At 47.1% G+C, this 288,358-nt stretch overlaps 1 protein-coding gene, 1 non-coding gene and 1 pseudogene across 7 annotated transcripts; 2 read left to right on the top strand and 1 right to left on the bottom strand.

Annotated features, from left to right (window-relative positions):
• The first annotated feature begins 33,016 nt into the window (after nucleotides 1-33,016).
• On the top strand, nucleotides 33,017-33,152 carry LOC144116849 (U4 spliceosomal RNA). Its single transcript, XR_013311972.1, has one exon. It is a non-coding gene; the product is annotated as a U4 spliceosomal RNA (small nuclear RNA).
• Nucleotides 33,153-82,615: 49,463 nt separating this feature from the next.
• Nucleotides 82,616-222,095, top strand: Rel (nuclear factor NF-kappa-B family member relish). 6 transcript variants are annotated; one of them, XM_077650106.1, is made up of 19 exons: nucleotides 82,616-82,823; nucleotides 132,908-133,124; nucleotides 135,244-135,377; nucleotides 136,254-136,408; nucleotides 136,654-136,745; nucleotides 137,807-137,956; nucleotides 145,552-145,647; nucleotides 146,939-147,036; nucleotides 147,288-147,429; nucleotides 151,481-151,654; nucleotides 181,334-181,459; nucleotides 182,953-183,268; nucleotides 186,811-186,925; nucleotides 190,609-190,810; nucleotides 194,669-194,838; nucleotides 206,246-206,383; nucleotides 213,481-213,559; nucleotides 213,879-214,069; nucleotides 222,010-222,095. In XM_077650106.1, exons 1-19 carry the CDS (start codon nucleotides 82,737-82,739, stop codon nucleotides 222,073-222,075), a joined length of 2,748 nt encoding a protein of 915 aa, XP_077506232.1. In that variant the 5' UTR covers nucleotides 82,616-82,736; the 3' UTR covers nucleotides 222,076-222,095. The 6 variants fall into 6 exon arrangements, with proteins under 6 accessions (XP_077506232.1, XP_077506234.1, XP_077506233.1 ...); XM_077650107.1 differs by lacking the exon at nucleotides 82,616-82,823 and adding an exon at nucleotides 126,176-126,251; XM_077650109.1 differs by lacking the exon at nucleotides 82,616-82,823 and adding an exon at nucleotides 128,721-129,007.
• A 51,902-nt stretch (nucleotides 222,096-273,997) lies between these two features.
• Nucleotides 273,998-274,156, bottom strand: LOC144116713 (U2 spliceosomal RNA; annotated as a pseudogene).
• Nucleotides 274,157-288,358: the final 14,202 nt, after the last annotated feature.

A 288,358-nucleotide genomic window follows, 5' to 3' on the forward strand; every position in this document is an offset into this window, starting at 1 on the left:
AGCTCACACACCTGCTTAATGGCATGCCCTTTGACGGTTTCACCGAAGTAGAGGAGAACAGGAAGAGTAAACGGCAGCCCTAATCGAGCGAGGGTAATTTGCAAATACTTAATTCTCTGAATTCCTTGGCGAGTTCCCAGTGTCGCTGCCTTCGGCAGCAGCACCAGCAGTTACGCTGACGAAGACGAAGAAGCATAGGCTTCAAGTACTGCAAAATCGCAGCTGAGATTCGCAAAAGCTCCCCTAACAAAGGGTGGTTCGTGACTGGACGGCACCTTTCACCGGCTGACAAATTTCCGCGCTGGCCAACGACACTGCGTTCTTGTGTCAGAGGAGTTTTGCGAATTCTGCTCCTCGTTGGTGCGAGTCTTAAATACGCCGCCGCCGTGGCCGCAGCATCGCGGAGCCAGCCAGAAATTGGGCCGTTCAGTAAATGCGGCCGGCCTGACGATCTCATCTAAGGCTGCGCATTTCCGTCAGGTAGACCCACCGATAGCCTGTCATTTTTTTTTTCCTTCTTTTGACTGAATGCAAGTCCTACTCAACAACCAGCTAGCGGCGGCTTGCATGTCAGAGACACTGGAATTTTTCGGTTAAAAGAGAGTTTAGAAAATTAAATTCGGCGTATTTTTTTTATTCAAAGCGAAAAGTCCAACCCATATGTATAACGTCCTAAAGCTGCTGCTATGACAGACGTCGCAGTGGAGGGCGCTGGAGTAATTTCGGCCACCTAGGATTTTTAACGTGCACTGACCCCTCCCCCTCAGCACAGTGCGCGGACGTCTTATGTCTTTGCCTCATTTGAAATGCGGCCCCCAACGGCATTGTTCTCATGTAGCTACCAGTGCTCCAAGACTGCTTAGAGTTGTTAAAACTTCAGCAACAAAGCAAGAACGTCGTCAAAAAGTGCGGCAGCAGTATCCCTTCACGAAAAAGGTAAATATTTGTTTCCACGTTGGCATAAAGATTAACGCGGAGAAGGACTCCTTATAATATTGAATGAGGAAGAATAATATTGTTCTAAAATCGGTATTGCACAAGAATTCCAATTCCATGTCACCGTTTCTGTACACACCATCAACAAGTGTACCTGCCGTCGCCAGTGGGGGCGTGACGTCGCCTTGAGCCACGACGATTGGTGAAAAGAAACAGAAGAGAATAGAACTGAAGTAATATCGTCACATCCTCCCAGCCCAGCTCTGCATTGGGTGCTGCGACGGCAAAACACCGCACAAACCATTTCCGACCGACCGGTTGAATGAAACGCCACGTATTTCGTTTCCAACTGAGCGTGATGGTTGGAAATTCTCTGCGCCAACGACATTAACTGTTTCTCGCTCCGAAGCTTCTTTCTGCACGTAGTCGAGTCGACTGCCAACATAGCCTTGACTTTTCTTAACAACAGGTGTTTCTGAACACTTTCAAAATTTTCAGAAATAGGCTTTTTGGGGTAAAAATGTGGCTTTTGCTGCATAGTATTACCAGTGTTGGTAGGCACCAGAAAACCGGTGAATCGTCTTGAGCAGTAAGATGGTTAAATAAGTTTTAATAATGAAATTTTTATCTAGTAAAATTAGGCGCCTAGTTGAAATTAGAGATTTGTAGCCGTCGTTAGTAATAGCCATGTCAGTTTTCTAATTACGAAAACGCGATTATCCTTGGCTCTGTGGCTCGAGAAATTTTAGCTTTTCGACTAGTTACGTGCACTGCAGGGGTTGCTTTGCCTGCATGCTTTCGAAACCGCGTGCATTTTCGCACGACGCAGCCAAATTTTGTCGGGCCACAGCGGCTAGGATAATCGCGTTTTCGAAATTCTAAAAATTGATATGGCTATTACTGACGACCGGCTACAAGTCTCTAATTTCAACCAATTGACTATCTGTGATAGTTGAAAAGTTAGCTATCAGAAATTACTTACATAGCTTACTAGTTACAACAATTAACCGGTTTTCCGGTGTCCGCCAACAATGGAAATACTATGCCGCAACAGGCATATTTTCACCCCAAAAAGCCTATTTTTGAAAAATTTTCAGTCTTCCCTGAAACACCTGGCATGTCTCTCAATGCCCGCGAACTTCTGAAAGAGTTAGCGCCGAATTTATTACCGAGAGGAGATGGTCGCTGTGAATGCGAATGCGGCTGTTTTTTATGGGCGCTCGCATTTAGAACAGAATGTATGCGGGGTATGGATGACCGCACTTATACAATGTTACGCTATGAAATCTAAGGTCTGACGCAATCTCTGCTGGTCGAGCAGTAAGGAACTCATTTCAACCGAAAAAAGGAAGGCGCCGACCAAAGGTTTGTGTCCAAAACAAGACGTTTCAGCTTCCATACGGAGTCCTTGTTCATTAAAATTTATTCTATAACAGCGACGCTTAAATATGCTTCAATAATCGTCCCAGGCGCCTGGCGTAGGTTGGCGGGAGATTGCCGATGTTACGATGCTGCTGCTGCTGTTGCTGCTGCTTACAGGGAGAAAGAAAAGGAAAGTGCACGGGCACGCCTACTGGCTCAAGCCGAGCCACGCTGGCTGCCGCGTGCTGAAAGTACGAGAGTTGAAGGATGGGAGGGAAAAGAAAGAAAGAAAAGGCGCGCGCTAATATAGGCTAATATAAGCCGAGCACTTCGCCATATTATAAAACTAAGTTTAATATCTTGGGTCCAAGGACCCGCAGCAGATATTAAATCAGGTATCAGATTAAGTCCTCTTTCGGTAGTCTTATTCACCATGGACTCGAGATAGAGGCGTGAAAGCCAGTTCTTTTCTTTGGCGATGATAGAAGCCCTTTCCCTGCTGATACGGCGTGCTCCGCAAGTGCGTTGGGAGTGACTTTCTTGTTCTCGGCGTCTTCCTTTTTTTCTGTTGAAATGAATGTTGCACTATGCTGATTACCTCGGCAATCTCTTTTTTTCTTGTTGTAAATGCACAAAGCCTTATGGTCATAATGTATAAATCAGAGCGAAAGCGTCATAAAAAAATTTGAGCGTTAAATGGATAGAGATATCAGTGCAGAAAACTGATGGAAAGAAACTATTTTATCATAGCTTTAAACAAGTGTTTTCTTCATGAAAAAGCTACAAGAAAGTTAGCGCAAAGTCTAAACCAAGCGCTTAGATACATGGGCACTGCTCATGAGCTGTCGCTATCCCCACCGCGAAACAGACGTGCGCTGGGCATGAAAGAAAATGGCACCCAAGAAGTCTATACCTGGGCAGATAATATATGCTGTTCATGCCATTTAAACAGAAAGCGAAGTATCTGAACACGATTGTGTGGTTGAGCAACCGGTATTCAGGGAAATTCCCTCTTCAGAGTAAGCGTCTACAAATTAATGAGTGCACTCCCACACAAATGTACCTAACAGGTTATGCGTATTAAAAATATATCAATTTTGTGAAATATACTACTTCGAAGATGCTTGGAGGAGCCTACATGTGCTTCAACTGTAGAGCCTTGAGCTCGCATTGCAGTCCAATAAAATTACTCTATGGCCTCGGCAAGCTAGAGAAAAAAACACCTGACATTTTCAAGGTAACCCAGCCTTTCTTCCAGCCTCATTACCACGTGTTTGGGGCAGCGCCCAGCCAGCGCCGCTAAGTCTAGTGGGCTATCACGTTCTGTTGATGATGATGTCCTCAGGCTTAATGGCCCATACCCACGGCGGGGGGGTTGGCCACGGTGCATTGCTGTATTCCACAGCCACTCGGTAGTTCTCTTTCTTTCTTACGTCACGGATGATGTAAACGCACTATTTATGAGTATTCGAAGCCATGTGCTACGTGATGGCAGCCAATGGGACTAGAGGCGCTTTTCCCGAACTCCTGGTAATGTTCCTCATCACCCTCTGTGCGCTTCAAAACATGAAAATGATTTGTGAAAAGTTTATGTGCCTTGGGGTGGTCCATCTATCACAACGACGGCTTACGATTCTGAGGTGCCATGTTAATCTAACTGGCTCTGCAGCGCCTAAGGGGATAAACAAGACAAGGAAATGTGTTGTGTTCAGTCTGGTCCCTGACCCCTTTGGCACCGCACATTCAGACTTGTCGATTGAACTGGCCCGCGGACGTCTATACCTTATTGTTAATCTACCTTTCTAGCGATGCTAAATATTTGATGGCCTAATGTCAGCATAATTTTTTTTCAAGGGTTTTTAAGCCAAATTACCGGATAATTTAAGCTAGTTTTCCTCAGGCATTGCCGCTGGCCCGTGGTGTTTCAGTTTCAACAAACCCACGATATTACATTCCCCTATCAGCCCGAAGCCTCCGGTTCTAGGAACGCGGCTGTACTCGCCGCCTGCACAACTAGAATGGTCTGATATGCACAGAGGCCAGTCGGAAGAAGCAGAACTCGATTGACGGCCCCCGACCTTGCCTTATTCTGGTGACGGTAATTTGATTTTTATTGGGGTAAGGGCAGCTTTACCTGTGAGCACCATGCCCAATGAGTTTGGTGTCTACAAGGTTGGGACAACAGACTTTTCCACAAGCATTTCGACCTAAGTAAAGCCGATTACCAGGCCAGGGTAAAACAAGCACTACCTATTGAAAAGCAGGTGGCCACTAGGGATCGAACCCGGCACCTCTCACGTACGAGGGGCGTACTCAAACTGCTAGGCCACCGCTTCGGCCACGCTCTGCGACATTTGTTTGTCCTTCGCTATATCATCGTTTGTTTCATGAAAGGAACAAACAAGAAGTTTTCAGTTTAGGTCATCCAGCACGGGGTCCCACAGCCTTCGGAACCATGGCTGACGCTGAATAAAAGCTCAACGGCATGACTTCGAATACGGATGACTTCATGTGACGAAAATTCTTTTCTTTCCGTCGATTTCTTTTTTTGCGGCGATTTCTTTTTTTGAACGCATACTTCTTGCTTCGAGCAAAGCCTTTGCTTCACGTTTCTTCATATAATGGTACGGTACGGTACGGTACGGTACAATACTGTCTGGTGACTGTAGGCTGACGGTACGGTAGGGGGACGGTACGGTATTATACGGTATGGTACTGTACTGTATGGTATGGTATGGTATTGTATGGTATTGTATGGTATTGTATGGTATGGCATGGTATGGTATGGTATGGTATGGTATGGTATGGTATGGTATGCAGGGTTTAACGTCTCGAAGCGGCACATAGGCGACGAAGCACGCCGCAGTGGAGGACTCCGAAATAATTTCGACCACCTGGGATTCTTTAACGTGCACTGCCATCGCACAGCACACGGGCGCTTCCATCGAAACGCGGCCGCAGCGGCTGGTACCGAACCCGCCTCGTCGGGTTCAGCAGCCGTGCTAGCTAACCACTCAGCCACCGCAGCTGCAACTTCAGAAATACTTACTCGTGCATGCAACCGCTAACCTGGCGTATCTGAGAGTCATATTTCGCCTGCCAGATTAGCACTGAAATAACTTGTCTCAAATTTATTGGAAAATTATCAAATCTATCAAATCTATCAAATCTTCTTTAGCGTTACCTTTCAAGCTTTGCAACGTACAGCTCACCTAAAGCTGGTGACGGAGACTATATATAGAGAGAAGTGAACATTTTTCAGAGTGCGCAGGCACGGCGTTCAAGGGTGACACACTGAAAAGGAAAAAAAAATTCCAAGCATCCACACTCAGCGGTTGTGCACACTCAGCGTTTTCATCGCAGCCTCAATTTATAAGCTTCGGAGTTTGCCGAAAGTTTACGGAAACGCGGTGTGGATATGCAGGTGAAATCTCATAACAACCACCCGTAATTTGTGCAGCTCTGATGAGGTCGTTTCCCAGCACACCTCTGCTGTGGTTGTGCACGGCCACATGACGCTCCTTGGCTCTGGCATATGTCGTGCGCAGAGCGCAGTGTTGCCTTTGCTTTGATTGCACTAGTGCGACCCATGGAGAGTCCACACGCGAAAAAAAAAATAATCATAGCTGTCGGTCAGTGATCTTTATGAGACTTCGGATGACGCAAAAGAAAATTGTTTGCTTGAAAACAAAACAATAACTTCGTGACAAAACCAGGAAAAAGACCCCATCGCACTGCAGTGAAAATAAGCTGTTCTCGTTCTTCCGCTGCTAAGAGGAAACAAACAACTCCTTGCTTCTGATTGCTTTTGGCCTGCGCGGGCGTTGCTTTCGTGTACAGTGGTACAGTGTTCTCTCCATAAATTCTGATTGATAGCTATCGCGGAAACTAAAACAAGATCTATTGCTGCGTTTTGCGCAGACAAGATCGACGCTTCTTTCAAGCTTCCGGTTAGCCGCTGCGTGGTGGTGGCTTTGTGGTGGGTTTTCTGCGGCGCCTTATCGGAAGCAGCTGTCGTATACCACCAGTGGCGTGTAGCCGCTAGAGCGCCATAAGCAGCATGAAGCTGCAAACAGCACGAAATAAATCTGTTATTAGAGTGTTCTTTTACAGCCATGCAGCGGGCATAAAGTCAATGAAGTCAGCTTTCAACATGAAGAATTTATCATCTTCTTGCAAGAGTTTTCGCTAAGGCTTTCGCCAAAAAACCCGACTGTCTTCTCATAACACTACCTGCGCGATCTTCCAGCCCCATAACACCTTATGGAGTTTTAATCGCATTCATATAAGAGGTTTTCTATTAAACAGGGGCCCAGTTTTGCGGCAGTTGTTCTTGTGTCAGTTGTAACGATCTCAAAGCCACGGCTGAATTCAAGCTGACATTGCAAATTGGAGCACACTATTCCCGGTAATTTCGTTTCGTGCCTGTGTCTATTTTGTGTTGTTTTGAGGTAAACAGCGCCTTCAGTGCTGTTTTGTCTGACTATGAAAATAGGTATACGTACCGTACTAAGTTTGTTCGCCCTCGTGCGTAGTGCGTTTTGTGGTTTTTATTTTGAAAGCCGACGTTATTTTCCTCGACATGTATTACCCAGAGACTTTTATTTGAATACGTCGCGCTACCGCTGGCGGAAGGCGAAAACTCCTCTGCGTGGACCTGCATCGCAGATTAGAACCGTCCGATTATTTCCATCCATTATATTCTCCTTAGTCTTCATCCACGTTGGTATCCACTTTGCACCACCGAACACAGACCACCTGAGCACGTTCGCGAGCCGTCCAGTAGATATCGTTACATCGTTAGAAGGCGCGCCTGCGTAATACAGCAATGATTGCCCTTGCGAGACGAACAAAGTGATGAAAGCCTGATGCAGATCTCTTTTACCGATCATGTTCTCAGCTTTTCGTTCGCAGTAGGGTGGAATTGATAGGATTCCCCGGGACAGTGTCGAGAGCCCGAATCTCGCAGTCGCGGCACGTAGTAGACGGGTCGCGCGCCGCGTCCCTCCGCGTGCATCCTTCGGCGCCGCGCGCAAATCGTCGCCGAGACGGCCGCCCGCGTACGCTGGCGGGATTTCACCCCGCGAGTCACACTCGTCACGCGCGCTCGCTCTCCGACGCTGTCACGCGCCCGCCGCGCCCCCGATAGCGTCCGCGAGGGGAAAAACCACGGCCAGCCGGGGGACGACAATTAAGCCAATCGCGCCGCTGAGGCCGCTAATAAGATTCGGCTCCGCTCCCACTTCGTCCATATCCGCCTCTCGCATTCGTACCCGGACCAGCGCGTTCGTCTGTTATTTTTTTTTCATTATTGTTCCGACCTCCTAGCACTGCCCGCTTAATATCCTCCTTTCTTTATTCACTTTTTCGCTTCCTCCGCGTTCAATTTGCCGCCCTCTCTAACCCTCTCCTTCCATCTCGCTTAATTCGGTAGTTTTCTTCTCTTCCCGTTCGCACTATCAATTCGACATCGTCAAGCCCCACTAAACTCCTCTTTCACTTTCTTCTCTACTCGCTTCTGAAACACTACTCCGTCGCCCTCTCCCTCAGCCCTCCTTTTTTCCCGTTTCGTCATTTACGTTACACTTACAACTGTGTCTGCGTGGCTACTCTCGCTTTTGTATTTTTTATTTTTATTTTCGCAGCTTTACGAAATTCGTGCCACGTTGGCTGAGGATCCGCCTGAGTCACACACCTGTCGACCTTTCGCGCTCTTTAGTACTCTGATTTGCAGACAGGTCGCGGACCACGGAGCACGTTTAACATGGAGCGACGGTCGTCTCCATTTTTTTCCCCGTAAAGCTTGATTTCCGTCTTATCGCAATCTGATTCACTACTCCACCTTTAGAGGCAAGAGGACCACTGCCGAGCTCTGCGAGAGCGGCCACTTTGCATTCCGGCGCTGACAAAAAAAAAAGGAGGTGGGGGTGCGGGCCTCTTAACGCGTGTGGGCCGGAAATAGCTGACCGCTCGCGCTCTGGTCTATTTCTAAACTCGTGCGATACCATTCAAGCATGCAAAGGTAGCGCTAAAGGCTCAAAAAAGAAAGGGCGGGACATCGAACGAACGCAACCCGCGTCCTGAATTGATATCTCGCCTTTCGCGCAGCCTTTCTATGTCTGAACCAATGCATGAACTAGCCCCAATTCATGTCATATTAGTGCGATATTGTGGCTTGATAGTTTGACAAGTGGACGGAAAGCCATGATACGAAGAAATATAACAAAAAAATAAAGGCGTAGAGAAAGGTTTTTGCGCCGCACCTTCGTTTTCTTGTATTTATTTTTAGGACCTTTGCTTTCGTGACGGGATCGAACAGTTGACACCGCACTTACGATGAGATCAATGTTGTCTGTGTTTCCGTCAATGCTCTTGCTTTGCCCATAAAGGCTTTGCCAGAAGCCACGTACCTATTATACAGCTGATCGCTTAGTACTATTCCCACATCCGCACTAGCGCTTATTTCTTCTATTTTTGCCAATCGGCCAACTCAGCCCCTCGACGCACAGTGTCGCGAATTCGCGACTTGCCATTTGTGCGTTGTTCACTCATTACTCAATAGAGCTGGTAAAGAAAGTTTAATGGCAACCCGTTCTCAGTAGCCAGCGGTTTCCGGTCAAAGTGTTTGGCGTCACTGTGAGCAAGCAGTGTGAAAAGAAAAGGGCGCGAATGCGCGGCTTCCAGCCAGAATCCAACAATTCTTCGTCTCATTTTGTGACTTGTTTGCGGTAAAGGTAGGCGATTATTGAACAACAAATAGTCTGCTATTCCGAAACCTTCGTGGCGTTTCGAGTCCTTCGAGTTCGTTTTTCACACAGTTCAGACCAGGTGCACAAAATTTACCAAATGCTCACTGTTTCGACTTCGTGACATGCCGTTTTGTAAAGTTTTAAGCTATGCTGACAGATTTTTCACATTTTTTTTTAATGTGGGTACATTAGGTAGATTAATACAGGGGCACTAATTTTTTCTTCCTTCGATTTCTTTATCATGTAGAAAAAAAATGGTTAAATATCCCGCAAAACGTAGGCACTGGTTGTATCTTCTCACTCATGGTCACTAGGGGCGAAGGAAACGTAGAGAAGAATTGACGAACGCTTGTTCCCTCCAAACAAATGACTTTCCTCGAGAAAGTCAGATATGCTTGTTTTTTTTCTTTCCTTTTTCTTTACGAATTCGAGTTTTTTCACGATTTCTTATACCGTCTTCATAGTTTCTCTCCCTAGAGCCACCCTTTGATTTATCTCGGTTTTCTGTAGCCCAGGTGTCAACCTGGTTTCAAGTCATGAATTACTTTTAATTTATAAACAAAATTACAACATTCATGATAAAAGTTATTGTGTCCCGCTGTTAATTATAGTTAATGTGCAGCTTCGTAATATACGGCATATCACTTTCAGTCTCATTTCTTTCCTTTCTGATGTAAATTTTGTATTACAGAGAAACTGGAGTTGCTGCGTATTTTGGCTGCACAGCTCCTCTTGGTTCTGGCAAACAAAATATATAAACGAAAAGGTACGCCGACACAACCTGCCTACCTCTTAGAGAAGATGCGCTTGTAAGCACGTCCCCCGTTTAGGGGCTTTTAAACTTCGCAGACACTTTAAATCAACTAGAGCGCCTTTATCCGCTTCTAAGCCAACAGCCAAAAACACAAGCATTTTTTTTACTTTACATAAGGCGCACGACAGCCTCCGTACCTCCTGAGCCAGAAAGTGCAACATGATCACATTACTCTATAAATACGATGCTGACCAAAAGTATTGCTCTAAACACCTGTAGAATACTGTCAGCGTATTGTAAGAGATACGTACCGCAAACCACAAGACACAATAAAAAGATATCAGCGTGATTTCGGCACTGCTGGAAAAAATTATGGCCACTGTTTCTGATTACCTCACGAAAACTTCCAAGGTTTGAGGATTTTTTTTTTGAAAATTTGAGTTCATTTTTCACACGAGCGAATGATCCCTCCCTTCAATCTCCCCCCCCCCCCCCCAATTTTACAAACGTCTCGCATGTTTACACTCAATATTATTGCAGGATTCCCTTGTGGAAACCTTTATTGGAAGCTATATCATGTTCATTGTAGAAAAACATTACAGTGGGAAAAAATTCATTGATAAATATGCATTGCAAATTAGGGCGATAAAAGGTTGCAACGGAAACATTTCTAGACCGGCGCTGCTTGTGATGACATTGTGGCAATCAATGTCACTGCAGGTACACAAATTTAAGCTCGCGTCGCTCGGTGTCCTGCAACAATTTAGTCACGACGCTTCTTATACTAATAGGTTCATTTAGTCACAGGAACTGTAAATTTTCTTTATGCGTTTATGTTACTAGTGAAGGCAACGACATTTACTGCTGCTACCCTTGAGTGGAAATTCATTCGAACTTCAAGGTTTTTGTTACTACCGCTTTCCGGTTTTAACTTGGCCCGTTCAGCCAAGAACGCGTATTACTGCAGTTTGAGAAGTGGCAAGGATTCCGTCAGCCTGCAATCTAAAACGCTGCACTCATTGTCATGGCAGCCTGTAAAAAAAAAAGAACACCAAGAAATTAACGAAACCAGAACTGGCCAAAAGCAAAGTAATCGCGGCTTGGCTTCCGGTGTGCCCGCGAATATATCTACCTCTTTCATAATATAAGTTATCGCTGCCTGAGCTTATAGTTTATCGGAATGATATCTTTAGGAACAAGGTCTCCCGGGAAATCCCTAGATCTATCCTCTGGCCACCTCTACTGCTGATTCATCCCATTTTCGCCACGAAGGGCGTGTCTGCTTTTATTCAATGCATTCGCCTGGCTAGTAACCTCGAATTTCTATTCATCAAGGGGCATACCCACCACTTAGTTTCTGTCCATCCTGTGAATAAACAAGAGCCCGTAGTGCCCCAGGTATCGAACCCTAGTAAACTCCACATATTAGAACAAAGTCCTTTAACGCTCCGGGAACATAAACCTCGCTGGCAGCACTTAACTGGCGAAATGTTGCGCGTCTCCTTATTTATTTAAAAGGCAGCCTATCAGCTATCAGAGAGGAGAAAAAACAGTCACTACCATGCAGGATGTCCAACGCAAGTCAGGCCAAAGTAAAAATAAAAAGCCGGTGCATTTTATAACAGTCAAAGTAACACTGTTTTCAATATCTGTGCAAATATGAGCATATGTTTCTCAATAAAAAATAACAGATATGCTTAATAAAGTTCGCAACCCGTAGTGATAGGCCAAAAGTTTCAGAGCTTGTGAAAGAAGTCCCGCGTGATTTAAGTTCTGAGCGGAACTGCATAGCAAAAGTTTTCGAGCCCAGTCAACAAAGTGAGGGAATAACTTTAGACATACACGACTATGGCTGTTTCGAATTTCCCGCGCTTCCTGGCGAGCGGGAAAAAGAATTGTGTAACAGTAGGGTTACTCCCACGGAAACCGCACAACTGAAGCCTCTTCCGTGTTTTGAGCAGTCAAGGAGCAGTTAAGAATGATGGTACTATCGCGATGCGGCTGTCGCCAACAACTCGCTAATAGTTTAACGTTCGCGCCATGCGCCGCCGTCTTACTAAAATACATTTCTTCAAGTTACGTAGCACTCAGGGGCGCTGTTTATAGAAGGATGCAGCCCCGGACCGAGCAGCAATTGTAGTAATGGCCTATAATGAGAGCCGACATATGTTTCGATGCAGTGAAATCAGCGGGCTCATCCCGCCGGAGGTAACATCTTGGAAATAAGGGTTCCGGGATGTGTCTTGTGCCCCGACAGGCCTAGAGCTGATGATAGATATCCGCGACCTGTCCCCGTGACGTACACTTGAGGCAAGTGTCATCGCCTTTGGCAAAACTTTTCCACAAACGAGCAAGGGTAGGAGCGAGGTCGTTTCCCCCTCCCTTGCCCCCCCCCCCCCCCCCCAATCCGCAGGTGTGTACTTTCTCCTCCCTTGTAAAGAAAAGGAAGTGGCACACGGGGAACGACAGCGTTTATGTCGCAAGGTAGGGAATTATCGTGTCCTAGGAGAACGCTTTAGCGCGCGAATGGGCGCTTCACATTTTCAGCGTCATCATGTGCCTTTGTGCCGGCCGTGATGTTACCTCCCAGCCAAGATTTCCTGCGAAAGCTGACGCTTTACGACGATGTTATATACGCGAAAAGAGAGCAGTAGCATTATGGCCCCCAATGCCTCAATTCTGGAAAACCGAATCGCTAATGTTTAATTGAGCACGTACCTACTCCAAGCGATATGGAGAACTCAGACCTTCCACGAAAGCTCGGTGATGATTTCCTTCGAACGAAGACATGTAGTTTTTAGGAATAAGGGTAATGGAAGATATGTGAAATGCAGTTGAGTGCAATAACCCGTCGGTAAAATGTTGGCAGCCTGCCGGAACTGGTAAGTTCATTCGAAACCTCACACGGAGAAAGCCTATAGGCCATCAGAGGACACTCTAAAATTCCTAAACTTTTCTGAATGAACGTACTTCTCCACTCGGCTTCACACCCCAAAAACTGAAAAAGAAAAGTGGCAAGCATCAATTTTGTTTCACGTGTGTATAATTTTCCTCGAGCGACATGTTCCGCGGGGAGCTACCAGTAACACACTAACCTAAGCTCATTATGAAGTGAAAGTACGATTAGTTTCCACGGCCAAAGATGCCGTAATTTGCATGTGCTATATGCTCTATTATTCGCCATTTAGCAGCTACATCATAATACTCGCGTCTATCGTCATTCACTGAGCACAACTAAGGGGGAAACGCGCGTAGCCGCATGCCCCTACTTCTCACTCGATTATCTTTCGTTAAGGGATGCGACGGCTGGAATAGGGCGGCCACCAACATTGCGCGTCACTCCAACGCATCGGATTCAAAGGCAGACATAGAAAAAATCATACTCTGGTTTCTAACTACCCCACCCTTACCTGGGAATCTGAGGCGTAACAAATAAACTAAGCACTTAATTCCTCCGGATTTGTGTACTCTGCTGAGATAAGATGAAGAAGCCGAAGAGACGAAAGAAGAATACGGGAAAAAATTAGAACCAGAGAAAGAAGAAAGAAGTGATAAAGAAGAAAATAACCAAGCCAAGAGAGAGAAGAAAGAAGCCAAGCCAAGAGAGAAAGAAGAGAATAAGAGAAAGAGAAAGTGAAAAGAGAATAAGGGGGAGAAAAGAGAGAGACAGAATAAAAGAAGAAATGGAGAAAATAGAGCGACATCACAGTTCACGCCAAACTTTTTAACTAAGCTGCAGCCTAGTTTAGCAAGTCTTTTTTATTTTATTGGGGGGGAGGGGTTATATTATGAAACAATCACACAGATAACCAAGCCAGCACGGAAAGCGTGCCGCTATGGAGCTTGAACCAGCAACTGGCAACGGGGCGAAAACGCAGATCAAGCCCGGCAAATAGAGGTTTTATTTTCTTATTTAGCTGGCTTCCTGCTCAAAGCCGACGTCAGAACCGCTCGACACCCAAGCACTGAATGACCTCTCAGAACAATGCACTAACGCAGCGTGTAGCCAGGTAAAGTTACTGGAAACGTGCAGTGTTCGTCTAGGAAGCACACGGTGTGCGACACTCGTCTTAACCCCGATTTGCATCAAAGTTTGGCGAAATATTATTTTTATATGCCTGATTCTGTATTCCCAGCTAATTTCGTTTTGTATTTCCACTTATTCGTAGTAATAGATTATGGATATTCGCAGATATCGCAGACATCAGATATTCGCCTCTTTTACCTGAATACCTGTATAGCCTCCAAACAAACATTCCGCACAAAAAGAAAAACGTGGACGTAAAAGAAATGACTTTCAGGATGCTTGCTGAACGCTGTTTCAAGAAGCGATTGTTTCCGTCGGTGGTTTTCGATCGACAGCTGTCAGTGCGACGTTGCCACCGATCGCAGTGTCTGAATGCGTCACAAATACGTCATCGTCACGAGGGGCCACCGGCGATACGCAGCTGCTGCGTCCCAAGGGCGGCAGGTCGAATGACTGTTGAGAGGCTTAACTACACGATTAATAGCCAAGTATATGTCCGCTTGGCGATAAGGCTGCGTTTCAGTGCACCTCGCTCAGTGAGGCAGCCGCGGATTTTGACGAGGGACATTGTGTCACTTGAACAAATACTACGCTTGCCTTGAGGCAGATGGCGATGTCAGTAATGCGTGCAGTTGCGTCTATTATTGCGCGCTATGGCCCTGTATATTGTATCCTAAGGTCTGGCAGTCAATCTTCCCGTCTAAGACGCGACGTTTTCGGAGCTGCCCCGCAGCGTCAACGAGGACCACGCCACGGACAGCCGCATGAGCCATTGGACGGTACACGAGACGCCGTACGCTGCAGAGGGGCCTGGTATTTGCCAGGTACATCGTTAAAAACGTACAGTGCAAGCCACTGTCGGTGTACAAGGCACTGATCACCATAACTGGTTAATGCACCAAGAAATAAACGCACGCTTTGCATTTTTAGTATCTCTGTTTCCATGCTTCACAGTCACGAGGTGCGGCCTCCCATATATCTTGGCAAATTTTGTAGCGAGACATAGGTACTTGCGTCAATCCCCAATGACACACAGTAGCTCCAGCTATCATACGCTGTATGCCACAGAATTTTTTTTATACAGCACAAATGTAATCATGCGCGCTCTCGGGCCCAGAAAGCTTCGACCAATTGACTTCGACTAATACACCTCACCATGCTTTCAAGTTATCTGAATTTTCCGTCTTTTTTCTTTCGTTAACGTAAAATGTCACTGCACGGTCGACACTGCGCTACTGAGCCGCCCTTAAATGTGGAACACCTGTTTCATTCCTTAGGGGGGCAGTTACCAGTGAGTCTTATTTTTAGCACTGTTAGAGATGTGTCTCAATTCATGCACCCCATGCTGTAGTCTTGCTGCACCCATTGAAAATTTCGTTTTGTTATCAATACTCCTGCAATGCCTACAGGGCTGCGGAGCAGAACAGAACGGCGGTCACCATATCAACAGGTGGTGTCCGAGAATTTTGTTAATGCAACTTTCACCCTTTCCTGGTCAATTCAGTTCGACGTTTCTCATGCCCCCATGTGCAGCTACCAAACGTTAAACGCCACGTACCATACCATACCATGCCATGCCACGTCATGCCATGCCATGTCATACCATACTGTACCATGCAATGAGACATACCATAATATACTATACGATACCGTACTATACCTTGCCGTACCATACCATAGTACGCATCGACCAGAAGGGATTAGAATGGCGGGTGCCGTTGAAGAGAAAAACAACAATTTTCAACGTGTTTCCAATTCGCGTTATTTACCGTCCAAAGATTGGGCGTTAACAGGTTATTATACCCCGTCCGTGACCTTCCTCAGTAGGATATAAATAGAGATTGAAAGGCCGCCTTCGTGAGAAGAGACAAGGAAAGAATATATTTCACTGCGGGCCCGACACTGCCATCGTCTCTCACTCTACACGGCGTCGCCGGCTGCTTCTCTCTTTCTGCCACTTTCGTTTCTTTTTTCTCTCTATCTCCGCACCTGTACCAGTCTATAGCGTCCGCCGTAGCTTCTGCGAAGCTGTTACGTTCAACCGCTGGAGTGTTCCTGTCCCTTCCCTTTTTTCACTGCGTCTTCCGCTGTGTGCGGTGCAGAGAGGAGCTTCTGCAGAACCCCGACAGGAAGCGAGCGTCTGAGACTTGGCAAACAGAGAGAAGTGTGTGGTGCGCCCGCGGTGTTTTTCCGCTCCTGTCCAAGTCCTCAATTGCTGTTCTTTCTTTCTGTCGTTGTGTCGTTGCTGTTCGTTTACTCTCTTACCCTTGTTTTAGAAAGTCTTTGAAGCTAGCAAACAGCTCCTATTGGGCGCTCAGCGATTTTCCACGACGGGCCAGTGCTCATCTCGCTTCGAAACCTGGCCTACTTCGCCGCCGCACTTAAGAAGGGTACAACGTTTGGCAGCTACGACCAGTGACATCCTTGCAGTTTGCGATAGAACAATGTCTGGCCCTGGCACGAGTGTCATTTGCACTGCTTATCCATGACAATAAGGCATGAAAATGAATCGAGAACGAGAACGTTTCAAAAGTGCCATCTCTGTGTTTCTCGCAAAACGATGCAGCATGGCTGGCGCCAGAAATGGTGTCACCTCGCGTGGGGCCCGTTAAGTGCGCGGCTCGCGCGCAAGAGAGGTTCGCCATCGGCTGACGCCCTAAGTATCGGATAGTTCAACCGTATAACTACCAAATCATAATGGCCGCATTATGCGAGTCCACGTTGTAAAATCAAAAAAAATTTTAGTGTCACTTAAATGAAAGAAATCGGTGTACGTCGCTGTGTAAGAAATTCGCCACGTCGATCCCTTGATGCATTTCGTGCAACCAGTCCGAAATTTGTGGAATACATATTAGAATGCTTTTATTCGTGAGGAATATCGGGTACAAACAGTTGTTCTTCCTTTGACAGAGGTTGGTCTAGACTGAAGTTGTATAGCAACAGAAATATATCTGGTAACTTCCGTGAAGTCACTTTCTCCTTGTTGGTTGGTAAAGTGACGTTTTCAGGACAGTCCGATTTCGCCTCCTTGGCATGTTTTTTTTTTCACTTTCGCGAGGAACAAACTCAGAATGTCACTGGATTTGGCCAGTTTTCCCCGTTGCATGTTTGACCACGTTGGACGATGACTGCCATGCGGGAAGACTGAAAACTGATCCGTTTCTAAAACGTACAGTGAACCTGGGTCATCACTGCCGCCGTTCGTGGAGCAGCTCACGGTAGAAGAGATCGACGAAGATGCCCTTTTAAACGATGATTTGAACCCGGGGATGCATGGGGCAAGCCTCAGTCCGCTGACCAAGATATCGACATACCATACACAAAGACTTGCCTTCGTTGGGGCAACTGCGTACATCACTGGCAAGGACTATACCTCCAGGAGCCATACTCACGTACCGAAGCTTTATCAATTCCCTTTCTGGGTGAAGGCGCCACCTCTGCAATCTGTCTCTCATGAACGTGGCACCGTGTAGAAGGTACACAGCTGGCCGTCGCGTTTTAGGGGCCACTTCGAAAAAAGTGTGCACGTGAACCGTTTTTGCGTGCGAAGACCTTTGAGAACCCGGCCCCTGATTAATATTCGAGAGCTATAGCATTCGCTTCGGGGAGCAACAAATTGGGCGCTAGAGCGTGTATCCTACTGTCTCACAACCACCTCGCCTGCGTAGCTGCCTATTTTCCAACTTTCTCCATTATGATAGGTCTCCTACTTTTTGTGTTCTCGTTTAGTGTGTCCCTTTACATAACCTGAATGTGTTAACACGCTTCGTTTGGCGCGTTAATTTTTTTTTTCATTTTGCTACTTTGCTTCTGTTCTTAGGCTTGTGTCAGTACTGAGATCTTGAAAAGCCATGATTTAAAATCCGATACAAACATTTCAGTTCAATTCATTCATTTATAGATTGTGGGGATCTGCCCTGTCGTCCCCTGTGTAGACTTTCCTGCGACGCACCGTGCAGCAGCAGCCTCGCCTCGAGGAGGAGCACATTCTCTTGTTAGTTACCTTAACTATAACGAGGGAGGGCTTCGGCCGGGATCGTCGGCGCGAGCGGACATGTCGCTCGCGGCTCCGCTCTTCGCCAGCGGGGCGAGGAAGTGGCGGGAAAACTGGCTCCCGTGTCTCGTCGTGTCCGGCCTCGGAGTATATCCCTTGCCCTAGCGCGGGCGAACATTCGCTTGTAACCTTGCTGGTGAGTCGGACGACCTCGATTCATTAGCATATCTTGTTGCTAGCTGGCGTTATTGTGGCTGTAGCAATAAATGCCCGTTTGTGTCAGGCAATGTGTCGTTCCTTTGTTCTCTCAGAGCAAGGCCTGCCGTGGTCGGTGTGCGTTCGGCAGCGTACGCGACCACCGGGTGGGGTCCGGGCGGCTTTGAACTAGGTCAGCCACAACTTATTGGGAGAGATAAATACGTTCTTCCCACTTAATCGCGGCTGACCTCGTTCAAAGGCGCCCGGACCCCACCCGGTGGTCGCGTACGCTACCGAACGCACGCCAACCACGGCGGACCTTTCTCTGAGGGAACAAAGGAACGACACCTTGGCTGACACAAACAGGCATTTATTGCTACAGCAACAATAACGCCAGCTAGCAACAAGATATGCTAATGAATCGAGGTCGTCCGACTCACCAGCAAGGTTCCTAGCGAATGTTCGCCCGTGCTAGGGCAAGGGATAGAGGGCGCGTTCACACTTGTCCAAAAATCCCGCGAGCGAAGCCGATTCGCTCGCCGGAAAAAATAGGGCCCGTTCACATCTGTTGACACCCGGGCGAGGCGGAACCGCCGCGCCGCTGCTGTTTCTCGCTTTTCCACACACTTCCCGCCCACCACGTCACCGCTCGCGGCGTTCACAGATATGGTTAGAAAAGAGCATAAATCGATGCTGTCTGTGTACCATAACTGTATGCATGCTTACGTACGTAAACGTAGGCCCATTCCCATTTTTATTTCACCGTATGCATACTCGCAACAAAACGCCCAGCCTAGTGGCGCCATCTGCTTGTCAGGACGGGAACTAGTACTGTCAACAAAACCGGCGCTCCTCTTAACCCTAGTAGCGACAGAATCGTCACTCTAGATAAAAATAAAGCAAATTTATCACTTATACGTTTGCTTATAGGTGAGGTGAGACGAAGTGATGTACTGGTGTCCGATTTATGGCCAGTGAACGCGCTGAAAAAGGCCGCAACAACGACGAACTCATTCCGTGGCGAGGGGTCCTGCGTCGACGGGCGCCGCCATGTTTTTCGCCGCGGCGGCGGCGAACGCTAAAAATTTGGGTCCAGCCCGATCGTCCTCACCGCGCCGCTTTCCGCCTCGCTCGGCGTCAAAAGCGGCCGAATCAGCTTCGCTCGCCGGATTTTTGGACAAGTGTGAACGGGCCCACACTCCGAAGGCCGGACGGGACGAGATACGGAAACCAATCTTCCCGCCGCTTCCTCGCCCCGCTGGCGAAAAGCGGAGCCGCGAGCGACACGTCCGCTCGCGCCAACGATCCCAGCCGAACAGCCTTCTGCCTCGAGGCGCGGCTGCTGCTGCACGCTGCATCGCGGGAAAGTCTACACAGGGGACTGCACGATAGATCCCCAAAAGATTTATTAATCATTCCTGTATTGTAACCTTGACAGTGCAGCGCAGCTTTTTCCAAAAACTCTACTTGAACATCGTCTCCCTTTTTTCAGTGTTGAAGAAGTGGCAATGTGATTTAGGCCATGGAAACTAAAGTGCGCTTCCCAATCCCTCTTGCACTGAGCTTTCGCCATTCACTAGAGGAAGCCGTGGGCGACTAAAAGTTACCTGAGAATCGCCATCTTTCTTTGTACGCCTTTGCGTAGGAGGAAATGCGGTGACTGAGTAGGGCGTGGATAGGACCAATATGCGTGTGTATTGACAGTGTAGACGCTACACACCTAACAGCGGGGGTGCCCATGGTGGTTTAGTATGTAATAATTCTCGAGGCCACTGGTTAGATAATTACTGCGTGCTTGCCTGATGAAAGTACACTTGCGGCGAGGGAAGTGTGGAGAAAGGGACGGAAGGAGGCGATAGGATTGACGTAGTTCTTCGAGTCCCTCCTTTCGGAGTTTGCGGTGCAGAGCCCGTTTATTTTTTTGGGTTGTAAACTTTCGCCATGGGGAAGGGTTGCTCGGAGACGTGTCTCAAGTGAGGGCATGAGCTTGTTCGTTCGATTCCATGCATTACCTCGTGACCGTGGACCCATTCCGGAAGGACGTAGAGGTGTGGGTGCTAGGGCAGGTAGGTGTTTAGCGGTGTGTAGATACTTCCTAAGGGGCATGTTGGTGGCGAACTCACCGAGGCCGCTCTGACTGTCCGCGCGCAGTGTGACGGTGTTAGTTTGCTGAGGGTGGTGAAGGATTGCTTTAGCTGACACTTGTAACTCAGCTGATGTGAGACCAGGAACGCCAGTGTGATGACGGACTTCCTGAGGGTAGGAGCCTACAGACGCAGTCGTAGCGGTGTAATCAGAAGAGGTTGCGTGTGTGTAGTAGGTGTCATGGGATAGGGCCTAAAGTGACAAGCTCTGGATTCTCAACTTGCGGAATCCTTTTCTGAGTCCATGTTGCAGAGTATAGGTAGAATAGTGACGCAGGGTAGATGATCCCACTGTGATTGAGAGTCAGGGAGATGGCGTGGGCACTGTTCTTTTAGACGGCATCACCATCTTATTTCTTCTGCACTGACATCACTATCTTCCTGCCAATGGGCAGTAAGATAGTATAGACGTCAAAATGGTTACGCATTGTTTCATGAAAGCCAAACACTGATGATCACCCATGCTCTTTATTCCCATTGTACGCACAAGATCCATGAGCGATATTTTTTGAAATTAAGATGGCAAGCCCGCGCGCCTGTATACGTTAGCACAACCATTCAGCTGCTCACTGACAACACAGCCAAAGCGCAAGTATGGCCGCAAAAAAACTTCTGATAGTGAGAGTCCCGTTGGGCGCGGTATGTTATAATGGGTGATTTGTAAAACAAAATTTCTGCGCAGTTTACACTTGTATATAAGCCTGGACAACATAAATATAAATATTTATAAATTTATAGTCCAAAAAATTCTTACTTGTAACAAGCACAGAGGAAGGCCAAATAAAATGAACGTCAACCATGCGCACCTCATATCAGTGTCACTACTTGCAGAAATTAAACATCTTCGGCAGACAAGCATCGAGGCAAAATAATGCAACAGTGCTTTCTAGTGCTGCTGTGGCGTAATCAGACGTGTAAATAGAGTTTACAATGACAGTGATGAAGACTTTAATACTGACACAAATTTATAGCTTCGATATAAGCAAGTGGGCTATAAAGTAAGATTCGCAACCCTTCACCGCTGTCCCGGGTAGGGACGGTGCCGTCAGGCTGCCGTATGCGCCCGGTCCTTTAGTCACTGCCATCGCGGAAGTACTGAAACTGAGCCAAGCCGAAGACGCAGGCAGCCACAGCGGCCACCATCCGATGAACTTGGTGCTGTTTCCACCGTAAGCAATCCTTTTAGTGTTTTCCCTTTCGCACCTGACATTGCTTGATTTATTTTGAGTTTTAGAGCCCAGCTCTTAGGCGCCCGCTCCCGCATTCCGCGTTGTCGTCGGCGTTGACGGTGTAACTGGTTGTCCAAGTAGCAGAGCGACACGCCACCTGAAAGGTGGCTGCCACGCGAAGATCCCGGATGGTGACAGGCCACCTGCCAGTGTCGGCGTTGGCGGCGTAACACGCCACCAGTCGTGTGGCGTGTTATGGCGGCGTGTTATGGCGTGTGATAGTGGCGTGTTGGAAGGTAGTAGCAGAGTTAAAAGCCATCTGCCACGACGAGAGCGGAGGAATGGACAACCGGAAGGTGGCTTCCACGGGAACAACCCGGAGTGCGGATAGCAGCGTAACACACCACCTGATAGCGGTGGCAGGTGGCGTGTGAAGAGGTGCGCTCAAACTTCGCATTACCGACTATCGTAATCATCTGTCAATATTTTGTCTTTATATTTATTGACACTGTTGAAACAGTAGTCAAGCATAATTAGATAGCCCCATAATCCTCGAATCAGCCGATATTTCCTATTATCAATGTGGAAGACTGGGCGAGTTGGTAGGTAGTCATTCTAGAAAAAACAGCGCACACAGGACAGGGACCAAGGGAAAAACCGACGACACGAGCGCTGACTTACAACTGATTTTATTAAGCGGAAAGTGAACAATATATATAGGAAGGAAGTAGCAGATACAATCAGAGGCAGTCAACGTCAAAGAGGTGTAAATGGCCGATAAAATCGATAAAACCGTAAGGGGTGAAGATAAAACAAGATAAAACTCAACATATGACAAGCCATGGTGTAAAGAACCATAAAAACGCTGAGACACGTGAATAACAAATACAATGCCATGAATAACAAAAAACCGAATACAATCAACAGGTGGAAGGCATGTGAAGGTGACAAGGATTTAAGCTGTGTGAACAAATTTAACAACTGACATGCGCTTGAAACGGATAACCAGGCACATAACTCACACATTCATCCGTTTTCTTTTTTCTTTTCTTGAGAGCTACGCCACTTCTTTTTCTGATAAAACTACAGATGGCGCACTGACGCAGGTGTCGCAGAGTCGCAGAGTAAACTGGTGAATATTTTCTATCAGAAGAATATATTTCCATGATCCACCTTTTTTAGGATATGGCTGCTTTAAAATATGTAAACGCTGATATGTTTCAACATGGACGATAACAAACACGACTTCGAATGTCACCATCGTGGGCTCAATACTGATCTCTGTTCGTAGTGTAATATTCGTGGTATGGTATAAGGTAATCTTGCTTATTCACAAATTTATCATTTGTCTGTTCGTGAGATCATTTCTTCGGGAAAGCTTGCAAGCTGTATTTTTTTTCTGAACCAGACAGTAAACAATGATAAGCCTTGTTGAAATATTTTTTTAGTCTAATAACAAAAAATATAGACAACAAACGCGCACAATTCATTGTAATCGCAGGATTCTTTCGCCGCGAGGTAAAATATATCTGTATAACGTAGATAAGGTAGAAAACAAGATCGCGTAAAATGGGCTATCCCTTGATGTGGACTCGTTACGGAAAATCATACTGTAAATAGTAACACACATGCAAATTCAATAATAAGTTTTAATTGTCTTAATGCCGTAGATTACGTTGGAAATGAAGCGGCAACTACCTTTCCGGAGTTCTTCGTTCCTTTGGAAGCGTCGAATCACGGTCAGAGTGTGAAACCAAGGGACCTGAGAGTATTTGTTTCCCCTCAGACGACCCGGAACTAAACATCGAAGAGTGCCCTCAGTCGAAAGCGCAATGGCGGTGTTCATTGGTCATCAGATTCACCTTCATTGAAGCTACCAATGAAGGCTACTGGTGCAAAACTTGCTCAAGGGCATATAATGAAGCGGAGCTTCTTGTTGATGGAAGAATGAGAGGTGCATGGATCCTCAAGCTGGTCAGCAAGTCCACCACATACAAGCTTGGTGAAAAGGCCGCGAAGCATGACGCCTAAGGACTACACAAACATGCGGAAAATGTTTTAAGCCAGTCGCAGACAGTTTCAGAGATCATAAATGAGGCTGCAAAAAGTTCTGATGAACTGAAGTCCTGAGAAAAAACATGGCTGTGGCATTCTACTTTCTTTCAAGCAGGAAGTAGCCCACACTGCAAACTGGAGATACTTTCCGAGTAAGTTTTTCATTGTGAATCCTGACATTGAGCAGCGGTTAAGAGAAAGACCCGCAAATGCGCATTACCTTTCTGCAAGAAATTCAACTTACTGACTGGAAGCATGTGGGGCAACGGTCAAGACATTAACTCTTCAAAAAGTGCAAACATCTATTGCCACGTTCCGGAAGTTTTCCTACATGGCCTACGAGGGCACTGACATCAATGGACTCTAAACACTGAGTTACTGCATACGCTATCTTGAAGTCAATGGCTGGCCTACTAATGCGTTCCTGGACGAGGAAGCTAACTGCTATCCCAGAAGTTGTGCCACTTTCATTGAGGTATTACAGACGACAAGAAGAGCAACCTGACGCGTGAGCAAGTACAAAGACCTAATCATGGAACACATTTGGCAGCGACCCGTCGGCCACACCAAAACTCTGCGATCTTTCTACATGTGCCTGTCGCAAAATCAAGCGAAAGTGAACTGGAAAGAAGTCCTTCCAGCAGTCGGCTTGCCGTACACGACGAACACGGGAGGAATTTCAAAGCGTAGTAGAATATCTTCCGACGACTGAAGGAGGATTTTACATCCACTTCATATCTATCATCGCGTCTCGTTGTTCCCCACTTCTTCGCTATGTTGACGATATCAAAGCTCCGATATACAGCTTTGGCGTGTGTGTACATTGTTGAGTATGGATTATACTTCCTATGTGTTGTTTAATTACCAAATTTATCCCTTACTCCTAGGACACATGTGCGCGTGTTTTACTGTCTTTTCCATCGTTATGCGAGTGGTGTTAAACCGCTAGATTTTTTAATAATTTATATTTCTGGTAGTCTGAACTCGCACGTAGTTTCTCGGAACATTTTATTTACTCCATGTTTTTAGATTTGCCTCTGAATAAATACGACTTTAGTCCTCGTGTAGAGTGAAGTGATTGTTCTAAGAATTTGACATAATTGTTGGAGTCATACACATTGATAATCATACGTTCACATCAAATGCTCAAAATAAATTTTTAAATTACTACCGCTCCTCCTCTACCAACCGCACTCCGCCCGTTCTGTCCACTATAAATTTAGAAACCTCCCTTTTTTCAATTTTCGAGGAAACCCCTGGGCACAAATATCTCAGCTAGTTGTTTTTAAAGATGCTCTCCAATATTTGGACACTTAGCTCCTGAAGTAAATAAAATAAATGTTAGATAATTATTATGTGCTAATACTTTGGAGAACGCAAAAAATGTTGCACGCAGGCCACGCGACTCTTAACAGTCCTCAGTTTGTTTCGCGGGGCTACAAACTTCGTATTTTTAAAAGCTTGGGTACTTTTAGCTGGGACACCCGGTACATCATCCCCTGTTTAAGCGAGTACGGCTTACCCGATAAATCAAGAATTAAGCTGTGTCGTCTGAACTCACTGAACCACTGCAAACAGGCATTTGCAATGGCGCTAAACCGTGATGCACATACTTATGTTACGAATCAGACGTATGCACATTGCTGTTAGTGTCATTAACGTTTTACAAATGTCTTTCTACGTGTCTAACGAACAGTCGTTGGGAAGTTGGCAGCAAGCATTTAGGGTTACTAAAAAGTTACAGATAGAAAAAACATGCTTCTGTCGGTTAACTCTTTTCGAAGACCTTAGTGAGCAGTAATAATTTCCAGACTTTCGTGACCACCTACACTTGCAAATATTATATGCAATATGATAGGACTTCTGGGCCGCCGGTGGCGCCCCAACTTTGTCGGCACTAAACAGTAAATTCCCCATTTTTGTCAAGTGCATCTTTAGCCTTGGGAGCCTCACTAGGACTGGACCGCATGACCAAGGCGACAGCTCGGGCGATGCGCGTTTGAGCCATTACACACAGGAGTGAGTTAGCTGCTTCATCTGGTTGCCTGTTCTAGTCCATTATGTTCCCCTGAAAAACTCCTTCAGTGCCAGAAGCGTGACCCCGCACGAAAGTTACTCGAGCAAAAACCATCAGACGTCTCTGGAGACTCAGTGCCTCTGCTATACTGTTTCTCTCACCGACACGCACAGGCCTTCAAACATTACACTGTCAAATACAAAGGGAGCCATCTGGAGTGCAGGTTATGACGGCAAGCCCAACATTGCCGCGATCAACGCCCTTCCTGCAAAAAATATGACGTAGTACCGCTGCTGGCACTGCGACGGCTACGGATAGCTTTGTAGCAGCCGCAGGAAGCCACCATTTCACTACCCCAGGATATTGCCGCCGCATGGGCACATGGGCTCGTCTTTAAGGCACCCATCCGCGGACCGGCCGATGCATATGACGACAGAAGCAAATACAGCATGTTGGTTAAAATCGCGCAACTATCAATCAAGAGATCAAAAATCTAATTGGTTCCGCAGCTGGCGATATCGCCTGCTATGTCTTACAGTGCGCCTATTAATGTGTTTTTAGTCTGGTTGCATCTTCGTCTGACCGCGCGTGCACTATTTTGCACGCCTGTCTTTTCTGCCGTTTTTTTTAACACCTTAGTTGTTCACCATAAGCGCCGCTGAAAGTCAGAGTACTCACTGAGCACCAACCTTTTCAACGATTCAATAAGGCTGCTCTGACCAGCCTTGAAAGTTGGTTGCTTTGTCTGAATCAGCCTCCTACTTGCAGTGGCCAGATAACTCGAAGTCTAACTATTCACTGTGAGATCATTTTGTAATTTCTATTTAAATGTATATTCGACAGTGTGCCGTAAACCTCGTCAATTGGAACCCTGCAAATTAGGAAAATCGGATAATTCGGGCGCCTTGTAGTGTGCGGTAAAACCCATGTGCTGTACTATGCGATGTGTGGAGGAATATTGCCGCGCTTCGGTTAATCGGGACAACCGATGGAGGTCGCATGTGCACAGGATCCGGAATTTCGGTGATGACGGCGGATCAGTGAGCGACTCAGAAGCCTGGTCGACATAACACTAGTGGAGCTGATGGACAAGCGGAGTGTAAAGGCACCGTACTCATCACTATGATCATCAGACCCGTATTTACGACCGGATATTTTTTGGTTCTGCTGTGCTCCACCGATTTTTTTTTTTGTTCCTTTGGTTGCGTGCCCTTAGCGGATCGCGCTTTCAGTCGTGTTTGTTTTAACGCGGCCGCTGAAATCGGTTTACATTATGTTGTTTCGGCCGCTGGGTGTACCTCTTTTCTTTTCGCGGGATGCGCATGTGGCCAGGCTGTTCATACCCTTGTTGTCTAGAGAGGCCCTTAATGTCGCTTAGTGTCCTAGAGAGAACAACTGCCCCATTAGGCGGAACTGCGAAAAGAAATAGCTATCGCCACGCAAACTACTCCCGCAAAGCACTGGTCGATTAGACTTTTGCAAGAAACGAAGATATGTTGACGTGCGACGCTTTGTTATCGTTTTTTTTTCTGAATCGATAGCGGTTATAATTACGGTTCTGACGCTCAACTGAGGGTCTGGAAAGGTCGGCTATGGGCTTGGCTCCAGAACCTCACCTGACCGTAACGCTATAGGCAGCGCCAGTGGCCGTAGTGCGCAGCCGGTGGTTTTGTCTTGAAGTTCCCTCTTCTCAAAGGACTTAGACTAATAACGCAATTATCTTGATAGAGCATGTTGTTCTGCTGTTCTCATAGAAATGGGCTCAGTATTCAAACGTGAGTTACGCGCAAAACTTGTGCGACTTTACGCTTTATTTTGAATGACATGAGAGCGCAGCACCGGGCCCGTTTGGACGTCTCACAGAAGGCTGTCCGGTTGGGCGTCGGCGATCGGAACGTCGGTGCGGAGTCGCTCGCTCGCCACAGGCAGTCAGTCGGACCACCGGCGAGGTTCTGTGCAAACAACCTAGCGGTTTCACAGGCAAACAGTCTCTCGCAGTGCTAATTTAAGCGGAGCTTAACCTGGCTCGATTTTGTTTTGTTGGTCGGTTATTTCGGACATTTTCTTTGGTAGCGCGATATCCGAATTGACGGTATTTAACAGTCCATGCTCAACTAAGTATGGTTCGTAAGACATCATTTTTGAAGGCAGAGAGACCCGTAGCGCAGCGCATAGAGAAAGGTCATAAAGAGATAACTGTAGAACCCTACGACTGCAAAAAACTGTTGTGTACGTCCTTGAGAGAACCCAGACTTTAGAAATACATTTTCAATAACGCCAACTTTTGCTCAGTTCTGAAGAGGATTTTCAAATAGCTACGTGCTCAGAAATGTGCCGAAAACCAGTAAAAGAAAAAGGCCCGTCACGTAAGCGTAGCGACATCGGCAGCGATCAGGTAGCGTTCACTGCAAGCTGTACACGGCTGTACCCGGACCGGAGCTTTGTCCGTCGCTATCGACTGTCTCGCTCCGCTGCACACAACTCCGGCTGCAGATCGATGCAGCACTCACGACGGACGGACGAGACGGCGGCCGGCTCCCGCGAACCATTACGGAATCCTTTCGCGATTATGCCCTTCACGCCTCCTCCTTCGCCGGGGCAAGAGTAACAACGTTTCTCCCATTGGCACAGAGCTGGGCGGCCCGGATCGCGCGCGGAGAGAGGGGCCCCAGTTCGCTTTCTGCGAACACCGAGCGCCGGCGGCGGAATTTCACTTCCTCGCGGCAAGCCGTCGCCGAAACTTCGCCAGAGGTGAACTGGAAGAGAACGCCGCTGCTTCGGAACTCGTAACCTGTTCGCTGCTAACGGCATATCTATTCATGTATCAGTATTCAGCAGCACGACAGCGTGAAGGGAAAATGCACGGGTAAGTAGACCGTAAGACAAATGTTCCGGCAAGTGCGCCAAGAGAAAGGCAGGCAAAGAAAACAGAGAGAGAGAGAGAAAAAAAGATAGAAACATGCTGTACAGAACCGAACGACCGCACGCGGGAGAAAACGAACAGGGAGTACAGTCAAAGTTGAAGTGAAAGATCGTCGTAATATTCATGGGTGTACTGATAGCGAACTGGTTCCCTATATCTAAAGCACACTGCTCTTTTGCTACACTAGCGACAATACATTACTGCGTTCTGGCCGGCTCACTCTATCCTTTCACCACAACGAACATAAAGAAAATGTTTATTACTAATGCGCGAAACCATCAGAGAAACGGCCACATGCAATTAGGAGTGGATGTGGCAAGATTGATCACCTTCGTAAAAAACTTTCCTCGATTACAGGAGTTATATCGCGCTGTCGTACTGTACTTCCACCCAAGATAAAACTTCAAGTATATCATGCTTTGTTTAACTCTCATTTAAGATACTGCAGTCTAGTTTGGTGCACAACCACAAAAACCAATTTAAATAAACTCCTGGTTTTACAGAAAAAAATCATCCGTTACATAGCAAATATTGAGCCCATGGAAACTACAAAGGGTGCATTTGAATAATTCAATATCATAAGTGTAGACAAGTTGTATGAATTTCGCCTATTACAGTCAATCTACTTTTCCTCCCCTGAAGTTACTAACCTTCTAAAGTCCTTGGCATCCTTAGAGCGACGAAATATTAGCGTGCAAACAAGAAATGTTGATGCGTGGGCAGTTCCTCATTTTCGTACATTTTATAAATATCAGTCACTTACCCATAACCTCCCTACAATACTAAACAAATATAGACACACAGTGGGCTTGAACAAAAAACAATTACATTCCTGTTTTGTTCAGTTGTGATCCATCAATTTTTGTTTGTTGTTTCCGCGTATGTGCTTTTCAGTTGTTTTATTTTGGTTTCAGTTCATTACTGGTAGCTTTATGTGATTGACATCATTATTACCTGTCACAGTAACTGTTTTATTATTTCCCTATTACTGTCTACCTATGTACTATTCATCTATTATGTTTCTATTCTTTACGCTGCTGCCTTGTAATGGTCTCTTGGGCCTCGTCAAGCTTTTGTGTAGCTTTTAGCCCAAGAGACCATCCAGTTGTCTTCTGGAAAAATAAAATAAAGATGTAAAGAGTAACAAGTAATTTCCTTGAGCCTGTGATTTCTCGCTAAAATGTGGCAGCCTTGTCGAGGAAGCTACAGCCGAATTCGCGTTAGTAGCTAGGAGCCGAATTCTCAGTATTGTTCGGGCGAAAATTTGCCAGTATTGTAGCAACTAAGCTTAAATGATAGCCTAGGTACCGCCATATCACGGGCAGTTAAAACGAGTGTTGCGCATATTTCACTAAATTTCACAGCGTTAGCTGTTGATAGATATCACCCCGATTTGACGGCGTATGTTCTACGCAGGCCTGCGAACAGCTAAAGCACTCATTCTGGAAGGCACGTCGCCATTCGCTTTTTACGCTGTCAACGCTGCGTATCTAAAGGTTTGATTTATCATCTGCCGTGTTGCATGATTCAGCGCTCTTGAAAATAAACCATCTGTGCTTATTTCTGACTATACCGCTCACGTGACTCATACTGTAGTAAACGCCGCTGCATCTAAATTTTCATCACACGTGCGTTTTTTTGATTGCTTAGTCAATTATGCATCAAGGTTAGTGAATAATGCGATTTCGTTTCACAGGGAGAAATAGTTTGTTGTGAGGATTTGGCTGCGTGAATTCGTTGCACCGACCCATTTTTCGAGATGCGCCTCAGATGTTCTGCTGCTCTCTAATTGCAAAGGAAGCAGACAGACAGACAACACAATGTGTTAGCTGAGCGGCAGGGGCGGAACCGCTCATAACGCAGCATGTCAACCCCACTGAAGGCTAAGAGGAAAGGAAAAACTTCGAGGGCTGTCCCTCCGTGACATGGCAGTCAGGACAAATAGAAGTAGAGGGGACGTCTTAGGCAATATTTGAAACTTTACCGGCATAGTAAACAGCGTTGCCATGTAGTTTGGAGTGCTAGAATTATATTGCGCTGCCTCGTGTTGCAAGCGCGCGTAGTTTAACTAAGCTTGAACTGGATTTCACTGCCGCCTGGTTACTTGGTTCGCTTTCTTTACAAAGTTCAACGCGCAGTGTCTCTCAGCATTTAAATCACATGTAACCTGTGGTACAGTGAGGTAGGTTGCAGTGTTTTAAGAAATGTGAATCTTAGGCGCCGCTCAAAAAATGAGGCGGTGCAAAGAATTCGCGCAGCAAAATCCTCACAACAAATTATTTCTCCTTGTGAAACGAAATCGCGCTATAGACTAATCCACCTCTTTATTATTCGCCTCTTTCAGCAGTCCAGATCAACAGGTGTCCTGCCACAAGATTGGAAAGTTGGTAAGATATAGTCCCTAAAAAAGGTCCACCTGTTTCATGCACAAATTACCGCCCCATCTCCCTCACAACAGTGTGTTCGAAACTAATGGAACATAATTTTTATTCCCACATGGTCAAATTCCTTGTCCCCGTAAAATTTTTCCATACTAACCAACACGGCTTTTTGAAAGGATGCCATGCGACACCCAATTATATCTCTTTATTAACGACCTAAGCTCCAGTCTTGACCTAAACATTCCTACTGACACTCTCTTCCTTGATTTTGAAAAAGCTTTCAATAAATCACCGCATAAAAGAGTGCTACTAAAGTTATTGCGCCTAAATCTTAATCCGTTAGTAATTGAATAGGTTTGTAACTTTTTGAATAACAGAGAGCAATTTGTCTATGCTAACAATTATTCTTCTCGTCGTAGCCCGTTTATTTCACGTGTTCCCCAAGGTACTGTTCTATGACCCTTGCTTCTCCTCATCTACATTAACGATCTGCCTTCCAATATTTCTTCTACCATCCACTTATTTGGTCACGATTGTGTAACTTACCACCCAATACCTAACAGTACTGAAGTTGACATTCTTTACGAATTTCTTAACTGAATCGAAACTTGGTGCAAACAATGTTTAATGTCTCTAAATATTGCTAAAACATGTCTGTTTTCTTCCCAGCGTGGGCAGATCCATACTGCTTCTAGATACGTTTTTTTTTGGTTCGGAAGTTCCTGTAAGTATTTGGGTATTACTGTAACTCAAAACCTATCCTGGTTATCTATATGAGATGAACATCGCTTACGAGGCTAAGCGTACCCTTGGTTTTATACGCCGCAATCTACGAATTGCCACCCCACCCATCAAACCATCAGCATACCTCACCTTTGTGCGCCCTAAACTAGAATACGCTTCAGCCATATGAGATCCTCACCATTCTAACCTCTCCTTATCCTTAGGAAAAATCCAAATCGTGCTATCCGCTTTATTTATTCTGATTATTCATACAACGCTAGTGTGTCTGCTTTGAAATTTATAGCCAACTTAACCAGCCTTGAAACGCGACGGAAAATTTCTCGATTCTGCCTCTTTCATGGTACGTTTTATCATTCATCTCTAGGAGAATGAATCAGATCATCTGCTCATCGCCTCTCCAGCCGTATTACTCAACATAACGCCGTCTACGCATACAACGCAAAAACTACCGCTCATTCTTGATCTTCTTTCGTCATGACATCCTGGGACTGGAATGATCTACCACAGAACGCCGTGCATCGTATCAACGCCATACTTTTTAAGAACGCTGTCAGTGCCATTTTTCCTTAACTGCCACGCTCATCCCTCATGTAATTCTCTATGCCAGGGACCTTACAGATATCATATAAAAAAAATCAAGTTTGCAATGCTGGAGCAGGTGCCTTCAAAAATTTCATTAAAATTCTTCATTAACATTGGTATTAGTGTGAACTTGCTTAGTTTCCGGGTTTAAAAGGGGTTATATGAATTGATCTCGAGTTGTTTTACGTAGGAGATTCGATACGAAATGTTTTATTCAATTTTTTTTATGATCTCGGCAGCAGTAGTGCTGCAGCCATGGCCCTGCTGTAGAGCCGGGTGAGTCAGAAGGCAGGAAGGCTCACCTATGTCGCCTGCCGAAGCTTTTTTTAGCCGCAGCCTTAAGTGAGAAGGCAGTCAAAGTGGCCGAATGCGTCGGTAAGGCCCGAGAAGAGCAGGGCGAGCACTACGGCGCGTCAAGGAGAGAAAGCAGCCAGGGACGCTGAGCGCGCCGCCCAGGAATAAAAAGAGAAGTTGCTGAACGCGGCAGCACGCAAAGCACCAAAAGCGGCAACGGACGCCGAGCGTTCTGTCTAGGCGGAAGAGAATCGACTGATAGTGGCGGCTCATTGAGCAGCTAATAAACTTGGCTGACACTCGAGTACAGCTACCACTATCTGTGAGCCGTCATAGAATGTGCTGTGCCACTCCTGCAGTGCATTTCATGCTTACACTTATTCCCAACAACGAGAGAGACCGTAATTTTTCACCTGTGATTCTCTCAACATTTTATTTGCGTTTTTGTGCTTTGTGTGTGCTACACTTTCGCTGTTGATATCCATTACGTATAATCAAATTGTACCAATGTATTCTGGCAAAATATACGCGAATTTCTTCGCTTTTGTTTGATTTCGCTTGGTTTATGGGGGCTTAAGGTCCCAAAGCGACACAGGATTTCAGGGACGCCGCAGTGATGGACTCCGGAAATTTCGACCACCTGAGGTTATTTAACGTGCACTGACATCGCACAGTACACGGCTTTCTTTTTTTGCACAGAGGCAGTGTCGCATTCAATGAAGTCTCGACTGAAGAGCGACTATTGCGAGTTGAAAACATTTATTTGTATGAGACAAAAAGTTGATTATGCGCTGTTGTATTTGAGGTATATGTTTCGTGATATAATTTCGAGTCTGCGAGTAATGTTCGACATACAAGACGCATTGTGCTCATGACGCACGAGTGATAACTGTCGTCGTTGTTTTCCCCTCACAAATCAGCATCTGTTGGAACGCAGTGTTGTGACCATGCGACTAGAGACACTGCTGATAGACCGAAACCAAAACGTCGTGAAGTTTCATCAAGCGCTCGATATAGAAAATAAATTCGGAGGTATAGACGTCTACGCGTGGACGAAAGGACCCACACATATTTAAACTGCGTTATACGCGTGAGGAGTTGCCCTCACTGTTCCCTTCCTTACGGAGACCTGCATCTGCGCATCCTCGCCATTAATCAAATATGCAAAACACAAATTGATTTGTATTCACTGTCGTCAAAAAAGTGGCAGTTGCTTAGCTCGGCTATGCCAGGATATACGTAGCGAGAGGTACGTTTCCCTGGCTGAGCTTGTCTTTCGGAAACTCAAATGGTGTGATCAGTCACACTACGGGCCTTCACATCCTCTTCTGTTGTTTCCCGTTGACTGACGCCTTCCATAGGCTCCATCTCGGCGGCTATGCGCCGTCTATTACGCTCGGCAGCCTGGCATCGCCGTTTGGCAAGGCGTTCCTCTCTCTGTTCGGGCGTCTCCGCTGCTCTCTTCGCCTTTTTACCCTCATTCTCTCTTTGTTGAGCAGCCAACTGCCAGGCGACAACATCAGGATCATAAGAGTTAATCTCCTCTTGTCTATACCCCCGTTTAGCAGCGGCTGGACTCTCCTTCACTGCATGCATGTCAAACGTTGTGATACAGACGCCCGCAACATCTCCGCCTTTTATACGCAATGCTGCGAATGTGAAGCCGGGTTCGGGTGATAGAGCAGCGTGCGGCGAGGCGGCGACGAAGAACGCGGCGCAGCTGTGGGGTCTCTCTGGTTACTATGGTATCGGCACATGCGCACAACTCTTCATCCGCGTGACGTCATGCTCGGCTTTGATGGAGGAGCGGGCGCGCGGCCGTGGCGACGGCGGAGCGCACGCCGAACTTTTTTCCTCTTCGGTTGCCATCGTAACGGCGCATGCGTACAACTGGCCTCTCCAATGTACCGCGAAATGCTCGACTGGTAGCCCAGTGTAGCTCTCGCTACAAAAATGCCTAGCCGACCGCAACAGGCCAGTATAGCAACGTTCCCACTGGTCTGGCTCAATAGAGTTCAAAGCATCCACTTTCTTTCCGCACAGATCCGTGGTCCCGCCTGGTACATCGTCAAGTGATCCTTCAGGAGACAAAGAGAACACAAAAAGCCTCGAATCAAAGTCGACACCGGGCTTCAAGAATTTAAGTGATTTTATTGGATGCCTTTCTTTACGAGGGGAGTCTGGGACTGCAGGCTTAGACGAGCTAGCAAAGGCTTCGAAAAGTCCCTCCCCTTGATTACCGTAAAGCACCAGTAGTGCTTTGTAACTGAAGTGACAATAAGAAAAACACAAACACCTGTAATCCGGAACAGCCCCAACATCCTTATAATAGCAGCTTATTGGTATGTATCTGCCTGTAGTGTAGTACGCCAGTTCACCCACAAGACAAGGAGCTTTCGAGCTGGGATTTTAGGACAGTCAGTGGGTGCAAGCGGTCTGAAAGTGCAGCAAGTCCCAGAACATATTAGCCGCATTGTTGTTGGGTGACGGAGACAGGCAGCACCCGGCGCTCTCTTCGCCTCTTGCCGCGTATTGTTACTGAGCGAAGCCGGTCTTGTCGGTTGAGATGGCCCAAGGGCAGAGTGCGTTCGAAACGCCGTTTCAGACTTCTCAGAAATACAGAGCGCACAAAACTCACAGGGTCGCTTACGAACAGCGCAGCGGTGAAGCTATCGCAAAGCGGGCGATGCAGTGCGGCACTCCGACAGAACGGCATGAACCGAAAGCGCGGGAGTCGCCCTTGCGCAAGCATTGTTGTTTAGTCCCACATTGATTTCTGGGTATCGTCAGAGATACGCACTGCGGCCAAAGCAGCAAGCAAGAAATTTTACGCAGAAAAACCAGGCTGAACGTCATTTTTTCGACGAAAAAAAAAAAGTCCTAGAAATAGATGGTACAAATGAAACCGCCCTCTCCTCCCCCAACCGCCCCCTGAAACAGTGACTCATAAATCCACCTCGGATGGCGGTTACATTCTATCCCATAAGTAGTCAGCAATGTGGCGCACGCAGGACATTAGCAGAATGCCAATTGCCCTCTTTATTCAAAATGATGCGCGCCATGGTGTGAAAGGCAGAATGCGGGCTCCGCAATGCACACTGCATAGACGTTCTTTGTTAGAGGATTGACTCGTTCCCACGTGACCGAAAAGCGCCAACAAGCTCTACGCGAACTCTTGTAGAGATGCGTCTTGAAGCGACGCCTCAGACGATAGCATACATCGGCTGTTTGCTTCGACAAAATTATATCACTTTAGAGCCGCTACAATATTCGATGAAATTGTTTTAATTGTTCGTTTGATCAAACAACTGTCCGCGTCCTGAAATCCGAATTTTTGTAGTTGGTGACATCCGCCACGTTCAGCAAAAGTTGGTAATGCGGAGGAAAGCTTCCTGAAGTACAGTCTGCTCGGTTACTGAGCGGGTTTTTCAATAGATGAAACAGTTGTCAGTGAACACGTTCGATATGAGCTCGGATTTAAGTTCATTGAATGCAACAGGAACAATAACAAGAACATATAATACGAACAATAACAGGCGAAAATGAGCCTCCTTGCGGCACGCTAGATGTCAGACATGTCAGGACGAGCGAATTATTGTCGGCGAAGGCAAACACATTGGGGAATGAGAAAAACCTTCGTACACGAAGAGATATCAATTATACTAGGTGCAAATGAGTTACTTTCGCTATTAGAGGACAATGTGGGCGGGGAATACAACCAAATGTCTTCGCAGAGTCAATAAATATGCAGTCCAGTTGAAAGTTTGCTGCCATGCACCAAAGTAGTTCATTACTAAGTTCGAGTAGCGCCGCCTAGAGACTATGCTCAAAGGACTACGAAAAAGGTGACATAGCCGATCTATTTCTGAAGGACGCGAAATTTCCAAGCAAGCGCTGGTGCTCTTCAAAGGAGTTCTCTCTGCTCGCGCTGCTTTGTAACTGCAGAGCCTTTCGTTACCGGGTAAAAACCTGTTTTGTCCAACTCTTGCATCCCGAACCAATTTCTTCAAGGTCGGCTTAAACCCGGTTTCTCCCTATAGAAGTGTGCCTTTTATAGACCAGAATTATCCACTGTACAAATTCGAAAATACCGTACTAATTTTCGCAGATATCTTGCGCACATTTCAGAGTGGTGTTTTCAGTTAACCGATCATTTTAAATCGGTTTTTAACGCTTGTTATTCCTGGCGCAATTTCACTTGAGGATTGGTTGAAAAGGGCGGTTTAGAAGGTAGAGGCCACAACACAGGTGCTGACCAGATCTTCTAGGGGCATCACTGTATCATACGACTCACTCTAACAAGGTCTGCTCCAAGGCTTTTGCGCGCTCATAATGACGATTTTCTTGTTGAATGAATCTTTTCGAGGTGTAAAAAGGCAAGCAGGTCTGGCGCGGAGAAGATGATAATATTCGTGCCGAAATAGTTGTAACAAAAAACAAAAAAATTCTGATTTTTAAGGTATCTCAGTGCAACCTGCAGTTTACTGTTTATTAAAAAAAAGAGCAAGAATACAGCATTTAATGTACTTCACAAAAAACGAGCGCTTACAGTAAATGGCCTTTTGAAAAAAATGGTATAAAACTCCCGAATCGGGAAGCTTTTTTTGCTGAATGACCTGATTTGTACCCTACTTTGGGATAAAAATATTGCCCCATCTTTACACCCAGGATTCCGGAAAAAATAAAACCCGAATACGAAGGGTCTTATTTATCAATAAAGGAGAGCACGGCCGAACGGTTCGGTACTGTCGTATTCAGCTCATTATTCCACATGCAGACATAACATAAAATCATTTCAGTGTCCCCTGAAGATCTTAACGTTTGATTTGCTGAGCGAGGACAGAGCGTGCGGCAATTTCGCATCGCTCTGGTACGCCGCTCTACATGTGACATCTATAATCGTCCACGCATGCAGCTGCCTGCAGAGCTCATGAAGGCCGCACAGGGGAGCACGCTTGCGTTATTTACGAGCGGCTTAGGGCTAGAAACAATACCTTATCGTGCCTGCGCATTGCCATGGATCGTCTCTAACTCCTGATGACTTAAAAAGCTGTCAGGCAGCGGCGACTGTCATAAATGTGCAAGAGAGCTCACCGTCTGAGCGCACTAGATAAGTGCGTGGACGACTGTAACGAGGACAAAACACATGTCCTGTGTTTTGTCCCAAACACATGAACACACATTTGTTTTTTTTTTCCCACACATGAACTGTGTGTTCCACAGCTCCGAAACCCGCTGCGACCAGGGACGTAAAAAACAACAATGAAATCCCATGAATTTGACTGCACATGCTTACATTCAGGCCTTTTTAACAAAATTTTATCGCTAGATATCGATGTTATTCAGGCCGAAACACGCCCAGAACGCGTTCTAGGCGTTCTGTACGACGGCGTGCTGCTCGTCCTATCACAGCACGAAAAAACAACAGGTCGTTCTCGCCAAAGAATTTCAGCCCCTTGCCGCACGTGCATTTAAATCGGAAAACGCTGTTAAGCCGTACGCTTAAAAGAGTAATTTTTCCTTGCTGCTAATGGCCAGGAATGCAACTGCGACTATAGACGCATTTTCCATCCCAGCTATCCTTGCCAACTCTCGCAGGGTCGTTCAACGACGTTTTGCGACAAAAATAATTTTCCAAAAAGAAAAATCGCACAGAGCCAAACCCCGGCGAATTCTCGAGGCCATCTGAAAGGCACGAAAAGCAGTCTCCATGAGCTCCATGGGCGGCCTCAGGCAACAGGCAATTTTTTTTTTGTAGCAGAAGTTTAGAACAGACACGCCGCTTAGTACTCGCGTAAGGAAAATACTAGCGTGAACAAGGTGGCTCGAGACAAGTCCTAATGCAATCGATACATGTGAGTGGTATACAGAAAACACTTTCAACGCTCTCGCACGATTCCGCCTGCACCGACGGGGCATTCCCGTGATGAACCTCGACGGTACGCCGGTGCTTTACCCTGAAAACGCGGAAAGACACTGGCAGGAAACGTCGTCAGCGTCCACGCACACGATATACATACTGCGGCTCTAAAACTTTGTTTTGTCTGTATTGGTATGATTTCCAACTCCGTTACTCTGATGCTTGTTCGGTGCTCGAAGCGTGCTGGGGGGGGGGTGTAGTTGTTCGATTAGCGCACCAAACCCCACCTTCCTCCGTTTGCTAACATAGAAGCACTTTTTAGCCATAAAGGTCTTTATCAAGACGCCTAACATGTATGCCTTCAGCAGAAATTCCTTTTGATGCATTGATACAGACTTTTTTTTAACCAAAGCTGCGAGAAAGAAACAAAAATCAATATGGCGCAGCATGCTCCCAGATATCATATATCTTGTCGCTTATGAATTCGTCTTACAAACGACCTTTTTTTTTTGGCCACACCAGAACGTCTAGGGCATTTTATGTTGTCTGGCCGGGCATCGTTCCCTGCCATGCACTCGCGTCAGGGTTCGCCCTATTGGCCAATGAATTCTCGCCTCATTCGCATCTTAGCATATTCAGGCCATACAGCGGTTTAGCCACAACTTCCGCTCCTCTTATTGGCCCATCGCAACGCCACGTCACAAAGCGCTGGATAGCTGTCTAGCCAACAGCAGGCACTTATCCAAGAGGGTGTGCCTTCGTCTACATCCAAGATTCTTCAAGGCCGTCTGCCCCTCTCGTTCTTGGCGAGCAAAGCCTCCTCAGAGCTCGTAAGACTTCTCTTTGTTGTGTGCAGTCTGGCGGCTGCAGTTTTTATGAATAAACCTCTTCGCAATGCCTGCCAATAAAAAAAAAGAAGTTATAAGTCTATCGAGAGCAGAAACCGTGAGGCCGTGAATTGAGCTAGTTTATTGCAGACACCGTGCGCTGCCGTGATGATCCATAAGCTTCTTCAGTAACGTCAGTAAGTGCCAAAAAAAATCGCAGCTAACGGTAACGCGTGAGTCTGCTCAGCTTGAACCGCCGTACATTGGCAGCGCCCGCAAACGAGGACAACAGCGTGCGTTACATTGCAGGTGTCGCAGCGGTGCAAGCGGAGTATACATCGATCCCACGAGCGAGGCTAACTGGTTCAATTCTGCAAAGCCGCCAATTAGCGAGTCACGAAGAAGAATAATTTACGTAGAATTTTCTTCCTTACTCGTTCCCAGGTCACTGGCACACTCCTGTCCCACAAGGGTGCTCATTAACCGCGAAGGCCTGCACGCAGCTAACGTAACGAACGAACGAAAGAAGAAAAAAAAATAAATAAGTAAGAAAGCGAGAGATAAATGCAGAAAAGTTCACGAGGCACGTATTTCGGTTCTGCCCCGCTACCAGTTTCGCTGCCGTCAGTCGATAGTCTTTCGAGACAGTTCCCTTCGGCGGGCACTGTAACTAACTGTTCGTTGCAGTGCGTTCACGCGTAAACACACGCCGCGCCCTCCGCTGGCGGGCAGAGAGCGCGCGCGTCCATTACGGAAGACCACGCGCACGCGGGGCGCGGTTTGGGCGAGGAAGAAGAAAGGGATGCCGCCGAAGCACCGCTTGCCAGGTGATCGCGCAACCGGCGGAGAGGCCGCGGCGCCAGACACACCGCCCTCGTAGCTGCGGAATCTCCTTGCAGTGTACGACCGGGACGACGAGCGCCTTGGACTCGAAATGCCCGCGGTTCCAGGAACTGACCCTCGGGGTCCGCCCCCCCCCCCCCCCCCCCCCCTTGCCGCCTCTGCGACCCCCCTGCCAGCGCCGTCTCGCACGCCGGCAACCCGCTCGCCATCTGGGCTCTTGGCCCCTCCAACCCGTCTCGTCCGTTCGGTGCAGCGGAGCGGAAGCCGCACTGGCGGCTCAGACGCTGCAAAAGAGACGTGCGAAGGCGGCCCGCCCGGTTTTGTTCCGACATAGGGCTTAGTGTTCGCTATAAGACGCTACTTTCAAGGCGCCGTAGTCATCGGCAGTTTGTGCACATACCTCTCATATCAGAAAGTTTGAGCACAACGTGCACCACTGCCGCCAGTGCACGTGCGCACGTCTTCCCGAGGGGAAAGAGGAGCCCGCAGCTGTCCTGCACCTGGCCTGTCTGGGCCATCTGCTCATGCACAAAGGCGACTGGTGGTATGCGGTAGCGGTACATGCCATGCTGAAACTTCCTGTTGGCATCCACAAGTCAGAAAGTTTGCCCACCCAAATGCCACAGTAACCGAAGCGCCGTGATGAATGGATGGTTCGGCCAGGCTCAGGCCCCGCTGCTTCATGTCACTCACTGTTAAGCAAGAGCAGCGGTCATACTCTCTTCGTGTTGCTGCCTCGAACCAGATGTGGTACTGAGCGACGCCCTAATTGGGCATGGTCTACTCAACCGCGAACACTCCCTTTCCGGCCCGCAGGTAGATGTGAGCCTAGGGGAGAACTGCGAACCAACTGTGCCACATTCTATAGTGCCCACTAAGATTATCTACCTGTACCCACCGCCGAGTCTCTGTGCGTGCGACTGCAACGCTTAACACAAGCTCAACGCAATGTCGAGAGATACCCCACCAGCTTCGTGCGGTAACAGTGTCTCTGCATGGTTTTCGCCGACTGCGGGTCAATACACTGCAGCAGCATTTCCGTGGCTATCGGTCTCCCTCGAGGCCCGTGGCGACGTTGCACGCAACCCCCTTTCGCGGATCGTGCGTGCGGCCAGCCGTGCGCCTTCTCGGCACCGCTGGATGCCCGCGCAGTGCGAGTGCGGAAATGCCGCGCAGGTTATCAGCCTCTCCGCCGGGGACCGAGAAGGACGGCGCGGCGCGACCTTCGCGCGCCGCTCCTGCCCGAAGGATGCCAAGGTGCGCGCGGAGGCTTTCACGCTGCGCTGTTCGCGTAGCACGCGTTAGTGCGGGCGGGATGTCTGCTGGGAGTGTGGTGAGCGACACATCCGCGCTGGTCCAGAGGTTGCCGGTTGCACGCGTGCTCTCGCCCGGCTGAAATCGGAGAGGGACATGGCGCGCGGCGTGGTCGTGTCCGTGGCCAAACGCACGATGCCTGCTTTCGTCCCACATCCACGTTTGACGCGCCGAAATACGTCGAGGCCGGAGAACTCTTCCGCGGCAAAACGGAAGCTTAACATTGGAGCATCGAAGGAAGTGGGGCAGGGTTCGCTGCACGCGCTGGGTTTATTGCATGTGAGCGCGCCATGAGAACCTAGCCAACGCTTCGCAAGTGCGCCCGCCCTTATGCCTACTTAGAGCACAGCCTCTTCATTCCCCTTCTTTCCACCACGCCGCCCTCCACCTGGCGTGCCTGGCTGGTGTCGTCGCATCTGGCTAACCAGCCCAGAAGTTGTGGGCTCAGATCCCGCTGGCAGCATGCGATTGTTTTAGTACGCTAGCACTACAGCTCCCAATCTCATATTTCGCCAATGTTTCTCTGTCCGAAGCCTTCAGCAGGCTTCTATCCGAATTATCTATCCTGTCAGATCGCCACTTTGGCTTTGTTTCTAGGCGTGCTCCTGTAGGCCTCCTTGAGGAATTTTCGGATGAATTGTTCTAAGTATTTGACCACAACCTTTTCACGTGTGCTCTCTTCTTAGATGTAGAGAAAGCGTTTGACACACTGGATCATCAGAACATGTTAAGCAACCTGTATTTTTTGAAATTCTGTGGGCCTTTTAACGCGAGAGCGTTAAGGAGCTCTTGTCGCAGAAAAGCCGGTGTCGTCGGTGTCTTTGGCCGTGAGCGAAAAATGTCGCATCACCGTGGACACCTGAACCGCGCCATAAGGGAAGGAATTTTCCTTTCCTTACGGCGCGATACGGGTGTCTAGCGAGAATTGTGAGACAGGCGTCAATTCCTTTGCATAAAATGAATGTTTATTTCAATTTCCTTCCCTTACGCCCCGGTTTGGGTGTCCACCGTGATATGCGAGACAGGCGTCCTTTCCTTTAAAAAATTTATTTTCATTTTCCTTGCCTCTCAGTGCGGTTCGGGTGTCCACCAAGATGTTTCCTTTCTTTTAATTTTCCGTGCAAGAGGTCGCACCGAAGGACGATGGCGTTCCGTGGATTCCTTGGCAATGCTGCAACACGCTGTCGCGTCCTGCTCTTAATGGCAAAGTTTAAGCGTCCTCCAATTTTTTACAGCATTCTCCAAAACTGCTTGAGAAATCGGTTTCAACCGGTCACAACCGACAATAGGCGCTTTCAGTTGTAAGTTTCGGCTGAATGCTTTTATCGCCACTGTTGTTTCATATTTTCTTGGAAGACTTCGCTTTGGCAGTTTCCAAATGTTCGGCGTTCCAGTATGCTGGCGGCACTGTTACTAGCAGACATCTTCATTACAATTAATGCAGCCATTGATACGTTGAACAATGACGTGTACAATGCAATCCATTTGTTCACTGACAATGGAATGTTTATCACTGCCAAAAAACACAACTTGTCTGTCTAAGCTCTCTGCTCCATACTATGATAATGAACATGCCCCTTTACTTACATAAGTCGGAATGTGTTTCCTGTATATGGGCACGTATCACATACGTGGATTGTGTTAAATATCTTGGAGTCTTTCTATAGTACATTGTCCTGTCAACATCCACCACTATTCGTAGTCTGTTCAAAATTGGAGTCAGTACCATGGTAATTGTTAAAAATTCAATGTTTTCTGCCCTTGTATGTGTTCAAAATTATTGCATATGCTTTGGATTACAGTGTGTTGAGATATGGAATTGCTGTCTTTGGCTTCTGTTCAGGTCAGATACCGGGTTGAAAGCATTATGCAAATATTCTTAAAATCTTTGCCTACAATTCCCTAATATTAACAGCCGCAATTTTCCGCGAACTTGCTATCCAGAATTTTCAGTCCTTGCTCATTGAAACTGTTGTTGTTCAACATTTTTGGAATACCGCATTTAGCACGAAAATACCGCCACACGGGAACTAAGAAAACATTTTCGTTATGCTGACCCCCTTTCAGCCGCAAGGCATGATGCGGCCAGACGCTGTGCTTATTATGTCCCAGAAATTTCAACAAGTTACCATATTAAATCTTTTCTGCGGCATCTAAAAGAATTCTGAAAGAATTATCAAAAAATCAATGGTGAAATTGCTGTTGACGCTTAGAGACAATTTTGTCGGGTTATATTTATTGCTTTTCAGTTTGTTTGTTTGGTTATGCCTACCAATTTGTATCCTGTTCTCCATTTCTCATAATTATCTTTTTTTTTGCTTTGTTCATATGGTCATTGATCTCCATTCACTACAGTCATCATGTATTTTGTGCATCTTAAGGCACGGTCACACAAGCCAACTAAATACTTAAATCGGCCTGTTTCTGGTGCATTGTGTGTGTCGAGGGAAATAAAAATTACTACTACTACTACTACTACTACTACAACAATAGAACACTAAGAGGCAATCAAATTCTATTCCACAGACTCAAAGCGCAGCAATAGCTCTATCCCTCCAAGATCAGTGATGTTCATGCGACCACTGAAAATTCACTTAAACACAAAAATCTATATTTCTTACACTTTTTCCCTGCAAAAGTTTGCTAAGTCCCGCAATTCGGAAAAAAAAAGAGAGAAATTGCCGGGTCTTCAAATTTCCTGAAATTTCGTGAAAATTCTCTTTTCGCCAAATTTTATCCTAAAATTACTTCAAAAGGGGGAAAATATCCGAATTGGCGTCATTGTACAAGATTGGAAGTGCAAGTTCACCGAAGGCGGCCGAAATTCGAGACATGGGGGCACTTTTTTATTCTTCTAAGCTTATCACCCGACGTCACGCAGATTACTGGGCGCACTCATCAGTGCCTTGACGCTGTTGGAGATTTTCGAGAGAGCTTCAAGGTGCGCTTTGTTTTATAAAGTTCTATAAGTTTCTCTGCCTACATCTTCTCAAATGCGGATGAGCTGTTCAAAATGGAGCCTTAAGACGAACAGTGATCATACCGAAAGGGTTCAGGACAAGTTCCTGTCCCTTTGCAAGCACTGGTTCCGTCACCTGAACGCAGATATAAGCGGCGGCATGTCTTTCTTGACAATTCTTCCCACTCTGCGATTTCGACTAGTGGGAACAGATCGCTGCCTTTGCAAACTAGCTCGCGGTAATATTTTCTGCGGTGACCGGTTAAAGTTGTTAAAATTCGCGTGCTGAGCTAACTGCCTAGTCAGATCGCTCTTTCATAGCAGATGCCTTGCAGAGTCGACACTCCCATTGACAGATAACAGTCTTCCTATAATGCTTACTCCGACCGTCTTGTCCTTGTTCTCGAACGCGTCGAAGACTGCGGTATTTTAGCTCCCTTTCGCACGCGTACATGATCTCATCTTTTTGATTTCTCTCTCCCTCCTCCCTCTTTTCCTCGCACCCTGAGCTACGCTCCTGTCGGGTGCCGGGTCCCGCTACACTGCGCTTTGTGCTTGTTTCTCACGCTTTTGTCGTGGTCTGGGGGGCTTCACTGACGAATGATGTTTTTATCGTCTTGGCTCTTTAGTTATCTGTGGACCTCATTGATTTTTTTCTGTTATTATGTTTCTGCATTGTTCTGTGTATGGTGTACCAGTTCCAAGACCCTAGGGTTGTTCCTAGGCACCAGGTATGTGGACTGACTGATTGATTTTGTACAAAGGCACTCTTAAAACTATACAACTTCTTCAAATAAATTAAATTGCTTCAGTCATGCGGAGAAACATTTTTACTATAGAAAACGCTTCGATCAAAATTGAAACAATGCCAAAAAACTAGGTCTCTTATAAATGAGGTGCGAGGTCTATCTTCAAACCCGGGTAACGATATTGAGAACAGTTCTGATTCAGATTTATCCTTTGTCGTTGATGACTTTAACAAATTTTGCCCTCACTATTGGGGGGATGTATAATCAAATAGGTTGTAATTAAAGCATTACGGCTAACCAGGTAATTAACTGTGCTCCCCTTCCGGTCATTACAATATAAGAAGTTTATACTCTACTAGAGAGCATCAGTTCGCGACAATCGCCAGGAAACAGGAGAATCCGCATATCCGATCTTTACCGCAATTTTGGCATTCTCGAGAAGATATTATTAGAAACCTGAAACTATATAATTACAAGTAGCAGTATCTTTACTCGGTTAAACACGGCCATATTTCGTTCATTTCTTAAAGAAGGCGATGATAAATCAGTACAAAATTTAGAGAAAATTTTAGAAAAACATATTCTTAGTAATAAAAAGTTTTATAAACAAGTAAGGGGGATTTTCCGAATGTCAATATGGTTTTATTGAAAAAAGCAGCACTCAAGTTTTATCAAACTTTAGTTACCATTTATTTACATATTTTTAGACAAAGCTAATGTCTTGGGCACTGTTTTTTAGATGCATCAAGAGAACTTGATGTAGTCTTACATGTCCATTGACTAGATAAACACTAATATTTAGGTTTTCAGAGTCGCTTCTTTCGGTTATTGCAAAATTTCCTTGCAGATCTTTCACACCTTGTCTCCTTTACAAATGCTCGTAGTGCCCGTGTACTTCCCAAGGATGGTGTTCTACAAAGTTTCATACTGTCTTCTTTGCTGTTTAATGTGTACGTAAACTACGTGTATAATCCTCTAGGCACTTCCAAACTATTTCAGCATGCACGTAATACTACCCTCGTTGCTAACTCATGTGAATTTCTCGGATGCACTTGTGATGTCTCAGAACGACCTTGTAAAGTTAATGGACTGGTTCGATGCTACCTTAATTGACATTAATCATTCTACATCAAAGCTTGTTTGTTTTCGTAGCCCGCTGAAGGAGGTCACACTTTCTGAATCACTTTGTTTGCACAGTTCTCTATGTATAAATCGTTCTTAGCCTCGTATTCGTTTTTCTGATTCTGTAAAATATTTAGACACATAGTTGGATTCGGCCTTATATGGTCTACTCACTTATCTGACACCTGTGCCAGACATCGCAATGTTTTCTGTTTGCTATTTGGTGTCATAAATGCGTATACCTTCGTATGGAAGCTTTGTTTATTCCTGAGCCTACAGTATACTCAGTCTCGAGGGAATAAAAAACCCATTATATACTGTGAAAAAAAAAAACAGCTTGCACTTCCCAGAGAACATTCTGGCGTAAAATTTCACTCGAAAGAAGATGCATATGTCCTCCCTTTTATCTGCTGCCTAAAGCGATTTCTGCCCGTATGAGATAGCATGTTTCAAATGACGGGGGTTGCAAAGAAAAGATGACATATACGGCGAAAGGCTGCGAGGAACAGCTTGTCAGAGAGAGGAGCGTTGAAGCTTGGCATTAAAGGTTGATCGCGCCATTCACGAGATTCCCAGACGGAGAGTGCATGAAAAATATGCTCCGTCACAAGGTGAGGCAGCGCTCGAGTGCGACGATTGTGGGGGCCGATTTCTCGGCGTGTTTCCCCCGCGCCGTCGACCTTTCCACGTAGAACGCGGGAGGGCGAAACGCTGGAGGCGCCGCGTGCGCGGCGCTCATGCTGGCAGGCGCGGCCGCTCTCCCAGGAGGCACCGCTCTTCTGGCGGCGAACGCTCCCTCCGCGCCGGCGCCAGCGCGCGGTTTTTTCCAACGGACCCGATCTACCCCGCTCTTTCGACCGGCACTCCTCACCCGCTGGCGTGCGGTGGATGAATGGACAAACAGCGTCGATATCGTTTTCGCCGCATCCCTCAAGTGCACTTGTTGAAACCCAGCTCTCCGTGCACAAGAGAGCCTTTCCTTTCCTGTTCTAAGGGGAAGTAAAGGAGGGTTTGCCGAACTCTCGCTATGCACTTCAACGTCGCTGGCATGGAATAGATGAAACGGCACTCAAAAGGAGGAAGAGAGAAAGAGGCGCAGTAATGCAGGGCTCCGGATTAATTTTGACCTCCTCGGGCTCTTTAACGTGCACTGGTAACGCACAGCGCACGGGTGCCTTTTGCATTTCGTCTCCATCGAAATGCGTCCTTCATGGCCGAGATTCGATCCCGCAGCCTTGCGCTCCGCATCTCTTTATTTTTCGCCAATCTTTGTCCGCAAGAATTTTTCATTTTTAACTATTTCCGTCATAATTACTGCCGCCACTAAACTAACCAGGGCAGAACTTTTTTACGTTTGTGTCAGTTATTTACTCCATCCCAAATGCCTTATCGATTGCGGGACGTGACGGGTAAGTACGAGTAGAAGTAATTTCAACAATCAACCCATGCGAACAAAACAAAAACAATTGATCAGAGGTAAACTAGAAGTTCACAAGCAACAAACCTGTGCCAGCGGCATGTAGGAAATGAGCATCATACGCTATACCACAGGAGTTGCATCCATGTGAGCTCTCCTTCCGTTACGATGTTCAAAAACACATTTATCTCCAAATTTGAGTCATAAATTTATTTTCATTACACTATAACAGTTGGTGTGTACAGCCCCCCCCCCCCCCCCCCCCCAATCCCAACTCAAGTGTGCACAAATTTTCGACGAAATGAAATATATCCTTGCTACTCTAAACAAGAAAAAGCAAACTACCTCTCAGAATTACACATGATAGTTATATTGATTATACTGCAGATATAAGCACTGATTATATGCTGCTGTTGAAATCGTATGAATTCAAAAACTTAATAACTGACCCCACGAGAACAACACCAACTTCCGTTATAATCACAGGCCACATCACATGTTACTAGAGCAATAGCTGGCCTATATGACGTCAGTATAGCGAACCGCTCCCAAAATCTTGTTTTCCTTTCAAATTTCCGCGGATATATGAAGTCGGGGCACGGCGAGAGAAAATTGACTACAACATATTACGCCCGAAAATTAAAGACATGAGACTCGCATATGTATTGAATGTGTTAACGCTGGTTTCAGAAACGTGCATTGCTACCTTCATCATCATCATCATCATCATAAGCTTGACTACACCCACTGCAGGGCAAAGGGCTCTCCCATGTCTCTCAAACTAACCCGGTCCATTGCCATCTGCGCCCACCTTATGCCCGAAAAATTCTCAGTCTCATAGGCCCACGTAACCTTCTGCCGCCCCCTGATACGCTTGCCTTCTCTTGGAATCCACACAGTTGCCCTTAACGACTAGCTGTGCCATTTCATCTCTCTGCTTTTGCAAAAGTAAGATTTACAAGTGAGCTTTCTCTTAAAGCAAAACTTCACTTAGTTTCGATTTCTAGATATGGCTGATTTTTTAAAAAAAAAAGGGGGGGGGGGAATGGCAGAGGCACTTATGACTGGTTACATGTGAGAAGGCGTAAGCCAGCCCGCTCAAGTTGCGAGCGATTCCACACAGCTGGCAATGATACCTCTCCACCCGCTCTCCTCCTTAAGGGTATGACGCGACAGCTAATGGGTTAATGCCCTTCTCTATCCAACATTCATAGATTCCTTGGAGTCCTCACACCACACCTGGCGCAGTGGTGCAGCTGGTAAGTGGTGTGCCAATGCCCTGGGATGGCAGGTGCTGCCACCGGTGGGACTTGTGCGATGCAGATTGCTCTTCCTGGGCAACCTTGACTGACGCCGTCTTTTTGGGTACCAACGAGTGTTATCACACACTCACGCACGCACGTACACTAGACGGGTTTTCGCCTCTAAAGGCCATTAAAGAAAACTCACTTGTTTAGCGTACTTCGGGCATTTACAATCAGCACAGAAAACAGGTTTACCGCAAGGCTGCTTTGCCGGAGCTGTAGGTACACTGTTATCATTGGTGAGTAAAGTATAATCGCGACTGTGACAGCCTTGTCACTGGGCACTCAGCGGAACTCCTGATGATTTCTTTTTTTCCAACGGAATTGTTTGGCATTGATTCTGCGAAACATTAGTGGCCAAGTGGCCGAGCATCCGCCTCGCATGCGGGAGGTGCGAGGTTCGATCTCTAGTGCCGCCGGGTACCCACCGGTGATACAATGGATAAAAGCTTCGCCTGGCCTGCTGCTCGGCTTATCAGGGTTGAAATGCTTGGAAAACGGGTCTTTGACCCCACCTTGAGTAATCGAAAATACCTTCTGCCATGACGCTCTTTGGCCATAGATGCCCTTGCGCCATAAAAATCTATATTCATCATCATCAATTTTGTCGAAGGAAAGCGTAGCTTTATCGCCATTTTCTCTGTGCTCCTTTGCGCTTGATCAAAGCTTTTTTCGAATCATTTGCCCAAGCAGTGAATACTCCTTCGAGATTGTAAATGCCGTGTTTTTCACTTTACTGCAGTTTTTTAAGAATATTGACTTCGTCTTTTCCATCTAGGAGCTTGAGGACAACCGGTCAGTATTTATTTTCAGCAGGTTCCCTAATTCTGTCGTTTGTGTGATACATTTAGCAGACATTCGCACATTTTCTGGAAAGCGATCTATTCGAGGGTGCGCTGCTCTTCTCTTTTTGTGTCGTCCACGTCATAGATGGATGGTTCGGTTGATTCGGTTATAAATGCGAAAGCATTGTATGGGTCATGATGCGGGAAATCCGGCGTTGTCCACGCCAGAAAGTCCCAAAACCCACGTGACCTCATGACGTCTTCGGCAGCGCCTAAATCATTAGTAAAGAGAAAAAAACAAAATTTTCTCCCGAAGTGGATTTCTCACCCAGGCCGACGCGAACAGATCAGCTTCGCTGGCCACCTCATTAGAGTACTACGCCATCACCGCTTTTTTTCAGCATGGCATTTATTGCAGTGATATAATGTTTTATGTACATGAACTATGTGCAGTCGGGGACAAAGGTCTCTGGACCACGTGTTACTGAAACGAAGCAGATAGCTCTACTATTAGCCGACGGCTGGAGGCCACACTTGTGGAGGTGAAAAAAACAAAATTTTCCCTTTCTTCTTCACTGGAGTGGTCTCCAGCCGCCGGCTAATAGCACAGATATCGGCTTCATTTCAATAACACGCGGTCCAGAGACTTTTGACCCCGCCTGTACAAACATGAGGAACACCCCCGCGTGCTTAACTGCCGTCTCTCGCGTTGGGTTTTGAGATCGTCGTCGTCATCAACTTCCATTCGCGCGGAGCGGGCATATCAGCGTCACTGGCCACTGCATTAGAGCAGCACGTCATCGCCGCAGCCGGACACCCCGCGTGCTTAACTGCCATCTCTCGCGTTGGGTTTCGGGATCGTCGTCGTCATCAACTTCCATTCGCGCGGAGAGAGCAGATCAGCGTCACTGGCCACTGCATTAGAGCAGCACGCCATCGCCGCAGCCGGATACCCCGCGTGCTTAACTGCCATCTCTCGCGTTGGGTTTCGGGATCGTCGTCGTCATCAACTTCCATTCGCGCGGCGCGAGCAGATCAGCGTCACTGGCCACTGCATTAGAGCAGCACGCCATCGCCGCAGCCGGACACCCCGCGTGCTTAACTGCCATCTCTCGCGTTGGGTTTCGGGATCGTCGTCGTCATCAACTTCCATTCGCGCGGCGCGAGCAGATCAGCGTCACTGGCCACTGCATTAGAGCAGCACGCCATCGCCGCAGCCGGACACCCCGCGTACTTAACTGCCATCTCTCGCGTTGAGTTTCGGGATCGTCGTCGTCATCAACTTCCATTCGCGCGGCGCGAGCAGATCAGCGTCACTGGCCACTGCATTAGAGCAGCACGCCATCGCCGCAGCCGGACACCCCGCGTGCTTAACTGCCATCTCTCGCGTTGGGTTTCGGGATCGTCGTCGTCATCAACTTCCATTCGCGCGGCGCGAGCAGATCAGCGTCACTGGCCACTGCAATAGAGCAGCACGCCATCGCCGCAGCCGGACACCCCGCGTACTTAACTGCCATCTCTCGCGTTGGGTTTCGGGATTGTCGTCGTCATCAACTTCCATTCGCGCTGCGCGAGCAGATCAGCGTCAATGGCCACTGCATTAGAGTAGCACGCCATCGCCGCAACCGAACACCCCGCGTGCTTAACTGCTATCTCTCGCGTTGAGTTTTGGGATCGTCGTCGTCATCAACTTCCATTCGCGCGGCGCGAGCAGATCAGCGTCACTGGCCACTGCATTAGATCAGCACGCCATCGCCGCAGCCGGACACCCCACGTGTTTAACTGCCGTCTCTCGCGTTGGGTTTCGGGATCGTCGTCGTCAACATCCATTCGCGCGGCACGAGCAGATCAGCGTCACTGGACACTGCATAAGAGTAGCACGCCATCGCCGCAGCCGAGCACCCCGCGTGCTTAACTGCCGTCTCTCGCGTTGGGTTTCGGGATCGTCGTCTTCATCAACTTCCATTCGCGCGGCGCGAGCAGATCAGCGTCACTGGCCACTGCATAAGAGTATCACGCCATCGCCGCAGCCGAGCATCCCGCGTGCTTAACTGCCGTCTCTCGCGTTGGGTTTCGGGATCGTCGCCTTCATCAACTTCCATTCGCGCGGCGCGAGCAGATCAGCGTCACTGGACACTGCATAAGAGTACCACACCATCGCCGCAACCGAGCACCCCGCGTGCTTAACTGCCGTCTCTCGCGTTGGGTTTCGGGATCGTCGTCGTCATCAACTTCCATTCGCGCGGCGCGAGCAGATCAGCGTCACTGGCCACTGCATAAGAGTAGCATGCCATCGCCGCAGCCGAGCACCCCGCGTGCTTAACTGCCGTCTCTCGCGTTGGGTTTCGGGATCGTCGTCGTCATCAACTTCCATTCGCGCGGCGCGAGCTGATCAGCGTCACTGACCACTGCATAAGAGAAGCACGCCATCGCCGCAGCCGAGCACCCCGCGTGCTTAACTGCCGTCTCTCGCGTTGGGTTTCGGGATCGTCGTCTTCATCAACTTTCATTCGCGCGGCGCGAGCAGATCAGCGTCACTGGCCACTGCAGAAGAGTATCACGCCATCGCCGCAGCCCAGCATCCCGCGTGCTTAACTGCCGTCTCTCGCGTTGGGTTTCGGGATCGTCGTCTTCATCAACTTCCATTCGCGCGGCGCGAGCAGATCAGCGTCACTGGCCACTGCAAAAGAATAGCACGCCATCGCCGCAGCCGAGCACCCCGCGTGCTTAACTGCTGTCTCTCACGTTGGGTTTCGGGATCGTCGTCTTCATCAACTTCCATTCGCGCGGCGCGAGCAGATCAGCGCCACTGGCCACTGCATTATTGTAGCACGCCATCGCCGCAACCGAACACCCCGCGTGCTTAACTGCCATCTCTCGCGTTGGGTTTCGGGATCGTCGTCTTCATCAACTTCCATTCGCGCGGCGCGAGCAGATCAGCGTCACTGGCCACTGCATTAGAGCAGCACGCCATCGCCGAAGCCGAGCACCCCGCGTGCTTAACTGCCGTCTCTCGCGTTGGGTTTCGGGATCGTCGTCTTCATCAACTTCCCTTCGCGCGGCGCGAGCAGATCAGCGCCACTGGCCACTGCATTATTGTAGCACGCCTTCGCCGCAGCCGAGTACCCCGCGTGCTTAACTGCCGTCTCTCGCGTTGGGTTTCGGGATCGTCGTCGTCATCAACTTCCATTCGCGCGGCGCGAGCAGATCAGCGTCACTGGCCACTGCATTAGAGTAGCACGCCATCGCCGCAACCGAACACCCCGCGTGCTTAACTGCCATCTCTCGCATTGGGTTTCGGGATCGTCGTCGTCATCAACTTCCATTCGCGCGGCGCGAGCAGATCAGCGTCACTGGCCACTGCATTAGAGTAGCACGCCATCACCGCAACCGAGCACCCCGCGTGCTTAACTGCCGTCTCTCGCGTTGTGTTTCGGGATCGTCGTCGTCATCAACTTCCATTCGCGCGGCGCGAGCAGATCAGCGTCACTGGCCACTGCATTAGAGCAGCACGCCATCGCCGCAGCCGAACACCCTGCGTGCTTTCGCATTCACAGCACGTAAGTAGTCGTAAGTGCCCTCCGTAATTTTCCTTTCCGCTTCTGTTCTCTAAGTCATCGACTTTCATCACACGATGGTGAACAGTTTTTTTTTCAGCAAATAAATATTGCTTGTATAATCTACCACAGTCACAGACAAGTGGTCCAAGTTTTTCCCAGTACAAGACAGCTTATCACAAGTTTCACGAAGCTGGCGATGCGCTAACGTGCGCACTGCTTTTGCTCCCGTATATCGTCTAATCTTAAGCACTTCCTCTCTTGAGTACACTGGATTATGTTCAACGTCACCACAGGTAAACAGTGAATCAACATAACAGTAGTAGCCGTCAACGACTGAACAAACGGTACGTGACTGCGGGCACGGCAGAAGCAAGAGAGAAACATTATCGCAATGACAGGTATATACCGAGCGCTGATTCCTCAACTGACGAATCTGTGAGACGCATGGTCTCGAAGCTTCTGCCATACCCACTGGTCAGGGACCACGAAGCAGTCGGGCTTTTTATGTCCCCGAAATGCTGACGCCGATGACGCTGGTGGGTGATGCGCAGCAATCCTCGAGGCCTAGGTGCGCATGCTTGAGGAGTCGTTGCTGCAAGTGCTTGGTCCTGAGCTGTGCCAGATGACATGCTTCTCCATCATGTCCACTGTGCACATTGCACGCCATTCATTGGTCTGTGTAGCAGTACAGGGTTGGTTAAAATTTCTCTTCTTCTATAAGCCCATTTCGGGCGTAGCACAGCAAATCTCACACCAATACGAATCTTTACACCAAATTAGATCGGTGAAATACAAAGCAAAATGAATTCTAATTGTCGCCTAGCACGGAAAATTTCACTTTGGTTAAATTCTAAAGTTTCAATGCTAACACTGCAAATTATTCTGATGTTTACGGACTCATGTTTTCTGTGTTGTTTGTTCTTTTTACCGTTTATCCATCCCCCTCACCCTGCCATTTGAGCCGCACTTGAACAGATATTTCTCACACAATAACAGATTTTGGCAGCGTTTCGAAGGAGGCGAAACGCTAAGGCGCCCGTGTGCTGTGTGATATCAGTGCACATTAAAGGGACTGTGCAATAAATTAAGAATACGTAAAGCAGACAAGAGATAGGCATTTAATCACTCGTCACCCCAACGCAAGAATTTTTAAGCTAGCATCAATAACAAGCCACGCCGCGGTCGCTCAGTGGTTAGGCGCTCGGATACTGATCCGGAGTTCCCGTGTTCGAACCCGACCGCGGCGGCTGCGTTTTTATGTAGGCAAAACGCTAAGGCGCCCATGTGCTGTGCGATGTTAGTGCACGTTAAAGATCCCCAGGTGGTCGAAATTATTCCGGAGCCCTCCACTACGGCACCTCTCTCTTCCTTTCTTCTTTCACTCCCTTCTTTATCCCTTCCCTTATGGCGTGGTTGAGGTGTCTAACGATATATGAGACAGATACTGCGCCATTTGCATTCCCTAAAAACCAGTTATTTTTATCAATAACAACGAAGATAAAGACGATTAAAAATTACGCTCCTCCTCTCCCCCCTCAACTCGTACACGCGGGGTACCAGACAGAAATAAAGAAAACAGCTCTGGGACTGGGCTCCGCCCATGAATACGTCATCCGCTGACGCTCATTTTGCAACTTCCGGTTGTCGCACCCCGCGCCCCAGCAGCAGCGTCGGCGGCGTGATTGCGGCGCGCGTCGGGTTCCTTTGCTTGTCGTCTGTTGTAGTTAGCAGTGATGGACCCGGACCTCGAGGCGCGACTGCTCGCTCTTACGGCCACGATGGGCATCAAGCCCTATGCGTTCACGCCGTACCGGCTGAACGCCAGCGACAACAGTAGCGACTCGGCGAGCCAGTGCGAGTGGCTCCGGAACTCCCGACAGAAGGAGGCGGCAGAGGAAAATTGAAACCATTTGCGGGAAGGCAATGCCCTGGCTCGGGCTTGCCAGAGAGGGTCGCGCGGCGGCACGAGCAGACGATTTTCACGGCCACCGGAAGTGTGTCCGTGACGTCGTGGCTGCCGTGGCTCCAGCGAATGAAAGCGTGTGGTGGCCTGGTGACGTAATGGGTATAGTGACGTCTTTTTTCACGATTTTAGTTTCAAAATCGGTCACTACGAGCACACCAATCGGCCCGCGAATTTTAAAAAACACGGTTTTTAAAAATTCATAACAAATTGCCGGCTCAGTTCCGAAGACTCATACTTGGTGTGAATGCTTCTTAGCACCATTTCTAAGCATTGAAAACATTTACAAGCGACTTTTTATTCATTGCATAGTCCCTTTAAAGATCCCCTGGTGGTCGAAATTATTCCGAAGGCCTTCACTACGGCACCTCTTCTTTCCTTTCTTCTTTCTCTCCCGCCTTTATCCCTTCCCTTACGGTGCGGTTCAGGTGTCTGCCGAGATGTGATAGATACTGCGCGATTTCCTTTTCTGAAAAACCAATTGGAATTAAAGAAATAAATTGAATCCATTTCTCTGTTTGCTGCGTGCAGTAAGCCCTAAGCCAGTGAAATCAAGAATTTTCGGTTTAACCAACCGGAGAGCCGCCGCGACAGCTGAGTGGTTATGTTTCTCGACTGCTGACTCGAAAGACGCGGGTTCACTGGAAAAGCAGCGCTGAACAGACGAGGACAGAGACGAGGCGACAAGGACGGGCGCTGGTTGAATTTCGATGGAGGCGAAATTCTAAGGCCCGTGTGCTGTGCGATGTCAGTGCACGTTAAAGAACCCCAGGTGGTCGAAATTTCCTGAGACCTGCACTACGGCGTCTCTCATAGCATGAGTCGCTTTGGGACTCTTCCAGCAGATCTCCCAGCATTTCCTCTAATTGTCGCTCTCTTTCTCTCTGTTTTTCGGCTAGGGCATACCTAGACGTCGACATCAAACTACCTTATGCAACTATGGGTTTAAAAGAACGAGAACAACAAAAGAAGGACGAAGCACAGATTTGTGCTGACTATTACGCGTGACCTCTGTTAATCGTGAAGGTCGGAGATGCATGGGGTTCTGCATGCAAACAAACAAAAATTAATGACGTAGGCATTTTTCTTCTTATTCCGATAAGAAGCAGTCGGTCTATGCGGAGCACAGACCAATTCTTTCTTATTTCTCATTTTCTTCCCTGTCCTATTTGAGTCAGTACCAGTAAGCTCCAGTGACCACCCCCTTCCGACTCCCCGTTAAACACGACGGCGCTCTTTCTGGGCAGACAGCTTCCTGCTACGGGATAAACCGAATTGGTATTTTCCACCAAAGTGACCCTTCTACGAGATAAACATCCTGTGATAAGCGTCCGGAAACAAAAAAAAAGTGTGCGTGGCAACGAAGTGTTTTCACTCAACGAGAGCAATAGCTCACATAGAGGTTTTATCGGCTCCACTGATACGAAAACGAAGCATGCTTCCTTCCTTGAACCCCGTAACACGAATCGAATCCACCTTTACCGTGCATGTCACGCGGTGCGTCGAGTGTGATTCGGCAAGGAAATAAACTGCAGGAAGTATTTACAAGCGTATGTGGATGACCGCTGATAATAAAGGCGCTTGTTAGAGCAACACGTGGGCTTGTAGGGCGATACACGAGCCGCTATATGTGCCACCTTTCTGTACGTGCAAAACGGATTCTCAAAAAAGTTTCGTCATCGCAAGGACCACGCCAAGCTCAAGCCCCAGCAAACCCCCCCCCCCCCCCCCCCCGCCCCTGGGCCGCCAAATGTCGCTCTCTCCATACGCCGATGCTACACATGCACTTGCTTTGCATGATGAGCACCACAAAATGACGTTCGTGAAATTTACGAATGCATTTGTTGCTGTCATTGGAAGTTTTGTTTGCGCAGCAAATAAACAAGACAATGAAAAATGTGAAGCGTTCGAACATAAAGAAAAAAACTAGTACGATGATCTTTCTACTATAATATTGTCAATTTCTTGGGGGTGTCGGTAGCAAATGGTGACTGAGTGGGCAAGCAACTGAACTGATATTAAGTCAGGAAAAAAATAAAAATTAAATGAGTTGCTGTTATTTATGTTTCCAATATGCACAGAAATGATTGAATGACTAAACTTCCGCCATAAATTTGGACGTGCATTTTTGTTTTCACATCTCTACAGCCCGGAAGGTGAGAAATTGTTACACTTTATATTCGTAAATAAAACATATACGTTTTCCGAATAGGTATACCAGGAGACTAACCTCATGCGCGTTGTTGAAACTACGCTTGATTCAAAGTAATCTTTGAAACAACCCAAGCAGCACAGATCATCGGCCCAATATTGCAGCAGGATGGTCCCATCCTGGTCCTTTGTAGGGCCAACTTTGCCAATACAGTTTTAATGTTGGGCCAATTACTTGTGCTGCTTGGGAAAGCAGTCCTAAAACATTACTTTAGAATCACTGCAGCGGATCGCTTGTCATTACGAGGATCAGCTTTTTTCTGAACAAGCGGTCTTGTCACAGAGCAGAAAGGAAAAAGAACGCGTTTAGCTGCGCACATGAAAACGAAGTATCGGCGCAGATTTGTCACTCCAGCCACCGCGGTGGCTGAGTGGTTATGGCGCTCGGCTGCTGGCCACGAAAGACGTGGGTTCGATCCCGGCCACGGCGGTCAAATTTCGGTGGAGGCGAAATTCTAGAGGCCCGTGTGCTGTGCGATGTCAGTGCACGTTAAAGAACCCCAGGTGGTCGAAATTTCCGGAGCCCTTCACTACGGCGTCTCTCATAGTCTGAGTCGCTTTGGGACGTTAAACCCCCATAAACCTAACCATAAACCAGATTTGTCACTCCCTGATTAACGATGAGTGGAAAGTCACGAGGTAATATTTAACAGGCATTCTCCACAGTACCACTCGGCAATAGAGCAGCTACCCGGTATTAATGGATAAAAATTATCCTCACTGGGCAAATGTATAGCGACTTCACATCTCACGGGATCGCATCACTCAAACGCAAGTGAGCTCCACATTCGTTGGTGTAAACCTCGGCGTGCCTGCGCGTTGTCTCGAAATTAGACATGCACTAGATCTTCCTGAAATAAATCTGGAAGGTGACGAGGAGCGTTTGCTCCGTCTGAGGTTCCCGCCAAAGGAGATGGGTCAATTAAGCGCCTCAGTCTTTAAGGAATTGCGTTCATGTCATTTAATGTTCATCGTGGAGGCTAGAGCATAATTATACTGGTAAGGCCAACTCCGCCCACTTATTTTGTTACCAGTACAATGTGCAAGGCTCATTACAGACGATGACGCGGCAGGAAAAAAATGGGGGCGCCGCAATGGCTGTGTGTGTACTCATCAAGGGACATGCAACGCGCTACAATAGAGGCTCCATCTTCTGATGACGGTGGTAATCTCATTGCAACCGTTTCTGTTCTCCATCTGATTTCAGTTTGAATGCTAACTTTTAGCATTGTTCGAATAAAAAACTCCAGGGATTCTCGCCCCTTCCCCAATCACACTGGCGATGTTAGAAAGATCTTATTGGCATGCGCTTTGAAACGAGATGGGGGCGAGTGGCACCATGCCTGGTAAACTCTTCGTAAGGTTAGCGAGACATGCACGTGGCTGATTTATTTATTTCTTGCTTTTCCCTCTTTTCTTTTTTACATTTCATCTTATTTACTTACTTCGAAACGTATAACTTTCAGAGGTACTCTGCCTCAAAATTAAAAAAAAACAGCTATTATCACTCAGAATCACAGATGAACTGTTGCAGCATCAGCCTTAATCTCGCCGCGGTCGAATTTCGATGGAAGCGAAATTCTAGAGGCCGGTGTGCTGTGCGATGTCAGTGCGCGTTAAGAACCCCAGGTGGTGGAAATGTCCGGAGCCCTTCATTACGGCGTCTCTCAAAGCCTCAGTCACTTTGGGACGTTAAACTCCCATAAACCATCAGCCTAAATCTGCTCCATTTTCTTCTCCCTTATAAAATGGGACCATGTTGTGAGCACGGGGTTTAAATTTCTGCACGCTCTGTGGCTCGCAAATGAAAAGCGACCAAGCTTTCACAACACCTGCACTAATTTTTCCGACACCCAAAAGCAGACGGTATTGCGCTTTTGCCAATGCATCCTGGCAGATAATGTGTTTTCATTGTTCGGGACCAACGGCCACTGCTAAGTGCAAAAGGCCGGAGCTCCCTTTGCAAGCCAGCTCCTCTCTCCGTTCACTCGTTGCTGCAGCATGCTAATAGAGGACGCCTTTCCGAGCGAATTCCTCCAGTTTTATGAACTGCAATTTGCTTCGGGACAGATCAGCCGATCACGAAAGAGATTAAACAATTAATGCTGAGGTTATGTGTTGAGACTCAATGGAAAATAAAAAAGGAAAACAACGACATTTGACGCTGAAAACACTGATTCTCAATTCCGCTCGAAAAGATTGTCCTGAGATTAGGTCAAACACTAGCAAGGCTTCACTCTTTAGCTGTTTCAATTCGCTGAGTGTCAGCTCTTAACTCTGCGAAATCACGCATCGCTGCTCTCATTATCAGCGTCGCGGGGTGCGAACACCTCCTCAGCGCTTTAGAGATTATCTCCCTTCATGACACTCTTCCTGATTTGGATTTTATCACTATCTCTGCGGATGATATCGTGGACGTACAGCCGCTCTAGGTATTTTCCAATACATTTACATATAACTCTTCTACAACCTCGTTACGCATGCCTGACTACTGTGATTTCGAATGAGTGAAATGCGTTCCTGCAATCTACGATATATATATATATATATATATATATATATATATATATATATATATATATATATATATATATATATATTCCTGCAAGCAATATCTTGTGGACAGCGAGCAGCAATTTTGCAAGTCCTTAACGTCTCCTTTCTTATGGATTAAGATACCTTTAGCGTTCTTCCAAGATTCTGGCACGCTCGATGTCGTGAGGCATTGCGCATACTAGCCGGCCAGTTATTCTTGCACAATCTACTGTCCATCACCAGACCTGCAGTTCGCTGATATTCATGAGCAGCTTTACACGTTTGAATTGCTTGTAAGGCTTTCTTTACTTCCCCTTTCGTTATCAGCGGGGTGTCCGATTCCTCTACAGCCCTGCGTTCGTCACTATCGTCGTGGTTATTTCGGCTGCTGTATAGATTTCTGTAGAACTCCTCGGCTACTTTAACTATCTTATCCACACTGGTAATGGCAGTACCCTAGTTGTCTCCTAGCGTGTACATGTGATTTTTGCCTCTGCCTAGTTTCCTCTTGACCACATTTAGGCTACGTCTGTTCTGTAGAGCTTACTCGGCCGTCTTCCTGATTCATTATGTCGTTGACCTCTCGCTTGTGGATAAGCATTAACAGCTCTGCCAATTCTATTCTGTCTATGAGGTTAGAGCCATTCATGTTATGGATTTTCTGAACCAGATATTTCACTTTTTGAGAGAACTTACCGGTACCCTGTCTAGCTATTCTACCTCCTGTTTCTGTTGCACTCTCCGTAGTGATATCTGTGATATTACTGTTCACTGCTTGAACCCTAATGGCGTAGTTCTCGCTTAAAGCGGAATACCTGTTCCGCAGCGAGGTCCTGAATTCCTCTACTTTTTTTTATTTAATTGGTGTTTGGGGGAAAGGAAATGGCGCAGTATCTGTCTCATATATCCTGAACCGCGCCGTAAGGGAAGGGATAAAGGAGGGAGTGAAAGAAGAAAGGAAGAAAGAGGTGCCGTAGTGGAGGGCTCCGGAATAATTTCGACCACCTGGGGATCTTTAACGTGCACTGACATCGCACAGCACACGTGCGCCTTAGCGTTTTTCCTCCATAAAAACGCAGCCGCCGCGGTCGGGTTCGAACCCGGGTACTCCGGATCAGTAGTCGAGCGCCCTAACCACTGAGCCACCGCGGCGGGGCCCTCTACTTTTCCAGTTACCGATAATTCGTAATCCAATGCGGTTCAGGTGTCCAACGATATATGAGACAGATACTGCGCCATTTCCTTTCCCCTAAAACCAATTATTATTAATGAAAAACAAGTGACCTACCTTTCAATAAGTTTCAGTAAGTCAGCGTTTTCCACTTTTCTTTCCTCCATTGTTGCCCGCGCTTTCGTACCCGAAGACGTGAAAAAATGAAGCGCAAATTGAGCTCGTGCTGGGGGGTGTCAGTGCACCCAGGGACAGTATAGTGCTCTCGCAGTCACGCACGTAAGCAGTTCTAAGCGTCTCTACCGAATTTTTTTATCTCTCTTCAATTCCGCCTCTCCACGTGTGATATCAAACCTTTTTCGAACAATCCCGATTTTTGCCACACAACAACGCCGCATTTTCCGCTCAACAGGAGCCTTGAAGCTGCCGCTTTAAATATACCGCTCGTCGTAGCTTGTACTACCTCATGAAAGGTCAGCTGACGGACAAAGGCCTCTCTCTTACTGACATTCATCACTGGCAAACGTTTCAGATGTACAATAATTATTTACTCATTTGTTTCTTTATTCATTACTTAAGAAGCGCGTGCTGGAGCTTGCATTCTCTCGGAGGAAGTATCATTTCAGCAATATCGCCTTTTAATCGCTTTTGCAGCAACTTATCCTGCCTGCCATCTACAGCCGGTGATCACAGTATCGGTGGACACTTATCCGCCCTATTCGGTACACGCTTTTAAAGCCTTCTCTCTCAAAGTCCATAACTGACGCCGACAGGTACCGCTGGCGTTCATTCTATTTCGACTTCCTTGCAGGCTTCGCCTGGAGATCGAAAAGCTTGATGTCGCCACAGGTACCTAAAGGGCTGGTCGCATGCGACGTTCGCACTATTATGGCCGCACCGATAAGAATCAGTAGTGCGGAGCCGAGCGCCATGCATACGACAGAAAGTGAAGAACATTTTAATTGGAGACATACCACTTTTCTTTTGTCATATTCTTAGTATGTCCTAAATATCTAGATGCACTGGTATGTTATTTAGTATACGCCGTGTGTGACTGCTATCCATTCCATGTTTTGCGTAGTTATTTATGTCAGTTATTAGTTTCGGTGCCTCGCAAATGTTTCGCTCCTCTAATTAGTAACTGCTACAATGAAACAGCCATTTTACACAAACAATAATAATCAGATAAGGACACAGAGAAATGTTGTTGTGAAATGGGCGTTTGTTCCTTACACTTTCATTACGGTAGTGCTGTGATGTTTTCTGCATTAATAAGCACATGATACATTATAGGTACAAGTACTCTTCCACTTAGCTGCTACCCTAACAGGCCGATGCATTATAATATTTTTGTGAGGCTTGGGATTTCAAATGAGATAGACTTGAAGTCATCAGTGGGCGCTGCCTAGTGAAGTTAGGGCGCCTGAATGGATGTAAAGATCGCATAGGGGGGACGAGTGGGGTGAGAAAAATTGATTTGGCGTTGATGAGAGTGTTGCTTGGCGTAAATCGAGCGCTTATCACTGAAACAAAAGAGGCTCGATACTTACACAGTCACACTTCCAACCATTTACTGAGGCGTGCATTGCCCGCAAATATATGCAGCCACGATTGGCCATACCAGGCGTGCAAAAGAAGATTCATCGTGGCCTCAGGCACACAAGCTTCTCTTCTAGCATAAAGCGAGAGAGAGAGAGTGTGGACACATTTTTTTGTCTCGTAAATTATCTATAACAGCAAAATCTTGCCATGTCTCACTCGCTTGCGTTTACTGCGACTGACGCTTTGGTTTCGTCCACATCGATTGTATTAAGAAGGCTCGTCTTATTTTCATTTCTGACATAATTCGAACAAACCTTCGATTTTCTTCGATTTCGAATTTTCGTGAGCCGACTAATTTTCGCTCATACCATTTATCTGGTTATCTGAGCAGCATTTCTGTCAACAATATGCGGCGCTTGTAAAATACGAGCTGGTCCCCGCACGCTCTGCATGAAAGTCGAGGAAAACACATACCTGCTCTGAACGTTGTCATAATAGTCGGAAGTAGCGCCCGTGTGTGTAACGCCCATTTTTTGTCTTCGTTTGCTGTGCACTTTACCCGATGGAAAATGCGCATTGCCAGCCTGCGCCAAAACAGCTCTTTTTCACTTGAGGTGGATGTTTATGAGGTCAACTATGCACCTCTAGCGAAAACAGGCCTTTGGGGGGGGGTGTAGTCCGAATAATTTTGCAGAAATTAGCCGATTACTTTCCGTTTGAAAGCAATAATAAAAGTTCACAACAGCAGTTTTTTTTTTTTTCTGAAAGGAGAACGCGAAACTGTTACCTTATTGTTGCGATAATTTAATTCTTTCCCGGAGAAAAACCACCAGTCAACGGTCACCGCAAGATGAGCTATCGCTTCCTATCTAATGCGAAAACAAAAAAAAAAGATCTGCTCGTGTTAAGCAAGCGGGCAGAGCTTGTGCTTCGTCTTCAGCCGCCGTGGTCTCATAGCTTCATGTATTAAAGCAACGCAAAACTCGGGACGAGGGATAGAAAATACGCACACGAGCGCCAACTAGCCAGGTATCTTTAAAGCGGCGAAATTCAGGGGTCCACGACCACACGTGTGCAGAGGCTTCCATGTCCAAAGTCGGTAACGTGAGTCATCAGTGAGATCGAAGCCGGATAGCCAGAGGCTTCTGACCTGGATCCTTGACCGGGTTCAACGTTCCAGAACGGGCTCACCTCTCACGTCATACGAGGATTTAAATTTGGACACGGTTGTTCCGGGTGCACTTGCCGTGTAATTACCTTCCTCTTGGGAAAAACTTGAGCAGCACACGCGTCTGATGACAAAAATGGGTTCTCGGTGGGTGAATGGTCGCTTGTTGCGTTAATCTTGTGCAAGGCGCCCCTTGCTTTGCGTTTCCGATCTCCGCACTTGTCCCTGTCCTGTGGAGCTCCTGGATTCATAGTAATATAAATCCACGTTTATTATGTTGGAAGCATAACAAAGGCCGAATGACTGAGATTTATTTATTTATTTATTTATTTATTTATTTATTTATTTATTTATTTATTGAGCGTACGACTGACTGGCAAGTGATTTTCTCTTGTGGACATGATCATTCGCACGACGATCATACGATCATTCAAATTAGCTGCACCCATGTCACACGGCCCAGTTGTGGTTTAGAAGATAACCTGCTATAGTCGGTTACAACTCAGGAAAGAAGCGGCTTTTCTGCGTTATAGGAGCCCCTTCTAGCCAATGGCATCGACCGATTCTCATGACCCTGCTAGCGGGACAATGCAGGGAGCTGCTCTACGTTGCAGGGAGTGGACTAATCGCCTTTCATCTGCCACTCTCGGTGTGAGCCCCGGCCCTGGCCCGACCAGTGCCCGTTCGCTCAACAACTCAAGAGGTAAACTACTCACTGAGTGCAAGCAGGCGCCACACAAGTAAAGAAATTTCCTTCGGAGGTGCTCAAATCGCAATAAAGCTTTAAAAAAGAAACGGCTGCATGTTTTGTTAAATACAAAAGTATAAGAACTTAAGGTGAATTCAGCCGCTCGGGTTTTTGAGCAGTGATATTGTCTTCAAGTAACTCCGAAGTTTCTATAGCCAAATGCAAAGGAATGCATACACGTGTAATAAACTATATTGTTTTACCCCCCCCCCCCCCCCCCTTACATTCTTATTCCGTCTTTTTTTTTAGCCCCGTTGTGTCCGAATATTAAAATATCATCGCAGGCGTTGCAATGACATTTCTCTTTTTTTAATGAGCACGATTTCGCGGGTTGAATTCATGCCAGCACTGACAGCGTTTCAATCAAGACGAAAGCACCTGTTTATTCCATAGTATGCATGGGTTAAAAAACTCCAAGCCGCCTAGACCAATGCGCTATTTCACTATGGCGTTTCTCATAGTGCATATGTGTGGTTTGGGGTGTTGGAGGCGCCCAATAAATAAAGATCTTGGACCAGCGACTGCCCGTCGAGCAATAAAATGAAGGTCCTTTTCCTGAAGCTGAAACAGCCTAAGACACCGGTGCTCTGTGCTTCAGGAGTACCACAGTCCGCTGCTCAATTTTGCACTTATGAACATGCGAGAGTGCTGTTCGATGGTGTTGTCCTCTGTCGAAGTGCTTAGTCATTGAAAAATGTAATTTAACTTATTCCTTTGTATCGCTAAACGTGGCCGGGCGCTCGCGGCCATAGTTACTTGGACAATGACAATTTCAAGGGCGCTGATTAAACTGGGTTTACAAATGACATATTTAAGCTTTGTTTCATTCCGCGTCAAAGACAAACTCCCAGGAAAGGTTTGAGTTCCGGGATTATTTTATTTCCGGAACATTCTGCGCATGATTCGAAAAAGACCAGCGTGGAAACAGACGGGGACACGAGAAGAAAAAACAGTAACGACAGGACGAGCGCTCGTCCTGTCGTTAGTGTTTTTTTCTTCTCGTGTCCCCGTCTGTTTCCGCGCTGGTCTTTTTCGAATCATGTCGCACCAACTCGCCCAAACGGCAATTTTGATTCTGCGCAGTAGGCAAGAAAAATCTTTTTTATTATATTTACACGCGAGGGAAATGCGATTATAGGATTTAGTTGAACGTTAGGTTGAGCGAGTTGGTATAAGTTGATATTGAAAAAAAAAAAAAACAGCGCACAAAAGACAGCTAAAGCAATTATGCCCCGCGATTAAAAGAAAAAGAGGTTCGGAAAAAGGGTGTGGTGTCGCGCACAGCGATCTGTTCGTCAACTGCCACACAGGCGTTGCTTACGACATTCCCTTTGTAATGTATATCTAGTAGCTTCTTTTAAATCTAGCGATAATGCTACAACTCTGAACTTTAAAACTTTTGGGGTTCGAATAACAGCGGAAAAATCACACAGGGACAAAACTGTTTAACGATAACAAAAACATTGGCTATATTCAAGAGGCATTACAGACGTCTTCTTCCGACGACTCTTTTTTCCGCACTGGCCCCGTCCACACGCTTTTTCACCCTCAATCCACGAGGCACTCTTTCTCTCTCGCCCGCACGTGCACATGGTTTGGTGGTCGCGTCCCCACCCCCACACTTGCGCCGTGTTTGACATCTGGCGTTCATTCGGGAAGGAGACCGCTTGCGGGCGTGTAGCTGAAGCGCCGTCTGTAGCCGACCGCGCGGATCTCCCTAATGTCGCTGCCAATTGAAGGCGCCGGGCTGTTGGTGGTCTTTTGTCCGCTCTCCTCGGGGCGCCGCCGTTCGGGTGTCTCCAAGGGCGCCCAGGTTTCCGTTGCCGTCTGTTTCTGCTTTGTAGCACTTTACTCAAGCTAGGAGCTTCTTTCCGGGGAACTGCTGTTTCTGCTTCTTCGTTTCCTTGTTTCTTTACACCCTTATTCTGTGGAGCCCCATGTATCGGGCATGCAGGTCGCTGCCTTCGTTTGCAAGAGGAGCAAAAAAATCTTGCAAACAGCAATGGCCAGTCTCATCTTGTCACACACTGTCAAGGGTGCGAAGGGATGAAAAAATGCTCTGCTTTGTTACGTCACGCTCAGGTGTTATACTCCCACGAGGACCAGACCACGCGGGAAGCGGCAAAAGCATATGTTATCGCAACAGAGCAACGTGGCTTCGTTAGTAAACCTACTGTTGTTTTACCTAACAACGAACTCTTCTTTCTTGGCCATTTTTGAGTGGCGCGTGCATGTTTGTTATGTTTTCTTGTATTGCCTCAAATCACGTCTCATGCATTTGCTTCATCCTTTATATAGGCCAAATTTTATGAATAAAGCCTTAGTTGTGAGTCAGCTCTCGTCCTGGGTCTTTCTTCTGGTTCTCTGTCTTCTGTGCGCTGTTTTTATCCAATAGCAACTATACCAGGCACAAAAATACAAGTCAATAAGCGATGTGTAACTTTTTTCCTCATCTCACACCGTCGCCATGTTTCATTCGTTTCGCTTTTGGACGCCCTCAGTACAACCTGCAATAAAAACTGTGGGGCCACTTAAGCAATCCTTAAGAGGAAGTGGGCATTAGAGCGTCATCTTTGAATGAATTTCCTTCCACGACAGCGTGCTTCCAGGCCACTCCCGACGCCTGGGTAACACCGTCGTAGCTCCAGTCTGGATTTTTCCGCCATCCTAAATTTCAAGGGTCCTAAATTCCCTGACGTACGGTGGGTTTTGGTGTGACGACAGCTGTAATGCTATCGTGCCGACATTTAATCAAATGCCAGACAGTGGCCTTCTATGTACTGGCCCAAGTCCAGCCCAAAACTGCAAGGGACGGACGCGTGCTTTCGAGCCCGCGCAGTGTTCTACCTCCAACTACCATCTTTGCTTTTTCGTTGCCTCTATCTTGATTTGTGTCGTTGTGTCGTGTTACATTTTGTATTGCGTCACTGTCTTCCTACGTCCAGTCTCTGCGCCGTTTGCTCAACGCGATCTCGCACTGACTATCCGAACTACGAACTGTCGTGCGTATCTCAGGTAGGCTATCCAGAACTCGGTATTTCTCGACGTGCACAACAAAATGGCAGTTGCATTGGCCAGTGCCTGTTTTGTCTTGTTCATTTCTTTCCTTTATGTCCCATCTAAAAGGGCTGTTTGATTCTGAAAAAAAAAATGCTAATAAGCCCAACTAACTGGCAGTGGTAGAACTGTTTTATGCTGCAACGGAGTTCTTTATTGATGTTTTTTTTTTCGCACAGTGAGCATGTGTATAAAAAAGTGGAAGTTTTAAAAGCATGAGCTAAAAGTTTGCGCTTGTCCTCATGGTCTGTCTTTCAGTGTCTGTATCTACCTGTTTATTTTCTGTCTCGTAATAAAAGGCTAATGGTAAACAATACAAAGCAGTGGCCATCGTTCAGGCTCAAAGATCGAGCAGAAATCTTCGCGGGATAAAATTATGGATTCGGCCGCATTCATCAAGAAAATACTCCACATCTCTAGATCTGGTGTAAAAAAGGACTGTTTATACTCCTCTAGGCTTTCTCCAAATCACGGCCTGTCGCACTGCGGCTAAACACCGCCTTCGCGCTGTTTGTCCTAGGAGTGGCCTTAGATTTCTCTCCTAATTTATAAATACCGCGAGCCTGGAGATATCCAACCCAGATATTTCGTATTATTGATTATATCGGACACACATATTATCCCTTTGAAAATCCTGTGTAAAAGCATTCGAAAGTAACGCAGTATATCAAAACTGCAATTTCGCCAGTCGTTAGATATATCGAACGACGCGCCGCGGCCTTGTGAGTGACACTTCTCTTAACGGTGCTCTTCGATCACTTTTCGCGCGCGAACAGGCGCCGGCTACGCGGCCTTGGGCGCCTGCTGGCAGCGCTAACGTTGTGAAACCACATGACGAGTCGAACGTGGGGTGTGCTTGAGTGTAACCCTCGGTCTCTTGTACTCATTTTCCACGCCACACTTCTGTCATGTGGACAAGCCAACCTAACTAAAGCCCTCGCCTTGCGTGCTTCACCCCCTAAGGCATTGCGGAAGCGAAGAGTAACATTGTTTCAATGAGCACTTATTCCCTTTCTCCCAACCATGATGACCTGATTGTCATCAAGGTGGCGGGTTGGGTTCGCCGTCGGAAGCGTTGGAGCCCAAGTTGATCGGGTCATTTAGTGCGGCCTGTGCGAGTACAATCAAGGTCAAAACAGCTACTACAGATCATCTAAAGCTTCAGTGAAGACGTGGAATTGGCATTGAGCAAAGTAAAAGTGCAGTACGCTGTAATGACGGTGACGGCAAGGTAGGCAAGAAGCAGGCTGGAGACCAGGCAGTGCGCGACTAAGGCATAGGCTCAAGGAATAGCACGGGGCATTTATTAGTAGAGTTAGCAGGCTGGAATAATTTACGGATCATGACTACCTTCTTCCGCAAACGGGAGAACGCGAAGGGGACATGGAAAAGCCCCAATGGCGAGTCTAAAAATGAAAAAGACTTCATACTATGCATTCACCCTGGTATCATGCATCAGCGCTGGTACGTGTCTTTCCATTCATTGGTCCTTCGTTTTAGTTACGCTGCTTCGTTCTTTCAAAATGAATACCAACTCCGCCACTATGCTGTGCTGCTACAAATCATGCAGGATGTGGAGGTTGAAAAATTGATGACCGATCAGCTTGATGCCTGTTGCCTAGAAGGTATTTACTAAGGTAATCGCTAATAGAATCAGAACAACCTTAGACTTCAGTCAACCAAATGACCAGGCAGACTGGTAAAAGTTTCACACCGTAAAAAAACATATTCACACGGTCAATCAGGAGATAAAGAAATGAGCAGTTTATAAACAACCATATATATAGCCCTCATAGATTACGAGATAGCATTTGACTCAGCTAACATCGCCAGCCATGCAGATATTTCTAAATCAGGGTGTAGAAGAGCTTTATGTAAAAGTGCTGGAAGGTATCTATAAAGGCTGCACAGCCGCCATGGTCCTCCATAAAAACAGCAATAAAATTCCAGTATGGAAGGGTGTCAGACATAGAGACACGATCTCTCCAATATTATTCACCGGCTGTTTACAGGAGGTATCCAGAGACAGTTGGGGATGAGGGTTAATAGTGAATACCTTAATAATCTACGTTTCGCTGATGCCATTGCTTTGCTAAGTCCTTCAAGGGATCAATTGCAAAGCAAGATAAATGATTCAGACAGGCAAAGCCGGATGGTGGGTCCTAAAGTTAATATGCATAAAACTAAAATAATGGTCAGCAGCCTAGCAAGGGAACGGCAGTTCATTATTGGTAAAAAAGTGCAGGAATTGGTAAGGGAATACTTCTACTTAGAGCAGGTAATGACCGTAGATCCGGATCACGAGAATGAAGTAGCTCGGAGAATAAGAATGTGGTTGAGTGCATTTGGTACGCACTTTCAGGGGATGAATAGTGGTTTATAAAAATCCCCCAATATGAAAATATAAGAGCTGTATCTTACCGGTACCCACTTATAGTGCCGAAAGGTGGCGCTAACGAAATGGTTTCAACTTAAACTGAAGACAACGCAGCGAGCTATGGAAAGTAAAATTAATGGTGGGACGTTAGGAGACCGCAATAGGGCAGAGTAGGTCAGGGAACTAATGCGTGTTAATGACATCCTAACCGAAATCAAGAAGAAATGGGCTCGGGAAGGGCGTGTAATGCGAAGGCAAGATAACCGATGTTCGCTAAGACTAACAGACTTGATTCCAATAGAAGGCAAGCGTAGCAGGGATCGGCAGAAAGTCAGGTGGGCGGCTGAGATTAAGAAGTTTGCAGGCAGAGGGTGGATGCAGCTGGCGAAGGACAGGGTTAATTGGAGAGACACGGGAGAGGCCTTTGCCCTGCAGTGGGTGTAGTAAGGCTGACGATGATTCTTTTTATACTGTACTGGTAACATATACTTAGAAATTTAATTTAGGCAGCAGCTAGTTCTAAAGCACCCTCCGCTGCGGCTTCAATGCAATGCAGGTTAGGCCTAGCAACGCCTAGCGAGCCGAGAGCTGCTAGCACGCTGGTGGGTGGCACGTCGATGCAAGAAGCGCATCACTAGAGTGGGTTCAGTGTATTCTTGCTTCTAGATTACGGACAAGCTTATCTACTACCACCTTTCTATATAGAATTATCGCTCGAACTATTTCGTGATCCCCATCGAGTTGGATATATAAGTGCTCACGTATAAGTAATTAGGAATTCACCTTGACTCAGGCCTAACATGAACCCCCATATTAACGTTGATCTTGCATCCGCTAAAGGTCACTAGGTCTCTTCAAATATTACCTAAAGCATGCTCCCTCCGACATCCGAACACGTGCTTACACCACTCTAATTGAGCTTAAAATTGAATATACTTCGGCTATTTGGTACTCTCATCAAGCATACTTAACTAATAGCATCGAATAATTGTAGTACCGCGCCGTTCGTTTTATTTACTAAGATTATTCCCGTCAAACCAGCATCACAGCCTTGAAGAAACGCGCAGGTCTTCAGTATTTATGTATCCGCCGAAAAATTGCACGAATATCACTTTTTCATAAACTGTGTCATCACTCAGCGCTTCATAAAAACTTTTTTGTTTGCCCTTTTTTATTTTTGAAAGACGTGACCATCCCTGGAAAGTTAAGCGTTTGTCATGTCGTACATTCATTTACGCGCATTCATTCATACCAAGCACAAAAACTGACTGGAACGCTCTGCCATCCCGTGTTGCAACTGCCACTGATCCTGATAAATTTTACAATCTCATGTCAACCATAACTAGTGCTTAACTTCATGCGTAAGTTGTTACAACGTAAATGCATTGTGTTCATTTTTCATTGTATTTCCGTTAATGATGTTTCTTGTTCTTTAACTTCCCTGCTGCTGTTTGTATTAATTTGCATTAGCTGACATTTATTTTTCTACTGCTACTCTGCTCTCTCGCTTTTCTTGTTGCTGTACCTTTACACTTTGAACGGTGTATTAAAACCAGTTAGCATTTTTATTCCAATATGTGGTTTAATTGTTTGGCATTTTGGTCTATTTCCTGTACCCCCCCCCCCTCCCCAATATGTAATACCTTCATTCGTGAAGGCCTTTAGCGGTATTTTTTTATAAATCAAAAATATAAATCTGGGTTCGACGTTAAATCTCTGCCACCACAGCGCATACTGTGTGCTCAGTTCTACTTAAGTCGTATACATTTCGTTTTTCTTCCGCATGACACAGAAGTTGTCTTATTCGATGGAACATTTCAAAACTTTCGAGCATTTTATATCTGCCTTTATGTTCATTGCCATGAAAGCTGCCTCCTAGGCCAGTATGGGTGCAAATTTATCTGTGAAATCTGCACAGCCTCCCTCCCGCTCTCGTTCCCATATCACTCGTGCTCTAAGGGATCGCATAATATTTGATCAGCTGGTACTCAGGGGAGTTTTAGACCACTTCTTACATGCTAGCACAGAGGCGTTTTCGCCAGAGACGATCCTTCATACAGCTACAAAGAATGGCATTCAAATTCACATCATTAAGGCATATACAGGGCCAGAGGTTACGTTAACAGACCCGAAGGCAGCAGAGCGGGTCAGGGACATAACGCGAGTTGTAGTGAAATCAAGCAGAAGAAATGCACATGGACATGCAGGGTCTGTAATACGGGGAACAAATAACCGATTGTCATTTAGAGTAACGAAGCGGATTACCAGGTAAGGCGAACGTAACAGCGGCAGGCAGATTGTCAGCTGGCGGATGACATTGGGAAGTTTGCGGGGATACTGTGCTGGCACTTGGCGCAGGACAGGGATAAATGGCGGTCATTGGGAGAGTCGCTTGTAGTGCAGTGGACGCAGCTGGGCCGACGATGATGACCCTGAGCTTCGCACGGTAGCAGCCCTTGTCATGTGTCAGCCTCTCGAAGAATCTTGAAAGAATGCGCGACCAGAGTCCCGGCACCCGCAGCCACATACCGGTTTAAGCTCCGGCCTGACATTCAAAAGAAAGGAGATGGGAACCTGGCACGGTTATAATTCTGATTCGCTGCCAAATGCTGCGTCTTCTAGCTTTGGTTTGTTGTGAATGTGATAACATTAAAAGATTAGTTGGCAAATAAACTGTGTCGTTGGTCATAAAATTCGCCCATTGGCGTGGAGGGAAGCGACGTCACTCCCGTAAAGGCATCAACACTGCGTGTTCTGATTTCATCGCATTTCCAGCACAGAGATAGGTTGGTCAGATGGTTCTCGAAGTGAGCAAGGGAGGGAAAACCTCAGGGGGAGCTTGCCAACGTTTCGACACGTGGACTTGTCTTCGTCCCCCAAGTCCACGTGTCGAAACGTTGTCAAGCATCCTGAGGTCCCCACCCCCCTTGTTCACTTTGTGATATCAAACACATAAGGTAATTGGGTGTCCCTGTAAAATATTTCGTTTTTACGAGCGGGAGAAAGCACTGAACGAGTATTTAGCTTTTATGCGTTCATAAATTAACAATGTGCGTTTCGCACCTCAGGAATTAACAATCACACATTGCAACGTTCATACAGCGCATTGGTGAAACGGGTCTGTTGCTAACCTTGCCCCACCCCTCGAAAAAAGCAAAAAGTAAGGTATAGGTTTAGGTTTATTGTCCCAAAGCGACTCAGGCTATGAGGGACGCCGTAGTGAAGGGCTCCGGAAATTTCGACCACCTGAGGTTCTTTTGCGTGCACTGACATCGCACAGCACACGGGCCTCTAGAATTTCGCCTTCATCGAAATTCGACCGCCGCGGCCGAGATCGAACCCGCGTCTTTCGGGCCGGCAGCCGAGCGCCATAACCGCTCAGCCACCGCGGCGGGAAAAGTAAGGTATAGTTGGTGATTTTACTGCCTCTCTGTACCTGCCCTGATCGCTACCGTTCGAGAAATTTTTTTTTAAATCGAGATCAATCAAAAGAAAAGCTAGCCACAGAAGCGATGGAACCGAAAGTTGACAAAAACGCTGAAACCACCGTGCTCCCGACGGCGCTGCTTTAAAACTCGCGCCGTTCATGCAGCGCAAAGCCTATTCGAAAACAGTCAGGTCGGCATGTATGCATACGCTGCTAAACTGCAATATGGGGGTCTTGTTGAAGCACTCGTGTTCACAAGATGAAAGTTCGCCTCACCCTCGAGGGACTTCTAAAGGTGGCAAAGCTAAAATGGTATCAGTGCCACAAGCTATCCTCTAACTTGACTAAAACATGTAAGCTATATGCAAAGAGAAATGCTATGACACCATCCCGAATGCTGTACGACGTACGGTTGGTCACAATTTTGGTGAATGTATTCGGGAATACTGCCACCATATTGAGATCAACCTGTAATGATATCACTGGGATTTTGTCTGGCCCTTCGATACCTGTTCCTGAAACCAGCGTCATCGCTCCGGCGGACGCGGTATTGCGCCGCGCGTCTCTTTCCATCGTTCCTCCTCTCTCCTGTCTGCACGTGGCAGCGATTGTGACTCAGCTCGGGTGGGACGTCATCACTCCATAACTTTGCGTCATCCTGTCACGTCAACTCGCATTTCGGCGATTGGGTTCGATTCGCACCTAGACCTAAATTTTCATATTGTTAGTCTGTCTCATGTCGTCATACGACCGATGACGTCATATGAATCAGAATACATATGGAGGATATTGAGTCTTCTAACCAGAGAGCCATCCGAAATAGCCTCGTAAGTAACGTTAGATAATGTAGAATTAACAGGGGTTGATCTAGCCAATGCCTTTAACGATTACTTCCTTTCCGTTGCACAGGCACGAAACACCGCTGCTAATTTCAGTTACATGGAACCAAGTACCGGCCACAGTATGTTTTTAAGGCCCGTCACTATTGATGAAGTTATTGCACCATTTTTATCGCTCAGAAACAGGAACTCATAAGATGCTCTTGGTCTTCAAATCACACCAGTTAAATATGTTATTTATGTAATAGCACCTATTTGATGCACATTTTTAACGCCTGCCTGTTGTTCTGTCTGTTCCCTCGTAGCATGCAATGCACAAGGGTTACCGTGAGCTATAAAAAGGGCAACCGAGATAATTTATCAAATTGTCATCCTATTTCTATTCTTCCTGTCATTTCCAAAGGCTTCGAAAAATTAATTGCACAACGCTTGATGGATTTTTCTGACAAACATAAAATTTTAACTCTGGCTCAGTACGGCTTCCGAAAAAATAAATCAACCGAGTTTGCTTTTCTTGCTCAAAAGGAGCAGATATTACAGAATTTTGAAAATAAAAATATTGTGCTAGGCATCTTTTTGGATTTCACAAAAGCCTTGGATCTAACCAATCAGGGCATCCTGCTACAGAAGATGGAATACTACGGTTTTCGCGGCAAAGTTCTTTCTTTAATATCTTCTTACTTACAGCATCGCACACAATTTGTCGATATTCAAAGACAACGCTCAGCTATTAAACCAGTAGTTTCGGGTGTCCCTCAGGGGAGTATTTTAGGGTCCTTCCTGTTTTTAATGTACGTCAATGATATTGTTAATATTGACAAATCTGCTGACTATATTATATACGCCGACGACACAAGTGTGTTTTTTCTGGCCAATCCAGCATCAATTTAGCCGATCGGGCAAACAGGACATTAGGACATATAAACACTTGGGCAACGGAGAATGATTTAAAGATCAACGTTGCAAAAACAAAAGCAGTCATCTTTTATCCACGTCAAAAAGGTATTTGTATTCCATCCCTTGCAATACACAACACTATAATTGAAGCGGTTCCCCATTTTAAAACATTAGGGGTCATTTTCTCAGCAAATATGTCGTGGGACGACCACATTACCTACCTCTCCGGGAAGCTCTCGCGTACGGTTGGCTATTTGCGTCGCTACTGTTCATTTTTTCCCATCTCAGTTAACGTATTCTTATACAATTCCCTGTTTTCCTCGGCAATGAATTATGGCGCGCTTGTCTGGGGAACCACAACGCTTTATAATATTAATAAATTGTTGCGTTTACAGAAACGTGTTATCCGCATTATTGCAAAAGTCCCTATTTATTCACAGACAGCCGAATTGTTTAAGAAATTTAACATAATTGGTATTGAGTCTTTATATTTTTATAGGCTAATCCGTTATTACAAGTCGGAAATAATTAAACACGGCCATTCTTTAGCAGTGTTAGCCGCACTTGCTACGAACTGTCCTGTGTATTGTACACGAAATCCGGAAAAGTGGGAAGTTGATGTATGCCGCACAAATTACGAGAAACAAATGTTGAAATATCGTCTGTAAGCTATCCTAAACAACTGTCCGGTGAAGACAACCGGCATGTCTTGAACAAATCGTTCAGGGATCTACGCAGTATGTTTCTCTAAACTAAGAAAGGTACGTGGCAAATAGTAAGTTTCTTCGTTTTTTTTTTTTGTGAAATAAGCACAGTTACAGCGATGTGTGTTATTTTTTGTTCTCGTTTTTTTCTTTACTTCACTTTCTTGCCGTGCATTTTTTATTTTAGCCACTTCTGTACACTACATTTTTTTCATGATCCGGAAACCTCAAGTCTGTTTGCCTTTTGTTATCTGCGTTTTCTGCTAATTCACTGGCTGTATTTCATACATTCCGCGTTTTCCACGGTATGCCTTGTAAGGCGCACGGACCTCGTCAAGCCACCTTTGGCTTTTTGTCCGTGCCCCTAAGCATCTCAGGATGTTTCAATAAACTGATTTGATTTGACGTCACAGGGGACCAACTTTCGGCGACACATTTTGCGGACACTTCCGGCGTCTTCACAGCTATCTAATGCTTTCGCGCATTAATAAATAAAACCAGGGTCTGAGCCTGGTACCAGACCGCAACGTTCGACGTGCGAGCGGTTCTTTGCAGGGATAATGGCTGAAGTAAGAGCCCTTGCCGGCATATTGCCGCCAGCCTTATGCCGCCACATTTAGGCTGCATTCTTCCTTTAGCAAGCCTTCCTTCCGTCTCTTTGTCGAGCCATGTCTTCAGTGCATGAAATATATTATACTATTACATTTTAAGCATGTTGTGTCCGGTTTCCTGCTTTCTGGTCTCCCGGTTTCCGCTTTCCTCGGGTCCGCTCACTTATGTCCGTCCGCCCTCTCGTTCGCACAGGCGCATCTGTGTACAGTTCAATCTACCCCTTCTCAGCACCTGCGCTTATCTTATACACAGGTGCGTCTGTGCCGACACGAACTTCATGAAACAAGCCAACTTGCCTTTACAGTCAAGAGCTTTAATACATGCGCTTTAGTGAGAGCCCACCTCCCCACCTGGATAGCGGAGGAACACTCATGTATCTACAAGCTTGGATGATAGCCTCAAATAATGCACTGGCCTCTAACGAGAAGGTACGTCCTGCATGAAATTGCAGTACAGGCTCTCTCTACTCTCTTAGCCGTTCTTATGACTTATACTATCACCAAAACAGCAAGTGAGGATGAGCCAAACCAGTACAGGTGCGGACATAAGTAAACGGATCACGCTATTCGATTAAAATTGCAACGACGCCTTCCCAATCGGACATGAAGCAACATTATACGCTCATGAGAAAGCGCATTAGTGTCCACTACAAGCCTGCGCATGTGCACAGCTGCCAGTTTCAATTAGGCAACGCGTGAGAAAAAATTAGAAGGCAGTAGCGTGCTCCGTTTACTTATGTCCGCGCCTGCACATTCACCTCCTTAATCTAAGCCGCCGCGGTGGCTCAGTGGTCACGGCACTCGGCTGCTGGCCCGAAAGACGCGGATTCGACCCTGGCCGCGGCGGTCGAATTTCGATGGAGGCGAAAGGCTAGAGGCCCGTGTACTGTGCGAGGTCAGGGCACATAAAAGAACCCCAGGTGGTCTAATTATCCGGAGCCCTCCACTACGGAGTCCCTCATAGCCTGGGCCGCTTTGGGACGTTAAACCCTGCATAACCATAATCATAACCTCCTTAGCCTGTGTGAGGTCATCCTGACGATTCCTTAGCACTTCCCCCTCTTCATCAGTGGGATAATCCAGGCGTAGCATGGATTAGCCTGCAAGCTTTTCTACAAAGTGGTCGCCTGCCTCAATCTGTTGGTCTATAAAACGGACACTGACTCAGACTTCACATTCGGTCCCACTTTGGAGGGGTCACTTCCGAGCAGCAACAGAGATATTCCGGCTGGTGGAATTGCTGCTCGCGAGTCACCAGGCGGCGTTAGGCAGCAAGTGGCTCGTAGTCGTTCGGCTTCAAAGAGCGGCACTGCTTGGGAAGGAGATGGTAGCGAAAATCAAACGAAGTAAGGCAGGAAAGGGTGCTGGGACTTCCTCGTTCAGGGCTGGCACATGAACTGCGGATATTTATAAACGGCAGAAAAGTTGTAATAGCACAGGGCGAGGCAGATAGAAGAAAGCTATCTATGTAGCATACGCAATCAATACATGCATTTCTAAGAACTGCACGTACCAGTGTCCTGTCACAATATCTTCAAGGAGCAGCGACGGCATGTCAGGTGGCGCTGCAAATCTCCAACCTGTGCGACTTTCCTGGCGACAAGCCACCCATTGTACAGTGTGGCCCAGGACCTCAGAAGAGCGACGTGGAGTCAAGCGGTTCGAGATGTGAACTACAAAAGCCGTAGCGACCCTTTTCTAATCCCCCCCCCCCCCCCCCCTGTCATCACCGATCCGACAAACAGCATGCATGCTTCCGAGCGAGAGGCTTGCGAGACCTGACGGACTTGGGGGCGTATCTTTGCACGTTTGCGTGGCACATAAGACGAATCGCCACAGATAATTGGACGTTGTTTCGCGTGGTGCGCTGCAAATTCTCAGGATCTGTGGAGCCCAGGCGGGGGGTAAAATAACGATGTTGGCCTGAGCCCAGCAGATTTGATCCCACTAAGTATCTTTTCGCACCCGCTAAAACTTGAACCCGGAACCCTTTTGTAAATCGTGTAAATGGAAGAGTCGTTTCATTACTCTCTCCCACGGTCATTATCGATATTCCAGGACGCATAGCGATGTCTCAGCGGCAAGGAAGCCCCCGACGAAACCGCGAGATGAGAGTGTTCATCGCGAAACACGGCTACGCAGTCCTTTGGGCGCAAAAGGGAAAGGAACAAATAAAGCGTCCGAGAACTCCCGGAATTGATCGAAATTATTACACTACGGGCACCTGCAACGACGTCGCTTGCCACCTCATGACTTCGTCTGGGGACGTGAAACCCCGCATCCGTCGCTTCCGAGACGGGAAATCCATTACGCGCTGACTTGGGCAGTAATTAATGACATATCATTCCAACGTGCGCTAACGATGAGTGACGGCGCGCGTGGAAAGAAGGGAAAAAGGAAGGGAAGTACCGATTTCCTTCTGAGTGCGAAATCATTTCACGAAGGAAACGACTTGGGAAGAGGATAGCACAAACTCTCTGTGCAGAAAATAACGATAAACGGTACCAACGATACGCCAGTGGCTGTCCCAGCCTCGATCCCAGATCACCTCTATAAAACACCGGCCTATAGACCTGATGTCCGACCAACGACAAAGCCAGCGGTTGCTCGCTTCTCTTGATGTCTCTCATATACGCGGAAATGCGACCTCGCTCTGGGGCTTCGCAGCTGTAATTTGTGCATCGGCGTTTGTTGGCTCCGTTCCCACTGTTAGACGTGCTTATGCATTGGGCACATTGGTGCCCTCCGCGGGATAACGCGCGTTTTGTCAACTGTGGTGCCAGTCCTGTTTGACCTGGTTAATTTTGGCCCACTATGAAACAAAAAAAAAACTAACAAGGCGACTTTCGCAAGCAGCACTGAAGTACAAAATTGCAGCGATCCGGCAGATGTACTATTGTATAGCTGCGTCAGCGAAAATCGATGGCTTCTGCGATAGATTCTACAAGTTTATGCAGCCTCACTGTAGATAAAAAACGTTGTGTTTTTAAATAAGACGTACTGAACAACAGATGGAAATACAAAAAGTTACTTCTGTAATGCACAGCGAGTTTCAACAATGTGTCGTTCGTACACAGAGCGGCTGACCGTCAGTACCACCCCCCCCCCCTCTGCCGCCCCTTTATTTTATTCCAACAGCCTTTTCTACTGTTAGTGATTAAACATTCTGCATGTCATTAAATGCCCGCGAAGAAACCAACGTTGACTAGTTTCTTGAGCAAAGTGCATGTTCTGTTGCTATACTGGAGCAACTAGAACTGCACAACGGTACACTTTCGATTAGGTAAAACATCTGCAGTAACAGCTTTCAACAATGTCTATGTCGGGCCATAGAAGGCAACATGGGACGCCGAGACTATAGGGCGAAAGCGACTTCGGGGTGTGTTTTAGAGAACCTAGCGGTGAAACAATATTTCCACATTTGCAAGAACTTGGTGTATTACGAAACAACACAGCAGATTGTTACTCCTTCCCTATATATATATATATATATATATATATATATATATATATATATATATATATATATATATATATATATATATATATATATATATATATATATATATATATATATATATATTTGCTGTCTAAGTCAAGTAAAACCGACCGACGCAGCGACGTGGTACCAAAACCCCGCGAAGAGAACCATTCGGGAACCATAAAATTCGCGAACCCTCTCGTGAAGACGTTTCACAAAAGTTGTTCTCATTGGCTCTGAGACTGGGGTCCCCACGCCACCATTTTAGACTAACAGATTTAGAATTTTCGCAACCAGTACTGCTTTTGACTTGAATACATTTTAAAGAGGGGGGATGACGCCTCGTTCCTGAGCGAGGAATTTCCCATGGGAAACGGCATTTACTCACATGCGTTTATGGAAGAAAGCTCAAGACATGAACTGTATGAGTAGAATCCCCCCCCCCAGGGGCCTCTGGTTTTTGAACTCTTGCTGCTGGTGCTCCACAGCAAACTTAATTTGCTAAAGTTGCTTAAGTTTCGCGTTCTGGATTGTCTTTTAAAAAAACTGATCATTTATGCCTGTAACCTGTGCTCAATACAGCCCCTGAGACACAACGAAGGTAAATGGTTTTCTCTAGTTGTGAGTCGTGTCCTCCTGAGCTACTCATACAATGGAGACGGCCTCGCAAAGACGGTGGCTTCGTTACAACTTGCATACTCGATGTCTTCCCCGTCCCGGACGCTGGGACCGTCATGGCACGTTGAGCAGTGCAGAGCCCGTTTCGATTGCCCGAACCGGAAAGTCTTGCTATATGCTTCCACATTTAGAAAACATAATTGGAAAAGAGAAACCCGACAGGCAGCGAGAGTAAATTGCCCTGACCTCACTTGCGAGATCGGCGTTCGGACCTCCTTTGACCACGCAGCGCGAACGTCCCACGCGTTTGTTGTTATCAACGACAGAGTCTTTGGCTTCGTTAAAACGCGAATCACGACCTCCGATCAGGATCTCAGCGGGTTTCCCTTATCAATGAGTGAATCGTGCTATAGGGAAGCAGCAGAGGAGAGGGACACGATTAGCGAGAAGTAGTAGCCAAGATGACGGGGCCACCAACCGGACAGAGAAAAACAAGCCGCCCACCGCACACACCTCTCCGCCACACGCCGAAAGAAGAAAGGTGTCGAGCTGCTTCCGCCCTGGAAAAGCCTGGCCGTGTCTCGAAAGGCTCGATGACACAGGGCCAGCGCCCTGCTCCTGGGCAGAGAGAGAGAGAGTGGCCGGTGGAAAACGGGGGCCCATTCCAAAGCAGGAGCGGGACAGCTGATTTCAAGCGCGCACCACGTCCCCCGTTTCCGCTACGGGACTTTCCACCAGAAGTCGTTCGCGCGCGGCACGCGCACTCGTCTTGGATGGCAACGCTTCGTGCCCGGCAGAGGGGCACTGTGCGAGATGCACTGGCGGCGAGAAGGATGGAGGGGAGACCCGCCCTGCCTTACCAAGCAGCCAAGTTCGACACAGTGATGCCACGCGTGAGCCTCGCTGCTTTGCCGTGCCACGTATAGCGAGCACTCACGCCCCTGGATGCCTGTTCTTGTTTCCCAACGCCGACCATTGAGATCGGTCACGCTGACCGCGCGACGGCAACACACATAGGCGCGGCGGCTACGTAGCGCTGACATCACGGCGTCGACGTCGTCGCCAGCGCGGAGGGAGAGGGAGCCGGGCGTAACAATTTGGCCGCGCGTAAAAACCCCATTTCGCATCCGAGCCAAGTTCGAGGGCATGCAGAGAGGGGGTGACATTTGCCGCTACGTCACGTCGACGAATCGAGAGAGGGCCGACGAGCGGCGGCAAAGAGTTACGTAGGGAGAGTCAAACAGAAAGGGTGGAAACCTGGGAGAAACCGGTTCCGGAGACGCCTGGCGCAGCGGTGAATTCGAAACCGTTGCCCGAAGCCGACCGCACGACTTTGGTTCGCTCGCTGCGGGAAAGAGCTCTCAGCGTGGTAGCGGCGACAGAGAGGGAAGGTAGAGCGGCCGACGGCGGCAAATTGCATCCGATTAAAGAAAGAAGGTGGGCGAGGAGGCCGCGCGAGTGACTCAATCGGACCCAAGAAGCGGTGGCGAGAGAACAGGCAACGCTGTTTCATTCACGGATATTCCTGCGACGACGACGCTTTCTGGAAAAAACAGACGCGCGCGGTTCACACGCGGGGGAGAAAGAGGTGCGGGGAGGGCAGTGTCCAGGCGCCGTCCTTCCCTGACCACTGTCTACGTAAACGTCCGGCGACAGCACGCCGACACGCAGGGACACACACACACACACACACACGGCGCTTGTACCACGTGCGACGAGACCGAGCCTCCTACGGCAGCCAGGCGCAGCGGCAGCGTTGCGCGTCATGACCTCAACGCCGTCGCGTCGTCTTCCAGGACTGGCCCAGCATCCTCGCCTCCGGCTTCCGCAGAGACTTCGCGCCTCCTCAGAGTGACTCGATCGGTCGAGCCAAGACGTCGGCGCTTCTGCTGTCCGCCCCTGACTCGCCGAGTTCCATCACCGGCGCCCGCACAGCACGAGCTTTCGGAAGACAGGTCCTCTTGACCCCCTCCCGGCGCCAAGAGAGAAGAAGCTGGCGCCGGTCGCCGCCTCTTCGACGCCAGGTCTGGACTCGCGTGGTGCAATCGCGCCGACGGCCTCTTCCGCGGGAATCTCGGCGCCGGCCGGTCGGCAGTCGCTACTTCGTGCCTTGTCGTCGTCGTCGGCTGCGGTAGAAGGGCTCGCGGCGGCCGGAGGACCGTCGTGCTCGTGTGGGCGTCCCGCAGAGAGGCAACGCCGAACTGACCCGCGGACCCGGAGAACCACGCGGAGAGCTACTCGCGCGGCGCGCTTCTCGAGGCGCACGTCGTCGTCGTCGGACCGCAGGTGCGTCGTCGTATCTCGCCGTCGTGCCTGGAATGTCTCTACTGGTGGATTACGGCTGGATCACATCCTCACTCTGCGGAACGGCGGCGGCAGCGATGGACGACTGGCCGTATTACGAGGTAGGCGAACGCGCGCAACGCCCGGCGACATGCGCGCCTCCACAGCGAAGCCGCTCGCTGTCGTCTCAGGCCGGAGGATATGTCTCACTGACGTCCGCCGCTCTGAAACGCCGACTCGGTTCCCCGCGACACGCCGAGCCTAGGGGAATTTCGGGGCCTGTAGGCAGGAAGATGTGTGGCCTCCTGCCGTGATGAATGGCACCGCGCGCACATCTCGGGCAGCTTGTCTCCGGAAGTCCCCTCGGAGAGGAACACTGGGGGCGTTCTTTTGTCTGCCGGAATTCGCTGGAAATCTTTCACTGGCTGCAAACGGGGACATAAACGGAGCGGAACTCGCTCGTGGAGTCGTCCCCTCGAACTTTCGCGCAGTTTATAGCGCGCCGGCTTGGCGCGGCACGGAGCTGCGCGCGCGGCAATAACAGCGTATTCTACTCGGACTGCTTCGCGTATGTTTTTCGAGCGCGCTACCCCACTCACACGACTTGGAGTAAGATGCTTGTTCTTTCACGCCTCTTGCTTCAATGTCGAATTCCGGCCCATATCCCGGAAACATAGAAGCTTCGAACTTAAACGCTGCGCACTTGGGAACGATTGTTGCTCCCTTTCTGCCTGGCCTACTCCATGCAAGCGTTATACCCGTTCTCGAAGCGACCGCCGAAAATTTTCGAAGCGTACAAGCCTCATTGTCGCGGTTTCGCAAATAGTCAAGTAAATAACGCGCATACGACTGTTATTCATGGCTAGGCCTCGTTCATGGGCCAGTCTCCTTGTTTAGGCTTAGGCCTTTTTTTTCCGAGTAAATTCCAGGGGCCGCCTCTTCAAAAACAAGAGCGTCGAAGGGTAAATGCAAAGCAGGCGGACGTTGCCAGGATAAATCGAGAAGTGCGGATGGTACTCAGCCCTTGACGAGGTAGTTTTAAATTAAATGGGCCAAGTTCTTGCGATAGTGAATGCTGAAGCGCTATATATAAATGCATTTGGAGAATGGAAGCATCGCGGGTCTAAACACTTGGGTTTTTTGGTTTTTCCTCTTGAAATAGGCATCACAACGCGCGCAGTACAGTCAGAAAAACGACGCGCTCACGGCCTTGTGCACGGGTGCGTCGAGGTCCTTTGCGTTTACGATGCTTGTTTCATTAGGGAACATGCCGCATTATAAAATCTCTGCTCATTTCTTTTTATCGGGACTTTCTTGTTCGTTTTGTTCCTCTGTGTCGTTGGTTTCCTTTGAAATACGTCGATGATATCGTTTCGTTTTTACTGTAATTTTTTCTTTTTTTTTGTGCAAATCTAACGAATCAAAGTGGGAATGCTTGCTCACTTTCGGCTGTTACAACGAAAAGCTCGTTTAACAAAGGTTGGCTACGAATAGACAAGCATCTGTTGAGGATAGAACATTTCTTGAACACTGAACAGTCTGTTTCTATGTGTCTTCCCTCGTTTAATACGTGCTGGTATTGTCGTGTGCATATTGCCGAAAAATAAAAGAATGAGAAATGAAATGAATTAGAAAAACCTCATAGTTTTTCCAGACCGCACAGGTAATTGAAGCAAAGAAAGACATTAATCTAAATGTAAACACTCGCCGGTATGCTTTACTTCTGGCAAATAAATTTTTCCCGTCGATGAGAGGTGCACATGCGTACGTATACCTAGTGCGCCCTGTTTAAACGCCGCAAACATTTCAAGCAGCTCTCTTCAAAAAGGTTCCAGTGTATGGCGCTTTCATCCGAATTTCGCGGTTTTCTAGTGTTCTTTCTTTGATAATCACGTGCCTTCCCACCTCTGTAATACAAAGCCCTGAGCGTAAAATGAATGAATGAAGAAGCTCTGTGTTCAGCCTAACCCGCATGCCTTTGTCCCGGAATCGCGGTGAGATATTAAATACTGTCCTCTGCTTCTCTTAGTTTCTTCCCTTTTTCCGGTGCCTATCATGTACTTGATAAGAACTCTGACAGGAAGGAACTATAAAATATGCTTACCAGATATTTAATTGACAAATGTATATGTAAAAAAGCAAAGTAAACAAAATAAAACAATAAAATAATAAATTTTAACGCCACGTGAAATAGTTGCGCAGTGCTGATTCCGCCTCTATGACACCAGGATGTCGGGGAACTTCTCCCCTGGGTTCGACTGAGTCAGTTCTAGCCTTTGAGAATGATTACCTCAATTGCACTGTGCATGGAATTCATCGCTCCCATTATTTTCAAGCAATTTATTTCAAGAACTTGCGCACTGGAACATTAGGGCAATAGATAATCATTTCGGGAACGCAACAAGACATGTTAAATCCAAACCAGCGAGTTAACATCTCGCATACCATCGTGCCGCGCCTCCTGAACAAGACGCACAAGTTAGAAAAACGCAACGAAGCGCGTAAATTCGTCGTGCATTGCTTTCCCATTACTAAATGCTTTGTTACCAGCTGGCCCGGCGTTAAGATCATTACGACCATAATTCGTTATTCGTGTAGCCTAATTTTGAATGTGCAGCAAATAAAACAGAAAAGGGGGAAATACGGCGCAGTACTGCACTTAAATGCACCCTGATGTAGACTGTGCACGGGGCGGGTACGAACGTAAGGTGAAACTGAGAGCTCTTCAGTCGAGGATAGTACTATTTTCCAACGCGCATTCGCGCACACACACGGCACCCATAGAGCGGGTACGACGAAATGGGGCCTTGGAACGAATCAGATGACCAGAAGGCTAGAGGCGCCAGGAGCAGGCGCAGTAACTTTTCCCATGACGTCGTGGGGTATACATGAACTCTCGCTCAAACTTGCACTGGCCCGACGAGCACCGCCCACTAGCTGCAACACCGCCTCTGGTCGTACGAAACAGATAGCGACCCGCTGTGACGTCACCTAGTGCAGGGCTGGCGGGTTCGGTGTTATCGTTCATTTTCCTCTCTCTTTTTTTTTTCTCCGTATTTTTCTCCGCCGCATACGGTGGCGAAGGCTGCATGGAACGCTTGATTTTATTTTTCGGAACTTATGTTAAACGTAAAAAGAAAGACCAGGAAAAAAATGTGAGGGAGTAAGTGCAATGGGCAATTCGCTGCAACAGCTCTCGAAGGGTGAAGACGCGCGAATATGAAATACAGCGACGCAGCCAGGTAATCAATGGCACGGCAATCCTTGGGGCTCATTTACAGGCGGTTTGTGAATGCGGGCCGTTTTTATAAACATTTTAGTGTGAGCTTCCACATGCCTCCTCGATTTTTTTAGTAGGAATAACGCATACATACGGCGCTTGCGTCCAAGGAAGTATGCGACGAGCAGTTACGAGCACTGCGAGCTAAACTACTTCCACCACCGCGGTGTACCCGTGGTTAAGGTGATTGACTGCTGACCCGAAAGACGCGGGTTCTACCCCGGCCACGGCGGTCGCATTTCGATGGATGCTTAATGCTTGAGGCTCTTGTACTGTGGGATGTCAGTGCATGTTTAAGATCCCCAGATAGTCGAAATTATCCGGTGCTCTCCACTACGGCGGCGTTCATAGCCCTAGTCGCTTTGGGACGTTAAACCCCATAAAACCAAACTTACCTAACGCCAGCTAACTCTTTCAGATGCCATTTTTTTCTTTCCATCGCAAAGAGATATTTTTTCCATCTAAATAGCATAGTCAGTCCTCAAGTAAGCTAATTTGTTTCCCAGCGTGAAACACCAGCAGTTCACCTTTTACAGGGTTGTGTAAAATTCCGTACAAAGTGTTTCAATTGACGAATATAGCAATGCCAAAATGCCAAGACCTGTCAAGCAAACGCCCGAAGAATTGCAGAAGCAATTCCTGCTTTCAATAAGCACATTACTCTTGAACTTGGTGGGGAACAATAGTGTTACTACCTGTGACAAAGTCTGTCTGCATAAAGATGACGAGGGACATGCTATACCCCGGTCTCTATTTCGTGAACTATAATTTACTGTGTTCGCTGTACGGCATAAAAAACCATCTTACTCGCGACATGAGGAATGCTAAATTAACCCGTAACAAACCAATCACTGCTAAATACATACTCCGTCGAAAACTCGGAACCCCGTCGAATCAGCAGTGCTTCGGGTCGTGATCCCCTCGGGATATCTGTTATTGCCACGGAAGCAGCTACCGAAAGAATGCCTACGACGCCGAGTGCCGCTGAAGTGAGGGGCTTCCAGATGCATCGTTCACGGCACACGAGCGCGCAGGGCGTGGAAAACTCCTGAAGAGAACGCTCAGTCCTCAAGATTAACTCTTCAATTTCGTACGTTTCGTTGAGGATCAGACTTTCAAGACAGACATCAAGTGAACAGGGTCCTTGACTCTTAAACCACTCCCGTTACCACAAGCCCAGCACTCAGCTATAACTAAGGGTTGAACTTTTCGGGGTTTTTTTTGCGTTTATTTCAAAACGCACTTTTAGTTCTTTTTGTTCGGTTCAGCGGGTATTATTCCGCATGTACGAATGGCCGTATTTTTTTTTCGGCGACACATTATGGAATACCTGTGTGGTCAGAAGTTGCATAGATTTTATCCTCGATTTTTTTTTGTGATCCTGAGCATTCGATGAACCAGTAATTAAAAGAGAAATGGTCGTTAATTACTGCCAAAGCACCTATAGCTGTGCTTACAGTAGGAAATACTATCGCCAATGAATAAAGTAACGGGAGATAAAATATGAACCTTTTGGATCAAAACGCAAATGTAAGTTGATTTCTAAAGTGTGGATTGCCATGTTATTCCGGGGTTGTTACGCAAGGTTGATCGAGAAGGGCGGGGCATCGCTTGGGCTGCGTTTTATGACAGTGATAAAAGTGCCGCTCAACCATCGCAGTAACAAGAGCATGACTCTCTTTCGCGACACTTAGGCATGGGTTCGAGTGTCCTTACATGCAGTGGAGAAACCTGCTTAACCAAGTAACTGCCTGAGTGGGTGATGGCAGGGAGGAGTGCCACGCTACAGCAGACGACATCTGGCGACAAGATGTATTCACGCAGTACGGAGAGGCGTGCAGCTGAGCAGTTCCTCAAGACGTACAACTGCGCTGCTTTAGCCAATGCTACCTAATCCAATCACCACTGTCCTGGCTTCCGCACTTTGTTAATTTTCTCCTTTGACGGAGTATAACTCCTACTCGATTTGTCAGCTAGCTGTGGCGTGCATGTCAAAGAAGCTCATCTTTTCAGTCGAGGCCGAATTTCAGAAACTGAATTCGCGGTACTTTTATTAGTTTTCTTTTTCCGGTTGAAAACCCCCTAGTTATAATGTGTTACAGCTGCCGGCAGAAGTTTTCGGAGGGCGAGCACTGCCTTGCGGCTCTGTGGCCCAGGTGACTGTGCCAGCGGATGAAACATACGCATCCCCTCATTCCTGCAAGTGATTCTGACGACTGACTTATCTGTCTGCGTCGAAATACAATGTCTTCGGCACACCCCAATCCCGCAAACTTTTGCTGCCAACTGTAGAGTACCGTTTTCGTTTAATAACGAGAAAAATACCTCCGATGCTTTTAGCCCTCGCTGTGAAGAAAGAAATGGTCGTGACAGTTGTATCCATGAGGAAAAAATTCGAAAGAGACCTCCATAAATTATTGCAGTAAAGAGAGAGAGAGAGAGAGAGAGAGAAGACTAAGCTCGACTGCCGCTGTACCACCATTACTCATGCGATCTGCTAGCAGCTGGCATTGTTACGGAGCCCTACGACGAGACGAGCTCTCAAGAGTGTCGACTGGGATAACGCTGAGTGCTACAACAGATGAGAGGCGAACTTGCAGCGAACGGGACGCAAATCACTTTATGGCAGAAAACTGTGCCTCTCACAAAGAAGTAGTACTGCTCTTGTGGCAGAGGGTTGTACCTCTAACCACATGTACGCACATTGCGTTTTTCCTTCAGGCAGACAGGCGAAAGGAGAGAAAAATAAAAAGTCGCTGTTGTGATCCTTGAGGAACATGGGTAAATTAAGCGACATTCCGCGACCGATGCGAGGGGCTAAACTTAAGCCGCACTAAGCCTTCGATTCCCTCCCTCCAAAAGTAACTGTGCGCGAAAGCAGAATAGTATACATCGGTACATACAGGTGTATTTTATTGCTTGACTTCGCGGGGAAACGTTCTGTCCTGCGACCTTTTACTGAAGTAGGTGGTGTAAACGTTGAAATTCACTGGTTTTACACGACCCGTAAAGCTATTGCGCGTTCAACGAGAACCGCTTCGAGAAAGACAGCGGAATAATTGCGACCACGTGGTCGACGCTCTTTGACGCGAGCCAAAATCTCAATATGGACAGTTTTTACACGTCGCTTTCTTCGAATCGCGCGTCGACGCGACCGGGTACGAAAACCACGACTTTGTACTCACGCAAAAGACGCTACAGCCGCCGATGGTGTAGCATGTAATATGAGCAGTTTAACGCCCCGAAGCGACACATTGGTTTCACATGAGGGACACCTTAGTGGAGGGCCCCGCCTGCATCTATCCGCTGTTAAGGACATCGTGCCTTCTGTTAAAAAAAAATCATTCGTGCATACATTAAAGTTTGTGAAAGTGTTGACAAAAAGTCGTTTCGCATATATGTTTCAGTTTAAAGTAATGCGGCGGGCCCGTTGTTTTAACGAATTTTTTTTAATTACATCGCATTAGCACTGATTCATTCAAAGAAAAATTAGGTTCACTCATATATGCCGAACCTTCAGAAATTGGCAAAAATCAAAACATTTTTCGATATAAAATGTTTATTTCAGCTCAGAGTTCAGAATCATCCTTTTATTGGCAGAAACAGTTTTCTCAAGACAGATTATTGAGCCGCCCTACAATGTAGGATACTAGGGAACTTCGCTACCTGTCATTTGTGGCAAAGCTTCAAAAATTTGGGATCGACTTTAATACCACATTTCTCATCACGCTGGGCGGTTTTCTTACGACAATGTAGAAAAATTGCGTTTTTTTTTGCACAAAAAAATCACGGTGTAGCCACAACGCACGAAATTGTAGGCGCAGAACACAACACTTGCACAGGAAAAGTTTACACCCTCTCGAACTTATACCCTTGCGGGTGCAAGCTTTTACACAAAAACTGTGAGTTACTGCCAAAAAATGCGCTGTCCTACATGTAGGACGCTAGGCTTATATGAGTTAATGCGGCTAAGATCTTCGTTTTTGTTCTTATTTTCTTTTTGCATCGTCTAATCGCCATTGGTCTTGTTTATCAACGTTTCCAGAGCGGATTATACGCTTGTAAAAGAATAATCAGGTGGAAAATATTTATGACCTTTTGTAAAGCACTGCTTCCTCACATGCTTATGACGATAAGTTTTTCTTTGCGCTAAACGTAGCTGGGTCCTTAAATGTCACTTATTGTTCCCTTTAAAAACTGCAGCGGCAGCGACTGATCGCCAAGAAAGTGGATACACGTGGGCACGTATACATTTTGTTATCAGGTCGCTCGCAGCTTAGCTTGTGCTGCATATGGTTTTCTCGGTGTCGTGATGTGATAAATTAACTTCGCTGAAAGTTAACCCTACGCGCAGTGTTCGTCGTTTTGCGCCTTAATGCGTGCCTGTAATGCACGCGCCACAGGAACGAAGATAAAATTCAAGGCTAAGCTAATTTCTTCGCTACGTTTCGTGTAGGGCATCAGTTTTTGAGCCCCACGCCATTGGCTGGACGGCCTTCTCTATGAGGGGCATTTACCGCTCCTTTCTTGAGTAGTATCCGGCTGCAACCAAAGCTATTTCAATGGGATCGCACCGATATTATTTCTCCAATCGTTCAGCTGGAAGTGAAATACCCCGCAGGCGTCGATAGTGGTGCCAGTAGGGTGACCAAGCAAACCAATCAGCTAACCGAACGCATCGAACGCCAGTGCACGCCAGAGGCAGTGGTGACGCAAGCACGCAAGAATGAGGCCAGTGGCCCGGCGCCGTTTCTTCGGGTGCACATCTTTCGCGGCCTCTGGAAACGGGAGCATCGCACGTGGTCCGCTCCTGCGTATGGGGAACCTGCGCTGCCAAGGTGGCACTGCAGTTGTTCCATTCGGTGACTCAAAATTGCTTTTGTCAGCCGCTTGGGCCGCTGCAAACGCGAGAACACATTCTGAGCGATTGGATACCAGCGTTTGGCTGACAGCATTCATTGTCTAGCTTATCTCGGCGTAGCCCAGATAGCTGACGCACGGCACGTGCGCCTTCGACCGAGCGCGGAGGCTCACGCCAATAAGCGCCTGAAGGTGGCGCGGAAAAGTACTAATAGTACTACCCAAAATTGCTTGCTCTTCTCGCTAGGCAGTGTGTTATGGCGCTGCAATCGGCACCGCAAACTTCAGCGCTAGTACCCCATACAGGGCGACCACGAGTGGCCGCTCGGGACTCGGGACCGCAGCCGCGGCAAGCCAGTGAGTGCGACATCGTCGAATGACGTGTGCCCTGGGGGCAGCTGCCGTACACGCAGAGCCTTTTGTGTATTGTACGAACTTGAATGACGTTTCATTACGGCTTGCCGGACTCCCCTGAAAGCCCGGCGCTGCTGAAACTCGAGGCAAACTTCGGAGCTGTTCACAACGTCACCACGATGTGCCGTTCGGACAACCAAGTGGGTTCCTTACTCAGTGAGCATGCAGGCTGACTGCCTGAGCTTCGCTGACAAAAGAGCGACCTTTGTAAGCAGGTCTTCGTGTCGGTAGTGGCATCGTCTGCTCTCGCGGCAGCCTCTGTTTCCAGAATTTTCCTGTAGAACTGTTCAGCTGATCACTTTTGTACGGGTTTGTACAAAAGGCGTAGCGCGAACGGTTTTACCGTCCGGATTGTGACGTCACCAATAAAATGTATGCCTGCGATAAACGATGTCGCAAATCTCGATGGTTTCAGGATTTCTGTTCCTGCGTTTTTTTTTTCTCACGAAGTCGGACAGCCGAACAGCCGGACTAGCCCATGACCGCAGTGATACTCTGAATCGCTTCTGACGAAGGACCATAGTGTTGAACTTGACGCTGGTTAGAGCGTACGAGCCTTGAGTCGAACTCTTCACTGGGGAATGGAACATGAACCACATTTGCAGGCTGAGTTTGCCCCCGAAGGGGCGCAGCGGGGTTTGCGGAGCCTCCTCCAAGCACACACCCCTAAAGAAAGCCGGGCGCTAGGCCGGGGTGGCTTGTACCCATTTTTGCCGGTGGGTGTCCGGCGGTGGGTTTCGAACCAACCACCTCCGGCAGCCGAAGCGGACGCCCAGATCACTAGGCCACGACTGCATAACCTTGTTCTTTTTATCTTCCTTTTAAATGTCTTCTTGAGCCCATTTTTCACACAGCACACAAAAGACAATATATTGCTGACGTGCTGTATGCGAGACTAAGCGCTATACTGCTCAATTGGAACGATTCCTCCGGGATTTCCTTGCAAAAAAAAAAGAAATGTAAAGGATAAGCTAAGCGCTTCTTTACTTTCTTTTTCTGTGCAGATTGTGGTTTGTGGTTTATGGGGGTTTAACGTCCCAAATAGACTCAAGCTATGAGAGACGCCGTAGTGAAGGGCTCCGGAAATTTCCACCACCTGGGGTTCTTTAACGTGCACTGCCATCGCACAGCACACGGGCCTCTAGAATTTCGCCTCCATCGAAATTCGACCACCCCGGCCGGGATCGAACCCGCGTCTTTCGGGCCACATTAGCCGAGCGCCATAACCACTGAGCCGTCGCGGCGGACTGTAGAGATTGTACGGGTGATAAAATTCTAGTCTATGGTCTATACCCTGCGGCACTCACTTTACCATGCATTTCATAGAATACGTTAAGTGACCGACTGTTCGTTAGTGCATATTAGCGTTGGTCTACAAATTATTTTTAAAAGATGCTGTAAGCTTTGTTGTGTGCGTGCTTCGTGACATGCTGTGCAATTTGTTCCTGTCAAGCTATGAGCTTTTCAACCACTTGGTTATTTGGGGTATAAGCCTAGCAAACGATACCACCGGCCATTAACCACTCTCATTCCGAAAGACACTGTGATTAAACACACCTGTAAACACGCAAAGTAACATTCCTTTCGTAGCGGAGACGCTGTTCATATTCTCCTGAAGACCCCAAATGCACGCTGTGCCTTCTATTTTGCCCAAACGCTTAGGATACGATAATTTAGGCTCCAAAACATGATTCAGCCTTTTTCTGCCGCGTTTCTAGCTTTCGGCTGTGCGCTGGGAAATGTCCCATATGGAGAAAATTCCTTCCGAGGCAGAAAGGAAAAGTAGCATCTCCTCTTCCAATGTGTTCTTACGTGTGTTGGTCCTACTGTTAGGACTGCTATTAAGTGCCTAAAAGTGTTTTAACGACTCTTGGAGTGGACGTGAAGCCTCCTGCTCTCTTTTACACCTCCACCCCGCAAGTTCTCGCATTGATTCCTACCTTTTTGAGAGCTCCTGACGAAGACAAGAATGATTCAACTTTGACCATACTCTCTGTATAGAACCCAGGGTCCCAACTGAAACCGACGAAAAGTCTGTTGCCGCACTAAACATCCTCTTGTAGCTGTCACAGCTGTCATTCCCACGTTCAATATATTGGGAAAATTTCCATAGCCGAGCCTCAGCAGTGTATCAGCCTACACACCCTCGGTTGTGGGTGGGGGGAATTCACAATGGCTAATTTTTCATTGTTGCTGTCATGTTTTGGGGACGTATACTGTGCGCTGTACGTTCGCTTTGTGCGCCCATGTAAGCCGCAGCTAGTAGCAGCAAAATATCGTACGATCTTTTTATAGTTACTGTGCTATTCGCTGCCGCTAAAATTGGTGCTGTTACAGCCAGACAGTACATATTCCTCCAGGTATTTGTATGTGGAACTCAGGGACAATCCTTTCTTTCTATTGCCTCCTGCTGAAAGACACGCATTTGTTCGCAGGCGGATGAATTGAACGGTAAGCTTCCAGCATTGGGCTTTGCCAGTCGCGCCGAGCAACAAAATGACTTCAAATGGTGGCGTATATCTATGACAGCACTAGTTCCTAACCATGCCGTATAGTTCAATCTGGTCTGATCTTTTTCTAGCTCGAGTACTTCGAATAATTCATCGTATGCCACCCAGCAGCCCACGCCGTTCGGAACAGATAAACGCGCATGTGAGCGTGGGATGAGGTCTCTTTTTGTGCAGCGCATGCGTCAGTCTGCCTTTAGCTTTTTGTTTACACATTTTTTTTACCTTGACGTCATTGCTAAGTGTTTCTCAACCTTCTACGCGACCGAAAACATAAACAGTTTCTTGACTTTATTTTTTCCCCTAATTTTAATTTCGGATACCAGTGGCCTGCCCTTTTCATCTGTTCTGAAGATTCCGTGTTATTCATCCAAGAGAAAACCGGCATAGCGTTTAAATGCATGAATGCGCCTTCCCTCCGCGGTCATTGTAAGCAACGCTGCAGACAATGCTCTCAGTACACTTCAAGAATGCAGAGCCAAAGTCAGCTACATGTGCCGTGTCCCGGACCATTCAATTGAAAGACAACTTTTTGAACATCCACGAACAATCTCTTATAATAATAATAAGTTTATTTCCTTCACATCAAATACAATTTGATGGAGAAGGGGAGAAAAAAGCGGCATTCTGCTTGACAGAGTTCTAACCTCCTGTTCAGGTGGCAGTGACAGGGACGAGAAACAATTTTTTTTAGCATAACAGTCAGCTTCAATATACAATAGTATACAGTCAAGAAAATAAACACCATAGTGTGCGCATTCAAACACAAACACAAGGAATTATAAGGAACGAAATAAAATAGGCGGTTAAGCATTAAACAACAAATAAGAGTAGAAGGTCCATAATACAAAATGGTTGATGTATTAGTGGTAACTGAGATGAAGTAGAATATTTCGCAGAGAGGAGAGAGTAATATCGGGAAAGCTAACGTTAGCTTCAATTAGCTTGTTTAGTGCGAGCGGTAACTGATAATTAACCATTTGACGAAAGAAAATAAAAAAATAACAAACAAACAGTACGCTCTGTAATCGTATCTCAGTAAAAAGAATCGCAGAGAAATTCGAAACAGCTTACAATCATTAGTATTCGCACCCGAATTTCATTTTCACTTTTCCTGACGAGTTAAGAACGTCGGCAAGCTTTCAGACTGCGTAGGCGCCTCGACAGAGTCACCGGGAAATGCTGACTTCGTTGCAGATAAGTGTGGTCCCCATCGATCAAGCCTCAAGTGTCAGCGTTACGATCACCAGCGGCCCGCATACAGCTGCTCGAAAACAAGGAAAGCGTGGGGGTATTGTAGATGCCGGCGCAGAAGGTTATCTTTGAAAACAACATGAAATTAAGCGTTTCGAGGAAGCCTGCAATGGGCATTCACGGGCCGGGGTCAAACACTAACGCCGATTAGGAACCAAATGGCGTTTTTAAGTACGCCGATGATGACAAACCGGAAAAAACAATTTTTCCGCGTAAAGTGTCGTGAAGAGTGTGTATTCATCAGTGTCGCACTACACGCTCGACTAATAACATAACGGACAAAGCAAAGGAACGGACGCATGCACTTTTAACCCCGCCGCCTGAAAGTACAGGTTACAGCAATATAAAGGGGAAGAACTTGTTCACAATCAACAGCCGAGTATATTTTTTACTTGTGCACTAGACTTCAAAGGGCAGTAAGGTTGTCATGTGTCCAGGGGAAAGTTAGCTTTAAGAAAACATACGCCTCTCAGGTATGATTGATGAGTAATCATTAACTCCTTGCTCTTGAAGTGCCACATGTCCCTTTCGTGTTGCTGCGACGTGTACTTTTGGCCACAGAGGCTTACGAGACGACAGTGAGCGGGAACAAAAAATCATTCAGGCACCGTCTCGCAAACCAATCCCCGGTGGTGGTGGTGGTGAAAAGCCTTTATTTAATGAAAGAGGTGAGGCTCTTCAAAGAGCCCCGCAATTGGTGGAGTCCTTATTCCGGGACCCCATTGGCCGAAGCCGCCAGCTTAGCCCTCTTGACCAAAGCCTTTTGGGACTGAAGGTCCGAACAGCCAAGCAGGGCCGCCTCCCATTCCTCTCTGGTAGGGTTGGGGTGGGGGGAGAGAGCTGAGTTCCCCCCCCCCCCCGGAAATCCCCGGAAATGCCAGCAAGTATGAAGGGCACGCATGCTCCATCCGCAACCCGCAGGCACCAACACCAGGCGGGTGGACCGCGACTTGGCGCTACAGTTGGGTTTCTCCCGATCGCACGCATCCTATAAACTTTTGCTGCCGACTGTACACAGGAGCGCTGCTGCGACCGACGAACAACGGTCATCTCTCGCAAAGCGCCCAGCGTCTCTCATACGAAAGGGAGTTAAGATGTGGGAGCGAAACGCCGTGGCGCACACTTTGAGTACAGCTGGCTCTTAGTCACCCGAACCGCAGCTTCCCATGGCGAGAGTACGAACGCAACGAAACAGCGAAACCCGGATATATACGTCTGCAAAGAGAAAGACACGTGATGCGAGCGTTGGCTTAGAAGACGCACGGTTTGAACACAGTATGCATACGTAGAATGCGTACGCGTTCCGTGCGTACATTACGTGCAGATCCCGTAAAATAAAAAAGATTAGTAAATTTGCAGCAACTGTACTATAGGGTCCCGAGACGGCTTTTGCGAGAAGCGAGAGGTCTAGCATGAATAGCTGTGAAAGGCACGCTTCTTGCGAAGGCTATGAAATATACTCGTCCACGTGCCGCTGTGGCGCCGTGGGTGTCGGACTGCACTATTGCGAACGAGGTCGCGGATTCAATGCTGGCCGATACTACAGCATTCTCATCGATGCATGAATTCTAGATTGCTAAGACTGACGTGCGTGTTTTTGAAAGACCCAATGGGGTAGAAATTAGTCCAGAGCCATATACTACTACGGTAGGCCTCACACTGCCTAGGCGTCGCCGGATAAAAATCCGACGCTTATTCGCAATCTCCTACCAGCTCCCACGTCATCTGGCTCAAACATCGTACAATCGCTCCTGTCGGGTTGATAGTGGCGGTGATGTATCGTTAAGGATAAGGGTACGTCGTGGATGATAGAAAGGGAGTGAATAAATGTACGGCTGGAGGGACACCCTCTATATATTTTCCAATATGTCTCTTCCCTGCTGCAGCAAAATTAAGCAGGAAATTGGAACCGATAAAGAGAAAACGAAATGGAAATTTTAAAAAATGAAATAGTGCAAAGTCTGCAAGGCCGTCGTTTTATTTCCTCAAGGCGCACTTCCCGGCCAAATTCGCGTTCTTGTCATCTTATCACTTGAAGGCATCAGAGCTTATAGAAGCTGCGCGCACTATACGCTCCCAGTGCGGCCACCTCAAGAAATGCCTTATTCAGGCTTCTCCTCAAGGCGCCGGAGCACGAGGAAAAATTGCACCTTGCAATACTGCGGCTTTTTTGAGAAATGCATGGTCGAACCAAGATAATTTAGAGGGCTCTGGCTTTACACATAGCGCCGCTTTTCTATTGAGAGATCACACGTAGCAGTGCTGGAAGGAAAGCAACGTTATCAAAAGGAAGAATCCCAGTGTTACCGACCACTACTGATGCATCACGGCAGCACTTCACAGCAGCGCTTCAGAGTGAAGTTAGTGGGACACTGAAGTAACCTTGAGGCATCGCTGTAAGCTGCAAAGTTTACTTTCTTTACCCCGTTCGCCGCTTTCCGAAGCTAGCGTGCCTAACGTGAACGCCGAAATTTGTAAAAACCCTGCCGACATATCATACCGGCACCATAACTGCGCGTGACATCGTAGCAGGGAGCATCGCGGCGTTTGGTCATTTTGGCTGCACTGGGTTCGATTAACCTAAGTGCAATGGTGCTAAAGATATCACGCTGATGGACAAGTTTGTCGCTCATCGTTTTCACAGACACACCGCTCGAAAACGGCAAGCGTCTGTGTCTTTTTCGCGCAGTGGCTCCGCGAAGTCAATGCCGATATAGGTATCCCATGGTCAAGCCGAGCCAAGCTGATGGCTATGTTATACTTGAGAGGCTATGGTCACAAAAAACACCGCATAGAACCCTGCGAACAGAGTTTTTATGACAGCGTCACGGACGACGTCACAGGTCCCTTTGATAGCTCACGAAAAGCAAATATGCAGCTCATCAAAGGCGCTTTAATTCCTCGCGACAAAAAAGCGCATATAATGAGACGAAAAACAGCGAACGTGGGACGTTAACTCCAGTTCGTATGGAGGAAACTGGACGCGGCGCATGAATTGTTTCAGCTGAATACGTGAGTGTGAAACGGTAACGCACCTTTCGTTCCGCGACACGAAATCATGCTCTCGCAGTCGTGTGGCCTAATCCTTCCTGGTTCGCCCGTTTAGGGGCCTTATGATGACCGCGTATCCATCGCTGTACATGCACTGCGCATTGCGCTACTTCACGAGACGGGAGAAGGACCAAGCTGAAGGGTCCGCAAATGAGCGTGCACTGACTATCCGTATACCCGGTTTTGAACGCCAGCCTTCGTCACTTGTGCTGTGGTCAGCGGCAAAGTACTGGTGCGCTGCGTCCGGCGATACATCTTATATACATCTGATTCGCCATCGGCGTCCGGAGGAGCCGTTTGGAGTATACTTATAACTACCACTACGCTTTATTCGCGTGTCAGATGGCTTATTGCTTCGCGTTGTGCCTTGAAACCTCGCCCTTTGCTGCGCTAAAGGATATGAATAGGCGGGGAGCCGCCTGAAGCTTTCCTCGCCGGCTCCCGTGCGCAGCGGGCGAGCGGCCGCCTCGGGGCACATGCTGCACTGTGTGGACTAAATGGCGGGGGGTTTGCGATTGTTCGAAATTTTATGATAGTGAATCGAATATCTTTCTCTTCGATTCACTGAATTATTGGAATACTGAAAGTTGAGAATTATTCTGGACGAATCGAAAACGATTTCAATTGTTGGAGTAGTTGTTGCACGGATGTTTCAGAAACAAGGTCCACTCTGCACCGCACAGCATATGCTGGCGCGATTGGTCTGCGCGTTCAGTGCCGTGACGCGGTGCATTTGCGTGGCGGAGTTCACGATGCTCGTACATGTGGTCTCCAAGACTGAGCGACAGGTTCAGCAAACTCTGCCTTCGTTCCCGATACCGGAGGCCGTGGCTCATAACTTTCGACCCTCTCGTCACCGGAGATGTGGCGCCAGTTTCAGCGCTGCCATCATCAGTAGCAAAATGTAATTTTTGCGCCGCGCGACAGTTTTGTACTGTCGGGGACGACAGCCTCCAGGACGCGTCATCGGGAGCCGAAGCTGATAGCTCTGTGATTAGCCGCGGACTGGAGACCACATTTGTCGAGGTGGAATTCGGACTCGTGTGATGTGATGCGTGCTAGTGACAGCAGGTGATCGCCAACAGACATGTCAGCTATTAGCTAAAATCTCTTGTCGCGCATCCTGTAAAATTTTGTCCCCCACAGCATCTTCGTGCCCCTTAGTCGAGATAGTTGTTCGCCTTTCCTCAGCTTCAGCTCTTATTCCGTGAGTTAGAGCGCCGCCGCTAGCTAATTGCTGTTTCGCATTATTGTTCGTCATTTACGAATATTCGCAAACGTAGCGAGTAATCGTTCAATAATTCGACCCGTATTTGATACTGTTCTTTCACTACTCGATTCGTATTAGATTTTATTTCGAACTACACTATTCGTATTCGATTGAGTACCGAAACTAGCCTATTCGTATTCGATTCAGTTTCGAAAAAGTATTGTTCGCACATGCCTATACGTACTAAATCTTGTAAAACAGAGCAGTTAAGGGTGATTCCAAGCACTCTTTTTTTTTCTGCGGAGGTGTCTATATATACCACTTACGAGTATTCGACAACGGTATCTCCTCCCGAAGAATCTACATATAGTATTACTATATTCAAGTTGCGCCACAATGTAAAGAAAAAAATAAACTAAGCTCATCGGGGCCCATGTCCACAGTCTTCAATAGAAGTTCCGAAATGTCGCATACACCGTGCCTCACTTACGAAAGTGTCATGTACTCTTGCTAAAGCCAAATAAATTATCTTTGTTTTCTGCGTCAATCGCGGATCTATGTGCATCAGATGGGCGTGCGTAAAGAACAAAGCTATCTAATCTTACAAGCATGTAATACATGCCAGGTACGTACCTGTCGCAAGGAGCGAGAGCATCTATACCTTGCTGTTCGGAAAGTAAACAAAAAAATGCACAAATTTGTTCCCCTGACAAAATAACCAGAAAAGGCTGCAATTCCCCTTGGATGTCGAATGTGACAGGAATGATTGTGCTTATAATGGCAAAGTAGCGTGTTCGTAATGCTTTCACTGCTGGCGTACGTAATGCCGTAGGTCTTTGAGATTTTATTTCGGTTCGCAGCATGCTTACCTTGACTATAAAGAAATGCATCAATTCTGTGTAGATGTCTTTTTTTGCTTTTCGCTCGAAGGCCTATCTCATTTCTTTGAGGACCATGTCATCCTTCTGCCTCTGCTGAGATCCACTCGAGTATTTAACGTCTGCCATTCGATAAGGTGGGTCTGCTTGTCCAGCATCAGCTGACGAGACGTTCAGTTCTGATCTAAAGACTACGTGAAAAGGCAAGTTTGAAAACGGGGGGCCAAGCTAGCAGCCGTGTTTTTTATTCGGGGTTTAGATGCTGGACGTCGCACGCAAACCTTTCATCCGCATCGCAAAACAGCTTATGTGAGTTCTGACAACAATTAGATTGATGCTACTCTGGGCACTATTGGCTCGAAACTCGAAAAACAATGTCGGGATGACATGTACCGCATGTGCCAAGATGCCGTCAAAGTGGTGCCGTATCTGTGGTTGGATGCAATTTCTGCAATGACCGCCACACAGTTGTATCCTGCTTTAGAGCAGTATATATTTGTTTTCATATTCATATTTGGGGCATTAATACGCTGGGAGAAAGAAAGCATTAAGCTTTCGCCCATGCTTCATGCCTTTCTAAAGCAGTTGAATATTTTCTCTCCTTCTTGGTCGTGGGTGACCCTACTTTGTCGCTTGTCTATAAGTAGAAGGTGTATGGTTTTTTTTCGTACATATCAGACGTGTCCAGCGCGTGTTAAATAGTTTTGTCCAAATTAGTAATGTTATTTGACGTTTGTTTTCGTCACAATTTTATTTATTTGTTTTCGGAAGTTGGGATCCTTAAAGAATTGTTTTGTCTGAGTGCATTCGTACTCTATTGCTTTAGCATTGTGTGATTATGGATCTTCTAAAGTTTCACTTTTCGAACTGCTGCAGACAACGTAACTTCCGACCGCATTGGAACGGCTACATATCTAATACCAAAGAAGGCAAGGCAAAATCACAGGGCACGACGATTTACGCTCTAGCCACAGCCACTTGCCATAGAAGGTATGCCACGCATAACCTTTTATAGCTGGACTAAACCATTTTTTTTTGTAATACAGCCACTCGTGACGCAATAAACGCGCCAAATGACGTACGCGATAATGGAACGTCAAGAGCAGTTAACCCATCAGATCCATGGGCTGCTGCAGCTCGCCATGAATACCAGCATGGCGACTGTGATCAGAACTAGCCATAGATGGCGCTTGTTTGCTAGGATATGAAGGACAGTGAAGGGAAAGTAGATTTTAAGCGGGGTAAAAGTAACCAAGCGAAGGTTATCTGATGGTGGCTAAAATCAAGACAAGAGTAAAATTTCCCCAGTCATGGCTAAGTCGCTTGAGCCACAGCCCGATTTAAAGGGTTCAGCCTTATCCATCCATCCATCCATCCATCCATCCATCCGTCCGCCCGTCTGACCGTCCGTCCGGCCGTCCGTCCGTCCGTCCGTCCGTCCGTCCATCCATCCATCCATCCATCCATCCATCCATCCATCCATCCATCCATCCATCCATCCATCCATCCATCCATCCATCCATCCATCCATCCATCCATCCATCCATCCATCCATCCATCCATCCATCCATCCATCCATCCATCCATCCATCCATCCATCCATCCATCCATCCATCCATCGTTGTTGAGACGCCTTCTGGGGCGCCGATACTCATCAGCTGATTCAACTCGGCCAGCCAATGACGGGTAGAGGTCAGACTATGGTTTGTCATCAGCTACGCTAACTGTAGTAGTACTCTAAAGACGTTGGTCCTGAGCTCGTCAACAAGTTTACGGTATCAGAACTCTCCCCTCGTGAATCTTAAGTGATGGTATGGGCAAAAAAGCAGAGATGTAACGACGCTGCGATTTACCGGAACTACAAGTTCTTTCTGTAAAGTTCAAATGATTCTAACTGCAATCTAGAGCATATTATAGGTTACTGTAGACAGGCACGTACCCAAGCCTCCCCCCCCCCGCCCCTCCACACATCATTTAGAAGAAATTACCTTGGGCCTCTCTCCACCCCCCCCCCCAAAAAAAAAAAAAAAAAATTCTTGCTACATGCCTGTCTGGAGGAATACTGGCACTGTACCCGGACTGCTCTTTCTGTGGGGAACTCATCCGTGTTTCAAAGGTCAGATGTGTTGTACCTGGGATGTAAAATCTAAAAGCAGCATATGGACTATGAAAGGCGCTGTAGTACAGGGTTCCGGACTATTTCAATGATCTGGGGCTGTTGAACGTACACTGAAATGTCGTCTCCATCGCCATGCGGCCGCCGCTGCCGTTATCCGGTCCCGCGTCCTTGAGCTCGGCAGCCGAATGCTATATGTCCACCAGGCCACTGCGGCAGATAGAGAAATGTGTTGGCACGAAATGCCTTGGCCGAGAGTAATAAGAACAACCATCTGCTCGCCCAGGCGCGAAGCTGACCTCTCTTTTCCTATAACTGGCTGCTGAGTTCGTCGGCGACACGGTGGTACAGGCGTCAGGATGTATGACGTGCCAGTGGCGCACGGTATAGTTTCGAAATGGAAAGAAGCGGTACGCGCTCGCCGCGACATTTTATCTGCGAGGTTGATTTCTAGCCCTCCGCTCTGACCACTTCAGCATTACGAAATCGAACCGGGAAAAGCACCGATGAACTCAGATATGACCTCGCTCTCTGATACACACGCGGAATTATAGCACATACCGAACGGTTCCAAAGCAAATTACCTGGCAGTGTAACAATAGCCGCACGATATCGAATTTCCATGTGGATTTACGCTGACCGAATGGCGTGCATGGACTGATGCGGCTAACGAAAGCGCGACCCGACACGTTGCACTGTGTGGTCGCTATTCTCGGGGCACGTACCCACTAGATGTGCGTCCTCAGAGTTACCCGCAAGGGAATAATTAGCCACTGCTGAGGTAACTAATGTGAAACAGCTAAACAGGCCCTCACGGAGGAAGCAAACAATAAAACCTCTACTAGAAAACTGAGACAGAAATGAAAAGGGAGAAAATACAACCTGTTCAAGTATATTCGGTCGGAATTAAACAAATACATACCTGCGTAGAAACCAGCTATATACACATCTATGCTGTTGGGTTATTTTATGGACGCATGTGCACTTCTCTTTTGCGCATAACCCTGGCTGCTTTTACATATTGAAGTAGGAAGCCCAATATCGCAAACAGGAGTTCCAAGCGAACGTCTCCAATCCGTTGCCACACACGAAAAGATTTAGCCACAGATTTCAGCACCAAATTTGTGTCACGCACCTCCATAAGGCACACCAACGTTACTATAAATGGTCCTTACCGTCTTCTCCCAGCCTTATTTTGGTTGTGGCTTTGAAAATTAGGGTTTATTGGGAACTATGGCATGATACTACTAAACAAGTGTAGCGCAAAGACAACGGGATAAAGGAAAGTAACACTCGACACTACATTGGCGGTTCTAGCAACTGGCCGATTTCTTGGAAAAAATAATATTAAATACATGAGGCAGCTATAGATCAGAAACATGAGACTAGCCCACACAGCTCACTCCTTCTTTGTCACCGATCACGTAGTGTCCAATGCGCTCGACGTCCCCACCAACTTCATTAATGAGTTACAAAGCGGCGATAACAAATATTCTGACTTCGAATTTCCCAAAAACAAACTTTTTTTTTCTGCCCAACAAACGCCAACAAAGGCAAAAATAAAATCCGCCTTTCGGATTTTACTGAGAACAAACATTCTATGGAATTGCCATCAGTGTCCCTTTGGCATGGGGCGGCACACGCGCTCGGGGCTGGCGGGCGAGTTCCGCTTGCTAGGACGGCCCCTTAGCGTGGCATTGTCCACGCCGATTCATTCCGACAAGCCGTCAGAAGGGGCTTAGTCGGACCGTTGGATATCAGCGCGGACACTTTATAGGGAACAGGCTAGCACAAGAAGAAAGAGGCCGGTCAGTATACGTTTCGCTACCCTCGTGCTGCCCATCGTATACGGCATAACCACAGACACAACGTTCGTATTCAGCTCATACATGTAGCCTTGCGCGCTGCCTTTCTGGGAGGACGCGTCGGGAAGTTTGCTTTTCTTATCGGATGTTTTGCGGCGGTTTGATATCTCGCTGGGCACTTGTCTCGCTGTGTGCTGCCTCGCCTGACGAGCAGTTTCCTCTTCACTTGCACGCAGCGATTTGCAGGAATGTCTCTTCCAGGGGAAGCAACAAACTCCTGGACTAATTGCACATATTTGAACGCGGTACACCATCGGAATAAACCTATGAAATATTCAAGCCTTTTAATAGCGCCAGCCGAGTAAGGGACGGTGGACAGGTTCGCGACGTCTCGACGTCCGCACAGGGGCAGAGCACGGGTAGATTGACCTTCGAGCCTTTTCACGTGATCCCCCGCTCTAGCGCCATGACAGCGTGCAATAGCACACGCTACAGCCCCCCCCCCCCCCCCCCCCTCCCCAGTTCTACTGTGGCTCGTATCGCGCGGTGGCCCGTGAGCTTGCCGTCACAAAGCCGCTAGTTACTGCGCAAGTTAAGATAGATGGATGGCAGCGAGTTTCAGCTTTAACTCGCAGCATCTTTGGTGATCGTCTGGCAATGTTTGTATTGAACTTGGTTAAAACTGCGGCTTTCGCGGCACTGGTTGTTCGCGCACGAAATAAACGTAAAGGGTCTGCCAAAAGTTCCCAGGCCACATGGTCTGTTTTTGAGCAGTATAGTGAGGCAGTTACGATACCCTCGAGAGAGAGAGAGAGAGAGAGAGAGAGAGAGAGAGAGAGAGAGAGAGAAGTGGTAGAGGAAAGGCAGGGAGGTTAACCAGTACAATGTTCCGGTACCTTGATACCTTTATGGGCATCTTAAGTGCCAGGAAATGCCGACGGAAAGCAGACCCTGTGGCCAGGGAACTTTTGACCCCTCCTGTACGTGGCGCTGCTATATTGTTTTAGTTATATTAATTTAAAGGGTGGGCAGAGGTTTATAGTAGTAAGTAAAGCCACCATTCACTTCTAGAAACTGGAATGAAAGACACTGCTGCCTTCATCTTCATTATGGCAACACCAGAGAGGCCCTTCTAACCCTTCCGTGTCCTGACATTTCCATCATCCCCCACGCGTTCTTCGCCCCTTCCACCTCAATGCGATCCTCGCCCTTGCCCATTCTATCATCTGCGCCCTTCCACAGCATGCGCCGAACCATATGCTCATGCAGAGCATCCCCTTTTCTTCTGTCCCGTTGCCATTCAGTCCCCTACGTGGCAGGCTTAAAGCTGGCCAAAAGAGCAGCTGGTCGTGACGGCGCAAGACGTCCTCGACGACTTAGTGCTCCGGCGCAGTAAAGCTTCTTCTCTCACTTTCTTACCTTTGGGTACAGTCTCTAGAAACTTCGGCAGACAATTGGCGTTCAATCTGTAACCGAGCGCTTCCTTTGTCCTTCAATGTGGATTACGGACTGTCACAGCAATCGGTAGTCTATGAACAGATTTGTTTGTTTTATTTCTAAATGACAAGCGACGGGCCATTGTCGGGTGAGACTTAGGGACGGCTATATGTACACCATATTCTAGGCGCCTGAGAAGAGTCGATGCTTGAGGAAATGAAAAAAAAATGCAGAAACACAAGCGAATAAACGATTGTGACAACTGCCACAGAAATGCAATGCCATTGTGTATTCTGCGTACGTCATACGGGGTTACGTATCATGCATACAATGTAAGTTTACAGACCGTCACCGGAGTGCCCTTTATTTTTGCACTCATGAGGTCTGCTGTGGGAACGCAAAAATGCTGCCGTGAAGTGTCGACGCAAAAGTGAGTCCACGTGAATCTGTCGCGCAAGTTTCAAGATAATTGGTCACGTAAGATCGGTACACTTAAATTGAATAAGTATAGGGCATCCCGTAGTGAAGCACTGTACTTGGGCCTCTTGAAGTAAAATTAGGTTTAAGATGGCAGCAGCAAAAGCGTAGCAATTGCACATAATATTTATTGGCTTGAGTATAATGCTCAAAAATGGAAATGTTGCCAGAGGTGGTAACCAAAATTGGCAGAAAACTAAAGATAGCTTAAATTGAAATAATCTTTACCAATACAATTGCAAGTACAAATATCGCAAAAATAAAACAAACAGAAATTAATAAAAATATTGCGAGAACTAAATACAGAATGCATGATACAAATACAGCTACAAATACAAAAGTCCTCTGCACTAAATTATGATATATATATATATATATATATATATATATATATATATATATATATATATATATATAGTGGTCTTTGCAAGGTGGTGACTGGAATATTTGATTAGGTGCCAATGTTGGGGATTGAAGAATAAAATATCGATATGGCGCGGTTGAACAAATGCACGGATGAACCTATTTTAGTGCCCAGAGGTATATTATTCCATGCTTTAATTGGTGCAAAAACGGTTGGGAAGATTCCGTAATGGGTGCGGGTTTTTGGGAGAAGCAAGTTACTTCTTGATGAGAACTTAGTTGCATGGGGATTAGTGAGATCTAGCAATACGATAAAAGGGCTCAGTGATACGTGACTAGGTCGTAAATGGCAATAACGTTAGGTTGCCGGAAAATGTAGAAATATTGGCGCCGCATGAACTTGAAGGAAATTATGCGTAGAGTTTTGTTTTGTAAGTGTTGCAGCGGTGTGATGTGAGAATGGTACATGAGGCCCCATGTTGTGATATAGTAATTATGATGGCTATGAATAAAAGCGTAGTGCCGTGTTGTTATGGTTGACAAGTGGAAATAATGTCGGGCATTCAAGAGAACTCTGATAGGCAGTTTCCTTTCTAAGAAGAGCAGTATGAAGGCAAACATTTAATGAGACGTCAAGTTCTATGCCCCTAAACGAACACCGTTCAGCGGGAAATATAGGATGGGAATTGGTGAAAATCATTGGGGTACTACGACAAGCTATGTGGTGTGATAAGAAAGTCATGAATTGTGTTTTTGTAGGTTCGATTAGTAACTCGTCGTTGTGAAACCACGTGTACGTGTTATTAAGGTCGTCGTTGAGATTGGACGTAAGCCGCAAAGATATCAAGGGAGGAGTTGCAAGCGAGGATACGGGGGGTTTCAAGTAGAACTTTCAGCGATTTTTAAAAATAGGCTTTTTGAGTTAGAGGAGCGCTTTTTCCGGCAGAGCATTGGCAGCGGCGTAGTACACCAGAATATAGCTAAGACGTGCTAACTAGCAGGCTGGTTAACTTATATTGAATAGTTAACTTTTTAACTGTTGCTGTTAGGCTCCTTGTTTATTTAGAGGCGTGTAGCCCAGTGTAAGTAATATCCATATCGGTTTTTAAAATTTCGAAAACGCGGTTACCCTCGGCGCTGTGGCCCAACGAATTTTGGCTATTTCGACGAGTTGCATGCGCTGGAGGGGCTGCCTTGTCTGCAAGCTTCTCGAAAGCGCATGTTTGGCCATAACGCCGAGGGTAACCGCGTTTTCAAAATTCTAAACACTGATATGGATATTACTTATAATGGTGGGCTTGACACCTCTCAATAATGACACCTCTCACGTCGCATCGATCACCGCCACAAGGTTGGCATCCCAACATGCCACACCAAATCTTCTTTTCAGTCTTATCTTCCCCGCACATCTGTGGATGGAACCGCCTTCCCCCCCCCCCCCCCCCCCCGATATTGCAGCCATTCCTGATAATAAAATCTTTCATGACGCTGTAGCTAATATTGTTTATTCTGGAGAAAGTTGATTGTGTGTTTTATCTGCTTCCACTGTATTGTATACATTGTTTTTATACTATTTATGTTTCCTGGATGTTGTTATTTGTTTTATTCTGGAGGAAATTTATTTTGTAATGCCTATTTTCACTCTATTCTATTTCATTGTTGTTTATCCTAAACCCACTCCCCTCTGCAATGCCTTTGGCCCTGAGGGTACAATAAATAAATAAATAAATAAATAAATAAATAAATAAATAAATGATAATAGTTGAAAAGTCAAAAACCCAATATTAGTTAAACAGCCTGCTAATTAGCACGTCTCAGTTTTGCCCCGATGCTTTAGACCGTTTACAATGCCATGCCGAAAAAAGCGCTCTTCTAACTCAAAAACTATATTTTTAAGAATTGCAGAAAGTCTTAGGCGAAACAATCTGTAAAGCGAAGTTCTGCATTAAAGAAAATAAAAGCTTACAGTTCGCAACCAGTCTCCCGTCTCTGTGAGGGCTTCACTGACTTGCAGCTCAGTTAAGTAAAATAAAAAAGGCCTCACCGTATTCGTACACCGCGAACGCTTGAGCAGTACTGCGTTCCATCACACCAGTCCGCATTTCCATTCAGACCGCGTCAGCGGGGAATACGGGGGACCAATGTGGCTTTACGTAATGTGCATGTCTTGTATGTAGAAGCACAGGCTAGCGCAGCCCTGATCAAGCCGGACAAACTCGCCTCTACGTGCATGGTGCATTTCCCGCGCACCGTAAGAAGCGCGGTTTTCCCAGAAGGAAGCGAGCATTGCAGGGAGAGAACTTCCAGGACTCTCTCGACCCACTAAGTCGCCCTCCCGCGCGGTGACTGATAAGACTTGAGATAGCGCCGCGTGCGACACGTTGCAGACACCGTAGCCTGCGTCTCCGCGTTTGTCGTCGTCTTCTGCCTGCTCCATGCAGCTCATTGCCGCGTTGCGCTGGGGTCTATATGCGCGCGCTCCCCACGCAGACGTGTTTCGCGTCTGATCTTTCAGTCTTTTCTATTGCTTTTCATGTACGGCTCTGAAGTGAGTATTAGTATACGCTTCAGGAAGGGGGTAAGGTATGTCAGGTTTAACGTTCGACCACAACAGTTGAGCTAACAGAGGCAGTGTAGTAGATGGCTTTGAATTAATGTCGGACACCTTGGGTTCCTAATGTGTTCTGCATCGCGCAACACCCATATACTTTGCGTATTTCAAATATTCCTAAACTCAGCACGGTAGGTCCGAACAAGTTTCCTTTGCCATATCCTGGTTTACAGCCAACTACACACCGTTCATCACCTACCCTCCACGTACGCAGCACTTATCATTCAGATAGATAAAGAGATAAAGAGGAGGAGGGAAAGGCATGGATGTTTGAATGCACAAGCATTCAAATTACACCGTAAAGTATGCGCTTCTCACGTGCACGCCGTGCCGTCTGCAGACCGCCCACCTCATGGGTTCGCTTTTCGTCCGCGTGCACCCTGCCGAGTGATGCCCACGCGTACACGCAGACGACACCCTAAAATGACGCTAACCGTGCGCAGAAAGCCCGGCGCCAAGCGAGATTAGCGGGCTGTTTCCTTCGTTGAACATGTAGTTTGCGAAACTGGTCGCAAAGGGCGTAATGTCAATAACAAATGGAACGCTAACAAAGGAACCGAAATGCGACACACGAACAAAACTTCATTAGGTCCTGGAGGAGAAATAAAAAGAGGGCAATTAATACGTCTAAAGGACAGTGACCGCGCCTCTTTAAACTGAAATTAAACTGCGCTCGTACTGAGCTTTTCACTACTAAGATAATCTCGTTTTGCCGTTTGGGATTAAACTGTCTTGTCCTCGTTTCGTTTGTTGCTGACAGCGCATCGGCCGACTTGTCAAACAAAGTGTTATCTTAGAAGAGGCTATCACACGCTCAGCAATAAACACGATTCCATTTGTGCGCTTCTCGGCTAGCAGACGACGCGCAAAGGCGCCATCCCGTCTGCGTATTTTCCAATCCTAGTCGACACATGCATAGCCTCAACCCAGGCGGCCCAGATCAATGCCTCCTGAAGAACATGCCTGAAGCGTCAGGGGTTTTTCTGCCCGCCGTAGAGCGCGCGCCCGCCGTGTGGCGGCGCTGTCGGATGACCCTCTAGCAGACGACACACAGGCAGCACAGAATTTTCTTGTGACTGCTGTTGCAGCAAAAAGTATGCCTTCTGGTGCGCTGTTTCTTATATTATTTGTGTGGTATGTTTAGTGTTACCGTTTGACAAGTGACGCGTCAATGACTGCAGTTGCTGGAGGGAGTAGCGAGTGAAACTGCATTGCTGTGGCGTTCCGTTTTGAATGTCCAGTCAGCGAAACAAGAACCCTGGAGTTTCGTTCCATGAAATTCCTGTCGACTTAGAACTCCAGGAAAGAGTGCTCAAGGTAATTAGAAGAAATATCTGGAAGCCAAACACAACATCAAATCATTATGCAGTTTGTAGCTTGCATTTCCAGCCAAGGAAATGCTACTGTAGACAGTTTGACTGCCCACCAAGACAGGGACGGACTCTTTTAACCGACTTCAGTGCTCCTAAGAGTGTTACAGGGCCTCAAGAAGTTCGTCGATATCATGCTCAAAGACCGAACGCATCTTCACAAGACAACTGGACACATGCTTGCTCCACAGTCTGAATAAAATCGCGGGTTTCCTTGTCCTGACCTGTGAGAACAAGGATAGTGGCATATTATATGCAAGAAGTTTATCAAACCGTTGCTAACAAACCCTGCACTTGACATAACAGACAAGAACGCAGTTGCGAAGATGTACATGTGCAACAAGAAACCTCTTTCCCGAAAATTCTTGAAACTGCAGTAATAATAATAATAATAATTGGTTTTGGCGAAAGGAAATGGCGCAGTATCTGTCTCATATATCGTTGCAGACCTGAACTGCGCCCTAATGGAAGGGATAGAGGAGGGAGTGAAAGAAGAAAGGAAGAAAGAGGTGCCGTAGTGGAGGGCTCCGGAATAATTTCGACCACCTGGGGATCTTTAACGTGCACTGACATCGCACAGCACACGGGCACTTTAGCGTTTTGCCTCCATAAAAACGCAGCCGCCGCGGTCGGGTTCGAACCCGGGAACTCCGGATCAGTAGCTGCGCCCTGAGCACTGAGCAGTAAGAAACGAATTCCGCCGCCTTCATCGCACCGACGCATGTCATTTTTCCTTGTAAGTGCGGACGTGTCCGTGCCTCCAAGCGCAGTTTTTTTTTAAATATTCACACGTCGCTCGCAATGTCTGATACTCCCCTTGTTCCAGTTGTCATTGCATCAACGCACGTACGTGCTTGTCATTTGGATAAATCCGGTCAGTCAGGCCTGCTGTGTTACTCCCAAAGTCACTGTGCGCGTGTGCATCACATAGGAACCTATAGTGAGCTGTGTTTCTAGCGAAAATAATAGAGAAAAGGGGCAGGGGTTTATTTGAAATTTGTCAATGTTATTTAAGGCGATACCGTTCGACGAAAGTTCGTCGGAAAAATGACCAGAAACAGCGCAGCTAGGCTTCCCTCCAAGATCTGCTTCACCCGATCGAAACATCTCTCGCAATACTCCGGAGCAAGATTGTTAACAAACGCTCGCTTCGCAAAGTTCTAAGAACATTAGATATGAGGGATGTACCCCCTGCGGGACAGCGACTCCCCAGGCAAGTTACCGCGACGTCTTCGGCTTCCATTGATTGAGCGCCATATGCAGTCGTCCTTTGCCACGGGTCACCTGGCTACAGTTGAGAGGTCAGGTAATTCCAGACTTCCTCCTGTCATTATTCTATCTCATGGATTATTTTCCCTTTTTGCTTGTCCGAAGTAGTTGATTTCTTGCCATTGGCAAGAGTACAATATATACACCATTTTACGAGGAGCGGGTAGGAGAGAGAGAAATACTCGCAAACACGTGCGCTGCGCGACACCCCACTGTTGCCATCCTCCCCTGGAGGATCCGGCGCGCGGAGCAACGTCCGGCTGGTTAGCCACCGGTCAAGCGCTTGTTTGCGTCTGTACAACAAAAGCTGCAATGTTGTACAGAAAGCCAACGTCCTCTAGACATCAATGTTTTACAGCCGGTTGCGGCAATAGTCGACTGAAGTAAAAAAAAAAGCCGCAAGTATATATGCGCACCATGTTATGGGAAGGTCTCAGCGTGTCTGCGATGTCTGTTTCTTCACCGCTTTCCCGCCGGCCCCGAGTTGCATTGGTAGTGGACGTAGTTGGCGAACAGAAAATACTTGCGCCAGCAACAAGCTTACGCATCAGCGCATTTTGTGAATGAAATACAGACAGAAGCAAACCCATTGCCTGTGCTTAATATCGGGCGCGGAACGAAGCACAGCGCCTGGTTTGCCAAACTATACCCTGCACAGAATTTTAAGAGATCAATTAAGCTTTTGGATGGTCTTAGCAAATCTGTTTTAATTCAGCAGTACACGGTGTAAGGACTTCGCAAATGTGGCCAGAACTTCGTTTCGCCACCCCACATGTTCACGAATATCGGGAGCGTGCAGGCATCGCCACCTGAAAAAAAAAAGCATGCTGCTAGTACGAAAATACTAACTTCATTTGCGCAATGCCATGAATGATAGCGGTGACGCGAACTTTTACCCAACTGCAAGGTGAGCAATCAAAAATGCAGCCACGGCAACGTAAGAAGAAAGAAAGAACATACGGCATGCGCGGGAAATCACATCGAATGCACTGTAAGAAAATTCACTATGCATGACCGTGCCAGAGATAAGGCAAACGCAACGACTTGAGCAGTGCCCTTACCCGACTGAGATTGGAATTCCCAACACAGGTGCGGCTATTCGGCCTGTCAATAACCGGTAATAGCGTTCCATTAGCGTACCAACCTTTCAGTCCGTGTAATTACACATTTTCTGGTATTTGTGGGCCAGTGAGTACCGGCGGGAGCAGAGTAGGCAAGAATTCGTGTTGCTTTCAGTGAACTGGCTTGTAACGCTAGTAGTATGAACAGCCCTACGCGAGCGGCAGGAGGGAGCGAATATCAATTTTATCGCGCGTATCGCCGCAAACAAGCGCTGCAATGATCAGACGTGGATTCGTTTCGGTCACACAGCTCGCTGTTGTCTCTCGAATCTTCAGTTTGTGAACAGAGTACTCTGTCGTAAGCTCTGCATCTAAATTGTCACACTCGCCATGTCCAAGCAGGCAGCGCAAGCGTTAATTAGAAACTGTGCTGCACGAAAAACGAGATATTCGATGATATTCGATTGATCTATGCGATCTTGAGTTTCAGCACATTTCGCTTTCGTTTTTCCATCATGCAACACGGTGCAACGTTTGCCGTACAGGCAACCGGCGACAAAAACTACACGCGTGAACTGCGAGCATGGCATTCGCCAATGCTGATCGTTCGCTCCGTCGAAGCATAGTCGCTTGCTCCCGCTGGTTGTTGCAGGCGCTAATGGCACAGCACACACGAGGATTAACACGAGGTGAACCCCCACGCACAATTTTTAGGCTTGGCAGGACTAAAGCGGGCGGATCACACTCCTAGAAACCACACGCTGTTACGTCTGCAGCCCGTGGGCTGCAGATTATCAGCCCATGATGGCGTCGGCGGTAGGCGGCGCTCGGGTAACACAAACATGGCGGCGCCCAGGTATCGAAACTAAAATAGTGTTATGCATCATGCAGTGTAAATACTTATTTTGCGGTATTTCTAGCTACTTCAAGCACTTGCTGCACAATGGATGTTTCGAACATGCTCCTTTTGTTGTAAACCGTCCAAAAGTTACTGGTTATGCAGCAGACAAAAGGTCCTAAGGGCAAGATAGAACGGGGTGCACCGCACGCTTTTAGATTTCGAAATCGACACTTATGATCCTCTTTCAGTAATATATGGAGGTCAGCTCAGACTTTTTAAGCATTTTCTGCACTCTAAGACATTCAAAAAAGATGTTTTTGTCATTAAAAAAATAAAAATATGTTGCTCAAAACCCGACAAAAGAATGAAAAAGAATGATCGGGCGCCGCACATCACAGTATCCCAGCCATTGAAACCGAAATTGAGGGTCATTTTTTAGCGGCTCCTCGTGGCCACTCTGCGCAACATCGTGGCGATCTCGGGGCCCATTTAAATCGAGGAGACGCTTCGGGCATGTTCTTCAGGAGGCATTGCTTCAATATTCAATCACGTGACTTTTATTTGTTTAAATTTTTTATAGCAAGCGCCGTACAAGTATAATAATTAAGCGAGAAATACATTTAGTAGCTGCACATATGAACTAAAAGTGCAAAACTTTTCAAAGAAATAGTCACGTTGCTCACGGCGACGCTCGCGCATATGAACGCTACAAAACGAAAATTGCGGCGTCCAGAGAGAGGATTTACGCGGTGAACGTTTACAAGAATAACGGTACGAGAATTGGAGTGATTGCGCCGAGGGATCTTTACTAATTGCGGGCCTAACGTTGCCTCGAGACACATCCTGCATATTCAGCAGGTCACTACTGTGCTGGGTTTTAATGCATGGAATGGCGGCGTCCATAGAGAAGACGTAGCCGGTGAGCGCATGCAACGGTGACAGTACGAGAAAATTCGGTCGAGTTATTGCGCCGAGGGAACATGATAAATTGTGGGCCTAACGTTGCCGCAAGACACATCCTGCATGTCAGCAAGAACACTACTGTGCTAGGTTTTAATGCATGGAAAGTACTTAACGTCTTCATTTTTGCTTACACAGTGCGCGTATTTATATTCGCGTACATTTTCGTTTACGCAGTGCGCTTATGTTAGTAAGTCCCGCGGACGGACTCTTCACATATATGTCAGTAAAGAGCACACAATAGCACCAACGCACACACCGGCCGAACGCCGTTCGACCATGGGGCTGGATGATAAAAAGAACGGCGTGCTAGACAAAAAGATAGCCCCAGGAGAGCCAATAAAAGTGTTTATTGACAATGCTTGGTTGCTTCACAAGTTCAGTTGCTTCACCTGGTTTGTTGCAGATTTCCGAGTTCACTCAGCTACTCCTTTACCCAGCGTGACTAAAAACTTGCAGCTGGACATCCCGCTCCTGCCAAAGCCTTATCAGTTTGCCTGAAGAAGAATTCGGTGGATATGACGCGGGAAAGGGTGGAAGCGCCGTCGGCCATCGACCCACTAGAAAACAGGCCGGCGACAGCGGATAAGGCTCGTCAACGTCATTAAAGACTTATGTCTGGAGCCGAGAATTGATTATCGCCTCAATTTCAGTGAGAAGTGTGCTCAGCTCAGTATGGCTGAGTAGATGCCTGCCCAATATTTTTTTAGAGACTTTTTAACTGAACGTATGAGTCTTTCATAGAATCCGCCCCACCAGGGAGCATTTGAGCAGTTAAAATTCAATTGGACTTTATAAGCTGCGAGGTATGCGTGAACATCAAGATGTTGAATTATCCCCCACAGTTCTTTTAGCTCTTTAGCCGATCTCACAAACATTCATGTGTTATCGCTGTACATTGTCTGACAGAGCCCACGTTGAGAAAGGAATCTTCTCACGGCATACAGGAAGTTCTCTGTTGTCATATCTCCAAGAAGTTCCAGATGTACAACTCTTCTTATGGCACATGCAAATAGCGTAATGTACATGCTCTCATGGCTTTCATGCTTGATGTACAGAGGTCCAACAAAGTCGCCTCCTGTCACAAGAGAAGGGGAAGACTGGTTGATGCGGACGACGGGCAGTTGAGGCGTCACCTGTTGAAATGGCTTGGCTTGCAGTCGTTGACAGATGAAACACCCTCGGAGCACCTTCTTAACAAGCTGCCGCGCACGAGGTATCCAGTACTTTTCACGACCTTGTGTTAAAGCATCTCGAATGCCAGCATGATAAACCTGCTCGTGTACCTGCTGTACGATCAATCGGGAAAAATAAGAGTTTTTCGGCAAAAGGATAAGATACCGTGCTCCATACGTGTCACCTGTATTTTTTTTAACTTGCCCCAGGACTCGCAGCAGCCCATCATTGTCAAAATACAACCAATGCTGCCTCACTTAACTTACTGTGGAAAATGTGGCCTTCTTTTTCATTCACTCTGCTTTGGTTTCAAAATGGCTCTGCTGCTCATTGTGAACGATGTACCGTTCCGCTTTCTGAATTTCTGCTGCCGAAAGTGGTTCAATCGTCTTTTCCTTGCTCTTGAAGTTGTAAACGTAACGAAAAATTCACGAAATTGTCCTTAAAAGCCTATTAAGAGAGCTGAATTTCTCAATATCAACAGGTGTCTTCAGCCAAAAGGTCATATTCACAACATGTGAACTAATCAGCAGCTTCTGCTCAGGAATGTGAAGCTGAATGTCCTCTAACGAATTGAAGGGCGGACAGCATGTGTGGTAGGTCATCCATCTCGGTCCTTGCCACCATAAGCTTGACTGAAGAGCTGGTTAGCAGTAATCCCTCGGGTAAGCAAATCAGCCGGATTCTCTTTACCCGGACAAAAACGCCAACGGGAGTACTTTGAGAGATCACGAATCTCCTGCACTCGATTCTGTACAAAAGTCTTCCAGTTGTTCGGGTTTTTCCTGATCGAGCGAAGAGTGATCCGAGAGTCTGGCCAAAATATTACATCGGAAAAGCCGTAATTACAGTTCTTCATGATGTAGCTATACATTATTGCCGCTATTAACACCGGCATTAATTCAAGTTTTGGCAGAGTGATTGAATTTAGCGGTGCAACTCTTGTCTTCATAAGCAGCAGGTCTGTCTTAGTCTTTCTGCTAGCTTCATGTATGCACACGTATGCTACAGCGCCATATGCTCTCGGATTTGCATCTGCAAAAATACGTAGCTCCATGCTACCTTCCATTCCATCAGCCAGAAACCTATAAACCCTAAAGTTGTGAAGAGTGGCCACTTCTCCACTCCATTCACACCAGATCTTTTCCAAAGGTGGCAGCAGCATGTCCTCCCAAACAAGGCTGCCTTCCAGAGTTCTTGTAAAAAGATCTTTGCTCGTACCAAAAACGGCGAAAGAAACCCTAAGCAGGTCGTATATTTTGGCAACAGACTGAAGTGCGAACTGCTTGGTGATCTGTTGGTGCTGAATGGAATCTAGGATACTGAGAGAATTCAGTTAAAATGTGTCTGTCACCGTGTTCCAAACAAGTCCCAATACCTCGGAAGTTCCCAGTGGGGAACATAGCACTTTTTCCTCTGGCGTCGTTTTCTCTTTTAAGGCAGCTGTCGCGTCCGGGTCATTAGATTTCCATTTCCGGATGTTCATAGACACGTCGTGGCGCGGGCAGGGACTCTTTATTTTTCATTCTTTTCATCGTCCCACAATAATTTTTGTTCATATACGCGTCATGAAGAATGTCTATGATTTCTGCCTGCATTCGAAGCACGTCTTCAACAGTTGCAGCTCCGACAAGAAGACCATCCATGTACATGGAGTCTTGAAGGAGGCCAGCTGTTTTGGGGTAGCGAGTCTCAATGGCCTGAAATGGTGCTTCAAAGTAGAAAGTAGCAGTAAGTAAAAAAGGAAGTGGCTCCGAATGGGGCTCGAGTCATCCGCCAGGTCCCTTGTTCTGGTAGAGGTTCACCAATTTTTGGTGGCGTTTTAAACCAGAGGAACCGCAGTGCATCCTTGTCTTCGTCTCGTAACGCTATCTGAAGAAAGGCCTTCTCGACGGCAGCTGTCAGGGTTTACCTTGTATCGTTGGAACTGAAGCAGCAGCATTACAACGTCAGGATTTTAGTTAGGACCTGCCTCCAGATTCCCGTTCAATGATTTCACACTCTTCTCATGCGAAGATACATCAAACACAATGCGCATTTTGGTTATGGATCGGTCCTCACGAATGATTGCACGATGAGGAAGATCTGTCTGTTAGGAGAATGACCCAACCGTCATGCTCTCACCAGCACCACCTTTTACTGCAAAGAAGTGCAGGTTTTGTAAGGCACTCACAAGCCTTAACTGATCACCTGGAACAGATGCACCGGGAAATTCTGCGACCTCTCTGGAAAGGCCATTGGATAGCAGCTTGCTGCCAATAGTGACCATGGCACCTGAACCTCCACCAGCGAAGTTATGTGAAGAATTGTGTTTTTATAAAATATTTACAAGCAATGAAACAAGCACACTGCGAACTGAGCACCTAGCAGTGAGTGGTGCAGAGCATGAGGACGGTCTTCATTGTCTTTGTCTACCTTGTACTTGAGGTGCTATGTTTTCATAGGTGACAAGGTAATAACTATACTTTGTGTTACTTTTCTTTTCTGGGTTGCAGCCACATTAACAACATGACACACTGTGTCATGAGCAGTGTGACTCGTAGGATGTCATTCATCAGCCTGACTGCACCCACCGCAGTGCAAAGGCCTCTCCCATGTCTCTCCAATTAATCCTGTCCTTTGCGAGCTGCGGCCACCCTATCCCCGCAAACTTTTTTATCACATCCGCCCACCTAACCTTCTGCCGCCCCCTGCTACGCTTGCCTTCTCTTGGAATCCACTACTGGAAACCAAGCTACTGTTACATATATTAGACGTGGTGGCTTTTCGAAATATAAAGTTGCAAGTTGGCGCCTGTCCTGTCCACTTCTGTGTCGTCCGTGTCCTTTTTGCGCTATGTTTTCTAAGGACCACTCCGTTACCCTTAAGGACCAGTGGTTATCTTACCTTCGCATTACATGCCCTGCCCAAGCCCATTTCTTCCTCTTGATTTCGACTAGGATGTCATTAACCCACGTTTGTTCCCTCACCCACTTGGCCCGCTTTCAGTCTCTTAAAGTTACACCTCACATTTCTCTTTCCATGGCTCGCTGTATTGTCTTTAAATTAAGCTGAACCCTTTTCATTAGCCTCCATGTTCCATCCCTGTTTTTCAAGTGCTACAAGATTCGTCATGTCTAACAGGTATAAGTGGTGTGTATTATAACATGTCATGCTGGATTATTGCTGTTGAGCTTCATTTGTGATGACCACTTCCTGTATCACTTTCTACTTGCAAGTGATCTACTTTCAGTGACACAATCCCGTCAGACACTAGTATTCTGTCAACATAGCTACAGCTCATAAGACAAAAGTAATTGAGAGTTAGCGCACACATTGTTCACTTCGTTCTGTCCCTGTTTTTCAAGTACTACAAGATTCATCATGTCTAACAGGGATAGGTGGTGTATATTATAGTCTTTTCTGCCTTGAACTGTCATGCCAGGTTTTGTTAAATTCCCTGTGCCCAATAGTCTGCAATAAATCAAGGAAGGAAGGTATAAAAAAATGACATTATGACTTTCCATAATTCCATTATTAAATTAAACTGGTATTGCTATATATAATCAGTACATTTCGAGTACTTCTTTTATGCCCCCTTATTTTAACTTCACTGCTGCATTGCCTCGCACTATTTTGAGAACTTTCTTACCCTCCAAGACACTGCACTATGTGGCTGCTTATAGTGTACTACTACTATCATGTGCTATGGCGATTTGTAAAGCATGCAAAGGGTGGCTGATATCAGTAGTAACGACCTTGCAACAAGTTCTGCAGTGTGCCAACCTTTCCCTTTGACCTGACATTTAGCTCACGCTGCTGACGACATGAACAGAGGCGTTTCGACATGCTCCTCCCCGAAGGAAAGGTCCGTAGGCTGAACCGAAGCTCGCCCCCCCCCCCCCCTCCCCCCCGCGTGCCCGAGATTCGTGCCTTTATCACAAGTGATATGTCCGCCGCGGTGGCTCAGCGGTTAGGGCGCTCGGCTACTGATCCGGAGTTCCCGGGTTCGAACCCGACCGCGGCGGCAGCGTTTCGATGGAGGCGAAACGCTAAAGCGCCCGTGTGCTGTGCGATGTCAGTGCAGGTTAATGATCCCCAGGTGGTCGAAATTATGCCGGAGCCCTCCACTACGGCACCAAATTCTTCCTTTATTCTTTTACTCCCTCCTTTATCCCTTCCCTTACGGCGCGGTTCAGGTGTCCGCCGATATATGAGACATACTGCGCCATTTCCTTTCCCCAAAAACCAGTTATTATTATTATCCTTTTACACCCCCGTTGTGCGTCATGAACGTCCTGAACGGGAATCTAAATCGTTTACGCGGATGCAGAGCAATTATCGCATCACATCATCTCCCGAGTCCGGACAAACCTATGCCAATCCGCTCTCCCCCAGTCATTGTAAATGCCGTGTCCGTTCGCTTCCATATGCTGTTCTTGAGGCCCCCAACGGCCGCTTTGAAGGTATCCGTCTGAATCTGAGACTTGTTGCCCTTTGTGGCGGGAGTGCCAGATTAAGGTTAACTTGGCAAATCTCATCTTGGTCGCAGCGCTCCGTCGGAAGCCGTGTATGCGGGACGAAATGACATTCTCCCCCGGAGAAATAATCGCGGTTGCGCGCCCTATGGCCAGGGGCGATGGCATATATAGTGGATATATGGCTCTCGGCTGCTGAGCCCATGAACGTGGGATCCAATCCTGCATGCCCGCGGCAGCCGCATTAAATGCAAAAGACGCCTGCGATGCCAGCGCGTGCTAGGGAACCCCAGGTGGTCGAAATTGGCTCGGAACCCTTCGCTCCGGTTTCCCTCGTATTCATGGCCACATGCAGTTTCGGGACTCTAAACTCGACATATCCGTATTCAGCCGTGCCTCGTTAATATGGGAACATTGGTTCCCGAGCGAAAGTTCCCATAAAGCTAGTAGTTCGTTAGAACGAAACGCGGGGAAAAAATCTGAAATAAAAACACTTGTGTGATTATCTTCTGCTTCTGTGCATAGTGGCAGTCAGTAAAGTGGAAATGAGACGAAACATTGGGAGTTCCAAGGGCATTATTTTGGTCACCATTAGCTTTTAAATATTGCCGCGCAGTTTGATCCCCGTAGTGGCGCATCACATGCGGGATGGCGTCTCATGGCGTGATGGCATATCATCTACTACGGCTATTTGCATCCCAAGAACCGCGTGTGCATACCCGTGCTTCGCACCAATTCATGAAACACAGCAAACCATAAGGTACGTCGAGCAGACAACTTAACACTGGAAAACATGAAACCATGAAAGAAAAGGTCGTTACAAACGCATTTGCACTTTCACGCTGCCTTTCTCTGGCGTCCTGCTTTCAGAGTACAACAAAGCAAGCATCTGGTTTGGCAGTCGAGATTTGGTTATCATCGCTGTAACGCGACAGAAATATATGTGCTCCAATGGGCTCTGCATTTTTTCGCTGCACATTGTCCGGACAGTGAGATTCCTTATCGACAAAGTGTAAATGAATTCAAAAAGTTTGGTCCCCAGAAAAATTGTCCATGATTCGAGTTGTCTATATTAACGTGGCACGACTATACATCAAGCCACATATCATAATGTACTGGACCACTTTTTGAGCGAATGCCGGCGAAAATCTGCCTTTCCTCCTTGGCAGTAGTGGGACGGGTTGAAAGCTTACCTCGCGCTATATTGCTAAATTGCTGGATGCACAGTAGCCAACTCACCGACACCAAGGAGCACAGGGAATGTTTTTATTTTTTTTTATTTTTGGTGTTAATTACGAGGAAATTTAGCGTTATTATTTTACCGTTTAAAGATGATTTATAATATAGCAGAAGAAAAAGCAACCGCATGCCGCCTGTGGGGTCCAAACTCACGACGTCCAATTTCGCGTTCATTGCTCTACCAACTGAGTTACGGCGACGGCTGTCCACTCTTCTGCTCTCGAGGGTATTTGTGTAGTGTAACCGAGCCTTGAGAGTGTTCACCAGCGCCACCCTCGTCCATAGCGGCGCACGTATAGTACGTCTTGTATTACTGCGAGTGGCACGTAGGAACGTGGTCGAACGGTGGGGTCCCTAAGCTGCTCGAGAATCCTCTTAAGCTACCTACGGCGTCAAGGCTGTCAGAATCGAGGCCCTAGTTAAACTATTCAGCAGAAAAAAAGGGAGGAAAACGGGTCCCTCTTTTCCATTCCCTTGTCTGCTGAAAAGAAGGGATGCTGCAGCAATTGTCGCTTTTTTCCTAAAATTGTCCAAAACTGCCCGATCTGTTTTTGTGCTCTAGTGAAAAATGGTGCATTCCTACAGTGGGGGATTGACCAAATATTTTTGCAGAAATACAATTATTAATTAATAATTACATTTTAACGTCAAGACGTCGCCGCCAAAAGAGCACGACTACAACGCAGAAAAATATGTAAGTACCTAGAGGCCAGAAATAAGGACCAATATATAGGCATACCTAGAAGAGCAAAAAGTTGGGCAAATTGGTTCGGATTCATGGCTGGTAAAGCGCGAAAGGAAAACACGGACGGATAGGCATACCTTCCAACTCTCGATTCTTCCGCAAAATGTACGAATTTTGACCCGTCCTACGCTTTTACGAATCTTACCTGAAATCTTACAGAAAATAAATTTTATTTGCGATAAACATTTGAAATTCTGCAAAATAAACACACCGTTGCCGAGGGTAACCTTGCGCCGCCACGATAGAGGGATATGTATACCATCTGTGAAATTATCAGCAGCAGCTGGAACATTGTACAGATAGTAGGTGAGTCCGATAGAGGACTTCGTTCTGTAAAACTTCGTTAATTCGACCCAACTTAATATATACGCTTAGCCTACTCCTCAACCCCGGTTAATTCAGATATTCCGCACTGCCACCAGAGTCCCGCCAAATGTCCCTCTATGACTATGTCCTCGGGAGCTCGTTTATTCGGACGCCCAGGCGCTGGCATCGGCCATTGCGGACGGGCTCCCAAAGTGGTGCCGTGTCGTGCTCGACTAATCGATCGCCCAGACACTCCTCCCCAGGCCTGAACTTCATGTTACATTGCTTATCGGCACCCCTCGGACATGCGCGCAACTGCAGGGGTTTTGACGAACGGCAGGCCAAGGGGAGAAAACTCCGGTTTCGGTTTCAACTACTTCAGTACATCTGGCGACTGGAAGCGAACTGATGCTTAAAACTGAGTGATTGCTGCCCACGCGCAATGCGCGATAAGGCTGCGACATTCGCCGAGTTGTCTGAGTGGCCGCAATACGAAGCTGCTTTTTTTTCGACTGCGGTGGTTCGAATACAGCTCGGGAAGGTTTTTTGCGGGTTACCGTTGTCATCGGTACAACGCTATAGTTGGCTTCCCTCCGGCCGCTATGGGAATAATTGACGCTGAAGTCTCTATATTTGCTTGACAATGGTGTATACGGAAGTTTCGGACCCGTGGGGAGGCCCCTGGTGGTACGCCGATAGTGAGTCTGGCCGCATAGTTTCGTTTTCGGAGCTTCGGCGGCGGCTATCGGCTGCGCTTATCAGTCAGCCAGCCGAGCTACACGCCGTTTAGAACGACGATTGCCTGGTCGCGGACATTTTTTTAAAGCGAAATCTTTGCTTGCCGCGGACTTGCGATTTCGCCGTGGCGGTGCTCCGAGGAGGCACATGACGTTACAACGAGCGCCTCGCCGCGGATATTTCTCTCTCTCCCTCTTTCTCTCTCGCTCCCTTGTCACTACTGCGCATGCGCCACTAGTAGCACCGAGCCACAGGTGTACCGCCTCTGCGCCACACCTTCCCTCAAAATCCACTTTTCAATTTCCTCTTTCTTCCTTTGTACTTTCCCTCCCTCCTTTATGCCTCCACTTGCGGCACGGCTCGGGTGTCCACCGATATATGCGAGACAGTTATTGTACAATTTCCTTTCCTCAAAAACCGAGCCGACGGCGTTCATATAGATAATTTGCGTTGACAACTTTGCAAACGGCGTTCATTTTTCACGAAAGGAAAGGCGCACAACCGGCTCCGTGGGTCAGTGGAAACCTCAACCTCGCTTTCATGTATACGTGGCGTTGGTGTCCAACTGCAAAAGCCTGCTTTGATTGCGTTCCGCACACTGGGTAGGCAGCGCGCTCTCCGTGCCACCCTGGGAAGTGGCATGCAGTTAATGGTTGATCGCGAGAGATTGATCACCAAATGAACGCTGCGGCCCCAGCTATTGCTGCAGTGTCTCATGTCAGCCAAAACGCTGTCAGCGCTAATGCATTCAGACCACATCTCTCTCTCACCACCGCCACATGTATCAAAGCACGAATGAGGCGCCCGCATACCCAAGGAACCAGATATGCCCCTTTCCTTTCCTCAAAGCCATCGCCGTCTATAGAACATTGTCAAAGCCATTGAACACAGTGAACACCGACATCTTTCACTTTGTATATCCTGGATTAGCTGAGCTAATCCGCGTTAATTTTTTGTTTGTTTGTTTGTCGAAAGCATGTTAATTGCCGCTGCGGCAAGACTGTGGAACAACTGCGCGCTACCCTCGATTCTGTCCGCGTGATACTTGCGTGACACTCCGCGCTCGTTACGTGCTGTTCGTGGTTTGTGCGTTTCCTCGCGTGCGACGCCATGTGTGAAAAAGCTTCTGCGCTATCGCTTCGTGCAATGGCGACACAACGCGACGTTTAAAAAATAAAATGTGTGCTGGCTTGGATACACCCCCTGATCGCGAAGGTTTTACGAATTTGAAAGCTTTGAGGTCGGCAGGTATGATAACTATAGGCAACCTGCAGTGCGCATGCGGTACCGCAGTTTTTCCACTGTGCGCCCAAAAACTGCTGCCATCAGCCGCTTGGATCCCGATAAGCGCGAGACCACATTCTGAACAATTAGAGGCGCGCGTTTGGCCGATAATATTCCTTGCCTACAGGTGCTCTCGACCTATAGCCCAGCTAGCTGACGCACGCCCCGTGTGGCTTCGATAGCTCATAGGCGAAGGCAGGTGGCGTCGAAAAGCACAAAAAATGCTTGCTCCTCTCGCTATATAGGCTGTGTGTTACTGCGCTGCATGCGATCGACGCGGGAAACTTCATCACAGATTAGCTCCGCCAAGTACCGTATACACGCGTGTAAGAGCCACTTCTCCCTACTTGGCAGCCGACAGTTTGGAGGAAAAAAAATAGTTGAACGAGAACATCTTCGACGGAAGTCCATCTGGTCGGATTTGGAATAAAAGTTGAGAAATACTCACACCAACCAATAATTTATTTTAAGCCCAGCCTTTCTAGGCTAACTCAGTTCTTTCTTCAAGGCTGTTCGATAGGCGCGCAAGCAGCAGCAAGGAGCGGGCTTCGCTTTCCCTTTACTTAGACAGAGAAAGACTGCGTTTATTTGCGCGGTCCTTCCCGCGCCTGCATGCGACGCACTGTGCGACCATGCCAACGGCACGTCGTTCCGTTCGTACACCTAGAACCCTAATCGCACGAAGACTCCGTCATTAGGCAGCAGTGCTTTCCTGCCGGTCGTCATATAATGCAGACTTTCAATGCATTATGTTCGTGAACGGTTTTCCAAGATCGGGGTAATTTCTCGAAAAATACCGGTCGTCGCTCAAATGGGGTCGCTTGTTCTGGGTCCCACTGTGGTCCGAAAAAATGAGCGAAAAAATTCCGCTTTCGTCTAAGTATCGCTCGTCAAAATCTAAAAAAAAAAATGTGCGGCTTTTACGCGAGTGTATATATACAGTTGTACCCTAGTTTCAAAGAGACGCCGTGGTGGCTCAGTGTTTATGGTGCTTGGCTACTGACCCGAAAGACGGGGGTTCGATCCCGGCCACGGCGGTCTTATTTCGATGGAGGCGAAATCGGTGTACTGTGCGGTGTCAGCGCATGTTACAGAAGCCCAGGTGGTCAAAATATTGCGGAGCCCTCCACTACGTCGTCCCCCATAGCCTGTGTGGCTTTGGGACGTTAAACAACTTAAAAACCGATCTAGTCCTGAAGCATCTTTACTTTTGCGCGTTTGCTGGCAGTAAACTTGTTTACTACACTGATAACCGGCTTCCTGGAAACGCCCAGCCCTATGATTCCTTTAAAGAAAAGGTAGGAAGATGTGTTATTATTATAAATCTGCAACTTTCCGAAAGTGTACCGTGTTCTGTGCGATGTCAGTGCACGTTAAAGATCCCCAGGTGGTCGAAATTATTCCGGAGCCCTCCACTAAGGCACCTCTTTCTTCCTTTCTTCTTTCACTACCTCCTTTATTCCTTCCCTTACGGCGCGGTTCAGGTATCCAACTATATGTGAGACAGATACTGCGCCATTTCATTTCCCCAAAAACCAATTATTATTATTATTATTATTATTATTATTATTATTATTCCGAAAGTGTTACAGCATATTTCATCCATTATTTGACTAAATTTCTGAGCAGCAGTCGCGCGTCCCTTAACGTCCCTTCAGCAGCTCCGCTAAAAGCAGCCGAGGCGTGAAAACGGAGACAGCGCACGCGCTGCAGCGGTAGAGCGACCGAGGTGTAGAGGAGCGGAAGCGACCGTGGATCAGAACACTACTGCCTCGCGGAGACGCCGGTAGCAACGCCTGTGTCTTGCAGCCCTACAGCGCGGAGCCGCTGCTATGGAGGAGGTGAGCCCGCTTCGAGATACTTCCCTTGTGGCAGGTGTTAGACCCAGCTGGCTTGGCGGCCGTAATCCTCAACGTTACTTTAGGTGTCCTTAGACGCAAGCATACGTCCGCTCAGTCGGGATTAAGCCTAAGCTAACGTCAGCTTAGCTAACGTCAGCTTAGGCCTGCCTAGGCCTAACCTTCTGGACGCAAAGGCGTTCATCAGACTTCGCGAGCGAGCGAGCAAACCGTACGACCACCCCCCGTCTTGCACTTAATTGCCACTGATTGCTTCGTTTTTTTTCTTTATTCCGTTCGCATCGGCCTGGTATTTCCGCTGTTCGTGCCGGTTCACTGACTCGGCCGTGAACACCAGTTCAGCTTGTGCCATACTACATGGGGTTGATTGATTTCTATTGTTTGTTTCTTCGTGGGGAATGAGGCACGATTGGGTGTTCAACGATGTGTGCATGGTTTGAGTGCGCTGATGTTCCATATGCTCTCATCGTGGACTCGAGATGGGGCGGCCACAACATTTTACATTCTGGCGCTCCACCTAACGAATAGAGCTTTCCGCCAAAAACAGTGCATAATCACAAGGGAGCAAGGGAGGGAAAACCTCAGTGTGGCTTGCCTTGCTAGTGAGCGTGAGGTGCCTCTTCCTCGTCAAGCACACTGAGGTCTTCCCTCCCTTGCTCCCTTTGTGATTATTAAGAACCATCTGGCCAACTTCCCTCTACCATGAACCAAAGACATTTCAGTGCGTCCGCTAGCAGCAACAACAAAAAAAGTGGCTTTTTCTTAGCCGGGTCCCGAAGAATGGGTTGGTGCGACGGAACCAGCCGCACGCTGACGCACGCGATCGTTATCTCCTCTGGGAACCCTTCCCGCACTAGCCCGAGTGTTTAGTGAGACTGAGGTGCCTCTTCCCCGTCAAACATTTTGAAGAGACGTTCAGATAAAAAAAAAAACCAAAACCAACATGGCTATGGCCTTCAGCGTCCCAGAACCTCACCGTTGGTGCCGCGGTGAAGGACTCCGCGTTCATTCATTCCGCGACCACCCGGGGGTCTCTAAATCTCAGTGAACCGGTGTCCTCGCGTTCCATCTCCATCAGAATGCGTACCGACCCCGCGACAGGGCTGCCGTGGCCGACGACGGCGGCGGCACAGTGTAGACGTGTCGCTTTTGTCCCCTCGCAATCCAACGCGAAGCGACGCCGCTGCACTCGATCGCATTTCATCGGCGGCGACGGCGCGTTCCTTCGCTGGACAACCGGAGACGAAGCGCGCACGTACAGCACTACCCGTGCATGCAGGTCATGTTGCGTGCATCTGTGCACCGGGCTCGCTCGCGCCAGCGCGACGCTGCGCTGGTCGAACGGTTCGTCCTGGTACATGAACGCTGAGAGAACGCAGACGACACGAGTGCTGGTGTTGCGCGCTCTCTGCGATCCGGAGTTTTTTTATTCTTTTTTTTTCTGCCATTTTGACGAGCTGCACGCAAACAAGGACACTCACGCACCAGCGCTGCTCGAGTGACGTCTGTGTGTGCGAGCGTAGGTGTGTTGTGCACCCGCGTAGTGTCTGCGTGTCCTGCTGGGAAGTCCGTGGCGGAAGCCTATGGCGGCTGGGGGCTGACTCAACGCACGCGGCCCGACCAAGCGGCGCACCACGCATGCGCAGGTTTTCGCGATAAGTGGAAAAAGAACACAAAATCGTCGTCTTTCGTCTGGACAGCAAATAATATTTAAAAAAAAAGCGTGGGGAATAAGTTAATCCAGTTAATAACACTATGTGCGTGGGGTTTTCCGTACTGCGTTGTTTTCCATTTGATAACGAGAAGCCACGTACGGTGGTGGTGTTTACGAACAGGCGGGATTAGCCTTACAATAATCTATTGGCAATTGCTCCGCCCGAGTCACTTGACTGAATGAATGTATCTCTACCGTTCTCCCATTAGACCATTGTCTTCTGAAAATTTTCAGTATATATATACTCATATATTCTGCCACGTTTTCTTGGATGCTCGACGTGCTTTAGTATGCCTTCATTTCTGCATAAAAAAAGTAAGATAAACTGACCTCACCTTTATGCACTGTATATGTACCAAAACAGCAAGAAGCGCATGCAATGAGCTCGCAGATACTGCAACTGTAGCATGCTACACTGAATCGCAAAGGCTTATTCGTTGACAGTTTAATGCTGATAAATCAAGCTGCAGACGCGCTATTGACATCGCAGAAGAACGATCTAAGCGAATACTCACACAAAAGGATTCAAAACCAATTTTCTAAAAACCTCCGGCTTCTTGATACTGCTCTATTCAGTGTTTGAAATACGCTCCACCCGCGCTGTTCAGCGGTGTAGTGTCGCGGTGTCGCGTAATCAACCACGATCTCGGAGGCACACTCGGAGGCTACAAACGAGCCGCTACCAGCCAGCGCCAGCCATTTTTATCCTTCCTTTGGTTCCGTCTGGGGGCGCTAGCGGAGAAAGGAAAGAAAAAGAAGCTGGAGGTTGGCGTGATGTGTTCGGAGTGTGCTAGGTGCTGTAGTGCTGCGACTCTTCAAAGTTTCGGATTTCTTCGTGTCGTCCTCAGCACACGCTCAGTCGTTCGTTGATTCGGCTAGCTACAGTCAGGGCAGACTCTCCAGGTCTGCCATCGTCGTAGCGGTTGCGGATCGGGGTTGTCACAAGCCAGTCTGCAACCGCGCTGTGCATTCCTTTGCTTCTTCCGCAGTTTGGTTCTCTGATCTTCTCGATCTGTGGCAACCGGTAAGATGCTATAAAATATTTACTGTATTTTTTCGTTGAGGGATTCCGATTTCTTGAGAAAGCTGTTCACGTGAGCAAAGCTCGAGAAAGACTCGTTTTGCACGTGTAGAGCGGCTTTCTCGTTTGTGAGTTTTGGAACTACATTGTTCTGTACTTTTTAAAAAAGCACAGGAGAGAGTTGATTCTCTTGTGACGCTGGTGGCTTTATCGCGATTAGGAGTGTTGTCTGAGCTGTTTCATGTCCGTTTCGTCAGGTTAGTTACGGTCTAGACCACGCGATTTTGTATTCACTTGGCTTCTCGAGTTAACATGCATAGCTTGAAGGCAGGTGTTAGATCGCAGTTGCAGGAGATCTCACATTCGTTTATTCCCATGTGGGTGAGCTCATTTGAAGCGGTTTTAGCTGGAATTTGGGTACGTTGAAGTGACGTTAGATCTCAACGTTTGTAGGTTTATTGACATGATCGCTACCCAGTTGAAACGATGTTAATGATAACTTGCGCATGTTTAGTTCAAACAGTCGTGATCGCTACTCTTCAATTTCGTTCTTTATCAAACGTTTGGACCTTTTTGATGTTCGCATGTTTTAGTGGGGCAAGCATTAAAGCCAGGTGTAGAGACTGCCCGCTCAGTCATTCTCGAAACAGCTTGCTGATGACCTCGTGAGCATGTATTTTGGTTTAACTGCGCACTGGCATCCATCGCCGAAAGTTTGGTGTGATACACGTAAGCATAAATTCGGATTTTTTTTCGTGTTTTCTAAAACCCTCAGTTGAATCTTGTGTGCCGAAAAACAGGTTGGTGATTTTACATAGAACTTATCAAAACAAGAGGGTCAGCACAATTTTGTTGGAATACATCAATGCAGTGATACCACTTGCTCTGACTGGCCCAGCAAATTTTATCTTGCATGTTTGGTACCCACATTTTGCTGACATGATTGTGGGTAAAATTTCACTGCTGGTTCTGTGTTGTCAACGTTTTGAGATGCGTGCAAATGAAATTATGTAGAAAGGTGGTTTTTTTTTTCTTGCACAGAGTGCGTGGCTGTTTGGTTTGCAGAAGGTCAGTTCGTCAGGAATGAAACTTTAATCATTAGGAGAGATTGTGCACGATTGACACGTGGACCAAATATTCTTGTCATGGGCAAAGCAAACTGAAACTGTGCGCATCCAGCCCATTGTGACAATAAATGGCAGTGAGCAAGGGCAGCCAGCGTCACAGAAATGCTATCTACAATTCTGTTAGGCCTGTGCGAGTTCTGCCTTTTCATATGTGAATGTCTATAGTGCACGAACCTTGACTCTAAAGGAAGGAACTGTTTCAGACAGTCTTTAAACACTTCGTTCTTTCAGCACAAATAGACATTTCAATCTACTGTTTGCCGCTTGAAAATCTTATCCACTTGCATGCCATATAACCCAGCACAACACACAGCTGTTGTCTGTTCTTGGCTGCACTTAGTTCTCTCCTCCATCAGTTTCAATAGCACTATTAGTCATGGCAAGCCTTATGGGCTTGCACTTGCATTAGCTGCTCTTTTTGTGCAGCAAAACAGGTTACAAATACTGTCACGTGTCACTGGTACTGTCATCATTGTATCAGTTGCATGATGCACTCGTTGCTTCATGTGCTGGTGCATGTATTTGGTTTTTGTTTTGGAACAGTGTGTTTTACTGGCATAAAGATCAACTTCATTGAGTTGGAAGGCTTCAAGGCTGCAGGGATTGTGCAACCATTGTCTGGCACATGACAGTCTGCCTGATTGCTGTATGCCACAGTGGTCTGTGCTAAATACAAAAAAAAAAAAAACTGAAATTTGGCTGCCCTGCATAGACCAGCAGAACTAGCGATTCTTTGCTTTTGCCCTTTTTACTCGGATGAGATGAACAATACTACAGAAAAAACAAGGTCACCCCACCAATTTATTTGAACTGCGCTAGGTCATTTGGAACGGAGGAGGTAGGAGAGGGAATTGGGATAGCCCTTGTCTGCACTTTCTGGCCTGCACACTCTGTATGGCAGCAATAAGCACATGTGTAGCAATCCAAGAATTTGAGCTGTGTAAGAAGGGTGACCTCTGCCTGGCGAGGTATGTGAATACGCTTGCACTGGCCATGCGGTGTCATAGAATTTTAATTCATGAGCAGTCCCGATAGTAAAATGGAGCTAACCAGTGCCTGTCTGAATCATCAGAGGGGGAGCTGTTTCGAAAAGACGCAGTAACAACTTAACATGTTGTGAGATCACCAGCCATTCCCTTCTTCAGTGGCCTCTCTTCCCCCTCTCTCTCAGGTGCCTGGCAGAAGCACTGTTGCACATCACTGTGCCGTGTCATCTTTGGGTGTGGAAGCTGGAATGAACGCTACTGTATATTAAAAATGCATAATTACTGTCTTGGGGAGTTAGATTTTGACTTTAATACATCGTAGTAGTCACTGGAGTGGCTCAGGGGTTATGGCGTTTGGCTGCTGACACGAAAGACGCGGGTTTGATCCTGGCCGCAGTGGTTGAATTTTGGATGGAGGCAAAATTCTGGAGGCCCGTGTATTGTGCGATGTCAGTGCACGTTAAAGAACCTCAGGTGATCGAACTTTCCGGACCCCTTCACAACGGCGTTCCTCATAGCCTGTGTCGCTTTGGGACGTTAGACCCCCATAAACTAAACTAAACTTTGGTACATCGCTTCTGCCAACATGCAGTCGCCATCATTTTCGCTGATCATGGTTTCCAGCATCAGCCTACATAAAAACAGGCGTGCACACCAATCGAAAAACTCTTGGCAAAAATTGTCTAGAGTGTTTCTAACAAAACTATTGTGGAATCGAGCACCTTAGACAGCAAGCTTTGTGTTGTGCAAAAAAAAAAAAAAAATGGGTGCATAAAATTCAGTCCTTCTGCCCCTTTACTAGACTGGCAACTTAATGCCTTTAAATATTCTTTTTATCCACGCACTATCGAGGAATGGAACAAGCTGCCTTCTGATGTTATTATGTCCATTGATTCCATTGACAAATTCTTGTCGCCTACCTCATAGTCGTGTTTCGTATTTATGCATGTTTTATTGTAAGAGTTGAACATGTCTCAGTGTATTTTACTTATGTTTCGCACGATGAATTGATATTCATAATACTGTATCCCCCCCCCCTGCTAGGGCCCACTTAGGGCTTGCAGTATTTGTTAAATAAATAAAACTGAGCTTATGAACAGGAAATGTTGAAATTATCATCATGGGGTATTATTTGTGAGCTCTGAAAATTCTGATTGCTTTTTTTCTTTTACATGGCAAAATTAGGGTCATATATTGGCATCACAATGTGGTTTTTTATTCTGACGTTTCACCTGCCATTGTGGTTCATTGGCTTTGGTGTTAGGGCTGCTGAGCCTTGGGGTGTGGGACCAAACCCTGACAGCAGCGGCTGCATTTCGATGGTGTTATGCACAAAACATCCTTGTGCAGGGTGAGAATCCCAGGTGGTTGGAAATTCATTCAGAACCCTGCATTACAATGTCCCTCGTAGCCCATGTATAGCTCTGGGACGTTAAGCCACACACATGACACGTACCCTATGTTTTAACATTTTGATCCGGTTGCATTATGTTTAGTGGATAAGAGAACTCTGAAGGAAAATGACAAGAGCTGTTTTGCAGTGTTATTGCAGTTTTATTCTCTTAGGACAATTGAAGTTTGGCAAGCAACATTGCTTGCATATTGTCATGCACTCTAATTCCCGTTTGTATGGCTTGGAAAATGCGTTGTGCCTGATGGGGGAAGTGAAGCCTTAGCTGTTCTGCTGTATTCCTTGAAGCCTGGTTACAGCTTTAGCATGTGAAAATGTATCGGTGCGTGTCATCTTGGCGGTCCCCTGACCATTTTTTTTCTACTTCTTCCCTTTGCAGGACGACCCATATGGCGCTCCGCTTGGCAATGTGGCCTACCCAGTGAGCGGAGAGGAGGCTGCTGCAGCATCTTCTTCCTCATCAGCGGAGCAGGAACAATTGCGCTCCTTTCAAGACTTGTTGCTTCGCAGCTTTCAGCACGCTCCACCTGAGGCTCATGAGATCGGGATGCCCATTTGCACGGACTTCGAAGAACAGCAAAACCTCCGCATGGGCGGTATGTTGTGGATACTCCTGCTACTTGGAGGTCTCTAGAAAATTGGAGCTCGGGCATTTAGTCTGAACCAGCTGATAATAAGTGGAGCTTGAGACTTCACTTGCAGGGTTGAAAATTGTGGGCGCTTCCTGCCTCAGGGAAAAATTTTTATATGCTGTTCTTGGCAGACGCTCTGGCTTTGACTTTGGTAACTGCATGCATGCTGATCATACAGCGTGCTTCGGTGTAAAGTGCAAATTTTCCACATATTAACCACTGTGAAAAGGAACTGCGTCAGACCAACTTTACTGCCACACTTCTAGTGTCTCCAGCAATGCAAAGCTAAAAGTGAGCACATCATCATGTCCTTTCTGTCATTACATTCATGCTATTAACTTGATGCCCCTTTAGCACATGCAGCACCCAGAGTCAAGTAGCAAGGTTTGGCACAGGTGTGTCACTAGCTGAATATCTTTTATGAAACTTTTCTGTATTCAGTGAAATATTTGCAATATTTGAAAATTCTAGAGTATCAATTTCTCGAGTCGGATATATAGCGAATAAGAAACATATTCGATCCGTATTCAGACATTGGGATTTTTGGCTCAGTGGTTAGGGCGCTCGGCTACTGATCCGGAGTTCCCAGGTTCCGATTCGGACACACAGATGCGGGTTGTGACAAGGGCCCTAGAAGTCACTGGACGCCACGGGCTCATGGCCACTTGATGGGGCTATAACCCCACACCAACTGCTACCTTGGTCGATGAAAATAAAGTTTATCCTCCTCCTCCTCCCAGGTTCAAACCGGACCGCGGCGGCTGCATTTCGGTGGAGGCGAAACGCTAAGGCGCCCGTGTGCTGTGCGATGTCAGTGCATGTTAAAATCCCCAGGTGGTTGAAATTATTCGGGAGCCCTCTACTATGGCACCTCTTTCTTCCTTTCTTCTTTCACTCCCTCCTTTATCCCTTCCCTTGCAGCGCAGTTAAGGTGTCCAATGTACTGCGCCATTTCCTTTCCCCCCAAATCAATTTTCACCCCTAGTTAGCACATTAATTATGTAGTATCAGTGTGTAGTATCCATTAAAATGCGTCTGTTGTATCTCGGCCATGTCTTCGTGGTGTCTTACCTGACTGGAAGTTATCGAAAAGTTAGCTTGGCTGGATGCAGTGTCCACTGAGTCTTGCTTGTTTTATGTAGGTGGTGGAAATTAAAGTATATATTTCAGGGCTGGGGTTATGGTGTACCCCTAAAGTCATCGGTGTCACTACCGTATTTACCTGTGTAATTTGTGCACTTTCTTCTTTAAATTAAGGCTTCAAAAAGGGGCTTGCAAATTACGCTGAGATTTCGCAAACACGTCCTAAAAAAGTTCTACAAAGGTCATAACGCTTAATATATGCCGTATATTGCCGCCTATATGCCGACCCCCTCGCTGGGTAAAATAATCAATACAGTTGCAAAGCCAGCAGTCAGAGGCAATGGAGATAAAGGGTGATAAAATGGCGCTGTCACGTGCGGCCCAGCTGACTAGCGGCATACCAAAAAGCAAACGGTTTGGTAGTTTCGGATTCTGGCATGCGCCGGAGGTTACCGCCAGTTTGCTCTCGCAACTCTTCGTCCGGGAAAACGACCGCCAGCGCATTGAGCCGTGTAAATGGCGTGCAATTCCAAATTTTTTGGGGGCCGGGGTGGCGGCGTCCACTCTCCTTTCGTAGCCGCACCGATCTTCTCAAGCTTGCCTTGCGTGCCACGCATGCATGCGGGTGGTCTGGTGCCACAGGGAGCATAAAAAGTGCAAATAAAAGTTTTTTTTTTGTTTTAAGTATAAACTGGGGTAATAAATTAGGTGTGCACAAATTACACAATAAATATGTTAAGTTCGTTGTTGCAATGCAGGTGACTAACTATGTAAGTCGCAAGGCTTTTGGCCCTCATTCCTGCGTGTTATGCCTGTATCGGTGCAAGCAGTACAACTGACCCCTATTTCATATCATAGCAGCCATTCGTACTAAGCAGAAATTTTGAAGAGATGGAAAGGTCTCCTGAACGGAACATATCTTTGCACGCATTTCAGGACATCTTTAATAGTGGAAGTTTGTTAATTTTTTGTTGTATTTTGCCTTTTTGTGCAAATGCAGGTGGGGCACGCCTCATCATCCTGGAGCAGCCGATGAAAGAGACGAGGTACCGCTACAAAAGTGAGAGTGGTTCCCATGGACCTCTTATTGGGGAGTCAAGCACCCAGCAGCGCAAGACATTCCCCACTGTGAAGGTGAGTGGTTTGTGCAGTTTTATGCTGGTGGCTGAGGTTTAATTAAGTTTCCAGCACAGTTGTCACCTGCAGACACTGTCTCCTGGCTAGAGATTGCCACAGGAGAAGTTGTTTGAAAGAATCTGGAGTGGCGTAGAAGATAATTTATGGGACGCAGGTTTATAGAAGCAAAATATTTGTGTGCAGTCAGTCGAACCAGTGCTCTGAGAACCCAGGAAGCCTCATCCGCTGGTGTGAATACCAGCTGGCTGCTTGGTGATGCAATGCAGAAATGTTCTTACTTGTGAACTCGCATCTTTTAAACTATTACCCGTGACTGTATAGCTAGTCGACCTGCAATGCACTGGCAGCAACCATTGTGCGAATCAAGTTACACAGAAAGAGCCGAGTGGGCTGGAATGTACACTCAGCCTCGAAGTTCTGCCTATTACGTTGGGGGATTATGCATGAAATATGAAGACCATCAGACTCCCACTGCTTAGTGAAGGATGCTTCAAATATATTTTGCTTGTTGCAAGGCACACTGAGCGCAAATGTGCATTTGTGTGTAATTGCTGCCGTTGAGTTTCCACCCTAAGACCTGGAACCCTGTGCACAGCCCTAAATGCTACAGACCGCCTTACATCATTGGAAAGTGACAAGACTGATGCTGGCCTTATGAAGGTAGTAATGTTGCAGGACATGAAACCTTCGGTGGTGATGGGACCAAAATGTTAGTTTGTATGAACCGAAAGTTCAAATTAACGAGGTTTTGCTGTGTAACTGATCAGTGGTAGCACTTTCACAAGCTTCTGCAGTCATGTTTTGAAGTGGCCATTGCAGTGCATATGCGCTTCGAGATATTTTTTTCTAACCATATGTGCCGTATGCATGCAGCTAGAGAACTACAACCCCGAGCTGCCGCATCGCATCAAGGCCAGCTTGGTGACAGCCGAAGACACTGCACGGCCACATGTGCACCGCATTACTATGCGAGGGCGGGACGAAGAGGACTGCTGCTACGTCACCGTCCGTGAAGATGGCAGGGCAATGTGCGTGCTGTCTCTCCTATTAGCCTGCATGGTGACCGCTTGTTTTGCGCTACTTCTGAGTAGAATTGCAAAAGAATTCCCCACTTTATGCCGATAGGCAGGCTTCTTTGTAGAAGATAATTTGTGAGCTTGGTTACTTGCTCTCTGAACTGCACAAGTTTGGTTCAAGTTGCTTTTGAATCCAGTTTCAATTTTTTTTTTATCCCGCAAGCCTGAACGCACATTGTGGCTTGTTGATCTTGCAGTTTTCCCAGCATGTCCATCGTGTTCCAGCAGAAGAAGACCGTTGCTGACATCCTTTACCGGCGCAAAATTGAAAGCAGGCAGCCTTCACAAGGTCTGTACTTGGTGAATCTGTTGGCAGGGCATGTAGTCTGAAACACTGGCTTTCTGAAGGTCCTTGCTGTTCATCACCATGTTTCATTAGTTCAGTATTTTCACAGTTTGAGCAGTGTTCGGGGGGAACTACTAGATGAAGGTGTGTAAACCTGTTTCTTGCTAGTGCTTTCAGTATCAGTGTAATTCCACTACTAGAATTATTGCAGTAAATGCAGACAAAAAGCCGCATACAATAGGCTTGATGTGCCCTGCGTCCCTCTACGAGGCATGCAGCGGGAAGTGATGCATTGTACCAGCTTAATTTGTGGACTGTAATTACAACAAATGCCATGCTGACGGGAACAAATAAATGCTACTACAGACCACACAAGGTTGGTGGAAATGCAGCATGGCATACAAGATGTGAAACATCTGTGGAAGAGAATTTCTGAAAAACCAGAAGTCTGTACTGCAGCATTTCATGGCTTTACTTTGTGTGGTTTAGTTTGGAATTTTCTAGTATGCTTTCACTTAGGTGAGGTGGACATCTTCACTTCATTCAGAAACTGGAAAGATGCTGAGGAAATCTCATCTTGGATGACTAGGGCTTGAAATCATCTCACAAGTGTTGTGCTGCACAGTGAAGTCACAGGTGGCTGATTTAAGGGCGCAAAGACTTGGTGACAGATTGCCTAATTGACCGTGGTGAGGAGTGTGCCAGCCCACAAATACTAGTTTACGGTGCCCTGCTTCGGTGTTCTAGCAGGCTGACATAAGACATGTGGGATGTGCCCAAAACTGATTATTCCAGTGCAGTATATAAGGTTCGATATTCTAGATTTCTCTCAAGATGTCTGCGTGTCTGCTGAGTTTCACTGAATTCGGGCTTATGCAAAGTGGTCTTCGCTTTGTGTGCTCCATTTTTTTGTGAAAAGAAAACAGGGAAATAAAGTTCCTTTTTGCCAACAAACCAAGCTTTAATCTCACACAAAATTTCTTGCTTTGTCTCAAGCATGTCATCCTTCACGTGGTTGCTCCTTTCACTGTGCTGGTAGCTGATTGTTGCACAACTTCTTGCAGAGGAAGCGCGACAGCTTCAAACAGAAGCCAAGAAGGAAGCCGCCGAGCTGAACCTGAACCTGGTTCGCATCTGTTTCACAGCCGAGTGCTGCGAGCGAGGGGTGTGGAAGCCCCTCTGCGTTGCTTACTCAAACCCGGTCGCCAACTCCAGTGAGTCACCGCTGTGCATCTTTTCTTTTATATAAAGGCTGTTTTTCAGCTTTAGCAGAGACTCACAAGGGGCACTAAAGAGAAATATTGAAAGCAAGAACTTAGCCGCATGTAGGCTCAGGCTAGAGGGTAATTCATGTCGACATTCCCAGTGTGACAGAAGGCACATGGATTTCAAGGAGATACCACATAGCACTGTGTCCTGTGTTCTCTGCTTTTCATCTGTGCGTCTTCTGCCATGCTATGTATGTTCACAGGAAACAGGAAGCTACTCTAGACTGGTAGATTACCCCGCAGCAATACGGCCAGTGTTTTTTCTGCCTGAAAAGGTGACTGCGTTGCTGGGAAAATTTCAAGTCAAATCCTGTATTTCCTCCCTCATTACAGCTTTATGAAATGCAAGTGATGGTCCATTGGCTAACTGTACTGCTTTTACTGCCTTTCAGACAGCTCTTTGTTACAAAACTTATCAGAAGATGAGATGGTGCCATCATACTGTTCAGAATGCAGAGAACACTGAGAGCTTGTTCTTGGCTTGCATATTGCTGCACACAGCTTTATGCAGGCCGGCTGGGTGGCATGAAAATTGAGTGACTGTGCACTCGTCACACTGCTTTCTGCCGAAATAGTGTTGCCCTTGACCAGACACAGTTACAGCCCAGACCATTTATAACGTAACCGCTTATAATGCGGGACGACATTGTATGCGGCTTTTTGTGACAACTGCCTAGCTTCCCATAGAGTTAAATGTATTGGCGTACCGCTTAATACGCAGCAGCGCGTAACCGAAGACTGCGAAGATGCCCTATATCCGGGGTCTTTGAGGTAATAAATAAATAATAGTGCGGTTTCTTGAAAGCCTGGCGGCCCGCGTACCGGCACAGGCCTGTGGGTACTGGCGGGCGCGAGGAGCATGCTTCCCAGATTACGCAAGAAGGGGACAACAGGCGGAGCGGAGGAGCGTTATCAGTGTGGTTCAAAGCAAGGCTGAAGGCAGGAGAGGATAGAAAAAAGTCCCAAAGCAGGCGTTCTTCCTCTCACTCTCCGACGCGCCTCCATTGGGCACACTGGTACTAATTGGACAAAGCTGGGAAGCTCATGATAGCACGGCCAGAAGAGCATGCTGGAGTGGCGGCCGTAGCCGCATGGCGTGACGCTGCAAGCGCCCTCGTACCACGCGTGCGTGTGGCAGCATCTTGTCACTCCTGGGGTTATGAGTGCGATATGTGCAGTCGCGTGTAGTGAAAAGTTGACAACATAGGCAAGTCTTCCAGCCTCGGCTGTCTTCAGTTCCGATGGCGTCTGCGCCTCCGAAAGACAGGAAACAGCAAACTCTCGAAACCAAGCAGAGCGTTGTGAGGCACGTCGAGAGTGGTTTGAAAAAGGCTACGGTGGCAAAAAAGTACTGTGTCGCCAACGCTACTGTGTCCGCCATTTGGAAGAACAGTGACAAGTTACAACAACAGCTGCAGGAAGACTCCGCTTTGCTTGCAAGGAAGCTACGAAGATGTCTCCGCTTTGTTTGCACGGTTTCACGAGGTCCGGCCTGGCCACACACTGAATGACCGCCGCCCGGGACATGGCCTTAGGCAGCATCGCCGTGGTAGGGATGAAAGGCGTCGCGCGTCATCATTGCTGCTTCTCGGAGCGGGGCTGTGAACAATGGGGCCCGGCCAAGCTGGGTCGCCTGCGCACCCCGCACTCTACTATGGCGCCGTCCGCTTGACTCATTAGTTCCGTGTGGAGTCAAAAAAAAGAAAATGAACTCACAGTGTACGCACTCATGTCCACACACAGGCGGCGTTCCGTACGTGTTTACTTGGGGCTCCGGATGTGCCCAAGCCAGCCGCGCACGACACCTCCCTACCAAGTGTGCTGCATAACATCTTGGAATGAAGCGCACACAGTAAACCGAACAGACCAACGTGCCGTGGGCCCGGAGCCGAAGAAGCACCCCCTGCCGCTGCTGAAGCATATGCGTTGCCGAAGCCCGGGGCCTGAAGTTATGTCATTTATGAAGGTGTACCCTGAGGCTTTGGCAATGCATATGCTTCGGCAGCGGCAGGGGGTGCTTCTTCGGCTCTGGGCCCACGGCACGTTTGTCTGTTCGGTTTTCTGTGTGTGCTTCATTCCAAGATGTTATACAGCACACTTGGTAGGGAGGTGTCGTGCACGGCTGGCTTGGGCACATCCGGAGCCCCAAGTAAACACGTACGGAACGCCGCCTGTGAGTTGCCCCGGGTTCCCCCAACGCGTCTAGTTGGCAGCTACGAGTCTCGACATTGCATCAGCATTGGCGCTTTGCTCCCCCTTTTTGTACTCGACCCGGATATCGAATCTGCAGAGTGAGCGCCCAGTGTGTTAGCTTGGCGCTGTGCGGACTACTGAGAGTCAAGTATTTGAGCGGGTTATGGTCCGCTATGACCGCATAAGCCTCCTTCTCGATTGTCGCCCAGCGGGTCTGAGCCGGGCTAAGCTTTTTGCTGAGAAAGGCGATAGGCTGCTCGCGGCCTTCGTCATCGCACTGGGCAAGGCAGGCTCCCACTGCGTAGTCCAAAGCATCGGTTGTGAGCACGAACTCCTGACTTGGGTCAGGTGCATGAAGTGAGGATGTGCTCTTCAAGCAAGCTTTCACCTCATCAAAAGCTTTCTGTGCCCCGTCATCCCATGGGAGCCGCTGTGGTGTCCGCCTGTTAGTTAAGCTCGTTAGTGGGAGGACGACGCGGGAATAGTCGGGCTGGGCCCAGAGCGTTCCTGTCAGTGGCTCGATATTGCAAGCCAAGGCCAGGTGCCTTGCAAACATTTTGGGGCATGATGGTTTCAACCCATTGAACGGTTGTATTCAGCGTTTCAAGGACAGGCACGAGATAAGCTCGTCATCATTGCCGACCCCAACGGCGTTGTGTGTGAAGTAGCCACCACAGATAAAGACGTCATGACAGTGGTGCGCGGTCGCGATGAGCCTCTACCAGAGGTTGAGCCTGACGAAATAAGTGAAGGTGCAGCAGAAGTTTCGTGCAAAGACGCGCTCGATGGTTGCAACAAACTGCGCCTCCACTACGCTCAGAGAAATCTCTGCAAGCAAGCGCTCAAGGGCCTCACTGTTTTTGAAGATGAAGCCGTTAGCAACGGAGTTCAGTCGCAGCACTAGACTAAAATAACGTCGTTATTTCATTCGTTACAACTCTTTGACAAAAATATCAAATAAACTTCTTTGTTGCCTGTGATTGCAGTGTTGTGCGTCTGATGCGTTGTCAGGTGCACTTTGAAAGGTAGGCTGGCCATTCTGAAAACGCGAATGCATGGAAAATCTACATTTTGGTTACAGTGCAGTACTGTTTGTAATGCGGATTTTCTCGGCTCCCGCAGTATGCATTATAAGCGGTCTATGGTGTACGTCATAACTCTCAAGGAGCTACTGTCTTTGCATTTGCGCAGTTTGCTTGCTCATCCAAGCTCTTTTGATACACAGTAAAACCTCATTGATACATTTTTAAAAAATTGCAGAAAAAACGCTCGGAAAACGTTAGATCCAAACCGCCTAATTTTGAGAAATGGAACTGTTCAATGATGTACAAAGACATTTGATAATTTCACTTCATAAAAACGTCGATTAGCATTTCTTTACACAAGATCTGAACAGATCCTTTTCGAGTGCTTGCTGAATTTAGTCCGCGTTTGCGCTGTCTAAAGCGCGGAAGTAACGTCATAACTATCCGGTCCGTCGACAGCAGTGACGAAAGTAACCAAAAATCTCTTCCTCGTCTTTTTTTCGGATGCTTCGCCGACAATAAAGTTTTTCTCTCTCTCTCTCTCTCGCCCCTTAGCACTTAAGTACTGCGGGGAAGCGATTGCGGCGGATGATGGTCGCAGCGTTTCGGGTTTTTAAGCTGCATTCCCTAGACCCTACCGACTCTATGTAAGCGCATCGCTGTAGTTCGTAGATGCTTTATATTCTTGCGCTTGAGCACCGCAAAGAAACCTCAGCGTTTCTCCTTCACGTCGCATCCCCGCAAAAACGGCGGCCTGGAATGCTACCGAGCCGCTTTTATTTTTGCTGTTGGTGATAGTGCTTCGCCTCTTTGCCTCGAGGCACTGCAGAAAGTCACCACGGCGGGTGTCTGCGCTGCATTTCAGCTTTTCAAGTTGCATCGCGTGCTCTCACATTCGGCTCATTTGCATGTTTACACATGCGCGGTTTATCAATAAACGTATTATACAACCACAATTTGTCTTAATTTTAAAGTAGTAGCCGGGAAATCATGTTTTCGGGAACATATTAACCGGAAGAAATATAGTGTAACTCTATGGGCCACTTTTAATGTCCGCAATTTTGAGCTTACAAACCGGGAAATCGCATGAACCGGGAATGTGTCAACTAGGAACGAGGTTTCACTATATTTGTAATCTTGACACGTTAACCTCTTGATCTACCTGGACCTATTACATCATAGTTCCAATAATTTAAACTTGGATAATTTGCATTTTCGGTTATTCGAAACATATATCAAAATTTTTGTTGGCCAGCTATATATTCAAAACATTTAAAGCTGACTAACTTAAACTGCCGTTTTACCTAATTCAAACTTTTTGTCTTTATCCAACGCTCCTGGCGCGGGAAAGAGCGGCGGCCAAGGACGGATACGTCAGATAAGCGGCGCCCTGTCGGCTGGAAATGCAGCCCTTTAAGAGAGGTTCTAAAGGGGGCCGCTTTGAGGTGCGACCGCCATGGCAAGCAGTCGTTCAAATGTTTCTCGTCAAGCCTGAATTTCAAGGCACGCTGTTGCCCGTGCAATCTCTGAAGGGCGCACAATACAGAAGCCATGGTGACGGTCGGAGGGCACCCTTTACTGCATAGTTCCGTTTTCAGAGCTTTGATACCAGCTCGCGGCAATAACGCCTATCAACGCCATTGTGCATTTCCCACGCTTTAGTCCACGTGGTTCATCTTGTGTGCTGAAACAACTGCGTGCTTATCACAAGCTGTTTGCGGTTTGTGCGGTGAAGCCTCCTCATATATGGGCGGCGCTGCTTGTGAAGCAGGTCCCGCAGCTACTGCGTCTCACCGTGAAGAGGCCGTGGAATGTCTCACCGGTTTGGAACAGTTTTGCTTCAATATTCCCTACAGTGAGCATGCAGTAAAGCCTGGGGAAACTGCGAAAAATCGTCATTTCTACGCATTTGTATTCAGTCAGAAGCAGACGCCCAATCCTTTTTTTTTTTTCCCCATTAAATTTTCTATGATGCAAAATGATTTTGGGCGGTTTTTGGGGATTCCGTTCAATGATTTGAGGGTCGGTTAGTTCGAACTTTTTTTTCGAGTCCCTTGGGAAAGCAGCGTGTTATTGATAGATTTTCGAAACAACACAACTGTTGGAGACTTCTAGTTGAATAAACAAATCAATGCCCTTCGCCTATGCTTTGTTTTGCTCTTGGTCACACGCAGTTACATCCTAATTCTCAAGGGATAACTGGCTTTCGCATTTGCGCAGGTTTCTTGCTCGTAATTCGAGGTCGGTTAATTTGGAATTCCGGTTGGTTCTATCCGTCGGCTCGATTCCTGAGCAATGCCCATGCAACTATATGGTGCCGAACGTTCGCTAATTCGGACGCTGCAGGTCATTCGAACGGGCTCCTGAAGGGAGGCCGCGTCTGGGTATGACTGATGCGGCAAGATATGTTGAAATAGCACTAGTCAAAACTAAGTTCCATGCTGCGTAGTTGCGGGCACAAGCAATTCAGACGTGTGCGCCTTGGCAGGCGCGACGACGTATAAAGATGGCCCCGTTTCCGAGAACAGTCCACTGCGTAGCTTCTGTTTCACATTTTGGCTTTGCGCCAGGCTGAAGCGACGGCAGCTTGACCAGCCGACATCAATCAGGCAGCCAACCTAACCCAGCTGAGCACCGTTCCGGACACTGATTGATGCCCCCCTCCCGTCCCCCCCTTTTTTTTTCACTTGCCACTGAGCCGTTTCCTTCAATTCCATCGCTTGGTTCCGTCCTTGAGCCGGCATTTCACGCTCGCCACGTGCCGTTTGGCGTCTGTCCAATGAAGCCTCACATGCGACAATGCCACTTGTTGGGCATGACACAGTAGCCACGGAATGGAGCTCCCCCGGGTCGCACCGTGAAGGATGCGGGAGACCCTTACAATTTTGGAGAAGTTCTGCTTCGATGCTCCCTACAGTATGCGTGCAATTAAGCATTGATGGAAACGTGAAAAATAAGTCTGCCGCGCTGATCTCATCTGAAAATCGGGCAAGCGTTGCCCAGTCTTTCACCAAAAAAATTTATAATGTTATGCAAGCAGTTCTTGGCGGTTATTTGGGGTCATCCGATAATTCGGACTTTCGGATAATCCAAACATTTTTTCTAGTTTTCAGGTTACGATTGTGTCGAGAAAAAGTTCTAAAATCGCATTTGTATGCATAGATGTCAAAAAAAGCTTGTTACAATCAGTCTTGGACCATGTTAAGATGCACTTCTGACAGTTCAGACGAAAATGTCTTGTCCCTTGAAGTTTGAAGTAATGAGAGTCTAGTGCATTCTTCTGAAACTTTATGGGATGCTGAGGTCAACTCTATCCAATTATTGTACTCGGTGAAAATTTAATTTATAGTTCTTTCTGGGTGTTCCAACATTCGTCCGTTAGCAAAAAAGCCATTTATGGCTGAGAAATTTGAAATCCGTGCCGAAATTGCATCTCGCACAGTGCTGCCTGTGCGCTGCCTTTCACGGCGTAGTTTCGTTTGCATTCCTTTAGTAGCATGCACTTGCCTCTGCAGGGATGAAACTGCGTCAACAGCTGCAGTAAAACTCATGCTACCCATCATCAGCAGGATCGGAGCGTCCTCTAAACTGCCATACACATTGGTGGTTAAGCGCCGATGGGCTAGAGTGGCTTCTTTTACAGGCATGCCATCCCAGTGCTGTGCACGCTAAACTCCATGATGCGTATGCAGCCCCTGCAGTACGTTCGTTGCAGTAGAGCTTAGTCTAGTCAGGGGAGGCCAAGCCATGCCAGACGTGTAAATGGCTGGTGGCACTCGTCGCATAGGCCAGCCAGCGCAGAGTGGCATTCGCGATGGACATGTCGTGCAGGAATGCTTCCAAAATTGTGATGTGCATTGGATTCTATGGACACTACAGGGAGACTGGCGATCAACAACTTAGCAGCCAGGAAAATGCAGCACCCGAGAATATAGCAGCAGGGTTCTACTTCATCCAATAGCCGCTCGGCGGCTGCTCGGCACAGAGCTTGTGTGTCACGCTGGTGTCTTTTGCAAAGGAACTGCTGTTCTGCTTTGGCCGCCTCTCGGTGCTGTAGCAGCTTCTCGGAGCTTCTCAATGTTGGCGTTTCTCTGCCGTCTAGTCGTGAGTTACCAACACCACCTGCTATGTGACAATATTTACTTGTCAACATTTCGAAGCAGACAGTGACAAATGGTTCTTGGTTTATGTTTCACCTCATTCAAGTGTTTTGCATATCTTTGTGTCACTGGTGTCGTTCACAGCATGAGACCTGGACTGGTTTATATTAGGAGTTGGATTTCATGGATATGCTGATCCTTTGCTTATTTTTTAATTGACCAGAGGCCGGGAAACTGAGGATTACCAAAGCAAACCGCAAGTCAGGGTCATGCCTGGGTGGCGATGAGGTCTGGATCCTCTGCGAGAAAATCAACAAAAGTGAGTGCGATGTCTGGGCAATCTTGACAGCAGTGGGGCGGGGGTTGCTATTGTTGTGGCTCTACATACAGCCACAGTGGTTTTGATTTGGAATGAAATAGTTATTAGATGCCATTGAGTGGGAGACTTGTGAAGTGCTTAGTCTAGTCAAGGAACCGCAGTATGAAACACTTGCTGGGGGTATACATCAGAACTGAAGGTTGCTATGTAATGAATGTACCTTTGTGTCTTCCATTAATTTGACCCTGTCAAGACCGCGGTATTTGAATTAACTTTGGCTTTTTTGCCAAAATAGTTTGCAATTTTGAGTTGGTGTTTTGCACTTCAAACTTGTATGGGCCCAGTAGCATGATTTGTTTAGCACTAATGTGTTTGACAGCATCATTTTGGCTTTGAGGTCCTGCAAAGATAACAGCATTCAGTCCACTTGCAGTGTCCAGTGCACATGTGGGTACACACAGAATACGTAGAATCTTGCGACAGTCATAAAAACCAACCCTATTACCAGTTAAGCTGTGCATTATGTTGTCTGTGTGAGGCCCTACACTCTTTTATTTTTGCGACTTTCTTAAAACAGATGTGACACTACAGCAGGGCAGCAAATCAGCATAAATGAAACTACATCTGCTGCGTAGTGTTAGAGGTCTGCAAGCACATTGTTGTGTTACATCTGAATGTGCTCGCAGGTTCAATTTTGGCCCATAAATGTGCAGGTCATGAACACACTTGTACTGATATTTTGACACATGGTTGGAAATAATCCTGAGCCTTGACTATGCTTACCTCATAGTCCAGGTGTAGCTTTGGCACATAAATATTTTATAAATTTGTCCTTCCATGCATCATGCCCACAGTCTTTTCAGAGAGCAAGCCTGTTTTTAGAAATAAAATGGCTAGGACAGACTTACAAGGGCCTAGGTAAGCACGAGGCATTGTAGATAACTAGAGGTGGGCAGATTTCAAGGGTTAATACAGAACTAGCAAGATTTTCGTGCATTGTCTGGGTGAATAGTGGCCTTTACCATGATGTAAATGTATGGTAAGGTGGTGTTTTGTACTCACAGTGGAGGTAATGTACTGCTTTCATTTGATTTTGATTCCATTGTAGTTCTTTTCACACCCCTTGTCACTGGTTCATTCAGGCTTGCCTACAACTATGCACGAGTCCAATCCACACGGAGCAGTTAAGAAAATCCATGGGCATGGCATTAAAATTCCGCCTCTGTTGTGGCATTGTGGGACACATAATGTACCCTGCACTCATCTTTTCATTTCTTGCTGCACTCTTCAGAGGACATCCTCATCAAGTTTTTTGAGGAGGATGAAGAGACAAGAGAGAGGACTTGGGAGGCCCCAGCGACCTTCCAGGAGTCGGACGTACACTACCAGGTGAGCACACACATAATAATTGCAGCTTTGAACAATGATTATTGACATTTATTGACAAAGTGCCAGCTGCGGAGTGCACTGGCCATGGAAACAGCCACCTGTTTTTTCGGAAACATTTGCTTACTTTGGTGGTCAGTCTGTTTAAGCGTTTAGTGTGTGGGAGGCAGGAGGTATCTTTTGCCTCGGTGGCACAGTTGATGTGCAGACGTTTGTTCCTCTGGGTTTCCTACCATGCTGTTTTTGCCTGCCAGGTGGCTATAGTATTCAAGACGCCGGCATACCGAGACACCAACCTACAGCGCCAGGTGCCGGTCAAGTTCCAGCTGATCCGCAAGTCAGACAATGACTGCAGTGAACCTTTTGAGTTCACCTACCTACCCTGTGCACCCACAGGTCAGTCTGGCACGCAACCCTGATTCTGTATGCTCTTGTGCCTCTCAGTGTGGCCCAAATGCACTGCACAAGCCTGCGATGTTTCACTACGTTGATCTTTTTTTCTGTCGCCTTGCCTCCAGTTCTTGCCTCTACTTGGCTGTGCTGCACTTGCAGGTTTGTGGCGGAATGTGCACGGTACCCTAAAGCACAAGCGGCATTTTTCCTTGCATAAAGGGCTGCCAGGCAAATGCGAGTCCTGGGGGGCATTTACTTGATGTGTTGAATTAGGTTATGACATGTCCTACTTCACTTTGTGGTCAAGACCATGGCACATATTTCAGTTTTGTTTATCGCAGGAAAGGACAGTGCAGTTATCCTGTGGGGAAAAAAGGCCCACTTATGGGAAACACTGATGCACTGAGTACATGACTGGCAGTGAAGCACATGGAGCGTGACATGTAGTAAAAGAATGCTCAACGTTATTAAAGGGAAGCTGAAACGGTTTTCAAATTCCATGAAACGCTGTGGTTCGGAAGAAGGGACTTTGAAAATCATGTGTGCAAATTTTTTCTCGATTCTGTTCGCAAAATGAGCCGCAATCGCTGGTTAAAAACCCGGTGCCGACACGCCCTCTTCGCCTCCGGAAGCGCCGAATGGGGGGAAGGAACTGGCGGAAGTGACACCATTCACGGGTAGCCTGCCGGCCGTCCTGCTTTGTTTGCTGCTTTTCGGCCCGTGCTTTGGTGAACGACGGATCCATAATTTGCAAAACGTAGTTCTCAAGCCAGCTGAAGAAACGCGCTACGCAGCAACACAGTCGGTGCTGGCCGGATATCCCCGTAGATGACGTCACGACGATGCTGGCCATTCGCGGCGTTCGCTCAGCGCCCTGAGATGCTGGTGCCCGTTTTCTTCCAAAAAACAGCTTTTTGCATTTATTTCCGCCCTTTTTGAATGCGATATTCTTTTTCAGCGGACTAAAAACTATAAAATGCCGCATGGAACTCAATTTTTTTGAAAAGTGCTTCAGCTTCCCTTTAAGTTGAACACTAGTTCAAAGTCGACATAGGTGCTTTCAGTTGTTCACGTCCTGACTGTTGTGTAACTTGCGCTGAATGAGACTACACCTGCAGCATTGCTGTCATACATCTGGTTTGAATGTCAGCGGTTTGCTTTAATAAGGACTTCTCTGCTTGGCTTAACAAGCCAGCCATAGGTGCTGCACTAATAAAGCTTTTTCTGCACAGCTTAATAAGTAAGCTGCTACCTTTATATATTGTAGCTGGGGGCTAAGTGTCAGGCAAAATTTTTTAATTAACCTTCATTTATATAGTGATCAACATTGCATTCCTTTCGCTGACAGAACTACACTTATATCCTCACATAAATGTTTGGATATGTTAACTTCCCAGCTGAATTTAGATCTCAGCGTGACTAACTGGTGCTCAAAAAATGGACTTCTAATCAAATCAGCTAAGTCTGAGTTCATAAGTCTCAACTTGAGTTGATGAAGCGCGCAAAAGACAGTACACAGAGAAAGAATAACACTAGACAGGCACTGTCTCGTGTCTTTCTTTCCTGTGTGCTGTGTTTTTGTGCGCTTCATCTACTGAAGCTATGCACCAACTTGCCCCAGAACGTGTTCTACTGCATAAGTCTCAAGTTCCAAGCATGCAACCACCCATAGTCCACTTTCCATCAACTTCTATTTTATGTACCTTTCTGATCATTGTTAATTGCCTGGTGTAGAACTGCTTAATTATATAAAATTCAACATACATTCAACAGTCAACACCTACTAAAAAAACATTTTATGGGATTAGAATTCTTCTAAAGGCAAGGCATTACTTCAGTTTACATATTTTAAACACACTGTTCTATTCCTTCATTCATGGTCATTTTAATTATTTTATCATCCCTTGGGGTTACACGTATGCTTCCAACCTGTCCACACTTTTATCTAGAATCAAGCAGGCTGTATCATCACCTAGTTTAATCGTGATGCCTCTATTACCCCATTGTGCTGGCAACTTAATCTCGGTGTATTTGCCTATTGTACATTAAGTAACTTATTTTGTTCAGTGCATTCACGTGCCAGAGCTAAGTAATTATGACCCTAGGAGTGTTTCATTTCAGAACAATTTTACGCTCCAAAAAGTTGTTACTAACTATGGAATTCACATTGGTTGGGTTCTCTCTAATCAAGTTTTGGAATTCTTTGCCTTATAGTATTAAAACAGTGTCACCCTGCTTTGTTTTAGATGCAGACTTTGCTCATTCATTTCGGGCTTTTGATATTCCATGGCACCAGTTTTTAAACCTTGCTATATCTTCATATTTTTTGCTTTGTCTTTGGAATCTTCAGGTATTAGTGTTTTCATTGTTTGAATAGTTTGTAGAGACGTGCGAATATTGCAGTTTTCGAGAGCAAATCGAATGTATTAATGTGAAGAAAAAATCATCAGAATATCCACTATCCGTTCAGTGTAAAAAAAAATATCCATAAAAATAGGCAAATCTTGATGTTTTTATTTTATTTTTTCAGAACAGTGAGTGGTCTTTTGCAGTTAAAATAAACAAATCTAGACTGATTTGGCACCACACACACACAAAAAAAAACATGATGGGCATGTATACTGTTTGATTGGACATAGTAACAGCATATAATCTGTAATGTGGTCATGCAAAATGAAATGAAAGACGACGATTCGTTCAAATGTGAAAATGGTGCTGTTTGGCGCTGTTGAGCGACTGAGAGAAGTTTCGTTTTTACAGCGAGGCAGCACATGTTCAGCGGGCTAATGGTGTGGCAGGACTCCATGGTTGTCTCTGTATCGGGCTTATCTGATAACCTTTTTCGCAGCTCTCGCTAAAAAGAAGGGGTATATGAAACCATTCTGCGATAATGGTGGTAGCAGCTGCCATACTGTGTTGAGGCTCGGAGGCAGCCTTCCTATGTAGACAAGCCCCAGAACGGTCAGTTTGTTTTAGGAGCTTTTGGTCGTTAACTTCCACCCGCCTTTCAGTTCACTGTGGCCTCGTTACTTGTATTACATTCACATACTTTTTTTTTAACCTCGTTGTCCACCCTCGTGTTATAATTGTGGTCATGTTACATTTGTGGGAACATGGTATATAGCAGCTGCCTGATTTTATTTCCTTTTGCATTTCATTCCAAGAGGTCCGACTTCAGTGCTCAACTTTGTACCCTTTTCTGCATCTTTGTGCGTATTTGTAAGCATTTGTGAGTGTTGTATATCTTGAATAAACTTTTCAACATCAGAATGCCAATTTTTATATCTACCTCATTGCACCCTTGTATTATGATCACAGATCAAGAGACTGACTGCTCTAATTCAGCGTTAAGAGAGTACAAGCAGAATCTTTTTTGTGTGTGTGTGTTTGTGAAAGTTGAAAATGAGCACTGACAGTGCTTTTGTCGTCAGTTTCTCTCCTTCTAAAAAAAACCACATTTGCGGATACAATTTGCATGAGGAGCGCTCAATATGCATATCCTCTTAGGCTGTTAATTAAGTGAATAATGAAGAGGCAGAATTTATTGAGCATCCTTTGTATAATGGCTTGTTTGGCAACTGTTTCCTTACTTTGTGCAAAACAAATATTACTAATATGATCAGTATCTACAGAGCTTTGGAATTTCACATACTGCTGTGGCACCGTGCAGAATAGCAGAGCTATGAAAGCATTAAATTATCTCATGGCTTGGTAACAGTAACCTTGAATTCAGGGGTGCACTGCTGTGGTCACACACAAATGGACAAGTGTTGACTTCCAAAATTCATGCGTATGTGGCATCTCTGTGAATTACATTTCCTGTGCTCATCTGCAGTTTACGGTATAATACCAGTGAAGGCTACTTGTTCATTTTGACGCTTTGTCAACGGACCAGGCAAATACCGTCATTGAATTTGAAAAGAACTCATTGCCTAGCGTTATCAGTAGACAAGTTGGCAGTTGTTAGTGAACTCCACCACGAGGGTGTTGGTGGGAGAGGCAGAAAAGTCTGGAATTTTTCTTTATTTAATTCGTGCATTGTGTGTCCTTGCAGATGAAGATGTGCTAGTGCACAAACGGCCCAAGATGAGCCAGCAGACCATGGACGAGTCGTCGCACCTCTCTGGCATGATGGGCCCTCCCCACACCAACAGCAGCGGTGGCAGCAGCAGCAGTCCCTCCTTGTTCCTGAATGAGCCGCCCTTTAGCATGGAAACCTCTTATCCAGGTGACACACACACTAGCTTGCACGGCAGGAAGCGGTACTCTGGTGACATGCTTGTGCCTTACTCGGACCAGCACCTTGCCTGTGCCCAGGCTATGCTCAGCCTCACTGAGGACAGCTGATGGAAATGTCGCTTTAGGCTTAGAGCTCAAAGTAACCGGCACAGAGGAAGCCACTTGTGCTGGGTGCACCTTGCCTGGCTTGTTGTGGGGGGAAAGCGGTCGCGTCTGCGAACTGTTGCTTTGGATTGGGGTTCGAGGTTCTCTGTGGTGAATGTGGCATTGCCTTTTGCTAGCCACGTGATGTTGCAACAGGGCCAAGGGGCAGTTCGATGGTCAGAGGAGGGAAACTATAGTTTGTGACTGTAATTTTGATTTTCCTCATTTGATGAAAAACCAAGCGTGGTTGCTAGTGCACTGTTTCTCTCAGTGCCTCTCAGTGCCACATTCTCGGTGATGGAACAACGTACATTTGCTTTCCCTATATGTTTTGGGCTCTTTTACCAGCCAAGAACTGCTCCTGTTCCGATTCAGTTCTGTGGACCTGCTAGCTGCAAAGGAATCATGCATTACTGTCCCTCATGTAATGTCCCTCGTGGACCTTTGAGGGACAAATAAATAAAAAAAATATGAACAGACTCTTACATCACCTGGCTTGTAACATGGACCATGGACATGGAGCATGTAATCCTGGCTTGTCCTTGCTCATATTTTGCTTAAAGTGTGACATAGGTGGTGCAGTGCTTGCTTGATTCAGTCAGAATTATTTAAGTCTGCAGAGATTATGTTACCAATAGGGGTGTGCGAATATTCGAAATTTCGAATACGAATCGAATATGCTTCATATTCGGTTCGAACATATTCGTATTCGAGAAATGATATTCGTGAATTTCCGAATATTCGAAAATTCCCGAATACTCGGCAGCGATCGTATACCGCGCAGACTTTCATAAATCTGATTGTTGCAGAAGCGCAGTATCTGGGCAAATTATCTGAATATAGAGTTTAAAGCTCTAGGAAAACAATATAAAGGCCCTGTTCTTTTTCTTCTCCATCGTTTATCGCGTGGACAGATCACATTCCGATGCCACTAGGCTTGACCTTGTGCGCAATTCCGCAAGTGGCCTTTCCCACATACCATGCGTGCTGCGAACAACATGGGGGACGACCTGCTTCTAACAATTGCAGCGCGAAAGTGCATTTATTTTTTATTCTTCCGTAATATGTAATCTAATTAATGCCCACACCCATGGCATTCGTTCTGTCACCTTAACTCTCTGAGCGTCACCACCACTATCTTGTTTTGGTCAACTACGCTATGCGGGAAAGCCTACTTGAGGAATTTCACGTGAGGCTCCCGAAGGGGCGAGTCGAGGTGTCACAACAGGGCAAGCGATCCTGTAAAAATCCCGCGTATTGCATGGTGCACTGTAACCCATGCACCTCTTAAGTGGGCCTAACGGCAGGCGTGACAATGTTCGGAGGGCCCCTGTCACTAGGTAAAAAAAATAACCTGGCCGCGTAGTTTTGGTTTCTGAGCTTGGCCACTCGCCCGTTGCAATGGCAACTGTCGGCCCGCGTATTCGCCAGTAGTCCAATCTCAGCACCGTGCCGCTTTCAGACGCTGACTGACAAGTCGCTTGTCATTTCTTTTCCTTTTTCAGAAACAGTCTCGCCATTCCGACGTCAATGCACGTTCCCATCTCGCTTATCTCGCGATGTCTTCCAGCACGTCGAAACTCTTTGCTCATCACGGGATTACAGGTGTTTGCACGATAGGGCCGCCTCATAAGACTACCGCATTTTCGGTAGTTTTTTTTTTTCGGGGCCGCGGGGCATTTTATAAAACAACCTTCAAATAACCTGGGCATTTCTGTCGGTTCTTTGAACTCTGAATTAATGAGGTTTTACTTCGCTCTAAGCGGGTCAAGCCCTTCGTGTGCTTCGAGTAATGCGGCTTAAAATGCATGCGTTTGGGTCGGGACCGGAATAAATTTAAAATAAAGCGATATTTTGCCTGACCACATTACAGGTTGGATACTGTTATGCAGTTCAATAAAGTAGTATACATTTTTGCGCACATCATTTTTTTTTATACGGTGCTCAGGCAGTCTAGTTTCGTTTATTTCAGTTGCGACGGCCATACACTATTTTGAAAAAAATATGAGCAGCAATGTTTACTTGTTTATCTTTTCTGAATTTATTTTTTGTGCTGTCCAGATATTCGATATTCGATTTGATATTCGATGCCATTTTTTCTTCATATTCGTATTCGATTCGTGTTCGAAAATTTCAATATTCGCACACCCCTAGTTACCAATGTTATGTTGTTGTTACCAATAAAGTTCTCGTTATGATGATGATGCCCCAGCCGTACCCTTCGTAGCAGGTGGGCACCTGACTGGACAGTGTCCAGCCGAAGTGCAGAAAAATGTTGTGGAATGGTGGGTTCCAAAAGAGAGGGGGGGGGGGGGGGGTGAGCTTTGAACATGTTTTTTTCCCATTTTATCTACAGTAATCCCTCGTTATAACGAAATCGCGTTACTCGAAATATCGCTTTATTATAAATTTCTTCCGGTCCCGACCCAAACGCATGCATTTTAAGCTGCGTTACTCGAAGCGCACGAAGGGCTTGACAAGCTTAGAGTGAAGTGGCGAGCGGAGGCGCCGCCGCCACCGAGCGGGCGACCCTTTGCGCATGCAGTGTCAAATTAATACCGCCGACGAATTAGTCTCATGCAGCCACAGTGCCGCTGGGTACCCACCGGCAAAATTTTCAGCTTTTCCACGCGATGTCGTGATGTGGCCATTTGCTTGCGAAGTGCGGGATTTCGCTGCACGACGATGTTAGAATGACGAGCTGTGGGACCGCAGCAGCAATCATGCGCAAGTGTGGACGAGTAGTCCAGTGGCTAAAATATTTGTTTTGTAGCCCACAAGTGCTCACGGGCATTCCCGCGCGCGGCAGCCAATAGCGGCTGGCGATAAGCGGAGGCTGCAGGATAGTGCTGTCACGTTCTATTATTAAAGGCTAAGCTTAAACGACCTCCAAGTTTTTTTTTTTTTTTTTCAGAAATGTGATTGGGGGGGGGGGGGGGGGGGGGGGTCGACTTGCATTCGAGTCGACTTAAATCGTGTAAATACGGTACATACAGCACGCAAACAATTGTAGAATTAAGCAAAATTCACCGTCAATTTCCACCTCTGTGTGAAATGTGAGCATGTACAAGTCAGCTGCTTGGCCAGCAAAAGCACTGAACCTGATTTCTGTGAGCAACACAGCAGTATTTCGGTGCTATCGTGAGTCATCTTTGCGTAACTGCATTCAGCACAAGTGGCTTTCTCTTCAGCTATCAGTAGACAGATATACACATCACTTCTGCTAGCTCAAGGTGATGAGCTTGAATGTATCGTTGGTTACGGCGGTCACATTTAAGCCATCCTACATCTAGATGCACAGAAAAGATGGTGTTGGTAGCTCCCCATCATCAAGTGTCATTCTCTGTCATGATGCTGACATTGGAATGTTGTGTGTTCTTGCCTGAAGAAGTGGTTCATTGCTGAAAAAAAGCTATCACGAGCCTCTTTGCTTATTATGCACATTGCAGTCGTCTGCAATAGGTTTGCACAGGTTTACCTTGCGTTTCATTTTTGAGGTGCTAGAAGCACACTGTGTATTGTAGTATCTGAAAGCCCACTGCAAGATTGTTGTTTTTTTTTTTATTAACAAACCTGGGCTCTGCTCACCAGCGTGGTTGGGCTTTGGTTTCGATCAGCTGGGTGCAAGAAATGGCTGCCACGCATAAACTACAAACAAGAAGGTAATACTGAGTTCCAAGGGAGTTTTAAAAATGGAAGCAGCCACCACAGTTAGGCTTTCTGAATTGTCCTAAAATATTTTGTTCTACTTCAGCAGAAACTTTGGCCTGCTGTGCTGTGTGACAGATTACAGTAGAACATGGTTGGTATGTTTGATACCATACGGTACGTTTACCACCAACAGAAGGGGTGCTAAATACAAGCAAAAGTGCGGAGGCTTTTCCACAGTGCATAACTGTGATGGGGCAAGCATCTGAAAATGACTCTGATGCGCTAAGACACAAGCATACTGAGCCTGGTGGGCACGCTGCGGGAATATGATGGCAGTGGCAAAGAAGTCTGGATCCTGGCTTCTGCCACCCTTGCTGTTGGCAGGGTTGGTTCGCTGCGGGGTTCCTTGTGCACTAAAAGCAGCGAAAATGCTCATGCAAACACTAGAGAACCTCATAGTGCCTACCACCAATAAGCGCAGATCAGCATTATTAAAAAGTGAGCATCAGTGTATACTCTTGTACAGCTGCTGTGGAAAAAGGTGAGCACAAGTGACCGAAAAATAAAAAAAAGAAACTTGCAAGTGATGACTTTCTTTTGAACCTTTCGTGAGATTGAGTATTCTTGTTATTGGCATTTTTGTGAACAGTGCCATGAGTGGAGATTATTTCGCACCAGTCATGAGTCACTTCTGGTAACCTTTTTCCATTGCAGCTGTACTTCATTCTTGAGCTGCTTTTGAAATTTTAGTGGCTTTGGATCATCTGAGTCTTGCATTTTACTGGATAATATGTTTTCCCCACATCTTTGAAGTGATTTGAGTACAACAAGAAATTGTTCTTTCTTATTACTCATGTGGCACAGCCACAGTAAATGTATTGCTTCTTTACATTTAATCGAAAGGTTCGTCAGTGGTACCGTCAGTAACTTGTACTGTCAGCCTCAAATTAAACGTGAACGAGACATTTAAAATGGGAAGAGCTAGACAAGAAGATTTTATTTGAGGGAGTCTGAATACTAGCACACTTGATTTTCACTTCGATGACACGAATACCGCTCTGTGGAACATTCACAAATGTCACCTGTATTTAATTCTCCAGGAGCTATCATTTTTGTGTCCTTTTTGTGTCCAGCTACCCCGTTTGCATTTCATTTGATGCTCACTATACGTTTGTGGTTGCTGCATTTGGTTATCGCTAGCCTGTCGTGCCGTCCTTCCTTGGGCTACTTTGGTCTGTTTCTATGTTGTGAAACAGTTCTGATATTTCCAATTAGCCGTGCTAAATTTTTTGAGGAGACCGGGCCAGTAAAAAAAATGCATTAGAGTGGTTACTAGCGCTCTGGTCTTACTAGTAATTACGGGTGGCTTTCGTTTTCTCCAGACATTTGATCTCCAGTATGTTTTCAAACACACTTTTTTCTCAGAGATCTGTGTGTTAGCTTCTCGTTATTTATTGCTTATTTGTAAAGCCTTAGAATTTTGCAACCTGAGGCCATACAGAGGGTAGCTTACTACTTCACCCGCAAGGTATTTTTCGTCAAGCGAATGGGATACATGCATACTTACATGCATAAATATATATGTATATATGTGTGTGTTTACGACCTAGAGAGTATAATTTTAGAGATAAGTTTTTCTGGTAGAATATCCAGTCTGTTTCTGGTGCTGTTTTATCCGCATTCCACAGCGAGTTTTGCAGGCCCCTTCGTGTGTTTATTCACCTTTACGTAACAGCGCTTAGCGATTCTAAGGCTGCAGCCACACCCCTCTCAACTCGCCTGTGCCCCGTGAGCAGTATTGCTCATGGGGGAGAAAGATGAATGTCAGCTGTTACAGCTGGATAGGCAAGCACTGTGATAACGCATTCTCTTTCATTGTAAAATTCTAAGAGCTGCTCTGCGATACTTCTACATTTTTGTATTTAGCTCCTTTATTTTGTTTTATTTCTGGCCTTTTAAAGGCAGCTTGACCAAGTCTGTGCAGCCTGGCCTTTTCAAAAGGTTGTCTTCAACTGCATATTTTCACGAGACAGAGAAACCTTTTCTGCACCGATTAGCTTGCAGCTTAAAGGAACTTGCATGAGCTTTGTGTACCCCATGCTAAATCTGTTGGTCTTACAGAACATACCAGGAGTTTTTTTTACATCCCTTCTAGAAATATTGGCATCCATCTTTAGTTCACTGTTCTAACCCTGTCAAAAATGCCTCTGGTTGGCTTCCGGCATGAAAAAAAAACCCTCAATTCTTGTTGGTAACATGTGAAAAACTTGATACCTTGTGAGGCTTGGTAGTTGTTAGATTGTTACAGAGATAAATTTGCATTAGGCAGAGCGGCAAAACCTGAACATATGCCAAGCCTCCTTCTGCTGATCATACATGTCCTGGTTTCACTAAGCGTGCAGGTTTCATTGTACTATATTCTGGTGCAGAGAGCACAGTGCCAGTGTAATCTGTCCCATGCCTAGTTTTGCACAATGCTGATTAACGTAGCCAGTATTTTGTTGAAGGATTAAGTAGTGGATAGTTCGGTTGCAGTCATTTCAATCTTGTACATATACTGAGCACATGTCGCTTGCTGGTGTTTGTTGATGTGAGAGTGAGAGCAGCACCTTGGCATTGGGCGTGGAGACTGTGCAAGGCAGTGCAGTGGAGACATGATGGGCGTACGCACCCATAGAGAATCACAGGAATGAGGCAGACTTGTGGGTGTGTGTATGCATGCATTCGCAAACACTTCGTTTTTTGTGGAAATGCAACGTCTGCATAATTCTTTGTGTTAAGAGGGGATAGCTGCTCATCAGGCGTGCAGAGAGAAGGAGTTGCAAGTGGTGCTTCATGTTCACTTTTTTTGCACTGCAGCAATGCTTTTGGCCGCAAGCTCCTTGTTTATCCTGCGCCAGGTGTTGTGGACAAACCTTAGCTCTATCACACAGTGTAGGACATTACATTTGTCCATTCCCGACATGTGCATGTTTCATTGGAAGAGCTGCTTGCAGGGTACATAGTTTGTTGAGGGAGTGTTGCTCTTATTACGAGTGGTTGCATGTTATATCTGTGTGTTGCATTCTTCAGCATGTCGCTTTGCTATGCTATGTGCTGAAAATTTTCGTGTAAGCTTATGGATATACAGTCAAACCCTATTACAACAAAGCCGATGAGACCCACGAAAAATTTTTTTTAGGCTGAAATTTTGTCGTTGTGAAATCAGCTTGAAACAATGACAGATAAAACAGTCAGCTTTGGCAGCTTTCACCACTTTGGTGCTCCAATATCAGTGTCATGATACGATTTCCGCCATACTCTGTCGCTCTGTTGCATCGCAACCTGGTCTTGCAGATATTGCTGACTGATTGCTCAGGGCCCTACTAGGATACTTTAAGCATCCAAAAAGCAGCAGAAAAAAAAAATCACTCTTCGAACTTCTTAATTGCTAAGCAGCTGGGAGAAACGGTCGATAGTTTCCTGCATATTCTTACACTTTTATGCCATCACATCTCTCTGTATATTGGCCAATGTCATGCCATTCCTGGCAGGCAGCTGCTTTCGATGTGCTGAGTGCTTGAAAGCGGCAGCACTGCAGAATTGTCGAGTGCATGCAATTGGGCCTAGCCTGAATAGGAAAGCCATGCTACAGTGGAAAGTTGGAAAGTGCGCAACGCCAGCCATATGGAGGGCCCACTACGGGAAGGCAGAGTTGGCGAAGAAGATTAACGAGAACAGCCACTGTATTTGCAGCAAGTGGGGGTGTGCGAATAATGAAATTTTCGAATACGAATCGAATACGAATATGAAGAAAAAATGGCTTCGAATATCGAATTGAATATCGAATATCTGTTCAGTACAAAAAAAATTTCAGAAAACAATGAGCAAGCAAACATCGTTGCCCTTATTTTTTTTCAAAATAGTGTACGGTCTTTGCAACTAAAATAAACAAAACTAGACTGCCTCAGTACCATATAAAAAAACATGATGTGCACAGAAATGTATACTACTTGATTAGACAGCATAACAGTATCCAAAATGTAATGACGTCATGGAAAACAAAATCCATAAAATGACGAAGACCGGCAACAAAAAAATAACATGACTATTAAACCTCATTCATTCGGAGTTCAAGGGACCGGAAGAAATGCCCGGTTCATCCGAATGCCTTTGTTAATAAAATTGCCCCCCCCCCCCCCCCCCGCCCACGGAAAAAAAATGCTGCCGAAAATGCTGAAGATGCAGTAAGGCCTTATGAGGCGGCTCCATCGCGCTAACACCTGTAAGCCCGTGACGAGCCACCCGTTTTGGGGTGCTGGAAGAGTGCTGGAGTGCAAGCAAGGGACCGGGGAACACACACTGGCGTCGGGGCGGCGAGGCGGTTTCTAAAAAGGAAAAAGAAATAAGCCGCGCGGAGCTGGGATTGGACTATCGGCGAATGCGCGGGTCGACATTTGAAGTTGCCACGCAGCAACGGTAAAGCTCAGAAACCGAAACTACGCAGCCAGGCTATTTTTTTTTCCCTAGCGGCAGAGGCCTTCCGATTGTTGCCACGCCTGCCGTTACGCCCGCTAAAGAGGTGTGCAGGTTACAATGCACCATGCAGTAGGCGAGATTTTGACGCAATCGCTTGCCCTATTGTGACTTCCGCGCCCCTTCAGGAGGCTCCCGCGGCATTCCGCAAGTAGGCTTTTCCGCATAGCGTAGTTTACAAAACGGGATGGCGGAAGTCACGCTCGGAGAGTTATGAAGGTGACAGGACGCATTCTTCGGATGTGGGCGTTAAATATGTAACGTATTACCGAAGGATTAAAAAGAAAAGCGCGATTTCGCGTTGCGATTGCTCGAAGCGGGCCGTCGGCCATCTTGTTCGTAGCACGGGTGATATGTGGGAAAGCCCACTTGGGGAAATTATCACGAGGTGAAGCCTTGCGGCGTCGGTATGCGGTCGGTCCGTGTGATAAACGGCGGAGAAGAAAGGGGATAGCACCTCTGTATTGTTTTCCTGCAATTTTTAAGATCGCTGGCGAGTAGTCGGGAATTTTCGAATATTCGGAAATTCACGAATAACAATTTTCAAATATAAATACGAATCGAATGTCAAACATATTCGATTCACATTCGAAATTTCGAATATTCGCACACCCCTAACGGCAAGTGTTTTTTGCCAGCACTCACTTTCATGCTTAGGCTTTGAGGTACCGAGCATAGCCTTGAAGCTGGAGGTTTTTTAATATTTTCACTTTGCAACTCAAATAAGATGAGGGGAAGTGAAGCACTGGTTTGCATCGGTGATGAAAGAGTCAATGCTGTGAAGGGCTTCGTGTCATGTGTGTGGTCCTTGCCTCAAAGAACCATGCCATGTTAAAGCATTCAGGGTCTCACTCAGTTCGCTGCTTCCTTTCTTTGCACGTTAAGGAAGAAAGGCACGACTGAAACAAATTCCTCGAACCGTACCTACTACACAAGCTTGCACAGCATAGCATGTGCAGGAGCGATGCAGGCACACGTTTTCATGCATGGTGCATGATCATGCAGATCTGCAGGGTATATGAGCACTGCTAGTTGAAGTGGATACTGACTTTAATGGCTGTTTTTGGCGAAACCTAACAAGATATTAAACTCTGTAGGCATCTTTGGATGTGCAAAAATAAACGAATTGGTGGCCTTATGCTTCTTACATTGCAGAGTAAATTTTCAGGTTCACTTTTACTTTGAAAAAAATTGGTTGAAGTGGAGCCCCGCTACGAAATGGTCATTGTGGGGGGAAATTAATTGAGTTAGGTTTTATGGTTTGCTGACAGTGAATCGGAAATAATTTGTTGTAGTGGAAATTTTGTTGCAGCAGTGTTCATTGTTGTGGGGTTTGATTGTAGATATACTTTACAGCACTGCCATTGTGAACATTTCTTAACATGTCATTGTCGTTTGCTCTGTTGCAATGGCAAGTATTCTCAGTTTTGTGCCATGGATTGCAACTCCATTCGCTGTCTGCACGAAGGATATGTGATGGCTGAATGACTGCAGCAGAAAAGAAAAAGAAGGCATGACAAATTGTTTTCAGTCAGGCAGAGCAAGTAGATGAAAATTTTCCTTGTGCACACCAGCCATCACTGTGCACTACTTAAGACAGTCAAATTGAATGCTTAAAGTGCAGGTTTCCACTGGGCATGCTACTACGACATGCAGTGCATTCAGGAGTTTGGGTGAGTTGAAGTTAGATTTGAGAAAGTTTTCCAATCTGTCTTCAGTGTTAGCAATTGCGAAAACTGCTCCTATTTTGGACTTTGCCAATTTGATACACCCCAAAATATCGGCCTAGTTAATTTATTTGACGCTTCAGCAGCTTTAGGAAAAGGCTAGTCATTGCATGGCCATGCGTGTGCATGTTCTGTATGTAGTAGGTAGGGGACAGCATGACCTCACTTTCAGTGTTACATATCCTTGTGAGCAGCTACAGCTCTCTAAAAGCGCTAAAAACACCAAAGAGCAGTTAATGATATGGAAAAATAAAAAGAACGAATGCCTCTCAGTTTTATCAATCAGCACTCTGAAATGTCCAGTCCCCATTGATAAGCACACACTGGTGATTCGAGCCTAATTGAAGCGCCTCTGGATCCTTCAGCCCTGAACATTTCAACTTTTTAAGCAGTGTAACTCGCAGTTATTGAGTTGATTGTTGCAAGGTTAAAGCACCCGGGGACAGGATCGAAGCAAATTTGCTAAATTAAATGCATGGCATTACTTACCTGTCCTCATCACCTGCAGTAAGCATTGCTTTTCCAGGTGTGGTATGAGTCGTGGTTTCTTCATCTCATGCGTTGTCTTAGTCCAAAACAGGGTTCTTGTCACTTAGAATGACAGGGTGTTCGGCAGGAGTGCTTCTGTGCTCGTAGAAGCCTATTTTTCTTTGGGGCAGGGATCTCTGGCTTTCATTTGGCAGACTGGTGTGCACAGTTCACATCTAATTTGCGATGTTTGCGTGTGGGTCTTCCAGTAGGCTGTTAGAGCTTGTTTCCTGGCTCTCATCATTTCAGTCAACATGTAATGAGTGCTGCCCTTCGTGGTGGTTGCTTATAGGCTTAAAGGGACACAGAGGAGAACCCTATCAAATTTTTTTGTTAGCAAAATCTGATAGTTTGGCATTTTGTGGCTTTGTTTCCGCTTGTCCGGGAGCGAAAGATGCATTTATTTCACAGAAATTTGAATTCGAAGTTGAAAAAGTTTTTCCCGCCGCTCCAATTCAAACTCGAGAACTCTTATAACGTCACGGAGAACTCTCATGACGTCACATGACGGAGTGACGTGAAACATGACGTAAACGGAGACTCCGTGATTTCTGGTGGCTAGCGGTGCGGTCTAGCAGCTCCCGAAATGAAAGCTACCGCCGCTGCATGTTGAAGGCATCTATCGGGGGTCGCTATAAAGAACGGAGGTAGCCTAAAAACAGTGAAGAGGAAACTAGGCATAGGTAAAAACCAGATGTATGCATTAAGAGACAAGCAGAGCAATGTCATTAGCAATATGGATAAGATAGTTAACGTAGCCGAAGAGTTCTACACCGACCTGTACAGTAGCCAATGCAATCAGAGCGCTAATGAGAAAGACAGCAGTGCACAGCAATGCGTCATCCCGCCAGTAACGAAAGATGAAGTAAAGAAAGCCTTAGAAGCAATGAAAAGGGGAAAAGCAGCTGGGGAGGATCAGGTAACAGCAGATCTGTTAAAGGATGGAGGGGACATCATGCTAGAAAAACTAGCCACACTGTATACGCAGTGCCTTATGACCTCAACTGTACCAGAAGCTTGGAAGAATGCAAACATCATCTTAATTCATAAGAAGGGAGACGCCAAGGACTTGAAAAATTACAGGCCGATCAGCTTACTATCCGTTGCCTACAAAGTATTTACTAAGGTAATCGCTAATAGAGTCAGGGCAACGTTAGACTTTAATCAACCAAATGATCAGGCAGGCTTTCGTAAAGGATATTCTACAATAGATCATATTCACACTATCAATCAGGTGATAGAGAAATGCGCAGAATATAACCAACCTCTATATATAGCTTTCATTGATTACGAGAAAGCATTCGACTCAGTGGAAACCTCAGCAGTCATACAGGCATTGCGTAATCAGGGGGTAGAAGAGCCTTATGTCCAAATACTGGAAGATATATATAGCAACTGCACAGCTACTATAGTCCTCCATAAAGTCAGCAATAAAATTCCAATAAGGAAGGGCGTCAGGCAAGGAGACACGATCTCGCCAATGCTGTTCACCGCATGTTTGCAGGAGGTATTTCGAAGCCTGAATTGGGAACAGTTGGGAATAAGAATAAATGGAGAATACCTAAATAATCTGCGATTTGCTGATGACATTGCCTTGCTGAGTCACTCAGGAGGTGAACTGCAAATCATGATCAAAGAGTTAGACTGGCAGAGCAGATCGATGGGTCTAAAAATTAACATGCAGAAAACCAAGGTAATGTTCAACAGCCTAGCAAGGGAACAACAGTTCACAATTGGCAGCGAGAGCCTAGAAATTGTGCCGGAATATGTCTACTTAGGGCAGGTAGTGACAGCTGATCCAGATCATGAGAGGGAGATAACTAGAAGGATAAGAATGGGCTGGAGCGCATATGGCAAATTCTCGCAGATCATGAGTGGCAGTTTACCAATTTCCCTCAAGAGGAAAGTGTACAACAGCATAATCTTACCGGTACTCACCTACGGGGCAGAAACGTGGAGGCTAACGAAAAGAGTTCAGCTTAGGTTAAGGACAACGCAGCGAGCCATGGAAAGAAAAATGATAGGTGTAACGTTAAGAGATCGGAAGCGGGCAGAGTGGGTGAGGGAACAAACACGGGTTAATGACATCCTAGTCGAAATCAAGAGAAAGAAATGGGCTTGGGCAGGGCATGTAATGCGAAGGCAAGATAACCGCTGGTCCTTAACGGTAACGGAGTGGGTTCCAAGAGAAAGTAAGCGTAGCAGGGGGCGGCAGAAAGTTAGGTGGGCAGATGAGATTAAGAAGTTTGCAGGCAAAGGGTGGGTGCAGCTGGCAAAGGATAGGGTTAATTGGAGAGACATGGGAGAGGCCTTTGCCCTGCAGTGGGTGTAGTAAGGCTGATAATGATGATCGGGGGTCGCTATCATCGCTTCGTTTATGTTTGCACCGGCGTCTTGCCAGCGTTACAATGGATCCTGTTCCCGAACCTGACGACGTAGTTCTCGCAAAAACTCCGGCCTGCATTTCAGCGCCCCACAGAGCGTGCGATGCTTTTGAGGGAACATGGTTAGGTTAGGCGCTGGCGGGTCGTTTCCCCCTTCCTCAGTGAGCAGCCGTTGCAAACTAAATATCATAACCCCAGTGCGGGGAGTCGCAAGTGGCCAGGACAAGGTCGGCGCCTTGCGCCCATCGGAGGCTGGCTGGGGCTTTGGGGCCAACGGATTGTGATTCCTTGAACGGCACGGTTGCACGGCGCAGCAGGTGGCGTCGAGGTCTCCCACGGTTGCAAGGGCCAAGTTATTTATTTATTTTTTTGCCACAAAATCGGATGGGTGCTCAAGGGCGGTCGCGTTTAAAGTTGGCGTCTTGAAACTAAAGCCGGCGCACGACGCTTCAACGGCTTCCGCTAGATCCAACGGGTCCACTGGATCGGGCACTCTCGCCCATTTGCATGTACCTTCAGATATGTACTGTGAATGGATTAAATTAGCCGAGCTCGAAAAGAACAGCTCCGCCCAACTGCCGAAGCTATTGAATTACATCACAACGCGCACCTCGCCGCGGAGCCGAATCAGTCTGGCCGGGCCGGCGGCGGCTGGTGCACTCGGCGCGAAATAGAGACATTCTCCAAGTCTCCCCGCCAGTGCGGTCAGAGTGCGCCGAACGCGTCGGCGGTAAAGCGCAGTGGGAGTATAGAGGGTCTCGCTTTGGCCGATGTGACGTCGCCGTCCAGCGCGCTCGCGTGCATTACGCCGGAGCATAAACGCGCATTAACAGAGCCTGCGCTTAACCACTAACCAACGCATTCAGTGGCAGCATCCATGGGAGCCACTGAAACCCCCGCCCAATCACTCATTGAATAAAAAATGAAATCCTGTGCTGAGGTTCGGAATCGGACCAGGGCCTTTGGCGTTTGAGGCGGAGATGCTACCACTCTGCCACGACGGCTCACGTTACAACCATCAATAAAGGCGCATCTAGTGAATGCGCTCTTCTGATGCAGAAATCTCCACACTTTCGCTAGGTATATCCTGGCCTAACAGAGCTAGGCCATCAGCAATTTTCTTGAACTGCCTTGTACCTTGTCTTCCGCCCCTAATAAACGATTTCCGTTAAGTAGTTTGAAGTTGACTGGCACAACCGGGAATGTTTCGCCGGGCTAGCGTGCGAATACACAAGTGCTGCCTTGTATGATCACCGGCCATCGGGCCATCATAGCTTTTCATCGACCGTGGCGATCATCTGACAAGCGTTAACAGGCTCCTTCAAAGGTTAACTAGCACTTGAAGCGGCACTTGGAGTTCCTCTGCTGTTCGGCGCTTGTAAATCGAGGCGCGTCAAAAACAAAACCACGGGGCACGCAAAGCTCATAGAAGCGCCATAACAAATGGAAACTATCCTAGCCGCCTGTGGCGCCACCAAGCATCGGTTTTCTTTGCTTCCAACATTCAGATTGTCTTTTGTCTGCCTTCCTTGTGTTATAAAAGTGCACTATTGGTTTTAAAACAAAACTTCCTTCAATATTGAACCGCGCAACCTACCTTTGTCAGCCTCAGAGATTTGCGCAACCATGTAGGACGAAAAATTCCTCCAAGGTGGCTCCTCTTGTCTTATGGCGTCACCACACTTGTACTTGCGAGATTGGCCTGTGGCGGCGATACCTGTATTTTGGTTCTTGCTATTTTCTACCTTACAAGAGCTTTGTTTTCAGTAATAGTGGCGTTTTTGTGATCAGGAGCTGGTATTCTATCGATACAAGCCAACTTCAATTTCTCCTCAGTGTCCCTTTAAATCTATGAGATCTGAATGCAGGCTTTGCATGCATCACTAGTGGTGCAATGAGAAGTTCATGTGACATGTACATTCTCCAGAACAAGTGAGCTTTTCTGGGGCTTACAGTTCAGTGTTAATGAAGGCTTGTTAAGTACAGTGTTTTTTTTGTTATTGTTTTCAATGTCCCTCCATCAGTGACACAAATGATGGACATATTTCTTGCTGTTGCAGACAATTGTTTGTGGTTTCGATTTTGTGCAATAGCTCTGTCATTTTACTTCTCTGACTTGGCTCTCTGACCATGTTCATTTTGTGTTGTATTCTGCACATTGCATTGTTCATTTCCCATTTCTGTGCTGCAGTGAAAAATCACTTCAATTTGCTGATGTGTAGGTTCCGGTTTTTTTCTCCTCAAATTAGTCCTTCTGCCAGGCTTATTGGTTCAGGCAAAGCAGAATTTGCTTTCGCTTTGTAATTAGGGCTCAATCCAAATACATTCCATGTTGGATCCAGTTCATACTTGCACATGGACACACTGCAGGTATTGTCTTTATCGCAGCCTCGACTAATTTGAGCAGAAACATCCGTAGCCACCTTTCACTTTGTTGGATAGATGTTGTGATACCTGCGAATATTTTCCAGGAACCAGTTTGTTGTGATGTTTGAGCTCTTGCTTTGCGAGCCAGCTATTTCCATGTGCAGTGCAAACTGAGGAGCATACTTGCATCCCAGTTGCGATCTTTTTGACATTTGGAGCAAATGGTGATAATGCATTGTGCATGCATTGTGCATGTGAGCACAGGTGTGTGATTTGCAGCACATAGTTCTTTCTTGTGGCAAAGGTTTTGTTGTAAAGCCAACGAGAAAACTGTCAAGTTCTTTTAGTTTTCAAAGCAAAGTGCTGCTAATGATAGCATTGTTGATTTCAAGAATAAATAGATTTTTTTTTTCTGAAGCTTCGTTCTTAATTGGGCTTAAAAATGAGGCAGTCATTTGCTTCTGTCCTCATTGATATGCACCATTCCTACTATTGCTGTTAAGACAGCAAGGTACAAGACCCTCCTGATTCAAATAGCTTCGATAATAACCGCACTTCATTTGTTGGGGGTTTAACACAGCTCAAACAGCGTGGCAGTCCGTCTTGTTGAGTGTTCCCACATTGGTTTGGATGCACTTCTTCCACCGTCCCCTTTCTCTGGTGGCTTATAGTGCTGCTATGCGATATTTGTTAGCAGAACTGTTGACAGTGCACAGTGGTGTGGAGACGACTTTTGCTGTCACACTGTGACTACCCAATTGGTGTTAACATAGGCCATTTGGCTACCACTCTCATTTGCACCATCCTTTTAAAAATTTCCCAGGCTACCTGATTTCCTGCCTGGCACCTGTAATGGCCAGGCACTTGAAAGCTTTGGAAGGCTATGTGGGAAAAGTTCTCTCTGCAGAGGTTTTGCACAAGCTGCACTGCAGGGCCCAGAACGAGGCCTTGATGCCCTGGGAACTTTTGGAAGAGATGGTGTGCAAGGAGGCAGAGAGAAAACAAACAAACTTATCAGTGAGCCAATTGCCATTCATCTAAGATATGAAATACAGTTAAACCTCGATATAACGAACTTCAATATAACGAAATCCTCAATATAACGAAGTTACAAGGCATATTCAACTTATTCCCCATTGGAAACCATGTATATTTTGCCTCGACATAACGAAGTAATATTGCTGCAATTTCATTACAACGAAGTCGCGTATCCTAAAAAAATTTACCCGGAAGGAAAATGTCGCCGTGACGATGACGGCCGCGGGGAAAGCGGTGCTAGCGTGAGTGACTTGGGTAACCCACGCGGATGGGCCTCATGGGGCGCGTGGAATTCGCTCCCAGCAAGTGGGAGAGAGAGAGAGCAACCCTCTCTCTTCCCCCCCGTCCGGGCCCGTCTTTATTTTTTTTTTTTTGCTGGGTCGCCGGCGACGGCGCACTCCTCCCCCCCCCACACGCCCGTCTCTCATTGGATCTGCCAACCCATGTGATTGCTTGCGCACTTGCGCGGCCGCCGTCGCCGCCGTACTCCTTTGTCCGCGTTGTCGCGTTGTTCACTCGCTGCTACCACACGTGCTGGATACATCGCAGGCGTTGCTTTGGTTGCCCTCGTGTATGCCCGCGTGTGTCGCCGCCATGAGTGGCAAGCGGAAAGCCCTTTCGCTTGAGCAAAAAGAGGCGATTCTGGACGCAGTTTCGAAAGGCGAAAAGAAGAAGGACGTAGCGGCTCGATTCAGCATATCCATGAGTACGCTTTCAACAATTTTGAAAGCCAAGGAGTCTATCCTCAGCTCAGTGAAGTGTGGAACGAGCGCCCAACGTAAGCGATTGAAGCCTGCTACGTATCAAGACGTAGATAAGGCTGTGTTCGCCTGGTTCATGGACGCCAGAGCGCAGAATGTGCCGGTAAGCGGCGCAATTTTGCAGCAAAAAGCAAAGGATTTCGGTTGCCTGCTCGAGAAGGATTCATTAAAGCAAGCAGTGGTTGGCTCCACCGTTTTAAGGCCCGGTACGGGATCGTCGGACGGCTGCTGTGCGGGGAGTCAACGTCGGCTGACGCGCCTGAAGCCGCTAGTTGGCTGGAGAAGGAAATGCCAGCAATACTGACGCGATACCAGACATCGGACGTTTACAACGCGGACGAAACTGGATTTTTTTATCAGATGCTACCGAATCGGACGCTAGCACTGAAAGGTGATCGCTGCCATGGTGGCAAACAGAGTAAACTGCGCATAACTGCTCTGCTGTGCGCTAACATGGATGGCAGTGATAAGAGAGTGCCGCTTGTGATTGGCAAGAGCAAGAAGCCGCAGTGCTTCAGAAACGCTCGGAAACTGGAAGTGGAGTACACTTCTAACACGAAAGCGTGGATGTCCCGCGACATCTTCCGTGACTGGCTCCGGGCGTTCGACAAGGATATGAAGAATGGCGGCCGCAGCGTGTGCCTCTTAGTGGACAATTGTTCCGCCCATCACGTCGACGACTTAGAGCTTACCAATGTCGAGCTACGGTTTTTTCCACCGAACTGCACGTCGCTGCTTCAGCCGCTCGACCAAGGAGTCATCAACAGCGTGAAGTGTGCGTATCGTCGCCGGTTGATCGACAAGCTGCTGCTCAATCTCCGCTTAAAACGCCCCACTAAGGTGGATATTTTTCAAGCCTTAGAGATGTTTTCCGCATCGTGGAAGGCGACATCAAAGGAAATTATCAAGAACTGCTTCCGGAAAACCGGGTTTGAGAACGGCGTGGCAGCAGCAGCGAGTGCCTCCGAAGACAATAACAGCACGGAGGCTAATGAAAGGGCTCCGTTCGATGGCGAGGAAGGCGATCAAGCCGGCCTTGAAGAAGCATGGAGGTGCCTGGAGAGTGACGGGGCCGTTCCTGACGGTGTCGCTCTGGAAGACTTCCTCTACGCAGACTCTTGCGTCGTTGCCACCGAGGAAGTTACCGACGACTCCATCGTGCAGGATGTGCTAGGAAGCATGCAGGAGGACCCAGGCAGCGATATCGATGCTGAAGACGACGATGCCCCGAGCAGCCACGAAGTGCTTGACGCAATTGATGTTCTGCGGCGCCACGCGAGTTCGATTGGCCAGCAAGATGCAATGCAATCCTTGTGGGCCTATGAACGCAGTGTGAGGCCATCTCTGATTGCAAAGCAGACGCAAAAGAAAGTCACTGATTACTTTCAAAGAAAATAAAGGATGAGTGCTTACAACTGGCAAGTGATTTGGTAATGTTTCCGCATGCTAGGTATGAAATTTCGATGCAACGAAATTTCATTATAACGAAGTAAAGTGCCGATTTTTACGACTTCGTTATATCGAGGTTTAACTGTATGTGTTAGTGCCGGCAGCCGAAGAGATACCTTTCTGTTTGGCAGCTTTTACAAGGTTGGTTGCACCGGTTCGTTCACAATGCTGCCTTTGCCATTCAGGCAAGCTTTTGCCTCACCTTGCATATTCAAGGAGCCTTAGGTACAATCTTATTTGAGCAGCAAGTGCGTACATAGGGTAAGTGCACAGTACTCTCTTCCTTCGTCACATAGGAATTTGCACCCATACTCATCTGACATGACAGCTGTTGCAACAGTAGCAGCACACTCGTGTGCTCTATCGCTGGTGCATGTGCTGTGTCCAACTACTGCCACCTCTGGGCAATACTTTCGCTTGGTCTATGTTGAATCAATGTGCTCTCTTCACTATGAACACCACACATTGCATCATATTACACTTTCATTACATTTTGTAATGTGCACCCAAATATGCACATCACAATATAAAGGTCTCTGCTTGCACATGCCTTTATATAATCAGATGTGGACATATAATCAGTAGGACATGTTCAATTGAGGAGAGGGGCATGAGTAAAGTTTGCCTTTTGGACTGTAACTTGTTCACAAAAATTTTGAAAAAAAATTGCATTTCAGAAAGCACCAGATTTGCTATGTGAAGGTCTTTGTAATTAAATAAAAAAAAAATATCCCCAGAAACAGCCCATAAGGGACTTTAAAAAACGTTTTGTGACCGCAGGTAGCATAAAACTGGCTGAAATCTCTGTGAAAATGCCAATTTTCTCGGCGTTTTTTGACCTGACTTCCCTGCTTGCAGAAAGCATAGCATGGCAATGGCTTCATGGATTTTCATGTTGCTTGTTGCATTGTGTTCCTTGATAAATTCTATATGCAGTGACGTTCCTATATTTCTTAATTATTTTCTCATTTTTTTCACTGTCACTAATTTGACGTGACTAATGAATGCATTACGCAAGCGTGGATAAAAAATTCTGTGTAGAAAGAAATCGGGCTGCTCAAATATTTGGAGAATGTCATGCATCAGCCATTTTTTGGGGTAAAACTTAAAGGTGCACTAAAGAGGAACCTGAACTCGTCTTTTTACCGCAGGAACTTTATCTACATGTTCCGGGCATTCTTAGAAACTTCGAATTATTATCCTGTGCGGCCGATTGCCCTAATGAAATCGGATTAAACGTCTTGGCTCCCGCCTTTTTTTGAACTGAACGTGGTAGTACGCGGAGTCAACCAACGCGTAGAGTGCCTTTCAGCCAGTCCAGTGTCGGCTTGGTTTTCGCTTTTATTTTGTTTTTTAGGTTTTTATGAATAAACAGTTTTCAGTCACAGACTATATAGCCGCAAATTAGGCCCATGGAAATAAATATACACGTGGACTCTTTGATTTACGTATCACTCTGCCGATGGCAGAGCGGCAAGCCGCCACGGGACTCGCTGATCCATTGGGTGACTCCTCCTGCCTACCGCGTTGAGTTAAAAAAAGAAAGGCGGGAGCCGGGACGTTTAATCCAATTTAATTAGGGCAATCGGCCGCACAGGACAGTAATTCGAAATTTCTAAGAATGCACCTTTAAGAGTGGCTGCAGGCTCCTCCCATGTTTTGTTGTCACGCCTGGGTTTCTGCAAGTTTGGTACAGCAATGAAAAATATAAAAATTTATGATGTCAAAACTGCCTAAGGTATTGCAGTGAAATATTTGAGCATTCAGTGAACTTTCCGATAGGTATGCCAAATTTCATTTATAAAATTCCACCTCCGATCCTCGCATCCCCCCTTAAGTGATGAAATTGAAAGATTAAATTCAGTTAAGAGTTTGGAATGTCCTCCTTCTTAGGAGCGTGTCAGTTTTCAGTGTAGTCCTCACCAGCAGCGGTGGTACACTTTAGTCAGTCAGTGCACTAGTTTCTGTATGCCGTCATAGAGTGATCAGGGCAGCTGTTTAGCCTCACCCACCTTAGAGCAGTGACGTTTCATCTTTGGTATTCTGGCATGTATCCAAGATAAAGGAACACTTGAAGAGTACATGCTTTTAGCGCCTGACAAAGGGATCACCAATGTGATACTCCATTGCTATCAACAGGCGCCCTCATTCTTTGCTGATGGCTTGCAGATGACCTAATAAATAAGTCGCATAGAAAACAAGACCTATTGAATGCCCCTTGTGGCTACACTAGGTACTGCTACCAGTCGCTTCTCTATCTAGAGACTGCTTCTTGAGCATCTCTAAAAGAATCTTAGTCTTAGCTGTTGCAAAAAGTTATGTCGATAAATACCACTGCATTTGCTAGATAGTGCTTGTGCAGTGTTAGGCCCCATGGAATGAGTCAAGAGAGAAGACCAGTAGGTCGTCCTCTTGGTGACTTGTTCTCTGAGGCTTTGCCAAAAGGCAGGGTTATAGAACTACGCAGCAACCGTGCCTTCCGAGAAGGCAAAACTGGGGGAAATGTTTATGTTACTTTCTGCAGTCAGCTGCTGTCTGTGTCATAATGTCATGAGGAGTCATCCTTTCAGCATGCCAAAAGGGTGTTTAGCTATATGTGCTAATAGCTTTATGGGCTTCTCTCTCTTGGAGTGCATCATCCATTCTGTACAGTGACAGTGTATCACAGATTACAGCTTGCCTGTCTTGGCAGCCAGACAAGGAAGTGAACGCAGAGCTTATGCTTAGGTGAAGATGTGAAAAAGTGTAGCAGCTTGCCGCCTGTTGTGTCATTTTTAGTGCAAAAAACTCACGTCGAAGAAGGTAACTGCACATTTTCTCCACTCCTTTGTGGGTTGCATTGACATGAATGATTTTTGCATTGCAGTTCCCAGCAGCACTATGCCATTTGTTGTCACCACATAAGGCATGCAAATTTGACTAGATATTTGTGATATTCATTCAACCTTTATGACATTGAAGAAAGAAACAAATGGCTGCATGCACGGGGGGGGGGGGGGTGGGGGGGGTGGGGGGGGGTTAGGGTGCTTAAGCTGGCTTGAGCGTGCAGGTCCTTGCATCACTGTCACTGGTACCTCAAGCAAACTGTTGTCTGTACTTTTGGGGTCACTTGCCAATCTCATCAGACAGATGAGAGGTTAGATTTCCTTCATCGCTTAAGGTTCCTAGAATTTAGCATTGAGTTTACTTTCATGCAAGCTCAGTGCTTGAAGTCCAGTTTGAAGTCCTTTTCTCTGGATGCTTTGCTATTGACAGCCAAGTGTGAAAACAGATCTAAGGAAGGTCTTTCTCTCTGTTACTGAAACAATTCAAACACTTATGGTGCATTCCAGCGGGCGTTCAGGAGCAGAAGCCCTGAGCAGGGAAGAGTAGAGCGGTACAACGCCGAGGGAAGGAGTACTTGTTCTACCACTGGAAATGTTGCTGCACTCTGAGAACAGTATGCCTCCTGATGACGTTTGCTTCCCAACCAACCATTCTCTGTTTGCATGCTAGCTACAACACGACTGTCAGACATGTTTTTCGTTTTCTTGGGTGGTGCTGTTGGCAATCGTGTATGGGCATACCAACATCTCCACTGTTTCCTCAACCTTTTCCAGCAGAGAGCCTGAACTTGAGTCTGTGTTCGAAAATTAAAGCTACCAAGCCTTTTTTTTTGCAAGATGTTAGTCTGCTTCCACTAAGCGCCAACTGCAGGGGCAGAGTCACAGGTGTGGGCTTGCACTGCAACTTGCACCTGTTGCCAGCACACACTGTGCATATGTGGTATGAGACGACAGTTTGCTTTCAACCTGTGGAGCTTGGGAGAAGGAAGAGAAAGCATGCATGCACAGAGCAGTGGAATAACAAAAAAAAAATAACAACAAGAATATGACGTTTGAATGTCAAACAACCTCCTCCGCACTCCGCATTTTATGAGAGCAGCCACGACTTCTCTCAACTGCACTCGACATATTGGAACGGCTCCTTTTCTATCACTCTATGAAATTGCCCTCACACCCATCCGCGTACTGGAAGGTGCTCGCTCTTGCGAGATAACTTGTGGGAGCACCACCGTTGAGTGCTTCTGTTCGCCCACTGGAATATGCCATTAGTCTGTGTTTGTTGGTGTATTTGTTTCCCACGTTGATGTCCTCATTTTTTATGATTACTATGTCCTTATTGCAAGTGATGAGCTTACTGCTGCACTTGAACACTCTCTGACTGGGTTACTGACATAGTTTTCATGGTTTTTGCTGCCAATGACTGCTCATCCCTCATTCTTAGCTTCCCGGAGCATTTGCACACTGCAGAGGCACTCACAATGAAGCAGGCTATACTCCATCCCATAACTAACTTGCAGTACTACCAAAGGCAGAGGCATCCTCAGCCAATCAGGAGAGCGCGTTAAACGTGCTCATCTGCACCTAGTCGTCTGTGTGTTGTCTGCTCACGGCATACACAGATATGGTTAGAAAACAGTATAAATCGACGCTGTCTAGATACCATAAGCGGATGCACGCTTACTTATGCCAGGCGCAAGCATTTTGTGGGGTGTTGCACTGTTTGTCACATTCGCACTTTTAATTCAGCGTATGCAAACGGAGATGCAACGATAAGTTCGGCCTAGTGGTGCCATCTGGTCGTTAGAATGGGAAGCCTTTATGTCAACAAACTGACGCTCCTGTTTACGACTGAATCTAAATAAAAATTAAAGCAAATTTATTGCTCATACATTTTGTTATAGGTGAGATGAGACGCGAAAGCCCAGTGCCCCATTTATGGCCAGTGAACGTACTGAAAATGGGGGCAGTAACAATGACGAATTCAGTCCGAGGCGAGGGGGTGCTGCTTGTAAGGGCGCCGCCATTTTGGAAAACATATTTTAGAGCATGCAAGAGTCCCTCTCATTAAACTGCAGAAATAGCGTGCGTACCGTGACGATATGTTAAGGTTCGTTATGAAATCGTGCTTGGTGCATGTGCACCTTAAAGCACTCTGCACCATATGCCCGTATGCCTATTTTATACTGGCACTACATTCCGCAGCATCGGAATGTTGCCTATGCACTCATCGCAGCTTAGATAGTGGTGTGATGAACTACTGGGATGGAGTAGAGGCACGAGCCTAGCCTAATTGTGGAGGCTGAAAATTCTTATCCTGCTGCACTAAAAGTTACACGCGCAAATATTATATATATATATATATATATATAGAAGGCCACATGCATTGCAGAATTTTCTGCATCGTTGTCACATGTTTCATTGGGATTGTTAGCATTTGCGCACCCATTTTGGCTCCCAGGGGCTTTCCACGGGCCCAGATGACAGCTTTTGTCTTATGTTTTTGAAGTGAAATTGAAATGACACACACTTTGTGTACCAAAGGCAAGAGGTGGGCACATGACATGATGAGCACTGTCTTACAGCTGAAAGAATTGGAACCGAAAATACCTGCTCGAGGAAGCAAATGAGCATGCCCAGCTCTCCGTTGCCAAACACAGGCATTTAACTTGTGTTGAGCGTCAGCACAATGCCTCCTCATAGTAAAGTGCAGTAGCACTTTTAAATTTTAAACCTTGCATTGCATGCTTTATATTAGGCTTATAACTAGGTGCTGTGTGCTGTGCGTTTGTTCTTGATTACTTATTTACTTAATTTGATTATTTCAGCAGAGTACAATGACAGTCTTATGCAGTCACCTTTCATACGCGGCGTCTCTCAGATCTGCTTCATTTAGTGTTCATTTTTTGCCGAGATCTGTCTGCTTTTCACTCCTTTCTCTCTGGGGAGCCAGCTGCTGGCTTTGTGTGGTCTTGCGCTAGCAGCATGCTTGAAATGCACCCGATTCACTGGGATGGCTTTAGAGAACATTTCGGGTTTGCCCCATGCTGCCAAGGTGCTGCTCTGGCTTGTACAGAACAGCGTTTTAGTGGACTAAGGGTGCACAGTTTCGAAGTGCCAACAATGAAGTGTTCAGGTATCAGAGCTGAGTGCTTTCATGGCCTTAAGTGAAGCCGTTAGGCTAGCTAATGGCAATCAGATGTTGTGCGATGGTCAAAGATATTTCAGCTGTGGCTTTTCTTGGGTTTGCCCAACTTTCTTGGGTGGCTTCAAGAAAGATGAGTAAGCACAACCTCATTGCGACTGAAGCGAGGAGTGGGATGATTTCTTCGTCGTAGCCGTCATTTTCACTAACCTAGCATTTACTGCCATACAGCCATCATAAGGCCAGTTTCACCCATTATGTACTGCCAAAGCCAAACAAAAGTGTTCTTTCTGAACAGATCACATGGATATGTTTTATGACCTGGTACTGATGTATCTGAGCGTACAAAAAAAAATTAGGTGAGCTTTGGTGCAAATTGGTCACTGCAGTTTTGTGTGAATGTTGGTATTCAGGTAGGGTGAAAAAGTTCAGAACCAAATGGAGGTGGTGCACTCTATCTAGGTGCAGAGTAGTTGCACCAGGTTTGTTTACAGCAATGAGCTTTTCTGCAAGTTAGCTGTTGTAAACTGTATGGGATCATCCAAAGGGTTCTCTGGGACATCAACTCAAAACTGCCTTTGCAGGTGTGTTCTTTGTGCATTTTGCAATGGCACATCTACTGTTCATGCATGGGCTAGTGCCTGAGTAACGACAGGGAGTTGTAGCAGTGGGGCAGATAGCTTTGGATGGAAGCATTTTTGTGTATAAGTGTTGACATAGGACTGCAAGAGATGTCACCTCAAATAAACATGCCAGTGGGTCCCTGCATGGGTACCTTCATATGGCATCGGTTTATGACATATAGTTTCAGTGTTACAGAGCTTTAGCTTTCTTCAGTGGATGCAGTACGCCGAAGCTGTTAAAACAAAAGTTTTATCACTGTGCTGCTGAAGGCGCCATGTTGTGGCCAATCTGCGAACAGCCAACGTGTCTTTAGACTTGTCTGACCAAAGTTATCACTTGAAGTTGGTGCAGCGGAAAGTGGCAATGAGGATTTTTGTATTAACAGCCTGTCAACGTAAGCTGAAATGTCTCAAGCTGTTGATGGCTGAACAGGCAGCCGCTGCTGTTGTTAATTGTAGCAGTGGATATAACAGCAAGAGAATATCGGCATTGCTTGCCAGTTCTTAAGGATTTCCTAGTATGGTAAAAAAAGTGTTCTTGCCAAACATGTATTCGTGCTTTGCCAAATCTGCAGGCATTCACTTGTGTCAGATTCCAACACATGTTCTACAGAATTAGGTTCAGCTGTAGTTTCCAAGTGACAACTTACTCTGCCTGTTTTATATCAGTCTCGTAGTCACTACATGTAAACCTGAAATAATTTAGCTTTTGCAGTTTTGGAACTGTCCTTCCTTGGTCCATATGGATCTTCAGAGGAGTATTTTAGTTAACTGAAGCACATGGAGGCTGAGTGACTGCTACTGTTATGGCCTGTTTGTAGAAACTGAAGCCCTTTAACAACAGGGGTTGATTTTCCTCATGAGTGACGCCATCAGATAGTTGAACCTATGCGCACTATTCGTGTTTAGTACAGCCAAGTTGTACTGCATCCAAAAACCTCTGCCACTACCGTACATCTTAATACAAACTTGACCAGTAAACTGTTGAGTAGAGTACATGGGCATATGTTGGGAATGGGACAAATATTACCTTTAAAAAGGACTCCTGAGCATTTTATTTCTTTAATGCAGCATAGTAATTGCATCCATCAAGAACAATCATCCCATTTGTTAAGCATGAAAAACTGTTTTTTGGCCAGAAAAATATGATTTTAAGAATGTATTAGTTTTTTCATACCATTGGGTTCTGAGCGTTGCATTGTACTTGACATCACAAAAAACTACTGCAAGCCGCAAAGTTCAATAAACTCTTGTTAACTCGAACTTGTAAAACTGAAAAATTTTGAGCCACTGACGTCATTTGAGCCACTGCCGCCATCTGCGCTGCTGCTTAGGTGGTGCCGATACCTGTTGAGAGAGCTCAGAGGTGTGCACTCCTTATGTGTTCCTTCTCTCAGTTTACTTAGCTGTGTTACCATGGGAAATGAATTTAGTTCTTGCTGGGCATCTCCGTGAATCCTCTAAACATAAAACTGGGACTGGAGGCAGTGGAATCCCACAAAGTACTGAGCAATACAAAGCACTGGTGAGGGTCACGTATTGCTACTGACTTGCTACCAACAGTCAGCGCCGGCCCCTCACCGCCGCCGACTGTTGGCTATTTCGTATGTACATTAGCAAGCTCTTCATCTCTGATTATGTCTGCTCAAAAATAAACATAGGGTGACAGAAAAGACATGAAATTCAAATCTACTTTTTAACATGGATACCTTGTGTAATGTGTTTTGCTTGGCGGCATCTACTATTGGCAGTTGTAATTGCGCATCCGATTTTATGCATGCCAATGGTGCAGGATGCAGGATGTGCAAGCGGCCGCATTGTCATAGCTACATTCAGGTGCGGGCCTAGCGGGGGTGCAGGGCCTCCCTTACTTTGGCATCTCTGTGAAAAAAAATGTTGGCTGCATGCACTGTTCGTAAGATCCTTAAGGCTTCAGTAAAATGCTTAATGTTATGGGGGTCCTTATGACCCTTAAAGGTCTTATGGTTAAAAGGGCTCGTACTTGAGACCATTATTTGCTCTGCTCTTGCGCTTCTTTCCTCTGTCTCCAAGTTTCCTGTGTACGTCCTGTTAGCGCACGCTGTTTAATAGAGATGTACCAACTAGCCCGTCAGAAAGTTCTGCTCTTGGGGCTAGGCCACACAGCCCCCCAACCTACCTGCTCCCTCACTACCCACTCCAAAACTGACCTGGATCATTCAGCTGCACAGAATCTTCCTGTGTACTCACCTCCCTGCCCACGTAAATGACCTCTTACTCACAGTATACTTTGTAGACGATGTGCCACCTATTAAGTAGTGCGGGCCAAGGTGCTTTATTTTTAATTCTTCTTAAAGGACTATAGACACCTAATTTTAGTTGCATATTTTCTTCCTACAAATGATGCATTAGTCATTGGAATACATGGATCACCTCATGGTATTTGCCTAAGGCCGTTAAATAATTTATAATTGAATTTCTTCTTGACGCTCTTTCGGTTTCATCAGCCAAACAATGACTGTGACATGCAGTCGGACTTGGGTCATGTGAGGCAGGAAAAGAATGGATATATAACTGCTGATGCATCATTTCTTGTCATTCGAGCTATTGAAACAGGCTGGTTTAAGTGTTGTAATGAATTAAAACTACGTATCAGTGTGGTCTTTTGTTGCAGTTCCAATGTTGCAGTTTTTTTCATGCTTCACGTGACCTAAAGTCCAACTACATGTCACAGCCATCGTCCGGTTGGTGACACTGAAACCGAAATAGCAGTGAGCTTGAAGGCTGTCCCTTCTGCCCATTGATGTCATCGGGGTAGGGGATGCGCGGCGAGGTGTATCGCCCTAATCGGTTGTGAGTTACTGCGAGCAGTGATTTTTAAAAATTTTTTCTAAATTATATTGTCCACGCAGAGCTTTCAAATTTCACTCGAATACTCACAAAGACCACCTCAACAGATCTGTTGCTCTAGAGTATGCCCATCGAAATCGAAATCATTTCAGGGCCCCTTTAACAGACAGGAAGAGGGCAGAGTGGGCCAGGAAACAAACGTGAGGTAATGATCATTGGAACAGCGCAAAGACGTGGACGTGAAAAGAAGACGCGGACAGGATGCTGACTCACAATGGATGTTATTGAGGTTTTTCACTGCTTTTATACTGCGGCAAACAATCTCAACTGAAAACATACAAGCAGTGACAAGAACCCTGTATGTGGCAATGGCGACATATTCACTTCCACATTTTTGCGCTGTTCCAATAATGTTGAACCAACTCGCCCAAGCTTCCACTTTGTAAGTTAATGACATTCTATTCGAGAGGCATGGACAGGGAATGTATACAATGCAAAGGCAAGGTAGCCAATGGTCTTTGTGGGTGACAGAGTGGATTCCAAGAGAGAAGGCAAGCATAACAGGGAGCGGCAGAAATTTGGGTGGGCAGACAAGATTAGGAAGTTTTAGGTGAGAGGGGTCCGCAGCTCACACAGGACAGGGTAATTGGTAGGATATAGGTGAGGCCTTTGTCCTGCAGTGAAGATAGCTAGCCTGATGATGATGGTTTGCGGTTTGCTTTTCATAAAATTCATAGCGTGGCGACAACTAACAATAGGTCAGTGGCATGGCCTTAAATATTATTAGGTTACTGTTGTTGTTTGGGTTTGCTTTTAGCATTGCACCTTCTTGGTGTCACTGGGGGCAACACAGGCTGGGCATGAAGCCTTGTCAAGACCCACGTCAGAGTAAGCGTGATGTTGTCTACTTTTCTTGAATTGTTGGCCAGCAAGCGGTCAGAGGCCAACGCCTTCGAAAGCAGGCTGATGTGCGGAGCCCAAAAGGTCCGATTTCTTGATGAAGGGCAAAGACAGATTTGGGTTCATTGATTGTGGCAGCACCCAAAAGGTTCTGCCACCATTAGAGAATGAAAAAAAAAAAAATGGGGAAGGGGGGGGGGGGTCCAATCTCCGCTGTTTAATGCCACATGATCAGTTTTGTCTTGGCGCATCCTCTTTTTTGGATGTTTGAATATAATTTGGTGGGCCAAACACATGTAAGTACAGGATTGTGCACTAGAAATGGGGAACGATGACAAGCTGGATCACCTGATAGGAGCCACCTCATTCAGTATTTAGTTGGGTGAAAAGGGGACATGTGTCATGTGGGAGTTGTGGTGACATCAGATTGGTGTCGCATGGTGGCTGCTCTGTGTCGCTGTGTGCAGAAAACTGACACTGTACAGGGATTGGCTGGCATGCCCTTATTGCAGCTGCCATATGCAGTGAATTATGCGGGTTACAGTCGCGGCATTTTTGTGGGTCTCTGACCGCGTGTCTTCGACATTCAGATTACAATGCCTTTGATGGGCCCTCGGAGCGCCCGAAGGTGAGGAAAAAGAAGAATGAAGAAGAAAAAACAAACAAAAGGTTGGATTTTGCTAAATGCTCTCTCATAGTTTCCACCCCAGCTTTGCAGCCATGGCAGCTTGATTGAATGACTCTGAGTTGAATGGCTGTACAACTACTGCCCTCATTTTCCGCAGCCGCAGGCGAGGACGTGGGTGATGAGCCACTCCTGAGTGACGACTTGATGGCAGTGCTGCATGAGAATCTGAAGGACTTCTATTGTCTGCTGTGGGAGGGATCTGCAAACCCCGTCCTCAGCCAAGGTAATTAATTGCATGTAGAGTGCTCTTCAAGCAACTTCATTTCTGGGCATTTGTTGCTAGTTATCTCAGTGAGAGGAGTCTGTCAGTAGAAGGCAACACTGCAGCAATCACTCTGGCTTTGTTTTTCAGTTCTAGTGCACTAACTTCATGCCCTCATGGGATTGAACAGTTTCTCTTGCACAGCTGCTTCTTTATTCATAGCTTGTCATGCATCATGTCATGATGCACGACATTATATCATGCTTATTGTTTTGGCAATAGTGCAGCATATTTGTTTGTGGTATATAGGATGTAGCATGTACACATTTTTATTTGCTAGTGAAGGTCATATTTGCACATCTCCATTTGTCTACACACTGATGCATCTTTTTTTGGAGAATTCTGGCATGGAACTGCTTTCTGCAGTCATATAATTGTGGCTTTATGAGGTGACGGACCAAGATTTAAATATGCCAATTCATTGGATGGGAACGATAACATATTGTGTTTCCTCTTGTACAATAAAGGTACTATCAGCAAGAAATGAAATGCGAACAAGACAACTAAGCCACGACCTACAAAATAGCACGCTCTTATGCAGGGGAAGCTCTGTACTAGTGGAGGTTAATGTCACTTCGAAAGCACAAGGACTTCTACAGAAGTGTTAATCAACCTCGCTATTATTTGCTCTGTAGGAGCTAGTACCTTGGTGCATTTGTGTTGCTACCTCAGTTTTCTTGTTCGCGTTTCATTCGTTGCTGATAATACCCTTCATGTGCATGGGTGAAGTCTGTGCTTAAATTTTAGACGTGAAAAACAAAAAAAAAAAAGATAAATGCAAGTTTGGGCATCAGTGGGTGAAGACTTCTCACCTCCTTTTCCGTTTACCCAATGTGACTCTGCAAAGCGTATTCTATCATTTTCGCACGGTTGAAATTTTGTCAGATTCTTATTTCTGTACAGTGGTTTCTTACTTGCAAATGACTGTAGCTAAGTGACAAATTAGGCAAGACATCAGATTCAGGGATGTGTCATCTGCGAGATTTGTCGTGATTTTCATTACTCATTAAGAAGGAATTGGAAAGCAGGAGGAGAAAAAAGTAAAACAAGGAAGTGTCGCCCCACTTGAATTGGTTTGTTTTTATTGCACAGAGATGTGTGGGGTTCATTTCACTCAAATGCTGGTAGCAACTTCAATTGTGCATGTCCGTTCCCATAGCTGTCACTTCTGGTGACTGTCACTGGAGGTATGCCACTGAGCTGGAAGCCTTTTATTATATGTTGGAGGGCATCTTTCCAGGACTTTTGCTAGCATTGCACTGATGAGCAACAGGAGAAAGCATTGATAGCTGCATATTGGAGGATGTGCCATTTTCAGAGGCCTGTGCAGTATCGTTCACTGCATATAAAACGCAGGTAAAGGGGCTGTTGTGTTTTCTGCACCTTTTTGAGACGGGTGGGTCAGACTTTGTACTAGGCGTGTGTTGTTTCATGTGGCACACCTGTTGGTGCAGGCATGGCTGCTGACAGCCGCAAGCTGGAGGAGTCTATGAGAAAACTGTCCCTGAGTGGTGATGAAGATGGTGCCGGCTACAACCCTTGCAAGATGGATAGCAAGATGCCACTGTACGAGGAATTTAGTAGCCCAAGTCACTCTCGGGATGATGCCTACAAGAGGAGGTGGTGCAATGCCGCAGGCAGGCAGCTTGGGGATGCAATGTATGGCCTGCTTTGCTGGTTGACTAAGCACCTGGTGAAGAACTGCTCAACTGACATCTTGATCAAGCTGGTCTCAGATCTGACTTCACTCTGCGATGTAGACGGCAACAAGTAAGTAATCGATGGCCCATATTGCTACAACATTGTGTATAAAGCCCATGGCATGAAAACTACAAAAACGTTAGGGGTATTCATGAAAATGGGGCTTTAAACTGTCAAGAAATTGTGCTGTATATCTTTGCATGTCTTAAGTCTACTGGTGATAGCCTCCAAAGTTGACAATATGCACGTAGCAAGTGCCACAACCTTATCACATACATGTGCTCACATGCAGCCTGATGCAAGCTACTGCTTATGTGAGAATAGATTTGGTTCCATTTTCTCATGTTAAACAATAGGGCATCCTCTGTGCATGTATGCATATCCTTTGAGGGAGGGTTCTGGCACAGGCACTAAGCCCATCAGCAAAAAGTTGCACCAGCATAGTCGAAAAAATCAGTATGGTGCACATGCTGTTCAACTGAACACTAAGGTGCAAGTCTTTTCAGCTACTAGGCTTAAGTGCCTTGTTGGCTCGTCACATGTGGCAGTGCTTTCATTGCAGAGTGAGTTCCTAGAGCTGTTGTGAAGAATGATTTTACAGACACTGTTCAGCAGTTCTCTGACATCAGTGAATGAAATTTATATGCTCAGCTGTCACAGCTCCACATGTTTATTTAGAACTCCTTCATGGCCACTGGTAGTGAGGGGAGTGGTTACAGCACAACACGAAAAAAACAAAATGAAAGCAGTAAATAATAGCATGTAACATCACAATAAACATTGAGCTGTCTGCGCGGAGAAGCGGTTCCACTTTTTGAAGGTGCTTGGCAAAAAGGCTGCAAAAAACATTTCTTCCATATAATGGAACCTAAACTTTAAGAATACGTTCTACTCGGGATGAAATGTACCAGGGAGGTAGAATGAGCTTGACAGGGAAGGAAGTTGACTGAATGGTGTGAGTAGTTCTATGCCATCTGGCTCCTTTTGACTATTGTTTGGGTGCATGAAGAACTGGATACGATGCTGCGAGGCACCAGAACTGGTCCAAGCAGCATTTAGGCTCTGCAAGGCTGGAAGAGAGTTTCGCTTGAGGGTTATTTTCGAACTTCCAAATTGGTAGGAAAAGTGCGTGCCAAGAACAGGGGACTATAAAGTGACTGCTGTCATTTATGGTAACACAGTATAAGAGTAATTCTTAAAGAATTTTGAAATTATTTTTGGTGGAACTCTTACATGTTTGCCTTAGTAACCTATTTTTATCTTGCAGAATGGTAAACAACAGTTGCAACTAGCTTTGCACTAACTTCTGATTCTTATTAGTTTTGTTCAGTTGGTTCTGCTGTTTCACATGTCGATTTTTTTTTTATTCAGACCATATTTATGGCTCTTAGCATGTTTTTACATACATTAGTCAAGACGCATGTGAAGGTGAAATATTAGTTGCTGCTAAGTCTGAAGGAGCATCCAACCATTTAATTTGGTGATACTGTTCTCCGGCAGAATTGGAATTATTCTGATTGATTTCAGATTAGTTTAATTTGCTGTTATTGCAAGCCCAGTCAAGATCATTGCATTCTTTTTACTGGGGTAGGCTCACACTCATTCCAGCTTAGTGGTCTTCTTGCACTGAGCACCTGCAGTGATGTGGTTTACAAACCATACTGGCAAGTGGGACGACTGACGTACAAGAGTACAAGCATGGCACTTGAGCTGTCTACAGGCCAAAAAGAGTGGCTAGGAATAGCAAGTAGAAAGATAAAGCCAAAACTGGTCTTAATGTCCTTCCTGTTTCATTGGGGACTGGTTTGGTGGACTTGGAAAGCAGTGATTACATTTCAGAGAGCATTTGCCTTTGCAGCATCAGTGTTGTGAGCCATGGTAGCTGTAAAAGTAATTTTGCCAACTTCCTTGAAGTGCCAGAAGATATGCACCTTACATGAAAAGCTAAAAAGTTGGAATTTCCTGCCTAGCACACAACTTAGAATCAGGGTGTGCAGCATGTGATTGGATGTTGGAGCACCACTGTGTATTTGTTGTTTCAAGCTGCATGCCTTTTAAGAGTTGAATGCAAAGTTGTGAGACTGCAATAATTCAGATGTTTTTCGTGGCACGCTTCTTTAGCATTCTTTTAAAAACAGTCAGTGTTGCTGGAGTATGTGTGCAGATGTACAGTTTGAGGAACCATAGTGGCATATGTTAAGAAGCTCAGCTGTGCAGAGAAAAATTCATCGGCTGTTGCACTAATCGTTTGTGGTGACTCTCAGTAGTCCACTCAGGGTTTGCACAAACCCTTGAAATTTTGAATACCTTTGATTTTTGGTAAACCATTTCAGTGTCTCATGAAGCTTCTGAAATTTTGATGAACCTCTCGAATTCCTTGAAAAATTGGGATCCATCTGGATTATTTCTAAAAAGCAAGGTTACATGGCAACTAGTAGCACCTCTCAGATAGACCAATGGAGGAAGACAGGGAGACGATGGGCAAAACCCAAAGTTACAGTGCAGCATGCAGCCGGACCAAATTCACGAGTGTCCCGTCTTCTCTCTTTTCCTAAGGGCCATAAATCTTTCAAGACATGCTTCTTGCTCTCCATCCCCACTTTCCCCTTTTTCCTGTACCTGTTTTCTTGTTATCCCAGACTGTCCTCCTCTTGTACAAACAAACTATAGTGAATAAATCGCACTTGAAGTCGAACCCTTCAGGAGTGCATCGTTTCCTCGAGAATCTTTTGGACGGCAAGGATTCTTTTTTTTTCAATCCGCTCTTTATCGTCCGCTCTCCTATTTGCAACAATAATGATGCTGGCCCTGGAGGCATCGAGCACAGTCGACGTCGTGGCACCACTTCACCTTTGTGCTTTGCGCTGTGTGGTGCAAATTAGAACTCTGTGTCAGATGGGCAGCTGGCTGAGAGTGGACTTGAGTGATCTGCTGTGCTAGATGATGATTGATAGGATGACAGTGGGTGAATGAACACTGAAAAGTTACGTGTAAAGCTTGAAGCATATCTCCAGGTCAGCGGCACACTGGCAAAGAATTGCCCAGAATGCCAGCACGTGAAAAGGAAGGCACTGGAGCTGGAACTTGAGAACTTGCCTGACAAGAAGACAAAGTTGCAAAGAATGCCCACATTTCTGTGGGAGTCGGCAGATGGTCTCTGTGAGGATGCTGAGATTAAGAATGTGTGACTCACCTTGTGAATGTTAACATTTCCCGCTGAAAGTCCAAGGAAAAAGAAGCAGATGTGGTGGCCATCGAGAGGGAAATTGAAGCTAAGCAAGGAGTCAGAGGATTCCTAATCCTTGAGATCCAAAAAAGATTTCTTGCCCTCCTTGATTATTGCCCCTTTGTGTCCTTGAAACCTTGCAATTCTTGAATTTTGGACCGCATGTTCTGTGCAAACCCCGGGTCCACATATTTGAAATTTCCTGGTACTGAATTGGTTCTGAGTGAGGAGATGGAACAAGAAGCTGATTAAGCAGGGAGAATCTGCACTGCATTTCAAGGAGCTTTGTGGCTGGGAAAAAGGAAGCTAAACCATGGTGTACCTTGAGGTTGTTGCAGCCATGCATGTTCTCTGTCATGAAATGTGGTCTCCTCTTTCCCAACAGTGCCTTGCACATAGCTGTGGGACACCCTTCTTGTTTCCTCGAGACCCTCCTGACAGTTGTGGACAGTACCAAGAAGCATCTAGAATGTGTGAGCAAGCAAAACAACAGAGGACAGGTGAGCCTTTCTTGGGTGCTGCCATCAGCACAGCGCATTTTTGTTGGACTGCGCTTTAAGGCTCAGTGCTGCTCTCCAGAAGCGTGCACTTCTGCATCCTGTTGACTCATGGTATAATCTCATCCATGTGCTTATCCCAGACAGTCTGCTGACTGGCAGCCATGCCAATTTGGCTGTTGGGAAGGCTTTAGTCTGCAACCAAGCCTTTAGATTTAACCACTGGGGCGGTCGCATGCTTCAGTGCTGGATGTGTCACAGAGCTTGTGGTTTGAGGGCATACGGCTGCTCACCATGTGTGCATGTAGTGGAAATGGTGTGCATAGCCAGCGTGTTTGCCAAGTGCTGCCAAATAATGGCTTACATATGAAGCAAATGGGTACAGCCACTGGTGTACTGTGAACGGGGTTCTACCTGTAATGTAGTGGAAGAAGGGGTGAAGGATTGGGTGCACATTATTGCGAGGTGGTGCAAAACTGCTTTAAATAATTCATGGGCATGCAGGTAAGTCGCTGTACAGTAAGTAGGCTCATGATGACTGATACTCTGATAATCCACACTTTCACGGGGGGACACCTGTCTTAGACCTATTTTCCTTATTTTTAGTCCAATCCTAATGAAACCGTATCAACTTGCTCAGTTTTTTTTTTACTGCTTTAAAATATGAAATTGCTTTTTAAGCTAATTTGTTAGTTCCTAATGTAATTAATTTTAATTAGTTATTAGTACCTCAGTACAAAAAAACATAGCTCAATAAAAAAGAATTTTTAACCCATGGCTACATAGTATGGTGAGTAAAAAGTGCAATAATCACAGCAGTTTTTTCATTTTACCCTCATTAGTAATTTTATAGCACTTAGAATAGGAGCATTTTAAGTGTGAATATCATGCACAGATAAACATTGCAAAATTATAAATTTTTGAAGCATGATTGAACAATTGTGGTTCAATTATTGCATACATTGTGCCTTCAGCTTCCCTTAGCAAACAATACGACATGTCTAGCTGTCCTAGACGTTGAGATATTGACATACTAAGACAGCCAGGTGTCCAAAATTTTTATGGTGTTAAATCGCCTGCTCCTGCACAAATTGAGCCCACACAGTGATCTAAATTTAATATTGAAGCGGGAAGACGACGACGAGACTGAGCGAGTGAACGGGTAGACGAAGACGAAGACGAAGTTCTGACTGTGTTCTGAGTGCCGCTCGTAGCTGTTGCTTCGCTGGTGTACATAGCTGCAAATATATTCTTTCCCGCAACAATGTTATGGTCAAAATACAAATTTCCTGGAGGAGAAAACTGGTAGAGTTGAACAATAATAGCTATAGGCTCCAAAAATCTCATTTCTAAAAAATTGATTTTTAGGTCATTTTTTCGTCCCAAAGACTATTGTCCCCCCTTAATTCAAACCAATTTCAAAATTTTGGTTGGCTAGGTATATTTTCAATGCATCTTAAAGCCGCTTAATTCGTGCCACGGTTTCGCTTTATTAAAACTTCTGTCTTGCTCCAGTGCTCCCGGCACACAAAAGAGCAGCAGCCTAGGTCGGCTACATCATGTGTGCGGCAATGGGAGGCTGTGTTCGCAATGAGGGGCTGTGTTGAGGTCCGATTGGCATTCCAAGTTATCGGAGGTACACCGTCGCTGCGTAGTTTCATTTTTGAGGTTTCTTTACCAGCTGTGATCATATCAGCTAGCCGGCTGCAGATCAGCGAGCTGAGCCCATTTGCACGCTGTTTTGGCCACTGATTGGCGTGTAGCTGTTGTTTTTTTCATTTTAGAAGGCATCTCGCCATTCTGGCTCAAGTGTGCATTCCCCTCGCTTCTGTCCATGGGGTCCCTGTGCGCTGAAAATGTGCGCTCATCACGAGCCGCCTTTCACGAACGCAGCCACTTGTGAGGAGGCTCCACCGCGCTACCGCATCGTGCTTATGAAGGAGGCCACAGAAGACTTTAGTATTTAGGAGCAGTTCTGCTTTGATATTCCCAGCAGTAGGCATGCAGTACAGCTTGGCGGATTTGCGAAAAATTGTCACTGCCATTCACTTTTCAGTCGAAAGCAGATGACCAAAGCTTATTAACACAATAGTGTTAAAGGCCCTGTTATGCAGAAAATCTGGTTCGTGCATTGGTGTTGGCGTTGTCGGTATTGTGAGTGATAAATAGAGTGGCATAGGGTGGCTCAGGCAGCCACCCCCGGAGAAGCAGCCTAGTTGGGCAAGCTAGATCACGTGACCTTGTAGTGTCTTCACAGCCTACTCACCAGATTGTGAGCAAACTAACCACACTGGCAGGTGGCAGTTAAATTAATGGTTGATCGTGAGAGGTTGCTTGGAAAGAGCAACTTGGGTCGCCGAAGGCCCACCGGTGGCAGCACCTGCCATCGCAGGGCTGTGGTGCATCCTTTAACCACTGCACCATTGTGCAAGGAGGGGCATGAGGACTCCCAGGGACATACGACTGTAAAGTTGAGAATGACCAATTCCACATATATGAGCATTAACTCATCAACGCTATCGTGTGATATCCTTAAGGCAGAGCTTAAGTGTCCCCTCCAATTTTCTTCACTGATTAAGTTAGCTGTGGTGCAAAATGATTTTTCGAAAGTTTTTTTGCAGCCATTTAAAGATTTGACCTTTCTGATAATTCAGACATTCTAAGTGAGGTCCTAGTTAATGTGGTTTTACTGTAATACGAAACCAGTTCCATTATTGATAACTTTTTTAATGCTTTGCCTTACAACACCCATGTTGGAAATATTTGTCCTTCCCTCTAAAGCCTCGGTTGGCAGTTGGCAAAGTGGAGAGAGGAAAATTCCCCTCTCAGAGGTGAGGGAAAGTGGGAGAGAAAGACAAAGAGAGGGTAGGAGGCAAGATGGGTGGCAGGTAGGGGAGTGTGGAGAGGATGTACAGGGTGCCCCACTGTGATTGCTGGGTTGGATCGGGAGTATGGAGCGGGATACATTGTGTGGCACAGTGGTTGAGAGACTGGGTCACACCACTCGCTCGCAGTCTGAACCACAGCTCCTCCATTCGGGGGAAATGCTAATGCATACTCTGCCGTATCAGTCTCATTGATCGCCTGTAATTTTTTTTCAGCCACAAAGCCTGTAGGAGACTGCTGGTTGAGTAAACATATCAGTGCCTTTCACTCATATTTTATTCTTATGCATAGATATCCATAAAGCAAATCTCATTTTTTCTTGGACTATATTAAGGTGCACTTCTGATAATTCAAACAAAAAAATCTGTGTGGTCCCTTGAGATTTGAATTAATGAGAGAACTGTAGTTCCAAATGGCTTCCAGGCCAGCCTTGAGGCATGCTCAAGATGGCTGCTGTATTGTGCATGTTAATGTTTTCACCTCATGTTTTTTTATCAGCTGGTGTTGATAAAGTTCTTAAGAACTTGGTGCATTACTCTAGTTTGCATGAGGTCCAGAGGTACACATGTGGTGACACCGTGACCGACAGAGATAAAATGTGTGCACTGCTTCTAGGCTTAAATTAACGGGAAATGTCCTTTTAAAATTGAATACATATCTGAACTCGGTCAGTTCACTTCATGATACTGTTGTATTGCATGCTTTAACTAGGTGCTAGCCATCTTCTCTGCTGCTGCAGGTTCTCTCCGAGCAGTGGTAGTGAGAAAGTGTTACCTTGTCCAACCCTGACACTGTTGCAGACTCCACTGCACTTGTCCACTCTGCAAGGGCGGAGTGACCATTCTTCGCTCCTGCTCGTGCATGGCGCTGATGTAACCAGCCTGGACCGATGGGGCCGCACAGTGCTGCACTGTGCAATTCTAGGCTGCATGTCCAAAGAGGGTCTCAAAAGGCTGCTGTCCTATCGGCCCAAGCTGCTGGTTAACGCAGCTGATGCAGAAGGTGTGTGCATTGGTCTCTTCTGCTAGATCCTCTGTGAATTGTGCAGGCACAGAAACTGGTGCCGAGTTCCCAATACCTAATCTTTAATGCTATTCAGGTGATGCAGCATGGACAGACTAGATTTAACCATATTTTCAATGCAAGGAGTTTGCCATAACTCATTTGCTGAAAAAATGCGTTCTCTTGTCCCTATTGCTGGCATCAAACAGCTTATGTATTGTTGTTACAGAGAATGCATCAAGTAACAAATTATTTATTTGTTACGGTCGTTTGGACACAACATCTCTACAATATCTTCAAGGTGACAGGCATCATTTTGTTGTTACGTAGGGCTGTCATTATTTGGGTAGCGCCTACTCATCTGCTGCTGGCTACTTTTTCAACCTCTCAAGCAGCATCAATGCCAACCTCTGCAAAATAATTTTAATCTTACATTTGGGCAACATGGGTAACATTATCAGCTTATGGCGTCATCATAATGGCATTTTGCGAGGATATATGTTCTGTGGTGCCGAAATTGTCCTGAAGCGATACCCTGTGATACTGCGACCATCTTTTCAACTGTGGTGCATTGTTCTCCTCTTGAAGTTTCGTTGCGTAATGGAAGGCCAGCAGGTGCCGTGGAAAACAGCCTGTGCGTTCCGCACAGGTGAAGATGGAAGCTGGGAGGAGAGGGGAGCACTTGGTGCCGGCACACTTGTCCCTCCTAGCTGTAGGCACAAGTGAGGGAGAGTGCAGTGGAAACTGGGAGGGGAGGGAGTGCCAGTGTGCTTGGTTCTTGAGCAGGGAGCAGGTGAGGTAAGCTTGATAGAAGCTGGGAGTAGAGGTTGTGTAGACTTGATTCTAGCGGAAATGGTATTTGCAGATGTTTTGCAAAGCTGTGAAGTTATACAGCACTCACATCCAGACTGCTCTCGCTGAGTTGCATGTACTACATGGCATAGTGTAAACTTTGTCTATATCTTCAACTCTCAAATGTATTCAGTCCTTTGGTGTGAGAAATATAACCTAGGGTTCATGAAATAAAAGTCACTATGATGTGACTGAGAGGTGCTAGGGGAGAGGGGTGCATGATAGAAATGCCAGAGAGGAAGAGCTTTGCTTCAAGATCGGTTTAGTACCTTATTTTCATTCTTCTGCCTTTCTGGCTTGGGTATTAATCTGTTTCTTCCCCTACTGTAGAAAGGTGCAAAGACCTTATGATATCCAGGAAGGAAATGAGCAGAGTACATGTTCTCATGCGCATGTGTGCACGCACAGGCACACTCTCTCCACTGAAATATAGTGAGGCTCTTTTACTGCATTATGAAATCAGTGCTAACAATTACATGTCCTCACTATTGCTCCAAAGGTTAAGGATTTGATTAAACGCAGGTGTGTTAATATATATTTAAGAAAAAGCAAAATCACCTAGTATTGTATTTACATGATTGTAAGTCGACTCGATTGTAAATCGACCCCCCCAAATCGCATGTCCGAAAAAAAAAATACCGGTGGACGCGCTCAAAAACAAAAAATTTATTGCATGGATGGACTATTCATCCTCACTTGTCATCTTCAGTGGTACTGCTGTCGTCGTCATCGCCGCTGCGGTCCCACAGCACGTCGTCCTGCATGGAAAGCCCGTACTTCCTAAATGACCGCACCACGACATCGTGTGGCACGGCCGCCCAAGTGGAAATCACCGACCCGCACACAGCCGCCATGGAGGCTCTCTTCACGTGCCCCGTTGGCGTAAGTTCCCGCCCTTCTGCCGCCAGCCACTCGTTATACTCACGCCGGAGCAAGTCCTTGAATGGCTTGGTAATGCCAACGTCTAGCTGCTGCAGCTGCCCCTTCAGACCGCCGGGAATCACCAGCATATCTGTATGTTATTTTCGTAGCTCTACCTTCACTTTCGCGGTAAGGTTGCCGCGAATTGAGTCCAGCACGAGGAGGTTCGGATTGCGATCTTTGAGGGATGCCTTTGGCCACACCCACACCGGACGGTACCAATCAATAATTAAGTCGTCCATCATAAAGCCTTTTTCATTCACTCGCACAATCACACCTTTCGGGAACATTTCCTTTGGCATAGTTTTTCTTTTGAAGACGATGTGCGGTCGGAGCTTTGTGCCATTTGCCGAGCATGATAGCATAACAGTGAACCGAAGTTTCTCATTTCCTGTCGTGAGAAGCTTAACCTCGCTGCTCACTGTTGTGTTGCTCGTCATGTCGAAGTAGACGGGAGTCTGGTCCGCATTGCCGATTTGGCCGAGCAGGTATCGCCGTGAGTCGCGGAGCTTGAGGTAGTGCATATGGAAGGCGAGAACTTTCTCCTCGTAAGCAGCAGGCAGCTTCTGGCATACACTAGTACGCCGACGAAGTGAGAAGCCAGCCCTCTTCATAAATTTCGAAGCCCAAGCCCTGCTGGCTTTGAAGTCCGTTCGGAGTATCCCAGCTTCCGCAGCGAAGACCCGGGCTTGTTGCGTGATCATTTCGCATGTCACTGGAAGGGTCCGATCACGTATTTCGGTGACACACTGCAAGCTCCAGCTCCAGAAAGCATCCCGACTTCGGCCTGCGGAAACCTCTTCGCTTGGAGTCGCAGTCAAAAATTCTGTCTCGCTGCTTCCGCCACTCCTGCACCAACCGTTCAGGAACGTTGAACTTGCAGCCCGCTGCGCAGTTGTTGGTTTCTTGGGCGTAAATGATGGCCTCCCTCTTGAACGCTGCAGCGAATGAGAGCTGAAGGCTTTTTGAACCTGAAGAGCTCATGGCGAAGCACGCGGCTGGCAGTCGAGTCAAATGCACCAACTCCAAGCACCACGAAACAAAAAGTGATCGGTTTCGGGGCGTCGGCTCTTCCAGCAAACATTGGCATTCCCCAAAAGCGCCGCTGTTACGCGTATAATCGTCCAGCAACGGTATTACACAACCAACTGAAATAGCGGCTCTTCCATAAGCTAGTGACACTCCCGGACACTGGCGCAGACTCCGAGATTGGTACAGCGGCCCTTTCTTAACTATCGATACTCCCGGGTGTGAAATGAAATGAAATGAAATTGGTTTTTGGGGAAAGGAAATGGCGCAGTATCTGTCTCAAATTTTGGCGGAAACCCAGCTGTAAGGGAAGGGATAAAGGAGGGAGTGAAAGAAGAAAGGAAGAACGAGGTGCGTAGTGAAGGGCTCCGGAATAATTTTGACCACCTGGGGATCTTTAACGTGCTGTACTGACATCGCACAGCACACGGGCGCCTTTGTATTTCGCCTCCATCGAAACGCTGCCGCTGCGGCCAGCTTCTAACGCAGGTATCCTGATCAGTAGCCGAGCGCCCTAACCACTGAACCATTGTGGCAGGTAACGGTGTGCGCAGTAAAAGCAAAAAATGAAAAATTCTTGCCAAAAAGCCTGCTACGCTTGGAGCCGTAGAGCAAACAAAAACTTGTAACCTAGCAGTAGTGTCCCTCATAGATCGTTTTTCTTGCTTTTATTGGCAGTTCAAGGTTTCGTTTCAATTGTAAGTTGATCCCCCCCCACTTCGGAATTTTAAATGTAAAAAAAAAGGGTCGACTTACAATCGTGTAAATACGGTAAGTACTATATTTTTGCCATCTAAATAATTGCTGCACTACCTTTTGCACTACTCTGTTCCTATATATGAAAGAAGCCAACAGTCATCAAAACCAAGGAAAGCAAAGGGGAATGTATTCAATTTTTTATTTGTGGTGTTAATCAGTGGGAAAATATTAGTGTAATTATTTTACGGCTGGAAGATAATTAATTTGATAGTAGAAGAAAAACAATCAAATGCCTCGGAGTTGGGGAGAAATGTGCATGCCATATTCAGCTCTTGCTTCCATTGCCTTCCACTGTAGGCAAGACAGCTGTGCAGATCGCTGTGGAACAGCAAAACGAGGTTGCCCTGAGGGTACTTTGCAGTGTCGGTGCCGATGTCAACGCACCTGTGGACCGCACAGGAGACAGGGCCCTTCACACAGCTGTCCTAAAGGACTTCGTCGATGGGGTTCGAATCCTGCTTGCACAGGTAATGTGCGTTGCTGTCACTCCCACTTGCATGGCTTGGCAAGGCATGCCTGAACTGGCTACAGAAATGAGTATGTCAGGAAGGAAGAGGCGCATTTTGTGTCATGCTACTGCACATGGGACATCAAACGCTCATTTTTTTTTGCTGCATGGAAAGGAATGTAAACTGGCCTGAAGTCTACAGTGCATGTGTCCAAGTTTATCAGCCTTATTGGAGTGTAAAATTTTGCATTGCATACCGGTACTTTTGTTAGTGTTCTAGTTTGATAAGTATTATTGCACAGCAATAGTACTGATGTGCTTAGTATGTGTTATCATGTAAGTCATCCTGAATATATACACGTTTTGCCTCGAGCTGTTCTGCCCCATTTTCATCTTGTTAATTTAAATATATGTGCATCCTGTAGACAATGGAAAACTGGTGAATGTTTTTGTGAGAAATTGCAATTACATCACACATATTTTAGCTGCCTCCAGCCACTTCATTTGCAGCAGTGTTGTCTAATGTAGTGGAATCACGTTTTTTTTTTAACTTACCAAATTCAAAGTTCTGGTTTATTTAAAGTGGCACTTGGTTCCCATTTGCATTGTAATGAAAACACCCGGTAATTTAGGCGGTCAAGCATATGCACTAGTTATTTTGAACAGGGCACCCAACTAGCCTGCCCTGGCCAGTGAACAGCACGCGGCTTATCACAAGCTGTGTTCTTGCTCCCAAACATGCATTGCTCATGTTGCCCTGTCACCGTCATAGACTGGCATATTGTCATGTAGTGGTGACGACAGTTGAAGGAGCGATGAAGACGGACAAAAGGTCTTCTAAAAGAAAACTGTTTATTGGGCTGACTTGCACCCACGATGGACTGAATCACTCGGAAGCGGCGAAGCGACAAGTGTGCTCGGCGGTCGTCGAACAGAATCCCCGCCGCCGTCGGCCGTGCTCAATTTAAAGCTGGTAGTGAACTTTCGAGATACTGTGTTCAAAGTTACTAGAACATTCTGGAACAATGTAGAATCAGCTCTGCCTGGCTGCGATCAATCGAGATAAATCTAGTCGCACCTTGCGTCGCAAACGAAGCGATAAAAGTGTAAAAGTGGCGTGGCGGCAGATTTGAAGAAGGAACAAACACTGAAAAGATTCGCGGCATTACTCCCCTTTCAAAGAAGCATCGACCCGATGCATTAAAACAAATAATGCGATGAGCAAGAAATAAAACGGATCGTGCGAAACTAAACACAGAGTGTGGAAGTGCAGCGTCCTTTAGCGTGCATAATAGGGCTTTAGACGGACGACATGGACAACTTCTGGTCGTACGCGGCGTCGCTGGGATGCAGTCATTGCGTCAGGGATGAGTTCATAATCCAGTTCACCTAGCCGACGAAGAACCTTGTACGGGCCGAAATAGTGGCGCAAAAGCATTCAATCCATGGCGGCGAATGGACGTCCAAACCCAGACTTGGCCTCCTGGCTTGTATTCCGCGTTGCGTCTTCGTAGGTTGTAGCGTCTGGCGTCGGACCGCTGCTGATCGTTGATCCGTAATCGGGCAAGCCTTTGAGCTACTTCTGCGTGTTGAAGGTAGGCAGCAACGTCGACGTTCTCTTCTGTAACGTTGGGCAGCATGGCGTCTAGCGTGGTGGTGGCCTCCCTGTCATGGACGAGCCTAAAAGGCGTCATCTGGGGGGTCTCCTGCACTGCGGTGTTGTAGGCGAAGACGACGTAACGCAGGATGACATCCCAGGTTTTGTGTTCGGCATCGACATACATGGCGAGCATATCGGCGATGGTTTTGTTCAGGCGCTCGGTCAGTCCATTGGTCTGCGGATGGCATGCAGTTGTCCTCCGGTGGATGGTTTGGCTGTGACGCAGGATGGCTTGCGTTCATTCCGCCGTGAATGCTGTTCCTTTGTCCGTGATGAGCACATCGGGGGCGCCGTGTCGAAGAAGAATGCACTCCACGAAAAATTTGGCGACTTCTGCTGCTGTCCCGTTCGGTAGGGCTTTCGCCTCGGCGTAGCGGGTCAGGTAGTCGGTCGCTATGATGATCCACTTATTTCCAGACGTTGACTTTGGGAAAGGACCAAGCAAGTCCATGCCGATCTGCTGAAAGGGCCTTGAGGGGGCTACAACGGGGTTCAGAAATCCTGCTGGTCGGGTGGGAGGGGTCTTTCGTCACTGACAATCTCGGCAGGTTTTCACATAATGTGCGACATCGGCAGACAGTCGGGGCCAGTAATACTTGTCTTGAATGCGGCGGAGGGTGTGAGTAAACCCGAGATATCCAGCTGTCGGGTCATCGTGTGAAGCCTGTAGAACTTCTTCGCGGAGACAAGCAGGTACGACAAGGAGGTGGGCTGTTTTGTTCGCTGTAAAATTCTTCTTCATGAGGACATCTTTCTGTACACAGAAGGAAGAAAGTCCTCGCTTGAATGAGGCAGAGGATGAAGAAACTTTGCCTTCCAAGTACTCGATGAGGCGTTTTAGGTCGGGCTCTGAGCGTGGCTGCTGGGCAAAAGAGCTGGAGCTGATGGGTCCCAGGAAGGCGCCCTCATCGTTGTCCAGTGGCGGCGCATCTACAGGGGCTCGTGAGAGGCAGTGGTGTCAGAGTGGTGTCAGAGTGGTGTCAGAGAGTTCTCAGTCGTCGAATAGTTAGCCTCGGCCTTGGAAAGGGAACAACTAGCATATGCGATGACTTTCTCCAGCCCATCGCTTCTTTGAACGAGGATGGCACCTAGGCCCACACTGCTTGCGTCGGTACGAACTTCAGTATCGGTGGTTTCATTAAATGCACGAGGATCGGTGGGGACTGTTAATGACGCTGAAGTTCTTTGAAGGCTTCTGCTTGCGGGGCTTCCCATTTAAATGGCACGTCTGCCTTCGTCAGTTTTGTCAGGGGTTCAGCGATGCGCAAAAAGTTTTTCACAAATCATCGGTAATATGCACACAGTCCGAGGAATCTGCGCACTGCTTTCTTATCGGCCGGCGGTGGAAACTGTTCAATAGCAGCTGTTTTCTGTGGGTCTGGGCGTACTCTTTCTTGCTAACAGTGTGGCCTAGAAACAGCAGCTCTTCATAGGCAAAGTGGCACTTTTCTGCTTTCAAGGTTAGGCCAGTCTAGTTCGGTTCGAAGTCTTTTGAGGTGCTCTTTGAAGTTGAAGGCGAAGACAACGACGTTAAAAAACAACGACGTTATCTAAATATACCAGACAAATTTGCCACTTCAGGCCTGCCAGTACTGTATCCATTACTCGCTAAAACGTCGCTGGTGCGGAACAGAGACCAAATGGCATCACCTTGAATTCGAAGAGCCCATCCGGAGTGATGAATGGCGTCTCCTCGCGATCTCTTTCATCAACCTCAATTTGCCAGTAGCCGCTCTTGAGGTCCATCGATGAGAAACATTTGGCGTTGCAGAGCCGGTCCAGTGTGTCGTCGATGCGGGGGAGGGGGTAGGCGTCGTTCTTTGTTTTTTTATTCAGGCGACGGTAATCAATGCAGAATCGAAGTGCGCCGTCTTTCTTTCTTACTAGAACAACTGGTGCTGCCCATGGGCTGTTTGATGGCTGGATGATGTCGTCGCGAAGCATTTATTCCATTTGGTCCCGGATGGCTTGTCATTTTTGCGGCGACTCACGTTAAGGGCTTTGACGGAGAGGTCGGGCGTGCTGGTCGGTTATAATGCGATGCTTGGCAATCGGCGTTTGTCAGACCTTCGGCAGTGACGAAAAACCTTCGCTGTACCGGATCTGGTCTTGTGTGTTCCGGGCAGGGCTGGATTGATGTCGAAAGTGGGCGAGTTTTCTTAGGCGAATCTTCTGCAGAGGGGTCGGAGAGGGCGAAGGAGTCTCGTACGTCGGATATTTCGTCGAAGAAAGCAATCGTCATTCCTTTGTTAATGTGCCGGTATTCTTCGCTGAAGTTAGTCAGCAGTACTTCAGCCTGGCCGTTGCGGAAATGTGTGATGCTGATTCCTCGGTGTAGAAGCAACTGCATGTTTCAGTCGATGATTGCTTCAGCGTTAATGGCTTTCGTGGTGCCTACGGTCACGATAACGATAACGGGGTGGGACGCTCACTTCTTCCTCCTGTACACTCAGGGCAACGTGATTTTCCAGAGTTTTCCTCGAAGGGATGGCCTCGTCCGTCGAAAGCATACGGCAACGAATGTTCCATTCATCACCGAGTAATCGGCTCCTGTTTCGACAAGAGCAGTAACTTTCTGGCCATCGATAGTCACTTCTGAGTCGGATGTCCTGGTTCTTGCATTGCAATTCGGCCTCGGCGTCGGGTCACGGCTTCCTCGCGTATGCGAATCGTGGGTGGGGCGTTTCGTCGAAGCTTTCCTGTGTGGCGGCGTCGTTTTAAATGCAGTTCGCGTCGTGGTCGGGGCTGTCATTTTGTGCGGCGTCGGTGCAGCGAATGTAGCGTCTTCATGCGGCGTAGCGGGTGCAGCGTCTTCGTGGGCCGTGGTCGGTGGAGGATCTTCGGCGTTTCGCTCGTGAGCAATCCTCACCTCCAGAGGTTGCTGTCTTTAGTTTCCCCTATGGGGGCTGGGAGACCTCCTCGTACCGCGGCTGCTGCAGTATGATTGGGGTCGACATCTTTGGCGAGGTAGTGGTGCTCGTAGCGGCGTCCTTTCGCTGTCTGGTGCGGTCCGGCAGGGTCCCGAACTCAGGCTGCTCTCCTTGGAGACGCTGGCTGGCTCATCCTCCGATGCTAAGCGCAAGGGGCTGGCTTCCTGACTTGAAGGGACATCTGGAACATGGAAGGCCACCCAGCACCTCCACCAGATGTCACGTAGTGGTGCCGGCAGTCGAAGGAGCGATGAAGACGGACAAAAGGTCTTCTAAAAGAAAACTGTTTTTTGGGCTGACTTGCGCCCACAATGGACTGAATCACTCGGCGGCGGCGAAGTGACAAGCATGCTGAGTGGTCGTTGAACAGAATCCCCGCCGCCGTCGGCCGTGCTCAATTTAAAGCTGATAGCGAACTTTCGAGATAAAGCTTGCAAAGTTACTAGAACATTCCGGAACAACGTAGAATCGGCTCTGTCTGGCTGCGATCAATCGAGATAAATCTAGTCGTGTCTTGCGTCGCAAACAAAGCGATAAAGTGGCGTGGCGGCAGTTTGAAGAAGGAACAAACACTGCAAAGATTTGCGGCAATATTTTGGCATTAAAGTGTACCTGCTCCTCCCGAGCAATGCTGGCCGAGCAGCAGTGATAGATGCCGGCATGTGTCAGATGCTCTACAGATGCCTCTCTCTCACCTTCACATGCGAGAAGAGGCCTAGTGCGCTTTGATGTGCCTTTATTGTAGTTACCTATGTTGCACAGCTTGTGAACCCTTTGTTCTGTCCAGCAACCCTTCAGTTAGAGCTCCACGAAACTCAAACATATTTTCATTTTCCTTCAAGACCAAAGTGTACTAATATTCAACAGTAATGAGTAATGGCCTACTTGTATGTTTACACATGTGTGTTTGGTCATTAAACATATTACATGACTTGAATTTGCTCAAATTTGAAATGTAGTTGCTATGAAATTGTGTTATCTGGAAATGTATGAACTGACAGAAACGTAGTTTAATTCTGCGCAACGTTTTTAATGCCTGTGAATTTGGGTGTATGAACTGGGAACACATTAGCAAGGTTTTACTGTACTTGCCAACCATTACCAGGTGGTATTTTCCATGTGGAAGGAAACTGTTAAAGTCGGCAGTCAGCTGTTGGAGTCTGCCAATGTCCTGTAGGGAGATAGTCGGGGGAGGGGCATCCTTTCCACCAAGTCAGTGCTGTGGCATACACAGCCATTCTTTTTGGCAGCTTGTAGTTCTCTGTCCAATTCAGGAACTTTCACTCAGGTGTGACGTTTTTCTGGGAGGATTAGTCCAGCTTCTCTTAAGACGGTTGGCAAAGTTGTCTTGTGTACTGAGACTAGTGCCCGTCTATTGAAGATAGTGCTCAACTGTAACATGTGAAGGTGCAAGCTTTCCCCTCTTCTGTCTTGTGTCAGCATTGGTTTATTCTGTCTTGTCCCGCCTGAATTGATGACGAAATACTCATCTTCGCTGTTGTCGTTGTAGCTGAGTGAGTGGCTGGCAGCCATTTCTTTCTTGGTGTTATCCTACACCTCGTGTTTTTTACGGGTCTGCTGAAATGTGTTCTTTGCATTATTGTATGAAGTTGCTCGAGAAAGGTAGCCGTATGTGGCGTCAGTTGACTACAATAGCAAGCTTTTGATTTCTGAAGGATCCTTTGGGCATGTTATGCTCTTATCTGCCTCCACCTTATTAGTGTCTACTGTGATGTCTGGCTTTGAGAATATGCAGCCAAAAAACTCTAGCCTTGTTTTCCCTGTCACGTGCTACTTTCTGGTGCCCTTGGCACAAGGCTAAGCCAGCATTCATGCTCCCCAAGGGTACATCCAGACGCTTATGTCGATTTCGACTTCACCTTCATGAACTTGTTGATTGATGCATTTGAAAATTTCTGCTGCCGCATCTACTGCAGCAGTATGTATACATGAATGTACGGAAATGCAACGCACTCCAAATGGTGTGAGATGTATGCTCCTTTCTTTCATTTTGACTCCTTTCTCTGTGTGCAGTATCTCTCTTGAGAAGGTCCTCTGTCTATACTTTGTTCTTTTGTTGACATGTTCCACACAACCAAGCAGCATAATTTTCCTTCTTGCAGTTGTGACATGTGGATCTGCATGTCTCCTGCATGTGGCCACTGTCATCCACAGCATGCATGCATCTTTATTTGTGCACGGTCTGTTTTCTGCTAGCATTTGTGCTGTTTCTTCTGTGGGACTGCCTTGTTGATCAGTCCTCTCATAGTCTTCTCAGTGTCGGCAGATTACCCTTTGGCATTTTCGAGACTACATCTTTCACTTAGCAGGGGCATTGTCATGCTGTCTTGAACCCTTAGTGTAATTCTTCTCGATCTCACTGGTGTGGTTCTGTGGCATTGAATTAACACGTGGTAGTCAGCGGCCACAGACAGACATGGAATTGGTCTTCTTGCTTCATTTGGCACAGTACATGACTCTGAAAGACTGTGCTTTTCTGTGGTGCATTGGTATTCTTTAGCCTTTCTAGTGTGGCATTGTACAAGCAGTTGCAAGGTGCAATGTCTTGCACTTTACGCCATCCTCGGTGATGTTAGCTGCAGCCAGATAGCTTTCAAATCTGGCATGTCACCATGTTCAATACTGTTACATTCTCATAGGGTCTGCATTTGCATCATAAGCAGCAATGTTCAGAACTAGGGTATTCATGCTGGTTTTGTCTTATCTGGGAAGCACCGATGGCTTCTTTGTTCTGCTTTACATGTGGCTTTGTGTCAAGTCTTCTCTTTCTTTAGATGTAGTGCTGGAGTTCTGCTGTGCAATTCTGGGGTCATTTTAGGAACCCCATTTTCTTTGCCACTTTGTGGTGTCTTCTAGGTTATCCTGAAGAGATGGCACTTATTGATACTGAACCAGTTTATTTTTTCGAACACAGGTGCTGTTTCAGCACTTGCTGTCAGCTGTCTGGACCAGAACCCATGACAACTGAGCAGTTTACTAGGGCGCTGTGTAGGATTTTCAAAAATCTTTAGGACTGATTTACATTTCCTTGCTAACCCTTTTACACCTTTCTCATTACCAGTTTACTAATACAGTGGAACCTCAGTAAAACGGGCATGGATATTACAAATTATTAGCTATATCGAGTCTTTCAAAATATTTTCAGCAAATACATGCAATTTTTACCTTATGTATTGAACGCAGTTGGGTGAAAAATCTATATATCGAACTCCCAAGCGCCAAGTGATGCCTGCTCGGATGGTAGGTGGCAATCATCACCGCACTACTCAAGTGACTAGTGGTGGCACGGCAAGTGCTCGCGCCAAAGTTCACTCTTTTATCTCGCACTCGCCTACGGCACTACAGAAGATAGAGTAGCGTGGAGGGTTGGTAGCCAGGGGGTTCAGCTCGCGTTAACACCTCTCGCACCCATCGACAGCACCCTGGAAGCAGCGGCGTGGATGTCTGTTGCCTTGCAGTGGCCATTCTGCGCTCATGTCGGCTGTCACAGAGGTAGGGAAGACTGCAATGCCTTCACTCTGAAATACCCTTTTCCACGCTGCACAGCTGTAATGCGAGGAAGCCATACGGGCTGGCACTTGGTTTGCCATGGCTGCATGCTGGTGGTGCTGTGCGGCAAAGTCAACCTAACTAGTGTTTAGCACGTGGTTTTTACGACCTCCGTGATCGCCGCGAGCGCCTTCGAAATGATGCTAAAACTTCGGAAAAGGTCTCTCTCTATTGTGTGAAAAGAATGTAGACGGCAAAATACAAGGAAAGACAATACAAGCACTTGTACTGTTTTTCCTTGCAGCTGTCGTCCATATTCTTGCGATGTGAACAAGAACTCTGTGCTCTGTGTATTTTGTACAAATCTTTGATCCCCTTCGATTTTTGAATTTCAAGAGTCGTTTGTAGTGCGTATGTGCTTTCATTCAACGAGCTAGCTAGCTAACTATTTTAGTGTATGTGGCTATGTGTACAAGTCCATTGATGACGGTAGTACTGATGGCCTTGCATGCGTCAGTTGCACCACTACAAACTATGCAAAGTGCAGCTACATTAGTGCAAAGCAAAACAGGCTTACTAGGTCTCAGCAGGTTTGACTTAGGGGAGCCTGTTGTATAAAAGTTGTTTTCAAAGCAACAACTGCCACATTTTTTTAGATTTTCACAGTAAAAGTGGTTACTGGTACTAATAAATCTAGTTACCTTAATTTGCTATGCTCTTATCCACATACATGTAAAGTTTGGTTGAGATTTAATTTTGGTCTGTGCAAAAATTCGTTGGGCCTCCTAAGCACTCATATGAGTTAATGTGATAACATTAGAGTTATTGCCTTGTGATTAAATTTGTGTCTGCATTTCATGTTTCTCCGTCTGTTTCTTTGCATTGGAGCAACATTCACTGGCCACTGTTCGTACTCAGAGCTGCAGCCACAGGTGCAAACTGTGGAATGTGTGCACTTCCTTTGCATCTGCCACACTTATTTTGTGTGCATTTGTTTTACATCCTTTGTTTAAATTATGCACTTAATTTATCTACATCCATTTCTTCAGTGTGCTCTTGCTCGACATCTCCATGCATGTCAGGTGACCGTACTCCATCCACGGGTGGTGTCAAGGAGGTTCAGCCTCTTATCATAGCACCATTAGCATGGCTTTATGGTCACTGAAGTTGCAGGTGGCATTTTTCACTTCCATACTGTTCTCATTGTGGAATGCTAAATCCAAGCAGGTGTTGTGAATCGTTGTGACTACATTCCTTGGCGTTGCCATCTCGAGCCCTACTCATTCTTGGAGGATATCTGGGAACTTCACACTGACACATACGTCGTGATTGAAGTCGCCAACCACTGTGAGTCTTTCGTCCCGAAATCTAGGGGGCAATTCCTTCGCTATTATGTCTGCGGCAAGGGCCTCGTTTGTCTGTGGGACTAAGTAGGCACACACGACGACGATAGCATTCGAGAGTTGTGCTGAACAGACTTCGCCACTTGCGTGGTCATGACAAACGAGGGCAAAGTCCACTGCAACTGCTCTTCTCCTTGCATATATGGCCACTCCTGCCGCTGTGTTTGTGGTTGAGCATTTGGAGGTGCACACAGATTCAAACTCTTTGATCTCACAGGGTTTGTCAGGCTCCATCCAAGTTTCTCTGAGACACAGCAGCGAAGTCTGCCGAAGACAGATGTCTTTTGCAATGCCCTTGGAGTGCGCTGCAAGTGATCTTACACTGACGCATCCAATGACCACTTAGTGTTGTGTCAGCATGGCATTGCACTCTTTGGTGATGCTGTCAAGGTAGCGTGTATACTACAGTCTTCTTAATTCTTCGGCGAATGCCATATCGGGGTTGTCTCAGTGATGTCTCGATCAATCAGTAATTGCCATCTGCCGCGGTGTGCAGGTTGCTCACATTCCAGTGACCGGGTTGCCACTTGCCGTGGTGAGCAGGTTGTGATGTCACTAGGTCACGTGGCCTCTCCCGACTCTTGAGGGCGGCCCATCAGGGCAAGTTGTGATGACTTCACAAGTTCACATGACTTCTCTCGACCAATCAGAAAATTTAGTCTGACATCGGCGGGGTTCTGGTGTGACGACAGCTCGAATGCTATCGCATTAAAATTTGTAAACCAGCTGTGAGATTGGCAGAAAAAGCTGTTGGAGAAAAAAGTGCCTGACATTTTAGAAGGCGTTATGAAGAAGTCAATGCAGAAATAGTGATGGAAACTTTAAATTTTATAACTAAGCGCTGCGTGCAAGATCATTCAACATACTGATCTTGGAAATGATAGTGCTTACACATGGTCTCTAGTGCTCCTAGCTTCACTTTCTAGCCTTAGATCTTTTGTTTTGAAACACAGCCAGACTTGCCAATGATTCACTGGCTTGACTGAGGAGTGTTGCCTTGGCTGTGGTTGAGCCTCATTACAGCATATTCACCACTTCCCTTAGTGGCGCGCTGCTTCTTGCGTTCATCCGTCATGAAGTAACAAGAAGAGGAAGCTTTTCATGCATTTCACCCTCTCCAAATAATCAGTTTTGCAAGGACCTTTTATGGCTGATTTTTTACTTTTTTTCTGCAGTGCCTTATTTAAACAAACAAACGAAAAGTAAAATTCGGCCACTTGATCAGCAGAGTCGTTGGACAGCTTCCAGTGCCACCGGCTACGCTTGAACCTGCGTACTGGCTGGAACAGAGAGGAGGCACCCCATTCATCGTATAGGCCATGATTAAGTGGAATATTGTGGGAATGAATGCACAATTCTGGCAACAGGTTCTGTATAAGAGTGTTGACGGCATTGGCGTTGATGGTCTTAGGCACATCAGTTGCCATGCCTTTACAAACCACATGAAGTGTAGCTGCGTTGGCGCAAAGAAAAAGCACTAATGAGAGCATCAAAGCAAGCTCCTGCTGCGGCGAATTTCGAACCAGGACCTCACAAGACGTGCTTGCAAGAGGTGACAAGACTACTGCAAAGCAGCAGAAATGAATGTTTGTTGCCTACAAAAAAAAAAAAAGATACTGCATGACAATCTGCAACCTACCGGCTCCATCCAGCAGTTACCGCATGCATGCTCGTTTTTTGTCGTCTTCTGACTGCAAGAGCACTGCCAAAGCGGTAACGTCGTGTCAAATGTGGGAGCCCGCGGGGAGCCCGAGACCACCCAGCCTGCAATCGGCATGCGTGCGTCTTGCATTCCAATCCATTTGGATTGGTGACTTGAGCTACGTGACAAAAACAAGTGTCTGGTGTGAGTCTTGGGCAGCCCGCGGGGAGCCCAAGGATGATAATCCGAGTGGCCCACTGGTAACTTTGGTCCTGTTGCAGGACACCATTGACACGACGGCCATCAACAGCCATGGGTTACGGGCCTTGGACATGGCCCTTGACCTAGACAGGGCCCAAATCATCCACATGCTACTTGTGCATGCGGAAAATTCATGCAGTATGGGCCAACAGCAGATGGTGAGAACTGAGAACCGGTACTTCAGACATGTGCTGGTGCCCTGGTGTGCAGAAACTGGCACTGCTTAGTTACAAAGCTAGCAGTGTTTTTTGGAGAGTAACAAAAACGTTAAAATTTTTCTTCGTTTTCTATAAGAATTAAAATGAGTCTTTGAGGCTAAAGAAATAAGAGCTGGGCATTGGGCTCCAAGGCATAATTTTGTGGTATCCACATGTCTCTCTTTATGGCCAGAGCTGAGCTTGCAGTCAATGTGTCTTAGCTTCTGGCATCTAACCAACCTATTTAGGATATGCAAAGAGCTGTTAAGTATGACAAAAAGAATTCTCAAGTGGCTTCCAAGTTTGTACATAGGGGACAAGTTGTCTTCTTTATATAAAAACGCATTTTGCAGGAATACCTGCTTGGGCTTGTGTACCTGTCTGTGGAAAAGTGAGTCCAACTAGCCAACTGGACTGAAGTTAGTGTTAACGGAAATAACGAAAAACATCACTCCTCATACTTTCCATGCCACCTCTTCTGTAGCCCCTCCAACCATGCTGTTACTGGTGCCATATGCAATTTAGACATTATTGAAAGGTGCCAGTTTTTCTCATTAGGCGACCTCAGTTTCTTCACCGCCCTGCATAACATTACCAAGAGCTTGCACAAAGGAACATATGGTGCGCGAAAATGCAAGTTGTGGACACGAACAGTGCTGGTATTTTGAGCCAACGTGAAACTATGTAATGAAAAATCATCACATGGATAAATCATTGGTGCATGGATGAGTGACCGCCACTAAGCCTATTTCACTTACAAAGCTCCCCAGGATGCATCTGCATGAAACCTAGCAACCCCAAAGAAAATGGCCAGCATAATAGGGTTTTACCGTAGCCTCCTTCACAGTGTCCATGCATGGCTTGTTGATGCTGCAGTCTTGGATCTTCATGGAAAGTTTTTTTCCTTCAAACAGCATGTTGCAGTGTGAGTAGCTTAATGGTGAGAAAATTAGGCCCAGAGTGTTTCGTTTTGCTACTAGGGAAAGGAGTGGAAGTGGAGAGGTGCAAGACCTGGTGAATATTGCAGATGGTCAACCAAAGAAAATCCACCAATGGCTGTAGCACATGATGATGTGTGTTGTCCTGGGCCGATATTGTAACTTCAATGCCTCATGGCATTCAAGTTATATTGTGGGCCCCGGTGAGCAGCCACAGTTTTTAGACTAGGCCGAGGCACTTGCCTTTGAAACAAGGTAGCATAGTGGTATTCTTGGTGTCATGCTTGCTTCTGCAAGCCTATCACCTTGCGAGTAATTTTCTGCATGGTTGGTGGTATGTAAGGTTTAACGTCCCAAAGCTGCGAGTGGGCTGAGAGAGACACTAGTGAAAAGCTCCAGATCAGTTTTGACTTCATGGCATTTATTGTAGCGGTACTGCACAGCACACTGTAATTTCTGCATTTTGCCTCCGTTGAAATGCAGCTGTCATAGCCAGGATTCGATCTCACAACCGTGGGCTCAGCAGCCAAATGTCAAGGACATTGAGCCATTGAAGTGGGTGCCCCCTGACAAGTAGAGCGTGTTTGGCACTAGTATTGAATTAATAAATTGATGAGGAGGCCTAGTCCTTCCCTGCACTATACGATGGCGTCTCCTCTCCCCATGTTGCCACTACATCTACCACCACCTGTCTGCAGCCATCATGTAATCCATGCTCCATGTATGCACTGTGTTTTTGTGGCACTTCGTTTGAGGAATGACACCAGGTTTTTAATATTCTGTGCCACTGCAAATGCTCTGGGTCATGTTGAGGACTGGTGGGGCCACGTTATGGGCAGTCATTTAGGTGTTGCCATTTCTGAAAGCTCAATCATCATTCAGGGGCATGATACTGCTTACAGTGAGCGCGATGCACCAAGACCTGTATGCCTGCATGGCTCTGTGCATGCTAGAAATTTTCTCCATGTGCACTGGAGATGTGCCTATAAAGTTTATCCTGGTCACATTAAATTGAGAGGTCACGGGACCAAAATGGAACAAAGCTAAGAATAAAAGCCCCGATAATGATTTCTGGATTTTATGCTCTTGGCCATGTTTACATGACCTTCCCAGTTCAGCCATCCTGAACATCGGTTGTTCTAATCAAAGAATTCAGCCCCAGCTTTTGCTGTCAGTTTTTTTGGTTAAAATAAGAGAGCCATCATGAATGCAGAAGTTTGAAGCTGCTGTTCGCAGCATAAATGCTAGCTGTTCATGTTGGGAGAGAAGGCACATCTGATGCATGTTGCACTGGTGCCTGCTGTCAAACAGGTTCTTATTGTTTAGTTAGCTGGTCATGGAAGATACCTGTGAGCACTGATGAGCAGTAGGTGGCTCCTGTTCCACAGCATACTGAGGAGGGGAGGGCTTATAAGATGCCTTCAGGTTCTGTTGCCTTAAACTGAAGCTGGCAGTGCTAAAATTTCAGTCAGGGGAACCATGTCATCTGTTCAAAGTTAAACGTGGATGTAAAGATCCTCCATATGGTGAATTCCTCAATATTACCAAGTTTCTCGATTCCCCAAGACCGCCCCCATTGAACCGCATGTGTTTGTAAACTGTATGTAACAAAGGTGTTGCAGCGGTTGACCTTGATATAACAAATCCGCTACACCGACTTTCTGATAGCTAGTGCTGAGTTACTTGGGGTTTGGCCAAGCCGCGCGAAAGTTTCATGACACTAAAACACTGCTGTGAGATGAATGTCTGCGATCGCAACTAACAAATGCAATCGACACAGCGTGCCGTTCTCCAGCATGATTGGCGCTTCTACATGGCAAACACAGCAGTCCCCGCAGCTTGCTTTTGTGGTGTCACAGTAAGTGGCACTGCATCAGTTTTGCGTTAAAAAGCACCCCAAAATAGCACTAGCAAAGGGGGCACTGGAGGAGCACTGCAACTTCGTGGTCACCGTTCGCTTGTTGCACGATTCTGGCGCAGACGGCAGGGGCACGGCCGTAACAGGGATGGCGGAGAATGCCAACGACACAAGGCAAAAACAAAAGTCCATTTCCTAGAGCAACGGTGGCCGGGCACACCTACACCGGACACATATGAAAAGGCCGGTGCTTCCGACTTCCCCGCCTCCCCTACTCTACCCGCCTCACGTGCGGTGGTGGCTTCGTGTGAGCTGCAGTGGAGGTGGTAGCGGCTGCTGCCGCTGTCGCGATATCAACACGTCTATGAAATGTTTCTCTGTGTATACAACTTTGAATGATGTGGGTTTACTTGGTTGCTGGGCAATTTTCATTTTGGTTTCCATTCTTCCCTTTTCATTCAAGTCACCATGTGGAAACTGCACGTAACAAAAAATTGCTGATTTTTCTCAATCACTCGAAACAGCAGTCGCATCGACATGTTCACTTTTTGATCACATTCGCACATTTTGCGTCTCTCTGCTCCAGTGCCTTTGTACACAGCTGTAGAAATAGCTTTCTAACAGCTGGAGTGAGCGTCCAAAGTTTGAGACATCTACACAGCAGGACTGGAAAGTTTCTGAAATTTTATCATCATTGCCCGTTTTTCTGTGAACATATCACTTGTAGTTTAACAGTACTTAATTGTGATGAAAAGCACCTAGTTTCCAGTAGTGTCTGATGCATGTGTGTATATGTTGCCCAAATGCACTCTCCACGACATCATGTGTCATGCAGTTGTTGTTGTCACCAGCATGGAATGCTCAACTTCCCACCAGGATTGACCAGGCCTCTGCTTCATCAGTGAGCCTCTTGAAGCCATTTTTTTTTTCAATAAGCTGTGAGACTGTCCTGGTGAGTTTAGCTAACATTGTGGAAATCTTTCCATTGGTTTGAATGAAGTCTTAATAGGTAGAAACATTTAGGGATAAGCTCTCCTTGTGCGTAGAGTCGAATGTTGAGTGGTGGTTCAGTATTTGGGGTGTTTCGCCTTATGAGGAGAAGTTGTGGCTTTTGTGGGGAGCATGGTAAGCCTGGAGCATGTTCATGGTTCTCAGCAGTGTCTATCGCTTGCTGTAGGGTGTTTGATGTCTGCATCACTGCCTACCATAGTCCAGAAGGTGATATCTGCATAGAATGTATGATGTAGGTTAAGGATGCGATTTAGTTTCTCAGATGATGATAGCACTGCCAAATTGAAAAGTATTGGTGACAAAACGGAGCCTTGTGGTGTCCCAGCATTCCCCAGGGGTCAGCTATAGCTACAGGAGCTGTATCCTCTACTGGCTCCCTTCTTGCATCCGGACTGTTCGTAGTTGCACCCCAGAAAAGGCCGAGGAATGTGCAATAGCCATGGCCATAGCTTCCACATCATGTACTACTATTATTAGTGACTCTCAGTCTGCAGTACGTAGCTTTGCCAAAGGCTGGGTTTCCCCCGCTGCTTTTTCCATCCTTTGGACAATCGCAATTGATAGCTGCACCATTTTCATCATCTGGATCCCCGCTCGCACTGCACATGCACCGGGAAACAGAGCCGAGGTCTCACTGATCAAGCGGAGATGTTGGCTGACTCCCATGCGGTATTTTCCATGAAGGACCACTTGGTCACGTACCACGCCATCACAATGCATTATCGACTCGAATGACTGATTTCCACCAGGTGATACATCTCCTACAAAATCTGAAACAGTCCTTTGGCGACAGCTTCAAAAGCTGTCTCTCCCTACGCCGGCCCGTATGCTGCAATGTTTCCTGGTAGCTGCAGCCCCGACTGCACCCTCTGCGGTTAACACACCAATAGAGCCCACATTCTATTGGCTGGCCCTGCTCATCTCCCAAAACCAGAACTGCAACTCAGTACTTTTGAGCAATGGGAGGTGGCGCTGCTCAGCTCGGACCTGGAGCAAGTCACCGAAGTCATCACGAAGCTATGTCTTCTGACCACCTAGCATCGACCTCAACTTACATTTTTCTTCTTTTCTGGAGCTTATAAAGTTTCTCCTCCTCACAGCAACTTGTTGCACAAATGTCCAAGAATACGATGTTCAGAAAAGCTTTCTGTGTTGGTGGCGCACAGTTTGGATCCAGCACAAACAAGCAACTTAGTTTTTAAAGCAATTTGAGCTCATTGTTACATCGCATTCTTTTGAGTCCCTTCTTTATTTTAAGGCAGTTCGTTTCTTAAAAATTATACAGGCATGGGATTTCAAAGATGAAAAAGATATCATTTTTTTCTTAGTATATATAAGGATGCCCTTCAGCAGGTTTCAATTTCAGGCATTAAGTGTAACGTCATTTAACAATTTTTAACATCACCCGATGAGAAGCTTCAACACTTTCTTTCATACAGAAATCAACATAATGTTTAATTACAGCAGAACAAAGTTATGAATTTTGTGTCTAAAAACAGTGAAAAAGAGTACAACAGGCTGCTTGTCTGAGCATGATTGAATTGCAAGCAGACCAACTTGTGTTGGGAGTTTCAGAGCGCACATGACTGCCAACGCGGCAGTGGGTTGATTGTGGCTTCATGCAGGAGCCATGCTTTGGCACTGACTAAATTCAATACTGAGTTTGTTTATGGTTACTGTGCTTGGTGGTTAGGGATCTCTCAAGGCAAAAAACATCTTTGAAACGACTTTGAAATGGTGAACTGAAACTGGGGTGCATGACTGGAGGTGCAGCTTTGTATGATATGGTGGCAGTGGCGCAAACACCGTTATCATCTTTTATGTGCATTGATGCATGAAACTAGCGACTTCAAATGACGAGCCTGAGCATCAAAAAATGAGCCTAAATTTTTGTTCTGCAAGTAGAGGAGTGGGCTTTAACGAGTGGATAATGTTTTTAACATAGGAGATGTGCGGCGCCGAGCAGAAGGCACCAGAGCTGCATAATTTGGCGAGCGTGATCAGGACAGGCAGAAGAACTTATGTTGTATGTTCATTAAAATGCTTGAACTCACTAGCAGTTGCATTTAATCTGACATAGATGTATGCCACGTGTAAAGTGAGTGACAATTATTCTCATCTTGTGAACCTTTGACACCATTGCTTTTATTTTGGGTTTTCCTGCTGTTGGCCACTGATAGTCGTTTGAATGGCTTGCCAGCTTGAATTTTTTTTTTTTGCACATAGCTTATCCTAGTGTGGCAGGGTTTCTATTCAGATATGCTGAAAAGATTGTTGCTGTGCCATTTGATGTTTTAATTTCTGCCTTGCTCTTCAGCCATTGAGCCTGATTATATAGTGCATTTTGCAGTAGCCGTTCAGAGTAGTTTTCCAGTTTAAAGTGTCAGAATGGGAGTGGTGCTGCATGGTGTATGGGGTGCATGGTGGATGGTGGATATGGCAGTGGTGGTGGTGGATATGGCAGTGGTTGATGTGCTGGTTGTAGATGTGGTGGTGGAGCATGCAGTGATGGATGTGGAAGTAGTGGTGGTATGATGAAACAGTGAAGTCACCATTCAATCATATGGTCACCTTCTGATTAATGAGAATGATGCAATGCTGTGTTCACCTTGTGCTCAAGTGGATCGCTCGGGCACAGGTATCGCCTCCACCTCTTCACACACTAAATCTGACTTCTTGTACCTGTATTAACTTTTGAAAAACTCATGTAACTGGCAGAACAGCATCATACAATATGTAGTTTTTTTTCACGTCCACTTCTAACCTGTGCAGTCAAAATTGGCTATATTACTGTTTTTGTTTTAGTCTACAGTTCGAAACATTGTTAAAAACAATGTTCTGAACTGTTCTGAATTTATTGGCAGTTTTCCTAACAAATTAAACTATTCGTATCACCAGTCACTGGGTTTTGATTTTATTGACTTGCAGGAGCAAATAAACACAGCACTTGTCCGATAAGACTGCAGTTCCATTTTGGGAACATATTGAGGGGCAATGCTCTTAAAAGCAGTGTACACGCAACTAGACAAGATCTCTCTGCACATTTGATTCACCTTTTAGAAAGGACATTGCTCTCCTGGTTGGTCTCACTCCTTACCTTAAACATTGCAATCTGGAAAGCTAATTTGGTGGTATCGCAAATGCCAGCTGTATTTCTCCATCTGCCAAAACTTACAGGTTGAGGTCACAGTAGTCTGCCGCTCTCAGTTTCCCAATTATACTGAAGAGGCTGTCTCTTTTTGCCCTTGCAGGATGTGGAAGGAGGAGATGGTAACAATGACTGGCTACAGGGTGATGAAGCATATGCCAGCAGCAGTTCCTTGGTGTCAGGTATAAACATAGCACAAGTCACACTTCTCTGTGCATTGAGAAATTGAACTGGAGAAAAGTCAAGCACATTGATGAAAGTTAACTGAAGCACCTGTTGCAGCTCTTCCTGCTCAGCAAGTATATAAAATTGTTGAACAGTACACATGCTAAACAGTACATGGGAAGTTTGCTTACAATAAATGCACTGCAGCAGTTTGCAGCCAAAGCTGCTGCACAGTATTTTTACTTAATGTTCAAATGATTGGTGGTTTTCTAAGTGAAAATTGATTGTCTGTTGCGTGAAATTGTTTCAGTATGTTTATCTTACTTGTGGCTGCAGATGGTGGTGGGGCCGAAGGTGTCACACCGAATGGGCTTCGTGAAAGCATAATGGCAGCTTTGGATTCAGAGGAGAATGCTGCCAGAGTGCTGGATTGCTTGGTTGGTGGTGGAGATGCCATCGTGCAAAAGGTGGTTGCCTTCCTCAAGGGAGGGGGGCTTGGCCGTGCCATCTACAGGAAGTACCTAATGGTAGGTGATGGCGCATGTGCCGCTGTGACATTGCGTCCATGTGACACATTTTGTGGTGTGAATGGTGCAAATTGTGCCAGCTCCTTTGCTTCGTATCATTACCTCTGACACATATCTCTCACAGCACTTCAATCAGACCCATAGCAGAGTGTACAGAAAGCCCACTGCTTCTGAACCTAGCTTATTCACTTGGCTTTAGAGGTGTGTGAATTCCTATGTAACCTTTGGACAGGACATTTAGCTGTTGAAAACCTTTGAGGAAACCACTTCCGGGACATATGCTACATGTCGAAGTATTTGCTGCTCATAAGGGACCTTTACATCCCTAACTCATAGCAAAATGCTCACATGAGTGGCTGAGTTTCATAGGGATCGATGAGCTTCATTCAGCACCCACAACCAACATGTGATGTTAAAAGCCTGGGAGTGCACGAATGGCAAATAGCAATTCCTTGCTGACATTCCTTTCCATGGTGTCCTCAGAGATGAAAAAAAAAAAAAGACCAGAAAAGCTTTGTCTTTTCTAGTCCTTTTTTTTTTTTTAGGTTTAAAGAATGCCACGTTTGCAACGGTGCCTGAGAATGCACACCTGATTGTCATCATCACATTAACTCCTAGTTATGTGATTCCAGAGCAGATGGAAGATTTTCCGTAGTAGTTTTTTGGTTACACACTGGGAGTTTGCTGACCAAGGATTTTATGGCTCCTGGTTTGTGAAGTATTTGTGAAATGCACCCAGACATGTATGTTTATCTCTTTTTCAATGCTGGGAATCTGCAGCTGATTTCACCTGCAAGCAGCTTGGTGCCTCACTGTGCAAAGCTTTGTTTGCAGCTAGTCATTGAGAATCCTGTGCTGTTATGTGCCTGCCTCACTGCATAGTTACAAGAATGGAGAACGCGATTCACAGCATCAAAGGATCCCACTCTCTACTAACATGAATTTCTTTTGCACACAGGCAGGCAGTTTACCCCTGGTCGCCTGCACATACAGCTCTGCTCCCTTCTTCTGTTCTCAGTTGTGTGCTTGTCTTCTCAATTGGCATTGTCTTTTTGTACACAGCACAGTGCAGTGGCACAAGCAGTTGGCTGCCTGACACTTTGGAATGCAGGCTGGGGTGGCTGTGCAGGAGTTCATGCCAACAGAGGTTCACGAGTGATTCATGTTGACCAGGTCTTTTTCTGCATAGTTTGTAAGACTCGAAACAAAGGGTACTTGAACACTTCAGCTTGTCAGAAAATTTCATGGTAGATAGTAGCATGTCCCCGTTTTTTTTTTATGGTTGTCTTGTTCAAGCATAGCTAGAAGTTGAAGCATAACTAGTAGCATGCCCTTTTAAAGGCCACGCCTTCTAATGTACTGGATCCGCGAGCCATGGTCTTGCTTGAAAAATCACGCCATGGCAAGAATGGCCTTCCGATTGCACAAACTATACAAACTGAACCTGAAGCCTGGCATTCAAGAGTAGTCGTTCACATCATTCTCAGGGGCCATCTGTGGAATGAGATTATTTTGGCAGGGACTGCTAGGTCACAGCAGTAAAACATAGTTCTCCTTTACTGTCACTTTAAGGTATGGACACTGCAGAGAACCCCAGGCATCTCTTTATGTTGTCAATGTTGTGAGACAAGAGGTTATAAGCACAAGCTTAGCACCATACCTCCTTTGAAGTTTCATAAACCTTTTAACCGTGTCTTCTTGAACTGTCCTCCCATATTCACTGTGCCACTTATCTTGACAGTGGATAGTTTGCCACCCCTTGATATAAAGGTATGGTCAGTCGTGCAGGTGATGGACTTTTCATTTTCATTTCATGTGTTTTATTTTCATCAAAACAATGAGGGTAGGCCCAGGCAAAAAGTGGGCTTCATTTCCACTTGAGACAGCCAGGACCACCCATATACAAGGCATGCAGCGTAAAGGGACACATGTAAATGCAATGGTAACTCGCACATAATTCGTGGGGGGGGGGAGTACAAATATTCCACGCTCATTGGTACATCCGACGGATAACACAGCACAAAACAGTTAACGAGAGACACAGTTTTAAAAGATCGTAAATGCACAACAAAAGAAGTGAGTCAAGTACTATGCAGTCTTAGGCACAAAGGAATCAGAAAAAATAAATTATTGTAGCTGTAGACATAAGTCATGGATTTCTCGCAGGCTGCAGCTGTCAATATAAATACTCAACAAGAGTAAGCAGAGATAGATGAATATTATGAGCTCATGCTTAGCAGCACAAAAAACGAGGACAAAAGCGAACGAGGAGACACAACTCAAGCGGAGACTCAACTTATGAAGTATGTGAAGGACTGCATCATAGTGGATGATGATGAGGTTGTCTTTATGGAAGAATGTGGTGTTTCAGTAGAAAGTTTCCTAGAGCTCCTATCGTTTTACCTCGACTCGACCTCCATTGGGTGGGGTGAAAAAGTGTACGTCCAGAGGTCTGGCATTTGCATTGGATCCCGCGTCTCACCTGTCTTGAACGACATTTTCCTAAGCAGAATGGACGTAAGACTAGCTGAAGATCTTGTTGATCTTGCAGAAGGGGTCTTCTGGTAGGTTGATGATTTTTTTCTCCTCCTAAAAGATAGCTCCCCCAGGGTCATCCCAGATGCCGTCACAATATTCAAGGAAAGGGGCGACGGTCTGAAGTTCAGATTTGAATTGCCACAGTCAGGCTCCATCCCGTTCCTAGACTTGAGCATTGATTGCCACGCAAGTGGAGTGTGCTGGGAGTATCTATCGCCCAAGAACGGAAAAGCCCTTCCTCAATCATAGTTCTGGTAATTCGAGATTGGTAAAGGCCGGCATCGCTGCTTCTTGCCTAGAAGCCTCCTTCTCAAAATCCTGCTACCACAAGGTTGAAACAAGCTTTCTGGGACAAATGCGCAGGCTAAAGGAAGCAGGGTTTCCTGATCAGACTCTGGCTAGAGTCACTGAAAGGATCTTGGCCAGGACTGGTAGGCCCGCGGTCATCGTGAAAGAGAATGCCGCGGAAAAACGAATGGCAGGAATTCCCTACGTCCACGGCATTTCACATCGCCTAAAGAGAGTGGGGGCGAGGTACGGGGCAAAAGTTGTTTTCACCGCGGTTAACAAGCTCGGTGGTGTGTGCAGTGCTGTGCGCAAAAAGCTTGAGCATGGTGGTGACCGCGCAAGGAGTAATTGCATGATAGCCCACAGAAAGAGGCTCACAAATTGTGACACAGGTGTTGTGTATCGCGTTCCGCTTTCATGTGGTAAGAATTACATCGGCCAGACTGGTCGATGTATCACCGCATACGGGCGTCTATCCTCTGTGCTTAACGGAATCGTGCCAAGCCTACCGGCGTCTGTTCACTTCGACCGTCGACCCAAAAGCCAAACCTTGCGACAACTATTACAAGTACACCTGTGGAACCTGGCTGCGAACACACGCCGCCGATCAGCACTTGTTAGGCCATTATTGGCGAGAACTAGCCGGTGAAATCGAAGGCAGACTGAAAAGTATGAAGATATCCAAGACAAGCCGGCAGCCGATCCACAAGGCGGCACGCTTCCTGAGCGTGTGTCTCAGCGTCACTAATTCCTCAGATATGGACAGCCTCAAGGAAGTGCTCGCCCGAGCGAACATCACCTGGCCCAATCCCAACAGCAAGCCCGATTTCTTAAACTCTTTGTTCTACGTGTCTCTGGATTTGATGAGCAACGTCTTCTTCAACATCAGACTCGTTCGCGGAGAATCCGGACATTGGCGACTATACCTCACATTTTCCGACTCGGCGCAGCGATTGCACAAGGAATTCCTAAGGCAGATCAAGACTCGCCACTTGGCTGACCACCTTCGAGAGATGTACCGCGCTTTCGGCAAGCTGAACGAATCGCGTCTTAATGAGATGCTGCGCCACTATGTAGACATGGCCGACTTGTTCGAACAGTTCTCGAGGCCTCTGCGCGTTAGGCGCCAGCTCACCAACGCCACTCGGCTCCTCGAGTATTTTCCGTCGATGCCCGCTAAAAGATGGAACGACGTCCTTACCAAGCACGCCAACGTCTCGCTGAACGAGCTCGACGGGCTCGTGACGAATGCACCGGACAACCTCCACGCCGTGTCCAGCCTCCACCAAAAGCGGGGCGAGGAGCTTGTTAACGAACTCGTCGAGGTCCTGGCCGTACAGTCGCTCATCATCTTCGCCGACTTCGCACTGCTCTCCAGCTTCTACCAGGACAGTCAGCTGGCGATGAAGGACGTCCGACGCAAATGCTTCACGGTCACGTACCATATGTACGGATACGCCATCAATGACTGAGCGTCTAGCGGAACACCGCAGATCATTAAAAGGTGCTGTGTCTTCCAACCTCGCATTGCAATGCAGGGGTTGCAAAGATTGCTTTCCTCACCTTGATAGGAAAAGTATCTTGTTCAGGCACAGTGATAAGATATGCCAGAAGCTGATAGAAGCTTATTTGATTAAAAAAAAAAGGCAGATGCCTAAAAAAAAAGGTCAGCCTGCAGGATAAGGAAGTTCCTTTTCTGTGCAGTTTCTTGAGTGCGAGTAGACAGTAGGGGGGGGGTTGGCCTGGTGCGATTGCTTTCGTTTTCCTGTTGCTGTTGTGTTCCTATTCACGCAGGAATGAAATGTCATTGGTTTTCTTTGCAAGCATGGAAATCAGTTGTGTTTTCTTTTTTTTTTCGCGGCCTCTAGAGCTTTCTTTCTGTGCATAAAAATTCAGTTGATAGTCTGCGCTTGTGTTGTGTCTCCTTGTCCGCTTTTCTCCTCGTTTTCTGCGCTGCTAAGTATGAATCCACACCAACTAGCCTAACTTTCTGTTCTTATTATGAGCTCAACTGGTTAAAATGTTGAAGTCGCAGTTACTGGTGAACACTAGTTGGTGCAGTCATTAAGCAAAATGGAAATTTCAGCATAGACACAGAACAGAGCAGAACTGACAGCTGATTCTGGAGTCATTTGCTTGTACATATATATGAAAGCGGTGTTTGTTCCCTCCTTGTGTCTTTGTTGCTTCACACTATAGCACCTTTGTCAACAGAGCAGGAATCTGTGTACTCAGCAAGAGACTTGGAATATCACTGAGAGAGACCAGCATCCTTGCACAAGAAAACAAAGGCATTTAATTCGTATCTGACTTAGGAACAGCACATTGAGTTTGCCATACAAGGAGAAAGGCGAAAGGTGACATTTTGCAGGCTTTTAACGGTACTGTATGTGTTGTATAATTACAGAAGTACTGCAAAATCAGCTGCGCCAGTGGGCAGGAGACCATGGCTTTATGACAGAGGCATTGCCTCATTTGCTGTGGCCACATATGTTGAACCTGCTGCAAAGGGGAAGAGGCTACTATGGATAATGGCTCCAAGCACTTAAGGGTCTTACAGAAGTGTAAACCACTTCCTGCTGTGGTAAATCTTGAACCTTGGTGATGTGAATAGATAAACCACCAGTATAGCGAGATAAATTTTTTACTCAAACACTGAAGATGATTTCAGAAAAAATTAGCAGTGCAGGAGGTGCAAAAGTAAGAAAAAGGTTTGTGTAAGGAAATCCATTGTCACCACTGCGAGTGATGATTTACTGTAAGGAACGGAGGGAGATGCACGAAGGGTCTGAATTGTGCTTCCTGAGCTGAGTCTTGAGCAGTGTGGAACTGTATGGCCCACTCTGCAGTTGTAAAAGCATATGTTAGGTCTGCTGAAGGTACATGGCAATTCTCACTTATTGGGAATCCAGCAACCCACAATTATGGTCCTGACACTGCTCACTAAGGGCCACAGAGTGTGAGTGGCCTGTGTAGACTGGCAAAGAGGCTTCACACCATTCAGAGGCAAATAGGAAATTAAAATATATGTGCACACATTATGCTTGGTTTATTCACATGCAGATATTAATTTGGCATGATAATGTTCAGGGTCCAAAAGAAATGCTGTGCATTGTTCAAAAGCCGGCTTCATGGTTCATTAAAGTGAACGTGGATTATGACTGTCATTTGTAGATTAATGTGTATAAGACATTACATATTAGGCCATTCATCCGTGCTGCAAAGCTCTTGTATGTAGACAGCGATGGCCGCGGTCTACACACTCTGAATATGTAGACTGTCCAACTCGCAGCGCTCGCTGGCAAAAAAAAAAGTTCACTCCAGATATAAGTGACGCATACCCCCCTCCCCTTCCCTGCCGCTGCACTCATTATGTAGTTAACTGTAAGATGATGTTGCGGTGGCACGTGTTCAACTCAAACCAGTGAACACTAACGATGCAGTAGCAAGGACAGCAGTCGGAGGTCAAGGGAGATCAAAGGCGACAAAATGAAACCCCATCCTGCCTTCCATGCTCTCGTATGGCCCGGCTGCCAACCAAGCTTACAACGGTCGCGTCCGTCGATAAGGCTTGGCCAAGGTCACTGATCAAAGCGGCCAAGAGAAAGATGAGATAACGAATGAAGGGGTGGCCAGGGGAGAAAGAAGCGAAGAATTGTAGGGGCGAAAATTAAGGGACGCTGTTCTGTTGGGGACAGAGAGATAGAAAGAAGGAATAAATGCACCTTTCCTTCCTTCTATTACCCTTTACTTCTCGAGAGAAAGGTAGAAAAATATAAGTGATAGAGAGATCCCGGGCCAGCAGAGCTTTGTTGGGCTTAAAGCCAATACAGAATAACTGAAAAGGATGCTAGTTGCACTCGTGCTCGCGAGGCTCGTTGTTGACAAAACCTAGTTGTGCTCGCCACCAAGCGAGAAGCTGATTGGGAGCTTAGCCAGAGCGAGGAATGGCGGGCGACGATCTGCCAGCAGCGAGAGTGGCACCAGCGACAACGCATAGAGGGTGAACCTTCAGCTTCCGAAACTGCTGTCTCGAAGTTCGTGCTAGGAAGGCGGCCGCGCTAGAACGAAAGCGTGGGAAGCGTGGGCGCGAAGAAGCTGCCGGCTCGCGCCGATTTTCAGCTGGGCCATTGCCAGTTTAGTCATTTTTAAAAATTTTTTTTCACATGGAGCTCCATACATCCTACTGGGAACAGGCACCGGCACGGCGGTGCATGTACTGCCCGCTGCTCGGCCGAAATGGCCTCAGCCCCCGCAAATAGGCCGCCTCGGCGTATAAGTCGACCTAATTGCACATGGTCGTTTTTGTAAGAAAAAGAAAGGGTTATAAGAGGCAATATACAGTGATTGGTGCATGCACAAACTACATGTGTGACATCACATTTGAGCAGACAGGGGTGACAGGATAAGGGGCTGGTTAGGATACACTTATGAAAGAAGCCAACATCCACTGAAATGAGTTGACCTCTTTCACATAATATATTACCCGTCATTTTCTTCATTTAGAGCTGAGTATGTTGGCTAAACCAATCTAGCAGTCTGTTCTATCTCAGCAACATCTAAAAGTCACTCAAACTTTTTTGCCTCTAGGAGCACCATTCTTCATCCTTTACTGCCACATGTGGGAATGAAAAATAGTACCCTATGGAAGGGCCATACAATTTTCAAATTAAGTTAGTAGCTATTGTCAGTAGCTGTGAGTCAGTCAGTAGTAAGCAGTTATAGTGTAGAAAAGCACAGACAAGAGATGGAAAGGGTGTGCAGGACGAAGATTAAACTTGGAACTGTGATTTATTATGCAAAAGCACCACCCTGAAAAGCACCCAAAGAGCATGTGCAAGTGATTGTGTGAGGATTCAGAGTTGTATAAGGATTTCAGGTGCCTCTCGAACCCATGTTGGGCTATTGTAGATGTTCAGTACTGAACTGCTTCAGTCCAAAGAAGTGATCATGCCTGTATGTGGTTATGGTGGAGACCTTGCAAACATGCAGGTCCACTCGCACTAGTTCAGATGTGGTATGCAAATGGAAACCTGTGCACATGCGCGTGCTGGAATGTGCATGTGTTCATGGTGCTTGAAAGGTTGACAAGATGCAATTTTTGTTTTTTCCAGGACTTCAGTGACGAAGCTCTACAACGACTTTTCACTGAGGTGCTCTGTATCCCACTGGATGCTTAAATAAAATGAGTTAATTTTTTTTTGCTTTGTCGACCAACCTCTAACTTGCTTGAGTAGCCAAACCCGCATTGAACTTGGACTGCTGGGTGTTCGGCCTGCGAATTCACGGCCTACAGAACAAGAACTGAACACATATATTAGTGTGAAAGCACTTCAGGTCGCACTCCCCGAGCTTCAGCAGTCTGCGTACATGTGTGAAGCCTCCGAGTAGCAATTGTAACTTGCTCACTGGGCCAGTGGACACTTTAGTTGTGCTGTGCGTGAGTAGGTGGTGGCGTCCACGTACAAATTGAGGCATTATATACTTTTAGTTGGGCGTGCACAGTGAGCTAGCATACGCAGTGACTCTGCGGGCAACGACTGTGCATACACAGAACGCTACATATCTTGCAGAGTCTTACGGGCGTACGCACCCTACAAACCATAGCGTGCGCACGCAACGGGGCATGTTACGGGATGCGTTGACAAGATAGCGGCGCCCTGCTTGCCCGCTTCGGAAAAAAATACGTCGCCGCTGGATTCTCCGACGCTAGCGGTTCACTTTTATTTCGCACTCTCTTGCCCACACGTAGCAGTGTAAGCCCGTTTTTCAGATAATTTGGCGATTTTCATGCTCTTAGGCCTGACTAAATGCAGTGTTTTCCTCGTAGCAACGAAGCCTGTCGAAGCACTTCTCGGGCTTTTAGTCAATTGTTACATTTTCTCCTGTTTGCATGGTTTTTATCCTTGGAACAAAAAAATAATTATTGCAGACACCTTCGTTACCAGTAATTACTGATGAAAATTTCTGCAACCCAGCGTTGATGTGCTTTGACATCTTGTCACTAGATGGCGCTACTGATGACACATGTGCCTGAGGGACGCTACAGCTAAAGTGTAGTGTTTACACTATTCACAGCTACGCAAAGGGGTGCGTACCCAAGCTTACTGCCTATGCTCAACTAAAGGTGTCTATTTATGCACCTTTTCTCAAAACCAGTGGAAGGTTTAAAAAATGAAAATTGGTTTTGAGGAAAGGGAATGGTGCAGTAGAGGTTTAGACTTGGTTGATTTTGAGGAAAGCAAAGGTTCATAACTGGCACCCTAAGTCAGTGGGAACCTTAGTCGGCTGATAAATCTGAATGCTAGGAGCTTGGTGAGTAAAACTGGTGATTTAGAGCACTTATTAACTAATTATGACCCACACGTAGTTACCGTTGGTGAAACTTACATTTACTTACATTACGTCGGTGAAACTAACATTGCGCCCAGATATAGGGGATAGCTGGTATTACCTCCAGGCTACAGGATAGTTCGTAACGACCGGGAAACCCGAGATGGGGCGTCGCAGTAATCAAAAGAAGGCGTTAAATTATTACCCGTCCAAGGTATCGCGGACCACGAAAGTGTTTGGTGCCAGATAAATTTAGGTAAAACTTACCTTGTAGCAGCGCTCTATTGGCCACCAAATGCACCAGTTACATACTTAGAAAATTTGCTGTGTTACCTAGAACATGTGAAGCCGAGAAACCATAAGTTGATTATTTCATGAGATTTTAATCTAGCCGGCATTGACTGGAATACTTTGACGAATAACTCGAGAGAAAGAATTAGCAGTGAATTGCTGCTGGATATTGCCTTTAATAACAACACAGGTGGTGATAGTACACGTGTAGCAGGCAGTATTAAATCAACATTAGACTTCGTATTCCTAGATGGGCGGATCGACAATTACGAAGTAAATGTCGGAGAGGGTATGTTCAATCACAAACTCATTTGTGTACAGATCTACACAATCTAGATTCGAAAGGTTAAAAAAGAGCGTCCATATACCTGATTTTGACAAAGGGGGTCATACAAGTATTATCGACGACTCATCTTTTTCCTTGGACAGTTTTAAAGAAGGTGACATCAACAGCATGTGGTTAAGGTTCAAAAACGTCGTCTTACACTGTGTTAGCACTGTAACGGGGGCTTAGGTTAACGCTCGGGCGGCGGCGAAACCACGGCGGTGACCGAGTCTCTCGTCCGTTCAGGTCAGCAGGCGCTCGGTCTGAGTGATGGCAGTGCGGCTACTTCTTCTTTGCCTCAGCAAATATAGGATGGTGCCCTTCTTCACAGTGGCCCTGGGGAGAAAAGGAGCCACCCTGGTGACTCAGGGTGCCGACAACACAACCGGGTCATAGTATGGCTTGAGTCGTTGGACATGCAGTCTCGCGACCACGTCGGCGGAGATAGGAAGACGGTGTGAGGGGCTCATTAAGGTAGTTCACGGAGGATGTGCGCTCCAGGACGCGGTATGGGCCATGGTATTTCGAAAAAGTTTCTTTGAGAGGCCGGGAGCAGTGGAGGGGATCCACAGCCAGACAAGTGAACAGGGTGGGGAATCCGGATCAAGCTGACCGTCGTCATGGCGTCGTTTTGGCGCCCTTGAGTGTTTGCCGTGAGCGACCGTGCAATCTGGCGGCAGTCTTCTGCGTGCTGGGCAGCTTCAGAAACAGTTGTACACTCAGATGGGGCAGGGCGGTATGGAAGAACTGTGTCGATGCTCCCATCGACACAGTTCTTCCATACCGCCGGATAGATGTCGGCCGTAGAGCAGAAAACATGGGGAGAAACCGGTGGACTGCGTAGCAGTGTTGTAGGCGTACGTAATATAGGGTAGAACGAGGTCCCAGTTCATGTGGTTTGAAGCAACGTACATCGCCAGCATGTCGCCCAGATTGCGATTAAATCGTTCAGTTAGACCATTTGTTTGCGGATGGTAGGCTGTACAAGTCCGATGAATGATATTGCACCCGGTGAGTAGAGCTAGAATATGCGTCCTCTATCAGTGAGGAGTTCACGAGGAGCACCGTGGCGAAGTATAAAGCGCTGCAAAATGAAGGACGCCACTTCACGAGCTGTAGCAGCCGGGAGCGTGGCGGGTACTGCATACCGGGTCAGGTGGTCAATGGCAACAATGACCCATCGGTTGCCAGCAGCGGTGTACGACAGAGGGCCGTATCAGTGCCTCCTACCCAGCAAACAATGTACGTCCCCAGGGGCGCCCAGAAAGGATGGAATGTCCCAGTCGCAGTAAAACATTTATCAAACATTTCCAGGCCATAGAGGCAGGACACAGAAGCAAGCAAAAGGGAATTAGTGCGCCCACTAATGGCCTAGAAACGTTTTTTCGAGGGTGTTAAGCAGAAACAAAAACAAATATTTTGGTCCCAGAAAGGTAACTGGGAACACGTTTTTGGGACCAATGTTTTTCAACAAAAAATACAAATTGACTCCTCGCTCCCTTTTCTCTCTCCCTCGCGCCAAAATGTACGGGGAGAGAAGGTTTTGCTCTTGCACTCGCCGTTTTGAGAGATCAAACGGTTTTGTTCGAACAGCCGAAGGAAGCGCATTTCAAACCGCATCTCTTTCGTGGGCCGTCAGCTCCATGCTGCAGGCAGGCAGGCGACGGCGGTCACCAACGTGCCAGTCTTCTATAGTGTTTCCAACTTCAGCACGGTGCGGCGGTCCCTGCAGGCATCTCCATCTACCAGCAGTCCTCGTTGCGCCGCTGTCTAGCAGAGGCGCAGTAATGACCTCCCATTGCTCGCCCGGCTTCCTCGCTGCGCTCGCCCGGCTTCCTCGCTGGACGAAGCCAGCTTGCGCACACGTATTCGCGCAGCCCCTAGCCGCTCGCGCGCAAGCCCCAGCGCGTGGCAGCTCTTGCTCCCATCACTGGGCTGTCGTGAACTTCGTAGCTACGGATTCATGGCATCTTTCCCGCGCACCTCGGCGTGCCCACATTATTCCTTTTGGAACTGATGCAGCGGCGCGCGGCGCATCGCAAGTTGTTGTTGTTAGCCTATCAAAAGATGGCACATACCCACACTGGGGGATCGGCCAAGAATCGGGTGGCTATTCACCTGAACGCAGTTAACAAAAAGGAAAAGCACGTGGGAGCATATACCGGTGAATTTTTCGTCATGAACAGAAAAGGGATGAGTGTTTTGATTTTAAAATTTTAAGAATAATAATAAAGAGAGTGATTAAATATTAATGATTTAGTCAAAATGGAATAATTGATAGAAAAGAAAAGGTTGAAACACTTAGCAAGGCAGTCGGTGAGATTCTATCAGGAAATTTTGAACAGCGGTGCAAACAGATCTGTGGCTGAACCCAAATGTGGTGGCGCCAAATGATAGCAAGAGCGGGCTGCTCAAACTAAGGCCAAGATGCTGCAAGGGCTCCTCCAGCAACCTTTTTCTCAGTGAGTTGAATCGGCGACAATACAGCCAAAAATGTTCAATAGATTCTGGCTCACGGCAAAATGCACAAAGGGGAGAGAGCGCCAAACCCGACTTGTGTAAATAGAAATTTAGAGGGGGGGATGCGGCAGCGTAGCCTCGTCAGTGATACTTCAAGCTGCCGAGAGCAACAAATTTTCCTGTTCCAATAATGTTTAAGGTGCTCATAATCCGCCGATGTTAAAAGCAAGTTTTTTGCGCAGTTTCGCGGCCCTATACACCATAATGGCGCTCTTACAGGCGTCGTTCGCGGCAGCGGATTTCAAGGCAATGGGCGACTCCTAGCGTGCACTCTGCATCCCTCAGCGCCTCCGACGACTGTGGCGTGTTGGTGGCAGCGTGGCCGTCCACTGCGGTCATAGCCGGGAGAGATCTTCGGAAGCCCACCAGACTCTTGCTGGGAGTGCCCATGGATTAACCTGCTCTACCTACATTGCCGTCCTGTCGCAGCGGTATAGTTTGTGTTCGCGTCGCTGACTTTCAACCCACCCCCACCGGATTACTTGTGCCTTGATCACCTTGATCTCGCCTCCCACGCCGTATTGTGCCGCACGCACGGTCTGCTGTACCATGGGTGCGGCGCGCCAGGGCTCCTACCTCAAGACGTCCCTCCTTTCCATCCGGCTCCAAGCAGTCTTATCTCCACACTTAGTCACAAGAAAATAAAACGGGGGTGTAACGAGGATGTAAGGCGTATGTTTGAGCGTTCGCTGTGCCGTTAGAAGGCGCAGGACAGAAGGCTACGTTGAATTCATGTATATAGTTGCAGCATTTTATTTCATCTCCGAGTTTCCGTTGGCAACGTCGTCAAGGTATGTTGGTTTATGCTCGTTTTTTATTTTCGCCTCGTAGAATTAATTTTTTTTTCCTGTTTTGATAACACGCTCAAGCTTACTCCGAGGCTCGTGCGGGAGGCAAAACCAGAGGGAGGTTTCACCCTGCAGAATATCCGTGTCCTGAAACCGCGTATCTGTATCGTACGCCCATATCGTCTTTTCTTTTGGCACCCAGGTTGCTCTTTGCATGCGTTTGCTTTTGCGTGTGCATATATGCTTTTGTACCCTTTAGAATTTTTGCTTAAGGTGCATCAACTTTCAGCCTGTATTATGTTTTTATTGCTTTATTTTTCAGATTTATCAGAGCTAGAGAAAAATTTGGCCATTATTTATGCTGGCGCCGTAGTGCTCCGTACATTGTGTGTAAAATGGTGCATACATATGCGTCTCCTGTTTGTATTCATTTAAATGCAAAGAGCGCATCTAATACACTGAAATCACATCTGTATTGCGCTGCTATTTCCTGTTATATGGGCGGGATCGGGCGACTTTTTGAATTCATATTTCCTTTGTGTGTAAAATTTTGGCACATTTCATGTTCTTGTGGCGGGAGCAGCGCAGCACGAAACAAAGAATAGAGAGGCGGGAATCAATGCTGATTAACAACCAGATTTTTAGTCCACGTTCGATCGAATATATACATCTTTCTCGTGCAATAAAGAAAGAACAGAAGCATGACAAACGCATAAGAAGTACACGTGGTAAAAGATTAGGACAACGCAAGCAGATAATCAATTTCGCTGTCACGAAACGCTATCGAAAGTATATGCTACGCATATACGTCGCTCTTTTGTCGGATGTTGAAGGCTTCTTCAATCTCCCTGGTCCGTTGATCAAAATATGATGTGATGACCATTGTGTTGCTAAGCTGCAGGTCACATTCATGCTCTGCAATGTTTTGCTAATTCACTGCTGATGGCGCCCTTTAGGGATCTTTTGTGCTCTCAAAGCCGTTCATTCAAATAGCGCCCTGTTTGACTAATGTAGGTGCGTCCGCATGACAGAGGTATTTTACAAACCCTCTTTTCACACATTTCACGTTTTTCCCGGTGTTTTTTCTTTCATTGATTTTTCTTTGCTCGCTGTTGAGTTTGGCGCACAGGCTTCTTGGTTGGGTTCTGACATGAGCACCCAACCAAGAAGCCTACCTTTTTGAAACTGAGGGAAATGCCATTAATGTAAGGAATGACCGCGTACGGCTTCCTTTCTTTTCATGTGGTTGTGACATATTTGCTGCCTCTAAGTGCTTGCAGAATCCCTTCTGCGACACTGGATAGCAGTCTCGTCTGGCAACCTGCTGCTTTCAGCCGACTGTTCTGGGTGTCAAAACTGCCTTTAACTACATAATGACAGGATCTCGTCAGTGCGGCTCTCATTGCTGCTTTTACTAAGGACTAAAAGGACTAGGACTAGAAATAAGAAGTGAACTCCTAGAAAATAACGTTATGCGATTTCTTGACTTGACGCTAGCCTTTCTAGGCGCTCATATACGCTGGCGGTACGGACCACAAAGTTAGAAGGGACTGCTCCCCTACACATCTGCGCACTCCAATATCATCAAGCGGGGATAGAAAAAAACAGCAATGAGAGCCGCATTAGCGAGATCCTGTCATCATGAAGTTCAAGGCAGTTTTGACACCCAGAACCGTCGGCTGAAAGCAGCAGGTTGCCCGACGAGACTGCTATCCAGTATTGCAGAAGGGATTCTGCAAGCACTTAGAGGCAGAAAATATGTCACAACCACATCAGAATAAAGGAAGCCGTACGCGGTCATTCCTTGCATTAATGGAATTTCCCAGTCTCAAAAGGGTAGGAGCAAGAGCTGGTGTAAAAGTGCTTATGTCAGCACCCAACAAATAAGTTAAGAAGCCTGTGCGCCAAAGTCAACAGCGAGCAAAGTAAAAAATCAGTGCAAGAAATAACACCGGAAAAAATGTGAAATGTGTGAAAAGCAGGGTTTATGAAATACCTCTGTCATGTGGACTCACCTACATTGGTCAAACAGGGTGCTGTTTGAATAAATGGCTTCGAGAGATCCCTAAAGGGCGCCATCACCAGTGATATACAATTAGCCAAACATTGCAGAGAGCATGAATGCGCTCCGCAGCTTATCAACACAATGGTCATCCCGTCATATTTTGATCAACGAATCAGGCAGATTGACGAAGCCTTCAACATCCGACCAAAGAGCGACGTATGTGTCTGCATACCTTCAATAGCGCTTCGTGACAGAGAAATTGATTATCTGCGTGCGATGTCTTAATATTTCACCACGTGTACATCTTGTGCGTTTTTCATGCTTTTTTCTTTTCCTTCTTGTACGAGCGAGATGCATATATTCGACGAACGTGCATTAAAAATCCGGTTGTTATTCTGCGTTGTGTCCCGCCTCTCTGTCTCGTGCAGCGCTGCCCCCGTCACAAGATCATGTACCGACCAGCCCAAATTTTCACCTTGTTAAAGCACATTTCATGTAAACAGGTAAGTTTGAATGGCCTGGCCAGTAAGCATTCACGCGAGTGGACAGATGTATTACACCACCTGTAACGTAAGCATGTGCCTAAAATTTGGCACGTATGTGCCTTTAGATGCCTGAAGTCTGCATGAAAAAGTAGAAATAATTTTATTGAGCCAGAGCCGAGAAATCTAGCATTAACCTTTTGGGGCCTTCCCTGGGACGCACAACTTTTTGGACACGGCTAGTTGTGGGGACGTTTTTTGTTTGTCTTTGGGAAAAATCAGCACCTCCTGGGGACATTCCAAATGTCCTGATGGGATATTTCTGGGAGATTTTTGTGGAGGTTTGTGTTTGTTGTTAGGAAGCACGTACTGGCCGTATATATCGATGCCAACATGGTCGAAGAGGCGAGGAGGACAATGCAGTGGCTGAAACTGTCCAGCAGAGTGATGAGGCATTTGCTTACGGCGTTGGCAGGACGGGCAGGAGCGGACGTACTTCAGGATGAAGTTATACATGCCTCGCCAGTAGTACCGAAGACGGACGCGAGTGTACGTCTTGAAGACTCCCGCGTGGCCGCATTGCGGGTCAGCGTGGAAACAGGTGCAGATTTGGGACCCGAGATGTCGGGGAATGACGAGAAGCCATTTCCGTCCGTCAAAGTTATAGTTGCGCTGATAGAGTAGATCATCGCGAATTGTAAAATGGGAAGCTTGGAGGCGAAGGGCGCGGGATGCTGGAGGCTAGATGGGTCGGAGAGAAAGTCAAGAAGAGATGCGATCCATTCATCTTTACGCTGCTCAGAAGGCATGTCGCAGGTGGTGAGCGAAGGCGCAGAGGATTCTAGGGCGGAGAGGCTGGCAAGCTCGGCCGTTATCGGGGAGCGGGACAAGGCATCGGCGTCCTGATGCTTGCGGCCCGACCGATATACGACACGTATGCTATACTCTTGGAGACGGAGAGCCCATCGAGCCAGGCGACCGGAGGGATCTTTGAGCGAAGAAAGCCAACATAGGGCATGGTGGTCGGTGACCACGTCAAACGGACGGCCATATATATAGATAAGGTCGAAACTTGCCAAGGGCCTAGACAATGGCCACGCACTCTTTTTCCGTCACGGAGTAGTTGGATTCAGCTTTCGTGAGGGCGCGGCTGGCGTAAGCAACCACATATTCCTCGAATACAGACTTGCGTTGGGCGAGCACAGCCCCGAGGCCAATGCCACTGGCGTCCGTGTGTACTTCAGTTGGGGCTTGCGGGTCGAAGTGACGCAAGAGGGGTGGTGCCGTGAGGAGACTGCTCAAGGCGTTGTACGCGTCGTCGCAGGCAGGCGACCAGCTCGAAAAATCCAGATTGCTGCCGAGAAGCTGAGTTAAAGGGGCAGCAATGGCCGCAAAGTTGCAAATAAAACGTCGAAAATAGGAACAGAGGCCTAGGAAGCTGCGCAGTGCCTTAATGCAAGTAGGTTTTGGAAACGCAGTCACAGCACGAAGTTTGGCAGTGTCGGGGCGGATGCCCTCTTTTGACGCAACGTGGCCTAAAATTGCCAGCTCACGAGCAGCAAACTGACACTTTTTTAAGTTCAGCTGAAGGCCGGCGTCCGTAAGGTATGTTAAGACATGCTTCAGCCGGGACAGATGAGTGGCAACGTAGGGCGAAAAGATCACGTACGATGTCGTCGAGATAACACAGGCACGACTTCCATTTCGGGCCACGCAGAATGCTGTCCATCATGCGCTCAAAAGTAGTCGGAGTATTACAGATGCCAAAAGGCATGACGGTAAATTCATACAGGCCATCAGGGGTCACAAATGCGGTTTTAGGGCGATCGTCGGCTGCCATGGGGACCTTCCAGTACCCCAGTCGAGAGAAGAGAAGAGTTCCGCTCCTTGAAGGCAGTCCAGAGCATCATCAATGCGCGGAAGAGGGTAAACATCTTTTCGTGTGACCTTATTCAGGCGGCGGTAATCAACGCAGAAACGAATAGAGCCATCTCTCTTCTTCACGAGGACCACGGGCGAAGTCCAGGGACTATGTGAGGCCTGGATCACGCCGCTCTGAAGCATGGTGTCAACTTGTTCTTGAATAACTTGGCGCTCACTAGCTGAGACACGATATGGGCGCTGACGCAGAGGGTCACGCGTGGTTACCGGTGTCGATATGGTGGGCGACAGTCGACGTGCGGGTCAAAGCGGGTTGGTGTGAATCGAAGGAGGAACGAAATTGATGAAGCAGAGCTAGAAGTTGAGTGCGTTGAGATGCATGAAGAGAGGCGTTGATGGAGGGAAGGAAAACGTCTGGAGACGAAGTGTCGGGTGCAGGAACGGGGCTGAGGGCATCGACGTCAAGGGACGCCGAATCGTCATTTTCATCGCGATAGAGAATGAAGTCAATGATTTGCACAGTACCGAGGCACTCACCGCGACGCACAGCGGAATCATATATGTAAACGGATTGGTCACGAACAACGCGCTAAGGCCAGCTAACAGAGTGAGGACGGCGTAAGGTATGGACAGGTACTTGCGGCACAGAAAGAGGGGCGATGGTGTTAAAAGTATGTTGCCGTCGCGAACAAGGTCAGAAGAACAAGGTCACAAGAACAGAAGAACAGGCAGGCAGTTCAGTGTCTTCGGCAACGACGGCTTTGGCAGGAGCAGCAGAAGGGGCATCGGGCGCCGAGGAGCCGCTGAGCGCAAAGAACTCGAGTTCAGCACGAGCACAATCGATGACTGCGTTATGGCGTGGCAGGAAGACCCAACCCAAGATGATCTCATGAGAACAGGTTGGTAAAATGACGAATTCAATCCCGTAGAAGATTTCCTGAATAACGGCGCGAGCCGTACACGTCGCTAACGGCGCAATAGCCTGCGCGCTTGCGGTGGGCAGCGAGAATCCAGAAAGCCGGGTCGTCACTTTTCGCAACGAGCAGGAAAAGGAGGCGGCCATGGAAGAAACAGCAGCACCTGTGTCGACAAGTGCCAGAACAGAAACAACCTCTACGGAAACGGCGATCAGATTGGCGGGACATAACTGAGGCCTTGGGCATTTCGCTGGTGGCGCAGTTCTCGCCTCAGGAACTGCGGCGTCTAGTTTTCCCCTTGCGAAAGAATCGGGCGCCGACGCATGGAAGAAAGGGAGGGGCCCTGTCACACTAGCCCGACACGCCGCCGACGCCGACCCGACAAAGACACCAAAGATCGGCCAACCCTGTCGGCCGACCTTGTCTGTGGCAGACCAAGCTGTCAAACTAGGCCGACAACGACACCAACTCGTCCGACGACCAGATGTCTTCGTAGTGTGACATGCTTTGACGCCCGCGACACCGACAAAACCGGTCTGCCGACCGTGTCGTCGCGGGATCGGTCGCTGAGCAAAAACATTCACGAGACACGAACACGATTTCGCTATGGTACTGTTTGTTTATGTTCATAACAAGCTCTGGGATAGATGAATGTACAAAAAGGTATCATTACTGAGGATCGTTGGCCAATGCCAAGGTGCTGGTTGAAGTGATAACTACGATACAAGCAAATTTCATCCTATAGCCGCCTGCTGCTGCTGCTGCTGCTGCTGCTTCGTGCGGCTCGCCTGACGTCTGCTAGATCCGCTGCTGAAGTCGTCGCGGAAATCGAGCATAACTTTATTTTATTATCGGACAGGTTGATGTGACTAGAGGAGTTCCTTTATTACTGCGCTGGCTAGTTACAAAGCTCCCTGAGCTGCGGCATCGATGCGAAACCAGCTAGGCTTAGCGACGAGTACGGCAGCCGGGAAGCAGCGCAGTTCGTCGCCCTGGCGCTCCCGCAGGCGTCGTCGTTGCCGAAAGCGCGGCTGTTGCGCAGGCATGGTGTCGTTGCTCGAATATAGCATGCGGCCTTTCTGATAGCATGGCTGTTTCGTTTTTTTTTTCTTGTGCGAACGTGGAAGTAAACCGAGCCTGCTCGCCGGCAGGCCAGCATGGATCCCGTCCGCCGCCGTTATAAAAATCAGCTTAAGATTGTTTTTGACGTAAGAAATAAACGCTGAGACTGAAAAATGTGCCAAATGTATCATTCCTGAGGATCGTTGATCAACACTGAGTTGCTGGTAAAAGCAACAACTTTGATAAGAGCAAAATTTTTCGCCAGAATCGCCCAGCAAGCTGCCGCTGGCCCGCCGTTGTGGTCCGGCTCGCCTGTCGCCCGCAGCGGTCCGCTAGCTCCGCAGCCGAAGGTGTCGCGGAAATTGACCGTAATTTTAGTTCATGGTGCGATTATACTGTTAACAGCCAAGCGATATTAAGAGATATAGCGCAGGCTACTTGCGAAGCGGCGTCCGCTGCGCCGGGCAGCAGCACAGTTCGTCGCCTGGCGGGACCGCGGGCGGTGCCGTTGCCGAAAGCTCGCTACTAGCGCAAGCATGCTTTGTCGCTGCTCGTGTATAGCAGGCGGTCTTTCTGATAATATGGCTATTTCGTCTTTTCTGGTGCGAACTTCAACACGCAGTAATCAGACCGCTGCGGGTGGCAAAGCGTACACTTTGAGCTCGAGTGCTTGAGTCGAGCGGCGCAACGATGCTTGCTGCTCCGTGTGTCCCTGCTTGCAGTGGGGCTGCAATGCGCAAGCAGCGACCGGTGCATCGCGCCGGTCGAGTTTTCGCACATGGGTCGCCGGCTTTACTTCTGTCGCGAGTGCAACACTGCGGAGTGCTTCTTATCAGCACCTCTGAAGGAAGAAAACCGCTCAGCTCTCCATGGCGTCGTGGGTATGGCAGTAGCTTCGCATTCCAGAGATTCCTAGTTCGAATCCGCGTCAACGAGACTTTTTTTTTCTTTTTATTATTTTAGCCTTAAATAATCTCTCCCGTCCTGTTTACCCGCGAGCGACTGGATTTTTTTTTTCGAGCCATGCCTTTCTGACCCAGAAATAAGTGCCGCTCAGTACTGGGCTGCCCTCAGCCTAGGTTCATAATCACGATTGTTAAAGAGTGTTTTACTATGGTGGGATTTATTTAAAAGAGTTAAAAATGAAGCGTCCCGGCCCATGAATTTCGCATAGCAGGAAATGACAAAAGAGTGAGAACGAGAAAGGGCCAAGTCGGCGGGAGGTCTCGCACGCTGTCTCGCTAGTGTGACATGGGAGTTGGCGGACCATCGGCCAACTGCCGTCTTGTGGGAGACATGGCGCCGACGCCGACAGTCGGCCGACTGTTTTAGTCGGCGCAGTGTGACATAGAGCCAGACATCACGACGACATGGTTTTGGCAGACCAAGTCGGCCGACTGTTGGCCTAGTGTGACAGGCCCTGAGGAGTGCGGGGTCCCGCTGCCGGAGGGAGCCGGAACAGAGGACTGGTGAGCCAACCTGCACGGCTTGGTGGTGGGCGGCTTCGGGCATAGCGGGGGTCGGTAGCGTGCGGTTGCGCAGGTCCAGGGCGGTACGAGGATGTTAAACCGAACCTCCACCAAATGCAACGGGGGCTTAGGTTAACGCTCAGGCGGCGGCGAAACCACAGCGGCGACCTAGTCTCTCGTCCGTTCAGGTCAGCAGGCGCTCGGTCTGAGCGATGGCAGTGCGGCTACTTCCTCTTCTTATTTGCCTCAGTAAATATAGAATGATGCCCTTCTTCTTCTTCTTCACAGCACAAACATTTCAACGAAAAGAAGGAAAAGAAACAAATATAACCGTGGATTTCGCGTTATATCATCCACTTAAAATGAATCAGTTGACAAGAACGAATGTGCCAAGAAATTGTAGGTTAATCTCTCATTTATCAGGACGACAAATGCTGAAAGAATGCAAAACAAAGTATTATGATAAGACATTAACTAATTACATGAAGTCTCCCCGTCGATTCTGCCGTCACTTCTCATAGGAGGATAACAACTCTTATAGCATTGTTATTGGCGATCAGGTGGCTACCGATTCTTCAGTGATTGCGACTGCTCATAATAAGCTTTTTCAGTCTGTGTTTACCGCCCCAGCAACGAACACTGTGTCATCGGATTTACCGTCACAAATACAATAATCAGAATATGCTCGATATTGAATTAACTTAGGAAGGAGTGCTATCTATTGTGCTAAATATAAATGAAAAAAAAACTGTCGGACTGCAAAGCATACCAAACGCCTTTTTACGCAGGTATGTGGAATGAGTAACCCATTATTTGATCATCATATTTGAAAGCTCACTCGAACAAAATTGGGACCCAATGACAGGCTTACTGCAAAAGTGGTTCCAGTACACCAAACTGGAAACAGGCATACAGTTGAAAATTACAGGTCAATATCTTTAACTTGCGTTTGTTGCAAACTTATGGAGCACATTTTATCAAAGGCAATCTATACACATCTTGAATGAACAAAAGCTTTTTTTTCCAACTCGGCATGGTTTTCGGCGGCAGCTGTCAAGTGTAACACAACTATAGTAAAGACAGTTAATGACTTCGCGAAGGCTCTGAATGATGTGGAACAAATGGCGCAATATGTCTTGACCTTTCGAAGGCTTTCAGAAGAGTCCAGCACAGTGATTTAATTAGCAAATTACTATTAATGGGAATTAATCAAACTTGTGCACTGGATAACAGCATATCTAAGCAAAAGATCCCAATCAAAATCAATGGTAGTAAATCCGAATTATTAAGTGTAACCTCCGGTGTATCTCAGGGGTCCGTCTTGGGTCCCGTTTTGTTTTTAATCTAATTAACGACATTGCTTTTGATATTAATAAAAATGAACTGTGAGACTTTTCGCCGACGTCTACCTGGTCTACTGCGGCATAAATAATAATAATAATAATAATAATAATAATAATAATAATAATAATAATAATAATAATAATAATAATAATAATAATAATAATAATAATAATAATAATATTGATGCAGATTGCTGGTCACTGGCCAAAGTCAAAAGATGAAAAGACGTTTCGGGAGCACTACGGCTCCCTTGTTCACTATGAAGCAATCGGCGCACGGATTCGTCCTTTTGTAGCACCCAGTAGCGTTTTTAATGATTTAGCATAGATAGGATGTAGAGTTCCGTCGTTCCTGTTTAATGTGTTAGACGATGTCTGTATGATAAGGGACTCAAGATTCTGCCGTGCTGATGTGTTCTTTTCTGTTGTCAATATCTTTACTTGATCCCAGTTAATCTCGTGGCCGGATTCTTGCACATGCTCGGCGATGGCGTTAGATGCTGCTTTCCGGTTTCGGACGTCGTTCTGGTGCTCTCTCAGGCGTCTCCTGAAGTCCTTTGTTTCACCGATATATATTGATGAGCAATCGGCGCAGTCTATCTCATATACAACACCTGGAAATCTTTCACGAGGGAGCTTGTCCTTCACATTCACCAGTTCTGTTCGCACCTTGCCAGCGGGGACGTGCGCGATGTTGACGCCATGCTTGCGGAAAATACGTGCAAGCGCTTCGCTAATTCCCACCACGTATGGGACAGCAGCTCGTTTTTCTTTTGTTTTTTCTGTGCTCTCGCGTTCTTCGGAGGTAGGCTGATTCGCTGTCATTCTTCTCTCGGTGTTCTCATCAGGACTTCAGGAGACGCCTGAGAGAGCACCAGAACGACGTCCGAAACCGGAAAGCAGCATCTAACGCCATCGCCGAGCATGTGCAAGAATCCGGCCACGAGATTAACTGGGATCAAGTAAAGATATTGACAACAGAAAAGAACACATCAGCACGGCAGAATCTTGAGTCCCTTATCATACAGACATCGTCTAACACATTAAACAGGAACGACGGAACTCTACATCCTATCTATGCTAAATCCTTAAAAACGCTACTGGGTGCTACAAAAGGACGAATCCGTGCGCCGATTGCTTCATAGTGAACAAGGGAGCCGTAGTGCTCCCGAAACGTCTTTTCATCTTTTGACTTTGGCCAGTGACCAGCAATCTGCATCAACATGATTCCTGACCAGACGGTATGCCGTCAAACCCTCGACTACAATAATAATAATAATAATAATAATAATAATAATAATAATAATAATAATAATAATAATAATAATAATAATAATAATAATAATACTAATAATAATAATAATAATAATAATAATATTTCCATCACCTTACGTTGATGGAGGGGGTGGGAATAAAAGTGATTAACGCTTGACAGAGTTCCCATCCGCTTTACAGCAATTAAGTGAGCAGTGGCATGCGACGGCACTTCTGTCATGATAGCAAACAACTAAGTGAAGAAGAAAAAAATGCTAATACTAATAATACTAATAGGCAAAGTTGACGTAAACGTGAGCACGAAAAAGCAGTTCGCTTAGGAAAAGTAAACGCACATCAAAACAACAATTATTGAAACTAAAATGATGCTTATAAGACACTTATTGTACAAGGGAGAAAGAAGTCGAGGAGGTTAGTGTAGCTAATGCTATCTATGTTTGTATTCGCATCAGTTAGTTTATTGAGCAGTAGTGGAAGTTGAAATGCACCCATTTGGCATCCATAGTTCGTTCTTATGCGCGGTATAATACCCAGCGTAGATTGTAGCGGCATGGATATGTATACATTTAAATAACTCGATGTGGGCTAAGTCCGATATATAGCTTACGCATTTTCGCTTTTCTTTAATATAGGTGCGCAGGAGTCTATAGCATGAAGACTGAAAATGCTTATAAGCTTATTCTTGGAAAAAAAGTATTTAGTGAAGTGTCTGGCAGGTTATATACAATTCAGAGAGCCCGCTTTTCGAGAACAGCTAGTTTTTTTTTTCTTCAGACTGGTGTATGTAGCAGTGCCCTACACTAATGTGCAGTAGTTTAAATGTGAGTGAAACAATGCATGATAAAGCAGCAGTTTTACTTTCGGGCGACAACTGAAACTTCTGAAATACAGACAATCAAAAATAACTTAATGATGCTCTCGCAGCAGTCGAAAAATGGTGCCAAGGCTGGAAAATGAAGATCAATGAAGAAAAAAGTTTTTTGTGCCATGAGCCGGACCAAACATGCCCATGAGTACTGTTAAATGTTTGGCGGCTCTACCGCGCTTACCACAGCAGAAGCACTTAAACCTGGGAGTCCTCATTTATAGAGATGTAAGCTGGAAAAATCATGTACTAAATATTTGTTCATCCACTGAAAAGAAACTGATTTTTGCGTCAAAGATTAAAACTGGCCTCACAATCTGGCAAATTGGCTGCCTATTTAACTTATGTGCGACCAACATTATAATATGCCAGCATTATATAGGATCCCTTAGAAAGTGGTTTAATAAAAAAACTTGAAAGCGTGCAAAGAGCAGCTCGATTTATAATGTCCAGATTACTGACTCTATAACAGAGATGCTGCGTCTTCTTAATGTGCCACCTCTAGCTGAACGTTGCCGATTGACCTGATTAAAATGTTTATTTCAGCTCTCAAGAAATTCCTTCAGTATCAATAGTTCCCATTACTTGGTCCCCAAGCAACTTGGGCGCCTGAGAGCAAGCAATGAATACTGTCACCAAACCCCGAACCCACGCATTAATGTGTACGCTAATTCTTACTTTCCGAGGATGATAGCAGAATGGAATGATTTACCAGAATCTCTTTTACAGTCCAGTATGCTTGAATGTTTGAAAAACAACGTGAACAATGTTTGAAAAAGCTATTTTCACTCTGCACTAAAATGTTTTATCAAGGCAATACATACGCCTAACCGCTTGGTGATTGCATCTCGCCTAAGGTGAAAACCGGAAATGTAGAAACATTTTTCCTTTTTTCTTTTCGTTGTGAATTAACTGATTTCAGAGTGAATACATTTGGTAACAGTGCATCTGTAAAATAAAACAAATCATTGCAAGAAATGTGGTTCTGCAGATGAAGATTAAATTCGTATTTCTGTATAATTGCAAGTGAACATTTGTCAGCTAACGCTTAGCCATTCGCATTACACACTTTGTAACCGTTCTGCGAGTTTAACCTCACATAAAAAACGTGCACCTCACCGTAAGGGCCGGAGCCCGGCTTGTTCGATTATTGCTGCGGTTGGCCGGCGCCGTCTTCTATTACAGGATCGTACGATCTCGCCGTGACACAGTAAACACCTTTCGCACTCCCAAAATCAAGGAGCTTCACAGGAATACCATAGTGGTGTCCAAGGAGATTTCACAGTTGTTAAAGACGTGGGTCTAGAGGAGTTTTCTCGGGAATACCAGAGCAGTTTCGGAATATACTGCACAGCAGTTACCAATGTGTGGTGTGAAGGGAGGCTCAACAGCTGTTACCAAAGCGGACATTGGATTGTTCTCACAGCAATCGTGGTAGAGCATGGTACTTGTCACGTATGGGGCTACTAATTCACTTTCTGCACCCAGCTGCATCCAAGCAGTTTTGTTGCAGCAGAACTAGTAGTAGTAGTAGTAGTAGTAGTAGTAGTAGTAGTAGTAGTAGTAGTGGTAGTAGTAGTACAACAGTTTATTTCAAAACACAAATCAGGTGTTCAAAATTTACTTCGCCTGCAAAATCAGGCTGAGCTAAATTACCTTTTATTTAGTGTGTTTCGTACGCACTTATAAAATAATGAGGTACAACATGGGAGCTTTTGTTTCTTTAAAAAAAATTAGGTGCGGTTTAACTACTGCTGAACCTGGTTAGAGAGCGAAAGCTGTAGCGTATATCGGGCAAGCTTGGCGTCTGTATCGTTGAATGCGTTCCGCACACTGGATAGGCAGCGCGCCCACCCTGGCAGGTGGCAGTTAAATTAATGGTTGATCGCGAGAGGTTGGTCACGAGTGAACGCTGCGGCCGATTGCTGCAGTGCCGTGTGTCTGACACAACGTTGTCAGCGCTAATGCATGCAGCCCACATCTCTCTCTCTCTCACACACTACCGCCACGTACCACAAAGCGCGATTGAGATGTCCACTGACCCAGGTAGCCAGTAATGCGCCTTTCCTTTCTTCAAAGTCATCGGAGTCTAGAACGTTGTGAACGCCAACGCCAATGGACAAAATGAACGCCGAGAGGCGAGCGCTCGGTTTCGGCGGAGGCGGCGGAGTGGCGTCATAACTGTCACGTGGTTTCTCCTCGGTTCAAGGTCAAACTCGCGCCCACGACGAAGAAGCTACGGAGGGGAATAGTAAAGCTTTCGCTTTAAAAACAGATAGCGATATTTACTGGCTTCAAACTAAGCAAGAAACCCATAATCACTGATTAAAATGTATCACAAAATTTTCTGATGGACATAATGAATAGAAGCATACTGATTCAGCGGATGCGTGGGAAGCTTCGCCTCAGGCTTATTTTCTCGGTTGTCACACAGCAGCCTGTTGTCTTCGCCGATGTTTACAAAGGGAGGATCGACATCTGTCACGATTTTTCGAGGTCACATGCGTCAGTACTGCAGCCAGGATAGCAGCCACGACAATCGCGATGGCCCCGCCAGTTGGAATCCATTTCGACAGCGACGCGAGAACGTCCAATGACTTGTTAATGTCTGCTGTAGGGGCGTGAATCACTTCCAAGTAAGAAATGAAAGAAACACTGGTCGAGGTGTTGGCATTAGCTGGATTAGCAGACGTCGGTGTTTGCATTGTGGAAACTTCCGTCGTTGGCATGATAGTGGAATCTATCGCCATGGTTGCTTCATCCATCGAGCTGATTTTTGCAGTCGTAGCTTCCGCTGTTGCCGTCTCGCTGCTCGTAGCCTGCACAGTACTAGCTACCATAGTGGGCACCTCGATAGCTGGTGTAGTGGTAGGAGCTTTTGTCGTAGTTTTTTTCGTGCTGCTGATTGCAGTAGTCGTGACTTTCGGCGTGGTAAGCTTTGTGGTGGTAGCCACGGTGGTGGTGATGACCGGAATTGTGGTGTAAACCAGCTGCACGACATTCGACACGTTAGACTTGAGTCCGTCGCTGTTTGACACGCAAGCTGCTAGATAAGCTTCCCATCTCAAGGTCCCATCACGTCGTCGCTTTGCAAAGGCGTTAGGCAGGGTAAAACAATGTCGTGACTAGCACCAGATGGAAGTGGGTCGAGGTTCCCTACCATATGACGCTCTAGAAGGAAGATTTCAGCTTGGCGTAGTCCTTGCTCATCCGGATCTCCAAGAATGAAGCTGTAAGGAACAAATCCTGGATAAGTCCAGGCGTATATCTTCGATTAGCGTATCACTCAAGGTGAATTGCGTGCACTGTGATGGTGCTTCTATCGGCAATTGAAGATGTCCTAAATGATTGGCTTCGGGCCTGTTCCTGTGCTCCTGTCTGTCGCTCGTCCTCCGTGACTATTGCCTTTTCTTGCATCAGAAAATAGAAGGCCACCATCAAGGTTAATCTTATTAGGTAAGCAAAAAGAAAGAGCACGTGCTATGTGGTGATTTATGAGGCTAGTGCTCTCTTCCCATAGCTATGAATCTCCGAGCAGCACTTCATATGAAAGCTGCTTTCCGATACCCCAGCAGTAGCGCTTTTTCCACTCTCTCTGCTATTCGGTAGATTTGATGTGCTCTGCCGTTGTCTTCAATGTCATCCCACGTCTTACAAGAATGGTTCAGTCTTGAATGCGCTGTCTTTCTCTTTCCCACTAATAAGCCAATACGTTCTTGAACAACGCTTCCTAGAAGAACTGATTTCATACAGTTGACCTTGATTAAGGGATTATTCGAAGAAATATAGAAATATACTACACAAGGACCAAAATTAGCTAGCTGCACATAAGGCCTGGCACAATAAGCCCGGTATTAACCACAACTAACGCAAATGGTCCTAATTTCTAAGTGTACAGACTTTGCGATTAGGCATCACAGAGTAGGCACAGAAGAGAGCTAGGAACCAGAACTTTGCGTTTATGCACGAGTTTTACTGAGAACAACGTGCGCTGGCTGCTGCAGCAATATTAGTGGGTTCAATGTAACAAGGAAATTGCCCTTGCGGCTTCAAGGAAACCAAGCGTGCCACAAAGAAGTGCACAGTACAAGCTCATATCATGAGGTTTGTGCCTATTGTCCAAAATCTTTCATGAAGTGGGGTCAAATGCTGCGCAACAATGCAGCAGGTGCTTCTTCTCCACATCTGTAAGCCACAACAGTGAACAAATATTGCGCGTACGCACGCGAAACTTTTGGGCAACGCTTGCACAACTGCATTCCCATCGAGTGCCCATGTGCAGAAGCTCCTGCATTATATTGAGGCTGTCTGCTTCTTCATCCACCACTTCTTCCCCTTCATCATTTTATTTTTCCTAAGGTCACCTGGGTAATGTGGATAACCTAGTTGTTCTATATATCAACCATTCATACAGGGGTACGCTTTTAGAGGACTGGAGACTGCAGTTTTTGTCTCCAAATTTCTAGTTCCGTTTTAGCAGGCCGAACGATGTCTGTGACGCCACAAGCTGCGTTGAGGTCGCATGAGCGATACAATATATATATATATATATATATATATATATATATATATATATATATATATATATATATATATATATATATATATATATATATATATATATATATATATATATATATATATATATAACATCTGCTAATTGTTTACTCGCTTTCATTCCGGTTCTTGAGGCAGACTAGCGTAGGATTTTGAACGAATTAGCACGACGAAGCAATGATTCTATTAAACCTTTTCGTGTGTAGTAAGACGTCACAGCTAGCGTTCTGAGAATGCAATCGAAACCGAAGCAGCACTAGAGAAGGCATTCGGTTATAAATATTTATCGGAAGTAGCCAAATCCCACGTGGTGATCCATGGAGTGGTGTTTCGCGCATCATTCCTGAGAAATTCGGTAACGCGCAAGAAATTTGGTGCTTTCATCCTATTATGGACATCAGTTGTCTTTACTGTTATCGGGTTGAGCTGTGCAGCACGGGCGTGACGCGGAGGGCGAGCGGAAAACTGGCTGAATAACTGGCTAGCAAGGTCTAGACTGCTCTTGCGGATTCATTTAATTCCATTTCACTTTTATTTTCCCGAACAGGGTGCAAGAAAATAGCTTTGTATACAGAGCTCTTCAGCATCCGGTCACTTCAAACGAACCATATCGCAGCAACAAGCTGCCCTCACGTTTCAGCTGCTGAGGAACAAGCAGATCGTGCACATATGAGGTTTGCGTCAGGGTAAATTATTCGATAACTCCTGAATTTTGGTGACGCGAACTTGACGACTTTGCAATGCCAAGCAGCCCGAGGATTTTTTGTTTTAAGTTAGCCTGTGCTCGTCAGGGCAGCAGCTCTGTTGGCATAGTCCTTCTATTCGGAAACTCAATATAAAAGATGCCAGAGAGCGAATAGCAGAAGTTTCGCAAGTGTGTGTGATATGTAATGTTTAACGTCCCGGAGTTTCACTTTGGATATGAGGGACACCGTAGCGGAGGACTCCGGATCACCTGGGCTTCTTTGAAGTGCACCGACATCGCACAGCATGTCTTTTTTATTTCATCTATATCGAAATGCGGCTCTCAATCAACCCCGCGACCTTGGGCTCTATCGCTACACACCGAAGTCCTTGAGCTACCGCGACGGGTTTTATGAGTGTAATACAAAAAAAAATACAGGAGAGAGGAAAGACGTATAGCCACTTTTATGTGCTTTTGTATGCGTTCCGTACCTTCCACTTTTCATTGTTTTACTTTCCCGCTTCGAAAAAGGGCGGAAAATATCCAGCATAAATCCTCACTGTTACCATGCGTCAACTGAGCCCCAGGCAACGTCCACATGAGCTGTACACGGAGAGTGCTAGTGTGTCCTGGGCTTACGTCCCCCACGGCAAGGTTCCGGATCGCTCCAGGAGGCACTTGCTTCTCCAAGATGTGCGCGGTCACTTGGAAGGAACCTCAAGACGCAACCCTCTGGAGTGGTTTCAACGTTTTCTTTCCAACTTCGCTGGCGTTATTATCCGTGTTCATAGTGTTGATGAGCGGGAGGTTATCCAAAAGGTACTCGGACGCCGAGTTGGTACTCGTTGCTGTGGGTGTAATTGTGTAATTAGTGCCAGTAAGGTATAAAAGTTGCAAGAAAAGCAATGTCGCAGTGAGGATATATCGGGTGTCCCAGCTAACTTGAGCCATGGGTTAAAAAATAAATGATTAGAGACATGCGAGTGAAACGAGTTGCATATTGATGACAGCCATCTTGCGCACCACATGTAATTTTTGTTTCGCAATTAATTAATAGCTAGTTTATCTAAATTAATAAATATTGACTTTAGACAACAAATTGCATTTGAAGAGTTGTCGAGCACCTTCAGAAACCCCCATTCCATCATTTACGATAAGGAAGCCCTCACGTGTGTCTTTTTTTCCTAGCTCCAAAGAAAGCCCGCGAAATACAAAAACAAACCGCGTGACTAACGCACTTGCGCGCCAAGATCGTGCTGCTCTCAAGCGTGGTTTGAGCAAACGAAATCACCTGCAGCCTTGACTCGACCGCCTCGCACCAACGGCAGGCCGATATGTTGGCGGTGGTCTCTCGCCTTCGTCAGCCAGTGGCACACATGACGGTGCGATTTGCCGCCGCTATAGTGAACTACATAGTTCGCTATACCACCGCCAACATATCGGCCTGCCGCTGGTGCGAGGCGGTCGAGTCAAGGCTGCAGATGATTTCGTTTGTTCAAACCACGCTTGAGAGGAGCACAATCGTGGCGCGCAAGTGCGTTAGTCACGTGGTTTGTTTTTGTATTTCGCGGGCTTTCTTTGGAGCTGGGAAAAAAAGACACACGTGAGGGTTTCTTTATCGTAAATGATGGAATGGGGGTTTCTGACGGTGCTCGACAACTCTTCAAATGTAATTTGTTGCCTAAAGTCAATATTTATTAATTTAGATAAAATAACTAGTACAGATTTGTGTAGAACTCTTCGGCTAGTTTGACTGTCTTATCCATATTGCTAAAGAAATCGCCATCTTTGCCTCTTAACGCATACATCTATTTTTTTATGCCTCGTTTCCTCTTCGATGCTTTTAGAATGGCTTCTTTCTTTAGAGCACGCTCAATTCTCTATATTGTGGGGGTTGAATCGAGGAGATAAGTACGTTCTCCCCACTCAATCGCGGCTGACACGGTTCAAAGTCGCCCGCTCCGTGACCGCGTACGCTACCGAGCGCTCGCCGACCACGGCGGGCCTTGCTGAGGGAACAAAGGAACGACACATTGGCTGACACAAACAGGCATTTATTGCTACAGAAACAATAACGCCAGCTAGCAACAAGGTACGCTAATGAATCCACGTCGTCCGACTCACCAGCAAGGTTCCGAGCGAATGTTCGCCCACGCTAGGGCAAGGGATGCTCCGAAGGCCGGACGGGACGAGTCCGGGCGCCTGTCTCCCCGTCGCTTCCTCGCCCCGACGATTTCAGCCGAAGCCCCCTTTCCCGCGCGCGGGCTTTGGCAGTCTCCCGCGCAGCGATGCTGGCGCCGTCTCTTGCCAGTGAATGTAACTGACAAGGGAATGCGCTCAGCCTCGAGGTGAGACTGCCGCTGCACGGTGCCTCGCGGGAAAGCAAACTCAGGGGGCTGCAGGGCAGGTCCCCACATCCCTCCAACCTTAAATAGACCCACGAGCCTGAAAGTACATGCTATGGAGGAGTCTCCTGGTCTTCATGTCCTTGAGGCACGTCTTGCAGCGGAGGTCACGCCGACAGCGTCCACGCAGACTTCCGCGGCATTCCGAAGGCGGCGTGAAGGTATCCGCTGGGACGACTCGCATGGCCCGCGGACTACCGTGTCCGCAGGCCCGCGAATCGAAGGCCGGTGGGAAAACTGCAGGCCAGGATTCTGCAGTAGTCGCCAGGGCAGCAGCAGCCGGAGGTGACTGCTGACTGGTCTCGCCACAGCTGCCCCGGATGGATGCGGCGAACAGGATACAGGCCGCTCCGTCGGAGCAGGTGGCAGCAAGATGATGTGCACCGGACCGCAAGCCTGGGAGGCTCCACCGGATCTGCAAAATTGCCGAAACGCTCTCGGCGTGCCTTTAACGTAGATCACGGGAGGGGAAACAGCATCCGCAAGGGCCTCGTGGCACAATGCCTAACTCGCTATCAAAATGTGTCGGCGGCTGTGCAAACGCAAAGTTCGAGTGAACAAAGCCCTTTCTTGAGTTGAACGAGACTGCTCAGTTCGTGCGAGGTTACAAAAAAAGGGGCGGGCAGCAAAGTGCGCCCCCTCTCAACGACACGGCCCGGTGGTCGTGTCTCTTTTAACGTGGTGCAGGCAGCTCCGAAAAGCCTCAGGTCTAACTACCACTCCGACAACGACCGTGACCACAACAAAGACCCGAAACGGGTTATGTGCGCTCAGCCGCGAGGAGACGTCAGCTTTGTGGGGTGGTCCTACCCCGCTCACTGCACAAAGCAACTTCTGAGCGGTCGGCGCCCACCGTATCGGACGGTGTCGGAGCGCCCGGTGCCGAGCTGCAATACCAGCGAGCTAGTAGCGGTACCCGTGGCCCCAGGCCACCCGGCTCCCGGAGCCGCGACTCCCGGAGTCGAAAAAGAGACAGTAGAGAAAATATATACCGAAACTCGGACAACCCACGCGGCTTCCGTACTCACTCGCTTCGGGCTCGGCGACTCCGCGGGCGCTAGGCCTCGCGCTCCCTCGATGCGGACCAAGTGATTCTCGCGAAGAAACTCCAGAGAAAAATGTGCTGAGCATGTCGAAAAGTTCAAACATGCTGCAGCGCAATACTCGCACTCAAGAAAGCCTGCCGCGTGCCTAGCAATAAAAATTCACTCTAGGCCTAGCACTTGTCAAGTCCGGACAAAGAGCGTTCCTCGAACCGAACCGACAGTCGTCCAATGTTCCAAGAGCAGGCTCCACGTTGGGCTGCCAGATGTGGGGTTGCCTTGGGGAGATAATAGTTTCTCCCCGCTTAATCGCGGCTGACACGGTTCAAAGCCGCCCGGACCCCACCCCGTGATCGCGTACGCTACCGAGCACTCGCCGACCATGGCGGGCCTTGCTGAGGGAACAAAGGAACGACACATTGGCTGACACAAACAGGCATTTATTGCTACAGAAACAATAATGCCAGCTAGCAACAAGGTACGCTAATGAATCAACGTCGTCCGACTCACCAGCAAGGTTCCGAGCGAATGTTCGCCCACGCTAGGGCAAGGGATGCTCCGAAGGCCGGACAGGACGAGTACGGCAGCCTGTCTCCCCGTCGCTTCTTCGCCCCGCCAGCGAAGAGCGGAGCCGCGAGCGACACGTCCGCCCGCGCCGACGATCCCAGCCGAAGCCCCCATGCCCCATCTCCCGCGCGCGGGCTTTGGCAGTCTCCCGCGCAGCGATGCTGGCGCCCTCTCTTGCCAGTTAATGTAACTGACAAGGGAATGCGCTCAGCCTCGAGGTGAGACTGCCGCTGCACGGTGCCTCGCGGGAAAGCAAACTCAGGGGGCTGCAGGGCAGGTCCCCACAATATTAAGCTTACTTTTCTCGGTTACCTTGCGCTTTTTGATAAGCTTTGATCGCTCTGCCAGTTCTATCTGAGGGGTTAGAGGCTTTGATGCTTTGGAGCTTCTTAATCAGATCTTTCGTCTCCTAAAAGAGCTTGCCGGTATCCTGTCTAACCGTCCTACCGCCTACTTCTACTGCGCACTCCGTAATGATAGCTGTGAGGTTGTCGTTCATTGTTTGAACATTGCGGTCGTCGTCCTCAGCTAAAGCTCCATATCTGTTTTGCCACCCAGGTCCTGAATTTCTTTATTTTCCCTTTCACAGCTAACCGGCTGAAGGGCTTCTACCTATAGTTCTTTCGTTCCTTCTTGAAGCCTAGGCTAATTCGAGACCTTACCATCCTGTGGTCTCTACAGCACACCTTTCCAAGGGCCACACATCCTGCATGATGCCAAAGTGAGCGCACATGATGAAGTCTATTTCATTTTTAGTCTTATCATTGAGTCTCTTCCAAGTCCATTTCCAGTTTTCTCGTTTGCGGAAGAAGGTATTCATGGTCCATAAATTATTTCTCTCTGTGAACTCTACTAATAACTCCCCCTTGCTATTCCTAGAGCTTATGCCACAGTCGCCCAAAGCATGGTCTCCAACCTGTCACTTGTCTACCTTGGCACTGAGGTCGCCCGTCAGTACAGTGTACTGAGTTCAGTTCTCTAATCGTTTTTGTTGAACTTTATCACGCACTACATAATGTCCGCCTTATTGTATACAAACCCCCACGTACACAAACCACACCCAGTTATCTCTCACGGTTTTAAAATAAAAATCTGCATAGATTAACAAAAATCACTCGGTATATTCTCTATTTGCACTGCGGCTTCGAGCCCCGAGCAGGCGGCGCATGTTAGTGACGTTGGCTGTGACGACGTAAATCCTTGAATGAATGCGAAAATGGGGCTCGTTTGTTGAAAACAAGCTCTTCCTGAACTGTGTAAAAGTGTTTGAAGCTTTCTCGGTTGCGTCACGGCTTGCCAAGTGTTGCAGTGCACACGGTGATAACTCACGTCTCCCGCAAAACTTCTTTGCTCTTGCCAGATTGTAGAGTCATAAGGAGAAGCGTTGAATAACGCTCTGTTCTGCGTATTTCACTCAAAATATCCTCGCTCCAGCTCTCTTTTCAGCTCGCCTGTTTCCAGAAGCCACGACACTACCCTTTCTGTTTCAGCATTTGGACGTGTAGCTATGCTTTGTAACCCTAGTGCAAAGCTAACACTTATTCTTCATCGAGGATATATTGGTTCTGCAGCGACCAACTGCTCCGAAAAAAGGAAAAAAAAACACTGCACCGCCGAAAACGGGTTGCGAAAGCTCCACATAAAACACTCAGTCGAGCGAAGCGCTGGTGTTGGGAAAGAAAATGTACACACTGCGCTCACCTTGATGTTCTCAATGACGGACTCGTCGTAAGGAACAGTCTTTCTGATGGAGACCAGCACGTTCCTGTTGTCTCCGTCTGCCGTGTCGATTTCCAGCGACGCACACGTATACAGAACACAGAGCAAGGCAGCACTAACTCGTTGAGCCCTGCCCATTCTTTTCAGCGGAAAGATGCCAAAACAACGTTACAGATGACCCCTTCTGCTGGGAGCATTCACACTCACAGTAAGCAAACTGAGAATGGAAGGATTAAATTGAGAAGCACTATAGTGAACATCTGCGTTTCCGAGCTTCGTACTTCGTTTCTTTTTCTGGCAGAAAGTACACAAAACTTGTTATGCCATAATTCAATACAACCAAGTGGTTCTTTTCATCACGTTTCTTAAGTGAAGCATAGCACTCAAAGCAGGAGTATCCTTTTATATACCGCTGTTTCGTAGGCGGAATTTCAAGTCGTATGTTATCGCTATATAGCAGTGTATAATCGCAATACTTACCAGTGGCGTTCCGGCAGGCTATTCCCAAGCGGTATGTCATTCTTGTACAAGGAATATTAAGTACACCGTCAAAACTGGGACAGTGCATTAGGCAGTAGCTTTATACGCTCAAGGGTTGAGCATCGCTCCTGATGTTGCTTGATAACTCCCATTCGGCATCGATCATGCTTATCATAACAACGTGTAACAAAATTAAAGCATGTAGATGATTATGACGACGAAGAGCGTGGTGGCTCAACAAAGACAAAGCTTAAGCAAGACAGCAATGTGGGCTAGTTGGTTGTACATTTTGGTTGGAATAACGTGCTACACACTAACAAAACGACACGGGAACGAAGGACACAGGACAAGTGCGCTAATGGGTGCTCTCAAAGCTAATGGGCGCTCTGTTCTGCACCAGAAAGCACGCCCTCACGGCACGGAAGCAATTACGCGCGAAACGTTTATTTCGCAGTTTACACTCACCAATCATATGCCCATTCACCTCGGGCTAGTCGCCTTCTGTCTGTTCAGGATAACGGCCATCAGCAGTTTTTAGTGTTTTTTTGTTTTTGCTTGATTGAGCGCCGATAATTACTGCTAGCAAACAATTAGGCCTCCTGTGAACAGTGGCTTCCTTTCATCTATCTTAAACGAGAAATAGCGCGGCTCTCAGCACGCTTCATGCGCAGAAAAGACTGCGGGTGGAATAGACCACTTAGGCAGTGAGTGGGAGAGAACGAGAAGAGGTGCGAAGGAATGCAGAGACGCAGGAATTCGAAAGACAGTAGTTCATAAAAAAATGGACCACACGGCGCAAAGCGAATCAATGATTTCGCTATCATGCGGCGTATCACGTTAAGCCTCCTCACGGATTTGTGCAAAAACTTAAGGCTCAAGGGAAAATGGCGGCCCATCTATTTTGTCAGCGGAAAAGCGCGGATTTCGAACAGAAAGCTTTCAGCGCCTGGCAACCAAGGTGCCCTGAGTTTTCCTTCCATGCGCACGCGCGTGAGAATGGACGTGCATTTCAACAGGTTTGGCACGCCTACCACGCGACTGACGGCGCTGTTTTCTTGCGTCTCTGTTGTCGAGATTCCGTCCACTACGTCATCTGCTGTTCTCATCCGTGATGCGGATACTTTCAGATGATGGAGGGTCCGCTCATTTGGCGTGGCGCCAGGGATTCGTATGCGAGCTCATTCCACTTCTCTGCTGTGTCCTTGTGTTTTTTGCGCTGCCACTTCTCGTCATCACCCGGGGTTATTTAACGTGTACTTCATCCCTTCTTTTACGGCGCGGTTCGGGTGTCCACCGAGATGGGAGACGGTTATTGTGCGATTTTCTTCCCCCCCCCCCCAAAAAAAAAACAAACAAAACAAGTGGAGCGACGGCGTTCATACAATTCATTGGTGTTGACAACTTTGCAAAGACTGTTCATTTTCACGAAAGGAAAGGCGCACAACCGGCTCCATGGGTGAGTGCAGACCTCAATCTCGCTTTCGCTTTGTATATCCTGGATGAGCTGGGCTAATCCACATTATTTTTTTTCCACACACTCCTGCGCCCTGCTTCCGCAGGCATCGACACTGCTGTCCTTTTGTGGCCTGCCTCCGGTTTCGTCAGACCGGTAACTTCAAGCGCTCCCGTCCACGACGACAACCGAGATGCCTGGGGCTAGCCTGATGCTCTTCGTTCGCGTTCCAACATGCCAACGCTTGCCCTAGGCCGAACCTCTGCGCCTACCTTCTGTGCCTGATTCGACCACGTTCAAGCCTTAATCCTCGCCAACGACGACCTGTGCGTTTCTCCCAACCGAGGCCTCACGAGTAACGTCGGCTACCCCGTTTAACCTCTGGCCCACCACCTGGACGCGGACTAGATGGAGATCTCAGATCTCTGTACCTTCTTTGTAGATAGTCTTCCCTTCTACATATCTGTCGATATTGTTTCTCGCTCCTGTTTTTTTTTGTCTCGACCAAAGGTCTGGGTGGGGGGTAGCGCCAACGCGAAGGAAGACGAAGCGGCGGGGGTGAAGAAGAAGAAGAAGAGCAGAGCACAACGCTCTTCTCAGGAATATCCACTCCCTTTACCACATTCTGCGGGGATATTTGGATGCTCTTGGAGTATGGTTGAAGGGTATTAATTTATCCCTGAATGTAGACAAATGCGGAGTTTTGGTATTTCCTCCAGACAGGCCTTTGCACATTTCATTAGTCCATCGCTCTCTCCAGATTCCACAAGTGGAATCCGTAAAATATCTGGGTGTTACTTATCACCCAGCATTAGATTGGAGCCTTCATATAAAGAACAATGCGTTTCAAGGAGAACGCGCCCTAGGCTGGCTGACAAGAATCGCCAATAAAAAGTTTGGGATGCGCCGCGACACGTTATTGTTACTGTACAGAGCCTACGTAAGACCTATACTTGAATTTGGTTGCATTCTGTTCTCTGGTAGCGCAAGCTACAAGATTTAACCCTTAATCTTACTGGAAAGGCGCGCTCTCCGCCTCTGCCTTGGTCTCCCAAAATCAGTTTCAAACGCCCTGCTTTATCTGGAAGCCCGTATCCCTGATCTAACTTCCCGTTTTCAAATACTCACGTTGCGAACTTTCCTCAAGTCGATGGACCCAGTGTCTGATGTCCGTACTCCTATTTTTGTGTCTCAGCCGGCCTTATTCTTTTCTCATCATTGGCCATGGTATCAAATTCCACAAATTATGTTGACGCAGAACCTTTTAACACCGATTGGTGTTGATCTCAGTTCTTTGCTGTGGGTTGATGACACGCCGGCAGCAGTGGAATTCCATTTTGACCACATCTTCCCATCTCATGCGAAACACATGCCCGCAAACATTTTAAACGGTATTCTCTCGGATCACATAGAGGAATACCCCCATCATACGGTGCTTGCTACCGATGCCTCCATCAACTGCCAAAAATCTGTAGTTGGCATCTTTTCGCAGGATTTGGCATGGAGCTATTCTGTCCGCATCCCAGATTATATTCCTATATTCTTTGCGGAATTTTTGGCTCTTGGAATGGCCCTTCACAAAATTCCATGCCATGTGTCTCATGTTTTTATTCTCGCTGATTGTTTGTCGGTGTTAGTCTCCCTTGACACTTCACAAGAAGATTTTTTTGCGCCGTATCCTGCGATTTTTTGTCCCATGCACTTTGAAGGTGGTCCGTTTTGTCTGGGTCCCTGGCCATGCTGGTATTCATTCAAATGAGGTGGCTTATTACTTAGCAAGGTCGGCTCTTGATGGGTCAGTGACACATCCCATCCCGAATTTCAGCCTGCTGGCGATTTCCAGGTTTCAGCGGTTCCTACATATATCAGCCAGGTTACGAGATCCCTTACTAAATACCACTGACTATCAGCACTTAGCATAAAATTGGAACGTCCGTTCGTGTAAATCCAGGCTGTGTGAGGTAACAATGACGTGGTTGCGGTGCAGGATTCCAAGTTTGAATTTATATCTATGCAGGTGTGGGTTGACACCGACGAACCTATGTGACGCATGTGGGAAAGTTGAATCTTTAGACCATTTTCTCCTCTACTGCCCAAGGTTGGCACTTCAGAGAAAGATTTACCTGGAGGTCCCTCTCTCCAGGTTAGGGCTCCCTTTATCTTTGCCAGTATTATCGTTTGGTGCGAACGCCAAGGGATTTGCATTGGGTTCTATTTGTGGGTTTCTCCACGATTACATAATTGCAGCTGGTAGGTTGATGTGCTAATTCTTTTAAAGTTCTACGAGCTCTTCTCTTTTCACCACAGTGATGTCTGTTATTTAACTGTCAATATTGTTCTGTTGTTTTTATTCATTGATTTTTCAAAATTCACGATTGGTGCTACAATTTTGTCGCCATCTTCCATGGAAACTTCTTTGTTTATTCAACTACACCTTGGCCAATCCCCCCGCGTGGGTATGTGCCATATACCTGGGGTGAAGAAGAAGAAGAACGCTCGGGATCGTGGCCTCGGCCGGGTGCTGGTGCCGCCGCTCCGCCGCCCACTTCTTCCACAAGTTTCTCAATAAATGTGGCGGCGGTTGCCTTCTGGGTGACCTCCACAAGCTTAAGCACCGCCGCGATGGCTCAGTGGTTATGGGGCTCGGGTGCTGACCCGGCCGCGGGGGTCGCATTTTGATGGAGGCGAAAGGCTAGAGGCCCTTGTACTGTGCGATGTCAGTGCACGTTAAAGAACCCCAGGTGGTCTAAATTATCCGGACTCCTCCGTCGTCCCCATAGCCTGAGTCGCTTTGGCACGTTAAGCCTTATAAAAACCAAACTAAAAACCAAATGTGCTGATGCAATATATGATTGCGATCACGTCACGTTACGTAACAGCACGCATGACCTGTGACGTATTCCGGTGACTGCTGTATATGAACTCAGTAGCGCATTCATAACCAGTCATTTTAATATTTTGCACAAGATGTCGTAAAATGTGCTTAATCCATGAGTTCATGTCACGTGACGTCATCAGTGAGGTAATGCTATAACTACACTATCGTTTCTGCTCAGTATATCATGCACCACTTGTCATTTTGCACGAGATTGTTTATAATATGCTGACACTGATCGCGGTCGCGTCATTTGGCCTTGTCCGACACTGGTCATGTTAGCTCAGTAGCGCATTCAGAATCAATCACACTGATATCTTTCACAAGACGGCTTAAACGTGCTCCCTCTTTGATTTCATGTCACGTACCGTGACGTCATGAGTGGCGTAATGATAATGCTTTATACTATCATGTTGGTTCAGTAGAGCATGCGCTGCCTTTCATTTTGGTATACTATACACAAGGTCGTTTAAAATATGCTGCTCATCGCGTGATGTCACCTCGTCACGTGACGTCACATGTGACGTAGTCCTAAACTGCTACGTCATGTCAGCTCTGTAGCGCATGCAGAACTGACTACTTTGATATCCTACACTGGGTGGCTTAAAATGTGCTTACTCCGTAATTTAATGTCATGTCATGTGACGTCATCAGTGGTGTAAATATATTACTTTACTATCGGTCGGCTCAGTCGAACATGCAGAGCCGATTATTTTGATATCCCACACAAGATTGTTTAAAATGGGATTACACTCCGCATTTGCGGGCGCGTCACGTGACGTCCCAAATGATCATCATGTTACTGTTGTGTCAAATGAGTTCAGTATTGTGTGGAGAGACTATCATTTTGACACCTGACACAAGATGGTTTAAAATGAGCGGACTCTATCATTTCGTCATGTAACGTGACATCACCACTTGTCTAATGTTAGACTGCAATCGTGTAAGCTCAGTAGATCATGAAGGACCGATCATTTTGACATCGCACACATGGTGGGTAAAAATATGTGGATTCACTCAGCGATTGCGGTACAATCACTTGGCGTAATCCTATAACTGTTGCGTCATGTCAGCTCCGTAGCGCATACATAACCGATGTTCTTACTCACTCCAAGATTTGTCTTATCAGTTGACGTCATTAGCGACGCCGTCTCATGGCTCGTGTGAGTCATTCGTAGCGAGTCAGTTTGATATCCCGCGCAACGAGATTCAAGATGTGCTTATTCATGTCATCGCTTGAAGAAAGTTCATGCCTTGTTGCAATGTAGCGCAGTACGTTCAAATTTGGCGCTGTACTCACCTCAACACGCCACTAGCGAGCGTTGCGTTTGCAATGGGCACCCTGCGAGCATCGTGCGCTGAATTTCGATTTTGAGCAATAAAAAAAAAGCAGCGAATTTCCTTATGCTGCAGCCTGCATGGCTTTAGGGAACGACTTTTCCGGCGTTACAAAAACTTGCACGGCATCGTCTTGTTCGTGGCTACGAACTCACTGTTCACACCAGCTCACCACACTTAATTAATCGGCATTATAATTACATTTCGTTTAATTATCTATCTAAGTCATGTTATATTTAAGTAACTGATGTTCCTCCCGACTGAGAGTATATGTCTGAAAAATTTTGTTTCTGTTTGAAACAATTTTTTTAGGAATTTTTGAAAGTGCTCGCAGAAACGCCCGTTATTAGAGTTTTAGCATAGCGGAGAAGCATAAAGCTTATACTGGATTACTAAACCTGGCCTTGACCCTGCCACTATGCGTGAGCAGGATGCGTCCGGTAATCCAGTATATGTCTGCGCTAATACGTCTCCGCTACGCTAAAACTCTCTATTATACAGCAGTTTTCTGCGGTGGTTTGCTGTGGTGGAGAACGCATGAACAACCACCGCTAATATGAACTCAAAGCTCTGCCGAAAAGCACAGCTTAGTATAACAAATGGTAGATTCCTTGCCATTAATTTTTTTTTCTGTCTGCATTACGTATTGCCAAAGGCCAGGTTTCCCCCCTGTTCTTTCCATCCTTCGGACAGTCCCAATCGATAGGCGCCCCATTTCCATCACCTGGATCCCCGCTCACACTGCACACGCACCGGGAAACAGGGAGGACGCTGCTCGAGGGCTTACCCACCGAGCATGGTCGTTGGCCGAATCCCACGCGGTATTTTCCGCGAAGGACCGCTTGCTCACCTACCACGCCATCACAATGCATTACCGACTTGGGTGACTCCGATTTCCAAGGGGTGATAAACATCTTACAAAATCTGAAGCAGTCCTTTGACGACAGCTTCGAACGTTGTTTCTCCATACGCCGGCCCGGCATGCCGCCATGTTTCCCGATGGCTGCAGCCCCTACTGCGGTAAACGCGTCGATAGAGCCCTAAATCAGAGCTGCAACTCGCTACTTTAGAGAAATGAGAGGTGGCGACTCTCAGGTCGGACCTGGCTGTCCAACGCAGGGCCTTCGAGCGAACCACCGAGGTTGCCACGAAGCAACGTATTCTGATCGCCTAGCGTCGACTCATTAGCCGGCGACACCATACTGTCCACTGGTCCAGAGCTGCGCGGAGAGCTTCATGAGCGGGCGCTCGATGCTGCCACAGTGTATTGGAGAGAATGCTCCTTTTTTTGTTCTCTTTGCCTGAGCGAGGGTGACTGAACCAACTCGCGACAATCCTACAGAGTACCGTGCCAGGGCAGTTGAAGTTTACGGGCTTCAAGCCCAAATTTACACCCAATAATTATTTGCTACAATGGGAGGTAAATAAATTTTATTTTATCGGATTTGCAACTGCATCAATATTTTATGTTAAAATGTGACAATTATTTTTTAATTTACACTTTGTTGCCGGACGTACGTGATTACTCTTAGCGGCCAGATTTTTGAAGCAAAACTATCGCTTCCTTCATTTACTAAAAATTCTTAGTGGCAGTAGATTATTTACGGAATAAAAAATAGCCACTTAGGTTCAGCAAGTAAAACAACGTAAGTTTTAATCTCATACCAATGGCATTGTTGTTGCGCTTTCAAATGTTTGCTGCAATGTGGCCAAACGTTTCTGCTCACAACGTCAACTATTTCTTTCCACAGATATGTTTTGCGTTACAGCAAAAAATAATATTTTATTTATATGTTGTGAGATTCCAATAATTTATGCAACATCTAATCTAAATATTAGTGAGTCGACTGCAATCGACTTTGATCACGTAGATTGTGTTTTTTAAGAGTTCATTGTATTGCTTCCATTGCATCAACGATGTTGAAGCCGACGTTCTTACACAGTTTCAGTTTCGCAGCTCCTCTCGGGAGGTGGCTAAAGTGGAGGTCGCAGGAACTAGCGACGCTGCATGCAGTTCGAGCTTTTCTACATCGTCTGCTGTCGCGGAAGTTTCGCTCGCTGCGGTTACGACAGGCTACTCGAATTTTCATGCTGGTTTTTGCGTGAATGGTGCTCGTAGTAATTGTGAGAACCTTTTTGTGGTGAAATCTGTGCACTTTGTGATTTCAAGCGATTGTTATACATGTCATCCTGCTTTGCGAACGGCTGTACAATTGGCAACAGAAACGACGCTACCGTTCTTCATTTTTTCGCACCGTCGCGCGATGGCAGCCGCTTTAATAGGTTGGAGCAGATACAGCGTCGCAAGAACAGCTGTCTGACACATCTAACAAACGCGAGCTTCATTTTGAGGACGTTATTACCAAGGACTGCAAGCTGTGCGTTATACACGGCCGGTCGCACTGCAGAGCACACCCGTGTTCGCCGTCCCGCTGCTGTGCGAAATTCTCGCGCACCTGGAGCACCTGGCGCAGCGTAGTTGTGCAATTCGTGCACAGTGGGTGCCTGGCCAATGCGGTATTGAGGGCAACGATCCACCAATCAGACCAACTCCGGCACGGCACGTATACCTGATACCAAACTGCCTCTCGCCATGGAGGACGTGCATGCGGATCGCCTACGACCACCTCCGACAGAAGTAGCCCGAACCACGCACCGCATGAGGTGAGCGCTCGCTCACTGTCACGGCTGGAGCGCGCGATGATCGTTCGTGCGTGTGTAGGATGCGTGTGGCCCGAGGACAGACGATTGCTCCACGGACTAGCGACGTGTGTGGTGAATGTGGTGCGCGGTGGAAACGCTGGAGCTCCTTCGCTGTGTCGCGCTCACAGAGCCGCGTCGCGAGTTGCTGGCGGTTTACAGGTCGCTGGGTGTAATCCCAGACAACCTTACGGCGCTCTTGTGGCCGCAAAGCTGTGCGCGCACCTGGCCGTGAACGAGCTATGGTGGGCCTCCCTCTGTACGTGCAACAGACGGGCTTGGCGTCCCGTCTATTTCGCGCCAGGTAGTTGCGCATGGTGGCAGGATGCTTCGCGTGGGCTACCTCGGACTCTTTACAGCTGGGTGCCCCTACCTCCACTGTTGTGTGCAGAGTGACGCGCGCGTTTTTTGTTGTTATTTTTGTCATAGGACACGACACGCGCGCGCGCACGCGTTCGTGCGTGCGTGCGTGCGTGCGTGCACTTGGTTTTACGGGGTTCAACGTCCCAAAGCGACTCGGGCTATGAGGGATGCCGTAGTGGAGGGCTCTGGATAATTTCGACCACCGGGGGTTCTTTAACGTGCGCTGACATCGTACAGGACACCGGCCTCTATCATTTTGCCTCCATCGAAATGCGACCACCGCGGCCGCGTCTTTCGGGTCAGCAGCCGAGCACCATATCCTGAGCCACCGCGGCAGCATGTGTATGTGTGTGTGTGTGTGTGTGTGTGTGTGTGTGTGTGTGTGTGTGTGTGTGTGTGTGTGTGTGTGTGTGTGTGTGTGTGTGTGTGTGTGTGTGTGTGTGTGCGTGTGCGTGTGCGCGTGTGCGCGTGCGTGCGTGCGTGCGTGTTTAGCCTATCTGAAAACATAATCTTTGTGTTGCAATGCTAGTACTGATCTTGTATGTCGGCTGTAAGGCCAGGAAGGTGGTTGCAGTCTTGCGAGGTCTTTGACATGAATGACTGTAAACAAGCTTTCGTGCGGTACATGACAGCACTGCTACTTTATGGGATGATATGTGTGCGAGATGAAGCGTGTGATAATAGAATAATCAGTTCAGTGCACAAATTATGGTTGTAAAAACAGATTCTGTGGAATAAGGAAAACCGAAATAGTTTACGGCAAGCAGAAAGAGATGGTAGTTGTAGTGAAGTTTTCATGGAAATTATACTAGCTGTTTGGTTTTAGTTATGCACAATGGAACAAAAAGCATTGTCCTGAACAAGACTGTCACAGTAGGATCCCATATTGCAGCAGCATATTCAACCTGAGTACAAACTAGGATTTTATACACATTAGCAATTTTACTGAAGAGGTGGGAGGAAAGTTGAGTTTCAGGTACCCTCACGTGCGGTTGGTGTTGCAGATTATATGCTTGACGTGCAAAGACCAAGTAAATTGGAAATGAAGTCAGCATCGAGGTAACGATGTGAATTCACAGAGCGATCGAAGGACCAAGTTACCGAGGTAGGAATAGGATAAGAAAATTTTCGTGGTACACACAGCACACTTCGCTTAGCAGCGTTCCGTGCTCCAGGTCGTACAGCAGTAAAAAATAGCGTTAATATCAGTTTTCAGCATCCTGGCATTCCTGTCACTATTAATTTCGCGAGGAATAACGCGCACCAAGGTTCCAGTTCTAGTTCTGCAGTCTCGGTGTGCCATAGAATTTTGGGGCCTGGGAGCTTCTGTTGGTCGACCTATCGAAATTAAAACTTTTTTCTTTGTGCCTGTTACGAAGTTGGGGAGTCAACTTTTAGATGTATCCCACCCATATGCGAGTAAATACGGTGCTGTCTATCGAAAGCTTTTGGGGCACACTGTCTCCCTACGACACGGTGCGTAAGGCTGCGCGGGACGTGCACGCTTCTTTGGCGTCGAGGTTCTTTGCCGGGAGCTCGGTGAGAATGTGCGTTGTTAGGGCGTCGGCTAGATAACGGCCAAAGGAGCTGGCTGAGAAGGATCAGTGCGGAAGCGCCTGTGGGGTGCGCTGCCCGTGCACATCGTGGTTCCGGCGGCCTGGATCAGCCACTGAGACGCTCAAGGTCAAGAAGTTCCTGGACCGTGTCATGGGTGCGGCGTCCTTCCTGGCTTGGCAGGGACGTTGCACTGCTGTCGTAGAAGTGGTAGGTGGCCTGAGTGGCTGCGACGCCCGCAACCCCGTCACTTCTGTAGCGCTCGAACTGAAGTATCATTCTGTTGTTTGTTGTTTCCTTTTGTTTTGTCTGAGCGGGTTAGCACTTTTGCTGCATTGTAGCACGTATGTAGGTGTAGCTGCGCCGTCAGCAGTGACTCTCTTTAGCTAAGAGTGGTATATTGTTGTTAAAACCGCTGCGATAGTTCATCCGTAAGAGCGCTGAGCAGCTCAGACGCTAGCACGGTGTCGCCCTATAGTTTGAGCGGTGTATTGTTTGAACGGTTGTGCCACTACAGTTATGTTGTACATTGGAGTGTTATTCTGTTGGACCGTAACAAACGATGAGAGTAGCGAAGGCAGAACTCGCTATTTTGGCAGAAATTTATATTCTAAATTAGCAAAGAAAGTCAGGCCATAAGCGATGCCTGCGCCATGATGTGTTAAAGATTCGCGGCACACCATGTATTCGGGTGCTTCCCGCTCCTCCCCACTTCGCTGCTCCAGCGCGGGCGGGACAGAGAATATCACGTCGTACGTGCGTCACAGAGTGTCGCGATATGACTGACGTCGTCCTGCGCCCTCCTGCAAGCGCGCGGTTTTCGAAAGGCGCGACAAATGACCCAAATTAGTCGACCCACAGCGGCGAGGGCAATCTGGTTTTAAAAATTCTAAAACCTATATGACTATTACTGACGGCCGGCTACAAATCTCTAACTGCAATCATGTGCCTATCGGTAATAGTTGAAAAGTTAACTATTAGTATCTAATTACTCATTTTACTAGTTACATGATTCGTCTGTTTTTATGTGCGCCAAGACTGGTATTACTGTGCCGCAAAAAGCTTCTGTTTACCTCAAAAGCTCTATCTTTGAAAATTACTGGCCGGCTTCTCTGAAACACCTGTTAAATACACACACAGAATCAAGCCCACTTATAGCTGCCGCAGATATAAGGAATGCTCGCCTATTACGCCCGAGTTCGTTGCTACAACCAAAATATTCATTGCGACAATGGCAATTCGTCTCTGATATAAAGAACAACTCGGTCCGCATTAATGGGTTATAGCGAACGAGAAGGCGCCGTGAACTCCCCACGAAGTTGAAGAGGTCGCGCTTCCAACGAGCGCGGAGTTCGAAGAGCGTCGCTCAGCCGTCGCCACACCGCCCCAGAAAGAACATGTCGACTCAAAAATGCAATAAAAATGCGGCATTGAATGAATAAGTAACCGCAGGCCAAGCGAGCTCCGATGGCCTACAAGAGCAACCACTGTCTGCGCGTTTGCTGGCTAGGCAAAGCATCCTTATAGTGCATTAGAAATGCGGCGGGACAGGGGAATCGTCTAAAACGAAGCTACTGCCCATGGTCGTGGATCAACTAACAGCAGTGATTTCATAAGTTCGAATTTCTTGCTGACCATGCTTGTCCCGTGGTATGCGTCACCTGCCCTGTTGGCTCCATTTTTTCGCTGCTATAGCACGTGCAGGCAGCGGCAGGCAGCGGAAAGGGCAGCTGGTACATTCTGTGCCAGGAGCGCTGCGCTACTTTCGTCTTTGCATGGCCTTGGGAATGATAGTTGGGACCCTTGAAAACACACGGGACCAGACGCATGTATGTTGTGGCAACACGTCGTTGATGCATAGCTGGCCAGATGTTCCTTGGATGACAACGCTTCTGCAAGCCACCACATCGCACAGCCGCGTACTCTGACGAAGTCGTCGAACGTTAGTACGGCCACTGCTGTAATGCTAGAGAAGGTGATTAATGTGGCCGAACTGCCACCAGCTGCCGTGGACTCTTCACCATATCGCATCTCTATAAAGTTGATTGCTTGCAGCAAGGGTCTCTGTGAGGCGTACATGACCGCTCTGTAGAGCCTGGAAAGTGCCACGGCAGGGTTTCCTTCGAACAAGTACAGACGCGCATAACGCAGTCTTTTAAAGAAGTAAGCGCCACCTTTGGTAGGCTTAATGTTTTTGGCTGTTATGCGGAGAGTCCACTCTACGAACACCGAATACAACGAACGGAATCCGCCTGACAGGTTCGCTAAAAGTGGGCTCGACCAGCTAACTTTAGCCAGGGTTTAAAAATATGCCAAGGCGCTCAGTGACGACGAAACCAAATGCTTGCGGCTGGTGTCGTGGCGCTCAGGCTAGCTCGAACCCGGACTGCATTCGGTAGCGTGTCTGAACCTTCAGGCTGAGGAAGGACTGAAGCCTTGAAGTTGGGGAAACGCAAAACAAGTAGGTTAAATGACACTTTTACTAAAACTTATTTACATACTGAAATTTTTGGAGAGCAAAAGGATCAGGAGTTAAGAGTTCATGACGACGAGCGACTGGTTGAGCCTCTTTGCCTGGGCCCATAGCATCCTAGTAGCAGTAGTAGTATAGTAGTAGTAGCAAGAGGATGATTGGAAAGGGAAAGACAAATGCACGGGCCTGTGACTGGCTCACTCGATGTCGTCCTTTAATCCCCACAGGCTGTGACCAATCAAACACAGCGCAAATCCTTCCCAGGACGGGAGCCAATAAAAGCACAGCACTGCAGCAGAAGAAACGAAGCACGGTCTGGCACAGCAGTGTTCCAGCAGCCGGAGACGCTTGTTGCCTGAGCCAGACCGTGGGAACGGGTGAGAAGATAGCATTCTTGCTGCTAACTTCTGTAGTGTAGCGACGGTCTTGCAGGCGGCTTTCTCTCCTCAAAGACATGCTCGTACGACGCCGCGGGCGTCAAATGAAACCAGCGGCGAGCTGTCCACTGTTGAGCCGGCTCCTGACTGATACGGGTAGTGCATTAATGGCCCCGTCAAGTTGCTCCCCTGAATGGCCACCCTTTTTTCCGCTGCTGTCCCCAGGCGTCCTTCTCCGGGAAGTCATCCTCACCCAGTGAAGCGTGGGAAGATCTCGCAGGCTCAGCGCGGCGCCGTTCTGTCGGATCTTCGGCTGGTAAGGCGCGTTGCCTGCTGTAGTCATAACACTGGCTATTGTATGAAGCAAGTCGTACTGTTTTTGTATTCTGCTTAATTGCATAATTAGTCGAGATTAATTAACCAACTTCGCAAGCGAAGATGGGGAAAATTCCAATTGGAAAGCTGTAGAGCATTCCGTAAAACGCCCGAATGAGCAGTATCTAATTTTCTATCAATTACATATTAGTTCTCCCGGCTTACTGCTGCTGCCCGCAAAATACAAAAAAAATACCACTTGGCATGCCTGCTTCCGCACCGCGATTGTACTGCTTTAAAACCTTCCGCGTACAAACGAACATATAATTTAACCGGGTGTGCTGCCTCTTAAAGCGGCATTCACACAGGCGATGAAATCAATCTCTAAGTGAGGGCGACTGCGCACACGTCATGCCTTCGAGAGGCTGCGCAGCGACGCAGCGTCCGGTTTTGCTCAGCCGGCCGCCGCCGACCGAGGAGGGGACCGTTCGTTCGGCTGGTAGGTTCAGCGCCCGTCTATCCAGGAGATGTGGTCGCACTTCGCTTTCGGCAGCATGCGTATTGTGCACCCCGCTGCCGTCTTTCTTTGTCTGTGTCCCCTATTTGGATTTCTTTTCTGCCTTCCTGTCGCGCATCTGTACTGTTTTTCCCCCTCGTGTTTTTTTCTTTTTGCTGCCTCGGCTGTCCCGAACCGACACAACCCCGCGAGGGGATATTGTTTAGCTCATTTTTCCCCCTTTCTACCGTAATTCCCCCTCTGCCTCCGCAGCCCGGCCGCGTTGCTCGTCCCTCTCGGCGGCTCCCAGAATTGTGAGCGGACTTTGGCTGATCGGTGACGTGGCGCATCTCCTCTGCACATCAATCCGTGCCAGTGTCTCTCGTGTGAATACCGCTCAGAGGGTGACAGGGCCGCGACGCAGGTGCTGGGTGTGTGATTTACGCCAGCGCATGCGATAAGCGATAAGTTTCTTGGTATTATCTAGAGGTAAAGCTGGAGCCACCGTCTATGCGAGTTTTCAAGAGCACTTTATTCATCGCGGGAATGCCGGCAAGACGAGGTTTCGTGTTTGGCTTGGCTAGTGTTGGGCCGAAAACGTGGATTGTGCCTCTAAATTGGTAGTTGCACCACGATGCTCTCCTCTGTGCACGGATTAAAGTATTTCAATACTGCATTTTTTTCACTTCTTCCATACATTTAACGCCAGTGAGAGTTCGATGTTAGGCTGGAATGGAAACTTTCACAGCCTTTTTGCGAGCTTTGCACCGAGACTAGTCGTATTTTTACAGCTGAATCCACGCTGTATGCCCAGCAATAGCCAATCCATATAAGAAGCCTCGTCTTCCGGGCGTACCTGCCCCTCTAAATGATGAATGAATTGTAGCGCAGCCAGCCTTCCCTCTAGTTATATTAAGGAGCTTGTCGCTATCATGAACCGCCGCGAGGAAAACATATCGCTGGCGTAAATCGCACAGCCACTGCCTGCGTCGCTGCCCTGTCGTCCTTTAGTAAGAGGTACAAGTTGAAAGTTGTACTGGCCTACGCACTTACGCCCACTCATCATGACGAGATTGTCGAAAGATTCTATGAAGACTTTGATTAACCTTGACACTGCACTGATGGGTGACTTCAGTGTCAAGGTAGGCGATAAGCAGGTGGGAGACGAGGCAGTCAGTACAATGGGGCGTGCTCTAGGAATTGATCAGGAGTTCGCGGAACGAAATAGTTTACTGGTCATGAGCATCTTCCGCAAACGGGAGAACTGTAAGTGGACTTGAAAGAGCCCGGATTTTGAGGCTAAAAACGAAATAGACTTCATATTGTGCGGGCACCTACAGCATCGTGCAAGATGTATAGACGCTCAGCTAAGTGATGTAGGCACCATAGGATGGTGAGGCCTCGAGCTTAGATTTGAACAGGGAACGAAGGAAAGTTATTAGGAGAAGCGCAGCAACGAGCCAACGGCAAATGGAAAACTATAGGAGTCAGGATTTCGCTGCAGAGCAGATATTCAGCCTTAACCGAGACCAACAGCCTTAGTATTCAAGTCATGAACGATAATCCCACAAATATCATTACGGAGTGCACAATAGGGTAGGGTATTCAGGATACTGCCAAGCTCTTGCGTGCAAGCCTGTAATCCCATAGATAGAATAGAACTGGCAGAACTGCCAAAGCTAATCAATTAAAGCGTAAGCTACTGATGTAAGGAAGTATAGTTACGGCGGTAGACTAACAGCGGTCAGCAGGAGACTTATGTGGAAAAAAATTGACAGACGATTACGGTAGTCGGTAATGCGAAACTTGAGCGCATCTCTTCACACGCAACCTGCGACGGCTGGCAGGCGACGTGTTACACTGCCACTCCCCGGGATGTTCCCGTGACAGCCACCTTCCGGTTCCCTTCCTCCGCTCTCGCCGTGGCAGGTGGAGTTTCCCTCTGCTACCACCTGCAAATAGGGCACTTGTGACACGCCTGCACACGCCTGCACACGCCACCACGCGGACGATGACGCGGAACACAGGAAGTGGCGCTTAAGAGCTGCAAATCAGATGTACGTACTGAGGGCAGTGGAGGAAAACGCCATCACCAATGTCATTACAAGGAGGGCAATGCCATTACCAATATGGATAAGATATTATTAGCCAAGAAATTCTGCACAGATCTATACAACAACCGAAATAATCGACGATAATGGTGGTGGAAGTGCTGCAGAGAAAATGGAAATCCCACCAGTAATAAAAGATGAAGTAAAGAATGACTTACAAATGATGCAAAGGGTGAAAGTGGCTGGTGAGGATCATTCAACTGCTGATCAGTTGAAGGACGATGGAAAGATTGTGCTAGAGAAGCTTACCGCCTTTTATGCGGAATACTTAAAGACTCTGAGCGTACCAGAACTTTGGAAGAACGCTAACGTTATTCTAATCCCATCAAACAGTTATGCTAACGCCATCAATCAGGTGATAAATAAATGCTTAGACTACAACCAAGCTCTATATACAGTCTTCATAGATTACGCGTAAGCATTTGAGTAAGTCGAAACCTTAGCAGTCATGCAGGTATTGCATAACCAGGGTATACAAGGGGCATATGTAATGGCACTGGAAAACATCTATAGCGGGTTCACAGCGAACCTAGCCCTTCACAAGGAAATAGATAAATTAGCAATCAGGAATGGTGTCAGGCAAGGAAACAGGATCTCACCAGTACCGTTCACCTCGTGTTTACAGAGGTATCCAGAGAACTGGTTTGGGAAGAGTTGGAGCTGAAAGATACTGCCGAATACCGTAGCCTACTCCAATTTGCTGATGACATTGCCTTCCTAGGGATCTCATGGGTCGAATTACTAAGCATTATCGAGGATCTATACTGGAAAAGCAGAACGGGGTGTCTAAAAATTAATATGAAGCACTTTAATGCTCAACAGTCTCGGAAGGGAACAGCAGTTAACGATAGGCAGCGATGCATTGGAAGTGGTTTGGGAATACTCGGGCAGGTATAGGGTCTTCATATCTGGGTGAATCCATGAAAAAGTTCGCTTCGTAACCCGCTTCGTAACAGGCGTGACATTTCGCGGAGGCGGGACCGCAGTTTTTGTACGTGGCGCCAGAAATTCTAATCAGCCGAAGGCGAACCCGTTCGCCAACCGTCTACTGAACCTCGGAGCTTGTGTTCGCTTCGGAGGCTTCGGTGTCTCAAACATGGCGGCGGCCTCCTTTGCGCGTCTGTTGTTTGCGGTGCTCAGCAATGGACGTAATCGACGGTTGCGGCGACCGCGCGTGCGTGATTACCCCTTTGATATGCCTGAAGATGCTTTCCGGCTGCATTTCAGGATGTCGAAGGAATTGTTACGCCGCTTGTGCGCCGAGCTAGAATTTGGACCGAGGTGGTCGTCAAACAAGACGTCAAGCGCACTCACAACAGAGCGGTAAATACTCCTGCGTGCTGCGGTTTTTGTGCCACCGTTGGGTTCCAGGCGGCTGTAGGCAGCGAGGCAACTGTCGGCTTCCCGGAATGTCAGTCAGTCGGACTATTTGGGCCGTCGCTGTCGGCACAGAGAAGCGTTGGGTGTCCTTTCCGTGAACACTCGAGGAGAAAGCGCGCGCAAAGGCCGAGTTCTTGTAGCACAGTCGCGGTATCGGTCGCCATGGAGAGACGCAGATCTTTGTTACAAGGAAGGGATATTACGCCATGAATGCAATCGAGGCCTCAAGGACCTCAACTGTACACGAAGAAAGAAGGAACACCATAGGATGGTACCCGGCGCTTACTTAAAACCCATAATTTATTCGAATCGGCACTCGCAAAAGTTCACGCCATCGTAATTCAAGGAAAAATGAAAATACAAAGAAACACGAACCACCACCAAGAAGCACGTATACGCATTGTTATGGCCGTGCAAGCCACCCGGGCTCCAGTTCTGCCGGATCACAACTTTCTCCGGCGAACGCCCCCTTGACAAGCCCTGTGCTGCGCCGCATGGCAGCGGCGTGATGTGGGGAGCCTGCTGCACGTGACCAAACGTGCAGCGGGCTGCGAGACATCGATGAGCCAGTTCCCTTGCCACGGAAACTCATTGCGCCGCGGCCGATTTGAAGCGGGTGGCCAGTGCGCTCGCTGGTCGGACCTCTCGGGCCGCCGACGAGTGCTGCCATTGGATTGGACTGTTTGAGTTACAACGGTTTATCGGGCTTTATAAGCACAGCGCTGCCACTTGGAGGAGGAGACCGTGACACCGTGAGTCGAGTGCTGCTCACGAGAGGCTTATGATGGTGTGACGCGATGGAGTCTCGCCGGTCGTCGATGTGCGAGAACAGTGGCATTTGCTAGTAGCTCTCGGCCCCCGTTCCGAACTTGTTCTGTACAATGCCCCGTAAAAGTGTATAAAACGCATTTTGTTAATCTCACCGACGCCTGACTCGGAGTCTTCGCTACCTCCAAAAGAGCTGGCAGTGCTCAGTTACGGAACGGGTGGTGAGATCCACCGCAACACCTCCGTGACACAACAGCGTTAGGCATTGATTCACGCAACGCTTCCAACAAGAAAAATATGAGTGCAAGTAAAAGGCACTTGGTGCGAAATAGACATGGAGCTCTAACGCAAATGCGCTGAGAGAATCTGTGGGAACACTGCGTCTATCTTTCAATGAAATAAGCAAGCTCGTTTTTTTGGGCACAAGCACACTCAAACACAGTCTAATCGGAAGGCTTTGTAGCGTTTACAGTGCCTGTTTTCAGTAATATAAAGCCACTATCAAGCAAAAATATGTGAATGAGCATCCAGTACAACTTCGTGGCCTATGCACGCTTTAATATGTGTTTTTTACTAGTGGTCTTGCGTCTGTGTAAACGGCCTGTGGCATAAATTTGTTTCACTGATACATATGCGTTATATTATCTTCTCTGTAATAACAATTATATGTATTTCTACTTTGCATTTTCTGATTGGCTTGTATAGGTATCACATGATGTATTCAATTTAAGCTTGTCTGTTTCATATTGTTGTTGTATTGCTTGGTGTCAATGTCTTATATTTGCTCTAAAGGTGTGTACTGCCGCCTGTATCAGGATGCCAAAGCCTAGTCAGGCCTACCACCTTTTACTTTGGCTCCCCCTTTCATTTTGAAAGAAATAAACGCCAAACCAAACTAAACCAAACTGTCCTCACCAAACTGGTTCAGTAAGTATTGGAAATGCTTTTACATGCAACTACACTTTCATTGTCTGCGTCTTCCATGCTGCGATAAAGCTTTGTTGCGTCAACCCGTTCAATCATCTGTGTTCATGAACTCTACCTTTCGCATCTCTTAGCGCAAAATCTAAAGTTGAGAATCCGTTTCTCCGTGTCTCCGGTTAATACACAACACATTGACATGCCACACAACTGATAGAATTACTTAGGAGGGTAGATGTGTAGGCCAGTTGGTGAGACATGAAGGAGCTAGACACCGCAGCGGACACGGGACAGAGAAAGAAGACGACACAGGGCGGTACTTGCAACTAAAATTTTATTTGAAACTTCATGGCTTTATAAAGACAGAGGCACGTGTGATCCTACAATCAAGTAAAAAAGGGGGAATGAAAAGCAACAGATAACAAGACCTAACTGACAACAATGCACATGAAAGATATGCGAGTCACAATCTACAGAAATCAGACTTTAAAACGTTATGCAATGCTCATCATGCGAGTCACAATCTACAGATATCAGAAGTGTTAAAAACCGTCGACCACATGTGGAAGCATGAAAACGAGACAAAGGAAGAAAAGAACGTCAAAAGGAAGCAGCCCAACTTGTTACCTGTCAAGGAAACCCAGTTCTTTTTGGAGGATGGAAACCGAAGGCGAACTAACGCATTCATCCGGTTGCGAGCGCAAGATGGCAATGGCCTACATAATCTCTCTCTCAAGCTGCCCCTTCCTTCTTCCAACAATCTGGGTCTGGCTGAACTGAGGCCAACAACCCCGACACTTGCGGCAATGAACAGGCAGTTTCGAACCCCCCGCCTCCCCCAAGGAACGCGCATGTTCTCTCAAGCGATCATTTAAGCACCTACCGTTTTGTCCAATATAAAAACGCCCACAACTGAGGGGGATCTTCTAGATTACCCCTGTTGCACATGCGACACGCTTATTTTCTTCCAACTGTTTCTTGCCGCAAGTTCCTCGAATCGAGTCCCCCTTTCCCACTAGATTGCATAATCTAGAGAGCTTACAGGGTGCCGAAAATACAATGTCGATGCCATATTTGCCTGAAATCTTTTTTAGATTATGTGAGACCCTGTGCAGGTAGGGAATGAGTTCCACTTTTTCTGGCCGGCTGGTTCTTGGGAAGCAACTCCTTTTTTCTTTTTACTGAGCTTATTGGCCACTATTTCAGCCACCGTGGTTAACAAAAACCTCGGGTACCCTGCCTTTTCCAGCCGCTCTACTTGAAGGGAAAAACTGGACTTCAACATATGAGTGCATGATTTTAAAACTGCGGATCTAAAACAGGAGGAGGCAATATCCCGCTTTACCACCTTGGAGTGGGAGGAATCAAAAGGCAGCAATGCTTTCTTTGACCTAGGTTGAAAGGCCCAGCACGCATGATCAATTCTGTTAAAAGGTAACTTTAAATCCAGGAACTGAATGGATCCGTTTTGTGGAAGTTCTAGAGTGAATTTGAGAAATTGTGAACAGTTTGAGAATACACTTAAGATCTTGCTAGCTACTTCTGTCAAAGAGTCATGAGAAGAAAGTTTCAAAATAATTAAAAAGTCATCTACATATCTGATGATCTTTGCTATGAAAGGTTGGGTTAGCTTGAGCTCGAGCACTCGACCTAGACGCGCAAGAAAGATTTCACACAGCTCTGGCGCGACACTGGAACCTATACAAATTCCTTTTTTCTGCACATACAATTTCTCACCAAAGGAAACAAAAGTAGAATCAAGATAAAAACCGAGCAGCTCCATAAAAGAATCAGGCGACACACCACAGGTATTCTGGAATCCAACCACGCCGGCAACGTCAATCAGTTCTCTTGGCACTGATGGCTTTTTCTTGAAATAGGCTCTGCGGAAGTACGGTGAAGCCACCTTCCTTGTCAGCCTGGACAAGAGCGAGGTCATTCTCCCGGAAGTAGCAGGCAACTTCACGTAGAACTTTTGAGCTACCCGACTTTTTGGTGAAATTCTTTTTCAAGAAAAAGCCATCAGTGCCTTGAGTAAGAACTTTAAACCTGTTTCTCAAAAACCTTCCAAAGTTAAGAGCAGGGCAGTGGCTCTTTTAGATAAACTCAACCTACAGAAGCTATCAAAACAGGTGCTGGGATGTGATTTGAACGTTCTGAGCATCTTCTTCACGGCAAAGACGCATGAAAATCTGTGCCCATTCAGGGCTATTGTTACAGAAAGAGGAAGCTGGCAGGCCCAAGTCAGCAAGTTCCTTAAAACACATTTGGGACAACTAAAGCCTGAAGATCCTTTCAAGATAGCTGGGTCTGACACCTTGGTTGCAGCATTGATTTCTGGTGTTCCAAGCGCCAAATGTGCGTTGTCCGTCGACGTGGAAGAGTTGTTTTACTCGATTCCGCACGATGAACTTTTCAGTGCAGTAAGAGAACTGATTGACGTTGCCGGCGTGGTTGGATTCCAGAATACCTGTGGTGTGTCGCCTGATTCTTTTATGGAGCTGCTCGGTTTTTATCTTGATTCTACTTTTGTTTCCTTTGGCGAGAAATTGTATGTGCAGAAAAAAGGAATTTGTATAGGTTCCAGTGTCGCACCAGTGCTGTGTGAAATCTTTCTTGCGCGTCTAGGTCGAGTGCTCGAGCTCAAGCTAACCCAACCTTTCATAGCAAAGATCATCAGATATGTAGATGACTTTTTAATTATTTTGAAACTTTCTTCTCATGACTCTTTGACAGAAGTAGCTAGCAAGATCTTAAGTGTATTCTCAAACTGTTCACAATTTCTCAAATTCACTCTAGAACTTCCACAAAACGGATCCATTCAGTTCCTGGATTTAAAGTTATCTTTTAACAGAATTGATCATGTGTGCTGGGCCTTCCAACCTAGGTCAAAGAAAGCATTGCTGCCTTTTGATTCCTCCCACTCCAAGGTGGTAAAGCGGGGTATTGCCTCCTCCTGTTTTAGATCCGCAGTTTTAAAATCATGCACTCATATGTTGAAGTCCAGTTTTTCCCTTCAAGTAGAGCGGCTGGAAAAGGCAGGGTACCCGAGGTTTTTGTTAACCACGGTGGCTGAAATAGTGGCCAATAAGCTCAGTAAAAAAAAAAAAGGAGTTGCTTCCCAAGAACCAGCCGGCCAGAAAAAAGTGGAACTCATTCCCTACCTGCACAGGGTCTCACATAATCTCAATAAGATTTCAGGCAAATATGGCATCGACATTTTATTTTCGGCACCCTGTAAGCTCTCTAGATTATGCAATCTAGTGGGAAAGGGGGACTCGATTCGAGGAACTTGCGGCAAGAAACATTTGGAAGAAAATAAGCGTGTCGCATGTGCAACAGGGGTAATCTACAAGATCCCCCTCAGTTGTGGGCGTTTTTATATTGGACAAACCGGTAGGTGCCTAAATGATCGCTTGAGAGAACATGCGCGTTCCTTGGGGGAGGCGGGGGGTTCTAATCTGCCTGTTCATTGCCGCAAGTGTCGCGGTTGTTGGCCTCAGTTCAGCCAGACCCAGATTGTTGGAAGAAAGAAGGGGCAGCCTGAGAGAGAGATTATGGAGGCCATTGCCATCTTGCGCTCGCAACCGGATGAATGCGTTAGTTCGCCTTCGGTTTCCATCCTCCAAAAAGAACTGGGTTTCCTTGACAAGTAACAGGTTGGGCTGCTTCCTTTTGACGTTCTTTTCTTCCTTTGTCTTGTGGTTTTCATGCTTTCACATGTGGTCGACGGTTTTTTAACACTTCTGATATCTGTAGATTGTGACTCGCATGATGAGCATTGCATAACGTTTTAAAGTCTGATTTCTGTAGATTGTGACTCGCATATCTTTCATGTGCATTGTTGTAAGTTAGGTCTTGTTATCTGTTGCTTTTCATTCCCCCTTTTTTACTTGATTGTAGGATCACACGTGCCTCTGTCTTTATAAAGCCATGAAGTTTCAAATAAAATTTTAGTTGCAAGTACCGCCCTGTGTCGTCTTCTTTCTCTGTCCCGTGTCCGCTGCGGTGTCTAGCTCCTTCATGATAGAATTAACATCCTGCCGCATTTTTTAATGAATCAGAAGGTAGGCCCTTGCACAAAAAAGACGCCAACATCAAGGTTATACAACTACACTCATGAGAAGTAAATGTGGGATTAGAAGGCAGGTAGAAGCATTTTTCAGGTTCAACACAGTAAAGATCAGACCTGTTTCACAGGACGCACTAATTCAAATATTAACAATGAAGATTATTTTTGTTATTGCCACTCAGCATGCCGTTTTTGCAGATGTGCACATTGCGAAGGACGTGCAGAACTCAAACACACAAAAGGTCAAAGACCGGTACACGGCTGCGAGATTGTAAACAAATTTCTGTATACTGAACATTACCATTTCCAGTCTAAATTACTGCAGCGACGAACTTTACTCACATATTTCTCACACAGGAAAACGAGAATATACATACGCGTGTCGCGTATCCCAACGCAGCACACAGCGCGAATATCTATCAGAGCGTGGGGCAGACACGGCGAACGCTGTTGCGTATCGCATTATTGCACTACACTATATGCAGGTACGTTGACGCGGAAAGTATGTAACACAATTCACGGCTCAGAAATTCGTCTATAAACCTGTTTTCAAATACATCTGTGGGTTACGCGGCCGGCGCCAGCCGAGTCCGGTGGGCAGGTTCTGCCTGCCTGCCCGCCCGCCAGCCCGCCCGCCAGCCCGCCTGCCTGCCTGCCTGCCTGCCTGCCTGCCTTTCCTGCCCGCCCGCGTCCGTCCGTCCGTCCGTCTGTCTGTCTGTCTGTCTGTCTGTCTGTCTGTCTGTCTGTCTGTCTGTCTGTCTGTCTGTCTGTCTGTCAGAAAAGGAAAGTGCACAGGCCTGCTCACTGGCTCAAGCCGAGCCACAATCGCTACCACGTGCAGCTAGTAGGAGAGTTGAAAGATGGGATAGAAAGACAGGATAGTAAAGACGCGCTAAAGACAAGGCCGATCCCGGAGGTAGTGCAATACCGGGCCAACCGGTGGCGGGAGTGAAGCATCCTTCAAACTCTCCTCCACATTTCCAAAAATAAGTCCAATTGGACCCGTAAGAGATGCGTACAGGTTGTTTTAACGCGAAAGCGTTAAAGGGCAATTCCGGTTTTTTTTAACAATTTGATTTGGCAGTCGCATCGCATTCTTTAGAGCTAGTCTCCTCTCTCCGGAGCAGAAAACCCTTTTCCAAATTCCAGGATAGAATTATTTTAAAATGGCAAAGACTAGGAAACTTATACCGAAACTCAGTTTAAACCAAGCTATGACGTCGCGACCTATCAACCCATGGCGTCACAAATACTGTCCCGAAACACCGTGTACGCGGTAATCGGATAAACTGGTGATGGTAAGCGACAGCTTCGGCCATTATGTGTATTAACTGAGCAAAACCAGGCGCGAAGTTTTATTCTTTAGCAAATGCAGAGCGAATATCAATGAACGTGCCAACCTGTGACGTCATGCACGCAAGTTTGCCGTAGAAATCGCGCTGATTGAAGCCGCAAAATTGAAAGCATTAAATTCATTTGCGCTGCGTCAAGGTGTTGCCCGGCTGCGAAATTTGGCACCAATGACTAGGAAACTGCGGTGAACTTCGACTGAAAGTTTCAGTAAAATTCATGCGGGCACAAAAACGCCGTATTTGCCCCTTAAGAAGCTCGTGAGGCGGAAAAGCCGCCGTCGTTACAGTCTAAGGCCACCGCGGCTTCGCTATGCTCCGCCGTGTCGTTCGTGAGTGAAAAATCTGAGCAGCACCGGGCAGCCGCTCCGTGAACTCGCCGAGGCATCATCCCACCCCCTTCCTGCGCGCGGCTGCCGATAAGCGGCGGCGGCCCGATAACGCTATCGCGTTCTACTCGTAAAGGCGAAGTTTAAGCCTCCTCCAGGTTTTTTCTTCTGTCTCAAGTCCTTACACCGTATGGATATAGTGCCTGCACTCGATGTGCTTGTGTCCTTACCAAAGATGTTTTGGTTTAGTTTAAGAGTTTAAGTCCCAAAGCGACTCAGGCTATGAGGAATGACATAGTGAAGGGCTCCGGTTAATTTCGACCACCTGGGATTCTTACTAACATCATACAGTACACGGGCCTCTAGCATTTCGCCTCCATCGAAATTCGACCGCCGCGGCCGGGATCGAACCCGCGTCTTTCGGGTCAGCACCCGAGCGCCAGAACTACTGAGCCACCGCGGTGGCAGTCCTCATCAGAGAGGAAGTAAAGCACGAGAGCACATATTCCACTCCTTTTCTTCGCTTCCATAACACCCACTCAGCTGACTTCGCGCAGCGGGAAAGAGGCCTAATCCCTGATTTCTTCGTCGCTGGCGGTGATTCATGAAGTGCGCGCCGAAATTTCTAACCTAATATGCACTCAACAATCATTCGTCGATAAAAAACGCACAGGTTCTGCGGACGACGCATTCCGCAATAAAAAAACTATTCAATAATAAGACAGACAGACAGACAGACAGACAGACAGACAGACAGACAGACAGACAGACAGACAGACAGACAGACAGACAGACAGACAGACAGACAGACAGACAGACAGACAGACAGACAGACAGACAGACAGACAGACAGACAGACAGACAGACAGACAGACAGACAGACAGACAGACAGACAGACAGACAGACAGACAGACAGACAGACAGACAGACAGACAGACAGACAGACAGACAGACAGACAGACAGACAGACAGACAGACAGACAGACAGACAGACAGACAGACAGACAGACAGACAGACAGACAGACAGACAGACAGACAGACAGACAGACAGACAGACAGACAGACAGACAGACAGACAGACAGACAGACAGACAGACAGACAGACAGACAGACAGACAGACAGACAGACAGACAGACAGACAGACAGACAGACAGACAGACAGACAGACAGACAGACAGACAGACAGACAGACAGACAGACAGACAGACAGACAGACAGACAGACAGACAGACAGACAGACAGACAGACAGACAGACAGACAGACAGACAGACAGACAGACAGACAGACAGACAGACAGACAGACAGACAGACAGACAGACAGACAGACAGACAGACAGACAGACAGACAGACAGACAGACAGACAGACAGACAGACAGACAGACAGACAGACAGACAGACAGACAGACAGACAGACAGACAGACAGACAGACAGACAGACAGACAGACAGACAGACAGACAGACAGACAGACAGACAGACAGACAGACAGACAGACAGACAGACAGACAGACAGACAGACAGACAGACAGACAGACAGACAGACAGACAGACAGACAGACAGACAGACAGACAGACAGACAGACAGACAGACAGACAGACAGACAGACAGACAGACAGACAGACAGACAGACAGACAGACAGACAGACAGACAGACAGACAGACAGACAGACAGACAGACAGACAGACAGACAGACAGACAGACAGATATGTTAACCAGAAAGGGGTTCCCGTTGGCTACCCTGCACTGGGGAAGGGGACTAAAAGGAGGAAGAGAGAAGGGGAAAAAGGCATAACACACACGCACACACAACGCTGTCACAATTTGTCACTCAATCCAGTCGCTCTCAAGTAAGCAAGAAGTGCCTTGTATGCCTTGAGGGCAGTCGACTGCTGTGGCCACGGACCGAGGATCTTTTGCTCTGTTAATGGGCGAGGATCGAGTACGTGCACGAGAAAACGTAGCCTACAGCAGACTAATACTGGCAAGCTATATTTCCTTAATGAGCGGCACGATTTTCCCCGACCACTATACTTTCGTCACCGGAGCACTGTCCAGGCACTCTGTATCTAGGGAGCATTTCATGGATGCAGCCGATACGGAGCGTCGTGCTCTGAACGCTGCATATATGCGGGACGCTCGCAAACGCGCTGCGCGACAAGATGTTCAAGTCCGTACGAGCACATTACTGACACCATAAATCGTTGTAACCCTCCCTAAACAGAAACATCAGCACACAGTCCTTTACGGCAGCAGCATTAAAAGCAAACGGCAAAAATTGCAATAGCACAACGTGGACCAGCTATAGTCTTGATCATCCGTATTATCAGGGTTGCAGTCGCCATTTAATTTTTTACTGCTCCCTGCACCGCCTATTGTCGCCTTGTCAGTCGATGGAGCTGTGTCTAAATAGAGTAAGTGGGCTTAAAACATCGGTTGTACAGATTTCGGGCCATTTACGTCCAAGCTTTCCCTGAGGCAGGCGATATTATTGCGATCAAGTCCAGAATAGAATCCCACCCCCTTCCTGCGCGCGGCTGCCGATAAGCGGCGGCGGCCCGATAACGCTATCGCGTTCTACTCGTAAAGGCGAAGTTTAAGCCTCCTCCAGGTTTTTTCTTCTGTCTCAACTCCTTACACCGTATGGATATTAAGTGCCTGCACTTGATGTGCTTGTGTCCTTACCAAAGATGTTTTGGTTTAGTTTAAGAGTTTAAGTCCCAAAGCGACTCAGGCTATGAGGAATGCCATAGTGAAGGGCTCCGGTTAATTTCGACCACCTGGGATTCTTACTAACATCATACAGTACACGAGCCTCTAGAATTTTGCCTCCATCGAAATTCGACCGCCGCAGCCGGGTTCGAACCAGCGTCTTTCGGGCCAGCAGCCGAGCGCCGGCGGCTGATTGCCACATTTTCTAATTGGCCCGTCGCACTCTACTACGAGAACTGCGCGTAACGTATTTGCTACTTGTGACGCAAAGAATGATTCTCAACTTCTCGAGCTTTTCTAGTTCAGCCTGAACCGTTTTCCACAAGAGCGAAAGGTACACTCCGTGCTTTCAGAAAACGAGGCATTTGGACATCCTTGTAGGGGAGGCTTGCCTGCTCTCCCTGCATGGTTCCTGTAGCTGGTCCTTAAACAGGTCTTCGTTCTTGTGTAGCAGTGTTTCCTATGCTGCCGGCGGACTGACTGACGTAGCGGAGACCTTGCAAAAGTCAGTCTAGCCTGATAAAGCTGTAGCCAGTTGCGACCGAAAAGCGGCCGGTGTCCGGTCTTGTGGTAGAATGTGAAGCAGCAGTCTTGCCTCTTTGTCATTGTGGCGGACCAGCATATGCATTGCGCCAACAGGTTTTACAGTTTCTCCTGTGTACGTCTTGAGTTGCATCTTTGTTCGTTGGACTTTGGCCTGATGGTGGGACACGACCGATACTGCTGTTCCAGGGTTAAGCTCCATTTTTGACGTAGTTACTTATATATTAACGTCTACCATTATGGGCGATTTTCGAGACATGGCGACACTGGTCAGCTTCGTTAGGTCGTGCACTCAAGCGGGCGCATTCATTGCTTCTGGTTTTTCGGTTCTGTTCTTGTTTTGCACATTCTGCGTATGTGCCCTTGGCGGCTGCATTCGAAGCAAGTAGCTCGTACGTGCTTGTGCATCATGCTTGAATGAACCACAGCGATAGTGCACGGCTGGGACTTGCGAAGTCTACTAGCGTACTTATTGTAGTGTCTCTACCCGCTCGGGGCGTCTTCTTCAAGGGACGCCTGAGGCTGATTATAACTGATTGAATTACTTTATTTAACCAAACTGCCGCGCACCGCCATGTTGTCTCATCCAGTCCTCATCAATCTATAAACGTTGGTCCCCATCCCCAGGTCCGGCCCTCTTACTCGTCTGGCAGTGCGCCGAGGTGGCGCTAGCTTTCATTTGGGAAAACAGTACTTATGTTCCTGCTTTCCACCCTGCATTCGGTGAAATTGGTCAGAGCTATCCGGTAAGTCATGCGCTGTCGCTGCATTTTTCATTGCGGCCTCGGAGGCCAAAGCGCGGTCAACTGCCTTCCAAAATGTTACATACTTGTCTTCGACGAACAGCTGCCTCTGAATATCAATGCGCCGAATGCCACAGACAAACTTGTCGCGAAGTGCACCACCGAGAAAAGAACCGAAATCACGGGTTTGAGCCAGCCTGCCCATCTCTTCCACAAACTGACCTATCGTCCGCGTTTCACGCTGCACGGCGGGCTGAAACTTCGCTCTATTGGCAATTACGGGTGCCTTCGGCGACAGATGTTTGCTCAGAATTTCCCTTAATGCGCTTAGCGACTTCGAAGTAAATGCATCGGGAGCAGTCAATCACATTAACAAATTGGTAGGCATTCGTACGATAAGACTCACGAAAACGACTTCAAGGTCCTCTGAAATTTGTTCACCTTCGGTTACGGTGACTGTAGCTCGTCGTGTGACGTCCAGTCACTGGTCGAGTCGTCAAATGGCTCCATTTATCCCAGCTGCGAGGCCATTTCGCGTTATCGGAGGTTCCGAAGTAAGGACGACAATGCCAACTTTGCTTCAGGGTTGCTCTGTCGATACGTTCATCGTCGTCGCCATTCTGTGGTGTTCTTCCGTGCGGCCGGAACCAGGCAGTTGTCCCGAAGTACGCTGAAGAACTTTCCGTACTCCGTTAACAAGGTACTGACGAGCACTAGCACAGTGGGCCATAAGCTAAAAGAATGCATGCCGCGACTGCACTCGGCGCCGCGTTATATAAACCCTTATCAGGGAGGCGTGTCCCAGCAGCGCAGCGGTATCAGTCGGCGCGCAACCACTACAAGAGATCTGCGCACTACAGTCATGCCTCTTTAAAATGGACACCGTGCTTCCCGAGCAAAATTCTTCATAAGGCGAGCCGTCCGTGATAACAAATCGTGAAAAAAAATGCAAAAGAAAAAACACTTTGATTAAGGTATGCTTGTGTGCATCCTGGTCGGCAGCGAAGTGGAAATGAGACTAATTCTTGGTAGCTGCAAGAGCATTTTGCTAGTAGGCATCACCTTTAAAACAATGTAGTGCAGTCTGGAGCACCTATAGTGGCCCAAGAAAAGTGTGACGGTGTCTGGTGTCACGATGACGTATCTACTACAATTTTCCACATCCCATGAACCGCTGTACTCAGTCGGCTGTCAAAGGTAGCGCAAGTTGCTAAGAGCTTATTCGTCACAACCATTCTTGTAGTATGACAAATGGTTATGCGTCTTGACTGGCCACCTTGGCGGTGCATGACCACGAGAAAAATAGGCTATCACTTAGGCGTTTGCGCTTTCTCACTGCCTTTCGCTGATGTTTTGCATTCGAATTATAGGGAAAAAATACGTGGTTGCGGCAGTCAAGGTTTATTCTCAGTGCGCTCCACATTAAAGCGACAAAAATACATGGGCCCACATTGGCTCTGTGCATTTTCGCCCTGTATGTTTACGGGACAGCGAGTTTCAAAATTAACGAGACAGTAGAAAAGTTTGGTCCCCAGACAAGTTGTCCATAATTCGAGTCGTCCATATTAACGGCAGTTAAGTTGCCGAGCTGTTGCTCAGGGATAGATCGCGCGCGCACTCCGAAGCCGGTAGCTTGGCCCCCCTTGGTTCAGTATGAGTTTTTTTTTTTTTGTCGGGGCTCCTCGAGAGGCCGCCATCCCGGCGCCGCCGAAATGGGTTTCTTTTGAGACAAACGCGGCAGATGGTGGCAACGACGGTTAACCGGCAGTGAGGAGGCCCGTCCTTTTACGGTCGCACTCGGGCCGCAAGACGCGGCCGACGCGCGGACCCCTGGGGTTTCGAGAGGTGGTCGCGTGTAAATTTATTGCTTTCAACGGCGGACCGTCCGCGGGACGGGCCGGACGCCTCGGAGCAGGCAGCAGAAGTGGGGAGCGCGACCAGGGCAGTGTGCGTGGTTCGGACTGGGTGTTCTGTTTCCCTGAGCTTCCGCTGGCGTTTTTAGTGATTTTGTGTCTCTGTGCTGTAACCAAGTGTAAATGAGCTAAGTCTTCGTGGAATTCGCGCGGTGGCCGCGCGACAACAACAACGTGAGCACCGGCGTGGTATTGGCTCCTTCAGTTTGAATGAAATTCTCCTGATTGGCTCTGAGAAGCGCATTTCCTATTGGTTACAAAAAGGGTCCCCAGAATGCTGGGCGAAGGGATTTAGGGGCGAGTTTTTGGCGCGAACGGGGGGATTGGAGGAGATCAGAGGGCAGGCCGCCTGTGAGCTCCCGTGCAATAAAGAGACAGTGTCCAGAAGAAGCTGTCCAGTCTGTTCCGCAACGTGTCGCCGGATCACCGAAACCATCTGAAGACTTCAAGATCAACACCATCGATCTGTCGATCACCAACATCGATCGATCAGTTATCCATCCCCCCCCCCCCCCCCCATCACCATTGCAAAATTAACTACGGTGGTCGTATGAACGGAGCACCGCTGCATTTACGAAAAAAAGTAAACAAGTTAGCGCCGCTCGCAAGCGAGTGTTCAGGCACTGTCCGGGCAATCGCGTGCAATAGCTGCGCGCGAGCGGCCACTGCAGGTATTTACATAACATAAAAATACGCCGTATATACAAAGCCTCGCGCAAGCAGCGTCCTGACGCTAATTAATCGCGCGCGTGGCACACTGCACAAGCGGCCAGGGTTGGTTGCCCGGCCGTTACAGCCGCCACAATGAAGCGATATCGCCACGCTTCTCGCTGCAGTGTCTTTTTCCGGGTTGGTTGCTCTCACCCGTACGGAATGAAAGGTGATGAAAACCTCGCCTCCCGTTAGGGAGGCTCGCTTTCGCAAGCGAAATTTCCTTTTTTTTCCCTCGGCTTTTATGGGGAGGCACAGTGTCTACGCTATGCTCGCATGTTTTTTTTTTCCTCGGCTTTCGCTTCAAGGCGTATTTACGTGCTTCTTAGCACTGGCCAGTAAAGCCTTTCTACTTGCCGGTGTGAACCTCTGGTCTCGAGACAGAGCCTCATGGTGAGTCGCGGAATGTGAGAAATGCGTTTGTCAGTGCGCACGTTTGGCCGCTAAGATAAATTCACGAAGGGTAGAGTACTACCCATGCCTCGCAGAGACATGGATCCATGGTAAGAAACTATAATGCGCGTGTGTTTTTTTTATCAAGCGAACGGCGCAACGAGTAAGAGCGGCTGTCAGACGTGCAGGCACCGCCCGTCAATCGGCCAAAAGGATCATAACGATGCAGTGTTGTTCGCCGTGTCCCCACACTACCTGGGTGCCAGCGGAGTGGACGAGGAGATTGGCTATGACGAAAGAGAACGGGTTTTGATTACCACTTTGACCGCTTTTCAGGGCGATCAATAATGCTACGTACTGCGGTTGTTTATGTGAAGTGGCCCAAACCTGGTCAAGGGGCGAAGATATGCAGCGCGGGAGAGACGGGACACAGTGAGAGACGAACTTACTGTGTCTGCTCTTTGCAGTGCTTTATATCTTCGCTGTATATGTCGCAACAGTTAGCCCAAAGTGCCACCTTATGGTGAATTCCAATCGCAAGCCCGGAGCGGTCTGCACGCTCTGTGACAGAGCGCCTGAATCCGGCGCAGAGCGCGCGACCTGAAATTGCGATTGGAGTACACTTGCTCTGGCCAGAGCAAGCAGGTGGCGCTCGCGAACTGCTGCAGGAAGTACCCGGCATTCCTTGCGCTTTCCCGCGCTTTTCGCGCGATTCACTTTTGAGCCCATAGCGGCGGGCCAAGCTGATCGTCTGCTACAGAGCACGGAGAGGCGCCGGCGCGGCGGACGCGACAAGCCGCCGGAAATGGAGGGCGCCGCTGAAAAAGAACGTCACGCAAACTTGCGGTCGACTCCGCCGATTTCGGCGGAGCAGGCCCGACTGCTCCACGGAGCAATCTCGGCTCGGCAACCGCTCCCTGTCTACGATTGGAAGACGCGATCCGTGGCTCAGATCTGCGTTTGGAATACAGTTGCTCCGAATAGAGCAGGAAACGTTGCTCCCGAAGTGCTCCAACTCTGCGTTTGGAAGTCGCCATTTGTGAATTACTGGTCAGGGGCCCATTAAGAGCGGTGCTGGCTGGCTACGACTGGCCAGAGAAGATGTGCATGAACCATGTGTAGACGCTTGTTGCAAACCAGACTGGGTATTGTTCCTTCAGACCGGTGCTTGCGGGGACTACACGCTCAGCTGCGTGGGCTTACAGGATGCTTGGAGAGCTCCACCAGATTACCCTCGCGCAGTTCCTCGCGTCGTTGGTCGAGAAACCACCGTTCGTGGAAGAACAGCTGCATTGAACTCGTCAGACATTTTAGCAAACGTGACCTGTGTAAACAGTATAGGGGAGGGTGCGCGCATGCGCAGCATGTTGCCGAAAAAAAAGGCCTACTGCACACCATATTTCACCCTGGCCGTTCCCGCATGCTGCTCTCCTCCATCGCCAGCGAGCGAATAACTGTGGCGACGCAGTCGACGGCGATAGCGACCGGAGCAAGCGCGATTTTTATCGCACAGCTTTCATATGTGGAGTAGCAATTAGTGACGCTCAGGGTTTTGAGTCACTTACAACCGTTGGGTCGCCTACAAGCGTTTTGTGTGCGTAGCCCACATCCTGACCAAACTTTCGTTTCTTCAAGGCAGTGCTCCGGAGGCGATTTTATAGCGGAGTTAATGAAGTCGAGGTATTACTGTCTTGTTTCGTTGAGCCGTGTTGAGTGTCGCCACGTACTAAATTGATTCGTCGCCATCATTGTCATTACGCTTACATCCACCCCAGGCCAAAGGCCTCTCCCGTACTGCTAATTAACCCTGTCCTGCCCCATCGTTAAATCGTTAATATGTGTTTTAAAACACACAAAAAACACGTAAATCGAATACGCGGGCTTTTACGGGGAGAGCGTGGTCTCAGAAAATAGGTGGAACCTCGGTTCGACAGGTTGATGCACCGAGACGGCTTTGTAACTGCGCCGTTCACAGTGGAGCTGTAATAACTTTTAATTATCGTTCGCTGCCCGCTTTGCGCTGCTGCGGCAATAGAGGGGTGGGCAGAAAAATTGAAAATTGGTTTTTGAGAAAAATAAATGGCGCAGTAATTTCCTCACATATCTCGGTGGACACCCGAACCGCACCGTAAGGGAACGGGGGCAGGGGGGAGTGCAAGAAGAAGAAAGTGGTGCCGTAGCTGAGGGCTGCGGAATAATTTCGACCGCCTGGGGATCTTTATCGTGCACTGACATCGCACAGCACACGGGCGCATATTGTGTTTCGCCACCATGGAAGCGCGGCCGGGATCGAACCACGGTACTCCGGCTCAGTAGCCCAGAGCCCTAACCACTGAGCCACCCGCTAACCATTCGGCGGACGCCTTTCGCGACGCTTGACATCTCGTCTTCGCTTTCGACCCGAAAGAAATTTCTATTATATTTCTCCGCAAAATGCCCGGTGAGGAGAGGCAGCCTTAGCCCTTTCACGCGCCGCACGTTATTTTCCAATGCGAAAGGGAACGGAAGCGAGTATAGAGAAAGACACACAAGACACGCAGATGGCGCAGTTTCCGTTGAGCCTTTTACTTCACCTACAGTAAAGATCTAAGTAGCCTCCGTCAGCAGTTTCTGTTAAAGCACCCGTTCTCTAGGTTTCAAGGGATCCAAAAGTAAATGCTAACATTTTTGAAACGTTCAACACATGTATCTGACACTTTATTTTAGACCACAATGTCAAGAGGACTGAGTATTAGGTGTGTCCTGCTAGTGCTCAACTACGCGGCAGAAGCTTGGCTGCTAACGAAAAGGCTGATGGACAATACGAATGACAACAGCTATGGAAAGGGAAATGATAGACGTCGCGTAAGCAGGCAGGAAATGAGCAGGAGGGTTAGGGGACAAACGCGAGTTGATCATGTATTAGTTGAAATTAAGATGAAGAAATGGGCATGGCAGGGATGCGTAATACGAAGACGAGATAACCGACGATCCTTCTGGCCTACGGAGAGGATTCCGAACGAAGGCAAGCGTAGGGGGCAGTGGGCGGCAGATCAGGAAATCTGCAAGAATATACGTTTTTGCTGCAGAATGTTGTTCGTAGAAAGATTGTTCATTCGTTCCAGGTTAATAAAAGCACCAGGGTGAACTTCAACAACTGATTTAATTATCACATATTTCAAAACTAAGATCTCCACAAATGAAATGGTATAGGCGTCTCGCAGGCGACTGGTCTCCGAATAGGATGCAGCGAATAGGTCTCATTTTCTTGGGGAGAGCTTCATACCCGTGCAGGGGTCGAGGCCGTTGACCAAAGAAACCGCAAACTCGCGGTCGGGATGCAGCAAGAGCGCCGTTTGGACTAGGGCATCCTTCTCACGCCCTCAGTTCGGCATGGATGTCCGAGTTGCTGGGATTTTTTTTCCTCTTGAGGGCGATCTTCTGCGTTTCAATGTCTTCCAGAGACCGTCCCATGTTTTCTCTGAGAGACACGGACGAGCGCTCGCTTTCATATGAACAGTGTTCGATTTGGCGGCACACACAGCACCATGCAGTTAGTTTAGCAAAGTTCCACTACGGCGCTGCAGAGAAAAATATCGTTTGACGAAAGACTACGAAAAATGGAGGATAAGAGGTGGGTAGCCAAAGTCTTCAGGCACTTGTATAGTTATGGTGATGTGTTTTTATGGCGCAAGGGCAGCTTTGGCCAAAGGGCGCCATGACACAAGGTAGTTTTCATTTCACAGGGTACACTGTAAAAAAATTCTGTATCTATAATGTAGACTATGTACGTTTTAAATACAGAACCACTTCTGCTTTCAATGAAACGTAAGGAATGACCGTATATTCAGTCCAGTATTGAAGGAAACGTCCGTGTTCCTCTGTAGTCGTTGCAGAGAAAAATACTAAACATTCAATTTAAGGGATCAAAACTTAACACGACAGGACGGTTGACCCCATCGACTATGTGTTGCACCAACCGCACTAATAACTTGCTTAAAGGCAGCAAAAACAGAAGATGCTTATGATGTGACGCCACTTTTACACAATGAACTACTGGCCCGCGGACTATATGCATCACATGACGTCCGATTTTTTATTTGTCTGCTTTACTCTTAGCCAAAAATGTCCGCAAACTAGCATGGCGAACGACCGTGAGCATGTCTAATGTGATTAACACAATGAAGAGGCGAGGAAGGGTGATAACGCATTACGTTGCTTCAAGGTTGAGTGATTGGTACATATTGTGAGCAACGTTAAATAACAAAGGCCTTAATTTGCTATAATGTTAAAAGCTGACTTGATGAAAATATTTTTCGCTACATTGCTAGCCACATGATAGAGTAACATTTAATAAAAATGTTACTGCAACATTTGATTTCTGTGAGAAATGCTGCGTAATGAGGTAAACTGTTAGAAAACATTTAGACACAGACAATGGTTGGACAACTTCTCCAAAGTGAAACTGAACACCAGCTGAAAGTACATTGCAAACATGATGAAAGTGCACAAGTTGAAAGCCGAATTTCCATCTGCCATTTGGTAAGGAAATAAACAACTGAGTAAACCAAAAGCATGGGCAAACAAATCTGTGAATGCAGTGCAATGTAGCAGTTACATCTTTGCTACACAACCACCGACAAAAGCACCGACACAACAACATATTGCTCAATGCAATGTTTAATTTAGTAGGTACCTATTGCCGCCCATTCATGCCTGCTCTTCCTGCAGATAAATGAAACGCCACCAAAAAGCAGCGAGCAGCCATAATTGCTGCAGTGACAAGGAGGATGTGCACCATCGATGCTGTTCCCCCATCCTGAGTAGGAAATAATAGCTGTTTTTTCTGGAAATACTCTGAAAGCACGAATTTTCTATCCATCGTTTACTTAGCTTGCACTGACACGACCCATTGTGTACTCGGTACCTTTGACAAACAAGGGGCCAGCCGATAGGCACACAAGACTGTAGAACCTTGCTAACTTGCAAAAAATCAATGCACAGAAAGAAAAAGCTGACAAAAAAAATGAGGAATTCCTTATTTGCACTTTTTATACAATACTAAGAATGTGGCTAAGATATGGCATGAACATTGTTTTTTTTCTGTTCACTTACAAACTTTCCAGCCTGTGCTAGCATATTACTCTGATGTAAATAATGAAGCATGCCAGCACTGTACAATATGCTGTAACACTTATGAAATACTCCCCTTCAAGGCTACTGCATGCCTCTTACATGCGGTAAAGTTTAAATCTGCCAAACTAGCTAGTCTGCAAGATGAGACGCCAAGCCTCTGACATCTGGCGATGTGTACCTCCCATGTAATTAGAGTGATTGAAGATGCTCCTTTTTGATGGCATTTCAGTTGCTGGGTGTGGAAGGACCAGATATGAAGGGCAACAACTAGACACCAACTTTTTAAGCAACATCACAATAAGCAATGTGCCTTAGCTTTCCTTCTGTCCAAAAAGGAGTTTCATTTTCTATGTTCTGTGTTCACATAACTGCTTGCATGTGCACATTTTGGCTTGCTGGGAGGTGCTTTCCTATGTTAAACTACAGTTTTAACTCTCGCCTCAGTCTTCTGCGCCTTCTTAATTTTTTTGCTAGCGTTCACCTTAAGTCGCGTACAAACTCACGCAGATCTCCACTTTTCTACGTTTCCAGCTGTCACATCTTCTCTGCCTTCGTCATGTCCACCACTGCATCCAATGCCTTCAAATCTGCTGTGTATAATCATTTTAATTAATCTGCCTACACATGTATTTATGTTAGTCGCTCTCCTCTCTTCGATGCCAATTGGCCCTGAGAGTAAATAAGTGAAATGGTAGTCTAATCTAGGTCTGAGCAATCACGCATTATGTTGAGTTTATTTTACCACGTTGGCCAGTAGAGAGTGGAAGGAAAAAAAGCTGCTAAGTGGAGCTCGACATGCCTCTCGACCCCTACACTGGAAAGCAGCAGACACCAAGGCATACGTAATCACTAACGACAACAGAACATGACAAGTGTGAAGTAATTCAGTAACGTTCGTCGCATTTACCACAGTGCATACTCGCTGCTCAGTAATTTATTACCTCATTAGACATTCTTCAAAGAGAGTGTACAATTATGTGTTTTGTTTGAACATGGCACCACAGTACAATGACAATCATTAACCTTGTGCCAACACAACATAAAATAAACTTCTGCCCAGTAAATGCATTGCTTACAGTGCCACCACGGCACCTGTTTAGAAAATAAGCTCAAAATATTAGTGACATTAAATTTGAGCAGAGGGTAATTCCCCCACCCCCTCTCTAAAAAAAATGAAAAAGGGTGCTCTTCCGACGGTACGTTTGTACGCTGTAATATTTGCGAGCCCAACTACGTGTGAAATTCAGATATAAATAATTAACGCCAAAGCATTCGGTTGAATGCGAGGCGCCAGGGCGCGGGCAAACAGTAATCGTCTACAGGTATCCACTGGTGCCACGCCCTGAGGGCCACTGCTCGGCGAATACCATTCATGGCCACGTTCACATTCAACAAGCTTGTCACAAACATCACACAGGTGATGATGCAGCAGCAGTTCATCATT

The sequence above is a fragment of the Amblyomma americanum genome, chromosome 1, assembly GCF_052857255.1.
Source record: "Amblyomma americanum isolate KBUSLIRL-KWMA chromosome 1, ASM5285725v1, whole genome shotgun sequence".
In the NCBI taxonomy this organism is placed as follows: Eukaryota; Metazoa; Arthropoda; class Arachnida; order Ixodida; family Ixodidae; genus Amblyomma; species Amblyomma americanum.

Excerpts from the sequence above, each read along its gene's own strand:
- Rel (XM_077650106.1), top strand. The coding sequence starts at position 82,737 with ATGTCTCTACTGGTGGATTACGGCTGGATCACATCCTCACTCTGCGGA. Across the intron at positions 137,957-145,551 it reads AAACCCGGTCGCCAACTCCA|AGGCCGGGAAACTGAGGATT; the intron begins GTGAGTCACCGC and ends TTAATTGACCAG. Across the intron at positions 206,384-213,480 it reads GTATGGGCCAACAGCAGATG|GATGTGGAAGGAGGAGATGG; the intron begins GTGAGAACTGAG and ends TTGCCCTTGCAG.